Source organism: Hoplias malabaricus, chromosome 3 (assembly GCF_029633855.1).
Source record: "Hoplias malabaricus isolate fHopMal1 chromosome 3, fHopMal1.hap1, whole genome shotgun sequence".
Taxonomy (NCBI): Eukaryota; Metazoa; Chordata; class Actinopteri; order Characiformes; family Erythrinidae; genus Hoplias; species Hoplias malabaricus.
Window position 1 is genome coordinate 51231657 of NC_089802.1, and position 260697 is coordinate 51492353.

Here is a 260697-nt window from a genome sequence, read left to right on the forward strand (position 1 = left end):
ATTGCAGACAGATTTTGATTATTGGGTGGTCTACGCCTTTAGACAGGTTTAAATTTTGTATGGTATAGCATTGTGGTGGAGTGGTTGAATATCTTTATATAGAAGCTTGGCTACTGTTAATCTCCAAATTAAACTAACTATTAGTGAATCACGTTAAGTGAAACATTTTTTAATGCATTAACAGTTGGGGTTCAGCCATGTGCTTAAAGTTTTCGCTGCAGTTATTTTTGTGTTTATTTTAGAAATATTCAGAGTAGCAACTAACATCTCACTACTACAGCCACCAGATTATGAAGTTTTCACGTTCTTGTTCAAATTTTCTTTTCCACATTAAAATGGTGCATACATTACATTGAGCTTCTAATAGATATTAAGTTCTTTATGAATATTATACACTTTTGCTTACATTGTGTAGAAACTACAAATAGTCAACATAAATCTGGCTTTATTGTAACAGTAAAACATCTTCAAGTGTTTTTCAAAAAGCTACTTTCACGTAACGTCCTCTTTTGCTTGTGCAGGTACTACCTTAAAGAGGACACATCCACGTGACCAGTAATATGTGTGAGGCAGGCAAAGGAGAGATCAAATTTAACAAGAAATGGTATTTCAAGATTCTTCCAGGCATTGATATTGTAAATAAATTGTAATATTTAGCATTATAGGTAAAAAGGATATATTTTAACCACTCTCCACCCCCCCCAAACTATTGCGTTCAAGTCTTAATTGCGTGGGGTCAGACAAAGCTGGTGACACGTTCTTATCTTCCTGAAGTAAGCAAGGTTTCACAAGCTGGATGGTCCCACGTCTCCTTAGCCCAGAGGATCAGGCATTCATAAGATACAAGAAAAATTCATTCATTATCTGTAACCGCTTATCCAGTTCAGGGTCGTGGTGGGTCCAGAGCCTACCTGGAGGGGGGCGCCAGTCCTTCACAGGGCAACACACACATTCACTCACACACACACACACCTACGGACACTTACCATAGGTCCTACCAACGTGTGTTTTTGTACTGTGGGATGAAACCGGAGCACCCGGAGGAAACCCATGCGGACACGGGGAGAACACACCAACTCCTCACAGACAGTCACCCGGAGCGGGAATCAAACCCACAACCTCCAGGTCCCTGGAGCTGTGTGACTGCGACACTACCTGCTGCACCACCGTGCCACCTGATCCAAGACAAATTTAAAATTTTAATTTGTCTGACCACGGAAAACATTTTCACTTCAGTCCCACAAGTCCATCTAGCATCTTGCATTTGTGGATGCTTATAATTCTGTGCCACAGTCAGAAAATATCAGTTTTGGGCCTTGCATTTAGAGATTTCTCTGGATTCTTGGAATCATTTAATGATCTACTGTGGATGATGACATGTATTTTAATGTATATTATGTAGCATTTTAAAAAGTATTGTCCCTGTCCCAAAGTTTTCTTTTTAAATGTTACTGGCATCTATTTCAAAATGGGCATATATTTACAAAAGAAATAAATAAAATAAATTCTCAGTTTCAACATTTTAAATATTGTCTTTGTCTATGTCCAAGTAAATATAGGGTTTAAATGATTTGTTCTTTTTTTTAAATTGTGCCCAGCTTCCCAAATGTTCTGCCCATGGGGGTTTGTATGTAAATTAATTTCAGAAATTAATATAACAAACGATTCATATCTCTTATTGGTCAAGATATGGGATGCATAATCATTTTAGATGTGGCTGGAAATGTAGAAGTACTACGTGTACTAAGGTCATTATCCATCTGAAGGTCAAATTGGATCCGACAAAAACTGATACTGGAAGTGGTAAAATGTATAATACAACAACAATCAACATAAATCAGAGAGAAGAGGTTAAGTTTCTTTTTTAATGATATTTAGGCCTGCCTTTTAATGTATTAAATCTAAACACACTGATCTGATAACAAACAAAATCCAAAATAATAACCATTATTTCAAACAAGGCTATTTTTGATAACCTCAGTGATCTAAAATGGGAAGAGATTTTATGTTTAAAGCAGATTGCACTGAAGTGGGAAATCAAAATCAACCAACCAAAACTGTTCCCAAAGACTTTGCACTGCAACAACCATATGTTATATGCTACAATGGACAATTCAAAGTGTTCTTCTGTGAAAATACTTGGGGAAACAGTCCTGGATGGAGGAAAACAACATAAAATGGCTTTTATAAACTAGTATGTTTTCAGAGATGTAGCCAAATGACCTCCAGCACAAATGCTTTAAACAATTCGGATAAGAAAATACATTTAAAAAAAAAATAACAGTAACTGGAGTCAAGAACGTATCCTGTTTAACAGGCTTAAAATCAGACTGTTGTTCCTTTAAATTATGTTCCCAAGTCTATGACACACCCTGTATCCCCTACAGAAGCATGCAGGAGTTTTTATGTAAATGTTATGTGCGTTTTTTTAAAAGTGGATCTGGGCCTGCCTTGAGTCAAAGCTCACATCAGGTGATTGCAAGCACAGTCCAGCTCCTCTGACACTTTCTCCAACTATCAGGGAGTGTGTATGAAAGTCAAAGCTGCAGCCTTTCACTCATCTGTAGTCTCTCTTCTGTTTTCCCATAAGGAAATTTGCCCTTTGTGTTTTCATCTTTTCAAACAAAACCAGCTAGAGGGACATTGTGGTCTATACATTGTTGCATGCTAAATTACCTCTAAGCCTCTAATATACACACTGCCACTGCAAATGCAAACGAAACCTTTCCCACGACAGTGAGATCCTTCTATGATCAGGATGTCATACAACATTATTATTGTATACATTTAATACAGTACTAAATTGGATTGTAATCCTGTGACATCATTGACTTATTTTATGTAATACTGAACAAAATATGAATGCCTTTTTTAGCTGAGGTGTGTGATGTGAGGGAGGTTGGGTGTTGGATGCCAGTGGTTATGTGCATTGTCTTGGTTTGTCTGTAGGAATGCTGTTGGGGCCTCTAGCCACCTCAGTGTCCATCGCTCTTGTACAAAATCATATTCGGAGCGTCTCCTTTAGGTCCCGAGTAATAGCACTCACATCATGAGTTCAGTGGTGAAGGTGAGGGGTCCATGCCCCTCCATGCGGCCCCCACTTTTCCTAGGGTGCATGAGCTTCACCCACTCTTTACAGGCAATAGCCTGGTGGCCTGAGTGTTTTTAGAGGCCGTCCTGACTCCGTCGAGGCTTCTTCATAGCCTTATTGTTCTGATCAACGACGCTCTCCTCTTTCTTTCTTTTTAATCGGCCAACCTGCAGGGACACAACCAAAAAATAGTAATAATAAATAAATAAATAAATAATAACAACAACAACAACAAATTTCACCGGTAATTTTCTAATCACTTAATTTTTATATTAATTTTTTTAAATAAAATTATAATTATTCATTAATGATAGTCATTTTTAATACTATGCATTTTGTCCAATCAATGATCATTTCCATGATGATTTGAAATAATAATAAAGTGCAATATAAACTTTAATACTTTTATAACTAGCTAATTATCATGTTAAATGCAGAAAAAATAGATTTCTTTAACTGGACAGTGATAGTGATATAAAGATTAAACTCTGTTGAGAGTGTATGAGTGTACTGAGCTCAGAGCAGTGCAGGTGTACCTTGGCGTCATGTTCAGCGAACCTCTGGAACATGTTGGCGTAGATCTTCTTGTCACGCTCGTGGTGTTCACGGATCTTGCGCTGACAGACAGCGATCTGACTGCGGGCAGCTCGGTTGGAGGGGTTAACATGCAGAACCTGCCGGAAGTCCACCAGAGCCAGAGAGAACTCATTCTTCAGTAGACGGGCTTCCCCTCGCCTGTACAGAGCCTTCTCATTCTCGGAGTCCAGCTCCATCACCTGCACACGGCAAACACGTTCAGCTCCATGGTTCTGATTCTGTTCTATTTATTTGTGTGTGCAGTAGGTCTGGGCAAAATATATGAAAAATTATTACTGATTTTGTTTTTTTTAAACTGATGACGTTTCTTTAAAAAAGTTGAAAGCACCGTTCTCTTACTTTGAACAGCTGCTACTTCCGTAAACTAGGCGTCTGTAAATTATTAAACACAAAATACCTAATAATTATCCACACTCCATGATATTGCTTCTCTTTAGCTCACTGTAACCCTGATGAAACTTAAAGTGTTGATGTACACTTGTGAAATTGCGATGTATCCTCATAGATCTACTCTCCTTAAATCTAAGGATAAGGAGATACTAATCAATACTGATTTAAAATGAATTTTAATAGAAAACACTGTAGGCCAGTGCTGGCACAACAGGTTTATATTGTTGTCACACAGCTCCAAGCCCTGCCTCTGGTGACTGTGAGGATTTGGGTGTTCTACACTTGGTGTGTTCTTGCCACGTCTGCATGTGTTTCCTCTGGGTGCTTTGATTTTCCCCACACAGTCCACAATCACACATTGGTTGGTGGATCGGCAGTTCAAAAAGGGCCCATAGGTATAAAATGTGAGTGGGTTGTGCCCTGTGATTGGTGGATTGGTGCCATGTCCATGTGTTTTTCTGCCTTACTCCCTGTGAATCCAGGTAGGATCCAGACCCACCACAACCTTCATCTAGATAAGCCAGATAATGAATTTATGAAAGTACCTTGTTGCAGTTCTCCACCGTTTGTGAGTACTCGCGCAGACGCAGATAGCACAGAGCGAGGTTTAGATGGGCCACAAGCAAGAGAGCCTGGATATCCTGCTGTTGCTCTTTGCCAATTCCACACTCCATCTCCAACCATGACACAATCCGCTGATACTGAATAACAGCATGATAGTACCGTCCAGCCTGGAAAAACAACACAAACACAGGTAAACATACACAAGAGAATCACACAGTCACTGAAAGTCTTACATGCAGAGGTACCTACTTACATTTGTTCAGTTGCATGTAATCAAGTGGACCTCGCATGACACTGAGTATTTTATTACTTAGCCTGAATATATTTGAAAGGAAATTTGTACTCAGTTGAATTTTAGTCATTAATTTTTCTGCTTAATTTTGCTATTTTTTCCTGAAATCATCCGTATTGCTTTGCAACTGAAACATTTACTTCTAAAATGTGACCACATGTCTCAAGTTAGAGGTTAGACATTTTATTTTAAACCCAGAGGATGTCAGATAGTGTTCTGGATCTACTAAAAAGTTCCACTGCAGTTCTCTGTACCTAGTTTGTGCACTTCTCTCAAGTAGCTGATTTTAAAAGCTTTCTTACTTGAAATAAATATCCAACTTGAGTACAAGTTTAGGCAACACTTGACAGCTCTCTGCACAGAAACTCTGGGTTATATTCTGCATCTAACCATGATACTACCTTATGCTTCATTTAATCTCAAAGGATGTTCATGCAGAACGTTGCTGAACTGAGTCTGTGATGTTGTGATAGCAAAGGCAGCATAAATGTTAATGTGGAATGTTCTATTTTGTCTAGAGCAACCAAAAGAGAAAAAATAATGAATAAATGAAAAATAAAACTTCTCACCTTGAAGTACTGGGTTCCTTTCTGCTTGACCAGAACAGCCTTCTCCAGTTTCTCGTTCAAGTCCATTTCCCAGGATTCTTTGGCCTGTGAAACAAGTGTGAGTTATGTCTTTAATTCTGTGAATGCTAGAGGTAGTGTCTTCTCCTCTCCTAATTGTAAATTAAATATTAAAGAATTTTAGACATGTTTGTACAGAAATCAAGCTGTTTGGGGAATAAAATTGCTCACAGTTAGACCTTTTCAAATAATGATGATCTACATTTTTTGCTAATATTCGTTTGCCCATGCTGACATTCATTATTTTTATGCATTTATTGGCAGATACCAATATATACATAGTTGCAACATATAAAATGTTAAATTTGGGACTACATCTAACTACATTATTATTATAAAGAATGTGATCTTTATTTCTATAAGATGAATGCAGGTTTTTGCACTGTAAGCCTCTAAACAATTATTTACCATAATTATGTGATTTAAATTTCATCATGCATCCCTGTTTACGTTAACCACATTAACAACTTACTATCGCATATAAACATACATTTCTGCTAAAGAATTAGGATCAATTATTTAAAAATGATTCTTTGATACAAAAAAAACAATCACCTTTTCAAAGTCTTTGAGTGTCACCTCATACAGCAGTTCTTCATTTGGTCCAATGTCGTATTCTGGCTTTCCTTCTTTGGCATAACCGTATCTGTAAAGCAGTACACATGATGTAAGCATACACTGTTTTAGCATACACGTAAACGTGTTTACATGTTATATACTATGGAAATGCCAACTTTATAGAATAGGAACAAACGGCATTCATTTATTTAGCTGTAAAAGTCCTGATATTATTGTCATATACTGTTTTTGTCTAGTCCATAATGCTGCTTATATTATTTAAACTATGCTTTAAAATAATCCTTTTGGGGCTGTAAAATAAATTTTCCCTGAACCTACTTGGGTTTTAGATATAACAGACAGCATTCTCCTTTCTGCATCTTCTCCATGGCACGGTCCACTCCCAGAGGAACTCCCATGTCCTCAGATTCTCCCACAACAAAGGTGATGTCCCGTGTCTCGAACAAGCGATCACCACACCGTCCTTCCAAATGGACTGTAGCATACAGACAAAACAATGGTCTTGTGTTGTTCTTGTCTTATGTGTTCTTATATATCACAAATAGTTATATTCTGACCACATAAACTGTGTTTCTCCAAAATTATATTTATTGCATCACTTGGGTCTCTCTCTCTTTCTACATCACTTGAATATATTAGCTGCTCCTTATACTTTGTGAAATGTATACAAATAAGCAAAATAACAAGTTTTTAAGAAATTATTATACATATTATTTAAGAAATATGATGATTAAAGCACAGCTGGATGTACCATGAACAGTGGCACCCTCATTGGGATTGTTGTAGCCTTCACCTTTGACCTTTATTCTCCTTATGATTCCACTATCCTCTGTAAGCTCCTCACCTTTGTAGCTCAGCAGCTCAACCTGAGAAGGGGCCAAAAGCTCAACTGATCACTGGTGTAACACAATTATAAATGTTGTGTCTTAACAGTAACCTTAAGACAATAGTTAACCCACTTCTACCACCAAACAGTACCAAAAATATTGTAAAACTGTAAATATGCAACTCATATTAGCTAAATGAGAAGAACCAGAATTGTTTGTAATGCTTAAATGAACCAGTTTATGCTTTAAAAGCAATCCTTCCATATATAGGTGTCTGTATAATATCTGGTTCATAAAACAAACAAGAGTCATGGAAGAAGATGGTTGATTGCTGCTTTAACTGCTCCTTAAAACCTATATAGCTCTTTACAGAATGCAGTAATTTGTACCTCAAAAAGCAGAATAGAGTTGGGGGGGACTTTTGGAGGGCTTCCAGCAGAGCCATAGGCATATTCAGGTTTACAGAGCAGCAGACAAACCTCCCCTTTCTGCATGGAACACACACCAATATCCCATGCCTTTATCACTTGACCTGTAACAAACCAACAGAGAGAACACCATCAATATGCAGTACCACCAGTTATGGTAATGGTGTCGTAAAAAGGTAATAAAAACCGTGGCTGATTACTGCTATTGTTCGAGCAAATGTCCTTACTTCAACTTCACATATCAAGAGTTTCTACTGTTGTTTTGCAATGCATAATCAGGAATATGTAATTACATAATAATCTTTGATTTGCATTTATTACCAGTAGCACTGACCTTGAAATTCAGGTTTTTAATTTCAATGTCAGGAAATTAATACAGTTTAAAATGTGGTTTTGATATTTAACAGTTAGATATTTCATACAATATTTCACCAGTTCCATTTATATTTTAGCTTTTTATTATACAAATAAAGGGTGATTTTTCATGTCCTAAAATTCCAAATAGACATTAAGTTCATTAGCAATTAGCAAATACACAGAAGCCTCAGATACTAAATATACAATTACATATTACATATTTCAATCTGACATATTTTTGTCTGTTTCCATTTCTTAGTAATAGCTAAAAATCCTTTCAAACTATTCCGTTGAATCTTCTCACAGAAAAAAGATCTCCTTTAGCTACTTTAGATGCAAATTTAGAAAGGTGTCTAAGGTATGTTTGAATAGTTTCTTGTGTCAGTTTTACTGTTGCTTTGAAGATAAGCATGTCAGTGACCCCTATGGAAACAGCGTTTGTTGGAAAGACAAATCTGTGATTTTTAAATTGAAGCATTAAAAAAATTAAGCCTTAATGCAACAGTAGGGGTACAATAGCAAAGAGCTGACAATGACATTGGCTTGACTGTCATTTTATATTAAATATATGTATATTTGCCGATTTCTTTCTGATAAGTGTGTATTCATAGGACAATTCTGATGTTTCCATATAACTGGATCTCACACAAACACGGTGATTGAAATTGTTCTATAGTTTATACTTTCAAGAGAAATGTGTCACTTATTTATATCAGCAGCCCTTTATGACTTGTTTTTTTTTTTTTTTCATTTTAATATAAACTTTGTAGGAAATGGTAAGGTTTTACATGAAGGCAAAATGTCTACTTAAATTTTGATATAAGATTATTAGTTAAGTTATTAAAGCATTTTGGGTTCATTTTTATTGTAAAAATGAGATGTAGGCTCAATATCTAAAGAACATGTTTTGTTGTTTCTTCAAAAAGTGCTTAAAATACTACTGGCAGGATATGAGTAAGTAATTTAGTTGCAGTACAGTGGAGGGAGGTGTACAGGGAACAGGTAGAACTTGTCAGCAACTTTTTCAAACAGAATGTTCTCTTTATATAAACAGCCAGAGGGTGAGGTCATTTATGTCAAAACACTTCTACATTTTTATGTGACTTACAGACTAATTATGCTAAGTTAAAATGTGTGAGGTAAAAGGAATGTCAACTTTGCCCTGTTACTCAAGCTAATCTGTGAAAACAAAATTATATAATCCAAGAAAACAAAGGAAAGTAATACGGACATTAAGCTCCATATTATTATTATTTTGGCTCAGTGATAGTTCATCTGCAATGAAAACAACCTTTGCTCCATCTCAGTCATGCCCTAAGAATATGGATTAAAATCACATTACACTAAAACATAAGCACATGTAATTATTCCTCACACAATACAGCAAGTAATTATGTACAGCTTAAGGTCACTGAGCACTATGAAAGTTAATTTAACATTGGACAACCTGCTATGTGAGAGACTGATGGCAAAAAAAAATCAACTTAATATTTAACTTGTATATATTAATTCATTAATCGGTTGTCTGTCAGTTCAGGGTTATGGTGGATCCAGAGCCTACCCGGAATCAATGAGCTCTAGTCAGGAACAGACTGATGACAGACACTTGTATATATTACTTCATTCAAATTTTGCTATTGCTATTATGTGATCAATTTATCCAGAGGTAATTAGCAACTAGTAAATTATGTGTTGTTAATTACAATTATATTTTCAAATAATCTTTAAAAAAAGTTCATGACAGATAATAATTGTTTTTTCCATTTTTGAAACTAAGACTGTTTACAAACAGATGCTTTTGAATAAACTTGTTCTGAATGGGTGAGTGTGTGATTGAGTGAACTGATGAATAAATTTGAATAGTGATTAAGTATTGATTAAACTTTGCATAAACTCAGGATTAGAATCTGATAAATAGCCAAATGTTGTAAAGTGTGGATGTCCGGGTGCTCCGGTTTCCTCCCACGGTCCAAAAACACACGCTGGTAGGTGGATTGGTGACTCAAAAGTGTCTGTAGGTGTGAGTGTGTGAGTGAATGTGTGTGTGTCTGTATTGCCCTGTGAAGGACTGGTGCCCCCTCCAGGGTGTATTCCCACCTTGCGCTCAATGATTCCAGGTAGGCTCTGGACCCACTGTGAGCCTGAACTGGATAAGCAGTTACAGATAATAAATGAATAATATAATATAATTGACATTATATTACTGTGCAAATGTTCAGCACCTGTTTTGCTATAACCCAGACACCTCCTCACTTACGAGCTTAATCTTTTTTTTTCTTATAAATGTAATTTTCTGATAGATACAGCATACATTTTCATAGCAGCTCTGAGAAATGTTGTCACTGAATAGTCCTCTTTTCTTAATCTTTTTCCCCTCCCACTCCAGTTGTATACTATAGGCTGTGTTAATTTACTTGAGTTTGCTATACTTGAGTCAATGTTTACTGAAATAGCTGCTTTCACTTGAGTATGAGTAAAAACACTGTTCTACCCACATCTGATAAAACTGAATTATGGATCTGCATTTCAAAATTTTATAAAATCACATATGAATCATCCTCAGGAGATTTTGATTGTGTATGTGAAAACTTATTATAATTATATAATATGTAAAAAACAAAAAATATATGCTAGCGAGATACAAATAAAATACCTTTGCCCACATTAAAGACAAAGGGCTCCTTGCGATCAAAGCTGGAGTCAAACTTCTTCCCATTCAGCAGTTTGCCAGTGTAGTGGACATGCACTTTGTCCCCGATCATCGGTTTCTCCCCTTCTGTTCCATGCCGCTTCACAATCTTTGAAAATCAATATAACATATCGTCATCATCATCATCATCATCTTCTTCAAACTGGGCACTGTTACACAAAGTAAGTTCATTTCTACAGCACATTTAAAACATACAAGGCAATTCAATGTGCTTTTTCTAAATATGATTAAGGAGCACTACAAATAAACGAAAATAGGATTTTACCCTAAAAAATCCTAAATTAGGATACTTTAAAGTTATAATCTAATCTTTTACATATTAATGAATTCATGAGATAACAATCCAAGAATTTAACTCCAAGAGAATCATTTAAACCTAGAGAAAACCAGTACACAATTATAACATTGTGAACATTTTCCAGCATCATAAATGAAGTTGATATTTATAAATAAAACATAAAATTAAACAAAATATAACAATCTATAATTGAGACAAGGTGGCAGGGTTCACTGTTTTTGAGTGATTTGTTGTGTTCTTTCCATGTAGGCGTGGGTTGCCTCAGGGTGCTCAGATTTCCTAGCACAATCCAAAAACACCTGTTGGTAGGTGGACTGACTATTCAAGTTTCGAAATGTGCAAGCGGGTGCATGAATGTTTGAGTGTGTGATGACATTGTGATGGGCTGGCACCCCATTCAGGGTGTGTTCCTGACTTGCGCCCAATGAGACCCTAGACAGAATGAAGCAGTTACAGATAATGAATGAATAAATGGATGGACGGGTGGATGGATAGATAAATGAGTAAGTGAATAAATTATTGAGACAAGTATAGTGATTAAGTATTGATTAAACTTTGCATAAACTCAGGATTAGAATCTGAATAATAGCCAAACGTTGTAAAGCATGGATGTCCAAAATCATCTACACAGTACTTGTATGTTTGCAGACCATAACCACAACAAGTGGGTTTAAATATATATATATATATATATATATATTACTGTGCAGATGTCCACACGTCACATACTGAATTTCAAGAAAAAAAAAGGAGTCCATGAAAATATTAAGAGTCAGGGCAATAAGAAGGTAGGAGAACAAAGTTATCACCATCGGATTGGATAAACAATCCTTGAAAATGAGAAAATGGGATTCTGCTTTAGATCTGAAAAAATGTAAAGGGGTCAATCTGTCCTTCCTGTGAGAGGAGACACTTTAGGTCTAAAACAATGTGAAACTGTCAAGTGGTCAAGGCCATAAAATAGGAGAACATTCAATCAACAGTAATGATTTAGTTATCTGTAAGATACTCACTAAAATCAAAGCCTTACTGTGGAAAAACTATGGCAAATACACTTTTGATGCTCCCAGTTTACAATAATTCACTATTTAAAAGAAATTAAAAACATTTCAAACACTATGCACTTCAAATATAATGGTTTTACAAGAGTACTTTAGTAAAGTTCTACATTGCACCAAATAGGGCTCTTCTACTGTCATACTGTCAAGCTTGTAAACCCAACTTAAAACCATCATTTTTAAGTGTGTTGATAAATAAATATTTCATTAGAAATTCACAGCTTTGTATTCAGTAAATATCTTCACAATACTGTCATGTTAAGACCATTTCTAACAAAGCAGAATACGCAACATTAATATTAGAAAAAAAAATAATATTACACAATGTTCTACAAGACATAACATTCATTCATTTATTTATCTTCTGTAACCTCGTCATCCTATTCAGGGTCACACTGGGAAAAAAAATAAAGAATATAAAGGAAAAAATATGACAGACCATGTGAATTAAAGCAGATCCCCATCTAGCTAATTGTGTTTGGTAAGAAAATCATATTACATGTCTAAACCACATGTCTGATTTTCATCAGTAACAGTACTAGCAATAGTTCAGATTACACAGAGACAAGATCAAGAAATTAGCTGGTCAGCTGACCTGAGGTTGTGTTATCAGTGATACACAATACAATATTGCATAAATGAAGAAATCCTGACTCACTGAAGATGTAGAGTGAGAGAGATTACAGAATATCATGTACCTTACAAACTCCTCTGTCATTGCTTGGAGTGATGTCTACACCCTTTGAGTTGAAGAGAGCAATAGGAGACTGACTCATTGAAGACTCATCCCCAAATGCGGCCATCTCAGCATTCACACATGTCCTTGTTCCCCTGAACACAAACATAGACAAGTACTACTAACAGATCAGTTGGCATAAATATGTTATTAGTTATTATGAACACAGCATGACAAAAAGTATATAATATATTTGTCTTTTAAAATTGTAATGCGATGAATAAAAACATAAAAAAAATTGACAAATTATGACACCAGTGAAACAGTATGGTGGATCTCTTCACAGGTGTCATATTTATTATTTAAACATGCCCACTTGAGGTTTATGGAATTAGAAAAACAGAGAAATATGGATACATCTTTGTTTTCTAGACTGCGAATTTTAATTATTTAGACAAATGATATAAAGCATGTTTTTCTCCTCTAACACACATTTAATTTAGTGAGCGTGCCCTTGAATTTAACTTATTTAATCAATTCTATATTTATTTGTCATTTGTTGACCTGACAATCATAAGGTATAAATAATTTTTAAAAAATGATAAAAATGTCAGAAATTTTAATATTAGATCACATCACACTTTGAAGCCTGCCTTGTGGAATTCACCTCTTAAAATACGCTGTAAACTAAACTTAGCTCAAGTAGCCTCTAATAAATTGTGGGTTTCTGAAACTGTTAATTTTTAACCTACTGTACCAAAAATGTTCTATGACAAATCAAGCTGTCTCACGTCTTCTACAGAGAGCACATGTTTCATGTTTTAATACACAATTGTTGTTGATTTGCTGAATTTATCATAAATGAAAACAAGAACGCTTATGTCCAGGTATGAGCATTTTTGTAGTATTCAGCAAAATATGACAGTTACTCTATTAAAATGAGCAAAAGTATGTTTTATATATATATATACATATTCACTTCAAAAATCTACAAAACATGTAATTTGACATGGGGCAATTAAACACTTGCATGTATAACACTATTTGCTGTTAATGGGCTTGGAAATTTTTCAGAATAATTTGTACATCAATACATTATAAGAACAGTCAGCAAGACATGCCACAGCATCCCATATGGATGAGGAGGGAATCCCCTTTTTCATTAGGGGCTTTGCAGCTTCCTGTTCAGCTTTCCGGTAAAAATTACCCCCAAAATATCATAAATGAATGTAAAATAGCAGAGATCAAGGTCCTGTGTATAAGCTGCAGTGGTCTCAAAATCCCAACAATTTATGTCTGTGATACAGCCCAACAATCTTTGAAGAGTCATTTGAGGATTCTTAAATCTTCACATGTATTTATGCGCACACACACACACACACTTTTCTCCAAAGTGTCATTAAGATGACATTACATAGACAAATTTTATTAGGGCTTACCCTACACTGTAAAAATGTCTGTAAATTATACATTTAAAAACTGTAAAACAGTTTACAGGTTGAAAACAGTCTCTGTAACAGTGAAACACCGTAAATATTTTTATCAGCCAAAACACTAATTTTTGCATGTCTTTACTGTAAAAAACCCCACATTATTTCACTGTTAAATGCATAAATAATTATGGGTGATAAAAGTGTCCAATGACTAGGAGGAGCTGAGACTCATTAGTGATATTTTTAAGGGCTGAATATAGGATGTGATATGGCTTTATCTAAGTATGGTTATATCTCAGTCTCCACTGTCTCATTTATCACTATTTACATGTTAATTTTATGGCAATACAATGTTTCTTTGCTATTTTTATGTAAATATTATGGGTTTTTTTACGTTTATATCTGTTTTTAACAGAAGAGTACTGTAAACAAAACAGTTATTGAATGTAAAATTTACATTTGCCAAAAGTACTACTGTAATATCATATATATTTGACCGTATATTTTATGGTAAAATTTTGGCAACAACAGCTGCGAATATACATATATACACAGGGTAACCTTACCATAACTAATACTAGCCCAGCCCTAATCTTTACACTTACCCTAACCTTATTTTTTTTCTAAATCTAAGACACCTTTACCACTAAATGCTTTGATTTACACAATGAGGCAAATATTAATCTACATACACAAGATAAATCCCTGCAAAGTAAATGTTTAAACAAAGTTTTGTCCTCACAATAAGATTTACATCCACATCAAACAAACGTTCTCTCTCTCTCTCTCACACACACACACACACATACACACACACACACACACACCAGAACCCCAACCACAACATTATCACAGTCTAATTCCATATAGAATTCTCAGAATTTCTCAGACATACAATTACAAGTCTGTGTGTGTTTGTGAGAGAGAGACACAGACAGTGAATGAGAGAGTGTCCCATTGTCTTTGCCTGTGCTGTATCACATCTGCTCTTTAAAAAACAAGGCTGGGGGCTCTCTGCTTATGCTTAGGCACCTTACTGTCTGTGTGTGTACATTGTGTGTGTGTGTGTGTGTGTACATATGTTTGTGTGTGTGTCTGTGTGAATGTGAGAGAGAGAGAGATAGAAAGTGAGAGTGTGCGTGTGTGTGTGTGTGTATACACTAAAGCTCATGAGTATGTGCAGCGGAACACTATGTTCCCTCCATTCACAGTTCCTGGCACAATCTAATGGCGTATACCAAATTTCAGTTACACTGGAGCTACGAGATCACTCTCTGTCATTTCACCTCCCAATGTTAAACCAAACAATCTCATCATTCCAAGCCCATACACTTCATCTTCAAATCACACATTATCATAAATCATATATTCAGAGTACACACAATGCTCACATGAGGATCAGTGATAAACCACTATTGCATATATGCCACACATATTTTTTAGAACTTTTAAAGTTGTCTCTTTATCTGTTGTCTCATTTGTGCTATGTCCATGTGCCCAGAATGTCTTATCCCCTGGGCATAAATAAAATGATGTGAAAGTTTTGTATAAAACCTTTGCATTTAAATAAAGAGCTCAATAATATATAACAAAGTCTTCAATAAAACTTCTATAATGTACTGTTTCAGCACACAAAATTAACAGCTTCAGGTATACGTTCATATAACTCCGTAATGTTTAAGCCTAGAAGTTTACAGTTTATCTCTTTCAAATCACACATCAACACAATGTGAAAAAGGCAAATTTCACAAGACATATGCACTTGTCACTGGATAGTTTTAATATTAGTCAGATCAGGCAAGACAACTTTACCACTGGCACAACTATGTGCATAAATGATGCAATTCGGATGTTAATTAGATTTCGATTTTAAGCGACGGATTTAGTGAATATCCGAGTCTTGTGAGTATTATGTCTGTGAACTGACCGGAGAGATGTTGGACAAAAACAAATCAGAGAAAAGAACATTCAGTCCAGTCCTGCAAGATACACAATATGACTCAAGGCTCTTACTCAGAGAACTTAATGATTATCCTCACTCACACACACACACACACACACACACATACATATATAGACACACACACACACATACATATATATACACACACACACACACACACACACACATATATATATATATATATATATATATATGTGTGTGTGTGTGTGTGTGTAAATATGTCCTATTACAGAACAACAGAAAACTACATTCCAAACTGTGTCTAAAAGCAAATTCCTAAAAGGGTTTTACACTAAAGAATTGTGTATTTACATTCACATACACACACACAAATAAATATATACACAGATGTACACAGCAGAACTATGTAGCATATACAGCAAACAAGTCCTAGACCTGTGAACAAATTTGTAATTTAAGCTACAGAGCTTAAATAGAACTGAATTGTCTGAATAACAACTGAGACAACATACTAGATAAATAAAAAAAAACTAATCTGGCTTATTAGTAAATTTCCATTTTAACCAGGTATTATATCTTCTCTCTATATACAGTATATTGTCTATATAGCCAGTATTGTCAGAACAAATTTCAGAAAAAATCTCCAAAAAAAGGCATTTTTAATGTAAGTTAATGTAAAGAAGTTTTATAATACATTACATTGTGTCACTTCTGTTTGTCTTATTAGTTCTGAAACTCTGAGAGTGTAACGAGCAGATGGTATTTTCAAATGATGCAAAATATTTAAAATGACCAAAATCGAGTTTAAAGTTTTCTGTTCAGACAGCAATAATACGTTGGAAAATGAAAATGTGTCAGACAATATTTGGGACATTTTTATATGACAGAACACAAGGAGCAGAGAATGTGAGATCGGCTTAAAAATACAATTTACAAATTATTTCTTGACATATTTCTTATAATACGCGGCCACTACTCATGCGTCTCTTGTGCCTTGTGTGTGGCTCTTTGTCTGATGACTGAATTAAAGCTCAGGTCATATTCGTGTGAGTCGATCTCAGCAGATGCTTCTCAAACAGAGATGAAAATGTATGGCAGTTGACACATTCTCTCCTCAAATACATCATCTGCACTGAAACACTCTCTGACAACAGCTTCAATTCATACACACTGACACATAGTTACCACAAACAAGCACATGTTCGCAGCACATGTGTCTGACGTTTACATCTATGATTTATTTCTTATAGGCATTTACACTACTTATATGTCCCCAAGACAATTTTTATCCCACTAATACCATGTTTCTGCACAGGATATTATTCCAAAATGGCCCTGCATTTTTACAACAGAAAAATAGCAATAGCCACACACTTGCTCAAGCCTATGAAAAAACCCTTGAATGTTGGCCTTCAGAGAGACACCATATAATCCATGGCAATGCAGCACATTCACATTTAATGCCTTGTGTGTCTTAACGGATCTGTGATCTCATATCGACAGAATCTATCCATTCTTGAGTTTCTTTTCTCAGATGTCTGCTCTGGACATTTTGTTCCACTTGAGTTTTAATGAAGGAGAGGCTGTGCAAGGGTGTCCCCACACAAGCCCCTGGAAATTGAGATGGGTTCACTGAGTTCTTTTGAAGTCTCTCATCACTGATAATGGTGATGGCGCTTTGTCAGACCTCACATTTGCAGTTTTAACTGCATCATATATCATCTGTTCATACATGAATACAACATCCCATAGAATGTGCTAAAAGAGGTCTTAAAGTGATGCATATATTAAGATGTAAACACGAGGCCATAAGTGGCAATGAAATTTTCAGTAACCTACATGTTTGAATTTTCAGAATATGAATTTTCTGTAATATAGGGCTGCATGTACGTATGAGTGAATACACTCTTTAAAATAAAGGTGATACAAAACATTATTTGATCGATGCCATAGAAGGACCATTTTTGGTTCCATAAAGAATCATTTCTGCTAATAACGTTTAAATGGGTAACCTTAAGATCAAGTGATGGGTTTTAAACCGTTAAAAGGTTCTTCACACTCACATATTTCTTAAATAAACACGATTCTTTAGGGAGCCAAAGGGGTTCTTCTATGGCATTGCTCAAAGTATCCTTTTTAGCACTTTTATATTTAAGTGTGTGTGTGTGTGTGTAACGTAAAACGATGAATAAATATACATACGTTTAATGTATCAGTCTCTCTCTAGATATAGGCTATAAAATAGAGGTCTCTCTCTCTCTCTCTCTCTCTCTCTCTCACACACACACACACACACACACCTCCCAGGCTCTTTACATATTTATCAAAATATCTACATCTAGACAGTAAATGAGTGTCATAGTGATGATTATTATTTGGTGATATTCTGGGACCGTATTATTCTTCACTGTAGTCAGTGTTTATATGAGCAGTTCATGAAGTGGTTGGGGAGAAAGAGCATAAAAGCCAAAAAAAAACCAACAACACAGTATTAAAATAGTGAAAATACTCACAGTATTTCTCTTCTGTGACCGAGTATTCTCATCTGTTTTCCGTATATCCGCATGTAACTTCAGCTAGTGTTACCGGTGAGTGCAACATGTATCTCGAGCGCTTTAACGGCGCTGCGCGTGCTGCTGTTGCTGCTTCTGTGACGCCGCCCTCCCGGCGCGAGAGTACTCAATGTTCCACCGGCACGTTCCGCCGTGGGGCTTTTCTGTGTTTTTTTAATCTCACCCGTATTCCGAGAAGCCACGCCCCCTCAGCGCTGCTATTGGCCAGGATTTCCTAATCACAAACAGTCTACTCACTGATCAGTGCTCTTCATTTCAACAGCAGTGTGGTCTCACATTCTCTTCAGTGTGGAACTCTAAATTCAGTAACAGACAGATTCTTTTACTCAAGAGTTTGTGCTCAGCTAGAGGCAGATGCTCATGTTTAATGTTACAAAATAAACAAGAGGCACTGGGGATGGTGCCCTTATTGTAAGTTGAGCTATAAATCATAAATAGATTGTGGTAATAAGACTAGAGACAAACAAATTATTAAAAATTAGGGCGGGAAGCACTCTGTGATTTAAGGGAAGATTGATGTCGTTCTAAATGCTTTTGTGTTTTACTCCATAGCCAGTATTACGTTTCCACTGTAGCTTATTTGTCAATAACAAGTACTTCTTACTATATTATGATTTTAGACTTATACACACAGTATACATTTTACGCCATAGACTATACAGCACAGTTGCGACTATAAACATGTAAATGGATGTCCTACATCTTTTTTCCAAGCCAGGCTCTGCCTTGTTGCCTAAATTTAAAGTCTCTTTATGAGTGTATAATATCAGAATTCTGATGTGATGTTTTGTAAATCGATTCAAGGTGGCATCGCAATAATTTAAGAATCGATTATGTTCCACAATTTAATAAACATTTTCTTTTAGCTGCCTCGTGAGCGTTTACTCATAGCCAATCCTAATGCGGGGCGGGGCATGTCTGAATATGGGTGGAGTGAAAAAAAAAAACAGCTGAGTCTGGGCCAGATAGAGTGGGGGGAGTGGCTATGAGACCGGTAGGCGTGGCCAGAAAATCCTAGGGCAGGTCCTGTAAACTCTAGAAAGTAACACAGTGTTCCGGCTGTACTGTAGCTCTCCGTGATGAGAACACAGTGTCCCAGCACACACACACACACACACACACACTGACCCGGCGCCTGCCGCAAAGAACAGCCTGTTCACTGACACACCATGAGCCCTGCGCTTAATCCACACACCCAGATAAAATCTTAATTTCTACAATAGGAGAATCACGACTGAAATCATTATGATAAATGATAAGATGTTATTAAATACTTATCTCAATCCTTGCGGTCTGCGTGTTCACCTTGATGTTATAATTATCATTATTCTTTAATAAAGTAAATAATACTATTATAGTTAATAAGGAGAAAGTGAATACTATATATTTTATCTCAGGTTTATATAGACCCATTCACACTATTTTATGTATTCTCTTGTTCTGTGCATTTAATGGTTTATCCTGAGTATTAATTATCTCCCATCTTAGTACTTGTCTAGTCTGTTATATTTTTTACATTTTTATGCGTATCTGCATTCTGGACGCCTGTTTCTGCCACATTAAATAATACAAAAATGGCACCAGTTTTTATTTTTCATTAATATGCAATTCGCTATCTCAATATTTTGAGATACTATCTCATTATGTTGAGATAGTAAGTCAATATATTGAGATTGTATACTATCTCAATATATTGAGCTATTATCTAAAATAATGAGATCATCTCTCAATATAATGAAATAGTATCTCAATATATTGACTTAGTATCTCAAAATAATGAGATACTATCTTGTAATATTGAGATAGCAGCTTTCATATTAATGAAAAATAAAGTTGGTGCCTTTTTCAAAATTATTTTACGTGGCTGAAACGGGCTTCCATAGGCATTCACTAAGACAAATTCCTTCACTCACAGAAAGAAACTGCACTGTATAGGTACATTATTGTTCATTAAATATATAGACAATCTAATATTATCTTTAAATGTACAACAGTGTTTCCTAAAGGTACATCACAACCTTTTATTATAGAATTATTTAAAATAAAATAAAATACGTCCTGGTTATGAAATTAGGTGTAAGAGCTCAACACTATTTAAAAATCTACAATTAATATAGAATATGATATAGATATGTTCTATAGCTAAAGGTACTGATTATGTAACATTGATGGTACCAGTGACAGTTGAAGTTAGCACCACAGTGACAGTTTTCTGAGAGTGTTCTATGTGTATCATAATTGGGGAAATTAAACAGTTCTGTCTATTTGTTCCCTGTAACAACACTGAAACCTGAGTGGTTAAGCAACACTACAGTGCTGTCTTAAAATGGACCAAAAATAAATAGCTACACTGATGTTTGCCTCTGCAGATTGGACAGCAAAATAATGTACTACTTAAAAGAAATGATAATGACTCACAAGAATGTAATCCAATTTCAATGAATAGACTTATTGTGACAAATATTGGCCAGAAATAGGCCTCCACGAATACCCTACACAAAAATATCTGTAAGTCTCCACTAATTCTGCTGAACTAGCACATGAAATCATCTGGGACTTACAAATCTTGTGTCCTCAAAGCATAACTTTTTTCTGCCCTGGGGATAAGAACCAAAATAACACTGTTACTCTTCTATCTGCAACTTGTTCTTTCCCTCTTTGTGCTGCAAGAGACATGATGTTCTCCCCATGCCGGTTGATATCCCTGAAATCCTATGCCTGTTTGTTTCAAAATCATCATACTTTCATACTGACACTAAAGAAGAGCTCAAGCAAAAAAAAAAAGAGAGAATTACTACTAATGATTTTTATATTTATGTCATTCTTAAAAACTATGCCCTCATTTTTTTAGTGTCCGTAATGGATTTTTTAGTTTATATGATAAAAATTTGCCAATGTAAAGCTTTTGCTTGCAGTTATTTTGATGTGTGACAGCAGATTGCCAGATTTTCTGTATTTTTCTTCAGTGGACAGTTATCTTCATCATGTCATCTTAGAGGATCACAGAATCAAAGGATGCCTGGTGTGATGTCTAAGCATCAGTATGAGCTCAGCAGAGCTGAGTGAGCACAATGCTCATTAATGATGGCAGAAAACCGAAACTAAGTGAGCACACTGGGGTTCTTCAAGGACACAACCCTTCACACTAACTATGACCCCAATGAAGGCCAGAGCCCAGTATTTTTCCAGCTCTTCTTGTTGTTGTTAAAAAATAAAAACACTCTTTATCATAGCTATCAGAACAAAACCTTCTCCATTCTTCTCCATTGTTTACAATACAGTACAATATGTCCCAAATCTTTTTCCCATCTTCTGTAATGTTGCTATTTTTGATACACAACGATACGAGAACAAAATAAACTACATAATCTATTAGAACATGTCTGTGATGATTTGATTCCAATCAGCCTGAGAACATTAATGAGATTTGCTCACAAAAGCCACTACAAGTCATCCCTATGGTACCTGATATAGATGTATCACTCCAGAATACATAGTCTCATTGCTACAGAGTCCACTCCAGGCAGTGGTTAGCATTAAGCATAGTAAGCTTAGGTTCAGCTGCTCCAGTGTTACATTTCATTTCAAGCTTTTCTATTGTACAAACTTTGCATTCATATTTGAATGTGTGTTTTCAATGGTTTCAAACGATCACATTGCTGAATTTACACTTTGCAGGATGTCTGCAAACTTTGGTGTAATTTAGTGTATTCTCATATCCTGTGGGTTCTTCTGCCCAGTGTCTTGTTTCAAAGGCTTATAAAAGATAGTGTTTTCATGAAATGTAGTTCTGTGTAAAGGGTGCATGTGGTTATTATTGAGTAAGACTAACAACCAGTTTCATAAATACAAGGCAATGCTGTACTGAAACACGGAGGTGTCTTCACTACTGTCAGGCAAATCATACACCACACCCAGCCTCAAACACTGCTTATTCAGGTGCTATTTTTGCCTTGACCTTTAGCGCAAAGGTTCATCTTTAACATTGTCCTTGAATTCTGAAAATGTCTATTATGCTTACATAGTTCCATGATGCAAATAAAGTTAATTTTTATAAAACCATTCTCTAAGAAGTGTTTGTAACTCAGCACCTTGCAAAACAAGAACTATGCTTCAGAATAGAGGTTAGAGCTGAAGTTAGAGTTTACTCATTTTACAGTTTATTCAAATTTACACAAAATTAATTTAACTCAGTAAAAGTTGTATAGCTTTGAAGCTTTGAAATAGTTAATCCTGTACTTAATTATTGACAATAAGTAGATATACATTCCAAAGGCTGTTTGAATTCACAACAAATAAAAACCCACAAATCAATATGACTGTGAATAAAGTAAAAGGTAAACAATTTGGAGCAATGTAAAGGCAAATGTATAGTAGTGTAATGATGCAAATATAAGACTCATCACTTATTGAAATATAAGCTATGGCATTGCTAAAAAAGCAACTATTTTAATATTTAAAGAGTTCAGGAACCTAGGGTTGCAATAGTTAATTGGCACAGCTCTGCAAGGACACAGTTTCAGATTCCTTCATAGAGCAATTCAGTAGTGCCTGTTTCCACTATACACTCTCACTGCAACTTTGAGCTAAATCCTTATAATGCTATTGCAAAATAGACCAGAAAATTAACAGTGGTCTCCAAAAAAGTTCTGGATATTTGAGCCATTTATTAAGAATAAAATGCAATAATGTATTTTTAAGAGACAATTCTCTCCTGCAAAGGTGACTACGTGATTTACATTGTACTGTGAGATATTGCTCAAACAATTTGGCTGGGGGCCAATTGTTTTTTTTTTTTTTTTTTTTTTTTTTTGTAACTTAAAGACCTTCACTATAAATGTTTATAAATAAATAAATGGTCAAATTAAACTCATCATAAAATATCTTATATCAATACTGCGTTTAATTTCCAGCATCCAGGATCTAAATAAGATGTGTATAATCTGGGGATATTATCAGTGATGTTAACATTCTTGTCTCAATGACTTGCACGTGGGCTTCACACTTAAAATGTAGTCCAAGGTAGTTATCAACATCCGAGCAGAGTTCCCAAAAACTGTATTCAGCATAGGTGACAATGGCTTTGGAATCGGCGTTACACCTCGTTTTGTGCTGGGAGGTGTATTTTATGGTTTGAACAATCGACAATATCCCTCTGATCCCCCGCCCCCTACCCTGCGAACAGAAAGCCAAAAAAAGATTCCGGTACCAGTGTTCACAAGCTGAGGACTGACGGGTCGCCTGGACGAATGGAAACAAAATGTTCCTGTTAATCACAATAGTGAGGTTAGTCTAGATGGAAGTGATTCGCCTCGTCTATGGACGGAACCATCCGCCAGAAACACTAAGGAAATAGATCCAAACAAAAGACATTTTCTGTGAGATGAAGCTTGACTCTGCAGCCTCTCGCTATGAGCCAATATCAGATCAGTGTATGGCATCCAGTACTCGGTATCCCAGAGTATCCATCCCACAGTCCGCCGCTAGTCTTCAAAGCAGATCAATAGGTGAGCTGGGTTATTGTTCCGTCCAAACTACATGATTAATTCCACGTATTCCATATAAACATATACACACAGAATGGGACTGGATGTAAACAAACATTGTGAGGCAGATTACTTCTTACAGTTATTTAAGCTAACGGTCGTTCAAACTAAACGTTAACATAAATTACAATGGGTGTGAACCATTTGGGGTCCCACAACCTAAATCATAAGCTGCAGGGGTAGATTTAGGCTAGTTATATGGTTTCCACAAAACCAAAAAAAAGTCTGTAATCGCCTCAAAATACATCGACTTAAACCCGAGTAAGGGGTTTAGATATGTTTGTGTTTAATGGGCAGGAGGGTGAGTTCACACAGTTCACACAGTCATCAGGAAGTGAAACAGAACAGAATGTGCAGTGTTAGATTGAAGACTCAGCTCTGCGGGAAATCGGGCAGTGGCTAGTTGATTTGGACTGCGCATGAGCAGAATATCACCCATTTATCAGGCTTTGACATTTACGTTGCTGAATAAAAGTTTTGACATTGAATTTAATTTCTTCTATCAACATTTTGAATGTCCGTTTTATTCGAATGGCATGTACAGTTATGACACATTGCCTTGGTTGATAAAAATAATAATAATAACAAAAATAAATAGAATATGTTTTATCAATATACTTGCTTTAATACACTAGTACATTTTCTCACAAACTCAATTGATTACTGGCTTAATTTAGCTTTAATACATTTTTCATTAAACATTCCCTTTATGTTTGCCCCTTGTCTTTTGTTTTGAAACAAAAAAAATATACACTATACAGAGTAAATGCTGATATTGAAAATAAAATTTGATCATTTAAATTTATTGTGGAAATGGGAAAACTATAACCACGACAGATTACAAAAATTAAAGTATTTCAATAATTCTATAAACAGGATTTACAGGTACTTTGACTTTTTAAAACTGTAGCCTAAGAACAGGTGACTAATTTGTGTTTGTTTAAAATAAATAGAGTGTCTACCCGATTTGCATGACTGGCCCTTTGTCTCAGCTAAAAAAAGTATGTTCTCAGAATGTTTTTCTTAAGTTACTAAAATATTCCGGGAACGTTACCTCAACCTTATTTACACCAGTAATTTAACATTCTAGGAACTCTCTCTTGAAACCTTCTTATAACTTTGCAAAATTATGTTCTGAGAACATACTCATAATGTTCTGTTTTGGTTGCTTTGGAATGTTCCCTCAACAATAATCTGTAGTGCTTAATATTAAAGCTAGGATAACATTCCCAGAATATGACCTCAGCTTCATTTGCACCGACAATTTTACATTCTAGGAACATTGTCTTTGAATGTTCTGATTATGTACAATGTAAAAACATTTGCTGAACGTTCTATTATGGTTGTGGAAATGTTGGGTCAAGGCCGTAAAACTCTACTGGATGCTTATGATCTCTGGGCCCTTAAACGTCACTGCACCTCAAACAGCAATGCCACTGTCAAGGAAATAACAGAATAGGCTCAGGAATACTTCCAGAAAGCATTGTCAGTGAACACAATCCACCGTGCCATCCGCCGTTGCCAGCTGAAACTCTACAGTGCAAAGAGGAAGCCATTTCTAAGCAAGCTCCACAAGCTCAGACGTTTGCACTGGGCCAGGGGTCTTTTAAAATGGAGTGTGGCAAAATGGAAGACTGTTCTGTGGTCAGATGAGTCACGATTTGAAGTTCTTTATGGAACACTGGGACGCCATGTCATCCGGACCAGAGAGGACAAGGATAACCCAAGTTGTTATCAACGCTCCGTTCAGAAGCCTGCATCACTGATGGTATGGGGTTGCATGAGTGCTTGTGGCATGGGCAGCTTGCATGTCTGGAAAGGCACCATTAATGCAGAGAACTATGTTCAGGTTCTAGAAAAACATATGCTCCCATCTAGATGTCATCTCTTTCAGGGAAGACCCTGCATTTTTCGACAAGATAATGCCAGACCACATTCTGCAGCAATCACAACATTATGGATACGTAGGAGAGGGATCTGGGTACTGAAATGGCCAGCCTGCAGTCCAGATCTTTCACCTATAGAGAACATTTGGCACATCATAAAAAGGAAGGTGCGACAAAGAAGGCCCATGACGATTGAACAGTTAGAGGCCTGTATTAGACATGAATGGGAGAGCATTCCTATTTCTAAACTTGAGAAACTGGTCTCCTCTGTCCCCAGACATCTGATTGTTGTAAGAAGAAGGGGGGATGCCAATGGCCTTGTCCCAACTTTTTGGGGATTTGTTGACGCCATGAAATTTTGAAACAACATTTTTCCATTAAAATGATACATTCTCTCTGTTTAAACTTTTGATCTGTGATTTGTGTTTTATTCTGAATAAAATATTTGACGTTGGCACCTCCACATCATTGCATTCAGTTTTTATTCACAATTTGTTTAGTGTCCCAACTTTTTTTGGAATCCGGTTTGTAGAATGTACACAATATAACATCTTTTGTGCACTGAAGTGGAGCATTTATTTAGTTGTTTGTTTTTTTTTTTTCCACCTTTTGTCAGATATGAGGGACAGTCTCCAGTGCAGTGTCAAATAATGGTCCTATTTTTCTCAGTATAGTTATATGTATTCCCTTAACAGGCCTCAAACTTTCCCATTCCCACAAACAGTTTTATTAAGTATTTCTTTGTATTTATCAGTTCATATAAAGCATTGTTCCAATCTACCAAAGCTATTTAGTGCAGCTAAAACACAGCATTCTTGAAGTTATACAGCAGATTTTGATGCATACCGCACTACACATCTATCTACACACCTGACAAGTGAGCAAGACAGAGAGGGGGAGAAATAGAGGAAAGAAAGAAAGGTAGATTAAACTAGCTAATATTATTTTAGTCATGTTAGACAGGTTTCACAGTTGAAAACATAATGGAGCCTGTTTAGATTCTCAATATAAATTTTAAAATAGTGCTGTCAAGGCTAATGTCTTCTTTTTTAAAACGGATTAATCATATGACCAAGTTTGACCCCAACTTACAGATGTACTTGTTTTATTCTTCGCCATACAAATTACTAGTATTTTAAGTTGTGCTTTATCACAGTCAGGCTGCAGACTATGTAACTGGATTTATGAAAAGAGACTGCATGGTGACGACAGAGGGTATTCCTCATTGGCTAAGCTCCACTGAGACCTCTGACCTTGGTTTCTTTTAGTTCTATGATAAATCTCAGTTTTCTCTCTTAATCCAGTGGGCACACAATGTTGATGTGACATTTGTTTTTTGTTGGATTCTGGTTGTGACATCACATAACCCAAACACAACAAATTTTCAACATTAGAAACGTATGCAATATTTTGGTTGTGAATATGACGTCTACATAACTTTGAAATCCAGTAAAAAAAAAAAAAAAAAAAAAGGATTATTTTGAATTTTGGTTGGGGTTGCAACTACAATTTTTTTTAAAGTTTGGATCCAGTTCTTGTCTTCAGCATTTCCATTAAAATATTCCTAAAGGTTTCATGGCTTTGCTATTGCTATTTTATTTATTGTTTGCCATTCATATGCCACATTTAAAGCAGATTTTCTGATCTGTAAATCATACATGGCCACAGCTGGGGGGTTGGAAAATGAGTTGGAGATGAGCGGCTCACAAGGCTGTTCAAACCAAAATACTGGAGAGTTCTAAAACCATTCATTTTACTCCAGACGCTGTTCCAAGTGGTCGTGCTCAGACACTTAGTCTCTTCTGGTAAGAACAAAATGTATACCGTATTAGTTTAATATATATTAAACTAACAATATTATATAACACCTGGTGATTAAAATGCTGTTATTATGTTTTCAAGGAAACTCACGGTTTGCCCTGGAGAGACGCATGGAAGAGGAAGGCACAGATGATGAATATTCTGTGTAAGCGAGTGAAAAACAAAGAGAGGGTTTATTTAGTACTTTATAAACAGATCATCCATAGCATTAAAACCACTCACAGGTGATATTAAACAACTGTTAACGTCTGCATAACAGCAAATCTGATGCCTCGTAATCTAACTATGCTTAAAACGGGTGGGGAAGTTGTTTAAAATATGTTTGTAAATGTTTTCATGTAAAAATGCAGAAATATCCTGCTTTAATCTCACACTGTGTATATTTCTGTATTTGTGCTGCACTTTCACATATTTGTTATAATTATGCATTTTTTGTAACTTTTATAAGATCTTATATATTTGACATTCTTTATGTTTACACATATTTGCTATAATGTTGTGAAAACAGACTTTTGGTGTGAAATATTAAATACACAGCCCAAATATGACTAAAGTATAGTCTTAAAGAAAAAATGTTATTAAAATGACATAAGACGTCAAAATGACCTAAAATTTACTTGGTAAACAACTTTGCGTACGTCACATGGACGTCAGGAAAACGATGCCTAAAAAACTCCAAATTCAACCATATTTCGAACGTCAGCAAAAGACGTCTCAACGTCTTTTGTGCCTGTGCCTGTTGACCCTGTATGTACAGTAATAAGTATAAGCAGGATGCACAGCCCAAATTATAAGATTATTAGGGTGATAAGAAATGCTTTTATAGTTTTTTTTTTAACTTAAATTCGCCGTGTACAGTTTTGGAACACTCAAGCAAATAAGAGTAAACTACGATTGTGTAATGCACCTAAGAAGAACATATTTAACACGAAAAACACATGAAAACATTACACATTTTGGTCTGAGCATGCGCAGAGCTCCAATAGCACGTTTCGTTAGAACACCGCTCTCGCTGACCACCAAGACGAGGCGAAGTTCATCTATAACAAGTCTGTGGTTTTCCAAAGCAGAGGGTATCTTATCTTGAAGAGTGAGTAACATGAGTTTTTCCTCAATGTCGTTTACAGTTTTAAATAACTATAGCACCGGCAAAGTGTGTTTATTTACAGCTGAAAAAAGAAAAAAAATGACGATTAACGTTGGGACATACCAAAAAGGGCTGTGTCTATTTACAATGCCTGATGTTCTGCGCAGGCGCAGGCGCAGTCCATATCGGGCAACGGCAAAAATGTGTTTAGAAAATGTCTAAGCAAAAATTATCTCTCAGTTATGTTTATGAGAAACACAAGAGGCGGACAATAGATAGCCTATGTATCTCCCAGTTATGAAGACTTTTCTTATGACGTGTTTACTCAGCTGACCACACTGTGACCTAACGGACTGTTCCATTCCCGAGACCTTGGGGTGGATTCTGATTTGAATTGAATCTGAGACAGGAATGAATCGAGTGAGAGTCGATTCTGTAAAACCATATATTAAAAAAAATAAATAAATAAATAGAAGAGGACGTATGACCAACGGATTATTTTTTTATTTTTCATTTTTTGCTCTTAGCAAGGAAATAGGGGAGATAAAATTAGGTAAACGAACCTAAATTAAAGACATTAATAGCTGTGAAACATGGTTGTGTCTTGGCATCTCTTAAATATGAGATATATAAATACTTGCAGTTTTGTTTTACTGTAAGCCGGGTTTTCGCTAAAATGTTACGTTATATTTTAATTTATACATTTACTGAAGGAGAACACAGCTAAACGCGTTTACTGCCAGAATATCTAGAGTGCTGAAAACCCGGAATCAGACAATCGATTCTTTTAGCAGTTAACTCAAGGAATCGACTCCCAGTACTACTCCAGTTTGTGCTAAGCAGCGTGTCTGCTATATTTGGACGCGACAAGAAACAAATTTTTATCACGACGGTCATCACAAAGGTATTTATAAAGCGTGCTCTCAGTGTCTCTGACTGTAGTATTATAATATAACCATGTGATGTGGAGCGGATATTTCGAACAAATCGCTAAATACAGGATCATCTGTAGCTAAGTATCGTCCGACTTACTCCGCCAAAAGCGAGCTAACCTTGTTGCTAGTGTGGAGGAGTGCAAATGCACACGTCCATATTCTAGGTTCGTTTTACTTTAGAAAAATTATAAACTGAGACAGATCGACTTACAATCACACAACATTACACTATCTCATCTTTTGAGTTGACAAGACGAACTAATCTCCAAAACAATATAATAGGTGTTTTTATCCCGCCGTGGGGCCAGCTCTTTACGAACAAATACGTCGTTAGAAAGCCTTTACAACTGGTGAGATGCTTGTTTGATTTTCTTATGGTCTATTTTTATATCCTTAAACTTTTTTTTCTTTAAAAAAATACACAGATTACACATTTGATATGTTAATTATTCTAAGTTAGCATAAGTTTTAGTTTTTATTTCTGCCATCATCAACCTTTTAGGAAGTAACTTGTCTTTTCTATCTGTTTAAAACAAACCTGCTTGTAATCTCTCTCCCCTTTGCTTAGCTCAGTTAACCTCATTGGCAAGTCAAGGGAAGAGGGTGGTAAAATTTCAGGATTTTGTAAAAACATACTGAAGGCATTATGCAATGCAGAGGCATCATAGCCCTCTCACACAAAGAGCATTAAGTTTGGTTTTATTTGTCTTACCAAAGTGAGGTGTAGCCTTGCTCTAAATGTTAGAGAAGCGGCTTTGGGATCGCAAGGTCAAGTACAATACCCTCAACTCTGTGTGTGTGTTCACTACCACATATTTAATACATTGGATTTTCTTATAGAAATAGCAGCGCAAATCTGGCTAAAGTTTCTCACTGACCCTTTCATTATTGTATAATCTTTCTCAATAAATGTAATATAATTAATTTTTTAAATTTTTGATTACCCTGATCAGCCATAATATTATGCCCATTAGCTACACTGATCATACAGGGGTACTTTGTAATTATATAAGTACAGACTCTATTCAATCTCTTGCTCTATATACATTGTTTGTCCTTTTTCATTCTGTTCTTCAATAATCAGAACCCCAATAGTGTCACGGCAAGGAAGGTATGATTTTGGTGGTAAATCATTCTTTTCATTGCAGTAACATTGAATTGGTATGTTAAAGTGTGTTGAGCTGGTACAAATGGATAAGACACAGCAGTGTTGCTGGAGTTTTTAAAATCCTTCAGTGTCACTGTCAGACTGAGACTTGTCCACTAACCAAAAATTTCCAGTGAACAGAATCTTGTGTCCACTGATGAAGGACTAGAGGGTGACCAAACAAACGCAGCAATGTATTAGCTAATGTTTTCGGCCTTAAGGTTAGAGAAGCAAGCTTGAGGCTGGAGGGCCGCAGGTTCAATTCCCAGGACAACCAAAACACAAGTAGCTGTGTCTAGCAAAGTGGATATTGAGTGGACAGTGTTTAAAAAACTCCACCAGCATTGCTGTCTGATCCACTCATACCTGCACAACACACACCACCACATTAGTGTCACTGCAGTGCTAAAATTAATCCACCCAAATTATTTTCTGTGGTGGTCCTGTCCATTGATGAACGGGGAAAGGAGGGAAATAAAGTATACAGAGCAACAAAAGTATTATAGTCTTTAATAATAAGACTGCAAAGTGCTTGTGTATTGTCAGTGGAACTACTAGAATGGACAGTGAGTGTATATTCTGGTTAAATTGCACTCAGATTGTCTATAATTTCATCTGATTTTCTCCTGTGATTTGTCTTGTTTTTTTTTCTTGTTTTGCAGAATAGTTTTTTTTGTTAAAGTTACAATTTGCTGAGAACCTTTGAAGTGAAAATGGGAGGTTTGTAACATTTATTTATTTATTTATTTATTATTTACTTTTTTCTTTCCTCTGTCCAAACTAGGTTTAATCAGTTAAGCAAAAATTACATTATTATACCATAAACACACTTAATTCTCATTCCAGATCCATCCCTTCATCGAGACTGCCCACTAGATTGTAAGGTTTATGTGGGTAATTTAGGTAATAGTGGAAACAAGACTGAATTGGAGAGGGCTTTTGGCTATTATGGCCCTTTGCGGAGTATATGGGTGGCCAGAAGCCCTCCTGGTTTTGCTTTTGTGGAGTTTGAGGACCCCAGAGATGCTACAGATGCTGTTAGGGAACTAGATGGAAGGTAAGATGGTTTTGCAAACTGAGTAAATATATACGTTTGCACACAAACCCAAACTAAAAGTGTAACTTAACTATATTTAAATGCAAATACTAAATAAATTATTGAATAAATGCTTTATAAATGTGTTATCCTTCATCCTCAGGACCCTCTGTGGTTGTCGAGTAAGGGTTGAGATGTCAAGCGGGGAGAAACGATCAAGGAATCGAGGGCCACCGCCCTCTTGGGGTCGCCGTCCAAGAGATGACTACAGACGCCGAAGCCCTCCTCCCAGGCGCCGGTAGGGCCACTAAAGCACTGTACTCTGTAATTGTGACTTTAAGAGGTGAATTGATTGGGAGGAGGCCTTTAACTAGTGTAATTCCATTTCTGAATGAATTGATAGGTGAATGATGAGAAGCTTGAAAGCACAAGCAGATTGGCTTCTTAGACCTTTTTTTTTTTTTTTTTTTTTTTTTTTTTAATTGATTTGACAAAAGTTTTACTCCCCCCAAAATCCATTATGCTCTTAATTCAAAATACGTGTACTCATTATTATGATAATGTATATGAGATTTGTTGTTTGACATTTCCTTTCATGGCAATTAAGTGCAAGCTATACTTTTCTCATATTTTGGGCTTTATACCATCTCTGTCTCTATTAATGAAGCTGACCCACCCCCCTTTCAGAGACATCATGCCTCTCCTCATCAACCTCTGTGTCAGTCAACTAGTCAAGTTTCAGCTCCATGTGACCAGCGTGCACCAAGCAGCTCACATGACCCAAGCATGGCCACCGGCCTATTTCCTCTTGCGCATGCCTCCCTAAGGCTCCTCCAATTCCTTCAGCATTAACCTGATCAGCAAATCTACCCACGCCACTTGTACAACCAATCAACGGCTCTTATCTAATGTCTACAATACCACCTACTCTCAGTCTTCCTCAGCTAACTGACATCTTCAGTCATCTATAGCACTCAGCAATGTTAACATCTAGAAACCTCCCTGCAAATTCAGGCCTCCTGACCAACACTCAACCTCTTTTCACCATAACTAGCTTGTTGAAAACCAAACAATAGTAAGTTAAAGCCTTTTTTGCACCTGTGTAATAACTTATTTTGCAGTTGGTGCTCAGACATAAACCTTTCTATACAGATGATAAAAGAGTATGTTTCAATACACACTGCACTAACAGTGCAGTGACTGGTTATCACAAATGTGTAGGAATCAGGAGGGAAAAGATAGGCATGTTCAAACATAATTATTTATTTTCAGTGAGAGACTGGCTAGTTTACTCCTTAAAGAAATTGGGTACACATTTTGTAAGTCATCTCAAAAGTTATTAGCCCCTACATCTTTGGGACACCCAGTGTCTGTGTTATAGCCCAGTCACAAATGCATCCACCAGGGCTTCAGTATTCATTCTGTGGGTAGTCATCCCAATGAGAATTCCCAAAAAATCTTTTTCAAGCATATTTTGACATCTTGTATTACTCTATTAGGTCCCCCAGGAGGAAGAGCTTTAGCCGCAGTCGCAGCAGGTGAGGGTTTTTTTTTTTTTAACCCCCTCTCCCCTCTTCTTCCCTACTCCAGTTTAATGTTAATGCTAATGTTGTATATAAATACTTATTTATACTCTGATGTGTGTTCAGCTGAATAAATTAGCAGTATCAAAGTTGATGAAAACTTGCTCTTTGTAGGTCTGTTTCTAGAGAGAAGAGAAAAGACAGGTCTCTGTCTCGCAATAGCAGTCATAAACCTTCAAGATCTTTCTCAAGATCTCGCAGGTACAAATGCTCAACCAGGTTTTTTCTTATGTGCTTCTTAAAGAGTTGTTTGGTAGATGTATGGTTTTATATGGACATTCTCTATTATGTCTGTGTTATATAGTTCTTCAAGAAACGTTCTAAAATAATTCAACATACAACAAGAATTTGTTTGAATAATGATTAATATATATATATTTTTTTGTTTAATCTTTATAGTCGCTCCCGTTCTCATGACCGGAGGTAAGATGCCAGGGGAAAAACACCAGACTTCTGGAGTTATGGATGATGGAATTTTTTTCCCCCCTTCTTTCTTTTTTAAACATTCTTCGGATGTAATTTTTCCCCCACCTCATTCTGGTTGTGATACCTTTCCCCTATTGTTGTCGAATGAGGTTTTCAGCATGTGCCTGTCTAACACAGTTGTACTGGAGCAAATTTCTGTAAAAGGCTATAACAACTTATCAGTGGTAAAAGTGATCTTGTGTTTGTTTTCCTAATACATATTTGTTTGTACTTCCAATAAAATCTTTTCCCATGGTTTTCATGTGTATTTTTTTGTTATTATTGTAATGTTTTAAAAAATTACTTCTAATGACGAATATTTTCAGAGAATTTAATAACCACAATGTATTTAAAACTGCTTATTTTATTTAAATTGATTTGGTATGAATAATACTTGTGTGGCAAACCCATAAACAGTGGCATCATACTTCATTAGTGCCCATTAGTTGCCCAACGATTTCAGGCAAAGGTTGCAAAATAATTCATCCATTAATGGTAGACAATATGGCTTGTATGTATCGTTATCAGTCTTTACAGTATGAAGTAAACTCAGAATGGGAAGTGTAAGGCTTGATTCTAACCTGGAGGTCACTTGATAGTGAAAAGAGAACTGATGTAAGCCTGTGATGTTCTGCATTTTAAAGGGACTTGAGAACATACAATGTGAACAATTTTTTTTTGTATTAAGTGACTTGAAATAAAACTTTAAGTAGCATTGTAAATCCACAGGCTATGCAGTTGACACAGGAAGATAGGCCAGTGCTTCTTGTGTATATTTTAAATACAAGTGTGAAGCTTACATTTATCACAGCACGTTGTGGTGTCAACAGCACAGGAAGCTCAAAACCAGTGTAAGAGCTAAGAAGGAAGTGTGGTACAGATACAGCACTAAAGAAGAGCTGCCAGCATCTACTCGCTGCACTTTTTCTTAGGATGTTGAAAATGAACAGTTTCCTGAGTAAACACCTTTAAAACACATCTGGGGTAAGTTTCTACATTGTTTTTACATGTAAGGGCAACATTGAATGTTTATTTCCATTTGTGGTTCCAGATGATTGCGTTTTTGTTTGTTTGTAGTAATAGAATAGTAAGCAGTTACTTCACAATGGTTATACATTACTTGTGGAGAATGCATTATAATCAGATGTGAAATGCTAATGATCTAAATACACTGACGGCATGAAATGTTTTCACATGAAATTGCAGGTCTAGCGCAACGTCCTGAACTGCACATTTGTGGTTAATGCAGGCAAACAGATAATGTGACGCACTTGAACATTTTAGCATTGTTTTTATTTGAACAAGCATGATGAAGTGAGTGTCAGAAACAATGTAATATTTAGTAGTAGTATTCACCAAAAAAATGAAATATGATAAGCATTTTGTGACTTTTCTCTTGTGTTGTTAATTTTTCTTATACCATGGCTAGCATTTCCCAGTGTTAAATTTGGTACATAGGTTGATGGTAGGTAATGTACGTTTGTTTATTAATGACACCAGTATGTGTTACTACATTTTATTATTTTTATTAATTTATATAACACCTGAATTAGTGTAACAAATTATTGTAGTGTTGAAGTCACAAATCTACATACATCTTAGGCATATTTATTAATACTAATTTATTAATTTATTATGTTTTGGTATCACTATACAGTTCAAGGTCATGGTGGGTCTGGAGCCTACCTTGAATCATTGAGTACATGGCAATAACAAACCCTGCAATGGGTCATGATGTTTTTCATAGTTCCTGACATTTAATCCAAGCAATGGTTCTCTCGCTTTGGTCATTTAGGGTCTAATATTTCAATAATGTGGAATGTCAGAATAATACCTGAGACAATGATTTCAGTTTTTGTTTCTTTTGTTTAATTCCCAGTGGCCTCAGATATGTATGTACAAGTAGTTAGTGTTTGGTTGCATTGCCTTTAAATAGTTTTACTTGGGTCAAATATTTTGGGTAGCCTTCCACAAACTCGAATTTTGGCAAGCAAAGAGGCAATTATGCCTTTACATTTAAAAGGTTAATTAGCTTATCAGAAGCTGCTAAAGACACAAAAACATGTTCTGTATTTTTCCAAGCTATTTAAAGGCACAGTCAGCTTGTTGTATATAAATGTGTGATTCACTGAAATTTTGATATACTTCATTATAAATGAAATGTTTGCAAACTATAGTTGGAAAAATTGCTTGTGATATGGGCAAAGTAGATGTAATAAAAATCTTGTTAAAACTAATGTTTGTTGACCTGGAATCTATGGAGGGGATACATTAGTTTTAATGTCTTCAGGCTAAGTGTGTTTAGAATTATGACAAATTGTATTATAAAAGTTATATATTTGTTTGATTTTTAATACTAAAAAGAAGGTTGCTTCTGAGTTCCTAAGATGCGCAAGTGAAAATTTATACTGATTATATTTTAGACCCTTGGCCAGTACTTTAAAATTTACATAGAGGAATGTTTCAGATGTAGTGAAGCCATGAATGTTATAGAACAATGAGTCATATATCACTGAAGTAACATTTAAGCCTCCCTGGTTTCTATATTACTCAAGTTCTTGTAAAATTGTATCAAAGGAACAACTGACAAATTTTGTTCTGTTTTTACATGTTGCAGGACGAAGTGTGAAGTGTCATGTCAGACAAAAGGCAGAAACGGAATCAGAAGTTTGGTTCCTCCAGACGAAATATTAACAAAAATCCTAATAAAGACCATGAAGAGAAAGAAAGTGATAATTTCCTCCCACAGAGAGGCAATGAGCTTGAAAGGGAGAAGAAAGAAATTCAAAGCATCTCTGAAAAACCAACTTCTTTACTGCTTCAATCTGCTCTAACAACTACAGCTTACACCAGCCAGCAGATGTCTGCCTCAGAACCCCAACCACACTCCTGGTCACAGGACAGCAAGGATTTACTGGCAGACAATGAAGCAATGATTAAAAAGAGAAAAATGGGTTCAACTCGCAAGAATACCAGAGGATATAAAGGTGGTGGAATTCCAGAGGACGAACCAAAGAACAAAGGGGAGGTAAGTGAAGGGATTAGTGAAGAGTATGGAGTAAATGAACAAGTGGAGAAAAGCAAAGAAGGCTATGGACTACAAAGTCTATCAAGCTATTTCTTCAGTCAGTCTGAAAGGCAGACCAATATCACATGCCAAAATCAGGGGTCAGACTCAGCTGACAGACATCTTAATGAAAACTGGAAGGAGAAAAACACAGAGAAAGAAAACCCAATAGAAAGTCTTTCTGAAAAACCTAACCAACACAGGACCTGGATAGGATCTGTAAATTCATATGATAATTTTACGGATATTCAGATGTCACTGGATACTCACACTCATAGTGGTGGCACTGTCAACACAGCACATTATCAGGCCACTGAGAGATCTGACCCACCTTATGGAGGTAGTACTGAGGCTAAGGAAGAAGTGACAGAGGTACTGTCAATGCCTTATATGAATGAACTTGAGTCAAAAGATGGTGATGGAACTGAACTGACTCAAGATATGGTGGATAGAAATGTATGTCAAAATATGAGTACCATATTAGAAACTTCTGACCAGAAATTAGAAGTAAATGAAGGTTTGGAATGTTTTCAAGATTTTAGAAGTTCAGACAATGGAGTTGTCAAGGAAAAGTGTGAGGTAGTACATAAGGCTGAAAAAAGAAAAGAATGTAAAAATGTGGTCATAGTCCAAAACCAGTTACAGCCAATGGAACCCAACAAAATCATTACTTTTTCCACAAAACATAAAGAAAAGGCTACAGCAGACAAGCATCTTTCATATGAATTATACCTCGCAAGTCATTTATTTGATAGTGATGTTAGATTTCACAGAGATGGACAGTATGATTTTCCTGATGCAAGATATTTGACAGGAGAAAGTAGTATGGGAGAAAACCCATCCCAAAGAGAGCTGGGCTTAACAGGAAAATATGATGATGAGGAACAAGACATACGTCCACTCAAACAACTGAACTGGGTTTAATTGCTAACATCTGATTCTGATTTTAAGGAGAGTAGTGAGGATCTTACAGACAATGCAGAAATGAGAAACACAGAAATAAGTACACAAAGCCAAAGTAAGAAAAAGAAGAGATTTGGATCAACCAGAAGACCTCAAGCAGGACACAGACCAGACAGTAAAGAAGAGGAAAGAAAATGGAGATGTGTGGAAGCAACAGAAAGAATAAAACCTGAGGAAGAGAGATGTTTTGAAGCAGCTACTTCAGATTTACTTACTGTAAGTGAAATGCCATTTGGAATCACTGACCAACACTTACAAAACCAAGTTGAATCAAAAGATAACAAAATAGGATGTGAAATTATTAACACACCAACTGTCACACTGAATAATATTCATAAAATTGATAATGAAGTATGTAAAAAGGAAGCACTAGAGGAGATTTCAGAAGAATACTGGCAGTCAGTGTTGGAAGATGAAATGAGTAATGAGGCCACATTTTTGGATAAGTTGGGCTTAAAGGAAAGCAGTAATGATAAAGACAAGGAGACAATGGCAGAAATCTATGCAGGCAATGATATAGCATCTACTATTTTTGAAAAATTGAATGCTCATAAAATGAAGAAGAGATTTGGATCAAACAGAAGACCTAAAAGACAACAGGGACCTGAGGAAAGTAAATTTAAATGTGTGGATGCTACAGATCAACCTGAACATGACAAGTACGAGAGATGCTCTGAAGAAACCACTCATGAAGAAGTTAGTTCAGTCTTGATTACTAAACTACAGAGTGCTGTGACTGAGGTGTCAGTAGGCCTAACAGACACAAAGTTGGAAACAGAAATTGCTGAATCGAGACTTGCACATGAAGATTCTGAAATTATTGACACAACTCCTGTCATACTGACACATAACACTGTTCACCAGATTGACATTGAAATAATCAAAGAAGCATCAGTGGAGTGTATAGATCAGGAGCAGTTAGGTTTGGAGGATAAGACGAGTGATGAGTTCACATATTTAGATAATCAAAAAATATCAAAATTCATGGAACAAGTTCAGAATGATGAGTTCACACATGTTATTCCTCCACAGGATGTCTCCATTGCAGTTCAAGACCATGAGATGGACAATACCGGAAGTGGAAGTCCCAGTCATATCCATACTTCTTCTGCAAGTTTCGCAGTGGAACAAATTCCTGAAACAGAAGTAAGCTCAGACATTCCAGTGACAGCAGAAAATAAAAATAAATTTGGAGAGGAGAATGATGTGCATCTTACAGATAGATCCAATATTTCAAACCAAGGTAATTGCATTATAGAAAAGGATGAAAAGGGGACAATTACAGAGTTAAGAGCTGTTTCTACCGATTCTAACAATGAGGATTCAGAACAATACACATATTCTGGTATATCATCTAAAACAATAGAACTGAGTATGACTGTTAACATACAGACATCATCAGTGACTGAACACACAGATTTCAAAGAGGATAGTGGACATAGTAAAGAAGATGTAGAAATGAGCAGCACACAATTAAATAAAGAAAAATCAAGTGAGAAAAAGAAGAGATTTGGATCAACCAGAAGACCTCAAGCAAGGCACAGACCAAAGGAAAGTAAATTGAAAGGTGTGGATGCTACAGATCAACCTGAACTTGACAAGTACGAGAGATGTTCTGAAGAAACCACTCATGACGAACTTAGTTTAGACTTGATTACTGAACTACAGAGTGCTGTGACTGAGGTGTCAGTAGAACTAACAGACACACAGTTGGAAACAGAAATGGCTGAATCGAGACTTACACATGAAGGATCTGATATTATTGACATGTCTCCTGTCATACTGACAGATAACACTGTTCACCAGATTGATATTGAAATAATCAAACAAGGATCAGTGGAGTGTATAGATCAGGAACAGTCAGGTTTGGAGGATACGACGAGTGATGAGTTAACATATACAGATAATCAGGAAACACCATCAGTCATGACACAAATTACAGAATCATTCATTTCAGTCCAAGACCACGATGTGGAGAGTAGTGAAAATGGACGTCCCAGCCAAGTCCATGATGCTTCTTCAACGGTCACTATGGAAAATATTTTTGACACAGAAGATAGCTCAAATGTCCCAGTGAATGCAGAAAATGAACATATGTTTGGAGAGGAGAAAGATGTGCATCTTACAAATACATCCAACATTTCGAGTTCAGATAATGGAGTTATTGAGGAGGGTCTTAAGGAGACGATGACAGAGTTAAGAGTATGGACAACACCATTGACTGAACTTCCAGATTTCAAGAATAATAGTGTAGATGTAAGAGAAGATGTAGAAATAAGCAGCACACAGTTGCATACAGAAAAACAAGTTAAGAAAAAGAAAAGAATTGGATCAACCAGAAGACCTCAAGCAGGGCACAGACCAGAGGAAAGTAAATGGAAAGGTGTGCATGCTACAGATCAACCTGAACATGATGAGACACAGTTGGAAACAGAAATGGCTGAATCGAGACTTGCACATGAAGACTCTGAAATTATTGACACCACTCCTGTCATACTGACAGATAACACTGTTCACCAGATTGATATTGAAATAATCAAACAAGGATCAGTGGAGTGTATAGATCAGGAACAGTCAGGTTTGGAGGATAAGACGAGTGATGAGTTAACATGTTCAGATAATCAGGAAACACCATCAGTCATGACACAAATTACAGAATCATTCATTTCAGTCCAAGACCACGATGTGGAGAGTAGTGAAAATGGACGTCCCAGCCAAGTCCATGATGCTTCTTCAACGGTCACTATGGAAAATATTTTTGACACAGAAGATAGCTCAAATGTCCCAGTGAATGCAGAAAATGAAGATATGTTTGGAGAGGAGAAAGATGTGCATCTTACAAATACATCCAACATTTCGAGTTCAGATAATGGAGTTATTGAGGAGGGTCTTAAGGAGACGATGACAGAGTTAAGAGTATGGACAACACCATTGACTGAACTCCCAGATTTCAAGAATAATAGTGTAGATGTAAGAGAAGAAGTAGAAATAAGCAGCACACAGTTGCATACAGAAAAACAAGGTAAGAAAAAGAAACGAATTGGATCAACCAGAAGACCTCAAGCAGGGCACAGACCAGAGGAAAGTAAATGGAAAGGTGTGGATGCTACAGATCAACCTGAACATGATGAGACACAGTTGGAAACAGAAATGGCTGAATCGAGACTTGCACATGAAGACTCTGAAATTATTGACACCACTCCTGTCATACTGACAGATAACACTGTTCACCAGATTGATATTGAAATAATCAAACAAGGATCAGTGGAGTGTATAGATCAGGAACCGTCAGGTTTGGAGGATAAGACGAGTGATGAGTTAACATGTTCAGATAATCAGGAAACACCATCAGTCATGACACAAATTACAGAATCATTCATTTCAGTCCAAGACCACGATGTGGAGAGTTGTGAAAATGGACGTCCCAGCCAAGTCTATGATGCTTCTTCAACGGTCACTATGGAAAATATTTTTGACACAGAAGATAGCTCAGATGTCCCAGTGAATGTAGAAAATAAAGATATGTTTGGAGAGGAGAAAGATGTGCATCTTAAAAATACATCCAAAATTTCGAGTTCAGATAATGGAGTTATTGAGGAGGGTCTTAAGGAGACGATGACAGAGTTAAGAGTATGGACATCACCATTGACTGAACTCCCAGATTTCAAGAATAATAGTGTAGATGTAGAAATAAGCAACACACAGTTGCATACAGAAAAACAGAGTAAGAAAAAGAAGAGGTTTGGATCAACCAGAAGACCTCAAGGAGGGCACAGACCAGAGGAAAGTAAATGGAGAGGTGTGGATGCTACAGATCAACCTGAATATGATGAGGATGAGAGATGTTCTGACAAAGCCACCCATGACGATGTGAGTTCAGTCTTGATTACTGAACTACAGAGTGCTGTGACTGAGGTCTCAGTAGGCCTAACAGACACACAGTTGGAAACAGAAATGGCTGAATCGAGACCTACACATGAAGAATCTGAAATTATTGACATGCCTCCTGTCATACTGACAGATAACACTATTCACCAGATTGATATTGAAATAATCAAACAAGGATCATTGGAGTGTATAGATCAGGAACAGTCTGGTTCGGAGGATAAGACGAGTGATGAGTTAACATGTTCAGATAATCAAAAAATATCAAAGTTCATGGAAGAAGTTCAGAATGATGAGTTCACATATGTTATTCCTCCACAGGATACATCCACTGCAGTCCAAGACCATGAGATGGACAATATTGGAAGTGGAAGTCCCAGTCATATCCATACTTCTTCTGCAAGTGTCGCAGTGGAACAAATTCCTGAAACAGAAGTAAGCTCAGACATTCCAGTGACAGCAGAAAATAAAAATAAATTTGGAGAGGAGAATGATGTGCATCTTACAGATAGATCCAATATTTCAAACCAAGATAATTGCATTATAGAGGAGGATGAAAAGGGGACAATGACAGAATTAAGAGCTGTTCCTGCCGATTCTAACAATGAGGATTCAGAACAATACACATGTTCTGGTATATCCTCTAAAACAATTGAACTGAATATGACTGTTAAGATACAGACATCAGTGACTGACCACACAGATTTCAAGGAGGATAGTGAACATAGTAAAGAAGATGTAGAAATAAGCAATACACAGTTGCATACAGAAAAACAAAGTAAGAAAAAGAAGAGGTTTGGATCAGCCAGAAGACCTCAGGCAGGGCACAGACAAGAAGAAAGTAAATGGAAAGGTGTGGATGCTACAGATCAACCTGAACATGATGAGGATGAGAGATGTTCTGACAAAGCCACCCATGAAGATGCGAGTTCAGTCTTGATTACTGAACTACAGAGTGCTGTGACTGAGGTCTCAGTAGGCCTAACAGACACACAGTTGGAAACAGAATTGGCTGAATCGAGACTTACACATGAAGAATCTGAAATTATTGACATGTCTCCTGTCATACTGACAGATAACACTGTTCACCAGATTGATATTGAAATAATCAAACAAGGATCAGTGGAGTGTATAGATCAGGAACAGTCAGGTTTGGAGGATACGACGAGTGATGAGTTAACATATACAGATAATCAGGAAACACCATCAGTCATGACACAAATTACAGAATCATTCATTTCAGTCCAAGACCACGATGTGGAGAGTAGTGAAAATGGATGTCCCAGCCAAGTCCATGATGCTTCTTCAACGGTCACTATGGAAAATATTTTTGACACAGAAGATAGCTCAAATGTCCCAGTGAATGCAGAAAATGAAGATATGTTTGGAGAGGAGAAAGATGTGCATCTTACAAATACATCCAACATTTCGAGTTCAGATAATGGAGTTATTGAGGAGGGTCTTAAAGAGACGATGACAGAGTTAAGAGTATGGACAACACCATTGACTGAACTCCCAGATTTCAAGAATAATAGTGTAGATGTAAGAGAAGATGTAGAAATAAGCAGCACACAGTTGCATACAGAAAAACAAGGTAAGAAAAAGAAAAGAATTGGATCAACCAGAAGACCTCAAGCAGGGCACAGACCAGAGGAAAGTAAATGGAAAGGTGTGGATGCTACAGATCAACCTGAACATGATGAGACACAGTTGGAAACAGAAATGGCTGAATCGAGACTTGCACATGAAGACTCTGAAATTATTGACACGACTCCTGTCATACTGACAGATAACACTGTTCACCAGATTGATATTGAAATAATCAAACAAGGATCAGTGGAGTGTATAGATCAGGAACAGTCAGGTTTGGAGGATAAGACGAGTGATGAGTTAACATGTACAGATAATCAGGAAACACCATCTGTCATGACACAAATTACAGAATCATTCATTTCAGTCCAAGACCACGATGTGGAGAGTAGTGAAATTGGATGTCCCAGCCAAGTCCATGATGCTTCTTCAATGGTCACTATGGAAAATATTTTTGACACAGAAGATAGCTCAAATGTCCCAGTGAATGCAGAAAATGAAGATATGTTTGGAGAGGAGAAAGATGTGCATCTTACAAATACATCCAACATTTCGAGTTCAGATAATGGAGTTATTGAGGAGGGTCTTAAGGAGACGATGACAGAGTTTAGAGTATGGACAACACCATTGACTGAACTCCCAGATTTCAAGAATAATAGTGTAGATGTAAGAGAAGATGTAGAAATAAGCAGCACACAGTTGCATACAGAACAACAAAGTAAGAAAAAGAAAAGAATTGGATAACCAGAAGAACTCAAGCAGGGCACAGACCAGAGGAAAGTAAATGGAAAGGTGTGCATGCTACAGATCAACCTGAACATGATGAGGATGAGACACAGTTGGAAACAGAAATGGCTGAATCGAGACTTGCACATGAAGACTCTGAAATTATTGACACGACTCCTGTCATACTGACAGATAACACTGTTCACCAGATTGACATTGAAATAGTCAAAGAAGCATCAGTGGAGTGTATAGATCAGGAACAATCAGGTTTGGAGGATAATACGAGTGATGAGTTAACATGTTTAGATAATCAGGAAACACCATCAGTCATGACACAAATTACCGAATCATTCATTTCAGTCCAAGATCACAATTTGGAGGTGAGTGAAAATGGACGACCCAGCCAAGTCCATGCTGCTTCTTCAACTTTCACTATGGAAAATATATTTGACACAGAAGATAGCTCAGATGTCCCAGTGAATGCAGAAAATAAAGATATGTTTGGAGAAGAGAAAGATGTGCATCTTAAAAATACATCCAAAATTTCGAGTTCAGATAATGGAGTTATTGAGGAGGGTCTTAAGGAGACGATGACAGAGTTAAGAGCATGGACATCACCATTGACTGAACTCCCAGATTTCAAGAATAATAGTGTAGATGTAACAGAAGATGTAGAAATAAGCAACACACAGTTGCATACAGAAAAACAGAGTAAGAAAAAGAAGAGGTTTGGATCAACCAGAAGACCTCAAGGAGGGCACAGACCAGAGGAAAGTAAATGGAGAGGTGTGGATGCTACAGATCAACCTGAATATGATGAGGATGAGAGATGTTCTGACAAAGCCACCCATGACGATGTGAGTTCAGACTTGATTACTGAACTACAGAGTGCTGTGACTGAGGTCTCAGTAGGCCTAACAGACACACAGTTGGAAACAGAAATGGCTGAATCGAGACCTACACATGAAGAATCTGAAATTATTGACATGCCTCCTGTCATACTGACAGATAACACTGTTCACCAGATTGATATTGAAATAATCAAACAAGGATCATTGGAGTGTATAGATCAGGAACAGTCTGGTTCGGAGGATAAGACGAGTGATGAGTTAACATGTTCAGATAATCAAAAAATATCAAAGTTAATGGAAGAAGTTCAGAATGATGAGTTCACACATGTTATTCCTCCACAGGATACATCCACTGCAGTCCAAGACCATGAGATGGACAATATTGGATGTGGAAGTCCCAGTCATATCCATACTTCTTCTGCAAGTGTCGCAGTGGAACAAATTCCTGAAACAGAAGTAAGCTCAGACATTCCAGTGACAGCAGAAAATAAAAATAAATTTGGAGAGGAGAATGATGTGCATCTTACAGATAGATCCAATATTTCAAACCAAGATAATTGCATTATAGAGGAGGATGAAAAGGGGACAATGACAGAATTAAAAGCTGTTCCTACCGATTCTAACAATGAGGATTCAGGACAATACACATGTTCTGGTATATCCTCTAAAACAATTGAACTGAATATGACTGTTAAGATACAGACATCAGTGACTGACCACACAGATTTCAAGGAGGATAGTGGACATAGTAAAGAAGATGTAGAAATAAGCAATACACAGTTGCATACAGAAAAACAAAGTAAGAAAAAGAAGAGGTTTGGATCAGCCAGAAGACCTCAGGCAGGGCACAGACCAGAGGAAAGTAAATGGAAAGGTGTGGATGCTACAGATCAACCTGAACATGATGAGGATGAGAGATCTTCTGACAAAGCCACCCATGAAGATGCGAGTTCAGTCTTGATTACTGAACTACAGAGTGCTGTGACTGAGGTCTCAGTAGGCCTAACAGACACACAGTTGAAAACAGAAATGGCTGAATCGAGACTTACACATGAAGAATCTGAAATTATTGACATGTCTCCTGTCATACTGACAGATAACACTGTTCACCAGATTGATATTGAAATAATCAAAGAAGGATCAGTGGAGTGTATAGATCAGGAACAGTCAGGTTTGGAAGATAAGACGAGTGATGAGTTAACATGTTCAGATAATCAGGAAACACCATCAGTCATGACACAAATTACAGAATCATTCATTTCAGTCCAAGACCACGATGTGGAGAGTAGTGAAAAAGGACATCCTAGCCAAGTCCATGATGCTTCTTCAACGGTCACTATGGAAAATATTTTTGACACAGAAGATAGCTCAAATGTCCCAGTGAATGCAGAAAATGAAGATATATTTGGAGAGGAGAAAGATGTGCATCTTACAAATGCATCCAACATTTCGAGTTCAGATAATGGAGTTATTGAGGAGGGTCTTAAGGAGACGATGACAGAGTTAAGAGTATGGACAACACCATTGACTGAACTCCCAGATTTCAAGAATAATAGTGTAGATGTAAGAGAAGATGTAGAAATAAGCAGCACACAGTTGCATACAGAAAAACAAGTTAAGAAAAAGAAAAGAATTGGATCAACCAGAAGACCTCAAGCAGGGCACAGACCAGAGGAAAGTAAATGGAAAGGTGTGCATGCTACAGATCAACCTGAACATGATGAGGATGAGACACAGTTGGAAACAGAAATGGCTGAATCGAGACTTGCACATGAAGACTCTGAAATTATTGACACGACTCCTGTCATACTGACAGATAACACTGTTCACCAGATTGACATTGAAATAGTCAAAGAAGCATCAGTGGAGTGTATAGATCAGGAACAATCAGGTTTGGAGTATAAGACGAGTGATGAGTTAACATGTTCAGATAATCAGGAAACACCATCAGTTATGACACAAATTACCGAATCATTCATTTCAGTCCAAGATCACAATTTGGAGGTGAGTGAAAATGGACGACCCAGCCAAGTCCATGCTGCTTCTTCAACTGTCACTATGGAAAATATATTTGACACAGAAGATAGCTCAGATGTCTCAGTGAATGCAGAAAATAAAGATATGTTTGGAGAAGAGAAAGATGTGCATCTTAAAAATACATCCAAAATTTCGAGTTCAGATAATGGAGTTATTGAGGAGGGTCTTAAGGAGACGATGACAGAGTTAAGAGTATGGACATCACCATTGACTGAACTCCCAGATTTCAAGAATAATAGTGTAGATGTAACAGAAGATGTAGAAATAAGCAACACACAGTTGCATACAGAAAAACAAAGTAAGAAAAAGAAGAGGTTTGGATCAACCAGAAGACCTCAAGGAGGGCACAGACCAGAGGAAAGTAAATGGAGAGGTGTGGATGCTACAGATCAACCTGAATATGATGAGGATGAGAGATGTTCTGACAAAGCCACCCATGACGATGTGAGTTCAGTCTTGATTACTGAACTACAGAGTGCTGTGACTGAGGTCTCAGTAGGCCTAACAGACACACAGTTGGAAACAGAAATGGCTGAGTCGAGACCTACACATGAAGAATCTGAAATTATTGACATGCCTCCTGTCATACTGACAGATAACACTGTTCACCAGATTGATATTGAAATAATCAAACAAGGATCATTGGAGTGTATAGATCAGGAACAGTCTGGTTCGGAGGATAAGACGAGTGATGAGTTAACATGTTCAGATAATCAAAAAATATCAAAATTCATGGAAGAAGTTCAGAATGATGAGTTCACACATATTATTCCTCCACAGGATACATCCACTGCAGTCCAAGACCATGAGATGGACAATACTGGAAGTGGAAGTCCCATTCATATCCATACTTCTTCTGCAAGTGTCGCAGTGGAACAAATTCCTGAAACAGAAGTAAGCTCAGACATTCCAGTGACAGCAGAAAATAAAAATAAATTTGGAGAGGAGAATGATGTGCATCTTACAGATAGATCCAATATTTCAAACCAAGATAATTGCATTATAGAGGAGGATGAAAAGGGGACAATGACAGAATTAAAAGCTGTTCCTACCGATTCTAACAATGAGGATTCAGGACAATACACATGTTCTGGTATATCCTCTAAAACAATTGAACTGAATATGACTGTTAAGATACAGACATCAGTGACTGACCACACAGATTTCAAGGAGGATAGTGGACATAGTAAAGAAGATGTAGAAATAAGCAATACACAGTTGCATACAGAAAAACAAAGTAAGAAAAAGAAGAGGTTTGGATCAGCCAGAAGACCTCAGGCAGGGCACAGACCAGAGGAAAGTAAATGGAAAGGTGTGGATGCTACAGATCAACCTGAACATGATGAGGATGAGAGATGTTCTGACAAAGCCACCCATGAAGATGCGAGTTCAGTCTTGATTACTGAACTACAGAGTGCTGTGACTGAGGTCTCAGTAGGCCTAACAGACACACAGTTGGAAACAGAAATGGCTGAATCGAGACTTACACATGAAGAATCTGAAATTATTGACATGTCTCCTGTCATACTGACAGATAACACTGTTCACCAGATTGATATTGAAATAATCAAAGAAGGATCAGTGGAGTGTATAGATCAGGAACAGTCAGGTTTGGAAGATAAGACGAGTGATGAGTTAACATGTTCAGATAATCAGGAAACACCATCAGTCATGACACAAATTACAGAATCATTCATTTCAGTCCAAGACCACGATGTGGAGAGTAGTGAAAAAGGACATCCTAGCCAAGTCCATGATGCTTCTTCAACGGTCACTATGGAAAATATTTTTGACACAGAAGATAGCTCAAATGTCCCAGTGAATGCAGAAAATGAAGATATATTTGGAGAGGAGAAAGATGTGCATCTTACAAATGCATCCAACATTTCGAGTTCAGATAATGGAGTTATTGAGGAGGGTCTTAAGGAGACGATGACAGAGTTAAGAGTATGGACAACACCATTGACTGAACTCCCAGATTTCAAGAATAATAGTGTAGATGTAAGAGAAGAAGTAGAAATAAGCAGCACACAGTTGCATACAGAAAAACAAGGTAAGAAAAAGAAAAGAATTGGATCAACCAGAAGACCTCAATCAGGGCACAGACCAGAGGAAAGTAAATGGAAAGGTGTGGATGCTACAGATCAACCTGAACATGATGAGACACAGTTGGAAACAGAAATGGCTGAATCGAGACTTGCACATGAAGACTCTGAAATTATTGACACCACTCCTGTCATACTGACAGATAACACTGTTCACCAGATTGATATTGAAATAATCAAACAAGGATCAGTGGAGTGTATAGATCAGGAACAGTCAGGTTTGGAGGATAAGACGAGTGATGAGTTAACATGTTCAGATAATCAGGAAACACCATCAGTCATGACACAAATTACAGAATCATTCATTTCAGTCCAAGACCACGATTTGGAGAGTAGTGAAAATGGACATCCCAGCCAAGTCCATGATGCTTCTTCAACTGTCACTATGGAAAATATTTTTGACACAGAAGATAGCTCAAATGTCCCAGTGAATGCAGAAAATGAAGATATGTTTGGAGAGGAGAAAGATGTGCATCTTACAAATACATCCAACATTTCGAGTTCAGATAATGGAGTTATTGAGGAGGGTCTTAAGGAGACGATGACAGAGTTAAGAGTATGGACAACACCATTGACTGAACTCCCAGATTTCAAGAATAATAGTGTAGATGTAAGAGAAGATGTAGAAATAAGCAGCACACAGTTGCATACAGAAAAACAAGTTAAGAAAAAGAAAAGAATTGGATCAACCAGAAGACCTCAAGCAGGGCACAGACCAGAGGAAAGTAAATGGAAAGGTGTGCATGCTACAGATCAACCTGAACATGATGAGGATGAGACACAGTTGGAAACAGAAATGGCTGAATCGAGACTTGCACATGAAGACTCTGAAATTATTGACACGACTCCTGTCATACTGACAGATAACACTGTTCACCAGATTGACATTGAAATAGTCAAAGAAGCATCAGTGGAGTGTATAGATCAGGAACAATCAGGTTTGGAGTATAAGACGAGTGATGAGTTAACATGTTCAGATAATCAGGAAACACCATCAGTCATGACACAAATTACCGAATCATTCATTTCAGTCCAAGATCACAATTTGGAGGTGAGTGAAAATGGACGACCCAGCCAAGTCCATGCTGCTTCTTCAACTGTCACTATGGAAAATATATTTGACACAGAAGATAGCTCAGATGTCTCAGTGAATGCAGAAAATAAAGATATGTTTGGAGAAGAGAAAGATGTGCATCTTAAAAATACATCCAAAATTTCGAGTTCAGATAATGGAGTTATTGAGGAGGGTCTTAAGGAGACGATGACAGAGTTAAGAGTATGGACATCACCATTGACTGAACTCCCAGATTTCAAGAATAATAGTGTAGATGTAACAGAAGATGTAGAAATAAGCAACACACAGTTGCATACAGAAAAACAGAGTAAGAAAAAGAAGAGGTTTGGATCAACCAGAAGACCTCAAGGAGGGCACAGACCAGAGGAAAGTAAATGGAGAGGTGTGGATGCTACAGATCAACCTGAATATGATGAGGATGAGAGATGTTCTGACAAAGCCACCCATGACGATGTGAGTTCAGTCTTGATTACTGAACTACAGAGTGCTGTGACTGAGGTCTCAGTAGGCCTAACAGACACACAGTTGGAAACAGAAATGGCTGAATCGAGACCTACACATGAAGAATCTGAAATTATTGACATGCCTCCTGTCATACTGACAGATAACACTGTTCACCAGATTGATATTGAAATAATCAAACAAGGATCATTGGAGTGTATAGATCAGGAACAGTCTGGTTCGGAGGATAAGACGAGTGATGAGTTAACATGTTCAGATAATCAAAAAATATCAAAATTCATGGAAGAAGTTCAGAATGATGAGTTCACACATATTATTCCTCCACAGGATACATCCACTGCAGTCCAAGACCATGAGATGGACAATACTGGAAGTGGAAGTCCCATTCATATCCATACTTCTTCTGCAAGTGTCGCAGTGGAACAAATTCCTGAAACAGAAGTAAGCTCAGACATTCCAGTGACAGCAGAAAATAAAAATAAATTTGGAGAGGAGAATGATGTGCATCTTACAGATAGATCCAATATTTCAAACCAAGATAATTGCATTATAGAGGAGGATGAAAAGGGGACAATGACAGAATTAAGAGCTGTTCCTACTGATTCTAACAATGAGGATTCAGAACAATACACATGTTCTGGTATATCCTCTAAAACAATTGAACTGAATATGACTGTTAAGATACAGACATCAGTGACTGACCACACAGATTTCAAGGAGGATAGTGGACATAGTAAAGAAGATGTAGAAATAAGCAACACACAGTTGCATACAGAAAAACAAAGTAAGAACAAGAAGAGGTTTGGATCAGCCAGAAGACCTCAGGCAGGGCACAGACAAGAGGAAAGTAAATGGAAAGGTGTGGATGCTACAGATCAACCTGAACATGATGAGGATGAGAGATGTTCTGACAAAGCCACCCATGAAGATGCCAGTTCAGTCTTGATTACTGAACTACAGAGTGCTGTGACTGAGGTCTCAGTAGGCCTAACAGACACACAGTTGGAAACAGAAATGGCTGAATCGAGACTTACACATGAAGAATCTGAAATTATTGACATGTCTCCTGTCATACTGACAGATAACACTGTTCACCAGATTGATATTGAAATAATCAAACAAGGATCAGTGGAGTGTATAGATCAGGAACAATCAAGTTTGGAGGATATGATGAGTAATGAGTTAACATGTTCAGATAATCAGGAAACACCATCAGTCATGACACAAATTACAGAATCATTCATTTCAGTCCAAGACCACGATGTGGAGAGTAGTGAAAATGAATGTCCCAGCCAAGTCCATGATGCTTCTTCAACGGTCACTATGGAAAATATTTTTGACACAGAAGATAGCTCAAATGTCCCAGTGAATGCAGAAAATGAAGATATGTTTGGAGAGGAGAAAGATGTGCATCTTACAAATACATCCAATATTTCGAGTTCAGATAATGGAGTTATTGAGGAGGGTCTTAAGGAGACGATGACAGAGTTAAGAGTATGGACAACACCATTGACTGAACTCCCAGATTTCAAGAATAATAGTGTAGATGTAAGAGAAGAAGTAGAAATAAGCAGCACACAGTTGCATACAGAAAAACAAGGTAAGAAAAAGAAAAGAATTGGATCAACCAGAAGACCTCAAGCAGGGCACAGACCAGAGGAAAGTAAATGGAAAGGTGTGGATGCTACAAATCAACCTGAACATGATGAGACACAGTTGGAAACAGAAATGGCTGAATCGAGACTTGCACATGAAGACTCTGAAATTATTGACACGACTCCTGTCATACTGACAGATAACACTGTTCACCAGATTGACATTGAAATAGTCAAAGAAGCATCAGTGGAGTGTATAGATCAGGAACAATCAGGTTTGGAGGATATGATGAGTAATGAGTTAACATGTTTAGATAATCAGGAAACACCATCAATCATGACACAAATTACCGAATCGTTCATTTCAGTCCAAGACCACGATTTGGAGAGTAGTGAAAATGGACATCCCAGCCAAGTCCATGATGCTTCTTCAACTGTCTCTATGGAAAATATTTTTGACACAGAAGATAGATCAAATGTCCCAGTGAATGCAGAAAATGAAGATATGTTTGGAGAGGAGAAAGATGTGCATCTTACAAATACATCCAACATTTCGAGTTCAGATAATGGAGTTAATGAGGAGGGTCTTAAGGAGACGATGACAGAGTTAAGAGTATGGACAACACCATTGACTGAACTCCCAGATTTCAAGAATAATAGTGTAGATGTAAGAGAAGATGTAGAAATAAGCAGCACACAGTTGCATACAGAAAAACAAAGTAAGAAAAAGAAAAGAATTGGATCAACCAGAAGACCTCAAGCAGGGCACAGACCAGAGGAAAGTAAATGGAAAGGTGTGCATGCTACAGATCAACCTGAACATGATGAGGATGAGAGATGTTCTGGCAAAGCAACCCATGAAGATGCTAGTTCAGACTTGATTACTGAACTACAGAGTGCTGTGACTGAGGTCTCAGTAGGCCTAACAGACGCACAGTTGGAAACAGAAGTGGCTGAATCGAGACCTACACATGAAGAATCTGAAATTATTGACATGCCTCCTGTCATACTGACAGATAACACTGTTCACCAGATTGATATTGAAATAATCAAACAAGGATCATTGGAGTGTATAGATCAGGAACAGTCTGGTTCGGAGGATAAGACGAGTGATGAGTTAACATGTTCAGATAATCAAAAAATATCAAAATTCATGGAAGAAGATCAGAATGATGAGTTCACACATGTTATTCCTCCACAGGATGCATCCACTGCAGTCCAAGACCATGAGATGGACAATACTGGAAGTGGAAGTCCCAGTCATATTCATACTTCTTCTGCAAGTGTCGCAGTGGAACAAATTCCTGAAACAGAAGTAAGCTCAGACATTCCAGTGACAGCAGAAAATAAAAATAAATTTGGAGAGGAGAATGATGTGCATCTTACAGATAGATCCAATATTTCAAACCAAGATAATTGCATTATAGAGGAGGATGAAAAGGGGACAATGACAGAGTTAAGAGCTGTTCCTACCAATTCTAACAATGAGGATTCAGAACAATACACATATTCTGGTATATCCTCTAAAACCATTGAACTGAATATGACTGTTAAGATACAGACATCAGTGACTGACCACACAGATTTCAAGGAGGATAGTGGACATAGTAAAGAAGATGTAGAAATAAGCAACACACAGTTGCATACAGAAAAACAAAGTAAGAAAAAGAAGAGATTTGGATCAACCAGAAGACCTCAAGGAGGGCACAGACCAGAGGAAAGTAAATGGAAAGGTGTGGATGCCACGGATCAACCTGAACATGATGAGGATGAGAGATGTTCTGACAAAGCCACCCATGAAGATCCGAGTTCAGTCTTGATTACTGAATTACAGAGTGCTGTGACTGAGGTGTCAGTAGGCCTAACAGACACACAGTTGAAAACAGAAATGGCTGAATCGAGACTTACACATGAAGAATCTGAAATTATTGACATGCCTCCTGTCATACTGACAGATAACACTGTTCACCAGATTGACATTGAAATAATCAAAGACGCATCAGTGGAGTGTATAGAACAGGAACAGTCAGGCTTGGAGCATAAGACGAGTGATGAGTTAACATGTTCAGATAATCAGGAAACACCATCAGTCATGACACAAATTACAGAATCATTCATTTCAGTCCAAGACCACGATGTGAAGAGTAGTGAAAATGGAAGTCCCAGCCAAGTTCATGATGCTTCTTCAACTGTCACAATGGAAGATATTTTTGGCACAGAAGATAGCTCAGATGTCCCAGTGAATGCAGAAAATAAAGATAGGTTTGGAGAGGAGAAAGATGTGCATCTTACGAATACATCCAACATTTCTAGTTCAGATAATGGAGTTATTGAGGAGAAACATAAGGAGAGAATGACAGAGATCAGAGCTGTTTCTACAGATTCTACCAATGATGACTCTGAACAATACACACATTCTGGATTATTTTCTCAAACAAGTGAAATGGGTTTAATGGTTAACCTACAGGAATCACCATTGACTGAAATCCCAGATTTTAAGAACTATAGTGGAGATTATAGAGAATATGTAGAAATAAGCAGTACACAATTATATACAGAAAAACAAAGTAAGAAAAAGAAGAGGTTTGGATCAACCAGAAGACCTCAAGCAGGGCACAGACCAGAGGAAAGTAAATTGAAAGGTTTGGATGCTACAGATCAACCTGAATATAATGAGGATGAGACATGTTCTGAAGAAACCACTCATGAAGAAGCTAGTTCAGACTTGATTACTGAACTACAGAGTGCTGTGACTGAGGTGTCCCTTGGTCTTACAGACAAACAGTTGGAAACAGAAATGGCTGAATCAATAGCTGAAATTTTAAGCAATAAACAAATTGGACCTGACTTTCAGGCTGACCTGGCTGAACAGTTGCCTTTGGATTACAGCATATCCAAGGACCGACATGACCAGTCAATAATGAAAGAAGCCAGATCTGAGCCTGTCGACAGCTCAAGTGCATTCATTCACACACTGGAGTCAAACGCCTGTCAGGATAATTTAATAACAGAAAATTCAAAACATAGCACATCTGGTAAAAGGAGGAAGATGGGGTCAACCCGAAAGAGTCCTAGAAAGCAACATCATCAGGGTGAAGTAAAAAACACTATTGAAGACACAAATCATGAAACTGAATTAAAAATAAGTCAAAAAGAAAATGTGCATGTTACAGATAGATCCCACCTTTCAGGCCCAGATAATGTTGTTATTGAGGAGGATCATAAGGAGACAATAACAGAGTTAAGAGCTGTTCCTACAGATTCTACCAATGAGGATTCAGAACAGACATCACAACTGACTGATAGTAGAGATTGTAAAGGAGATGCAGAAATGAGAAGCACACATTTAAGTCCAGAAAGCCAGAGTATGAAAAAGAAGAGATTTGGATCAAAAAGAAGGCCTCAAGGACAACACAGACCTGAGGAATGGAAAAGTGTGAATGCTACGGATCAACCTGAACATGAAGAGGATGAGAGTTGTTCTGACGAAACCACCTATGAAGAAGGTACTTCAGACTTGTTTTCTGAACAGAGTGCTGTCAGTAAGGTGTCACTTGGCCTTACATACTCGGAGTTGGAAAAAGGAATGACTGAATCAAAAGATGACATTTTAGGCAATACAGAAAATAGTCATGAATTACTGGCTCCACGGGCTGAACAGTTGCCTCGGGATTACAGCATATCCAGAGACCTACTAGACCAGCCAGTAATGAAAGAAGCCAGAGCTGAGCCTGTCAACAGCTCAAGTGCATTCATTAACACGCTGGAGTCAAACACCTGTCAGGATAATCTGATAACAGATAATTCAAAACATAGCACATCTGGAAAGAGGAGGAAGATGGGGTCAACTCGAAAGAGTCCTAGAGAGCAACTCCACAGAGTTGACCCGCAAGAAACTAATGAAGAGACAAATGAAAAAGAAAACACAAATGAACATCAGTTACAACAAAGTTCCACAGTTACAGAAGAACGTAATTCAGTGGTTGAAACTATCAACTTTATTCCTACAGAGGCAACTCATGCAGAAACAACTCACCAGTGCATAGAGCAGCACTCTAATCTCTCAGAATTCATCAATATGACAGTGCCTGATCTTGAAACATTAGATAAAAAGAAAAGAAAAATGGGTTCAACACGTAAGAATTTCAAAGTGGGAGATGGAAATAATGTCTGGGAAAGAACGGGAGATATTAGACCAAGAACTGGTGAAGACACTTATACAGAAGAGACAAGGTCCATAATAATGTTCAACACTGTGCTTCACGACACAGCCTTTAAATCAGTGATTACAGCAGAGACAATGAGGCGAGATAATGAACTGCAGATTCACCACACACTTGATCCTTCAGAAGACTCACTTCTCAGTGAGATAGAGTCTGAGCTGAAGAAGTGTTATGAAAGTCCTCCAAATAACACAGCACTAACTAGCAGTGAACAGATCTCAGCCAGTCCTTTAAAAACAATGAAATACCAAGAAAATATATCAGAGATTCCACAACCAACAGTTGAGAAGTGCAAGAGTGCTCTTGAACTACCACAATCTCAAAGCTCTCAAACACACCCTGAAACAACTTCCCCTGGAAGAAGAAGAAAAATGGGCTCAACTCGCAAAACACCAAGAGACAGGAATACAGAAGAATCAGATGAGAACAGAGAAACTGAGCTGGAGAGAGGGACTCTGGTTCTTGTAAAAAGCGTTGAACCTGAGAGAGAAAACACCATGCTCAGAATCACAGAAGATACAAAGGAATCAGTTGAAATTACTTTTGAAATCCAAGCTGTCTCTCAAGTTCAAGAAACTAACACAACATTGATTGAACAACCACTTCCTGGAGAAAAACGAAAGTTTGGGTCCAGGCGCAAATGTGGCAGAAATTTTAATGAGGAAACACCTGAAGCATTGCAACCTGACCAGAAGGAAACAGAAGACGAGCTAGTGGTATGTGTCTGATATTATTTCCAGGATTTAATGGAACCGTTTCATTCTAAAATGCTGTATGAACATTTAAAACTAAATTTAAAAGACTAAACAGGTGATGTGTAACAAAAATGTTTTTTGTGAAAATGGTGCTGCTAATTTTAATAAGGTTGATGTTTCTTTTTGGGTAAGGCCCACATAACACTGTATGTCATGAAAAACAGACAAAGTTACTGTATAATGCATTCTGGAATGAAACCCTTCAATTTCAAAACCCTTTAATACTTTATAAATTTACATTTTGCCTGTTTAACTGAAAGTTAACATTTTTTTCTGTTGCACAGATTTGTGAACCAAAACCAGAGTGCACATCAACATCTCCACCACCCTCTCAACATGGCAGTACAAAAGCTAGGTATGAATGAAGTCTTAGTAGATAAAACTTTTCTTTTTGTTTTGTTCGTGGTAAGTAATTCTATATCAGCATTACATTTTGACTTGGATCAAGCAAATCTTTCATGCAATATGTATATTGTGCAAGGTGTTGACATTAAATAGGTTTAGCAAAGGGTAATTTGGGTAGTACCATAAACAAACTACCTGTGATCTCTTAAAAAAAATTAAAAAGTGGTTTGTTTATGTGAAGACGTGTTTAATGCTTTAAAGAACCTTCTCAAAAGGTATATTCAGATAATTAAAGAAGCTTACTAGAAACAGTTTAGCATTCTGTTTAGTTGTCAGGTAGTAACAAGAGTGTCTGCCTGATTTTTTCCTACAGCACACATACCGAACAGGTGGAAAAATCTGAGTCTGATGTATCTACAGAGGCAGGCCTTGTCTCCTTGGATGATCTCAGACATTCTGCACCCTATAATGGGATCACTGGAAGAAGAGAAAAGATAGACTTTGAGAAATGGAATGAGCCAAGTAAGAATGTAAAGAGACCCAGAGTGAAGCAGATGGCATGCTTTTGTTTGGGATAATTTTTAGGCATATACAATATTCTAATTCATGCTGATTTTTTCAGTTAACCAGAAAATTTTACTTGTCCAATATGTGTTTCTCCAGCTTTATGCTAGAAATATGAGATTGTTACGGAACTAAAATGTTAGCATCATGCAAATAATTTAGCCCTCTTATAAGTGACTTACACCTTGCCACAACTGTATTCTCATTAACATTTTATATTTTATAATTTGCATTCATTTTTATCTGGATATTTCACTTAAGATTTGATGTCAACTTTTGTAACTTGAAGAATTTTGGATGTTTTATTAGATTCTTACAATTTATTTACATATATTACATTTTAACAGAATTCTCAGCATTAAACAGACTTCAGTTAAAATCATCTATATCTGGACATAGCTAAACTTTGTTATATTTCATTTACAGTTTCCTAGTGTGCTTCTAATTATATTTGAGCTGTAAAATTGCAAAAATCTAGCATTTCAGGACCTGTTAAAACTTTGATCTGCAAACAGATATATATATTTTTTTATTTAAAACCATTAATTCCAAACATTTGCAAAGTAAATATATTTGTTTAGTTACAGACTTTGGCGTAGTTGTGTATAATGTGGTGATTGTGGGAAACTGCAACGTGGGCAAGACATCATTCATTAAACGCTTCCAGAATGGACACTTCAGCCGAGATTACAGTTCTACCATTGGTGAGTCTAAGGATTCAGCATAAACAGTTTGTATTCAAACTGTAATCCATTGCTCAGAAGTTTTTGTATGTGTGTTTATTTTCAGGTGTTGACACCTGTGTTCACACATTTACACTGGGCAACAAAACTGTTAAGTTGAATATTTGGGACACAGCTGGACAAGAGAGGTAAGACATCAACTAACAGAATGTATACATGAGGTTAAAATAAGTCTATTGAATGCATATGCATGTTTATTGATTGAAATATCTTCATCAGGTATCACAGCATCACTAAACAGGTGTTCCACAAGGCCCAGGGTCTCCTTCTGATGTATGACATCACATCCTATCAGAGTTATTGTGCTGTACGCAATTGGATCTCACAGATTGAGGTTGGCTTATTCATTATTACAATCAATAGGAAAATAGTTAATTCACTGTATTATTTGAGATGTCATAGATACTGTCATGGGAAACGTTGGGCACCCCTGGTCGAATAATATGTGAAACACAAGTACAAATCCTTTACAAAGAACACTCTTTGCACATGTTAATTTATTTGTAAACTTTTATATTTAAGAAAAAATATATAAATATTAGCTTGTCATATAGGGTACATTTAAGGTTTTATATTTTTTAATTATATTCTAATATACTATTTATATTATAAACTCTACAAATCAAGAGAAATACCCCCCCCCCCCAACCCATTAATCAACTGTGATCTTGAACAGGAAAGGGCTCCTGCTGATGTTATCATGATGTTACTTGGCAACAAGAATGACTGTGCAGAGCGAGAAGTTCAGCTCCAGGAAGGGGAGGCTCTGGCCAAGGTATTGTGACATCACTTGACTGCTGTTAATAACTGGGTTGTTTTTTTTGTTTTTTGTTTTTTGTTTTTTTAACGTGATTCAGTTTCTTGTCTATATAAGATATAAGAAGAAATTTTTGTGTGATATTATGTCATTTTCACCACTGCAGGAATATAAAATTAACTTCCTGGAGTGCAGTGCTGCAACTGGCCAGAATGTGTTAGAATCTATAAAGACTCTAGCTTGGTAAGTAACTCACATGCAGATCTCTCTTTTATAATTAAGACCTTGCTTTTTGTTTGTTTGTTTGTTTGTGTGTGTGTGTGTGTGTGTGTGTGTGTGTGTGTGTGTGTGTGTGTGTGCATAGATAATTCACTTTCATGAAGAAGGGAAAAGTCAAGGTTTCAAAAATGTGAGACAGAAATTATTTTGAAAATGTAGAGAAAATGGAACAAACACAGGAGACCTGGTAGAGAATTAACCTCATCAGATAACACTGATGCACTGATAGGACAGATAACAGAAAATCCAGCTGCACTCTTACTTTAGATTTGAATAAATACATCTATCTGCACTTTCAGTGTAAGTAGATGGATGAAATATGATTTTGTGAGCTGATGAGTCTAAATTTGTAATTTGAATGACAGATTGTGAGAGGCAGAACAAATAACCTACTTGAGTAACCTAATCTCAAGACAAGGGTGCTTAAAAATATGTCAGAAAGCAATTCTTCTGAAAAGAATAGAAGTTACAATCAAGGCAATTTATGGACAAACTACATATTGGAAAAAAATATGTTATACTGTATTTATTTTAGTAGAAACTTCTGTGTAATGAAATGTCTTTTTATGATGTTTGTGATATTGAAAAATATAAAGCTTATGTTAAGTCTTAACTGGAAATTACAGAAGTGATGGTTGGTGTCGGAACTTCTGCACAGTACTTTACATGTGTAATAACAATGTGCTTACCTCTAGGCTATTGGTGAAACAAAAAGTGAGAAGAGAAGAAGAACTAACAGTATTACAACCCAAACCACAGAAAAAGTCAGGGTGCTGTTAAAGAACAAACACAGGCCATTGTCCATACACTTTATGAAACTTACAAATTATGTGCAAAGACAAATATATTACTTTACTTTACATTACTTTAAGAAATTTTAAAAGACTGTTCCTGAATTTATAATATTTATAATATACATTCACTGTTATCAAGTTGTGCTAAATTCTTATATAAATAATATGCATTATTAATCAGCTATTCTTTATATGCTTTGTGCTTATTCTATAAACAAAAAAAGTATTTATATTAAATTAATACTTTGAAATTAAAGTTTGTGCACATCCTGTTTTGTTTATCCCAATGCAGCATTATGAGTTACTACACTAAACATATTTGATTACACAGTTAGGCACAGTTTTATGTATGTTTTCACATTTGTGGGGTTATTACAGTTTGTTTTTTTTCATTTTCTGAATGAAAATAATTTAATGCATCCATTAGAAGAAACATATTTTTAAACATTTTATTCCTACATATTTTAGTATCCATTTATTTGCTGAGGTGAGATTAAATTGAAAAGAAATTAAATAAATTAAAGAAAGTAAATAAATAAATATATATATATATATATAATGTACCACATATTTTGCATATTTTGCACAGGTCACGTTTATGTTTTCCAGTATTACTTTGTATCTACATTTATTGTCCATTTATTAACTCCACTGACCATACAGGAGCTCTTTTTGGTTTTATAATTACAGACTGTTTCTCTGCATAAATTCTTATCCCCATTTCACCTTTTCTTAAACGGTCAAGACCCACACAGGACCACCACAGAGCAGCAGGTATGATTTGGGTGGTGCTGGAGTTTTTAAACCCCTCATTGCTGGATAACAGTATCCTGTGGGTGGTGTTCTGTGTCCACTGATGAAGGACTAAAGGACGACCAACAGAAACTCTGCAGCAACAGATGTGCTACTGTTCCTGACATTACATCTACAAGGTGAACCAATGAGGCAGATGTGTCTAACTGAGTGGAGAGTGAGGGGACAACATGTTAATAAACTTGAGCAGCACTGCTGTGTCTGAATCATTTCACCAACACGTCAGTGTCACTGCAGCACTGAGAATTATCCATGACAAAAATCATACCGGCTCTGTGGTGGTCCTGTGGGGGAACAGGGTGAAAGGGAGATAAGAAAGTATGCAGAGAAACAGGTGGACTACAGTCTGTAATTGTAGAACCACGAAGTGCTCCTGTATGGTCTGGAGCTGATAAAATGGACAATGAGTGCAGATACATGCGTTCCTTAGCCAGTGATCATTCCTTGTGCAGATCAGCAAAACATACACAACTTAAAGTTACTTGAAATTCTGAATCAAAATCCTAATAATAATAGATTTTCTGAACAGCAGTCTATGCTATGCCTTTTCATCTTATAATTAGTTGTGTTATTAACCCTCCTGTTATGTTCATTTGTCAGGAACAGCAGTGGTGTTCCCGGGTCAATTTGACCTGGTGCATGTTTAATTAACCAAAAGATGTCTGAAACCAAAAACATCCAAGATGTGTGAATATTTAATTACAAACTCCATTACTAATTATTTTATCAATATTTAGTGCAGTAGTGTTCCTTACCTCTAACAGGTAATGGTTCAGTTAGGATAATTCACTGGTTTTACATAAAAAATACAACTTTTTTTTAATGTTTCACCACTTTATTACTTTTGAAAGACTGGCTGTCGTTTCATCCTTTGACATATAGACCCCAGCCAGGATGAGGAACCCCAAATATGCATATCTAAATGTGTTTTATTTAACTTTACACTTATATAGTGCCTTTCTAGAAACCCAAGGATGCTTTACAATCAACACTCAACATTCAATCCACACACACACTGGCGAGAAGCGGAAGCCAAACGTGCAGTGTACTCTTGACCAGGAACGAGGGTTTCACCCAGGACGGAGCGCTAATCCATATCTGGGCACATACATATTCACTCACACATACAGACATTCTTTCACATACACACTCATTCACTCACACACCAGGACAGTTATGAGAGAAGCCAAGTCACCTAACCTCCATGTTTTTGGACTGTGGGAGAAAACCAGAGACCCCGGAAAATTTGTCATTCATTCATTGTCTGTAACCGCTTATCCAGTTCAGGGTCACAGTGGGCACAAGGTGGGAACACACCCTGGAGGGGGCGCCAGTCCTTCACAGGGCAACACACACTCACACCTACACACACTTGAGTCACCAATCCACCTACCAACGTGTGTTTTTGGACTGTGGGAGGAAACCGGAGCACCCGGAGGAAACCCATGCGGACACCGGGAGAACACACCACACTCCTCACAGACAGTAACCCAGATTGGGACTCGAACACACAACATCCAGAACCCCGGAGCTGTGTGACTGTGACACCACCTGCTGCACCACTGTGCCGCCCCTATATCAGAGTCATTAGAATCAGAATTTAGCTCAAGATTCGTCTTCCTCTTCAGACATATCCTCCTCTATTTCACTGCCATGATCAATAATGACTTCCAGAGCCTCCTGGACTGTCATCCTTTTGCTTCATCTGCTCATTTTGTAAAGGTCTGCCTGACAGTGTAATGTTGGTAGGATTCCCATGCAGAGAATCTTTTATGTTTTGCCCCTCCCCTGTTGAGTGTCCACTGATATCTGAGATTGTGAGATTGGGGTGAAATATGTCTCACAGTTGCAAACAAAGAAATACTCTGACATTTCTGACTCTTTTACCTCCAGTGATATAAACATGCAGTGGGAAAAAAACTGTTAACGGTGGTTCTATTTGCTCATTTGACACAACACCATATAAACTCAGGTCTACAGTGGATTTTATTTAGATTTTTGGTTTAATTCAAGTCCTGAATGAATTTGAGACTCTATATAAATATATCAGTCAATTGGATGTCAGAGTTCCTCCGGGTGCTCCGGTTTCCTCCCACAGTCCAAAAACACACATAGGTAGGTGGATTGGCGACTCAAAAAAAAAGTGTCCGTAGGTGTGAGTGAACATGTGTGTGTGTGTGTGTTGCTCTGTGAAGGAAGGGCGCCCCCTCCAGGGTGTATTCCCACCTTGCGCCCAATGATTCCAGGTAGGCTCTGGACCCACCACGACCCTGAACTGGATAAGGGTTACAGATAATGAATGAATGAATGAATGAATGTCAGAGTTGCATTTCAGATTACATTCTGAATCTGACTGAACTTAAATGGAACTGACCAAAATCTAGTGTGATGTAAATTAATGCATAATTACACTGCATGAGCCTGTGCGTCTGGATTCCACACACAAAAAAATATGATGATAAGAAGACTGAGAAATAGTGCAAACGCAATAAAGAAGACTCCTGCTGCCCACTGACTGTGATGTACTCCTGTCACCGCCAGGGGGCGTTCAGTGGGAATCATATTGGTTAAATTCAGCATGTAACCCAGAGTCCAGCCAATGTCATTGTTTGCCACCTGTGAATATTAACAGCAGTTTTAGTCAAATTAAATATATAAAAAATAGAATAACCCTAAAGTAATGTTTTCTTTATTTTAGTAGCACATGACAATACATTCTCAGAATAAAAGCTGATATCCTCAGTGATGCATCTACCTTACCTTAATTTAGGAAATTTAATATCATTACAAAAAAAGACCTAAAGCCTCAGTTGTTTCCATATTAATGTTTTGGTCATATTTCACACCACAGCTGCTATTTTTTAAAGAGGGAGGGGGCATGTTTGGACATTTGCGGAGAGTTGAGGTTTAGGTTAAGACAGTGATGACCCGTCACTCCCCTACCCCCATGTATTCCTGCTGATTGTGGGGATTGTACCAGCAACCTTCCACTCCCGAATGAGCACCTCTACCATTAGGCCTTGGCTGCCCTTTTGACCATTTAGCCCAATTCTAAATACAATATATGAAATATTTTGATGCAAGCACCTAAGGTAGATTCCTATTACCTTTGCTAATTATCATGCATGCTATAAGACTCTCACCTGTTTCACAAAGTAGATATTGTCCCAGGTGGCATTGAATTTGTATCCTTTGAGGAGAATAGTCATGATGTATTGAGCTGAACTGCAGTAATCTCGAAGATACTTCTCTGGCACATTTTGATATTGACTCTGAAGCTGAGAAAAGATAAAAGCATGCTAGCTAATTATAAATGGCACCATAAATATTTCATAGATTTAATAGAATGTATGTGTATAATTTCCAGTTACTATGACTGTTCATTAAATAGCATGAGAGCCAGTCATTAAAGTGCTGAGTCATTAAACAAGAGATTTGTTTAAGACACAGAATGTGAAAATGTGTAATCCTGAAGAGATAATGCAGGTTCTGCTGTTTGTGGAGAAGTGGGACAACTCACAGTACTCCAGGTTTTGTTGCAGAAAGAGCTGATTGTGGAAAGGACCTGAGGCAGAGGAGTCTTCGGAGCAAGACCAAGAAAGTCAAACGTGTAGAAGTATGCAGAGAAAGCCTGGGATGAATATGGAACCTATGTTTTAATGTACACCACATCATAAAGACCACTGCAGGCTTATGAATAAATATTTGAGCACCCCTTGTCCATTGATATGTGTTATTGATTTCCTTGTTAATACTTTAAAACCTCATATACACAGTTCCAGTTGAAATATGATATTTGTATGCAGAATGAATTACATGTATTTCATGAATGTTACACACTGTGGGGACAGCATAAAATATGGCATGTGAATATTTGACTTACTATATTGACAAACTATAGTTTGGAAATAGCATTTTATGACAATTGATATAAAATTTATGAACAACTTTAAAAATCACCTTTAAAAGAGTGAGGTGAAAAATATATCAGGGTCATATCAAATATTAATTACCAGCCATTTCATTATTTGATTTAACTACCAACTACATTAGCCTGACAATAAGGGGCAATCAGAGAACATCCTCAGAAGCCCTGCAGTTATTCAAATGTTCCTCCCAATTCCAAGATTTATTTTATAGATTTTACAGGGTAGTGTAATGCTTGATGGAACACTACACCACCAGTGTAACAGGTGAGTGTTTCAATTAATGTGATGATGGTAAGATTCTTTATTTTGAGTGGTTACTTCTGTAATCAGCAAATCAAAATATACTTGCAAATTCATATTTGAATAATATAATGTAGTATAAAAAATAACAAGCTGTGAATATTATTATTGATATACATTTAAAATGTATTTTATCATGGAATATATATTTATTAAATGGGCTGGGCACTGGGCCTTGATGGGGCACTTACATAGAATTCTCCACTGACAGGAGGCTGGTAGATATTGTTAAAGCCACAATCTGGATAAAGTGCACATTTGCTGAGGTTTACCAGTGTCTCCATCAGTGACAAACACTGCTGAGAATTCCCAGTCCCTATGAAAATGACCTTTTTTGTAGGGTCATATGTCATGGGCTTGTCCACACAAGGAGAGTTGTAAATGTCAGCCAAGGCTATGGTCAGATTATATCCACTGTGGTAGCAGGGATGGTTGACTGTGTTATTGGGGTTAGAAGTCTAGAGGAAATAAAAAGAGGAACAAGTTGTGGACTGAGAAATGCATCTGCAGTTTACTGTCCTAAGTCCATAAAGGACAGGGCAATGTATAATAGCAGAGATAAACGTCATTAATGGTCACAATATCAAATGTTAACTGTAATTAAACTGTAAGGAACAAAGTTTGTACAAAGGCTAAATACATAATTACACATCACTGGGAATTTATTATTGTTGTTTATTTTCAGCATTGTGAAGAAGATGCTGAAAAAGACTTCTACGCCGACACCATTCTTTCGTTGCAAAATAATCAGGTTTATTACAATGAAAAGAACAGCATCTTAACAAGCCCCAATGGACAGCTTGCTGAGAAGTTAGCCAATGCCTTCTGACATGTTAACTGCAGGTTTAGCTTACACAGGTTGGTCAGTGTCAACATATGGTGTATACTATGTCTTTTGTTTACTTCATTTCCTGTCCTGGTAAAAAGAGATAACTTGTAAGGACATCCTGTCTTGCTACCTCCAGGAAAGCTTACCCAACATCCCATTCACACAGAGACAAAACCCCTATATAGGCAAACATTAAGAACAATGGGTCATTCTATGTACTGCACTCACTTAATAAAATATGCCTATGTAGACATTAAATTCTACTTCATTATCTACACACATCTAGCATATTTCTCAACCTCTGTGTATCAGGAGGAATCTAAGCACTGACCTGAATATATGCCTGAATCCTCTTCAGGACCTGGTCTTTGCCATAGCACAGGTAACTGTGTGTGTACAGCTGGTACCTGTAGCCATACAACTGGAGATCTAAAGCAGACGCTGGCTCTTTAACTGGATCTATAGGGGTGAAGGAAATCTGTGTGGACGCTCCACCTAAATCCAAAGCTCCCAGAATCCGTCCAGCTTTAGGGTGAATCCATTTACCCTCAAATGTATACTGTTTCAAAAAGAAATTTGTGTTTGAAATTATTGGAATTACAGTTACTAAAAGAATAGGACTGACTTATAGACATATAAACAAGGCCATCCAGTGTTTTGACCAAAAATTTTAAATGTAGAGAATCTTATGATTTCTTATTTCTTCATATTTCTGATCTATCCAAATGCACGCTTTTATGTGTTTTGTAAAATTGTAGTACTTTATTTGTTTTATTTAGCCTTTAAACACACAGTTAGTACTTCTCTCTTTATTTTAATGTATTATATATATATATATATATATTTGACCAAAGCACTACACTACATAATAAATTATCTGTAATTAATAATTTATTTGTAATTGTTGCTTGTAGCTTTAAAAGAGGTCCTGTTTCCTATTACTTCCATTGTGAAATAATAAAACAGAATTATTGACTGAAATATGTACAAACTTACCCTTAAATTTAACTCCCAGCCATTTGGGTATTTAATTCTTAATTTGTCTGTTTTCTCATTTATTTATTTATTTATTTATTTATTTATTTTTAAATATCCATAGCCTTTGTATTTGACATAGAATCAGATCTGACCTTAATGAAGCCTTCCAAGAGATAGTTAATAGTAATCCAGCCGTAAGCCCCCTCCTCGTTGCCACTTATTATTTTGGCCCCTTGGAAATCAAAGGGATAACTCTGGATGGTTTTAGTCACCTCAGCAAGTATCATGTCTGCCTGAGTTTGGTTTTGCAAACTGTGGAATAAAGTAATTAAAAAAGTGGTTAATTAAGACTAGCTATGACTGAGCCACATTGTGTGAATCTGAGTTTATTGCATATACAAAAAACACTAAGTTCTTCAAAAAAAGACTCAAACATTCACCTAACAAAAAAGCTTTTCAGTGGAGAATTTCTCAGTTAAACATAAGTTTCTTCAGTTAAACATAATAGCTGTCTATTAAATTATTTAATATTCCACTAGTCTGCAAGTTTCTGTGATTTGCCTCTGTAAGTATAATTTTAAAGATTTGAACCTCACTTCCCTAAAGACATAAATTTTATCATTCATCCATTCATTGTCTGTAACCGCTTATTCAGTTCAGGGTTGTGGTGGGTCCATTGGGGGAGGGTGGCCTACATGGAATAACTGGGTACAAGGTGGGAACACACCCTGGAGAGTTCTTCACAGGGCAACACACACTGAGCTATTGTTTATTTCTCTTAATGATGTCTTTTTAGTCTCAAGGTGACCTTTTAGTCATGAGCTCTTTAGTGTTTACATGTAACGCCCTTTTACCGTGTTTTACCACTCCAGAATATATCAGGTAGCCTGCATTCAATTCACTGTAAAGAAAGTTGACTAATGTGTTTACATTAACAGCAATCCCAACTGCACTGGTCAAACAAAAGTGTTCTTGACAGCTCAGATGCCAGCTCATAAAAATATCTTCTGTTATGTGCACTTCTAAAATATCTGGACTGCTTCAAAATCAATAAAAAAATATAGTCTACATATTCAGAATTTTAAAGACGCACCTTATAAATAACCTTCATCTTGCAGAATGCTATCAAATCCTTGCAGATATGTTCCAACATCTATTCTAAAGAGTAGAAGTAGAAGTTGGAGCAAAAGAGGACAAACTTACTAATACCCTCAAGTTCATAAGAAATGTGTGAGGAGTGGCACAAACCTTTGCTATCATACTGCGTTAAAAATAAATGTACTCACATTTCATGTGTCAGTGTCCTCTCTTATGGGCATATATCACTGTTACCCAGGTAATAAGCCAAACAGAATTATGGACAATAGAAAGTTACTCACTTTAGGAGCCGCATGCCTGCTGTGGCTCCAAGATAAACGGGGGTCAACTTCTGCTGGCTCTCTGGAACTGCGGCCAAAGCCACATCTAAACATTCTTTGAGACACTGACCAGCATCAGAGGGATTTTTGACATAACTTGATATACCATCACCTAAAGACAAATAATTATATCCACCTCAGCAGGAACTACAATAAGAAAAACATGTATCACTAAAAGCCATCAAACAAGATGAATTCTTCTACAGTAACATAATTTCTTTAAATATATATCCTACTGCTACATACATAATATACCAGTTCCCAAAAACAGATGAATAAAAGAAGTTTCAGTTGCAAAACCACACCTTTTACATCACAGGTCAGTTTCTGAGAAACTACTCCAGTGTTATTTTCCTGGTTCCCAGACCACTGGTAGAGGAAGAGGGAGGTGTGTGTGGAACCGGCATCAAACACTATACCATACTGATAAAGTCAGACAAAGGCAAGAAATCCGGTCACTTTCCAATGGTTGAACTGTATAATAGTTTTTCAGACATTTGTGGACCTGCTGAATTTGTAGAAATATTGCTGATCTAATGGTAGACTTGCCCATATTTAATATTCATTATGTTGTGTCAGTTCACAGAATTTGTGCAAAGTTATTTTAACACTTTAATGCAACAAGCATGGGACAGTTTCATTATTATTATTAATAGTAGTAGTAGTAGGTTATAATAATATATCAAGATTTGGCCAAAAGCAACATTAATGCTGGATACAAAACAATGGTCTTTCACCATTAAATATGGTATATCCTTATCTTTATTAAGTTTATAAGAACATTAGCACTTATCCAATTATGTAGTGTCCAAAGCATGTAAAATATAAACTGTTGAGATGTTTTTTTATTTTTTTTAATAAAAGCACCTGTGTGGGATAAGATAAATCCACAGTCTGATGTTGAGCTAGAGTGAGGATCAGAGCAATGAGGCTCACACATGCTACAGATACCAATATAATGCCCAGGAGCAAAGGTTTCATCTGTAGTTTGCCCATCACTCCCATAGGTTTATGAGGACATGAACACTGTAAAAAAAAATCAAAAAGAAACATAGATTTTTAAAAGCACTAAATTGTTCAGAAAAATACTAAACTTTTCAGCTTTTAATGTCTTTTAATGCTAGAACTGCTTTCAGCACTTCAGTGTTTTCCAGATATTTTAAACAACCCCAAAGTTCAGTTTTAGAAGTTGTTGGGTTTTTTTTCTTTTCAGATTATAAATAATCCCAAACACAAATACACTGGTATTAAGATCTGGGCTCTGGGATGACAAGCCAATTTTCTGAGAACACTAGTAGCTCTCTTGTTTGACTTGCAATTTTAAAAAAAAAAAATATAAGCGAACTACTTTATATATATATATATATATATATATATATATATATATATATATATATATATATATATATAATAAACTTTTATTTAATATTTATTATTTTACTTGAAATTGATGGTAGAGAGTAGTTTTAGTATCTTAGTAGATATTAGCACATAGTAGATATGTGAAGAAATTACTATTGTTCATATTATATGTTTGAACAATGTCAGATTGTTTCATCAGTGTTTAAAATATCAGTATTGTAGATATGCAAAATGTGGACATAACCTTATTAGTGTAAATATATGGTTGTATATCCACAGATAAACAACTTGTACCTTGTCTAACAATATATCAGTCATTTTACTATGTGGTTTAATCATTTACTTTGACATTTTAAAAAAATTGACCCTACAGTCAAATATTAACTATTCAGTTCCCACAAAAGTTTGCTGCACATTACACACAGATAAGAGTACAGAGGACAGAGATAAACAGAGAGAAAAAGGTCCTCACTTACCTAGTGACTATATGGTTCTGGTTGACCGACCAGAGTTCTGACTGATCAGAGGATCTCTCTCTCTCTCTCTCTCTCTCTCTCTCTCTCTCTCTCTCTTTCACACACACACACACACAAATACACATACAAACACACACACACACACACACACACACACACACACACATTAAGACACATACAGTAAAGCAGCACTGATCTCACCTGAACTTCACACAAGGTCCACCAGCAACTGAATACACACCATGCTCTGTCTTCAGCTCATTTCTCTCTCTCTCTCTCTCTCTCTCTCTCTCTCTCTCTCTCTCTCTCTCTCTCACTTACTCACTCTCTCACACACACAACCTGTTTGCGTAAATGATGGTCATTCTTCATTTTTAAAGTGTTTAGAATTAAATACAGCGTTGAAAAAATGTTTCTACACAAATAAGAACATATTTACGGAACGTTGAGCACAATTTCCTCTGCATTCCTGTAATTATTTACAGTTTTTCTGGGCTACTGCAATGCTTACACACAAGCTTCCCAAAACCAAAACTATAGATCTTTCTTGACTAATTTACAAATGCTTGTGTACAGTGAGCCAGAAATGAAAACCTAATGTTCAAAACCTTAAACACAGTATAAAACATCTACCTCTGGAACATCAGACGGTGAAAAGATGTACTGAAACAACTGATAACACTGAATAAGCAGATCAGTGATACATGTCTGATGTAGCTGAATCACACCTGATTCTTAACTCACTCTGAAACATATGCTGGTGTTGAACTGCTGTCAATGACATGTACTCATCCAAAGGGTCTTTCTGCAGTGTTCAGTGTAGGTTTACAACACCATACTGAAGCAAAGAGAGAGTGATAGAGAAAAAGAAAATAATGTCTGGATAAGGGGAGCTTGAAAAAAAGACTGTGAAATTTTGTGGGTTTTTTTTCACACCTTCTGTGCCTTTTCATTTTATTTACAGAAGTTGTGTATTTTTACACATTTGGGACCAAAGGCCATTTATGTTGGATTTTGTTGATTGCTGGTAGAAAAGTCATAACACTACACTCACAGATAAACTGTCACTGTGGTGGTACTTTTGTTCTCTCTGTGGTGGTGTACTCAATAGCACATATCCATAAGTTTAGTTACAGAACATAATTGTATCACGGCCTATTATAATTTTAAAGATTTTAAAGTTTTGTTGATTTCAAATGCTCCATTTCATCTCCAGGACTGTTCTTTTATTTTATCCAGTTCTATAACAAAATTTTACAAATATTCACCTCTCCTTCTGAAGAACAGAATGTAGTGTATTTTTAGGGAACACAACTGAACTCTAATTCCAGTGTTGTACCTTTAAATGTACATTTAACTTTGGTGACAGTGAAAGTGTTGTTTGCATTTAGAAGGATAAAGTTGGTATTTAATGAACAAAATGGGTTTTTGAGCAGGAATTAACTACTTGGCTAATTTTGTGATGTAGTTTGAAACTTTATTTTTTTTTTAAGTGAGAGTAGATTTCTTACGTATTCTCATTTTGGAAAGTCCAGATGATGGATGCTACAGTGTACCTGCTCAAATGTGGCTGTATTCTTTGCTCAGCGTTTCTAATTCTTAGCCCAAGTGGCTCAGATCTCATCAGAGATTACCTTGGCCTTTCTCGTCCTCGTACTCCCCGTCCTCTTCCTCTTCCTCTCACTCCTCTGGCTCTGCCTGTTTCCAATGTTGGCATCCATTGCTCCAAAACAGAAGAGCTCACCTGTTGCCCTTTCATGCTAAAGCTCTGATGGCTAATTGTAAGACTGTGTGACAGGTGTTTTAACTTTATAACTTAACTTAACTTTATAATTTTGAATAACAGTGTGTTCCTTGTGAAAACAAGACATTTTCTTAATGAAAAATACCCTAAACCCCAAATGCAAGAATAGCTTGACATTTGGGGTTTGTGTTTTCTGTTTGGAGAAAAGGGTAGTAGATGTCAGGAAAAGTGTTGTAGCAACTGAGAAAAATTAATTAAAAAATTAATTATTCATTCATTCATTCATTATCTGTAACCGCTTATCCAATTCAGGGTTGCGGTGGGTCCAGATCCTACCTGGAATCGCAAGGTGGGAATACACCCTGGAGGGGGCGCCAGTCCTTCACAGGGCAACACAGACACACACACACACATTCACTCACACACTCACACCTATGGACACTTTTCGAGTCGCCAATCCACCTACCAACGTGTGTTTTTGGACTGTGGGAGGAAACCGGAGCACCCGGAGGAAACATACACAAGTTTTTATCTTTAAAAACAATGTGTCAGCATTAAATTTATATTTAATGTAACTTTAAATAATGTAAAATATTATATCCTTCAAAGTAAAAAACACCCAATAATGTGTGCTGGTATATATTTTATTTGCCATTTGTCACTGGTTCAGGTTGTTTTAAAGTGGATATATTTAGTATAAACCAGACAAGAAATGTGTGCATTTATACAATTTATTTCAGGACAAGGGTTGGACAATGAAAGTGAAACTCCTGGTTTGAGACCACAATAATTTATTAGTATGGTGTAGGGCCTCCTTTTGCAGCCAATACAGCGTCAATTCGTCCTGGGAATGACACATACAAGTCCTGCACAGTGGTCAGAGGGATTTTAAGCCATTCTTCTTGCAGGATAGTGGCCAGCCCAAACCATCACTGATCCACCCCCATGCTTCACTCTGGGCATGCAACAGTCTGGGTGGTACGCTCCTTTGGAGCTTCTCCATACCGTAACCCTCCCGGATGTGTGGAAAACAGTAAAGATGCACTCATCAGAGAACAATACATGTTTCACATTGTCCACAGCCCAAGATTTGCGCCCCTTGCACCATTGAAACCGACGTTTGACATTGGCATGAGTGACCAAAGGTTTGGCTATAGCAGCCCGGCCGCGACACTACCTGCTGCACCACCATGCCACTCTCGCTTGAGGGTATGCTGAAATGTAATTATAGGGATGATTTAACATTTATTCTAACTGTTTCAAGGTTGTGAAACAATTTTATTTAAAAGTCATTCAGGAAGTTCATCTATTGTTGTTCATCATTTACAGTGTTGGTTTTTAAAATAGTTTCAAAGAAGTAATGTATCCTTTTATTGAAAAAATGTTGTTGTGTTTTCAATGAGAATTTGTTTTGGGACATACGGAAGTTGAAAAAATGGGAAATAAAAAACTTACTATAATCATGATTTGGCCTTTTATTCTAACTGTAATTTAAGGCTTTTGAAATGTTCATTGGTTTAAATGTCACACCAGAAGTTCCTTTATCTTGTAGATGTACCCACTTCCCTGAAAAGAGAATTGTTCTGTCATTGCAGAGAGTTATAGTGGACATTAGTTGTTTTTTATAGTGATATCAGGGGCAGAATAGGCTACCCTAGTTACTATTTTTGTTGCTGCATATGAGTGAAGAAACATCTGTAGTGGCTGAATAATTTATTAGTGTGATTAAAAGTATGGTAGTGCTACTTAAATACGAAACGCAAGAAGATATTCACTTCACAATTATGTACTGTCAAGCCTCAGAAAGGCTCTTTTCCCCACCCTTAATGGTGCAGCAGTGACTGAAGCTAGTCCTAAGATTAGCACCGGAGAATGAGGTTGACGTTTACTTCATGCAACAGCTGTAAAATGGATGTTTATGGCAACTGCTCCGGAACACTGTACTACGAGTCGGACCGGGATTGAGTTCCTATAGGTATACCTTTAAGGTACCCGCCAGGGGTTCGGTCTTGCTTATGACCGGAAGAGGCTATTCGAAGACTATGGAAGTTCCTCCTGCCACTAGGCAGCAGGTGAATTAGATTTCACCAGCCTAAAAAAAAGATTTCTCTGCAAGGAACTAAAACAGATTATTTCTAATAAAAAAAAAGATTTTCTTGTATTTTCAGTCATAAATATGGTTTGTCTCTGCTTATTTGTTAGTTAGAGAATAGATCTACTGTTTACTGATTTATCAGTCTTTTTACTGTAACTCATTACTGTGCAGGTTTTGGTGCAGCTGAACATGTATGCGAATGTGACTATTATCAGTCTGTTTTTCCCTTTCACCTAGCAGTAGCATCATTGTTTTTCTGAAACCCTTTTGTCTGGTAATGAATAGATAGGATTTTTTCATCTTTGCTGTGGGTGTGTGTGTGTGAATGTCTTTTAGAAGGGATACACTCCAAGTGTAGCCTAGGGGCCCCTGATCAACTTAATCCACCACTGAATGATATGTTCATTTTGGAACACCTGTGCATAACAATCTCAAATGTCCTTTCACCACAACATTCTGGATAAGATTAAACAAAAGCTCTCCTCCAGCCTGGGCACCTCCCACACAAAGAAAACTGTAATCTCTCACCGTCATGCTCAATTATAAATTAATACAGAAAAAGAGGGGATGGTGCAAAACGTATCATAAGTCAGATTAAATTTCCCATATGAATACTCACTAAAACCCATCTAATTGGTGTTCTGCTTCACACAATTAAGCCTCATTCTGCAAAGTAAAATCACACAACACCCAAACTGCATCTTAGGTGCCTAATCTTAAATTCCAAATGTAAAAAAAAATTAATTGAATGCTCTTATCCAGAGCGATTAAAAATTTGCTTATAGAGAGTCAAAAAAGAAAAAACAAGGCGCAGCAGGTAGTGTCGCAGTCACACAGCTCCAGGGACTTGGAGGTTGTGGGTTCGATTCCCGCTCCGGGTGACTGTCTGTGTTCTCCCCGTGTCCACGTGGGTTTCCTCCGGGTGCTCCAGTTTCCTCCCACAGTCCAAAAACACACGATGGTAAGTGGATTGGCGACTCAAAAAGTGTCCGTAGGTGTGAGTGTGTGAGTGAATATGTGTGTTGCCCTGGGAAGGACTGGCGCTCCCTCCAGGGTGTATTCCTGCCTTGCGCCCAATGATTCCAGGTAAGCTCTACCCGCTGTGACCCTGAATTGGATAAGCGGTTACAGATAATGAATGAATAAATGAATGCAAAAACAAACAAAGAAAAAAGGAAAACGTAACCAAACAAACAACAAACAATGACAAATATACAAGCACAATAACCAAAATCTCAAACTCTAAACAAACACCCAAACCACAACCAGGACAAACCCCTGACCCTAAATTTGCGCATAAGTGAGTTTGCCCTCTTAGTTGGAGCCAGAGACTGTAGTGTCATGGTTTACTCAGATAATCTCGCCGGGGTCATGTAAGTGACATGCTTGAAGCCATGTGTATTCAGCAAGGTGCCGATAATCCAAATATACTGAGTTTATTTGTCCAACTGGGGAGTGTCTTTTTCTAGTGGTAGCTGATGAAACATGTGACCTAATAAGACTACCTGTACTTTATATTCAAATATTGATCAACTGAGTTTTGGAAATATTTGTACATTTGCATTTGTTTGAATGTGTGCTTTTGTGAAAATATTATGATTGCATACATTAAAGTAATGTATCCACAGTATGTTTTCTTTATATACTGGATTCTCCTGTGGCCCAGACCAGACCGGCTGCTCACCTCCATCTACTGCTGCCAGCCTCTGTCAGCAACACTGACTGATTCTTCCAATCTGGTGCACTATTAATATGCCCCAAGATTGATGTCACTATTATGATTATTATTATTATTACTATTATTGTACTATAGCATAATGACATTTAATTGGTGATAATTTAAAATTCAATCTATAGTTTGATCAGAGGAGGGTGGATCCCTTTTGTGAGTCTTGGTTCCTCCCAATGTTTCTTCCTCCAGCCTCGAGGGAGTTTTTTTAAAAATATTTTTTTTTTAAAGTTGATTTAAATGTTCTGTTCTGATACTAACTATGTGAAGCTGCTTTGTGACAACATCAGTTGTAAAAGGCACTGTATAAATAAATTTGATTTGATTTGATTTGATTTATATACTTACAATAAATGTATTAGTATCTGTTATTTGTTTACTGGTGTAAATTATGCCAGTGAAACATATTTCAATATGCATAACAGTTTTTCTCGATTGTTTACACACATTAAGCATGCCTCATTCTCTCAGACACACAAATCCAAAAACACACACAATGGGTAAAACCCCTCAATTCTCCTGCAAAATGTAACTTTACATACAAAACAATACATTATTTTTACAGTCCTACAGAACAGTCCACAGGCAGCACTTTACTACTGTACTCATTGAGTACTGTGTTGATATGCAGTACAGCAGTTTTCTAGTGAGAGTAGATTTCTCACCTATTCTCATTTCGGAAATCTGGATTATGGGTGCTACAATGTTTCTGCTCAAATGTGGCTTCATTCTTTGCTCAGCCTCCCTCATTGTTAGCCTAAGTGGCTCAGATCTCATCAGAGATTACGGTCCTTGGCCTTCCCTGTCCCCGTCCTCATCCTGTGTTTTAGAACTGCAATTTGAGTGTAAAGCAGGAAATGTGCTTGTAGTTTAGCAGAACTGGTTCAGGGAGTTGGTGCATGAGTTACATGCTATGGTTATTGTGTCTGAAGTACCAGTATTTGTGTGTAAACAATTGAGAACATTTTTTTTTTTGCTATAAGAGAGTTTGACTGTAAGAATAACTGGTGTCCTGGATAAAAATTAATGGTTTGTTCACCACTTGTTATATATAATATATTTGCTCTAGCAATAATTTGGGCTTGGTGTATGGCTGGCCCACCAGAGATCTTATCCACTGCCTCCAGATTCCCCTTGACGCTGGATACACATCACCCATGTCATTTTCCATACACCAAACTCAAACACAGAGCATAACCCAATTTCTGTACCATCCATTTTAATGCCAAGTAACCACAAAGAACCCCAGTAAACAGTCCCTGGGGAAGCCCCTATACTTACTGGGGGTTTCCCCTTGAGCTCCCCATCCAAACTTCAATCCAGTGTTGTCATACTATGGTACAAATTTCATCACTTTAAACAAATCAGAACAAACTGTATGACATTTACTTATAACATTTTGTTTAGTTGTTGCATTTGAACGCATAGGAGCAGGGGCGTAATTAGGCCATGTTTACTGCACATGCCCCAGTACAATGTTGCTGTGTTCCATTAAACTCATGGCAGTAAAGTCAGTTTTATCTTGGATTACTAAGAAGAACAGGCCACACAAATACATTACAGACACCTCATTTCCCATCAGCATCTTTTACACAGTGTTTTTGACGCTCACACGTTTTTAAAAGAAAGTCAGCCCTGCAACAGATCAGGAAATGGAAGCATAGTGCTATATTTTTGGTTACAGCCACTTATAACGGTATAATCCACCAAAAATAAACATTGCAGCACTAAGGCAAATGTTCCCTGCCACAGAAAATGTAAGAAAAAGATACAGCACCCACAGTCATTCAGTTCTAGACAGTGTCATGGTAATTAAGAACTGCAGAATGTCAGGAATTGTACAATTGTCTCACAACTTTAGTGTACTACATGTATAAGATCTGGATGGTTTCTTTGGTTAATGGTTCAAACCTGAAGAGATTTAGTGTAAAATATTGTTTGTTTTTATTTGTTCAAGAAAATGAAGATACGCAAAATAGGGTTGCTAACCATGCCATAAAATGTGGAATCGTTTTTCATTCATGATTTACATTCAGAATCACAGTAATTATTTATTTATTTATACATAAAAATCAAGTTATTTTCAAGAGTAACAATAATATTAATATAAAACTATAATAATATAAAACTATTCTTATAGTGTAAATCCTAAATAAATATATGTGTAAAAATGTATATTAAACACAGGACATAACAGTAAAATTATGGCAGGAAATATGAACATGATATTTTTAATGGAAATATAAGTTAAATATAAGGACTGGCGCCCCCTCCAGGGTGTATTCCCGCCTTGCGCCCAATGATTCCAGCTAGGCTCTGGACCCACCGCGACCCTGAACTGGATAAGCGGTTACAGATAATGGATGAACGAATGAATATAAGTTAAATATGGAAATATAATGAGGATGACGCTGTCTTTTAGACCTCACTAAACGATAAGATTCTTTCACTTCATATATCAATCAATTAATCCATCCATTATCTGTAACCGCTTATCCAATTTAGGGTCGCGGGGGGTTCAGAGCCTACCTGGAATCATCGGGCGCAAGGCGGGAATACACCCTGGAGGGGGCGCCAGTCCTTCACAGGGCAACACAGACACACACACACACATTCACTCACACACTCACACCTACGGACACGTACGAGTCGCCAATCCACCTGCAACGTGTGTTTTTGGACTGTGGGAGGAAACCGGAGCACCCGGAGGAAACCCACACGGACACGGGGAGAACACACCAACTCCTCACAGACAGTCACCCGGAGCGGGAACCGAACCCACAACCTCCAGGTTCCTGGAGCTGTGTGACCTGCTGCGCCACCGTAGCGCCCATCAATCAATTAATGAACAAACAAAATAGTACAACAGGTATATAAAGTAATAAAGTATTTGCAAAATACATGGCCAGATCCTGGTTTTCTGCTGTTCAGAAAGGCTGTGCCCCTCTAAACTCTGTGTGTGTGTGTGCGCGCGCGCCTCAGTTCAACAAGTAGTCTATATGCACCTCTGGATTGGAACTACACTACAGTGAACCAACCACGTGGGGAGAGGCTCCTACTCTCTTGTTGTCCCCGCAAAATTAGATCACCTCACCCCCAACCGCTCGAGGGCGCTAACGAGCAAACAGCACAAACGCACTACACCACAGAGCATTCGCACGCTGTGTCTGTGGTTCTGCCAGTAGTGTTGTGTTTGTGTAGTTTTATAATGTAATCTTCTGTTCTTAATTGTCTGTTTTGTACTGTTTGGGTAATACACACTCTGCAGGCAGAGAGCCGTTGTCATGGCTACTGTGGCGGCGCGGCTCCTCCACAAACTGGACGGTCTGTTCGCTGTGTACAAACCTTCAGGGGTTCACTGGAAGTTGGTCCGAGACACGGTGGAGACGAACCTGCTGAAAGGTTTGTTTGTGTGTCCGGATTAACATGATTAAAACGGCATGGCACTGCGTTATATATCCAAATACCTGTAGAGACCTTCTCAGTCCAACTAAATATCTTCTGAAATCTAGGGTGTTTCTTAAGGGTCTGTTCCCCTTTGGCTGCAGTTCTAGCTTCCCATATTCTGTAAAGGATTTAAAAATGATATTGAAACATTGCTCTTACAATTTATCCACAGAATACGTTGTCCAAATTGTAGATGATTAGTTCTGTATCACAAACACCACATCTGTTTTTTTTGTTTTGTTTTTTTTTAGTTTTATGATGGAGCATCATAGCTATATTTCGGAGTAAATCCGTGCACAATGGTATTTGGGGGCAGCGACTAAATGTGGGGGGAATGAGGGCACTCGCAATATATATAATTTACAGTAAAAAATGCAGCTATGGTTGCCAAAATTTCTTTGTAAAATACAGTCAAATATGACATAGTATTTGGCAATTATGTTTACAGTACTTTTCTGTTGAACAGATACACTGTAAAAAAACAAACAAACATGTAAATAGTGACAAATGAGAGGATGGAGACTGAGATATAGCCATTCAGTCCTTAAAAATAGGTATTGCTGAAAGGAGCAAAGAAATGTGCAGTATCTGGGGCCACAATTGGCACTCGGAGCACAGGCTGATGGTGAACTTTCCTGTCCAACACATCTCGTCACAACATGCACAGAAACACAAACACACACACAAATAAACAAAATAATCGCCCCAATGAGACCCAAAATCTAAAAGTCTCAAAGACAGAGAAAAAACAAAAAACTCGGAATATCACAGAAAATATGTGCAGCAAGGCATGCTGGGAGTTCCCTAATGAGTCTCAGCTCCTCCCAGTCATCTGACACGTTTACCACCTATAATGTTTTGTTCATTTAACAGTAAGATAATGTATTTATTCACAGTAATTAGATGTAAAAATGCGTGTTTTGGCTGATATTTAGTATTTACAGTATTTCACTGTTACAGAAATTGTTTTCAACCTTTAGAGTTTACAGTCATTTACAGACATGGTTTTAGTCATTCACCATAAAATTTACAGATGTTTTTACAGTGTACTTTAACAGCCACTCTGACCATACAGGAGATTTGTTCTACAATTACAGACTGTAGTCCAACTGTTTCTCTGTTTTACCAGCACAATACCCACTAGCACACCACTGTCAGTATCCATGTGCTTGGATACTTTTATCAGTTAATTAATTTCTCCTTCTCTTTGTCTCTCTCTTTGTTTCTCTCTCTCCTTTCTATACCTTCATTCTTTTCTCTTTTTCTTCTTTCTTTCCTCTCTCGCTAGCTGTTAATTCATCATCTCCACACACACCACAGTTTCAGGTGCAGTTTCAGCTCATATCCAGTGGAGAAAACAACACCTCGAAGGAGCTGACAGTGACTGCTGCCAAGGTCCCAGCTCTGGCAGACCACCCTCTGGGTAAGTACCAGTTGAAACCACTCAGTCCTGCAAAACTGTAACTATTCAGTAAGCAGAGTGAAGAACACCCCTCATCTTTATCGCCTTGTCCAGTTACAGGACCACAGTTTCATAAGCTCCGGGTTGGAGTTGGCCATCGTCTGGATGTGGGTTCTTCTGGAGTACTAGGTAAAACAAATCTTTAAAACCATCTTTAAAGGAACTAATATACCACTGTTACTACTTAGTTCATGACTATGATGCAGATTGATTAGCTACGTCTGTGTATTTGCTGTAGTAAGAGTCATATTTTATATGTTTTTACTGTGTAAAAGTTTTTTTTTTTCCTGTTGTTCTGGCAGTTCTGGGTCTTGGGACTGGAAATGCTGCCTTGGAGAGTCTGTACAGATCACATGTTACCAGGGTAAAATGGATATTTGTTATAGTATGGGTATAAGTCTCATGCCAGTAGCTTATCATTTATTTATTTAAAAAACAACAACAATTTGTTACTTTGGGTCAGTTTTATTGGCCAATTTAATATTAAACAAAAACACTACATATTCACATATAAAATGTAGTTGTTATTTTTCCAGGACTACACATTGGAAGGGGAGTTTGGAATCGCCACAGATGATTTCACTCACACTGGAAGAGTTATAGAGCGAAGTACTTATGGTAAGTTTAATTTCATCTTCTACAGATATAAAGGAAAGAGTGGGTAAAAGAGAAGTCTGCTTTACATTATTTCACGAATTTGTAGCCATACAGATGTACATGATATATTTCTGTGTAGTGCTACTAAAGGCGGATGTAGATTTATATTTTTTTATATGTTCATACTTTGGTATCAGCAGATCATTCATCTATAGTTTTTTTCCTTCCTTTGTTTGTCAACCTACAATTGATCTCCTCCTTTGTCATGCTTTTTAGACCATGTTACTCTAGACAAGCTGGAGAGAGTGTTAGCTATGATCCAAGGGGCGAATCAGAAAGCTCTAATCACGTGAGTCAGTATCATTGTTTTGGTACACAGTAGGTGTGCTTCAGTTCAGATTTTATTCTTTAAAATCTTGTGGGTCTAGCGTTGTTTAACTGTGTGTGTGTGTCCCCCCCCCCCCCCCCTGATCAGTTACTCTGGGGTAGATCCTCGCTCTCAAGAGGCTTATGAATTGGCAGTAAAGGGGAAGTTGCGTCCACAAGATAAGAGTCCTCCAATACTAACTGGATTACGATGTCTACATTTTAAACCTCCTCACTTTACACTAGGTAAGAACATCACTGTTCATACACAAACCTTTCCACATACTGATATCTTAAAATCTATGGTTTTTTATATTTAAATAGTATACAACAAATAATTTTAGGGTAAAGGTCTAGTGCAGTTAAAGCACAATTGTAAGCAGAGAAAGAAGCCAAACTCTGCTCAGTTTTGCTGTTGTCAAGGCTTTTGTTTTCGCACTTGGGAAGACAGATAGCCCCACCCTCAAGAAACTTGGGTCCTTGCCATATTTGTTTTGCTCTTCCAAAAAGACCAGCACCACCCACAAAGCTTTCTCTAAGCAAGATGGTGGATTATGCTACCAAAAATCAGGGCAACACAACAATTCACATGTTGTACTGCTGAGAAAAAATGTGTTTGGCAAAAACTGCCACTAACACAGAATGAGAAAAGACCAGAATCAACACTGGGCTAACTTTTCCAAAATGGAGAACACTAAGTTCTGCTGAAATGCTCCAACAGGACACTGAACTCAGTTATTCTCTTAGGAGCTCTATCCTAAGTCTCCCAGCTGATGTGGGGTGATGGTGCACTGGGAAATACTGCTTTGCCTTCTCTAACTCCCTTTTTGGGGGGCGGGGGTGGAAAATTGTCTGCTTTAACACCTACGCACCAATGAGGAGAGCTCCCTCAAGCAAGTGAACCATGTTCTCGCAAGCCATCACTTAACTTCTTTCACAATAACAGAGAATGACTACACACAGCGTCCAAACTGTGAATCCCCTGAGCACAATTACTACTCCTATTCTCCCTGGACTGTGTTGGTGTTTGTAGATATCTGGAAGCGCTTTGGGTGATAGAAATCCAAGTAAACCAAATAAATTTAGCTTCATTATCTGTAACCGCTTATCCAATTCAGGGTCGCGGTGGGTCCAGAGCCTACCTGGAATCATTGGGCGCAAGGCAGTGAATGACTGGAGGGGGTGCCAGTCCTTCACAGGGCAACACACACACTCACACATTCACTCATGCGCTCACACCTACTGACACTTATTTTGAGTCGTCAATCCACATACCAATGTGTGTTTTTGGACAGTGGGAGGAAACCGGAGCACGTGGAGGAAACCCACGTGGACACCTGAGAACAAACTCCTCACAGAAAGTCACCCGGAGTGGGAAACAAACCCACAACCTCCAGGTCCCTGAACCTGTGTGACTATGACACCACATGCTGCGCCACCGTGCCGCCCTTAGCTTCATCATGCCAATGACTAATGTCTTTAGTGGAGTTAGTCTGCATATAAATAAATATTATAAAGCTTCACAAACCTTAAGCATACCTTAATATTCTGAAAACTGATGTGGTCACCTCACAAAGTGAGTTTGTTTTTGTATGTTTCTTTTCCCTCTTTAGAAGTCCAGTGTGTGAATGAGACTCAAAGTTATCTGCGAAAACTGCTGCATGAGGTGGGTTTGGAACTTCGCACAACAGCGGTCTGCACCAAGGTGCGTCGCACCCGAGACGGTCCATTCAAAATAGAGGATGCTTTGATCCACAAACACTGGACAGCTGATGACATCATGTCATCGATTGCCAACTTGCGCCGTACTACACGGAAAATACGGAAGAAAGATATGTACAGACAAGCTGTCAGCCAACTGGACTCCACCACAGAGAACCTGAGCCACAGGAGAGCAATCGCTGCTCGTTTAGAGACTATGAATGAAGAGAAAGAATCATGATGGTAGGCAGTGGATTGAGAGAAATGTGTTTTGGTGCATCATGTATAATTTCATGTAAGATATTGTAAGATTGAACATCTTTTTCAATAAATTGATTCTAGTATTCCACTTTGTAATAAAGTATTATTGATGACAAAAAATATACATTTCCGATGCAACTAAATTTTATTGCAATAATTACATATTGAAGCAGAGGAAATCACAAATTAAAAGAGGTGTCTGCAAATATTTGGGCATATACTGTTTTATTTATATATATATATATATATATGACACAAGACAGTGTTTAATTCAAAGCACTACTACAAAGCAGCCACGTACAAACTACTCTTAGTTGTTTGTGGCTGAAAAATAACTTATAGATAAGTTTTATACACAGTTTGAACTACCATAGAAATTCATAACTTGAATTGTTAATTTCATAGTAATTTTGATCTGTTAACTTTCAGATTTTCCTTGACCATTTGCTGGTCTCCAGTCTGTTTGCACACTGGAAACCGATTTAATGTGTTTACAAAGCCAGAGTGTCAGTAAACGATTCAAAAAGTGGCTCAGTCTGACATGCTAAGCTTCTTTTCTCTCTGCTCACAAATAAATGAGAATATTGTTTATTCCTGCTCCTCAGCTGCTGCATGAAAGTAAACTCAGAATGAAAATGCCACAAAACTAAACAGCTCGATTCAAATCACAGAGTAAAACTTACAGATAAGTTAAACTTAAGCCGTATACAAATGACTGTCATTTCTCCTTAAAGATACTGTACCACTTTTAAAGAGGTGGAGCTTCTGAACACAAACAAACCAAAAAGAACTACAATTTCCCACAACTGCAGACTTTCCCTTTAACACACTGAAATACTATCAGTTTGTGGGCGGAGCATCTGTGGCTGTGACCAATGAGTTGGTGAATATATATATATATGAGTTACAAGCCAGTTTTATGAGGTGTTTAATGCTTCACATATTCCACAGAGGAGGAGTTCTCAGCCACAGCAGCGGAAAGGCATCGGCACCTTACTTTCGGGTGACGCTGGCACATGCCAATGGCAATGGCATCGGCACCAGAACCTTACTTCGGGTGACAGTGACAGCCATTGTGAGCATAACTGTCCGGATGTTTTCTCCAATTATTTTTTAGCTTACGAGTAAGAGAGGTTGTCCTACACTAGCAAGCTAACTCTTAGTAATTGGGTGAGGTTTCCTGACCCATACTCACTGTCCGGGAAGTGGATCAAGGGACCAAGTAAATGGCCAAAGTTACAGTGGTCGGACATCTTCATAAAGCTTGTGGAAAACCCCAGCGTGTATACAAAAGAAATACTCAAGGCATAAAATCTCTCTGATATGTCCAGGACATTGAATTCCAAGATTTGACGGATGCCTTTTGTGCTTTACGGACCGACGTACTGCCTATTGTATTTACCATTATGAAATAGCTGAGAATGCCAGCTTTGTGGTTGCTGCTTTCACTAATTTTTTTGTTATTAAGTACATTATTTATTTTGTATTTGTGTGATAAACAGTGGCGAAAAACATTGCCTGATATTAAATTTGCACTACAGAGGCAAGAATTTTTTCAGCCCAGTCTGTCCGTTTAATTGATTGTAACCATTATATATATATATATATATATATATATATATATATATATATATATATATATAACTATGACCCTGAAATGGATAAGGAAAAGAAGATGAGATTCACTATTTTTTGCCCCTGCAACTTATTTTCATTTAGCCGGTTGTACACTCTAGAAGCTATTAATTTATTTTTATTTAGAAATCAATAAGACAACTTATTCAGGGGTGTCCAAATTTTGCTCCAGTTTCCTCCCACTGTTGAAAAACACATGTTGCTAGGTGGATTGGTCCGTAGTGTGTGTGTGTGTGTTGCCCTGTGAAGGATTGGCGCCCCCTCCAGGGAGTGTTCCTGCCTTGTGCCCAATGATTCTGGGTAGGCTCCGAACCCACCCTGACCCGGAACTGCATAAGTGGTTACAGACAATGAATGTTATGAGCTTAATTCAGAAAGTCATAATTATCTTTGCAGAGTTGTAAATTGTGCCAATACGATGTACCACCTACCTTGCCAGTAAAGTAGTTATCTGCTTTTTGTGCTGACACAGACATTTATTGTGATATTAGCATGGGAACAGCTTGTAGCTCACTGGTCTATGAACACAGTTACACTGGGATATGTGATAATATGTGATGCTATGTTTGTAACATGCCACTGGATTGGCTTTAAGGTTCATTTAATAGTATGTAAGGCACCTACATTTAGCTAGCACATGGACGTTTAGCTACATTTAGCTGAATCCACAATGTCACCAAAAAATAATAATAATATATGAAATTAAAAAAAATATATATATATTCCATTGGCATTTGCCACTGTCACCCGTACGTAGATGTCGATGCCACTGTCACCGTAAGATGTCGATGCCATTTCATGTTATTTCTGCCTCTTGGTAGCCAGCTAACTTAAGCCAAAAGTCAAGCCTGTCAAATAGGAATAGAGCTGAGGGAGGTTCTTAATGAACCATCCTAATCTGAAAGTTAGCTGCTATTGAGAAATCCTGCTTTGTGGAATAGCCCCTATTTAGAGGCTAAGTAACTAGTGAATAGCGCCACCATGCGGAGTATTTAGGCTAAACGTTAGCGAGTGATTATGTGTGTGAGTGAATTAAGGTTTGATGTGCTTTGCTTTGTTTTTAAAAAGTAAAAGGTCGATCTGTCTTTTCTGCGCTTCCCTTCTCCCCCACAGAGAGGCAGCATTTCAACATAAAGCTGTTCGCTACAAACTATTGCTCAACATGACCTTAGCTCTCCAGTGCAGCACGGACGGCTTATGGCTGACAGGCTTCAGCACGGACTTTTACTTTAAATAACTGCATGTAGGGTCAGTTACACCTCTTGTTTTATTATGAAGGCATTCTGTGTTTTGTAACAATATGGTCAGCAGCTCGGTTTGTATTCTGTCAGGCAACTTAGCCCTCAGCTAACAGCGCTACTTCAACAGACCAGAGCTGCAGCACCCGTACGTTTAAGGTGGACTTATTAGATATTTACAAACCTGTCCGCGCTGAACCAACCTCGGGCTCGCTATTATGTCGCCGGAAAAGCAGTGTTGTCATTTATCAGGATATATAGCTTGTTTTCCTACTTAGCCACCAGCCAGCCTTATTTCTGGGGACAGTTTAGTTCAGCCAAACTCTGTCACGCTTTCGGTAGACTGACACGCTCGATCAGGTGTAGTAGCTACACTGAGTTCTGAAAATGGACTCTTCTGATTCTGAGTTGGAGCAAATACCTATGCTGGTGTTTTAAAGCGAAATACAATAAAATTCAACAGTTTAACATAATGTATCCATTAAGATATAGACGGTGACTCAGACAGACATACGATGAACAGAAATATTAGTTTGAATTAAAAACTAAAGGAGCTACGTTTAACCTTGGGGTTAATATCAGATGTCTGAGGCCCTAAGAGTCTAAGCAGGACTTTGACATAGCTGATTAGTGTAAGTTTCCTTCATAAATATATTTTTATTAAATAACCAGTAACATTGAAGTACATTGTTGCTAGTCTTCTGTCTGAAAACGTATGCAGCACAGGTGTTCAGAAATACTGCTCTTTACATGTGCTCTTATGTTTTTCAGCAGATTGCAGATGATAATTACACGTCAATTGTGGACCTAAAACTATATGAGATTGAGAGAATTATCATTTCTCCTATAAAATGCCCCTCACGAGATTAAGAATTGCTTTTTGGTCAGTGAATGAATCAGATTATGCTCCTTAGAGCAGGTCCCATCCACCCATGAAGTCATCAATAGAAAATACGCAGTGGAAAATACTGAGAATTTATTTATTTATTTATTTTTAATATTATTTTAATTGTTTTATACTCTGCTATTTGAATATATTTGGTACTATGAAATTAATAATTTTTGATACCCTGTCCTAACAATAGCATATACCTAAATAATCACAAGGAATGGTCTTTATTTCAGGACCATGCTTGGGCTAGTGCGTTGGGTTTTGTGGGACGTAAAGGATACTTTACTGAAGGTGCAGCGCTCTGTCGGGGAGCAGTACTGCAGAGAAGCTGAGCGTGCAGGACTCAAGTTATCATCCCAGCAGGTAGAGGCTGCATTCAGGCAGGCTTACCGTCAGCACTCACAACTCTACCCCAACTATGGCACTGCTCATGGCATGAATGGTCACTTGTGGTGGACAGGACTGGTGAAAACCACCTTCTTCCAGTGTGGGGTGCAAGACCCTGTTCTGCTTGACACACTGGCAAAAAATCTCTACCAGAACTTCTGTGGACCAGAGAACTGGGAGGTAAGAGGCTTCCAGCGAACTGATCCCTAACTGCAGTGTAACATTATTTATTTGATGTTTTAGTTTTATTTATTTTCTTTTGTACCTGTGTATTAGAAAATGTAGAGATATAGGACAAACAGAGTAAAAGGAGAAAGTGCTACATATTAAATAATTCATTCCCCAATCCATAACTAAATTAGAATGATAAGAAATAGTCATGAAAATATCAGTTACTACACTCTTTTGGGCATACACATTCAGGGAAAAAATATAAAGAAGAAAAGCACTGTAGGATCTTTACAAAAGATTCTTTCAGCTGACAAATGTAATTTCATTCAACAAAGAATAACCCAAAATATTAAGTATATTGACAATGGCAAGTATGAAGAATTTACTTGTCACTGCAAAAGCATGTGCATACATTTTTTCTGTTCTTGGGGATAAAATTGTATGCAAAAATGTTTTGGTTTAGATGATTTAAAGATGGTGATTTAAATGCTAGCTAGCTAACTAATGTTTATTTTTAGGTGATATTTAATAAAATGAAAATTGTCATTCATTTTGCTACCCTAAAGTAATCATAAAATTACATAAATTACAAAAAGTACAGTTACGTTCACACATGCATATTCTTGAGTAACAAACCATTGAACCGATACGAATGAGGCTTATTTGATGTTATCAGGTGTTTCCAGACTCAAATTCTGCCCTGAAAGCCTGCACAGCTCTGGGACTGAAGCAAGGTGTGGTGTCCAACTTTGATAGTCGCCTAGAAGGGGTCCTTCGCGGATGTGGCCTCCTTTCTCACTTCTCATTTCTCATGACCTCAGAAGGGGCAGGTGTGTCCAAGCCAGACAACAGCATCTTCACTCAGGCCCTGAAAAAGTGTGGAGTGCCAGCCAAAAATGTTGCCCATGTTGGGGACCACTTTGTAAATGACTACCTTGCATCTCGTTCATTAGGTATTCATGGTTTTCTTCTTGATAGAAATGGACAACAAACACATTTGGATATTCCTCCAGAGCACAGACTGCAGAACTTGGATGAATTACCAGCACGACTGCAAAAAGAAAAAGACTAGAAATCATCTGTGCTCCTATGCGTATTAAACCAGTTTATTTTAATTTTATCAAAGTTCATATTTCAGTCATGTAGTTATTTAGTTTCTTTAGTGGTCATTGACTACTTAAAACTGCATTCCATGCTGTCTAGAATAGGCCCAAAGAGCCTATTCATACAGAGTCAGATATTTTACAATGATAAAAATAATAGCAGCATCAGCTATGATTTATCATTTTACTTTTTCAGAATGGCCGCTAAATGGCGCACATACTTGACTCGAAAAGATAACACATCATTCAAATTCTAAAATCTTTATAATAAGCTCTTCAGAAAGTCTTTCTGTGGTGCAGTTTGAGGCTTTAATTCTGTGTGTTACCTGTGATGGTTATTTTGTAAAACCAGTGTTGAAAATAATGGAAGTATTGTGGATAATGGTGTAACGATCGAATATTTAACAACATGAGATAATCATTCATTAATTGTCTAACCGCTTATTCAATTCAGGGTCACAGTGGGTCTAGAGCCTACCCAGAATCACTGGGCACAAGGCAGGACCACACCCTGACCACACCCTTACCTATGGACACTTTTGAGCCACCTACTAACGAGTGTTTTTGGACCGTGGGAGGAAACCGGAGCACCCAGAGGAGACCCACGCAGACACGGAGATAACACACCAAACCCCTCACAGTCAACTGGAGCAGGGCTCCAACCCATAACCTCCAGCACCTTGGAACTGTGTGACAGCAACACTACTTGCTGTGCTGTTGTGAGATAATCATGTGATTTGGATATAATGATCAAGGGGTACATTTGGGAAGGACAAGGTGAAACCAGGTTTACACCTCTCCTTGTTCAATAAAGGATAAATAAACTGGATTTTCTGGGATGGATAGTTGTGCCTTGGAAAGCTATAATTATTTAAATAAATCCTGAAGCTTATTCCCTTAATTAACCTGAAACCTGCATCTGAAGTCTTTATTTTTAATGTAACTATTTGTGTTGGTATCCTCTTAATGAAGTGATGGGATCCTTTGGTCACAACACTCTACGTAATTCTTCTTGGATCATGATCCAGATGTGATTCATGAACAATGATTTTATTAATCATCATAAGGCAAAATGCTGTAAAATTTACAATGAAATTTGTTCATTCCTTTTAAACCTTGCCCCAGGTTAAGTTCATGTTTGTTATCAATTACCAGTTTAATAAGTGAATTTGAGTCTCACAAGTACCTAAACTGCTCTCAACCAGTGTTCAAAAGCCCTGGTATATAGGTCATCAGTCAGCAGGTCATTGATTAAACTCTGGTAAAAGAGAGAGCTTGGGTGTAAAGCTGTCCCCTGCTCTGAACGATGTGATAGTGTTCAATTGGATTCTCATTATAGAAAGACAAATATCTGCAAGAGAAATGTGTTATAGAACTGTGGCATCACAGCATGAACCAAGACAAGCCTGTGTCTGTAGCGAGCTGATATGTCCATTTAAATGCTTCCAGGGCACTGTGGTGAAAGCTACAGGACAACCAGAGAGCAGAGAGAGATCATTAACCCTAATACCCCAATACACTTATTTTCGCCCATCTGCTTTATCACAGATACCAGCAATGCCTGCTCCCTTCAGACAGAAATCTTATTGTCCTGTTGGGAGGGACTGCAGAAAATAAATTCCAAAGACAGTTTGAAGTGCAGCACTGTTACAACTCAGGCATAGTCCTGCACGAGGTTACTGGACTCTTCCCTCTTTGTGTCCATTTCTCCATTCTTTAAGCCTTTACAGAGCGCTTGCAGCAGAGCGCCTTAAATTAAAGCTGGCTTTAGAGGCTCAGCCAGCCGGCTCTGAGAGGCTCCACTCCAATCCCATTGTACACATAATAGGATTGGCAAACAACGCTGGACATGGGGGTAACAGAATGGGGAGATGAGGATGATGAAAAGAATAAGGTTGCAAATAAAATGTACAATTTTAAAAGCAGGCATCAAGAAAACAAAAGGAAAACTTAGAGAAAGATCTGGGGAATGGTATAGCAATATTCTTGAGCCCAAAGGATCAACAGATTGATGGTCGATTTATGGTTCTTTAAACAAACTTTCAGTTATTTTTGCTACGTGGCAAATGCAAGTTTCAAGAATTTACACAAAATGTAAAGTTTCTGTACCAATTAACCATACATTTACAAATCCCATTTCCATAAAAATTGGAACACATTCTAAAAAAAATACAATAAAAATGAAATCTGTAATTAGTTCAATCTTTACTCTTTAACACCCTTTAAGAAAAATGTCAGTGTTTCAAAAAAAAATTCTATTTCTTAAATATAGACACATTTAGGAATTGATAACTGCAAACCACACACAAAAAAAACCCATTTCATTGAATTACTTTTTAATCATTTGTCAATGAATTCTAATTGTTTGCCGTTTTGCACATGTACATTTTTGCCAACTTTAAAGACATTAGCTGCTCAAAGGTCTGTTGTCATTGTTTCTGCTTCTCCTCTTCATGATGCGCCATATGTTTTCAGTAGGATTTAGATCTTACTGCAGGCATGAAAATCAAGCTCACACACTATGTCTGTGAAGCCAAAGTGCAGAATAAGTCCTGTCATTGTCCTCCTGGGTTCCATGGTACCTTTATATATTTGCGTGAGCACTGATGCACCCACATGCCATCACAGGTTCTGGCTTTTAGCTTTTATTTTATTTATAATAATCTGGGTGGCCTTCTTCCCAGCTTTTTCCCAAAAACAACCTGAAATATGGACTCCAAAAAACACTTCCTCTGCCTTCTCCAATGAATTTGGACCCAGAGATCTCAAGTATTTCTGAGACCACGTGGCTGTAGAATGATGGTTTGTCAAACTGTACTCTCTGTATGCTTGATAATCACACACATTCAATATTGATTTCTGCCTTTGTTTTTTATGCAGAGATTTCCACTGACTCCCTCAATCTTGCTCTGCAAAATATTTATTTTGAACTTGTTGACAATCACCTCATGAAGTTTGGCAAAAAAACGAGCAACAACTAGTATTCCTTGCAACGTCTAAGCCTTTGGTGAATGTTATGTTTCCGTCTTCTGTATTCACCTACTTATAGTCATCATCATCATCTTCTATTCCGCTTTTCCATTTCAGGGTCGCGGTCCTACTTATAGCGTAAAGCTTAAAAACAGTGTTGTATGGATTTTCTATAAATTGTTTGGTTAAATAAGGCTTCAAAAGGATTAACATATCAGCAATATATACTAACATTTTTCAAAATGGCCAACTGTTTTAGGAATGGGGTTTGTAAGCCAAGAAACATTAAAGACTGAAAGCCATCAAAGCAGAAGAGCACCACCAGCAATAGAAAATGCACTCAGTCAAGAAACAGCCTTGGATGCATACTGTGTTATGCAGTCACTCAGGCCTCTGCTCTGCATTGCCCTAACCTAGGGGCTTTTCCAGCTCACAAAAGGGGAAGAGCACACAAACCAGTAAATAAATAGGCATGGAGTTAAATAAAAAGCTTAAACGTTACCCTGAGCAGAAAGAGCACTTTGACCACACACTCTTTGTTCAAGTCTGCCTGAGGATTTTCTAGTTTTTAGTTTTCACATTTACATGTGGCTTGCTCTTAAAATATTCAGTTTATGGAGACAACAGTAGGTAGTTTTTAAAAAAGCTGGCAATGTGGAAAAGAAACAAGGAATAAGTGACAATCAAAAGAAAATCTGAGGAAAAAAATGCAGTTATGGGGAGAATAGTAATAAGGGTTGAAAAGGTAAAATGAGTCCCATAAGCTTTTGGCACAAAAGATGACACCACCAAGATAATCAACAATTTTTATGTTTTTTTTAAAGAACAAATATATATATACACAAATACATAAAGTGGTCAGAAAGAAAAATATATTTGATGGAACAAGCAATTTAACTGCATACCTCTACTGATGACCATGTAACCAGTGAAGTCACAAGCACAGTTTCACACTCACTGTGAGACTGGTATGCAACACCTGTGTATAATACAGCTGTGTATGGATACAGGGAATGGTGTGTAAATAAAGTGAGTTGTGCAAAGATACACAAACATGCTTTATAATGACAAGCACAATATTCCTGTACAAGTACAAGCAGATCAAAAGGACACAAGCCATCATGAACATACGGTACAATATCGATATCTAACATTATGTCCGGAAGTTAATTTCAGGAATTTAGAAACATGGCCTTCTAAGCATAATGTCAAGGATTTATATTCATCCAAAAAAACATGGAAATACTGTGACCAAATATTTTTTATATGAAATTGTTACTGAATTCTAGACAATACTTGGCCAACTCAAACATACTCCAGAGTTCACCACAAAACATCAGGCATCCCACAAAAACAGGCTTGTAAGAGATGTAAAGATTTGTCTTCATTGCTGTCATTTAGGCAGCGTAATAGAAGAGTACTTACTGAAACTATATTTATATTTATTCATATTCTATTTAATCATATCCTGAATTTCTCAATTTTAAAATCAAGCCAGTTTTAGGGCAAGTGTGCTTCTGCAAAATTGTAAGTCTGGTCTCTAAAGTGCTTAGTTCCAGCACACTTCCCCATCATCTTCCCATCTTTTTTTTTTTTTTTTTTTTTAATCAAACAAGAATTGAGAGTAATAGTACTGACTAAAAGGGACTTGTGTGTAATTTCATTCTCACCTCCATCACATTTTCCACAGTGCTAATCTGAATTCAGTTCAATAACGTACATTTACATAAGAGCAATGACAAAAGCCTGAGGATAAATTAAACAGGAACCATGTTAAACAAGGTATAAAACAAGACTAAAAACTTAACAGAGTTGGGTTAAATAACTTCACCTGTGTATGCATGGTTGAGTTTGAGCATGTATGTGTGGATTTAAAATACATAGTCATAAGCAGGTGAACTTGTGCAATATTCCAATAGACAAAGTGATACATTTTTGTGCAGTCTGAATGTGGTGGACAGTGAAATTTGAAGTGTGGAAACGTGTGACCATACACACTGTACACTCAACCAATCAGAGTTGCAGCGAAAACTTGTAATGCGAGTTTCATGAATATTGTGGCCCTGAAGAGTAAAAGTTAATTCAGGTATGGGTTTGGTTTTTAGAAGTTGTATGTTGTTGCCGAAAACCTTGTAACAATGCTCCCTATGTCAGAAACATGAGGTCATGTTCAAAGTGCAAAAAACCATTAAGACAACAAAAGCATCAAATACCTAGAGATTTTAAGACAATTGTTTGTATTAGTAAGAATACCAATAATAGTTCTAATAAGTCCTCCCTCAGAAACCTGTCACTGACTCTTTATCACAGCTAGTGAAATTTCAGATAATTACTCAAGAACATATTAGAAGCATATCAGATTAAAAAAGTAAAGTCTGGTGTGGCCCACGCATCATATAAATATTTGTGCATACTATGCTGATCTAAATATTTTCACAATCTTCCACATAACATTACAGGCTTTTTCAAGAGCAGTGGCTTCATGTGTGACATACTCCTAAGTAAATGTTGAGCTAAAAATGTTTTGTTTTTCTTTGACGAAAGTGCAACCCACAAACTGTGTTAAAGAGCATCTTTCAGAGCTTCCTTGTGATTGAAAAGACAAACTTCCACAAGCCCCTGTGCTTGTATCTAAAAGTACATTATTCTCACTTTTCTCAGAGAATGTTTAAGCATTGTAATTAAATGAATTCACATGTTTTACAATATAGTCATGAGGGCTTGTACTCTCCATCTTACTTTTCACTTCCAGCTTGAGTGCCCATGGGTGCCGGTCCATTTCTTGTCCACTAGGGCTTTCTCCACCAGATCCCTGGATCTTTACTCTGCAAATCTGTTTCATTCACCTCCATCTGGGCCAAAGAACCAGTCCAAGGTATAGTGTTGCCTGTCCCAAATTTCAAGACGTCTTCCATCTGTTTTCATTTTATAATCCATAAAAAGTTAAACTGGATGGAATTATTCAGTCCCTCTGAGTATTAACATTCCAAAAGTCATATCAGCTGTTTTGGTTTTTCCTGTGAATTTGTCTCTTACCGGCTGTGCAAGTCCATAGCTTGAGCAGCCAAGCTGTATTTTAGCCCAGGGATAATCCAGGGAGGAGCTTGTGGTCTCAGGTGACAAAATGTATGGAACAGCAATGCCAAGACCCGTATCAAACCACTACAAAGTAAAAAGCAAAAAAGAGTGGTTAAAAAAATAACAATAAACAAAATTCAGTCTAGGCACTAACACAGAAGGAATGAGAGAGGTCTGGACATCACTAATCTACCTAGATCAATTCACTAGATTGTACCTTGCACATAACGGACAATCTCTAATGAGAAGACAGATATTGAGTGTGAAAAATGACAAAAAAATGTGAAAAAAAAAACAGAAAAGGAAAGAAAATATAAACATTGTCGAAATATACAAATCCAATATTTGTCAACATCTATATTTAGCCAAACCAGGTACACACACATTTGAATGTGTCATTCTTTACATAAATCATTGTAAATATGTCAGAACATTGCTATAGCAACAGTTCCTGCCACAGTTCCTGCTTGATAATTGCATGACAATGCAGTGAAAATGTGTACAACCCTTCTGTTGACAAATCTGATTAAAGTCACTGCCCATAAACAAGATGTGCTATGACTAGACTAGTGATGTTAAATGGCTGGTCTGTCTGACCAAAATTCCAATAATTCCATTTCTAATTGCAAAATTACAGCTTGAGTTTCTCATTTCCTCTGCAGACAACATAACAGAACGAGACGGAAACAGCGTCAACATCAACAATTCTACAGCGTGTCCATATATTCTGACATATAAATCATAGATCAAAGTAGGTCTCCATACGCAAGTGAACACAAACATTGATCCACATATGCTGAGGCATAAAATTGTACACTAAAGATACATTTCAAACAAACAAAAGGAATATTCTAAGGTGTGAGATTTTAGGACTCTGCTTAACTATAATGAAACCAAACGAGATCCTCTAGATGCATCCCTTCCAGAGGTCCCTCTTCCAAGTTCCTTTGTGACTAAAGGAACACTGACAGATTTCTACTTCCCAGAGGTGTTATCATAATATTTTTACTTCTATTGAAGCAAAGAAGTACAAAATTCTGCTCTTCTAGATTTAAGCCTGTAGCCAGTGAGAATGGGGGTTCACAGCTCTGTCTTTTGGGCCTAAAATAAGTCTAAAAGACTTCAGTTCTACTTCTGACAGAGGGCATACATACACAAGTGCTACATAGCAGATCTAAATGCAATGCCATAAATCTTTTGTGTTATGTCCAGCGTCTTTTGTATTTCTACTTGTTTCTTTGGGAAGATACTTGAGTCAATTTTACCCAAGTAACAATACTTTTATTTGGGTACGTATTCTCAGCTCAACAATGGATTTAGTTACTCTTGTCACCTCTATTTAATAGGTTCTCTTAATGGAGAATGCACAGATATTGAACATCTCTAACTCTCCACACAGACACATTGGGTAAACACAGTGTCACTGTGATAGCCCCCTAACTTCTTTCTAATATTAATTATGGCATGGCATGATTAAAGCCATCAAATAAATTGTCAAGTCAGTATTAGTTAATGCAAGAAAAACTGAAGTGCATTACCTGTCTCTGAGTGGCAGCAGGATGTTCCACCCTTTATGATGCTGTTTGGTATCTCTGACCAGCAGAAAAGGCCATGACCTCGTCTACATCCTACTCGCCTCCACCAACAACTGCTGAAAAATCATATTTATATTTTCATAAAATAATTACTCAGTTCCAAGTCAAAATTTACAATTCACACGATTTTATACAAAACATAATTTTGATAAGTTCTGTATCTTAATCTAGGTCAAGCAAATCATAAATACAAAATATAAAATGCATAGCAGAAATATTTTCCTCAACTGGACTTTTCAGTCACATAAGAAAAGTCACATAAGAATACAGAGACAGGTCAACTGGTTTTGGACATTGATACAATTTTAGTAATTTTGCCTCTGTACATCACCACAATTGACCTGAAATGAAACAGTCAAGATGCATTTGAAGTGTAGACTTTTTATTTATATATATTATATTAGTGTAACACAACACAGCTATGTCACTGTAGCGTTGAGAATAATCCAAACCGCCCAAATTATACCTGCACTGTGGCATTCGTGTGGGGTCCACTGAATAGCAGGGTGATAGGGGGTTAACAATATATACAGGGCAATATATGTATTACAGTCTGTAATTGTAGGACTACAATGTGCTCCTGTATAGTCAGCGTAGCTGAGAGAATTGTCAGTGAGTGTAGAATCAAGGAGGTTATTTGAAATACTTGGATTCAAATCCTTCACATGACTGCCTGAAGCCTGTAATCCCTGGTCATCTTATTTATCATAAAATATTTACTTAAAAAAAATATCATAAAAAATATATAGTCAACAAGGATCCTAAATGTCCAGAAACACAATCTTACTGCCATTAATAATTACAAAATAAACATTAAAACTGATTCTGTTTTACACACACATGTTGTACTGTCATTTATAGACATAATTTCATGTTATTTTAGTAGTCAAGAAACCATAAAAAACCCAGTTGAAAACTGGCCATAAAATATGACAACATGCCATAACTTTTCCCACAGGTGTTTATGCATATTAAGTTAACAATAACTGGGAACAGAAGTGTGTTCTCTATAAATAATGTATGTTTATGTAGAAAATGGGCTGACTTAAAGATGTGTTACTTACTTTAATAAAGTACAAAGCAGCATGAGTAGGACACTACCAACGACACAAAGAACCAACATGGTGGCCACAGTCTGCTGCCTATTGTTGGTTGCCACCACAGCCAAGAGGTCAGCATGTTCACAGCGCATCCCCATAAAGCCTGGATGACACCTACACAAAAATAAATATGTATATCAAACAGGAATTAAGAAATGTGTTAAAATAGCACATTTGTGTATTCTAGCTTTCTATGTTTCACAAAGTGAAATCTATTATTATAATGTCTAATCTGGACAATCAGCATGTCTAATTCTGACTCATAAAATGATTTATCCCTATGAAATGTAGAGGAAAAGCAGAAGACATACACTTAAATAAACTATTCACATGACAGTGGTACTGACAAAGCTTGGTTTATATACTAAAATTGTGTTATACTAAGTCAAGAGTGAGTTATTCAGTAAATAACAAGACACACTTGTCTAAACCTAGACAGACGTACACAACAAACTTGAGTCTGGAATTTCTCCAAATAAGTCAGCCATAGTCTGGCTGCAGTCCACTAGACTTATAGATTGGATTACAGTTATGAGACTATGCATCACTCATAGCCTGGCTCCAAGGGTTATTCTGTGTCAGGCATGTTTAATCAATATATACAGTACAGACTAGTCCACTTCATTTCCAGTAAATACAGCCATTAACTTCTGTTCCACTATTCAGTCAGAAAAATATTTAATAGAAAGTAACTAAATATAATCTCCACACCTCCAAAGTTAATTATTAGAAAGTGCATTTTCTGTTCCTGTTATTTATCTAAGCAATCCTAAGCATATTCAATGGTGTTAAGGTCTGGGTTTTTGGGTGGCAAAATTTGGTACGCAAAAATACACGTTTGATATATATGTCATGTTGAATATAGGAAGCCAGACCCAGCCCATTGAATGACAATTGTGTTTATAGTTTATAAACCTAAACATTTTGTGCACTTACACACACGCAGGTGTCTCCTCCACAATGAGAAAGCGGCATGTGCCATGGAAGCAGAACTGACTGTGAGAGTCAGGACAGTCGGCAAAGTGTGAGTGGACTGCTGCTGCAATAAACTCTAAAACCAGAAGGTTAACATGCAGGATGGTCACTTTGATATGCATTGTTGCAATACAAGAAAAAATAGGGATGAGCAATATAGCAATAAATAAAGTGAAAAATGTTCTGTCCATTATAAATACTGTCAGTTAACTATAACCAATTGCATATTAGAATAACAAGGACATGTGGCATGACAAGGAACATTGTATTAAAATATTGCGTGAGTGAGTGAGTTCTTCACATATAGAAGAATCAGCCTTTTTTTGGGAATGGATATATCACAAGCACAGTCAATGATAACAATAAGATCAGAAAGAGAGTCTACTGGAGAAATGTCTTCAAGTATTGTGTTACTGTATTTATGCCATAATACCTACTTGTGAAAGATGTAAAAATAATAATAATTATTATTATTTAAATAAATACAACATTTTCATTGATATTTGAATCTCTCTCAGAGACTAACTATAAACATATAAAAAAAACTGTACTAAAGCTAAACAACCATTCTTGTAAAATACTGTTTAATATCCTTCACAAATCAGCTCTCAGGGACAGGATGAAGCTAGACATGGTGGACTTAGCCAGGATTTGCTTTCTCAGAACAGTAAAATCTAATGTCAATTTATTAAAATTGTTGGATTCTCGGGTTCATCATTGCGAGATTTGTTTTTCAAAGTTACTCCAGTGAAACTTTGTGGTTCTCCTAAAACAATCTACTTGCATGGGGCCAGTTTACAAGTACAGATACACCAAAAAAGTGCATTCCAGGAATGAACATATGTTGTCATGTGCACATTTTGCTCTCATACCCAGATAAACGACAAAAACTGTAACATTCAATTTGTTAAACTACACTTACTTCTGACACCTCTAGTAGTACTTGTTACAGTTGTGAAGCTGGTAGTTGCTATAGTGGTGGTGGGTGATGGAGTTGTAGTTGCTGTTGCTGTTGTTGAGGTAGAATTTTCTTGCACATGTCCATATGTAAACAAAGAGCCTACAAAACAAAAAATATATATTTAACCAATGAAATCTGCCTGAATAACAATCCCCCCCGAGCAACCCAGCATTATCACAAACCAGAGATAAGAGATCCTACACAGCATGTGGCAAAGAGAGTACTGCTAACATGAACCAGGCTCACTGGTGCTCGCTCACTTAATGAGTTTAAATGTAGATTGTGGTTAATTACACTCTCACAGAACAAGAAAGGAAGCAAAGTAATTCTGACTTTCCTAAAATCTGTGATATTGTGCCCAATTAGATTAGGCTTAAGGCTTTCATTTAATAAAAGACAGACAATGTTGGGGGATTACATAAACCCTAAACACCTCTAGCCATTTTAATTCCATTTAACCAAAAAGCACTTGTAACAAGAGCAATGTTCTGTGCTCACCTTTGGATTTAAAAAAGGTTGTTTAAAATTACATTTATTAAATATGTAGGAAAAACATTAGGACAAATTAAGACATTTAAAAGATATTTTTTCATCAAGCTTCCAGCAGTCATTACTGCTGTATATGAACATTTGTGCAACCATGAAAAAAAGAAAAAAAAAAAGAAAAGATAAATAAAGTTATGTACATGCACCATCACTGTATAACTGTTTAACTTCAAAAAATGGATGGAAAAATAATATGATCTGAAAGTAAAAGTGTATGAAAGTTCCTAAAACATGAATAGAAAGATTCTAGGCTAACTAAATAAAGTATTTGTAAATTGCTACATCTCTCAAAGAGAGTGTTTCTAAGTGCTGACCCTGTGGGGCATGAAGTTTTGTACTATAATATTATATTATACTATAAGTTATGCTATAATTGTACATAGGAATATTTACACCAAGGAGAGGTTTTGGGTAATAGCTCTGTCACACTGAGAATGAAAACAACCAATGGAACATGTCTAACAATGAGACCAGGTTATGCACCATTTCACGGCAGTCACAAAAACCCATCAATGACAGAGGAACTCTACAGGCCAGGTCAAGTACACATTAAAGTTTTTGTAACATAAGGTTATGTTCATTTGAAACACATTTTTAATACATCTTTCCCTAGCAAAGTCTGCCACCACAGGCATGGCTTGAGTCTGAGACATTGCATAAATTTGAGGTGAGCAAAACAAAGCAACATATGCCAGGATTGTTTACTAACACAACAGAGAAATTATTATTACAGTTTTCTCAGACCGTTTTGTTATCAACTGCAGGAACAGAGGTCCTGCTCAATTAATGTATCATGTATTAGTCTCACAGTGCTACACTGCACCTAAATGTGCACTGTCACTGCTTGGTATCTAGCCTACATCTGAGAGAGACTTACCCATCATTTTAGAACTTATGAGTTAAAAATGGATGCAAATACTTTGTAACTGGTGTGGGAATGACAAACCAATAAAGTGTGGTGTTTTCTAGTGATAAACACTAACATCCGTATTTGGCAGATACTTGCCCATGACAAATATTTAGAATTTACAGATATTTCAAACTGACAACTGATGACGTACTATACACTAAATTTCCCGAATAATTGTCCCTGCTTTGCCATTCCAGCTAAAACTGGCAGTAGTCTGAGGAGCACAAATGATCCCCATCCCCACTATTTTATAAATATAATATCAATGTTCATTTTTAAATTTTAAACGTCTCCAGTAGATGGTACTACAGCCAATAAACTCTGCATTTTTATTGTCTATTAGATGTGAAGCACCTCATTGAACTGGCCTCACTCACTTTTTGCCTTGTGTCAATGAAACCAAAAGTCCTTGTTTTCTCAAACCATAATTAAGCACATACAGTTAAGATACACTTAATTAATTAATTTGTCTACATTCTTACAGGGTTCATGAAAGCTGAACCTCAGCAGTACCACACTGACATGTCATAAAGATGCTGACAAAAAATTTGTTTTGAATTTGCTTACCAGCAGAGCTCTGCCTGTTACAACAAAAATAATTTTCATAGTTAATCAGAAAATTTTGGATGAGCTATAAATTTAAACACAACTTCTCTTCTAGCCAGATTTAGCCTACAGTGTCGCTTCATTAATAAGAGATCTATTAGATAAATTAATTCTCGATTTGGAAAACAAATTAGTAATGCTTGCTTAAATCAATTAAAAAGAATATTAACACAGAATTGGCAGATTTGTGGTGAAATCATTTAACCAGAACATGCATATCTTTGTTGTCCAATGACAAAGTGTATCCCCATTTTTGTTCATTTTTAGACTACTACAAAGCAAACGTGTAAGGAATAAAATATTTGAGATTGGTTCCATTGAAAGTTAAGAAGGTTTTTTCTCTTCACTTGTAAAGTTGCTATTTTGGAGATTATAAATTATAGGATATAAATCAGGAGAGTCAGGTATTTTCATAATGGATCACTGCTGCTATACCTATTCATAAATATTTCAGCATTATTATATATGTGTATAATGGATACACATTATAAATGGAACATATATAGTTCCCTGGGGTCTTAAAAAAACATTGATAGCATGCATTGGTCAAAAACAGAACTAGGATCAAGCACCAAACTGCCATTCTCAAACCTGTTCAAATGACCGGTTTTAGCGCCTGTTGTTTTAAATGAGAATGAGCACACAGCAGTGAGAACAGTTTTTTCCTCTTAATCCCATCTTTGGGCTCTCATAAATGTTAGATGGATTTAAATATCAATTGATATCATATTTGACTTGTTCATGCTTACACTCAAACTAGCCTCATCTCCCAGCCTCATGGGAGGACACCAGTGTGTCCTAATCCTTCAAATTTACCACAATAAAAGCCTATTTTATCAAAACCTTCATTACAATTTTTAGGCAAGAGTCATTATGTCGAGGAATGAGCATGCAATTTAATTATGAGTCAATATCTACCCCACCTACGGAGCTTTTGAGAGAAATAATAGTTGTTGTTTTTTTTAAATCTATGGAACTCTGAGGGGCAATATTTTCTTACATTAGAAAAATCAATATTCAAAACCTTATATTCTGTTAAGTGTTAAAGTTGCTGTTTGCAAATGACAGGACAATTGCTTTAGTATTATTTAGTAATTATCAAACATTATACAAGCTATTGTGCACAATTATAGAAACACATTAATTCTAAACACAAATTAAACTAAATTAACTTATCCTCTGACTCAACTTTCCATCACTACTGACACAAGGGATAAGGGACAGCAGCAGAAGAATTGCTCTAAATTTAAACTAAGCCCTTTAACCTTATTAATGACAAAGAATCAGGACCATGCACCTGTGAAGTTTCTGAAAGCTTGTAGCTTGCATCCAAACACTGGGCTCCTTTGGTATGAAACATGTTACTGATGTTACATGCTGATGATAAGCTGAGGAGCTAACATTAGTGGCTGTGAACAGAGCAAGATTAGAATGGACAGTGATGATCTCTCTCTGAATGAACACTCATGCCACTGATTCAAATGTTTGTACATATGAAACATACATCATGTGTATATAAGGAATGCAAGCCTTCACACCAAAAACCTTTAAAAACAGACAAAATGCTCTGAGAAATATAAGCCACGAGAGTTCTTCAAATGGAGACTTTAGTTTAACTGAAATATTTACATACAACAAAAATACAATAAAACAAACTTGCTTGATTAATTGATTTGTTTGGTTATTTTTTCTATTTAAAATTTTTACTTATGTTTCTATTTAAAATAACCATACTACTAAAACGCACCTACTTGGGTTATCTTTTCTTAAAGTAGGATGTAATTGCATCTTTAGTGTAGACACCTGAACTTTAAGACAACTGTGGCGTGCCTCTGAAGGTATATTTTTACTATTTGTACATGTACCGAATACAATGTATTCTTCGACATTGGATTTTCCATTCTGTTTATTTTCTCCTAAACTTCGCCACCAGTTTCATGCTGGCAGTGGCATGGTATCAAGTTTTGCACCTGAAACAAGGACGAACTGGAAACATTCACTCACCAATTAGGAGGAATATCGTATCCCAAAAAGCTCGATACATCTTTATAAGTTTTAAAATGAGTGAAAGGTCCTAGAGGTCTCACGACAAAAACCGTTGATGTGTAGCTCCAGGTTAGTGTTGAGAGAGTTTACCCGCCAGCATTGAGGAAGGCACCCGCGTGGGTTTGAAGGAACCACAGAGAGGAAAAACCTGCGGTTCCCGAAGCTGACTTCCATTCAAACCTCCAGCGGATCTTCCAGAGTACTCCTGGCGTCCTCGCTCAAACACAGACGTCTACACGTTGGCGACGATGATACCGTAGACGTGTTCCTTCTTCCGTTTCACTGCAACCTAAATAATATGCAGACGAGCTCCACACGAACAGTGGAACCAAACTCTCAGAAGGAGGAGTAATAAGTAAACAAATACATCACAGCCTCAGCCTCAGCCTCCCTCTGTGTGTGTGTGTGTGTGAGAGAGAGAGAGAATTGTTACAGGGTCTACATGGGTTTCCTCCATGGGCTCCAGTTTCTTGTCTATATGAAAGCCAGCCCTGCATCTTCCTTGTGGCTAAAATAAGCTGTGTTTACTTTTAGGGATATTATGTATAACACTCATTTGTTATAAATCCTGGGATAAACCGTAATTAATACAAAGATTTTACAGTGTGTTGCTCAATAAAGATCATTTTTATTGTTCTGTTTCTACATTCTATTCCAGGATTTGTCTTTGCCTGTGTAGGTGACATGAAGTAGGTCCCTTCCAGTCCATAGTTTACGTGTGTAATGTTACACTACCTGGTCTCTAATTGTATCTAATTAGTGCTGATGTATATACGGCTGTATTTACATTTGATGGTGTAGTGGTTATATAGTAAATCAGAAGTGAGTGTGCTGCACTTAACAGGCTTTATTCTATTTTTTTCTTTTGTTCATATATTATTCTTGTTCTATTAGTCAGACACACTTTGCCTCACACACTGTTTAAGTTTCCCGTCCTGGGAGTGCAAGGATGTGACCTGTTTCTTCTGTATTATGTACATTATGCAGAAGGCCTCAGGGCATGGGGCAAGAATTGGGACAGATGCCACTCACACCATCACAGATTTTTTTGGTTTTCTTAAGAACTTGATTTGAGCTTTGGCTCTGGTTGGTGGCATTTTGCTTTACTCACCATTGGATCTGCCATTACATCCATTATTTGTCCTGTGTGTGGCCTTTAATGAACATATCATTGCTGTCCAATTAAAAATGTGTATCTCCCAAAATAGCAACTTTACAGGAGAAGGAAAAACATTCTTAATTTCCAATAGATGTGAATGTAAAAAGATTTTATTCCATGGAATTTTGGAGCATTTTATTGGTCCATTTGGTGAAGTTTTACTATGATGTGAAGAAAAAAAAATCCACAAAATGGAGATAAATGTTTTTAACAGTGACAGTATTTTAAAATATGTTATTTCATTAACAGGGCGGCACGGAGGCGCAGCAGGTAGTGTTGCAGTCACACAGCTCCAGGGACCTTGAGGTTGTGGGTTCGATTCCTGCTCCGGGTGACTGTCTGTGAGGAGTTGGTGTGTTCTCCCCGTGTCCACGTGGGTTTACTCCGGGTGCTCCGGTTTCCTCCCACAGTCCAAAAACACACATTGGTAGGTGGATTGGCGACTCAGATGTATCAATAGGTGTGAGGGGATGTGTGAGTGTGTGTTGCCCTGTGAAAGACTTGGACCCAATCCAGGGTGTGTTCCTGTCTTGCGACCAGTGATTCCAGGAAGGCTCTAGATCCATCATGGATAAGCCTTTACAGACAATGAATTAATTATTTTTTTTCATTTAAAAAAAGTACTAATATAAATAATTCAATAACTTGAAACATAAATAAATATTTGGCACACTGTGGGAAACACTGAAATAGCCACTACAGCTTTGAATAATGGTTGCGTGTCTCTTCTGATTGTTCCTGCTGGCCACATCAGCTGGTTTTCAGCTTATCCTTTTCCATCTTTGTGACGTTTTACAAACTGTTTTCCCAATTTATCAGGTAATTTCTTTTTATGGCCAGCCATGTACCAGAAATATCCCATAACAAGCCCAAAATTGAGATAACTCAGATTACAGCTATGTTGGGATGCTGTATGACAAGCCAGAATGTCTTACAAAAAGTGTAATTTTTCTAATGAAGCAAGTTTGGGTAATGGGCAAATTTGGGTCCAGAAAAAAAATCCCAGAAAAAAGTTTCAGCAGATCGTGAAATCAGTCATTTTGGCATAAAATCTTGGAGAGGATTTACATTTTTACATTTTAATTTTACCTCCTCTGTAAATGAATGGTGGCAGAATTCTAAAATCTGGGTTTACTGTGCGAAATGACTCTGAACCGAACTTTTCAAGCATTTGATTAATCCTAGGCTCAAAATTAAGGATCATACTGGTTTAAATAGTCACATCTCTCGCGCCACCTACTGACTTCATAAATACATTACAATACAATACACTGAAGTAAATTGATTATACAAGATTGAAACAAAATGCAGGCCTGCTTTGTATCTGTGCAATGCATTTTAGAAAATGATCTCAATTTAAAAAGTGAAATCAGCACATGAATAGATATTAACAAAAAAAAATAATAATAATGTCAGTAAAATGGGTAAATATATTGGGTTAAAATATCATGATTGTAACAGTGTTATCTTTCCTTCATATCATCCCGAATGTCTCCTATAAGAGACATTAATTACTGAGACATTACTTAACCAGGGACACGTTTTTATCTGAATCATAATCCTCAGCTTGTCTACAAAGTGCATTCCACACTTTTTTAAACCTGCAGTTGTTCAGTCTCTTATTTAAAAAACTTCAAATCAATTATTTTTAGCAATGTCCAACTTATTTTAAAAATGGCATTTGTTTCAAAATGTTTGAAATGTTATTTCCTAGCTGCTTTTACACCTAGCATGTTATGACAAATTTCAGTCTGGTTAAAAATCTGGTCTTGCTAACAATCACAGATGGTATTCTCATAAATGCTTTAAGCACTTGATTGTTCTGCATGGAACAGTTGTGAACAGGACAAATCATAAATGATAAGACCATCACTGTTTCTTTTATCGCTCTTTTGTGCTGTCCCACAAGATTCCACACTAGAGCCCGTACTTTTTTCATTTTGCATTATATTCACCCAAGAGGAAGCATCTTTCAAAAATATATTATTTCTTTTCACATTGTGTGTTTTTTTTTTTTTTTTACTCTTTTCTGATGCCTGTATGTCTGGATTTTCTTCTGCTAAACATGTGAGTTTTAAAAATGTATTTATAAATCAAAATAATGCTAAAAATGGCGGCAGGTACAGCAGGTAGTGTTACAGTCACACAGCTCCAGGGACCTGGAGGTTGTGGGTTCAAGTCCCACTCCGGGTGACTGTCTGTGAGGAGTTTGGTGTGTTCTCCCCGTGTCCGTGTGAGTTTCCTCCCACAGTCTAAAAACACACGTTGGTAGGTGGATTGGCGACTCAAAAGTGTCCGTAGGTGTGAGTGAATGTATGAGTGTGTGTCGCGCTGTGAAGAGCTGGCGCCCCCTCCAGGGTGTGTTCCTGCCTTGCACCCAGTGATTCTGGGTAGGCTTCAGACCCAAAGCGACCCTGAACTGGATAAGCCTTTACAGATAATGAATGAACTATGCTAAAAAAAAATGCAAGAGTGCTTCATCTTCTTTTTTATGCTGAGAGATACTCAGGATACTCATACTGTAAGGAGCTTATGTTTTTCTTCTCAGATTATTTCATAGCTGCATTTTTATGCTTATTATTAATTCATCAATAACACTTGTCATTTGAGTGTAGGTCTATAGCTGCATGTGGCCAAAGACCAAGAGCAGTTCCTTGAAGTGTAGAATATTGCCCCTGGTAAGAAAAAATTAACATCTTTTTAACATAGAATATATTTACAATTTTACACCAAAAAAATTAAATATCTACAGATGCAAGAACAGTGCACACACCTATGAATATTATTTGTTTGTGTGGTGTTAGTTGTTCTCAGACAGCCTGGTGCTTGAAGAGTGACTGTTCCTTGAGAAATATATACTGACCTGTGATTAGCACTTAATCTCCAAACTATGTCATTAAAAACAACGGGAAGAGGCCATCAGCAAAGGAACAATGTTCTTCCATCACTGTAGAACTGGATGAAAGTTGACTTTGTTGACTTTGTTGGGAACCTTCAAGGCCTTGATTTAGACTGAAAGGGACACTTGTGGACGTCATTAAAATCTTATCTTTATTGATTACACTTAACATATGGCAATGTGTTTAAACACAAAAAGTTATTTTTTCCATCCATCATTGCACAGCAGTAAAATGGCAATGAACACACAGAGACAACAGTGATTAGGGGTCAGTGAACACACACACATTCAGAGAGAGAGAGAGCGCTGTGGGCAGTCTTGGCAACAGTTGGGGGTCTTGTGCCTTGCTTAGGAGAAGACAGCACTGTACCTTTACTGCCCCCATTTTTCCTGCCAGTCCAGGGTGTGGATCTGGCAATGTTATGTGAGAGCCACTTAATAATTTATATATGTATATGTTCTTGTATGAATAAGTATAAACTTGGTAAAGGAGTTGATGTTGAACCGCTAGGCTACTTATTATACTGTATTACACACACAAAACCCTGCAAGGTCTCCCCCTCCCACTCTCCCCCTCCCTCTTTCTCTTGCTTTCTTTCCCAGAGTGTCAGATCACAGTTCTGTACTCAGTGTTCTTGCTGGTTTCTTTTCTTGATTCAGAAACAACTAAATCAGTCCACAATGAGCTCACATGGCCAGGAAAAAAACAACAGAGAGAAGGTGGGTTGATTAAAATTAAATCTTTATTTTTAATTAGATGATCATTTTGGTAAAACTGAATGTTACATATTAGTTTTCTATTCCATATCTTACACTATTTTATGTTTATATAACTTTTTTAATAAACTAAGTGCTTATTCTCATGCTGCTTTACTGCAATACGTTATGGGATTATTACATTGCAGGAGTCATTAATACCCGTCAATCTGTTAATAAGTTTTTGGAAGGAGAACATTCACACGTTCTTACTTTGCAGGCCACTCTCAAGGCTACTTGTTGCACACAATTTTCAGTATGAATTTCACATAGTGATATTGTTGTAAGGAATAACCCATAATGCTGTTTCTTTATCAGTTAAGCTCATTAAATATGAATTTAGCAAGCCAGGCTTGTGTTTCTGTTTTATTACATTGCACTAATTTACATGTGTTATGTATGGCAGGGCCAAGTAGGTATTCTGACATTAATGGTAGCCTCTGCTGCAGTTGGGGGAACAGTACAATATGGATATAACCTTGCCATTATGAATGCACCTACTGTAGTAAGTAAGAGGAGAGTCTATCATGCTTTATATGTACGTGTGTTTCTGTTGAGGTGTGTGTATGTCTCAATCCATATATGTCTAAATCCATATATCTATTAAATCTGTATCCAACTATTATTGTATTTGTTTTTTCTTATTTATTGTATGTTTTCTATCCATTGTATGTTTCCCTGCAGTATATTCAAAACTTCATTAATGAGACGTTTCAAGAGCGTTGGGAGACACAGTTAGAGATGTATGAAATCACACTTATATGGACCTTCATAGTCTCTATCTTCTCATTGGGTGGCCTGACCGGAGCCTTGGTCGCTGGGCCCATGTCCATCCACTTTGGGAGGTATAGCCTCCCTCTACTTCAGAATTCACAGTTTTATAAAATATTTGTAAATCTGGCCATTAAGTGTAAATTATTTAGTCTGGAGATATGTCTGAACAGGGCGGCACGGTGGCGCAGCAGGTAGTGTCGCAGTCACACAACTCCAGGGGCCTGTGAGGAGTTGGTGTGTTCTCCCTGTGTCCGTGTGAGTTTCCTCCGGGTGCTCCGGTTTCCTCCCACAGTCCAAAAAAACACACGTTGGCAGGTGGATTGGCAACTCAAAAGTGTCCATAGGTGTGAGTGTGTGAGTGAATGTGTATCTGTGTTTCCCTGTGAAGGACTGGCGCCCCCTTCAGGGTGTATTCCCGCCTTGCGCCCAATGATTCCAGGTAGGCTCTGGACCGACCGTGACCCTGAACTGGATAAGCGGTTACAGATAATGAATGAATGAATGAATGAATGAATATGTCTGAACACATCAGATATAAGATATTCCACAGGCCCAAGTAAGATGAAGTCAAATGGAAATTATATATATATATATATATGCTTCAGTTCTTTAAAAATCCACAGGTTTTTTTGTCCGTCCTTCCACTGTGAGAGGAATGCTCAACATTTTTGGGTAGTTTCCCAAACAGGGATAAATCTTAATCCTGGAATTTTTCGTCCTTTCAATGGAAAATCAAAATTCAGAATGCTGTGTAGTCCAGGACTAGGCTTAATTACGGTCTGGGAAACAAGCCCATGAGACTGAGAGAATGAATAATTGTCAAGTAGCCACTAATAAAAATGCAAATGAAAAAGAAATAACTGATATTACTGACCAAAAAAAAAAAAAAAATACAAATTAGCACTGCAAATGGGCATTTGGTTTGTAGAATAAGGATTTATGCACAGATTAGTCTATATGTGTAAATGTGTAAAAGTGATTAGATGGATCATGAGGACAGAAAACTCTAAGGCTGAACATTATGTGTAAAATATTACTTTTGTAAATTAGTTTGAAAGAATTTATAATAAAGCTAAAGCAAGCACATATTACATCCTGAAAAATATATTTTACATGGATGATGATTTTCTTCATTCCTGCTGAAAAATAATGAACATTTACTTGATGGGCACAGTAAATGGAAATTATATGTATATGTAGATTTACATATATTACACATGTAGGTCGGTAACAAAACTATGGAGTGTGGCTTTATTTGTTTTATGTTCTATTTGTTTCTGTCTTTTGTTTTTTTTACTGAAAGTTCTTCAGTAATGTATTTGAAACCTGACCCAGTTTACTAATCTATGTGTAATTATTAATCCATGTATTGTGTGTATGAATACATAATATTCACTTGCCCTTCAGGAAGAAGACTTTGTTACTGAACAACATTTTTCTAATGTCAAGTGCACTGCTGGCTGTGACAAGTCGACAAGCTCGGTCCTTTGAAATGATCATCATCTCCAGATTTCTGGTTGGCATTAATGCAGGTGTGTAATTTAGAAATTTAAACCTCTACTGAGGCCCAGTCTCTATGTTTGTCCAATGTGTTCTGTTCTGTTCTGAACAGTCACTGATATATATGTCATTCCAACTCAAATTGTCTTATGCAGAAAATGCCCTGAGAATATGAACAAAAAACCTATTTGTTTGCAGGTGTCAGTATGAATGTACAGCCAATGTATTTTGGTGAAAGTGCTCCAAAACATTTACGAGGGGCTGTGGCCCTATCCTCTGCAGTTTTCACCTCTTTTGGAGTGGTGATGGGACAAGTGGTGGGTCTGAGGTGGGTCCAGACTTAATATTGGTAGCAGTAAACAGTGACAGCTCTCTAATGAATTTTCTCATGTCTACCCTATTATGCTTTAAAACTACAGCTCAATTTTCTTTTTCACATATCATTTATATTTATCATAATGTCAGTAACAATGCAATATTTATCACTCTGCAGGGAGCTGTTAGGCTGTGAGTCATGCTGGCCATACCTATTAGCTAGCAATGCTGTCCCAGGCTTTATCCAGCTCCTCACACTGCCCTGGTTCCCTGAGAGCCCGCGTTACCTTCTCATTGACTGCGGAGACAAGGAGGCCTGCTTAAAGGGTAATCAGCTCAGGTTTTTTTTTAAATGATTATGTTCACAAGAACATAAAAGAGGTCAAGCTCAGATGCATAGAATGGAGCTCCACTGCTACACATCCCATTGCTGTGGGGGCTTCAAAGCTTCTAGTCTATGCTTGGTCTTGAGTGTGATGACCTTTACTTTTTGCACAAATACTTTAGAACATTCAGTTTCATTTCAACACTTTCTATGGAGTTGTGTGCACAACTGTATGTAGGTGCAGAAATAGGTGCAACTTAAAGTAGTGAATTTACTCATTATTAAGGTGTTGACAAAATATTGGACATAGTGTGTATGCTTTAGACATACTTGATGCCTACAGGTGTATTCTTTTAAAAAAAAGGGCATCTTGTTACACTCCAAAGGCTCGGTTTTGTTTTTTAACAGTTTATTTTTTTTGTTCTACGGAGCTTAAGGTTATCCTCCATCAGATCTCTGAGACTACTGACTTTATTCAGTTTGTAATATTATGTTTTGAAGTTGTGTTTTTGTATGGTTAACTGCGCTGTGTGTTGAGCAGCTCTACGGCAGTTGCGTGGCTGTGAAGTGCAGAAGTCAGAGCTGGATGAGATGATGCAGGAGCAGGCAGAGGCTGAGGGAAAGAGAGCACAGCATCCTTGGGAGCTCTTCACTGACCGCAGCATTCGCTGGCAGCTCATTTCCATCACTGTTCTCAGCAGTGCCATGCAGATGTGTGGAAATGACTCGGTGAGTGAGACTAGTCTGAAGCCAAAAGTTGCCCTTCTCATAGGATTAGAGGCTGATAATAAAGTAATAATACTCAGGATAGTTAATAAAAACATGAAGTTAGGGGTAACAAAGATTATAAATCTCGGTTCAATTTCAATTATTGTTTCTGTACCTTCAAATGAATTAGTACAATGGTCAGTGTTACAATATATTTTGTTTTTGTACTATTTCTGCTGGTCAGTTCATTGTAAAAATTCAGACAATTAAAAAGAGCAGATGTTAAAAATAAGGTTTTGGTATTACACTGACAGTTTAATTATCACAGAGTTCTTTATGAATCCCAATTCTTATAATTAAAGTTCTAAAGTTCTGAACCTAAGAACTTGGATAGAGATCATTCTTCAGAGCACATCATTATCTGAGCAAGAGTATCTTTCCCCACTGTAATCTGACACCAGTAATAAGAAGACAGCAAAGGTGTCAGGGCAGTGAAAACAACATTTTGCGATGGATTCTAAATTTGCCACTTCTGACAAACAGACTGGACCGAAAACTTCTGTAAAAACAGAAATTGGGTTGTTTTTTAAACTAATGAAGAAAAAGAAAACACTGTACATTGTATTTTTGTTACTGTATTTTCATACCTTTCCTTAAATTGTTAATATAAACTCATAAGATCACATGAATTTCTAATCTGCAATTAATTTTATAATACCACAACTTTACAGGACAATTTAATGGAAAATTTACAGGACTGAACCAGTATCTAACTACAAATAATATTTTGTCTCAGTAAGAGACTGGGAAACTTGAGATCTTTTATTAAAGTGGATACAAACTCTTATTTTTTGATACCTGTCTGTGGATATATCTCTAATCTGTATGTGGAAGGTTTAGTAAGTGATACATTTACATTTACGTTTACATTTATGCATTTGGCAGATGCTTTTATCCAAAGAGACTTACAAAAGAGGATCTAACATTCGAACTACAGCACAAGTCATACCTTTTTAGTCATGGTATTCTCTGAAATGCTGAGTATTATACAGCAGCATTGAGCTGTTACAGATGAGTAAAGGAAAGGAAAAGGAGTGAAAATGAACTACACAAAAACCACAAAAGAACTGACTTAGTAACATGTGCAGAGAATTTAATATCAGAATTCCCTTTATCATTACTCCTTCTCTCTGAATTTAGTTGTTAAATGGTTCTAGAATAAATATGTATGTATTTATAAAAATGAGCAAACAGTTCTTTTCTCACTTCTCAGATTTACTTCTATGCAACGTACATATTTCAGGAAGCAGGCATTTCTGCTGAGCACACCCAGTATGTGACCATTGGAACTGGCACATGTGAATTCACTGCCTGCATTCTGTGCGTAAGTGTTTAACAGGAGTTAATCTTCTCTTGTGTTATGTAACTGTTCCCCTTGGAGAAGAGGCAGCTACTATGGAGTCTTGATCTGTGGCAGTTGTGACTTCATTCATTTCAAATGTTACACTAATTAATCAAAGTTGTGTAGTTTCCAGTGCCAAGACTACATTTTTGAGGTAGTTCTGGACTACCACAGTTAAAGGTTGCAAGCTGTGACCAAGCTTACTGTAAAGGTGAAAACCAAATCAGAGATTGGATGAATGTTTATTAATGTTTTGGATGTTGAGCATGACAAATTTGTGGGCGGGGCAAAAGTTAAATTATAATTCCAGGCGACAATGAAACAAGTCAACCAACTTGCACACCCCTGCTCACAATATGTTATTCTATGTGTTCAACATGTTTGTTTTTTTCTGTGTTGTTTTTAAGATTTAAATATTGTAAGGAAATTTGCACATCCATTTTGTGTGAGTCAGTGAATGTGGGTGGGCCTAGACCTCTGGAACTCTGATAGTGTGTGTGTGTTTTCCCCAGAACCTGTTGATTGAACGTCAGGGCAGAAGACAGCTTTTAATGGGAGGCTATGCATTGATGACTTGTTGGGCTATAGTCTTCACTTTGGCTCTGTCTTTTCAGGTGGGCATTAGTAATCAATCATGATGCTTAACAAATATTTTGTAATACAAATTCTAGGTTTAGTCAACAAAAATAAAAGAAAATTCTTCACATTTTATTATGTCATTTAAACAGTTAATTTAATTAATTCTAATCATTTGTAGAGAGTTCCCACAGTTTAGTTGCTACAAATTATTCAGCTTCTTAGCAGTCCTGAGTCCCGTGTCATCCAGGTTTCACTAATATATATATGTTCTGAAACCTTTATTCAAACATTTTACAAGGAAGCTGATAATGTACTGGTGCTAATAGTCATTTGAAAACATTCAATTAATACATTTTAATTCATAATTTATATGAACCAACAGCCTAGAAATTTTGTATGAAGAATAACTAATAATCAGTATTGGTTATATAATTTTGTCCTAGAATGCGACTCCCTGGATGCCCTACCTCAGCATGGTTTGTGTATTCACATACATACTCAGCTTTGGGATGGGACCAGGTGGGTGAAACTCTTCCACTATAATGACACTGCAGGAAATACTGCAGTACTTAACTGTAGTAACAGACCATAACTCAATCAATAATCCAACTCTTACATGTATGACAGCTTTTTAAGTATAATAAATAACCAGCATATTGTTTTAGGCACCCTGTTGAGAAAAGCAGGGTAGTAGATCCTTTAGTTGAGATCACAAGTGTGTTAGCAACTACAAGTCATTTGATAATGGGTTACATTTTCTCCATAGCTGGTGTGACTGTAATTGTACCGACAGAGATTTTTAATCAGACGGCCCGACCAGCTGCCTATATGATTGCCAGTTCCCTAATGTGGCTTAATCTCTTCATTATTGGAATGGTATTTCCTTTCCTTGTGGTAAGAAAATGAGTATGTCACACAGATATAACACAACACACCCTTACAAATCATATGATCTGCAGCTGTAAAATGCCTGTATTGTCCCAAACATTTAAAGGAACACTATGTTGTATTTTTACATTACAATTACAGCTTCATGATTAACATGATGCTTCACTGACTTGGAAATAGGAAGAATAAAGCTTCTGTCATTGCTATTGTCAATACCAAATCTTACCCAGACTTTTGTCAAATCTACCCAATTTCATTTTTCTCTCCCTTCAACAGAATGGGCTAGGCCAGTTCTGCTTTGTGCCGTTTGGTGCCATCTGCCTCCTCGCCTCACTGTATATTGGGGTTTTTCTGCCAGAGACCAAAGGAAAGACACTGCCTACCATCACAAATGAGTTCAACAAGCTTAATTTCCATAAACAGGAGAGAAGAGAACAAAAGTACAATCAAGCCCATTATCATCTAGGTGAAATTTTACACTCTACTGCCCTATAAATTAACAAAGTTGAATTAACACATTCATATTCATAATTTTTGCTTCCAAGATGCTACGTATCAAAAAATTCACCCACATAGTGACTAATTTGTGCCTCGTGTTGAATCAAACCTGCTTTCATTAAGTACTATTTAAAAGTTAACAGATTTTTTGTTTTAACCTCCAATTCTGGATATAGTTCTCCAGTACAGGACCACATGATTGAGGTTTTTTTTTTTTTTTTTTTAAACTTTAACTACTTCCCTAGAGCTGGTGCTAGGAGAGCAGGTAATAGAGCACCAAAATATAACCTGATAAAATTCCTACAAAAAGTGTGTAGGCTATAAGTAAACCTCGTGGAGGGATGAAAAACAAAAAAAAAAAAAAAAACTTGGTTACACTGTGCTTTTGCTGCTCCTCTTAAACTGCACTAATATGATAATTCTCAAATACAGTTTTATTTTATACTCATCTCTGTAGCAAATAAACAGAGACACAAAACAGTGTACAAAACAAACATCAATAGAAAAGTATGCCTATATCCAAATGTCCAAAAATCAATTAAATTTTCAACATAAATTGCAAAAAAAACAGCTTTTTATCAGAGAACAAAGAATACCAAACATACATACAAATGTATAGTTTGTTCTATGTGCATGTCTTTATAAATGTGTCAATGCAAGTCACTTTGTCCATGTACATGGTTGTTCTTAAGATGGTCCTTATAATGACGTACTTTCCTACACATTGCAGTTCACAATCAGTACTGGGAAGGCACTTTGCAACATACGAATATACAAAAATGTAAGCAGAATACAAACACACAGACACACAGGAAAAACAAACAAACAAACAAAAAAAACAAACAGTATTTTAAGAAAGAAAAACATTTCCAGTGGAAAAAAAAATGTGCCACTCATGACATGAGACAATGCGTCATTATAGTCATTGGAGCGCTGAATCTTCCTCAGGGCCCATGTTGTAAAATAAATAACTTTTAAAATACCACAATTAACCTAGAAGGGATGGTCTAAAGACAAGAGGAATAACCTGACAATGAATTATGTTATCTCTAGACAGTGAGGTGAATTTAGTTTAAAAAACATTCACTGAATTAGAGGTCAGCTAGTTCAATCTGCCACAGTGATGGAAATCTGTCATTTCCATAGGAATCCCAAACAGGGTTCATTTGGGAACAAAAATGAAAAGCCTATTTTCTCAGTTTACACATTAATAGAGTTTAGGCAGAAATGTGTGCCTTGTAGCTAGCAATATCTATTCAAATGTAGAAAAAGAACAAATGGTAATAACATCTGCATAATTTACAAAAGAAAAAAAATTATTAGGGCCTTTATAATATTAATAATAAAAAAAAAAAACCTTGCACGATTGCAGTATCTGCGTGCATCCACAATCTGGCACACAAAAAGCAGGCCTGTCACATAGAGAGGGTTTTTCAGTAAATATGCGGCAGTTAAAGGATCATACCTGCCATGCATTTTGAAAACATTGGTGACTTTGTAACTAGTTACACATGCTGACAGTAGATTATACAGTCAAAGTAAAATAAAGGAGAATTTAGACGTGAAACATAGAAAAGCATACTCGTTTTATATAATCACATAATCTGATCAAATAAGACATAAGATAACTAACGGTACCAACTTAATAAAACTTAGGCTTTGTCTTAACACATCTTTTTCCATACAATCCTCCACTCATTCAAGAAGGCCAAGGAAAAATATATACACACACAAGGACCCAACCCACATAGATTAAACAAATTAATTGTTGGCCTTAGAGAGATATATATACACACACTGGATAGGAACTCTTAAGTTAAGCAGGAATGTATTGAACCTCATAGAAAAATGATATATTAAAAAAAGCCCTCTGATTATATTACATTCTGAAGATAAAGAACCCTGGCACACAACAATCAGGCTCACTCACTCACACATACATATACACACACACACACACACACACTCTCTTGCTGCTTCCTGTTGAGCACAATTCAAAGACAAAATAGCACAGCACAGATCTAAATTTCAACAACTTTATATAAACCATTTCATAAAGGAGACTGGGACACATATCAATAAGTTAATAAAATATACTCTTCATTTCTTGCAATATCTTACAGTCATACCTGAAATTGGTCCCTGCTGAATATTCAAAACTCACATGCACTGTAACCCAAAACAGTCCATCTTGCAAATATCTAAGATACAAAATTAATCTGAAATGAACTAGGGTTTGAATTAAGGTGAGGTTTACGTTATTCATGTTCAGTATTAAATAATGTGTCTCACTGATTTAGACAGGCTTGGCCGAGTAAAACTTCGTATGTGTAAATGTTTGGATTGCCGCAGATGCTTTAAGATACTTTAGTAAGATTGTTTTTGAAGGAAACGGCTGGGAGGGGCTTCATAGGTATATCATCTATGTCAATTGTGTAAAGTTTGTATGATTGCAACAAATGGGGGGAAAAAAAAAACAAAAAACAATTGAGTAAAATGGAGAAGCTGATTAGCTGCATTACACCAACAAGAAAACAGAATGGAATACCTATTGAAAACGCAAGTACAAATGAACAAATATGTATTGACATTAAGCAACACAAAAGACACAGAAGTAGTCTAGGATATTGATGATACAAGGTAGATTGCAGTCAGTCTGAAAACTAAAGCTGTCCAGTAAGAATAAGATTTTAGCCCTCAATGGGCAGTCACTTCTCTCCTAAGCCCATAGCACTGCTCGCCACCTCAGAGTCCACCAGTGAGGAAGCAAATGCTGACTGGACGATCTGAAAACCAAACGATTCGAGCAGTGACATGTTCTGTTGGGGAGAAAAAGGTGAGCCCAGATCCCCTAGGCTGGACCCTGTCCCACCATGTTTCCTATGCACCCTCTGGTGGTGCTTGTTGAGGTAAGACTTTGTGCGGAAGGTCTGGCCACATTCACCACAAGCAAACTTCTTTTCTGGGTCCATTTTTTGCTTGGAGCTACATGGCACAGCTGCTGATCCTTCAGCCTCTCCGCTGAAGATTAAAGAGGTGACTTCTAGCTCCTCACCCTCTGCCTTATGCTCAGGCTTCAGCTCTGTCCCATTAGACAGGTCCCCGAAAGCAGTGTCTGAAGCATCAGAATCCTGATGGGGACATTTCCCAGCATTCTCCTGCCCGTCTGAGGTAAACACAGAGTGGGAAGGGGGAGGGCGGGTCAGAATAAATAAGAAGGGGCAAGAGAGGAAAGGGAGAGAGGGAGGAAGCAAACAACAACCTCACATTAGGCTAGAAATTTCATCAACAAATCAACTGATATTTACATGTATCCTGATACCAGAACTCATAAGCACCAATCTAACAGAAACTTTTACAGAACCAATAAGGCTTAAGTTATGGGCAACACTGGTAAATCAGCCAAGGATGGAAAAAACATGCTGCTCATTACATTTTCAAAACAATCATGACTTTTAATCATCTTAATTATGATTGTTGGCATGTCTTTCATTAGAATACATGTTCATTCACATAGGGTCCAACAGCAGCCAGTGCAATTGTAATTTTAGACTTTATATACTACTATATATTTTAAATACTCTTTATGTGGTACCTTTCTGACCAACATGATTGTTACTTCTTCCTTGATGAATTCTAATAAACTGCCTATCCCTAATAAACATAGCACTAGTTAAAAGCACAGAAGGAATACCTCTGCAGATACAGGTACAACTTCAGAACCACTCACAGTTCACCCACATGAGCATGGCACATATCCAACAAACAGGACAACACTTGAAACCAGGTCAACCTCTATATCTAACATAATAGAAAATACAAATAAAAGAATCTGTCATGTGGGGTTATATTACAATTTAATTTCTTCCTGCAAATCATGACTGTACTGAGATTGGATTATCGATTAAGCAGGTGTGAATAGACTTGGTCCCACTTAAATCTTCATACTATCTGTAACATTCATACAATCTGTAACAAGTGTTTTTTTGTAATGTAATGTTCACAGAAACGTAAAGGAAACTCAAAATATATTTTAACCCAACAATTATATGAAACTAATAATTCTAATAATGAAAATTGCTGCACTTTCTTTGCCTGGATCAAAACCTATTAAAATGACTCAGTCTATTTTTAAGCTCATAAAACAAATGAAGTCTGATTAGTCAGGTTGAAGGATACCGTTACATGCTATCAACTTATTTACTGCCATCTTAAACAGCCGACATCAAATAGGATGATTCCACAGAATCTTGTATCCTGTGTCAGAATAAGATCCATTGTTTTAGAATGATGCTATAGAAAGTTGTATTAATCCAGCCAGTTAGACTTTTATCAGTCTTTAACAATCCGATTTGGATGCTTTACCCTATTGGAGACCTTTTGTTTTTCACTCGCAAGCTTTGGATGCTACAAACCATTTTTTTCCCTAAAAACTTCCAGGTTACACTTGTGCCCAATCCCATTTCACCCCTTGCCCCCTTCATGTAGCCCTACCCCTCCATTCTAACTAGGCATAGGGTTTCTCAATTCTTCTTAGGGTAGAGGGGTAGGGCCTAGTGTTAGGGCAATACAGCCGAGAATTTTTAGAAGTACACTTTAAACTTAATGTTATGAATGCCATATGAATCACAGGTGAGATGACTGTCTGCGATCAAAGAAACCCACCAATACCTACTATCTCCTTTAACAAAAAGTATAAACAATGTACTATCTTAGATTTATGTAGTTTGTATTTTCAATGTATTATGTCCCCTTACTTCAAAAAATGCATAAAACATTGCTAGTACTATGCTGTCATCTCTGTATTTGTTAGCTAGTAGGTTTTCACACCTGCACTTCGTAGTCCGGTTTAGTCAAACACTGGTTAATTTACACCATTGGTGCGATGCAGGTGTGAACGCAGTAATCACACTCTGACACGGACCAAAACAACCGTGCCAAGACCCTTGAGAGGAAATGGTCTCTGTCCGGCCCCAAATGAAATCTGGAGCAGTTTGTTTGTGGTGTGAATGTGATCTGTCCCTGATTCGACCCAAATATCAGGTGAACTCAAGTTTGCATTAAACAGCTCACATAGCCAGGTGTAATTTGCATTATGCATGACTCCACAACACAAACGCCCATACAGGTCTGACCAATAAGCGAAGAGAGCATTCTCACTTGGTTTGTTTTGGCATGCATTGATTTTTTACTTTGTGAAAGCAAACTAAATTTAGGGGAAAACGCTCCAAGTATACAATCTCATGAATAGAATCTGACCAGTTTTAAGGGAACGGCAACAATTCTAGTGAACAGCTTTTCTTTTGTTTGTTTGGTGGCTAAAGTTAAGCTTGTGTGTAAGTTTTTATTCACTGTTAATTACTACAAAATCTTGTTTGCAACATTTTCTTCAATTATCGTTCTGATGATGTATCAGGGTTTTGAAGGGTTGTCCAATTGCATAATGGAAAATTTTAACCACTGCACCTTGGCACTCAGTTCCAAAAGGCAAGATGACCCTTGAAAACAAGGGGTAGGTGTAAAAATAAGAAATGGAATTGGGCCTTGAATTACAGTTATTATAGTATAACTATATATTAGAATTATAGTATAACTAGTTTCAATATGGTGTGTCACATTGGCCCACAACACACCTCCAAGGCACACTGGACCCCATTCACAGCCAAGACAAATGCTAATACCAATCACAAACTGGGCAAAATAAGTGGTGTGTGATGACATTCTGGACACCAGTGTTGAACTTTCTTTTGTTTGCACAGTAAATTTATTCTGAATACTCTGATCCACAAATGATTTTCATCCACAGGATTGTCTATTATTGTTTGGTAAATTTACACGTGTTTTTTATACCAGTAAAACAAAAATAGCAAATAACAGCCTGCACACCTAGCACTTATCAAACCACCAACAACCATCAAACCACATACTCAAGAGTCCCTAAAACCACTTATTTTGCTCATTCCAGTCAACAAATCATTAGCTGTGTTTAAAACCATACACTGCAGTCATAACGATTTCTTGAAAGGCATGTGTGTAATGTTTATTGTAACAATCAAGAAAACTTGATTTCAATTACTTTTTGACCGAGATATAAACAATAGCCATAGCAGACAGAGCAATTAGCTGCCGTAACCCAAGTAACACTCTGTTCTACAAGCAACATTTGTCTCGTCCCATGCCCACCCTCCAGCTGGTCGATACTGACCTGCGAGAGGCCCATGCAGCGGGAAGCCTGGTGCTCCAGCAGAACGGCACTCCCAGAAATAGGGAGTCGTCCCTGGCTTGCCCAGGAGCAGCTCAGGCTGTAAACCAAGAGCAGGAGGGCCTGGCTGGGGGAGAACTGGAGGCCCAGAAAGCCCCCGAAATGACCCCTCTGTCTCAGGAAAGGTAACCAAGAGACGGCGACTGGTGCAAATGTCTGCACAGTCAACCAACCCAACAAGAGAGAGAAGACATGAAGGTTTGAGACAGAGAGGCCATAAAGGGGAATTTACAGTCAGTACAGTCAGAATGATGATTAACTTCACATCAGCTCATATGCTCTTCAAAGCATTACACTCAGTCTGAGCACTATCAGCACCGGTGAATGAATCTTTTTCCTTCATTACTTGCCAAGCCTGCAGACGTATTGTTGGAGCCCATCTTATGACACTGAAGTTCTGTACTGATGTAAAGTTAATGACTCAATTCTGATGTGCTCTTTGCTCTAATTCTTGAACACTAGCCAGTCAGCAACATCTACATAATTATTATTTACACCACACCAATACAAATGAACTAATAATTTGTCAATTTTGAGTGAAGGTGTGGAGTACACCTAACCTACCTGCCTTCTTGTTTAATGCTTCCTGTAACCATTCAACAAATCATGTAAATATTCGGTTGGCGGACCAATTATATTTGGACTTTTTTTAAACAAATCTAGCTCCTTAACTTCCTCCTCCACTAAACATAATAAGCATCATAATATTTACAGAGTTTCTATACAATGTAAAATTATTTAACTTCTGGGGCCATTTCCACAAAAACAAAAATAAAGAAAATTCCAACTTTTTCCTTTCTAATATCCTCTCAGCATACCCCAACAACAGGCTGCTGGTTTCAGTGGCAATAATTGTTTGAAAAAAGGTCCATTGAATCCAAAAATTTAAGATAAATGTAGGCTTACATTGACACATGCATTAATGGAAGTGGCTGAGAAAACGTTTAGCCAGCATGAAATGGAAATGACAGAAAGCAACAGACAGAAATATATTGCCATGCTAGCTAGAACAGCCATACTGAGTACTGTCTTCTATATTAGGCAAAACTAGTAGGGCTGCAACTATGATTCATTTGACAAAAAAGACAAATCAACCGATGACATTCATAACTGAAGACATTAATATGCAGGAAATGCATTAAAATGTTACCACACAAGTTTGAGATAAGAAACTATTTTGGCCATCGCACAGAACATTGCAGCCTTACTCCAAAGTGCACCTTGTCTTTGTACAGCACAAGCCAACTGCAGTGGTATGTACGGATACATGCAGTGTGGTAGCCATCACACCGTTTAGCCAACTTTTATCCATTGTTTCAAAATAATGATCAAGGTCAAGAGTTCCTGAAAATCAAATTTGTACACCAGAATAAAACACAGTCTTCTGCTTGCAGCCAGAAACCCTGTTAGCCACAGCTGCATATTATTTGATATAGACAGTAATGGTTTTTGTAGATATTTTATATTAGTGTTGCTATTTTAAATTCATTATAATCCTTTGAAATGCCTGATTCAAGTTAATGAATTACATTTAAAGTAGGACTTACACTTCTGTACGTATTAATTTTCCATCACGGTATATAAATGAAAAGTGTACAATAAGCCACATCAGAGCCAAAAGATCAAGGAATTAAAATATGATGGATATCAGCTGTGGTGACCAATTAACACAACTGTATGGGCTATGTATGAATGTGAGCAAGTGTTTACACAAGCAGATGCAGTATTTAGCAGCAGGGTGAAAGAGCGTGAGTGAGCAACAAGGACGCTGTGGGGAGAGGCTTGCTTGCCTTCCACTGCGCATTGGCGTCCTGAGTGGTAGGGAGCACCGTTGTGTGTCTGCGGCCCGTTGGCACGCGGCTCGAGGAACTGTTGAGCTGTGGAGGGAGGAAGCATGGACGAGCCGTGGTGTGTTTTTACGTGTACCTTTAGGTAGGACGCAGTGGAAAAACCTGAGACCATTGGAGGAGCAAAAAGCAAAACAAAAAAATAGAAGAAAGGAATGGAACAAGCAGAGATTTGTTTCACATAAAGATGACAATCTCTTATTTTTTCCCCAGAGATGATGATTTATAAAAGGGCTGGAATCTGCAAAGAAAGACTTTTCACTAAGAATTAACTCCACTTAACATTGGTTTAAAGTGCAGTGATCACTAATAGATCAGCAATCCACAAACTATTCTAAAAGAAACATCTTCACATAAATGTTCCTAGTCTTTGAAGCCATTATTCAGCTGAAAGAAAATGGCAAAGAGCTTGTTTTGACATAAAGTTTTCATTATTTCATGCATTATCCCCCCAGAGAGCTAAATGTCATAACATACATTGAACTGGTTTGATTCAATATTGTTTTCTACTAGAAGAATGAATTTTCAGTGAATTTAAAAACAAACAAACAACAATTTATGGCTGACAAACTAATTTGGGATAGAATACATTGAATGAGATTAACCTGTATATAAACAGAGTTAAGACTGTATGATTAACTGTGTTTTGGGGTTACCTTTATTGCATATGCTGCAGTAGTTGTGAGGTCCCTCGCTGTGTTTTTTCAGATGGTCTGTCATATAGGCAGCCCGTAAGAACTTTCCACACACTTGGCAGGGTATTTTATCCTCATGGCAGGCCAGGTGTGACCTTAGACGATCCCGTGTTGCGAACGATGCATTACATATCTGTGAAAGTACAGGTAAGAACGACATACATTTAAAATGTTCATTAACAGCACTTTATGCTTAAATTCAACGGGCAGTGTTGTTTCTCTCACCTGACATTTATGAGGTCTTTCTGTGGTGTGTACCTGTTTTATATGACCATTTAGATGATCTGGCCTGTAGAAAACACACACATTAAAATGGTATGTGCAGAGACACATGGAATAAGAAGCAAGGATATATCAAAAAATTACTTGTCCATTTGGGGCTGTGTGATAAGGAAGTAATGTGCTCAGAGAAGTGTATAGTGAGTGATATGCCATCATGAAAATATAATATCGCCAAATAGGCTATAATAACTATTCAAGAAAAACAAACCCACAAAGATTACAGCTGCCTGAACAGCACATTCATCTCATTAGAGAACTTGCTTAAACTTTAATGGAACTTAATAGGATGTGTCATAATTTTGCACCATTTTGGTTGGTACCATTAATATGAAATGTTAACACAATGCAAATAACCAGTTTTAAAAGTGTACCCAAAAATAAGAAAAATGTTGTGCAACAGTAACAATACTATTTATTGTGAAGAAGTATTTTTAGAAGCATGAAGTGGGATGTGAGAAAGTTTACATTATTAAAAATGGCACTACAGTTTTCCTTGTCTTGTTCCAGCTTACCAAACTCCAGAATTTCTCATTTTATGTACTGTGATTTTTGCTGTCCTGATATTTCATATATATATATATATTTTTTTTTTTTTTGCATATCACCCAGCTCTCCAAGACAGCTTCAGAAATAAGGGGAAGTTACATTTCTGGAATTTTCCACAATCAAAATAAAAGCTCTGGCGCTTTCAATATCTGACATAGATATATTCCATCTTTGGACACTTCTTCAAGCACTAGACACCTATCCATAAGCCTTCGTCCTGAGGCTCACCTGGAGAAGCCCTTCCCGCAGCTCTGACACACGTAGGGCTTCCCCACGGCTCCGTCGTGTGAGCGGACGTGGTAGGACATGCGGTCTTTCCTCTTGAAGCGCAGGCCACACACGGGGCAGGCGTACGGCTTTTCCCCGGAGTGCGACAGCTTGTGCCGGTTCAGGTGGTACACGTCTCGGAACACTTTTCCGCAGAGCTCGCAGCCCACGTGTCGCCGCGTCCTCTCGCGTTTGCGGTGCCCGTCGGCGGCAGTGTGCATCACCGGGACCCCGTTCTGGGGCGCCGGGACCGAGACCTGGGCCACGTCTGCGGGGATAAGCTCCCTCACATCACCGCTGAAGGCTCCGTGCTCGGCCTCATGTGTGAATATCTTCCCGCAAACGGTCTCGCCTTCGCTCACGGCGCCGTGGTGGAGGCTGCTGCTGTTGTTGTTAAAGGAGGAGACCGCTTCTTTCTTCGGCCTCCCCCTACCTCGTCTGGAGCCCGGAGATGCCTCGCCGTTTGCGGGGTTTTCTGCGAGGTGAGACGGGGACATGGACAGTCTCCTGGACGCGAGGAAGCCGTCTGTGCCGGGCGCCGCGCCACAACCATCAGAGTCTATCGCGCAATGCGAAGGTCCGCGGTCCGAGAACACAGCGCCGTTGGCCGCGTCCAGGTGCGAGTTTGACAGGTCTTTGACACGGTGCTCCCCTCCACCTCCGGCTCGTGACACCGGGACAAGGATTTGTACGTTGGACTGTTTGATGACCTCCTGGCAGATCTCGATCACGGAGCGCATGAGCAGGAACTTGGCGGCCGTCATGAGCTCGGGGAAACACTCCAGGCGCACGACGATCCGCGACGTGTACGCGAAATCGAGTATGTCGCGGAACACTCTCGGACTTATGGTGTGCATCTCCAGCTCTCGCCCCTCGCCGTCCCCGAGGCCATGTCCACCGTCGGCCTCCGGAGGGCAGCTGAACACCGATTCGAAGTACTCGCTGCACGCGGCGAGCACGGCCTTGTGCGCGGGGAAGCTCTCGTCGCCGACCCGCAGAACCACGTCGCAGAAGCGGCCTCCATCTTTCCTCTGGGTGTTGAGGTTGTGCAGCATCTCGGCGCTGTGCTGGCTCACCTGGTACGTGTAGGACGAACTCCACGGCTGCTCGGTCCTCTCCATTCCGCTCTCAAACCTCCGAGGCTCAGCGGCGCATAGGACGACGAGTAAGGGAGAAGAGGAGAGGAAAACAAATCTACAAAGCGTTTGTTTTAATTTTTAAAGCCAAGCAACCCTCTCTGCTTTAGCGTCTACCATGTTAGCAGGCACAAAAATGGCAGCCCCCCAGCTTCCTGTGAACTTTACCCCTTATTTGGAGGGGAGGGGAGAGTGTGTATGATGCGGGTGGGGGGGTGTTCGTCCTTGTTTTATTTGGCCTCATGTAGAGAGAAATGAAAAATGAACGGGGGGTGTAGGAGACAGACACAAGTGCAGCGTCGTTGTGGTGGTTTTGACTTTATACATCGTACAATGTCCATCTTCCCGGTTTCTAGCCCCCTCCTCCAGGCCGCCGTGAATTCCCTGCCTTGTTTTCATCTGAGTCCCCTCCCCCCAAAGTGGACACGGCAAGGCCCAGTGCTTAAAGACATAAAGACACAAGCACAGACACTGTACACTCCGCCAGGTAATGAAGGGTATTATCTACTGAACTGCAACACATTAAATACAATTCAATAGCACACACAGGCACAACAGCCTATCATCACAAAGTTACAACGTAAGTCCCTTAGATGTTTTTTTTTTCTCTTACAGCGTCTGTAAATACCTTTACATAAAAATGAAACAATTTAACCCGTTTTAATGACTATAGAATTTTATAAATGCTGATAGCTACAAGTCATGACCGAAAAAATGTAGGTAGGATATTTGCAAAAAAACAAACTGGTTTTTAGAGGGTAAATACAATGAATTATGTTGTAATGTTTAACTTTACTATTTATGCAATATGCCTCTACCATAATGTTATATCCAGTGTATCTTACGTTTCCACAACATATTCCAAAACATTTATAACAGGTGAGATATTCCTGAGGTGATGTCGTAGCGGAGACAGACTGAGAAACGTGATGGATTTGACCGTTCAGAGCTGAAAGACTCCGCCCTCTCTGATCTCTGGGGAAAACAAACTGCCCCTCCCCCACCCAGGTCTTTAGAGGCCCAGATAAAGAAGGCTAAAATCCTCCCTGCACCCTAGGGCTAGAGATGATGATCATAATTGTAACATTTTCAGACGAACATAGAAACCACGGCTTAGTGTGATCTTCTATAATTTCTTTACGTATAAATATTGTGATGTCATAGCTCATTGGCGTTTGGTGGTTTGTGATTGGCTGAACTAATTTACAGGCCATGTACACAAATCATACATTTTCCAACATAAAACTTGTTGATAATGTAGACCAAGCTAAAAAATGGTAGGTCTTGCTATCTAAATATTGTACACTTGCAAATCATGATAAAAACTGTTCATCTGTCCACCCACCTGTTCATGTGTATGTTTAAGACATACAACAAAGCCAAGTTTATTATTATCAATTTTAATATTATCTTAATAGACTACCTAAGTAGAGGTAACCATAAATAAAATGCAAGAGTTTTTTTTAAATTTGTTTAAAAAAAAAACCTGCTCACTTTTCAGGTAACAGTATTGCCCTAATCTCTTCACATATACTGTTACCTTTGTCTTAAAACTCTTAATTGCACTCATTAGCCAGGTAAATAATAGGAAAATTCAACACTGGATTTATTTGATTCAAATGGATCCATCATTTTTAACATTGTGGCAATGCTGTAACTCTTAAAATACAAGGCATTATCAGTCTCAGCATGGTTAAACAAATGAATGAAGCCTCAGTGTTCTAGTTGTAGTTTACCAAAAAAATAAATAAATAAAAAATCCTAGTACTGAGCCTGTGTGCAAAATATTGATATGTCTCTCAGCTAGTCAAAAGTCTATTCAGTACTTTTTTCATCATAAAATTGTCTTGCTATTTTGTGTCATTCCCATCCATCAGTGACTTTCCCCTAATCTTACAGGGACAACACATACTTCTTTGATTCAGAGAAAATGCAAAGCTGCTGAACAACTTAACACACCAGAGGAAAATCCACACTGCACAGATCTGTCACATCGGCTGGCAGAGGGCTAAGCTAGCTAGAAATAGATGGCGAGAGGGGCTGTCGTACCCACCCAGAGTACAGGGTCAATTGTGCCCTCTAGGAGGCTCAGGCTTGGATGGATGAGATTCCACCAGTTTTAACTACTTACAGGTCAAATATCAATTCTGCCAATCATCTAAAGCAACCATTCACAGGAAGTCATTAGTTAAGAGATTTTTGTCTGAAGATATATAAAACCCCTCAAATAAGAATATGGCTCAAATGAAACAAAATTATAGTACTTGGCAAGAGAGTTTTAAAAACTTATAGCTTCTAAGAATTTTGTTTTTCTTTTGTTGTGAAAAACTGTCTAGAGGCACATTTGGGAACTTGAGATCTGAGAAATCTAAGCGATTGTCCATGACAATTCAAAAGCTCTTAGGCTTCTCTGACAAGTAACAGTCAAGCAAATGGTGATAGAGGGGAGGGCTGCATATGTTAATATTCTATTTTATCCAGATTCAGGTTTCAATTGGTGAAGTGTCATTCATGAAGAGACAAGACAGAGATGCAAGTATTACAGCTGGGTGTCATCAGCACAGCAGTGATAAGTAAAGCAACATTTTTTTTGTTTTGTTTATTTAAAAAAAAACAACCCGAGTTTTAAAGGAGAGGGGGGGAGAAAAATTACTTTAGAAGAAAAATGACTGGAAGCTGCAAAATTAAGAAAGGTTTTCCCCAAGCATTCTCAATTTTCTTAAAGTATTAAGCCTTAAAGTATTAATGTTGTTTTGCAAAAGATGAGAAGCACTCATTATGCATGATCTCACATTCCTGGCTTGCCATAATCATGTGATAGTCCCAGCTCAGACAGGTTATGGTTATAGCTGAGTGACATGAAGTACACCAAAATTACCTAGTCCACCTTATAAATCCTTTCACCATTGGTTTGTTAAATTATATTGCTTATTTCAGTATCGACAGGAATACACTGCATGAAAGTTTCTTAATACTAGGTGGTTCCTGGCTCAGCCATGTGAAAGTCTGGTGCAAGGTAAACAGTACTTTTACAAATACAACATCGATCAGTCATTAGTACAAATGATGCAGTTTTTAATACTTTTTTCCACAAAAATATGCCATTTTCATTTCTTTCTAATTTGTTTAAACTAAATATGGTTTCACAACCATCTCATCATAAGAGGAAAACTCGTACATAGATTAGCTGTTTAAACCCCTCTCCAGAGATTAACAAAAAAAAAAAAAAAACCAAAATAATGTGAATCCTTTTTATTGAACATTTGTCCTACTTGTGCTTTTTTTTTTTAAATTAATAGCACATTTCTTTGAATCAAACCCCTGCCACCTAAATGAAACAATGTGATTCAGAGCAGTGCTTCTGTTTCAGTGACTAAGAAGAGGAAGAGAGTGTTGGGGGGCAAGAAAGGAAGTAAGGGGGGGGGGGGGGAGGAAAAAAAAAAAAAAAGGCACATACACTCTGCAGCCACCCCTTTGCGGGTTCCAGCAACACTTGTCCAACAGCAGGTTGGGTTTGTGGATCAAGGGAGCATTGTTTCTAATCTGTAGGCATTGGTAGTCCAAGAAACCGATCAGCTGGGAAGCCTATACCACTCAGTCCAAACTCCACTGTAGGCTGAGAATTATGGAAACTCAACTTCTGAAAGGTCAGCCAAAATATATATTTAAAAAAAAAAAAAAAAACCCTCTTAAGTGTCCCCATTTTTTCCTTTGGAAGCCTTCCCCACAGCAAGACAGGAGAAAAAAAAAAAAAAAAAAAAAAGTAGAAAGCTATGTACAGGGTGGAGAGGGGGGAAAAAAGAGAAAAAAAATCCATTCCCATAGTCTGTACAATTCTGGCCTATACATTATTTACTTTACTGCAAATAAACAAATAAAAAGCAAACAAACAAACAAAAAAAACCCCTATATTACTTGACAGGACACTAGTGACAGGGAAGAGTCCAAAACTTGCCCATGTCCCTTTTTCCTTCAAATTTTAGGCCTTTTCAAAACTACCATCAACTGCGTGGTTAATGACAGAGTAAGTAAATTACCCAAGGTTCTGTCGTCTATACATCATCATAGAAATTAAAGTTCACATTTCTTCAAACTACACAGGGCAGTAGGGAAGGGAAGTCTTGCTTTATTCTGCAGAGTTGCAGGCTGAGGTCACTGGTGGAATTCTAGTTCATCAACACTGATTACTTTAGAGGAAGGCATGGAAGGTAGGGGCTGTTGGAGCACATCAGATCCAAACCACTTGGCCAGGCCTAGAGGTGGGCTCCCCACTCTCTGCTGGGATTGGTTTGTCCTATGTGGGCCATGGCTTTGTGACTGGGGGGCTCCAGTGGGGCCTGTATGCAAACCTGCAGACACAAAATACACAAAGCTCAAACCACATAACTGCCTGTCAAATCACAGCTGTCCTTCCTTGAACACATGGTGTTTCAGGGACTTTAAAAGCAGCATCATAGATACTGCTTTCTCATATTCATGTCCTTAACCACAGGCCATATGCCAAAGGTTTAGTTATTCCTGTTCGTAAAAGGGTGGGTGATATCGATTCCACCCTTAAACTTGAAATTAATGTTAATTCCCTTGCTAAATCCTCACTGTTCCACTTGTATACATTTTTTAAAATGATGTTTCATAAGATTTGTCTGCTGCTGAAAAACTCATTCTTCTCAAACCATGATTACGGCAACTCTCCTTTCTAGTATTTATTCCCCTTCCCTGCATAAGCACCTGGTGGTTCAAAACTCAGCAGCCTGGCTTTTTACCCACACCTGCCTCCCCCCATAGCAACACATTACACCTGTCTTTTTTAATCTTCACTGGCTACCTGTTAAATTTTGTATTCAGTTTAAAATAGTGTTGCTCACGTACAAAGCCTTAAATAAATTTGCTTCTTACCCATCTACCCTCCCGCTCACTTAGACCTTCCACCACTGGCCAACTCTCCATTCCTCTTTCTAATCTTTGCCAAGAAGTGTTGCTCTGGGTCTCCTCCACCACAAGTCCACCTCTTCTCCATTTAATTTAACCATATGCTACCATAAATGTTTTTCATATTTTCTTTATGTTGTCTGTATCTTGTAAGCATCTTTGAGTTCTTGAAAAGTGCTTTATACATGTATTATCATCAAATTTCATAATGTACTTCGTCTGACTGCGTTTCTCAGACCAATGAGAACCTGTAGTACTTACTCGGCCTCTGCTGCTGCATGACTGCTAATGGCATGTGTCCCCCAGGAGTTCTTGGAGGAATGAGGGGATGCCCTGTATTGCCTAGAGGATACAGGGGCTGACCTAAGAGAGCAGGTGGTAGACCTTGTAGCTGGGACAAATCAACAGTCTGGGGGAACATTCCTGTTAAGACACATGAACATAACTGTCCAATCGAGTAGTAAGGTTTGTATTTGATTTTCTATTTGAAAACAAGTGTAGGTATTCCCAGAGAATATGGTTCCACAAACTGTTTTTAGGTATTTATTTAATCTAAAAATACTTGGTTGTTCAACATTTTGCATGCATTAACAAAAACAATTTGTGTTATAAGGCAGCAATTTACAAACCTGTTTGCAAAAGTGCAGGTCCAAGTTGCTGGGGATGTATGCCTTGAGCAAGCATCCTCTGTACCACACTGGGATGCAGCTGTGGTGGTGGAGGCCTCACTAGAGGAACATGAGACAAAAGGGGTACTGGGTAAATCGGTCTGGTAAAATGGGAAGATGAGCCTGGGGACAGCATGGTAGGAGTGTGGTGCCCAGTAGTGGAGCTGGGCCTGGGTCGTTCTGCCTCTTTAGAGTGGCGATTCTGAGTGGAGACAGGGGTAGAGCAAGCTTTTGCCCCACCTGTCTGTGGCCCACTGAGATCTACACCCTCAAGGAAAGAACTAGGGGAGGGAGTTTCTGTAGAAAGGAAAAGGGGAAAAATAAATAAATAAAAATATAAACACAAAAAAAGCAACAGTTTAAAATGCACTATATAATTAGCTGAAAATAAATATTAAAAGAACTTGGTCATCACAACCCAATCCTAGATGATCATCTAGATGATTAAGGAACCATAACAGAGGCAGACTTTTACCCTCTTGTAAGTTAGCTGCGTCCTCTTTGCTCTCTGGCCTGCTTATTGGCTCATCTTTACTCTTCTCCTTTGACTCGTACATCTTCCTTATTACAGAGGTGGGAGTAAAGGAGGGAGACAGCTGCCAAAGCAACAAAATAGATCAGTAACAATTATATAAGGTCTGACACATTTATATATATATAAAAAAAAAAAAAAAAAAAAAAAAAAAAAAATAAAATTTATACACACAAATTGCAGAGTAACATCAGTTCCCAACAGGGGTGGACAGATGGAAGCATTTACTTTGCTTTAACAGCAAAATAACTGATTACCAATGCAGATTATAAAAATTAAAAAATGTGGATGCTATCTCAAAATGAAAGCTGTATTTATGACATGTACGGGGTGTGTCAAATTTCTGTCCTGTGTCAAAGAACATGGCTAAAACTTTCAAAAAAAAACTTTTTACAAAAAATCTCATTTTGTAAATGAGACACAGGGAAGGGGCGTTGTGGGAACTCACTGACTGGAAATGTCAGTTTGAAAACAGGTGGAGAAAATCCAGTAGCCCACCACAGTTGAGTGAGTTTAGTGCTGAGTTTGTATTAAAAGAGAAAGGAAGGAAAATGAAAACGGACAAAACACTCAACCCTTTAGATGATTTTGCGCTCACAGGTATGAGGCTTTATATTCTAAGTGTGTGCTTTGGGTCTCAGCTTGCTGGAAAGTTATCTCCTGTAGGGTGCTAAATCACAAGTGCCTCTTAGCAGGCCAGCTATATGTCTAAACACTGTAGAATCAGTCTCATTTCACATTTTCAAACTTCTAAAAATCAGGGTACACTGTCAGACTGTTCTGAGCTTAACTGTCTTGAAAAGCTAATTTTCTGGCATGTTCTGTTCACACATTATATTTTTTGTCCGGTTCTGTAGATACTTTGCATTCTGCTGTTGAATCTCCTCTGCATTGACAACTTTTTTTTTTTTTTTTTTTTTTTTTTTTTTAAATCAACAGTCAAACCTTCATTTGTGTTATTTATCAAAGCCAGGAATACTGGTGATTGTCTCTACCAAAACTGGTAGATTGTCTATGCATTGCATCATGATTTACTGCTAGCAAATATTACAGCACATGTTTAGCTGTATGCTATCATATGTTCTCCCTCTGCAAGGCAAGAAGCAGTACATTTTATTTATATTAATAAAATAAATTCCTACATTTAAAGATTTTTTTTAAATTATTGGTATGACCAAGTAAACCAGGTAACACATACACATGTAAAGCAGGGGGGGAAAAAAAAAAAAAAAAAAAAATTGTATTCATAAACTTACCATACTAGTCACTCCAGAGACAGGGGAGTTCCTACCAGGTGGGTTGGGGCCAGGGGATCGGTTAATCCTTGGTTGTCTACAACACACACAGAAAATAAAATAAATAAATACCCCTCAAAAAGGTTATAAGCATTCCTAGATAAATTCTTTGTCTTCTAACAAAACATAATATTAACTGTACCTGTTCCTGTAGGCTTTATCATGACTGTGTTTATTGTAGCCTTGCTGGAACTGATGGCGAGCATGTAGTGCCATTTCCTGCTGAAGCATTAAGGCATCAAATTCAGCTTGGTCCCGTGACCTGAACTGGGGAATATAATCAGAAAAAGTCAAACAAAGTCAATTATGTAACTAATCACACAATCAGTCAAATAAATACAAGATGATGTTTTTTGGTTCTTTGGGCATTAGTGTCTGATCCACACAGTACACACCAGTGTCTATTAAACAGGTTGTCACAATACATTTTTCTCCTTTTAAAAAAGGCTTAGATGTTTAATTCTTTAAGCTGCAACAACAGTGTGCAAGCTTGAGGTCCTCATCTGCTTGAGGACACTTCCAAGTTTCAAATACTGAACGTGTTGACACTGATCAAACACTAAAGTTAAAACTAATGATCACCCGATATCGGCCGGCCGATTAATCGAGCCGATTTTTGGGATTAAAAAAACCCAAAAACAAATAATAATAGGCCAATATATTAGCACAAGGAGCTGATATTTACACAATGCACAGAGGCAATGCTGTAGGCAGCGCCATCATTCTGACTGGTAGAGCGCCCATTGCGTCCATTTTGCCATCTTACAGGCAGACATCATTAAGCACAAGCCTCCAACCTGTAACTGCACGCCGTCTCAGTGAAAACGGTATGAATAATTCTCTTCAGCTCTCACATACACTCAATCTGCTATCATTTGACTGAGTTGATAGTTGTAAATTAAAAACCCAGAGTTATGTCCCAAATTAAAGCTTAAAGTCACTGATTTAATAATTTTATATATAATCCCACTCACTAAATAAGTATTTTTGCTATGTTATTGGAAATTGTTATGAAAAAAAAATTTGAGACAGTACAGCCATATTTGAATCAATGTGTACACATACACCAATCGACTCAGGATCACGAGGATATACGCTAAAATGTAGGACTAAGGCATTAAAGCCGAAAAATAAGATATTCCAAACTTCAAGTTTCTTCCTCATCAATGACAAAACCGCTGCTTCTCGAAGGCTGAAGAGCCCACAAGATATATACACTGTATTTTTGCAGTAAAAGTCATCATTTTCCTTATGGAGAGCTTGGGGTCTAAAGAGACACTTTTTTGTTTCTCGAAGCCTGAAGAGCCCACAAGCGGCTCACACTCAAAGTTAACACAGCAGCGCTTACCTTAGATAGTCCCCTTAAAAACAAACAAATCTGAATCTCTGTCAAACCGTTCGTGAGTAATCCTCATGTTTGTGTCAAGAGTATAAGCCGAGGAGAAGAAAAAAAAGTAAACATTTTCAAAAATAATAATTAAAATATGATCCCCGTGTACCCATGTCACACCTTCTGCCTGGTAGCTTAGGCTCTCAGCTTTCCAATGACATGTCAATGAAGTCTGTAGACCAATCAGGGGCAGAGTTATGGCGATGTGCACCCAAGGAGGAGGGACAAATACGCAGCAGAGCGCATGTGTTTTCAGCACCAGACACCACAAGAGACTCAAACATTTGCAGCACCAGACACTTCACTATACAATCAGATGCAGATATATTCAGAATAATATTTCTAACCTGTGTGTCTCTGTGCATCCCGGGATTCTGATCCCCCAGTATCTGCTGGGGGCCAGCAGGGAATCCTGTGTAAAAATTTGAAGAATTTGTGGTCAGTTATGCTGTAGTATCCAAGACTAATAATGCTGTATGTCAGTAATACATAAAAGTGATTAAAATTTACTGCACATGAAGAGGAAAAAAATTAAACTGAAAATGTTTTCACCTAAATGACTTAAAGGCAACATCTACGATTGTAGGGAAAAGCTGTTCCCTGGTTTGTTTAAAGTTCCGTGTCTTAACATAGACTTTATACACAGAAGAAGTTTAAGTTTTCTGTTCTTGTCGTTTGTTACTCAAATTAATTTTGTAGCACTTTTGTTCAATGTTTACTCTCATACAATTAGCTCTCTAGAGTCAGTTCAATTTACAGCAAAAATAAGTCAATATTACCCACCTAAGGAACAAAAGAGCAGTATCCTCAACACAGTTCATACTTTTACACTGAGGTCTATCCAACCTCCAGATGCTGTTTATTTGCCGTGAGCAGAGAGATACTAGCATACTCTATTAACCCATTAACAGACTAGCTTCATAAACATTAAACTGGTTTCAAGCATCGCCCCTAGAGAGCTAGCAAAATGTTGAGGATTTTTCAAAGTGTTTCTTGATTAAACTAACAAGACTCTTTGCCTACTGCTAAACTGTGCACTGAACTGAAAGAGCTTAGACCTGCTCCTGGCTGAATGCAGCCTGTGTAGAAGTCCTGAACAGGTGTTCTCTGTGAGAAGAGAGGTGGTGAAGGGCCACGGTGGTGAATTAGTCCAGGAGCAGGTGGGACATCAGGACTCCCTAGCAGACCACTCAGGAGAGGGGAGGTAGCTCGTGGAGCACCCTGAACAGCCAACAACTCCTACAACACAAAAGCTTGATCATTTAAAATAATTCAATTTTATGAACATTTTATCTAAAACCTTTAGACTAACATCATGGCCATGACTAACATGCCAAGTCAAACTTAGAAAATTTATTTTTTTAAATTTATTTTTTTACCTGGAAAATGTTTTTCTGCTGTGTAGCAGGTACCTGAGCCTCAGATAATGGGCTCAGGACCAATGAATCTGCCGACTGCTGCAGCTGTGCACAAAGGAGGAAGGGTCAAATAAAAAGATCAGTAACTGAACCTAGGGTTTCCTACTACAACAGTGCGACCCGGAAAGCTCCACTTTTCCCTCATTTAATATTCTTTTATTAATTCATGTCTGGTGTGTGATTTAATGATTAAATTCAGGAAATTTGACCAAAATTATTTCTCACCAATTAATATTTTGCCATTTTAAAATGTCCAAACATTGCTTTCTTTTAATTTGATTATAACTTACAACTAATGAAAACCCCAAATTCAACAATTAGAATATTACTTATGACCAAGCATGGAGTTGAACAGTCTGTGGCACTGCTCAGGTGTTATGAGTGCCCAGGTTGCTCTGATAGTGGCCTTCAGCTCTTCTGCATTGTTGAGTCTGGCATATTGCATCTTCCTCTTCCTCTTCACAATACCCCTTAGATTTTCTATGGGGTTAAAATCAGGTGAGTTTGCTGGACAATTAACAGGGATGCCAAGTCCTGTTGGAAAATGAAATCTGCATCTCCATTAAGTTGGTCAGCAGCAGGAAGCATGAAGTGTTCTAAAACTTCCTGGTAGATGGCTGCGTTGACCTTGGACCTCAGAAAACACTGTGGACCAACACCAGCAGATGACATGACACCCCAAACCATCACTGACTGTGGAAACTTTACACTGAACCTCAAGCAACGTGGATTCTGTGCCTCTCCTCTCTCCCTCCAGACTCTGGGACCTTGAATTCCAAAGGAAATGCAAAAATTATTTTAATCAGAGAACAAACTTGGACCACTCAGCAGCAGTCCAGTCCTTTTTGGAAGCAAGACGCTTCTGAAGCTGTCTCTTGTTCAAGAGTGACTTGACACAAGGAATGTGACAGCTGAAACCCATGTCTTTCATACGTCTGTGCGTGATGGTTCTTGAGGCACTGACTCCAGCTGCAGTCCAGTCTTTGTGAATTCCCCCCCCACATTTTTTAGTTTTGTTTCATAACCCTCTCCAGGGTGGGGTTATCCCTATTGCTTGTACACTTTTTTTTTACCACATCTTTTCCTTCCTGTCACCTCTCTATTAATGTGCTTGGACACAGAGCTCTGTGAACAGCCAGCCTCTTTAGCAATGACCTTTTGTGTCTTGCCCTGCCTGTGTAAGGTGTCAGTGGTCGTCATTTGAACAACTGTCAAGTCAGCCTTCCCCATGATTGTGTAGACTACAGAACTGGACTGAGAGACCATTTAAAAATGCCTTTGCAAGCGTTTTGAGATAATAGCTGATTAGACTGTGGCACCAGGTGTCTTAAATATTGAACCTTTTCACAACATGCTAAGTTTCTGAGATACTGAATTTGGGGTTTTCATTAGTTGTCAGTTATAATCAAATTAAAAGAAAAACACTTGAAATATATCAGTCTGTGTGTAATGAATGAGTAGAAGTTTCACTTTCTGAAACTGAAATAAATCAATTTTTCATAGTATTCTAATTTTATGACCAGCACCTGTATGTAAGTCAGGAAGGGTTAAATGTTGGACATTAAATAACCTAGCTAATCAGTTTTAAAGTTTGTAACACAACCTATAATCATTTAAACATTGTAGACTTGAAGGGCAAAAGTGCTGTCAGTGTCCTATCACCAATAAGACAACCCAGATGCCTTTCAATAATGTTTTGAATGCTGTAGTGTTTTGTTGTTTGGGGGTCCACACAACCACATGGACAGTGAACCTTACTTAAAACACAAATGCTCAAAGATCACACCCACAAATGGCGTTTCACTCATACTTTGATACAGTTGCAAGGTGCACAATGTCATAGTCATGCATTAGTCCAATGAAAGCACTCCAGCTGATTTACATATGCACAATACAAATTTATGCCCATCATGAATCCAAAAGGATAGTGGTAATAAGTATAAATAAATAAGTTACCATTAAATTAAAAACACAACAAACACCACACTTGTATCATAAGATACCACATCAGCACAGGGTGACAAGGTTACAAAAAATAAATAAATAAAATAAAGACAGTATCAGGAGCTCAATGCTGCCTCTCTCACACTTACCTTGTGGCATCTGTCACTGTTGTATTCATAGGTATTCCCTGATTGAGGGCAGCATAAATCGGTTGCGCATTCACATGTATTTTATCATGCAATTCAGCAAACTTACGCTGTTCCCGCTGGCCTTGGGATGACTGGGCAGTGTTCCACTTGCCTTCATGCTGCTGACAAGCTTATTGAAGGCAGACATATCAGGATCACGAGGACGGCCAGTGACCCCAGAACCTCCTGTAAGAGCCTGTTCCAGGTGTTCAGCCATGAAAGGCGTGCCACCTCCTTGAGTCTGTGGCTGCTGCGAAAGTGGCTGAGACTGCTCCGACTGAACATTCAGCCCCTTCAGCCCAACCTCCACTTCTTCCAGAGATAATACCACTCCAGAGGTAGCTAGAAAGGGGGGGGGGGGGCACCCACAATTTTAGAACCTAGAAATCAGCCTTAAAATTACAACCAGAATTCCAAAACAGCTGGGATGTTCTATAAAATGTCATTTAAAACAAAATACAATAATTCACAAATCATGTAGACCCATATTGTATTGACAATTTGACATGGAATGCAGATCAGATGTTGAAAGTGAGATATTTTAACACTATTAAAAATATTAACTTATTTAAAACTTTCTGGCAGGAACACATCACAAAGTATTTGGGACAGGGACATCAGGGAAGGGAAGACACCAATTGCTTAAGTTCTAAGAGAGGTTTGTTGTCCCATTCTTGTCTGACATAGGATTAGATGCTCAACAGTCCTCGGTCTTTATCGTTTCATGATGCACTAAACATTTTCTATTAGTGAAAGATGTGGACGGCAGGTGGCCAGTTCAGCACCTGGACTCTTCTGCAAAGCCATGCTGTTGTGATGGATGCAGTAGGCCATTTATCATGGCCTTGCTAAAATATGTAAGGACTTCCCTGAAAAAGACTGTCTGGGTGGGAGCACATGTTCTAAAACCACTATATACTGTTCAGCATTGATGACGCCTTTCCAGATGTGCAAACTTCCCATGACATAGGCATCTCAAATAGAGTTTCAGATTTCAAATAATCTGACCACAGAACAGAATCAAGCCCATTTTTAAATGCAGTGCTGCCTGAGGGCCCAAGTTCACAGGGATTTCTCAAGATTCTTTAAATATTTCATACTGCAGATGGTGGGTTATTCAAAGTCTTTGCAATTTTATATAGAAGTTTTCTGAAGTTGTTCCACAATTTATAGATGAACCCATCTTTACTTCTGAGAGAAACTGACTTTCATAAATGCTCCATTTATACCCAGTAATGGGGCTTAGCTGGAGGTGCATTTAGCAACTGTCTTAGTTCCGCTACGATTTTATGCATTACTGTCATCGAGTTCTAATTTAGTTAATTTTATATCAAGTATTTATTTTTTTTCCCTCCCCTCTTTTTAAGATATGGTAAAAGGTCTCACTAACGTGTGTTCTATTTTCTATTGTGAAATATGGGTCCATTCAAGAGAAAGCCACCTATAACCTATTAAAGTGGCAAATCTGCCCTTGCTCTACCATGCCAGCATAGGGCTAGTTGGAGAAATGTCTTGTTTTATGTTAGAAGCTGTTTGTTTTGAAATCAATAAAAATTCCAAATGCCCTTCAGAGAAAATCTTTGAACCTAGAATAATATAATTTTTAAAGTTAAAATGCAAAAGGAAAGAAAATTTAAGTGGCAACTCACTGTTCTCCTTCAGACGGGCTTTGTTAGCATTCAAGCTGGACAGAAGGGGTTTAAGGTCAATCTTGGCCTTATGGAGCAATTCCAAGATGTCCACCTTTTCTTTTCGCTCTGCTGAAGAAATGGGGGTGAAATAGGGTGTAGGACCTTGACTAGGAGAGCTACTGCGTTGGTCTACACCTAACATACAAAGATACACGTAGTAATAAATAAAAGGCATTATACTGCAATAATCAATAAAGGAGTATAGACTGTTACCAGAGGATCAATTTTTTGACTTTTCTTTTACCTGCTAGTCTCTCCAACTCTTCATGTGGGGTAGAGCGGAGACTGCTGGACCGGCTACCAGAGGGACTCTGATTACTGGAAAACCAGCGACTGAAGCGACTAGCTGTAACGGGACCTTCACCAAGCACATCTTCAATCATCTGAAAGAGGAATAACAGGCAGGCCTTTCAGCATGCTTGAATACAGAAAAAAAGGCAAGAAAGGGTTGTGGGGCATGGGATAAGGATGGCACTTACGTGATGAGAGCTTGCAGGTTGATTAGAGCAATGAGGGCAAATGCAGAGTGTGGGCTTTTGGGAAATGTTAATTTAAAAAAATAAAGAAAGAATAATAATAGCACAAAATGTGCGTCACCCAAACAAAAACCAGCTTAATCAAAAATTGCATTGATTTGATTGCTGTTCAAACAGCACAAAGTTTCTGGACGGTTTAAAGACAATATGAAGTCATAAAATGTCCAAATTAAACCTATCCTGGATAAGCGATGGGCACAAATTTGCAAAGTGTTTATCCAACAAGACATCCTGAATATCCAATGCAGTGAAGCAGATCTAAACACCACAAGTCAATGGAACGCCTCACTTTCCTAATACAAGAGTAATTCAAAATGAAGTACAAGGCATAAAAACAGCAGTTCCACAAAAATTCTGAGCATCCCAAATGATCTGGTAAACTGTGAATATAGAAACCCCACAACTGATAAGACTTAAGGAAAGGGGGGGGAGAGGAGAGAAGAGAAAAAAAAAAAAAAAAACATCTTTTTCACAGACATTGACCACCAACCGGACCCAACACCCTTGAAAGCATGCAGTGCTCCCCATATCTTACCGAAGCCAAACCAGGCATTGTCTTTTCAAGATTGAAGAACTCATTGAAGTCAAAGTCGCCAGCTGTTTGTTCAGGAAGAACTTCTGCATGAGGAACCTCTTGATCAGCTCCTGTTTCTTGGAGTACACGTGGATCCTCAGTAAGCCCACCATTGCACTCAACTGCGTGAGAGAGAGATTGAGATTTTTTCAAAAGTATGGGCAAAATAAAGCTAGCACAAAATTAGGAACAATAAATCCACATGCCTTCTTTCACTGATTCTGTCCTCTTTCTGGAGCGCTTGGGCTTCCGCTTGTCATCCTCTAGAATTCTATCATCAAAGCCAATAAGTTCAATGGTCTCTGACTGACTGGTGGGCCCACCAGAAAACCATTCTGGCTCCTCCTCAACATAGGAGTCATTTCTTCTTCTCTCACTAAACACTCGTTTGTCACTGAAGTCTCTCTGCAACACAAAGTTATGTGTTAGGTCAAATCTATATCAAGCAAACAACGATATGCAATCACAGTGGCCCCTGACAACTACCCAGAAAGCATTGAGAAGTATATGCAAATGTTTAGACTTACAATCTAATCTGGAATCTTTTAGCCTATAGACCAAAGTTAAGGATATGACAATACATTGGCCCATCAGTGTCAATCAAACTGCAAAAACACTGACAGTTCTATATAGACACGTTTCACAGCCTTGCTGTTAATAAAATTGGTGGGCTGTGTTTTTACATATTACAAGCTATAGGAATGTATCAACATTTAAACTTACAACATTCAAACAGTTTACAATACCCTGAATCTCTTGTCCTTAAAGTCACGTTCTCTCTCTCGTTCTCGCTCTTTGTCTACCCGAGCATCCCGCTCAAATACTCTAGTTGCCATGATGCGTCCACTCCCGATACGGCGTGAGCCCCCCAAACGGAGTGCCTCATTCTCCTTGTTTTCCAGTGGACTGATGGGACGCCGAAAAAGGGTGGTAGGTGCAACCTGACAGCCACCTCCAAAACTACGACGCTGTGGACTAAGAACCACTTCCAAATCATCTTCTTTTAGACGCTCCCGGGGGTCTACAAGGCAAGATATTTGAAAAAGATGTTTTAAAATACAGCAATATGAAATTTCCCAGTATTGTTACAGCAGTACTACTCTGGAGGAAAGTACCTGCAATTCTGCGTTTCAGAGGAACTCTGTCCTCAACATATTCTCTTTTGTATCCATCTACTGGGGAGCTGCGTTCTGAGGGGTACAGCGAAGCATGCCATTTTTCAGGATCCCACACACCCTCACTGTAGAATTATACGGGACAATAGTTGAGCAAAGGCATGTTTTATAGCCAGCAACACATTATGGAACAATCTAGAAAGCAATGCTACGGATTGATTTTTGTAATTAATGTTAGCCAATAACCAGGCATTAATGTGTAAACATGCATTAAATTCAATTCTACACCAGTTTAGCAGTCCAAAAACCACATCACCTGTCATATTTTTCCGACAAACACTCTGGTCTCTCGTTTGAGATTGGTAAATTTTTGATTTCCAGAAGTTCTTCCTGTTGAAAGAAAAATTGGAAAAAAAAAACTAATTGTAATTATACACAGGATAAAACGTAAAATATCTCACGTCTATCCATTAGAGCTTCACATATGGCCCACTTCACTCTTCCCATCTGACACCACAAGATGTCTGTTAGAATCCAATGTTGAACACTTAACCTACACATAACCACTAAGATTGCTGTGGCAGTTTATAATACGATCAGCAACCCCTAACACGACTATTAAGGTTAGTCATTGTGCCTAACATCACTAAATACTAAATAAGCATATACCACATAATACAGAAGTATATTGGTAGCCTTCCTTTCACTGCTTCAGCAACATGCAAAAGTTCTGACCTTGGTGTATCGGTAAGCAGAGGTTACTACAGAATCTTTCATTGTGCACACAGTGTTCTCGCCATTTTCCTGATCCTCTATACAGGCATCTTTCTCCATGACTGAAGCAAGAGGCCAAAATAAAGTAGATCTCCTTTAGACACTCCAAGTACCTGCTGGTAAAGAATTTAGAATTAATCAACTGACATGCAAAGGTCAAAGCAAAACCCTTAAACATTCATCTGTTCTGAATGCAAAATTACTTAATAAAGTGAGGGACTTAAAGCATAAGATACGGAATTGCAAAAATCAAGGAAAGAAATAGTGAATACTGTAGTTAGAGTAAAATCTAAAATGATTACATCTTATTCATGTACTAAACAATATTTACTGCCCGTCTATACATTTTTTTTCCCAACAGAGGTTTTTTTAAATAGTTCAAAAGTAGATACAAAGTATCTTCTAACATACCCATCCTCCAACTACCTCTGTACTGTTTTCTGACAGGCTTTCTAAACAGCTTTGTATGCATTTGGGAAAAGCATAATCAAACACTTAAATGTGGCTAGATAAAATGTATTGTATCGCTAAGCCTCAGAGCCCTTCAGTGATTGTTCAATCTGTGCAGAGACAAAAGCTTAGTAGTTTAATACATTTTAATTCACTGCTCTAACTTTAAACTAAAATTGTGACAGATACTGAAAGACTAATAATTGTAATCCTCAGGAATATTTCTTTTTACCCCAAGCAGAAGACTGAATACCAATCCTTTTGTAAACCTGCATGTCTTTGACCTTAACTTTACTATTAATAATTTGTTTGAATTTAATAGTTTTTCAACTTAACATCACATTATACACTAATGTATATTAGTTACTGAAATGATGTGAAAGATTGCTCACAAATAACACAAAGCTTTTAAATGGGACTGCTTTCCATTATATTCACTATTTTTCTTTCCTTCTTTTAAACATGCAGAACTCAAGTATTGGTATTTGTATTCTAGTCTAAAGGCAGATCTGCCAAAAGTCTTGCATGATGCCACATTAGAATTTAAAGTGTAAAGGTTACTTATTAAATAAATAAATAAAAATTAAGGGCCCTGCCAGTCATAAGTAAAACCCCATAAACTCATCTGACTACATATTTAGATATGTCCAAATAATAATAATAATAATAAAAATAATGCTTTAAGTGTATGAGTTTAAACTCCTACATCTTCACCGTTAGGAACCAATTTATGAATCAGCAGTTAGTTGTTGCCCCTCTCCACCAACACCTCCTCCGCTTACCTGCAGCTTAAAAGTCCCATCCAGCAAGCAGACTAGATTGGTTAATTAACTTTATGATATGAGAAACTTTAGCTATGTTTTAGAGCCTGCTTTTGGAAAACTCTAGGTTCAAACAAAAATGCTCAGCCATGTCTCCAGCAATTAAGCGACATCACACACCTCATAAGGTGTGTGGGTGAATGTGGAGATTATATATTATATAAAAAGCACATTTACACTATTAAAACGCTCTTTTAACCCTGGAAAAAAACATTTACACTCGCATATTTTACTTAAATAACAAAATCATAAAATTATATGACATCTGAGAGCGCCTCTGTGGCATTTGGTATCGGACCTTAGCGAAAAAAAAAAAAGAGTATCACAAATCTTAACATTAGAAGCGATAAGTTAGCAGCCAGGGTATAATCTACCATGTATCTAACGTAAACAGAGAGCACTAGCCGCATCAAAGCGCTACATCGGTGTATTAGTGTTATACTGTTGTGAACTTACCTATTTTCTAGGTAAAAAAAAATTAAAATGAAACTGTTAAAAAAAAAACCACTCCAGGCGCTCTCCCCTTCCTGTGTGCTACAATTATAGTCAAGCTAGGTCACTTAACTTTTTAAGGGGACTGATTTTTAGTCGTCCAGACGGGTGCTAACGTGTCAATATCACTCTGAAAGAGTTCTGCAATGTTGTATTAGCTAGTTTCAGACGAATAAAGGGCCGTGTTTGTCCATGTCAACCGGCAGAAATCAGCGTTAGCCGGCTAAAGAGGTTCCAGTCGAGCTAAACGCTCACAAGCCGACGCCTGTTTTGGAAAAAAAAACTAATGCTAATTAAGTTCAGTATTCTCCTCACACACAGCGAGAAATGTTACACTCAGCCGAATGAACAGGACGGTATTCGAGGTCCTGCCCTTAATGCTTGTGGCGTTGCTTGAAAGCTGTTTGCAAAAAGAGAAACCCTGCACAAAGCTAGCCGGCTAACAGGCTATCTTAGCTAAGTGATTATTACTCACTATTGAACATAGTGCACCCAGAGCTAATCAAACTGAAGAGAAAACACAAGAAGTCTGAAACCGAGGAAAAAACAAACAGAGTAAGAAAAAAACGAGCGAACGGCTGCAGTATAGACTGAGCAAACTCAAACTGTACCTCGGGCTACTTTAGTAATAAACTCTCTCTCTCTCTTTCTCAGTCTCTCTCAGTTTCTCTCTCTCACTCTTGGGTCCCGACGCTTAGCGGCGAGTTTCTCCAGTTCACAACAGGCTCTGATTGAAGGCCCAATCAAGGATTATATAGTGAGCATTGCCGCCGTAGTTAAAAAGAAAAAAAAACTTGCATAAAAATTATTGTGTGTCATACTTAAAGCAAATAAAACATTACAAACCTGTAGGAGTTTTGTCCTGGAAATTTTAGTAAGTGCGATTATAATGCGGTACATCTAATAATTGGCAGGCAAAAGATTGGTCTCCTGTAATCAGCCAGTGTCGGCTGCATTCCAAATGGCTCGAAAATCCCGGTCTAGTGCAATAAACAAATATCCTAAAATAAGACCCTGCATCAAAATATAGTATAATATGCCCGAAATACATTAATTTGGAATTCACACAGCTTTTCAAGATTTCTTACTTGGCAGTAATTTAATACAGAAGGCAAAATGCTATCTCAGGGTTAGGGCACTTGGAAGGGAGCAGAGAGCGATTTGGGAGCTCACTGCGCGGACTGGACTCGGCCCTGTGGGGTGGACTCTCACCAGCGGAAGTGACGGATAGGCGGCAGTTACGGTTTGTTGTTGATGGCTTGGCCTATCTGTGGAGATAATGACAAACCTCTGTAAGAACACTTAGGATATAAGAAACGAATAAATTGCAAAGGTAAATGAGTGGCTTACATTTGCATGATTTGAAAGAAGGTTAGCCCAGCTGAGCATTATTTGCTTCTCAGAAGAATTCGGAAAATTTGAAGTCTTCTTGACAACGTTGCCAGATAGTTGCGACATGAAGGGACATCCGACCGACTTTAAAGAATTTCTCCTATTACATAAAAAGTTAAAAAGTTTCTATTATGGTGCGTTGCAGATAAATTCGCTGACTCAGATTTTCTGTAAGGCGCTCGTGATAGGAAGTAGAGTTTTACAACGTATATAACAGTTTTTTTATTTAAATATGCCCCTACAACAAAAATGTTACTGTTATTATTATTATTATTTTAATCGTTAACATGTCTGGTCTGTAAACACCATGATTGAGCATTTCTGCTTTGAAACTACTGTGTTACAATGACAGCCTCACGTGCGAATTAAGACAGGGTTTTTTTCATGTCACAGTCCTAAAGAACCAATCACTTAAACGTATTTAGCTAACTTTTCAGCTGCAGGCAAGAGAAGTGAAGGAAGAATCGGGGACTAATTGTATGATAATTAATCCACAAACCTCGAAGGCAAAGGTGTAGATTTACATCTAAGCATTTTTTGTTCTTGGAAAATAATTTTTTATTCTTCTAAATATGTAATATTCATGAAAATATTCATTTAATAGATGACTGGGGAAATTGTTAATATACATGTACCTTTTAAATTTATATATGTAATGATGATAATGGTCCATTTGTGGTATGTGAAACGTTTTACATGCTGTTTTGCCATCCAAAATGCCACATTTTCTTCCCTTACCTGAAAAATGTTATGAAAAAAAAAACCTGTTATCAGATATCAAAGAGCAATGCACAGAGCAAGGCCTCAGTATTGTAAACCGGGTTCTTCTGGGAAGAAGGGGATTCAGCATGCACCCATACACAAGGTCACTTATCGGGTTGGTTACACTTGGAACCGAGGTGGGCGACTTAAAGAACTCAGGATACGGTAAGCATGATTCCAAGAAAAGTATTACAAGAAGAATGCTCTAAAAACTGCCATTTTATGGGTGTCATGACATAATCCATTTTACCTTAATTTTACTGTCTATTTAGACATCTTGCGCGCAAGTTCCTTAAGCTCTGGATTCAGAAGACATTTGGACAAATCCGTCCTTCACAAGCCAGGTTCAGTACTAGGAATCTACATCCATTAAATCTATACAGTGCATTGCATTAGCAAATGATCACATCACATGAACTTGGTAAATGCTTTAAAGTGCATTTTCTGTTATAGAGCTTTCTATAACAAGGTAGTCACGAAGAAGGTTCTCAGGGCATGGATAGATGAGTGGTGGCATGCCAGACGAGAGTGGACCCTAACCATTAGGGCAGACTGTCACTATAAGTAAGTTTGACAAGAAGAAATACTTTATCCCCAGATATGTACTTTCAACCTTAGTAATGATTTAAAGCTAATTATTCATCACTAGGTATACGAGCTTATGCAAAACGATCCCTATTAATTTGTACTTTTGGATTGTCCTTTGCAGTTACGTCCTGTACAGTAAAGTGTATCAAGCCTGGCATCAATTTACATCTGTTCAGAATGAAGAGAAAAAGAAAATACAGCTTGCCATGAACTTTGGTATGGGATACTATATCTCGCCTTTAGCCTAGTGGTGGATTTGTAGACTTTAAAAGTTATGCATAATTCAACAGCTAATATGTAAATAGAGGCAAAACATTTATTGGTGTGAAATTGTTCAATGAACGAAACCTACAGATTTGTATTATTTACTGGCAATGTTTCAGACATGTGGTCCATTTCACCACTTTGATTAATATTTCTGATTATATATGGTCCTTTTGAATGGTGCCTTTACCATCTCACCACTCTGTGTAAATGTGTTTACATCCTAACCATTTAATTATGAAGTTATTTTAAATAATTGTAGATATCTCAGATAAAGTGAAACAACAGCCTTATTATGTTTATTCCAATGTGCATTATAAGCACAGCATTATTTTGCTTAAGTGTCACATTACTTTTAATGCAAAGCTATTATTTTTTGCTGTGCTGCAGCGGAGAGACGTAGGATGCGTATTGTATGGGATAGATTTGAGTTGTATGCTGAGATGCGGCGGTTAAAGCACAGGATGCGTGAAGCAGCCATAAACCACCAGAGGCTTGCTGTTGCCAGGTAAGCTTCACTTCTGCTCTAATCTCTCTGTTACCTATATACACTGATCAACCAAAACATTATGCCCATTCTATACTGTCCATTTTCTCAGGTAAACTGATCATACAGAGGCACATTGTAGGTATACAATTGCATTTATTTATTCATTCATTCATTCATTGTCTGTAACCACTTATCTAGTTCAGGGTTGCGGTGGGTCCACACCAAACTGCTCACAGACAGTCACCAGGAGCAGGACTCAAACCCACAACCTTCAGGTCCCTGGAGCTGTGTGACTGCCCCACCACCTGCTGCACCACCATGCCACCCTGTACAATTACAGTTGCATTTAAATATATTTACTATTATAATTTTAGCACAATTTAAAAAGTATTCCCTTCAAACTCGAAGTTGGAAGATCTTGGACTTCACCCATCCCTGTGTCACTGGATCTCCGACTTCCTTAAAGACACACCACCTTTAGTGTGGGTAGGCAAACATGCCTCATTCTTTAGGTGCTGGAGCTCTGCATACAATCTATTAGACACCTGTATGGTTGGTCTACCTTCTAGATGAAAAGTCAGGGACAGTAGCTTATCTGTTGTTACACAGTTTGTTTGTCATCCTGTAATCCTTCATCAATGATTGCTGCACGCTGCCCTCAGGACACTTATGGCTATATATTTTTTCTTCGTTGATTATTCTCAGTGCAGCAGTTACATTGAGGGATTTAAAACATCAGCAGCACTGCTGTGACTGATCCACACATACCTGCACAACAGATACTAACCACATCATTGTCACTGAGATGCTCAGAATGATCCATCCACAAATTATTTATGCTCTCTTGTGCTCTTAACCATTTGAAGAGCAGGGTGAAAGGGTATAAACAAAATGCAGAGAAAATGATAAGCTAAACGCTTTCATTTTTAAAACAAAGCTGTTTCTACAGTGAGTGTAGAAACAAGGAGGTGGTCTTAATGTTATGGTTGATCAGTGTATCATTAGCATGCATTGCTCTCCATGAGGACATTTTCTTAATGAACAGTGTTAAATGCATTACATACATGTTGAGTCACACAGCTCCAGGGACCTGGAGGTTGTGGGTTTGATTCCCGCTCCGGGTGACTGTCTGTGAGGACTTGGTGTGTTCTCCCCATGTCTGCGTGGTTTTCCTCCGGGTGCTCCGGTTTCCTCCCACAGTCCAAAAACACACGTTGGTAGGTGGATTGGTGACTCAGAAGTGTCTGTAGGTGTGAGTGTGTGAGTGTGTGTGTGGCCATGTGAAGGACTGGCGCCCCCTCCAGTGTGTATTCCCGCCTTGCGCCCAATGATTCCAGGTAGGCTCTGGACGGACCGCGACCCTGAACTGGGTAAGCGGTTACAGATAATGAATGAATGAATGAATAAACATACATGTTGCCATGGACAGTGAATAATGATTATATAATCATACACAAGATAAGATGTAAAATATCCTATGCCAATCCATTAGAGCTTCACATAGGGCCCACCCCACTCTCTTCCTACCAGCAGCCACATAATTTATATTGTTCCAACCCTACAACTACACCCTAAGTTTTGTGTGTCCTTTTATGATCAAATCAGCAATCAGCTACATTTAACTTCTACGGTTACTCATTGAGCCCATCACAGAAGTACCCAAACCACCCACTGCATTACTAGCTCTTCACAGGGCACCTCCTCTCTTCAATGTTTCACTGAATTAAGCCCATGACACCTCCAGAATATTCAGCAGTGAAGTCTGGCGTTCCAGACCCACCCTCCTCCAAGCGATAGTGATATGAGAAGCACAGAATGATATTGGAAGGAAACGTGAATTTCAATCTTACTCTTCTGATTACATTTACTTGACCATATGTTGGATGTGCATTGGCCGAGTCACCACATAAAATGTCTCAGCTCTGATTTAAAAATTTGGGTAACTTTATCATTGTCACTGAAGTTGTACCACTTTAAACACTGTGAACAGAAGTAAGGCAAACTCAGTCTCAGAATATTTAGTAAAATAATGGTCTTTTCTATGTTTCCTGTGCTAGGTGGGTCTGGACAGTGTGGCAGACAGCACTGCAGCACTGCTACATACAACATAATCAAGAAGAGCTAGCCCTACAGCACTGGGCTTCTACTGTACAGAACAGAGTAAGTGTACATCTGGTCATGCTTGCACATGTTTGAGGAGAAGAAAAAGAGGAAAACTTAGAAGGTTCTTTCTGTGTATGCGAGAGACCATATTATATTATAGGTCGTCACATATTTATTTAAAAATGCAATTTACAATGCCCTGTGAAGGACTGGCGCTCCCTCCAGGGTGTGTTCGTGCCTTGCGCCCAGTGATTCCAGGTAGGCTCTGGACCCAATTCAACCCTCAATTGAGAAACGGTTACAGACGATGAATGAATGCATTTATAATGCAATGATTTTCTGTATACTATGGAATTTAATATACCTGGTTTCTTTACAGGCTTGGCTACAATGGAAAAGGAGATGCACACAAGCCTGTAGGATGAGAAACAAAGAGGCTAGAGCTCACATTCATCACACCCAGCGACTTCAGAAGCATGTGTTACAAGCCTGGATCTTACACATTCAGCACAAACAAACTAAAAATAATGCAAAAGGTAGATTTCCCCCCTTTCATTACAAAGTTGTAAATGCAGCTAATAAAATGTTTTGAGCAGATTGAAGATTGGAATGTTGAACCATATATAACTTTAAAACTGAAATATCACTTGATCAAAAATGAATCATTGCATGTCTGATAATCTCAAATTGTCTCTCAATGTTTTCCAGCCATAGCCACAAGTGTGTGGTGCCACTCTGTGATCAGGAGACACTGGTGTGTGTGGAGCAAAGCCTTGCAGAGCAGGCAGGCTGAAAGAAACCAAGGACATATTGCAGACAATCTAGCACAGCGAACTACTCTTAGACAGGCCTTTTCTCATTGGAGATACTGTATCCTTACATTCATTCAGCTGGAGAACTTCACAGATTAAACCCAAACAAACAAAGATATTTTGTTTTCATAAATGGGCTGTTTTTTCTCTAATTCTAATAAATTAAACCAATGAATAGCTAAGATGAAGAGCATCTTTTACGGTGTCAGAAGTTAAAATTTTGTGTCTTCCGTGTTTTTGATTCATATGAAAAAATTTCTTGGTAAACCACATTTTCCTGATCATTTTTGTAGATGTCCAGATGTGCTTGCAGAAAGCTGAGAAAGACCAGCTTGCTCTTCAGTATCATCACCTTCGGCTTTTGGTCAGCAGGTTCTTGAGATGTACAAAATCTTTGAAAAACTGCTCTGAAACTTTGAGCTTTTAGAAACAAAAGTTTGAGGCAGTCTCTCTTTTTCTCTCTACTTGAAGCGAATGGGATTCAAAGGGTTGGCACTGAATGTCACTCACTGTCAGACTCATCGAATCAACAAGAACATTAGTGCACAGCATCAGCAACATACAGTAAGATTAACACATGTATTGTAAACATTATGCAGTTTTACATACTACATAACTAAACAAAATAAACATATGTATGCATAGTGTGTATAAAGTTTGTTTATCTGCATTAGGTAATGTGTCAGCAAATTGTGTTCATTGCCTCATGTATGTTTTAAATCCCTTAGCTGGGTTTGTTTTTCTTTGTAGATATTGGTGAGATATTGGAAGATTTGGCAGCAGCGTTTGGAGCAGATTGAAGAGCTGAGTTTCCGGCCCCAGATGACCATAGCACATAACTATTACAGGTTTATAAGTAGCATTCAAAATGATAAATGTAAAACTTTCATAGTGAATGCATATTATATGTTGTGTTTCTGTTAAGAGTAATGACCAGTTTATTGGCAACATAAATCATCTATTAGTAATTGTGCAGGATTCAAAAAAAGGGCCAAATCTACAGTCCAAATTATTATGCTTTCATTATGACTTTGGATATGATTTCATTTAAATATTAATTACGCTTTAACATGCTTTGTGGTGGGCTAGGGTGGCATGGTGGTGCAACAGGTAGTGTTTCTGCCACACAGCTCCAGAGTCCTGGGGTTGTGGTTTCAATCCCTGCCTCTGGTCACTGTTGGTGAGGAGTTTGGTGCTTTCTCTGTGTCTGTGTGAGTTACCTCTGGGTGCTCTGGTTTTCTTCCACAATCCAAAAACACGTGTTGGTTTTTTCCACCAAAAATCACAAACACACACATTAACACACCACCAGTACATCTGTGTTACTGCAGTATGAACTATCATTAACAAATCAGATAATACCTCCTCTTTGTTGATTGAAAAACAAGCCATCACAGAACATGTATGATTTGGGTGGTGTATTCTTCTCAGTGCTGCAGTGACAATGACATGGTGGCTGCGTGTTAGTGTGTGTTGTGCTGATATGAGTGGATCAGACACAGCAGTGCTGCTGGCATTTTTAAACACTATCCACTCACTGTCCGCACTGTTAGACACACCTACCTTGTAGTTTGACTTTGTAGATGAAAATTCAGAGACAGTAGCTTTTTTGTGTTGTATTTCGTTTGTGTTGGTCATCCTCTAGTCCTTCATCAGTGGATACTGATATCTAGCTGTTGGCTAGATATTTTTGGTTGGTGGGATATTCTCAGTCCAATATTGACACTGAGGTCTTTAAAAACTCCAGCAGCACAGCTGGGTCTGGGCCATTCATACCAGCACAACACACACTATCACACCACAACAATGTCATTGTCACTGCAGCTCTAAGTATGATCCATCATCCAAAGCACCTGTTCTGTGGTCCTGTTGGGGTTCTGACCACTGAAGAACAAGGTAAAAGGAGTTTGGGGGGTGGGGGTGCAGAGCAACAAATGGACTACACTGTAGAAAGTGCTGCTGTATGGTCAACATAGAATGGACAGTGAGAGTAGAAGCAAGAGGTTGCCATAATATTATGGTTGATCAGTGTATTTTTTCCATTATTTCCTTGAGCATGACCCTTGAGAATGTTTTTTTTGTAGATTTTCAGTGTTAAAAACCTATGTTCAGCGGTGGAGACAGTGCTACAAAGAGCATAAAAATATGCAGGTAAGTAAATCTGATTCCACCTTTCTCACACATACACACACAGCATTTTCACTGCAGGATTGCTGTGCAGTAATCCATTGTGCCGTAGGTTCTGTCTACGGTTGAATACGGTCCTTTTAATTCCAGAAACATGATGGGTTTTGCATGAGCATTTACAGACATATTTACATATGTATTTGATATTTTGCAAAATAGCACATTCTTTTGGTAGTAAAGCTGACATCAGCCTAAAGGAATATTTGAACACAATTTTTTTTGTGTAGGATCTACAATTGCAAGCTGACTCTTGTTTTGCAAGACACATTCTTCCACAGTGTATGGCATCCTGGACAGAGTTTACAGCACAAAGAATAGAGCACAGGAAGAGAAGAGATGGAGCTGAACTATTTCACCAGTGAGTTTCTGATTTGTAGCACAGCTTTGTACGTGAAAATATATGGAGCTGCTAAAAACGAACACATCCATGTGGAAAGACCACTGCTAGTTACATTAAGAATAGCTAAATAAAATATAATTTTTACATTTGAAATTTACAAAATTACAGAGCAACATATCATTTAAGTGCAGCATTGTGATGATTACTTAAACATACGTGTATGTCTTTTGCTCTTGTTCTTTGGTTAGACAGCAGGTTTACCGCTGGGTGTTTTATAGTTGGTGGGGACGGTTTGTAAATCTCAGAGAGGAGAGACTGGCAGAAAGAATGGTAAACATTTAATCAATACAAACTAAGAAACATTTATTCATTCACCGTCTGTAAACGCTTATCCAGTTCAGGGTTGCGGTGGGCCTGAAGCCTACCCGGGATCACTGGGCGCAAGGCAAGAACACACCATGGAGGGGGTCGCTAGTCTTTCACAGGGTGACACACACTCACACATAAGGACAATTCTGAGTCGCAAATCCACGTGTGTTTTTGGACCATGGGAGGAAACCCATGCGGACATGGGGATCACACACCAAACTCCTCACAGACAGTCACTCGGAATTGAACCCACAACATCCAGGCCCCTGAAGCTGTGTGACTGCTACACTACCTGCTGCACCACTGTGTCGCTCAAGAAACACACAATATTGCCAAAATATAAACCTTACAAAGACTGGCGCCTCCTCCAGGGTCTATTCCCGCCTTGCGCCCAATGATTCCGGGTAGGCTCTGGAAACACCGCGACCCTGAACTGGAAAAGTGGTTACAGATAATGAATGAATTAATTAATTAATTAATTAATCAATCAGTTAATTAATTAATGATTGAAATATTTTATGGGAAGTCTTTCTGTTGAAATTAACATTAGTTTTTATTAAAAAAGAATACAGTAGAATACTAGAGCAGAATACAACTCTGTTGTCCAGTAACATTATAAATGTGTCATTATTCTCCCTCTGTCTCTGTACATAAGCATAAAACTATAAAGGACATAAAACAACATTTACAAGAATGGCAAACATAAATATAGGAAATATTAATCCATATGTTAAAAAGTATTAAAAATGACTGCAATTGCTAATGGCAGTGTGAATTAAAGACTTCTTGTACAAGTTTTTTAAATTTTTAAGAGCATCATAAAGCATTGTCCTGAATGTAACATCTCAAGTTGTTGTGAATGGTATTAATTGGGTTATGTCCTATAAAGTGCACATACTTATTTCAGTTAGGCGTCCAAACAAAAACTAATGGGAAATGAGATTATTAAACATCAAAATTTAGGTCTACTTATGTTATGTTGCTTGTAGCAGTTTAAATCGTTATAATAAATGATATTTAACAAAACATATACTGACATGCCCATAGATATATACCTCCCACTCACACACCTTTTCCCCTGTTGCTCCCCTCAGGCTTTGTTGCATGCGGAGCGAGTGTGTATGTCTCGTGCCTGGTCTAGGTGGTTTTGCAGGGTTCAGCAGCAGAGAGAGAACAGACTCAAACAGACACAAGCACAAACACTTTACATACATACTCTGCTGCACAAGACTCTGCACCAGTGGAGACACAACATCAATGTTATTCAGAACAGGTACCGACCACAACCTGAAATTATGCCCATTGTGCTTTTGACATGTTTGATTGTGTCTTTATTGGTTATTTTCTGAATTTGATTGTTTAACTTTCAGTCAGAGGCAGTTTGAACAGGCTGAGGTTCATGATGGCCAGCGGTGCATGAGAAGAGCTCTGTGTGGTTGGCAGGAGGTATGACTGATGGCATTTAGAGTCTAATATGGAAATGAATGGTTAAATATTGCTGAATAACATTGATCCAGTTACACAAATGGTTGTGTAGTTAGCTTGGATCTTATGTATTTATGATCGTGGCTGTGGATTGCTATGTGCTGACAGTATGTAGAACACAAAAGAAAGAAGACTAGACGATTGGAACAAATTGATGACACCTATGGAAGGAGATTACTCAAACACACACTACAGGCATGGAAGGTAGACAATTATTTAACACATTTTTATGTGAAATGATTCTTAGTCATAACATTCAGGACAGACTACACATATAAACTATATTTATATGATTAATTAAATGCATGTTCTCTTTCAAAATGCTTTACAATATTGTTTATTGTGAACAATGCATAAATACAGCTGTGCAAAAATCTTGAATCTTGTAACTCCCTAGGTCTAACCTTTTTGTTCTTGCTGATTATGTTTACATATGTGTGGATTCAGCAACATCATGTTCAAACTGAGAACACCAATCAAACTGTAGAGAGCCTCTACCAACAACATAAGCAACATCTTCTCAGGTATGAGACTTACAGAGCACTGCTTATTTTTGATGGCTTTTTTAAAATGATTGTGCTTGTCAGCTTTTCATTTTACATTCTAAACATTTGTGTATGGCAGGAGGATGTTACGTCTGTGGCGAAGAAATGCACGTCTGGCAGTGGAGGAGAGAGAGAATGAGAAGAGGGCGAAATGCCAGTTTGAGCACTGCCTGCTCTCCAAGGTGCTCTTCACAGCAGGGATCCTACTGAATTTAAATGTTCAAGCAACTTATTTGTAAACACAACGTATAGAGGCCTCCTTTCCATCTGTTCTTTGTGAACCTTATTTATTGTGTCACTGACTGAAACAGATTTTGCTCAAAATTTAAAATTATGCTTTTGATTTATACACAGGTGCTCTTAGCTTGGCATGGGAGGATAGTATTTGCAGTGTCTCATAATCACCAGCAGGAAAGGGCACAAAGAGACGCTCGGCTTCACTTGGACAAAGGTATTGAGTATTAGTTTTTTGCCTATGCTGCTTAAAGGGCACAGCACATTTCGTACCCTTTCAAAACAGCCCTGTTTAGAATGATCTGTGTTAGCTGCTGTTAAGATCAAGGCTCTGTATAAGCCAGGAGCATATTAGTGAGGTGCGAAGAGCAGAAATGCAGGTTTTAGTCTCTTCACTGTACTCTCTTTATTCTCCCTTCTCATTTTCACCATACTTATTTAGTACTCCTGATTCTCCTCACATTTTATATTGTTTTCCCCTCATCTTTGCACTCTAATATAAAAGTGGTCCAGTGCTGTGATTGAAAAGGCTCAGACAAAGAGGCTGGACAGTTCTGAAATGCCTGCTGTTTCCATAAGACGCAATACAAAATCAGAACAGTTTACTGTTCCAGTTATTTTATGCGTTGGTAGGTGCTTCAGATCTTCAAATGGATACATTAATGCACTCAAAAATCATCGTTTCATGAATTTTATTTACACTTTATTCACATTCTGACTTTTTTCTTTATTCTTTATTGAGACTGCATTCAACTATTTTTTTAATGTCAATAAATGGCAAACACATATGATAAATATATAAACCATATTCCCCAAAGCAAGACAGAAGTCAGTAACCAGTACAGTCAAACAATGGCCACTTTAAGGAAAGACAAGCAAGAAATGAATGAGTATTAAATTACACATTTCACTATATACCATGCTTTCTCTCATCTCTGGTGATGAACTGCTTAGGGTTCATACACTCTCAGAAAACAAGATACATTATTGGTCACAAAAGGTACAAACAATGTAAATGTACCTTTAAAAATACAGCAGTGGTTTTAAAGTTCAGTTGTGTTCCCTAAAGGTGTATTACATTCTCTTCTCCAGAAGGAGAGGTGAATATTTGTAGTCTTTCATTAAAGAAACTGTAAAATTAAAATGACCAATCTATAGAATTAGGTACAATTATGTTCCCTAAATAACGCTACAAATATGTGCCCTTGATGGTACCACCACAGTGACAGCAGATGTTACCACAACAGTGACAGTTGTGTAAAATGTATAGTTTTAATATTGGAAGCATTTTTCTGTTTCTATACCAGTGAAACACTAGTGGGCAATATCAGAGGTGTAAGTATGTTTCATTTTTTTGTTTTAGTGCGGATGAGGGCAGTTCTGAAAAGGTGGAGACAGAGACAGATTACAGTGAAAGAAGAGAGACTGTCTCTGGAGAAAGCCTGTAGACATCATCACTCTGTCTTGCTGAGAAAAAGCCTCAGAGCTTGGATCATCAGTAATTACCAGTACAAGGTCTACCAGGTGGCCATTAGTTTTTAAATTGCATTTTGTAATATTAGTTCTTATATTTGTTTTGTGTGTGTGTGTTGTATGTGTGCATGTGTTTTATATATTGTCTTAATTTCTCTGTGGTAGGTAATGAAAGTAAGGGGCAGTGAACTGCACAGACTAAGAGTGTGTCAGCATTTTTTTTTCTGCTGGAAGGCACAGGTGGGTTTCTTTATCATTTATTTGTTGCAGTGTTTGAACTGAAGTCTAGTGTAACTTTGGGAGATACCATCTCTGCAGGATGATTTTGTAGATTGTGTTTTGCCTTATACATTTTTATGTATTTAATACCCCACAGTTACAGAACAAGAGAAGAGAAGCAGAGCTTACAGAGATTGCCCTCTGGCACTGGTCTTTGAATCTTCAGGCCAAGGTAGCAATACCAATAATGAGGTTGAAATGCATAATATTTATCTTCCAATGATGAGACCTTAATGCAATGAAATGAAAGAACTTTAAAGTCTATAAACTGCTAACATATTTTAGGAAGTGACCGTGGAATTGTGTTTTTTTTTTCCCCAGGAGAATCAATTTTCCTTCTCATGTATTAGATATGTCACTAACTGCAAAAAGAACCAATACACTTAGTAGAATAAATAGTTTCGTAGACACTGAAATCAGCAGGAGCAATGAGCAAGAAATGTTAATATGCATCAGTGTAAACCTAGCATATTAAAATAACTCCTATAGCAGGAATATTTGAATATTGTAGAAATTATTACTATTTTAATTTGATTATGTGCATATTCAGCACCTTTAGGAAAACTGCATTAACTAGTGTGTGTGTGTGTGTGTGTGTGTGTGTGTGTGTGTGCGTGTGCGTGTGCCTCTCAATCAGATGCTGAGTGTATGGAGGCACTGTGTTGCTGAACATAATAGGAAACAGAAGCGCCTGGCTACAGCTTCTCAGTTCTACAGAGATGAACTGCTCCGTGAGGGCATCACCCATGTTCTTACTTACAAGGCGCACATGGAGAGTTTCTCCTCAAGCATAGCCCTGCACAGCCATGAGCAGGTATGCATGTGAGTTTTTGGGATTATGTATGTGATATCAGCTATTGCTGATGTAGTGCAGACTGTATTACTGCTGTAATGTTTAAAATAAAATACCATTATTTATATGTTTTTTGTTTGCGTAGAGTTCTCAGAGGTTGCAGGCAGTGGTAAGAAGGTGTGCTTTCCGTTGGAAGCAGCGGGCGTTATGCAAGAATTTCAGAGCCAGAGAAATGGCAAATCGAGAAGATAAACCTTCCAAAAAGAGTGTGTCTTTCTGCCTACCTGAAGATGACTCCCATAAATCCCCCCATGACGTCACGCACCACCAAGCACACTGCTTAACAACACAACAGGGAGCAGAAGAGTCAATTATGAACAAACTGTGAGTGAAAGATAAGTTAAGTGAAGAATAGAGGACTTTGGTTTAACCTGGAGCTTTGTTAGAGGGTGATGAGGCAAAAGTAACATCACAATAATTTAAGCAATTTTTGTCATTAATAATACATATCATAGTTAGACTCACATATCACTCACATATGCTCAGAAAATTGCATTGTTATTCTCAACAATAATTTATATATATATATTCACTATTATGATGATATTTAGGGTATCATTTTATAACATGGTTTTACTATGAAGTCATATACATAAACAACAGAATTACTGTGAGGTTCCATATTGTACATTGTTGAAGACCAGTTATTGATCAAGTGACCCTGTGGTTGTGATTAAATATTCAGGCTGATGGTTCGAGCGTCAAGGCTGCAACCACGAAGGGCAGAAGACCTGTTGAACTTTTCAGGCAAAGACCTGCTGCAGCGCCCTCAGCCAAGCAGGTACAGTCATAAATAGTTAGACATGATGATATCCGATTCACATATATGTCACCAGACATTGGTTTTAATAATATATTGGAATTGGACTAATGATTGTCAGCTTCGCATTTGATGACATATCTACAATTCAAAGAAACAGAATATATAGATGACACTAAGTTATCAGCATTTTATTAAATTTGATGCATTCGTAACACAATAAAATGACATTCCTCTGTAATGTGAATTAAGGTGGATTTAACTATTATTTTCTCCATTTAATTAATGTTTCGGGAACTGCGTCTATATGAGCAGATGTGCACCTGGAAGAAACCAACACGGACACAGGGAGAACACGCCAAACTCCTCACAGATAATTACTTGGAGTGGACACTACCTGTTGTGTCACCATGGCGCCCAAAGGAAACATATTATGAAAAAAAATGTTTGGGTGCAGTTTTTATTTTGCCGATTTGGAGCTCCTACCATCACACAAACTGTAAAATTAAATAACCCATTCTGTAATCTGAGCACATGGTATATAACAAGCATCTCTGATTTTGTACTGCCTTTAACATAGATTACAGGCACTTCAGAATTGTCCCACTTCCTCATCTGAGTCTCTTCAATCACAGCGCTGGGCTTGTGGTAATGTAAGACTGCAAAGATGAGGTTAACCAGAGCAAAACATAAACAATTTAAACTGAAAATTATTTTCGTGTAAAGGAACTGGATGTTCTGAAGAAGGCTATTTTATCCTTTTGAAAAAGTAATATTTCTCCTTTAACCAGTGAATCTAAACTCATTTACTTTTCTGCTGTTTTATATTATTCTTTGCCCCAACACAACTAACTATATCAAGTCCTTCATTAGCTGGAACAGGTGTATTCTGGCAGGGAACCACATATTCTAGGCAAAAATTTCTTTACATTTTTTTCTCGTTTTCATCTCTCTTTTATGTTTTATCTTCTAGTTTTCAGAGGCCAACTGCTGGTCAGACTGACACAAGGTCTGCATCTCTTCCATCTCCCCATATCCTGCTCCCTGTCCCTCTCCTCTCAAGCCAACTACTATCCCCTGTCTTGATCAAACCTTGTTCAGAAGGAAACACAACTATGCTGCCCAGCGCCGACAGCCAAGGGGCGCTCCTGCCTCCTTCTGTATTTACTTCAGCCAGACCACAGAGCAAGGTGCATTCTGTACAGACAAAATACAGCAATGTATATTGTATAATTAGATGTGAAGCACCTTACTAATAGTTAGAAATGGCACCACAAGGTTTTCACATACTGACAACTCATGTTTTTGAAATTTTCCACCAGGTGTGTTCATTAGTGCTTTGATGATGTAGATGATGTTTTAACATTTTAGCCCATCAAACATCTGTAAATGTAATTTTACCCAAGGTGTACATTGTTCACTGTAACTCTCCTTATTATACTAACCTCAAATCTCAAAGAGATACAGAAAAAAAAAAACTTTTATATTGCTTATTCAGTTCAGCCTCTTTCATTTTGTTCCATTCTGTCTCCCAGATGATGCAGAAAAGTTCAAGAAAACACGATACCTCACTTCTCACACCTCAGGATTTCATCCATCATAACCTGCCTGGCCAGAGTAAAAAATAAATAAATAATGTGTTAGATGCATAGCTGAGTGATTTAGTTACTAGACCTTAGAGTGTGTCCCCTGAATCCTTCTCATTGTTTACAGGTGATTATGAGGGACTCACTGTGGGCAATGAAGATGAAGATGAATTTGTTGTGCTTAGGCAGGCAACTGGTGACTCAACAGAATCTCTAACCAAAGAACTACTGGATATCAGACAGGACCTGCAGAGATACCAGCAAGACAGAAATCAGTTGCAGTATGTTTAGTAAACAAATCTTTCAGTGCAACAAAAAATTCACTATGATTTTATTCCAGCATTTGATGCAGATCCCATATCAGGGTAAAATATATCTGCTTGCTTTTGTCTGTGTGCACAGAACGTGGCGTAAGCTTCAGAAGGTAATGAGGAGTTGGCTGCACACTACAGGCATTGATGGAAAATCTGAGGAAAGAGAGAGCATCATACGGGAATTAAGTGAGGTACCTCTTAAATGCACTGAAGACTGTCACTCTTAGACCAGCCTTAAACAGAATGAGAACGTCTTTTTAATCTATTTATTTATGGGGATAATTAGGTCCATTCTGATAGATTTTGTTTCCTGATAGTGTTATTATTCATTTTTATTACTATATATTAGTTATTATTTGTGTTTACCTCAAAATAGAAGGAATAGAACATTCTTATTTCTGTCCAGTTGCATTCCAGGCTTTGAAGTAACACAAGTGAATTTACCTGAAGGTGATACAGTTTTTCTGTACATAAGCAGAATGAGTATAAATGAAACTCTTCTGTTTTGTGTTTCATGCATTCTTTTGAAAGATGGGTTTGAGCATAAATCTGCCATAAATCTGCAGCTGTACAGTATTTCACTGTTGTAGGTGATTGGTGAAGGGCAGGTTGCCCAGTTAACCCCTATTACGTAACCATTTCTGCATTACTGATATGTCTAGAGATGTCTGCCGTCAGTCGAATCTGAGTGATTAAAGTAATTCTCTGTGATTTTCCCAGCTAGAAATCTGTATTTCTGCTCTGTCTGCGAAACTGGCTGAACAGAAGCCCACGATGATCTGCCATGCTGCAAGGGTCAGCACCATAGAGGGCCAGCTGCTGGGATCAAATGATAAAACATAGACATTATGCATACATTATTAAGGGTGTTCTTAGTACTGTTTACAGATTCTGTTATTAGCAACATCAATCAATTCTAAATTAATTGTATGTATATTTTTGTAAACTTTCCCAGCCTGATTCAGAATGAAATGTATGAAAGTAGTCATATTTTTCATGATTGCCATGTTGGCATTTATTTATTTGTAATAAAGATCATGTTTTATATTTGTAGATTTGTGGTTGGCTATTTTGCTTACAGTGAGTTTGGCACTGAAATGTAAACTCAAACGTTTTCTCACAAAAGATTTGTATTAAAAGCAAACAAATGATTTGCTGTAATTTATTCTTTTTTATTTATTTTATTTATTCTTTATTTTATGCACACATTTATGGGGAAAACCTCAAAAACTGCAGGCTGTGTGTGATGTCTGGAAACATGAGTGTGACATAGAGTTCCACTGTAATACTTTCCATATGCGCTCAGACCTAAGAATATCTTTCACTTTGAAAACAATTGCCCAATAGTTAGGACAGTGAGCCCAGACAAAGCCCAGCCAGCCAAGCTGTTTTCTCCTTCCTGAGTTTGCTCCTACAGGCTGGTTCACAAAAGAGCATGCCAAGATGAAAGGCTTGCGTGGAACTATTATCATCCTCTTCTTTTCTGCTGCCGTTTGGGGTAAGTACGCATTTCTACATGCAGAGAAATCTGCAGGAATGTTTGTATTCTTAAATTTATTATAGCTTTTTAAACCTCTATTTGGTATCAAAGAATTTTCTGAAATCCTCAGCTTATACAGTATATTACTCTGTCCAGCAAGTTAAAAATTCATGAGACCATTAAAGTTGTTTGTTTGTTTGTTTGTTTTTTTATTTATTTGATTTATGAGTGCAGAGATAGCAAAATCAAATATGGTTTGAATTAGTTCATTAGTAATTGGACATAACTAGGTTATTGTTTTCTTTAAGATGTTGTAGGTTTCGTTAATCCTAATTTCCTAATTAACTGGCCTCTGATGGTATTCAACTGTTTATGCATGCTTGCACAGGTAAAAAGATGCGCTGGTGTACTGTATCAGAGCCAGAACAGAGGAAGTGTGCAGATCTGGCTAAAGCTCTAGTAGCTGCTTTAACGTCCTCTGCAGTCACAGCTTTTGGTCGACTGTCCTGTGTAAGAGCCTACAGCAAAGCTGACTGCATCAGCAAGATTCGGGTGGGTTGCTACTCCTCATGAGCCTTTAATACAAACAGTGCCTCTCAAATGTTTAGACATAAATCGTTACATTCTCTCTCAGTCAAATCAAAGCCACTCCTATGGTGGCCATAATGGCTGGGGAGATATTTCTGTAGATCTTGACCATACAATACTGGCTCTTCTGGCTCTTCTTAGGCTAATAAAGCTGATCTTGTGACTCTGGATGCAGGAGAGGTCTACTCTGCAGTAAAGCAGTTTGGTCTTACAGCAATCGCCAAGGAGATTTACACTGATGGTATAAATTTAAATACTTAATCACTGGATTAATGAAACACCTTCACTGTATATCTGTCCACGTTTGTGAATATAATTTTTACAAACCTGATTATTAGAAAATAGTTTTATAAATGGTCAAAACAATATTTTCAATGTTTGAACAGGAAATGTTATAATTTTTGGAAAAATATATTCTCATGATTAATTTGATGCCAAAATCTCCAAAGTCACTATGTGGGGGAACTTTTTGGAGGAAGCCATGTCCTAATGATTATAGGACCCTGCTTGTTACTAGAGGATTGCCAGTTTGATCCCCAGGACTGAAAGGGATATCCATGACAAGTGCTCCTGGGGGCCAAGGAAGACTGCACATTGCTTTGTGTGTGCATGTGCAACAGAAAGTGTTAAAGCTGTTTAATTTTTATACAAAAAAAAAATTATTAATTGGCAACAGGTCAGTGACATGATAAACAGAGCATCCCAGATAGGATTTCAAAAGTAGAATGCATGGACATATAATACAACAGTTCAAGAATAACACTTCTATAGACCCGATTCTGTACTGGAAATCACTTCATGGACTCATAAACACTTCCAAAAACCATTGGCTCTGAACACAGTTTGTTGCTGCACCCACAAGGTTAAATCTCATCAATGCAAAGAAACCTATATATAAACAGTGCTGAGCTCATTTGTGCCTTGCTCAAGCTTTGAATTCATTTTTACTTGGACAGGAATTAAATCAGCGACCATGCAGTTCTCAAACACCTACAGCACATGCAGGAGAAACTCCAGAGCATTAGTGGCTTTGTTCTCACATGCACTGACTCAAAATTTACCCAAAGTCTTTACTAGAGGGATAGTGGGATAAAGTCAGCATAAAGACTGGGGTGAATGTTGCAGGTGTTTGGTTTTACACATACAATTCTTCCAGGTAAACTCTGGAAAAATTCTGGGTTACTGTGCATGTGTGAAAGGAGCTATAGAGTATAGTTTAAATGATTTGAACACCATTGCATTTTACCTTTATTTATATTCAACACACAGTTGAATTCTGCTATTTTATGTGTAGATTATTTATGTGATCTTTATCAGACATGATGGTGCATACATGGTTTATCACCTAATGATATTACTGCTGGACAATATGATTCACCAAACCATGAATATCTAAAAAATCTTTCAAGAACTGTTTCATGGTCAGCAGCTGAGTACTCATTAAGTTTTAGAAGATGACTAACATGTTTGTGGTGGGTGGTCTACAATCTCTACACCATGAAAATCAACCTACAAAGTAGGTGTTTCTAAAAACCTGCCTACTGAGTGTATTATGGGATATAGATATGGGATGCCACTATTTGTATTGTTGCAGGTAATATGACTGTCAGCAGATTCTCTATTTGTCTGTCATTTCTGAGAGTCAGTGATTTTTCTAATGTAGAGTTGATATTGTAAGGCCTTGAACTACATTTTACTGTTCAACATTTACATACTCTTTCTCAGGTGGCTGTATACTGGCAGTGGCAGTAGTGAAGAAATCTACCTCATTAGACATCCGCACTCTGCAGGGCACCAGGAGCTGCCACAGTGGAGTTCGATGGACTGCAGGTTGGAGTCTGCCTTTAGGACACCTCCTTTCCCGCAACTACCTGCCCTGGGAAGAGGAACAGCCCCTTAGCCAAGGTGACTACTTCTGACTGTTAATAATAAACATGGACTTACATTGTAGTTGTTATAAATTATTTAAAATAAAAGATTTTCACCATCTCTTGATCCCTTAGAATAAAATAGACAGATTTGTTACTATGATACTACTTTTTACCATGATCTAGAAGTAACAAATACATACATTATTAAAGCACAGTCTTGTTCTGTATGGAATCCCCACAGTTTGAAAATACAAAAAAAAAACTGGCCTGGTTGAATTAGGGTTAGAATCTTGAGAGAATCTGACCCTTATTTTACATGTCTGAAAACTTCTTTATGACTTCAACACCAATCGCTGTAGGCTGAACAGGTGGCGATATATAAATGTGTTTATTGTTGTAACCTACAACAAATATCAATTTAAACCTTTTTTTTAACTTATGATTTTCCATATATGGTCTACAAACAATTTTTTTATTTAAAATTTTTACAATTTTATTATAACCGAAGACTAAGGTTTTTAAAGAAATGTCACTTCTGTGATTACTGTATGTAAAGTGGTGTACTCTGTTGGGTAGAGGTTTAAACTTCACAACTGCTTTGTGTGTCCATAACACAGCGGTCAGTATCTTCTTCAATGCCAGCTGTGTGCCAGGAGCAGGCACCATGGCACTCAGCCTGTGTTTCCTGTGCCAAGGTCTAAAGTCCTATAACTCACAGAAGAACTTCCACTGTGAGACGTCTCACAGTGAACCATTCTACCACAACCAAGGGGCACTCAGGTAATGACTGGAAATGGTATTATCAATAGTATAACATTCTGCATAAAAATTCAATAATTCATTCATTGTATATATAATCTTTAACAGCTAATCCAATTCAGTGTCACGGTGGGTCTGGAGCCTACCCGGAATCACTGGGCGCAAGGCAGGACTACACCACTTCACAGGGCAATCTAAAGTTGTTTATTGTTATTTACTGGTCAAGAGCTCTCTGGTGTTTGAAGACAGATTAATATCATAATTCATCATTTCAGGTATCCTGTGAATCCAATGCACATTTTTCCAAACTAAGAAACTTGATAATGACTCTCTCTCTCTCTCTCTCTCTCTCTCTCTCTCTCTCGCACACACACACACAGGTGCCTGACGTCTGGAGCAGGAGATGTGGCTTTTGTGGACCATAGAGCTCTGGACAGTATAGAAGGTTAACTCAATATCTGCTCAGTTTACATGTGTACTGCAGGCTGATATCATTATCAGGCTACATTTTATTTGAGGGACTTCACTGTACATTTTGTTTATTTTTATTTTTTTTTTTACTTGCACTTAAAGCTTAACATCTCTGCTGCTCATCCTCCCCATATTTTTTCTCCTACTCTCTACTTGTCTCTTTCGTGCCTCTACAGAGAGTGAGAAGGATGAATACAGATTACTTTGCACAGATGGTTCTCATTCTCCACTCAGCAATTTCAGAAAGTGCAATCTTGGGCGTGGCCCTGGTTGGGGTGTGGTCACAAGGCAGAACAACCGTAAAATTGCCCGAAAGTTTCTGTTAGCTTCTCAGGTACTAATCCATATATGTTTGGGTTATAATGATGCCCAAAAACATATGGCGACAAATCAGCTTGATAGTCTTAATATGATACATTTGTCAAGAATTGATGAGTGCCTGAATATGTTCCACTGAAGTCATTGTTAATATGATAATTGTGCACCCATGTTTTGATATGATACAAATTTCAATAATCAAGAGAAGTTTTGATACTTTGTTTGTTAATCTTTATATTGTCATTTTTCCCCCAATATCTTTTGAAATTTTACAAATATGTTTATTAGGCAATGTTTGGCTGGAGGGGAAAAGAACGTCAACGTTTCCAGCTATTTAATTCATCTGTTTATGGCACAAAGGACCTGCTCTTCAGTGATGTGACTGAGAAACTTTCTGTCTTTAATGAAGACATGGATATCAGCCTGGTTCTTGGTCTAGACTATGTTGCCTTGCTTAAGGGTCTTGGACATGAAGGTATATTATATACTGACCTTTTTTTCTATGAATGACTTGAGTGAGAGAGAAAAAGAGGCAGTGTGTATGATCTTTTCCAAATGAAGTCTTGTGTCCATCATGTTTTTTGTATTTCTCCTTATCAGAAAAGTGTTTGTGTGTGTTTAGGGAGTTCACTGGAAGACAGTGTGGTGAGGTGGTGCTGTATAAGTCATGCTGAACAGAAAAAGTGTGAACAGTGGGCATTCAGCATTAAATCTGATCCTCTGGTGTGTGTGAGAGCCTCGTCCATGAGCGACTGCATTGAGAAGATTAAGGTCCAATCAGATAAACTAACTATTGCCAAACATTGCTAACTAAACTGCTTGAACCTTGCTGACAGGAATATCAAAATAAAGCCACTGATCACAGGAATGAAATGTGTATCTTCAGATATGATCTTGATAGAAAGCTTTTTCAGAAACCAGAATGTGTGGCCATAATTACCTGCTGCCTATTTGGTGATTTTAGGCGAAAACATCACCATTCTATGCTGTTCCTATGCTGTTACCAATATAATTAAACTAAGCAGACCATTAGCTGACATTCTTTTTTCTACTCTGTTGTCTTACAGAAAGATGAAGTAGACGCAGTGTCTTTGGATGCCACACATACCTTTATAGCTGGAAAGTGTGGCCTTGTACCTGTAGTGACTGAGTATTATGGTAAAAAAAAAACCTCCATTCCTTTTCATTTTGTACATTCTCCTGGTCTGTCATATGCTGTGTGTATATAATATTTATGCATGTGCTTTCTATCCATAAGGAGCTAAGTGCATATTCACTCAAGGAGAAGGCCATTTTGAGACTAAAGGTAAATGGTGCAGCAGACTCTAATTCCTCATTCAAGGAATACTATCCATGTTAGGAATAGCTCCCTATTTACTGTTCCATATATTACTCACTATACAGTGCATTTTTATATGAAACTAAATTCAGGAGGGTACTAAAAATTTTCAGACACTACCTCATGCAGGTTTTTACCAAACAATGCAGTGCATTACAAGTATCTGTTATCCACTAATGTCAGCTAATGTACATGGTTTGTACACTACTTTTTTGCTGTGCAGTTTGCTGTGCTGGGTGAACTGAAATCTGTCCACTATATTTGCAGACACTACTAAAACTGGCAGAACCCCAAAATAGTGCTTCACACTTTCAGACACGGCATGTGTTTATCAAGTATTACATTTTAAAGGGAAAATCACTTTTTTGAAAACAGACTTTTTCTTAAATCTCACATTTTACATGAAATAAACTGCACCTCATAACTTATCAGCTAAGATATATTCTTAGATACTATGTCATTTTTGATGAACAGGTTGGAGTTTTATGGGTTTTAACTGTTTAAATCGTAACTGGATATCTTTAAATCTATATTCTTAGAATTACCCTTCACTTTTTGACAGTCTGTTACGTGCCAAGGTTGAAATTATGTTTTTCCAAGCTCTAATATGAATTCTGTGTGCTGAAATTTTGGAAAACGAATGGAAATTTTCTTTGCTTCCAGACAAACTGGATTTGGAAATTTGACAGTAGCATTTAGTGTCTGACGTTAAAACAAATCTTCAAATATTTTTGTTTGACCCTGTAGACTTGCCAACAGTGTATGGGGTGGCAGTGGTGCGTCGCTCCAGTAGAAACTTGTATTTTGGTACTATGAATGGTCGGAGGTCTTGTCATGGTCATATGTACAGCCCTGCAGGTTGGGTACTACCTGCTAAACACACATTGAGCACAGAACATAATAACAGCGCCTCCTGTGAACCGAACAAAGGTACTCCTTGCAACATAAACTATTCTTTTAACATAGTAGTGAGAGATATTCTCTGTTGATAATCACTATATTACTATTAATGTTGTATAAAAATATTGTAGGTGGTCATACGGTGTAACTGAGTGTTCTGATAAACTGTGGTGTATCTGTGATCATAGTGTACTCAGAAGTATTTTGGAAGGGCTGTTTACCAGGAGGTCAGGGAAACCTTTGTAAAGTGTGTGTAGGTGGAACAGAAGAAGCTGCCTCCAAACGCTGCTCTGACAATCACAACGAGCGCTATTATGGAAATATGGGAGCACTGAGGTAAGAGAAAGTTACTGTCCCTATACAAACATCCCTATACAAATTTTGCATTATACAGCAAAATCTACATTGGATATTTAGCCTAGAGCTTTTACCTGCAACAGATACGTATCAGTGCATTGTTTCAGATGTCTGGTTGGAGACCCCAGTGGGAAAAGCTATGGAGATGTTGCTTTCATGGAACACCACAACTTAGAAAGCAATATTGAAAGTAAGATGGATCACACTGCCATCCTTTGAAATGTATGAGTTAAAAAGCAGTTTGCCACAGCAGACTTTTGCTGTTTATGTCCTTTGCTCCACACAAATTCATATTTTGGCGAAAAATCTTCCCTTCTCTTCAATTGTAGTTGATGGGTAATAAATTGGAGGATAAATAGTTACATAATTAGGCTTGATCCTAAAGGGTTAAAACATATTGTTTCTTTCAGGTCAAGGCCTTGTTATTTTAATTTCTTTCTGTATTACTATTTTTATATTCTTTTGGGGGGAAAAAAACTTCCCTCATGATTAATAGATTAATTAGAATGTTCCAAAGTAACTTGTTACATTACCATGCCTTCATAATAAAATATTATTTTATTTTTCTTATACATTTACAATTCTGGAAGTTTAATATGTTTTATAATAGCAAAAACATGTAGTTGGATGTAGTCAAACTAATAAATATTTAGTCTTTTGGTGTACAGTTTGTGAGATTAATGTTATGTTTTATGGACAGATTTGAACAACAGTAGGTGGGCTGAGGGCTGGCTGGCCTGGGATTTTGAGTTGCTGTGTGGTGATGGAGGGCGAGCTGCACTGACAGAGTGGAGGAGCTGTAACCTGGGAGCTATCCCTCCCAACACGGTCATGACTCGACCTGTACTCACTGCTCGCATTTATGACTTCCTCATGAAATCTCAGGTCAAAGCCCCTTTAATAATATGCTGTTTTATTTGTAATGTTAACCTTTAAATGATTACTACATGCAAGATTACAGTAATAAAATAATAAAATAACATGAACTGTATAACATTGTAATATAACTAAAATAGCACGCTTCCTTCTTACATTTCTCTCAACTGAATTCTCGTTATATGAGTCTATATTCTTTTGGAAAGCTAGATTGTTTGATTTTTGGCCAGCAGGAATGCTTTTATTTTTTTAATCCCAGCCAACTTAAAGATTGTTAAAATGTAAATCACTTTTTATAAGGAATATTATGTAACAATGATCAATGCTTTCTTTCTTCAGGAGGCCACGGCAGCACATGCAGATTCAGAGTTCCATATGTTTGAGTCTCAGCAGTACGGTGAAAGTGACTTGCTCTTTAAAGATGCTACACAGTGTCTGGTTCATACCAGTCACATGGACTATCGCTCAATATTGGGAGAGGAGTTCTATTCACACACAGAACACATCTTTAACTGCACACATTCAGGTGAAAAAACACACATGCACACTTACTGTATAAATCTATCACAGGTTTTAGAACAGTCTCATATAATAATATTAATTACCTTTTTTGTCTGTTTATTTATTTATTTATTTATTCATTCACAGATATTCTGGAGTTTTGCAACCAAGATGTGTGCAGCATATTCTGAACAACTTGAAAATGTGGAACTAGAGTAGTTTCTACTTTTTTTTTTTTTTTTCCTATGCACAATAAACTACTCCCTCTGGACAAATTATGTATAACTTGTGGAATGAATAAATAGGGACTGTATTAGGACCCTATGTGGTTTGGCAAAAAAAAATAAGATATACACAATTTTCCTCTTAGCCCCGGTGTAGTCAATCAGACAAAAAAAATCTAATTTTTTGTTCACATTTTATTTCTGTAGTTTAGTGCTAGTGCTATAAGAATGCTGTTGCTTAAAAATGCTCCAAGTTTGAATGCTAAATTTTTCAATAACTACATATACAAACCACATCTAGGACAGAGTATGTCGCTTTGTTAAATGTAAAAATGCTCAGAACTAGTCCCTGTATGTGTGAATTTGAATTGGCAGCTATTGTTTAAAGTAATTTAAATGTCCTAAAAGAGGGGTCTTACATTTACGGCCTGCTGCTTTCATTTGACTGGCCCCTTAAACTATAGCAGCAAAGCATGTGGTCTGGCCAAGGGGGTTGAAGAAGATTTGGTTAGAAACAATATAGACATGTCTTTTTACCAATCCAGTGAATTCATTTTGGGCAAAAAATGTACAAACATTGGTCCGTCAGTGTCTAGTAAGTATATTTCATACAAACAGTGACGATCTGGTTCTCTATTCTGAGTTTTTTCACTCAGGTGTAGCTTCACTGGTATTTACCAGTGTGGTGGATGTTAAAAATTTGACTGGAATTACAAACAGCAATGTTTCATGCCGAAATTATAATCTTACAATATTAACTATCAAATAAATTTGCCAGGCGGCCTGGCACTTCAGCTCCACAACACTTACTTTACAATATATTTTTCTTTGGCAAATTCTTTCACAGTGTTTAGTGATTATTCATTCATTTTTTAAAAAGCAGTTTGATCGAAAACTCACAGCTCCTGACCCACCACAACCCAGAACTTGATAAGTGGTTAGACATCTCACGTTTTCTGCAATGCGCCAAAACATCTGACAAGCCAATATGGTTGTATATATTGGAAATATTATGAATTATCAGTTATTCGTTTGTGTTAAATGTTTTGCAAACGATGCCTGCGGGCAAAATTAGGCTTACGTAAGCGACTGAAGTACAAAAGGACTACATTGCCCAAAATGCATATCGAAGTTGTAAAGAGGAAGTGATGTTCGTGTATCCTCCAGAGAACTACACTACCACACTGCAATGTGAGCGGAGGCTGAGGAGCGATATGTGGAGGAGGTCCTCAGAGCCGGTAAGGTTTTACTGTACTTCGCTGCTGTTGCCGGGTCTAAATATTACCGAAAAGATATAAAATACGTCAGCGGTGAAACTTCTGTTGTACTTGGTAAATGTGATTAGTCCGTTTGTTAGTCGTAGTTCTGCGCAGTGTTTCTGTCGGTGACAGTGAATTAAGTCGTGTTGTTGACAAGTGGAACACGGACATAAATAACGAGTGAACTCAGAAGTTCAACATTCAACGGATCTTCACAAAGAGGAGAGTCCCTCGACTCCCTAATACTTGGATCAGATAATGTCAATAATAAAAATGCTGTCATTACAATTAACAACCAGTAAAACCTGATTTTTTTATTTGGTGTAAATGGTTGTCTTTGTGTTGTCAATGATGAGAAAATGAAGTACTATATTCATCTTCCGTCGTGCATATTTTATTCAGTCTGTTTCTCGTCTGTTACTTGTGGAAGGCAACTGTAGGCTGTTGACTAATTGGCTCCGTTTTAACGATGAATCCAGTGGCTCCTCAGTTTGATGCGTAGTTGTTCTTCATTTAAAGTATAATCGTTCTTAAAAACAACAGGTTCATATAGCAGTATATTGCTTTGTTTGTTTTAAAGCAATTTGAGAATTTGTCTTAAAAATGTTTTATGCTAAATCAAAGTCATCATATGACAAAATTATCACATTTTTATTATTATTATTGAATTAGATTAATTAAAATCAATGTGTATGTTCACTGGTCACTTTAGATAGAAAATAAAAGGCAGTAATCCTTTTGTAAATATTGCAGCCAGTGGGTCCAATCCTCACCGGTAATTTTTTTGTAAAATGAACCTTTTCACATCAATCACTCTAACTTTAAATAGTTTGAAAATGTATGGTAAAAATTTGCAGAATTCCTCTTTAACCCCTGCCTTACTCACTGATTCCAGGTAGGCTCCAGAAGCAAGACGAAGCAGCTACAGAAGATGAATCATTGAATGATTTAGTGATGCAGATTGAACTTTAAAAGCTCACTTTGCAAACCACACTTGACTTAAAGGGAAGGGGAAAACTGATAATTAGGTTTCTCTTAACTAAATAAACAGCATTGTAACTGTCTGCTTCCAGATGCTGTTCTCCTGGTGGACTCGCCCCTGCTGTGTGGCAGTGAGGAAGCAGGCCTCTTCAGTTCATGCTGGAGCATTGGATTTTGTTCCAGCCAGCAGCTCAGTGGACAGGACATCGTTGGAGCAGCTGCAGATGTTTATAACTCGAGCCTCGCGGCTGTTTGTGATAACTGGAGCAGGACTATCCACTGAGTCTGGGATTCCTGATTACCGGTCAGAGGGCGTGGGGCTGTACGCTCGGACGGACCGCCGGCCTATGCAGCACTCAGAGTTTGTGCGCAGTGCAAAAGCTCGACAGCGATACTGGGCCAGGAACTATGTGGCCTGGCCACGGTTCTCCTCCCACCTCCCTAACTCCGCACACTATGCCTTGAGAGACTGGGAAAAGAAGGGCAAAGTTCACTGGCTTGTCACTCAGAATGTGGATGCTTTACATTCAAAGGCAGGACACCAGAGGCTGACTGAGCTGCATGGCTGTTCTCACAGGTAAAGAAAAAACCTCAAGTCAATGTACAGCTTTATTTCACTCTCCACTTTACCCTTGACAGCAGGTATGTTAAAAAACAGATAAATGGAGCTTTTTATCTTAAGTATAGGCAAGAACCTGAATAACCTTGGAATGCATTAAGAAATATGCACTTAGAATTTCAGAAGTGTTTTTGCAGTGTTGTGCAAAAGTTTGAACAACCTTGTTCAAATGATAGGTTTGTGTGTGTTTTTTTTTTTTTTTTTTTTAATTTACTGAGTTTAGTACTTTGGAAAAAGATACATAACATATGCCATAACTTTGGTCACAAGCTAGAATTTGTTTTTCCTCCCAATACTGAACAACTAAACTGTAACTGTACATTAAAATGCATGTGTGTCTCTGTAGATGACATGTACTTACAAAACAAACTTTGTTTTGAGTGCCCATACTAATACATGCATTGTCACACACTGCATTTATTGTTGAAATATTAATTTCAATCATTCAGCCCTTTTGATCAAAACAAAGGTTAATGAAATGTAAATTTGTCATGGCACTGTATTAACATGTCTAATAAACTGAGTGTGTACATTGTCTCTCTCTCTCTCTCTCTGTCTGCCTGTCTGTCAGGGTGATGTGTCTGGGATGTGGTGAGCTGAGTGCTCGTGACAAGCTACAGAAGCGTTTTGCGACTCTGAACCCTGGCTGGGAATCTAGTCCAGGACCTGTAGCACCAGATGGAGATGTGCTACTGGATGATGAACAGGTACTGCACTTCAGAGTGCCCTCGTGCCAATCCTGTGGAGGCATTCTCAAACCTCAAGTGACATTTTTTGGTGATACAGTGGATCGAGGCACTGTGCAGTTTGTGCATGACCAGCTTGCGGAATGTGATGCTGTGCTTGTAGCTGGATCTTCACTCCAGGTGAGAGGTGTTTTAATTTGTGATGCTTATACTCAATCATTCCAGGAAAACTAACTTGACATGGGTTTCTCTATATGTGACAAAGGCTCATATTTTCAGGAATGTTTGTATGAGATCAACTGACAGATTGGTACAAATTATGTTTATAAGTTAATTTCTGCACATTGCATACTACTACTTTTGTGCAGAGAAACAGCTGTTGACTTTGCCCTTGTTGACTTCAGACTTGACACAGACCTTCATGCCCTAAAGTGACAACGCTGACATATATTTATAGAATGTACTTTAAGAATTGTCTGTAATGATTTCTGAGACACTTGGCAACAATGAAATTTCTTAAAATACTTTATGCAAAGCAACCTGAAGTGCTTACTAAAACATGTTGCTGAAAATGTGAAAATTCTATTGAATGTTGTTAAATTGGAAGTAATGCATCATTTTATTATTTTTTGGCAAATAACTGATTGTGTTGTAGATTTATTTAGAAGATAACTACTTAACTAATTTTCTTTTGTAACATTTTTTAGAAAACTACATGTTTTAGGTCTTAATTGTTATTTTATAAAAAAAAATTATTATTTAGCATTAATTTAGTTCTGTAACAAGATTATTTATGGGGCTTTACCAAAGAATACTCTGCTGTATTGTCCAGGTTTATTCTGGGTACCGTTTCCTGTTAGCAGCTAATGAGAGACGAATCCCAGTGGCCATCCTGAACATTGGAGCCACAAGGGCTGACCATCTTGCTGAGCTTAAAGTGAGTGGGCGCTGTGGAGAAGTGCTTTCAACCCTCAATCACAACTGAAATGGAGAAAGAGACTCAAACAAAAAAAAACATTTGTTCACTCAGATGGTACTTTATGATTTTAATTCATGGCTTCTCTAATAAACAGATGTCTACCTCAGTTCAGAAATTAACAGAACACACTACAAAAATATTATGTGACAATCATTACTATGTAGCTGATTTGTAAACAGCAATTTAGATTTGATTTATTTAGTCAAAACATGTGAATGGTCTGAATACTTACTGGAAAATGCAGTGTGTGGGTGTTGGTGCAGATATGTGATGGGAAATTATGTCCTACCATCAAGACTTTATAAGGCTTTGGTCCACTTTGTCAAACATAGATTAGTCTGAAGCCTAATATTGGACTAAACAGCAGTCCCTGTTTAGTTTTATTTTATGGTTAGGCTTAATATGCTTTTATGAAACTGGCCCTTGGTGTTTTCACTTACATTGATGCTGTTTTTATTGAAGCTCAGTGTAACATCAAGGTAAATAACCTTGCACATGGGTGTTGTATGAAATGTGTAGTGTGGTTTGGGAATTTTTTTCAAACCTCCCACCTCCCTTTTTTTTTTACTTTTAGAGTACAAACTCAAACATTACTTGAAGCAAGTTCTTTTCAAAATAAATGAAACATTTAAAGAATTTATTCACTGTGGTTATAGTACACCTAGTTACAGTGTAATTTGGTGGCAGTCAACCTTGAATATATACTTTTATTTTTTTTTCCTTTTTTGAATTTTGAGAGGATTAATGTCATGTAAAACATTATCTTTCATATATACTAGTAAATATGGGACATTGTTTGTACTGTATTACAGATATAGCCACGTAATAAAAACTTTGTCTTTATTTGGCAATCCTGATGATGATATGTAATGCATGTCAGATGCATTTAAATTAAGCTAATTTAACTTGGCCTTAGAAATAAAGGCTCTTAATGTTTTCAATAGTGTTAAAGAGCAGACTTTTAGCCCTGCCTCGCTTTTCTCACTTCTTTAAGATTCAGAGTTAACTTTCACATTTATTTGTGATGTAATCATGGGTGTGGCTGTTAGAGATGCACCCAATGACTGCAGAATACAAGACAAAGGCAGATTTAGCTTTTTTTTTTTTTATTGCCAGGCCCCAAAGATCTGCAGACTTCATGGCACATAACTTAAATCTAATACTACTCTGAGAATACAGAGATTACTTTCATTAACAGACATAAATTATCAACAGAATGGTTTTATTATATTGGACTGTCATTGCAAAGCTCAAAACAACAGCCCTGATAGAACTGTTTTAAAAACAGTAACCTGAATAGCAACTCTGTCACAGAGTTACATATGGCAAAATGACTGTTTCCTTTAAAAAACTGAGCTCAGTCAAAACAGACTGTTTGCCAAACTTCTCCTTCAATGCCTCAGTCCATTGTTCTATATGACTGTACATGTCTGACCATAACATTTCAGGAACACTGAAGGAGTAAATACAACTATAGTGTCTTTTATCACTTGTTTGCCAGCAGACCCAAACCTTGTTCACCATCAATGGTGTCATATTCAGGCAGTTCTCAAAGCCCTGGGTCTGATCAAACCAATAAGAAGCAGGATAGCCAAGGAGGATCCCAAAAAGGGTGCACAAATTCCACTGACCATACAGTTCCTCTCCCACAACACAGACTGAATGAGTGTCCATTTTGCATAGAAATTCCAAAATGTCTTTTACCATGTCCTCAGTTCTGCACTCCAGACCACTGATGTTGGGCTGCTCTCTCAAAGGACAAACATCCACAATGATGAAACTCTTTTTTTGAAGTAGTTCTGCTAGTTGTGACTTCATCAGCTCAGAATTCACAACAAGTGTGTTTCCATCAATAGAGAAAATCTGCAAAGATGTAGACAGTAACCCAGCCTCTTTTAGCGAGGTCACATATTGTTGGAGTTGTTCTGCACATGCTGCATTGCTGTCATATAACAAGGCTGGTTTGAGACCCAAGTCCACAGCTAATATCTGGGCTGCAATATCCAAGCACTGTGACCGAGGAAGTCGTTTCTTCTTATTCCCACAACACAAGAACTTCTGAGCGGTTGAGATAAAAATGTCTGCAGAACTCATCATCATCTTCCTCTCTGCAGAACCAGTGATGGACTTCTCAAAAGGTCCTGGCCATTTGTTCTATGGGTGTCTGCTCCTTCTGGGAATGCAAAACAAAAAATAAAAATATATTTTAAATGGATAACATTAATAAAACTTATTACAATCGATTTTAATAATAATACATTCGTCAGGATTCCTTGTTTCTTGCATAATTATTACTTTTTTATACAGACATGCTTCTCTTCATGGGTTCATTTAAGTGTTGATGGACAGAGATGAGTTATCAGGGGTTAGTGGAAGACCTAAGAGTGAGAATTTATGGTTAAAAACTTCACAATTTATTTTCTGAATGGAACTATACCAAAAATAGGTTATAACAAAGATGTACTTTATATATATATATGCATATACTTTTTTACTGATCTAAGATAATTCACTTACTGTAAAATCTTCCTTTTGTGGTTACGTAGCCATTGTAAACAACGTCACGCACGTCTTAAGAGTCTCTACAGAGTCCAGGGTTCAGACAGAGGTGATCTTTAACCGTATTCATAAATATTTTCATTATTTTCTCAAACTGAAGAAAACCAGCAAGCTCAACCGACTCTGTCTCCTCGTCAGTGCTGCTACCGTTTGAACATTGTAGTGACGTCATTGTGACCGGACGTCAAAATAAAAGTCACAAATACAATAACAGGTTGTAAATAAAATACAGACCTTCACTTCAAATTAGGGTATTATGATAAGGTATAATTATTATCATTTTCAGTCGTTTGTTCATTCATTATCTGTAACCTTTTCATCCTGTTGATGGTTGAAGTGGGTTTTGGGTACAAGGCAGGAACACATCCTGGGCACAATACACTCAGACATTCAGCAGATTTTAAATATTGTTACTTATATAATTTATTTCACAATACATGTTGATGTCAGATTTGGTTTGTTAGAGCAGAAGGTGGCTATGACTGACCTGCCTGTTCTGTAGGCTATATTTGAAAGCATAGGAACATGTATCTAAAATATATACTGCACTCGAATAAATGCTTAGATTTCACCTAACGTCAACGTTTTTTGTGGCCTTAAATTTTTAGTCTTAATGAAACGTTGTCTGTACCTTTATTTTGAAGGACCGTTCGTCTTCTTTTAGTGATGTGGAAGTGGTCCGTGTTCTGTAGCCTGTCATCTGTATGGTTTAAAAGTTTTCTTTCCTATTAGGTTATCGTTGCTGATGCAGCAGCGAATGTGTCGTTGTGTGTAATGCCTGATTAATAAATAATTGATGAGTTGGAGCCCTGTGAGGGCTTGAATTGTGAACAGAGGACGAGTGAACAGTGAAGCTTACAATGGGCTCTGAGGACGTACTCAAGAGCGCTTCCACTCTGGCATCGTATAATGTCCTGCTTCAGGTAAACAAACCCTGCCACGGGGTGTTTCTGTATGTCTACAGACAAGACTGTGGCCTAGCAGAAAGAGAAGCTTGACACGATTTCTGTTTTTATTATTCCTCTTGGTTTTAGGTGATGTTCCGCCTGCTCACTTTCTTCTTGAACGCTTTTACACTGCGCTTCGTGTCTAAGGAATTAATCGGCGTGGTTAACGTAAGGTCTGTTTAAAATACCCTGGTAGAAAAACTCATTCTTGGTTGTGTGGTACGTGTAAGGCTCACAGCGCAGTGTGTGTTTCAGGTTAATGCTGCTCTACACTACCTTGGTGTTTCTGTCAAGAGAGGCGTTCCGGAGGGCGTGTCTAAGCGGGGACGGGGCGGGGCGTAATTGGAGACAGGTGATCAACCTGTTGTGGTTCACGTGAGTATTCAGAACACACCCGAAGTGGTTCTCTGTTCATCGTTAAATATGTTATTCACTATATAGGGTACTATTATAGGGAACTGAATCCTGGAGGGTACACTCTCAGAAAAAAAAGAAAGTAGGCATACATTATTGTCACTAAAGGTGCAGTGTAAACGTACCTTAAAATGTATAACAGTGGTTGTAAAGTCCAGTTGTGTTCCCTAAACATTCTCTTCTCCAGAAGCAGAGGTGAATATTTGTATTCTTTCATCCTGGAGACGAAATTAGGTGTAAGAAAAACACAACATTTTAAAATCTACAATTTTAATAAAGTAAAAAAACTCTCTTAATGTTTAGTGTCGGTAATTGGATGAGTCCCCCCCACCCCCCGATTTTCTGTAGCAGCATTGATATGTATTATTATATTTTCACTTGTATATTTTTGGATATTTGAGTAGACTGTAAACATCTGTCTCCTTTTAACCCTCAGGTTGCCACTGGGCTGTTTCTGGGGTGTACTGCTGGTGTGTGTGTGGTGGTGGCTGCTGCAGGCTCCTGATCCTCAGACTGTTCCTCATTATGTTCCTGCTGTGGGGCTCTTCTGTTTTGCTGCTCTCACGGAGTTACTGGCTGAGCCACTCTGGGTTCTTGCACAAGCACATATGCTGATCCGCTTAAAGGCAAGTAAAACTATGACTATTTTATTGCATTGTTTTCATCTGATATTCAGCTACTGTGTGCGGCATGGTGTCTCAGTCACACAGCTTCAGGGACCTGGAGGTTGTGAGTCCCGCTCCGGGTGACTGTCTGTGAGGAGTTTGGTCTGTTCTCTCTGTGTCTGTGTGGGTTTCCTCCGGGTGCTCCGTTTTTCTCCCACAGTCCAAAATCACACGTTGGTAGGTGGACTGGCAACTCAAAAGTGTCCATAGGTGTGTGGGTGTGGGTTTTTGTTTGTATGTGTGTGTGGCTGTTGCCCTGTGAAGGACTGGAACCCCCTCCAGTGTATGTTCCTGCGTTGCAATCAAGGACTCTCGACCCACGAGACCCTGAACTGGATGAGTGGTTACAGATAATGACTGAATGAATGAATGAATTCAGCTAATGTGCTTGTTTGAATTATGTATCTAAAATAGACATTAATCATTTTCATCTCTTTACCCCATAGAAATAAAAAGTTTTATTTACTTTATTTTAAGACTGAAATATATAAATTATCTCTGTCCTAACTGCATGCCCTGCATATAGCCTCATTCAAAAGGCAGTCTGGGCTAAATCACATTAAACCAAACGCTTTTATTTGGAAAAAGGGAGGAGAAATTCATTTTTCCATGATACAAGCACAAGTGACCGTTAAACCTTAATGATATATGCATTGAACCCCGTTGATCCTTAACTCATGATTTCTCATCCTTTTGAACAGGTGATTGCTGAGAGTCTAGCAATGATTGCAAAGTGTCTAGTCACTGTAGTAATGGTGGTCTCTGCTCCGAAATGGGGTCTCTACATATTCTCTGCTGCCCAGGTGATTGTCTGTCATGAATTAAAATGTATGGGTCATTGTGATCTGTTTATTTTTTTTCTTTGGCTGTACCCGCACTTTTGTAACATTGTGTGTATGTGTGTTTATAGTGTGTGTATGCAGGGTTCCTACTTCTCTGTTATTTTGTCTACTTCCTCCGTTTTCTTGGGTCTGCAGATGCAAAGAAGAAGGCCTTCCCTCTGCATCATGTCTCACAGCTGCTGCCCACAAGAATCAAAGGACAGGTGAATTGACAAGTTGTTTTTAGATCAATGCTTAAAATAAGCTGGGCTGGGTATGAGGGTCCTCCTGCATTGAATGTGGATGTGATTTCTGCCAGAGTCGCTTGTGTGTTTGCATGTTAAGTTCTAGCCAGACGCCGCTGGTCACACTTATTAAGTGCCTGTGGTCAGCCACTGCACTGTCCACAGTGGGTGGTAATGCCTTCTATAACATATTCCTTGTTCACTAGTGAGAAAATGGATCACAGAATGTTAAACACCCACACAACTTCAGAAATGCTAAGTCCCACACTATGGTGCCTTATTCGATAATTTATGTTGTTTTGCAGTGAGCACACTGGCCAGTGTTCAGCCTCATTCACAAGATAACACTTTACAACTTGGTAATGGTGTGGGCATTCCTAAGTCAATGCCACTTCATGATCAATTTAGGTATTTCTATCCCATAATTTTGATTGTCAGTGTCTAGTCGACTGGTATAATTGCCAATAGAGGGCCTGAGGAATAGGCTATCATACATGACTCAAATGCAATACATCTGCTACATTACTTTAAAGTCCATGTTACTTTACTTGAAAACTGAAGATTGACACAAACAAATGCTGCTGTTTAATGTGTTTTTTGGGGGTTTTTTTGTCTGCATGTAGCCTATAATAAACTGGAAGCTTGCTACACTTACTTGGAGTTTCTTCAAACAGTCCTTCCTCAAACAGATACTCACAGAAGGTAATGTATATTAGCTTACATTGCCTTTGTGATTTGTAAATTTTTGAAATGACTAAATATAATTCGATTAATGTCCCAGGTGAGCGCTATGTGATGACCTTCCTGAATGTACTTAACTTTGGTGACCAGGGTGAGTGCAATTTCATAGAAAGTTTTTTTTTTTTTTTTTAATATCATCTTCATATTATTAGACACACATTCTCCATCTGTTTTTCTTCACTGCAGGGGTGTATGATATAGTAAACAATCTTGGCTCCATGGTGGCTCGGTTTCTCTTTCTGCCCATCGAGGAGAGTTTTTATGTGTTCTTTGCCAAGGTATTAGAGCGAGGGAGAGATGTACAGCATCAGAAAGAAGTTAGTATAAACAATAGCACACTGCTCTCATTAATGCAGCCAGTCAACTATAAGATTTAAAGTGAATGATGTATGTTTATTTGTCCACAGGAGGAGGTTTCCATAGCAGCAGATGTACTAGAATGTCTGCTGAAGCTGGTTCTCCTGATTGGACTCATTATCACTGCATTTGGTTACTCATACTCCCACCTAGCACTCAGTTTGTACGGAGGGGAACTTCTGAGCAGTGGAACAGGTAAAACACGCACATGCTCCCTCCTACATATACAAACATTGACCTTAAAAAAATGATTTGGACATTTGTCTCCATGACATTTCCATATCATCAGTCTGATATACTCATAGTTTTTTCTTCTGAAACAAATATTCTTCTGTCAACATTTCTTGAAACTTTATCTTTGCTGTCAGCTTGTTTTTTAAATTAACAATTAAATTGAATATATTTTAGGTATCATTTTCAGTTTTATGTATACTATTGCAAAACTGTGAATTTATCTTGGTGGACAAAAATCGAAATATAATATGAATTTTTGCTTTTTTGTTTCAGGGCCTGCCCTTTTACGCTGTTACAGTTTTTACGTGCTGTTTTTGGCCATCAATGGTGTAACAGAGTGTTTTGTTTTTGCTGCCATGAGCAAGGAGGAGGTGGACAGGTTTGTTCTTATGTAAATGTAAACATACACCATGACATGTATTTTCTAAACAATTTTTCTTCATCTATGTAAATGTCTTTAAAATATTCTTTAAAATTTTTTTGCAGGTATAACCTGGTGATGCTGGGGTTATCTGCATCTTTTCTGATGCTTTCCTATTGGCTGACCTGGCTGTTTGGGGGCATAGGTTTTATCCTAGCAAACTGCTGTAATATGGTTCTGCGAATCACACACAGTCTCATTTACATACAGCACTACTTCAAACACAGTGATCATGCCCCCCTGTCCGGACTCCGCCCACATCCAGCTGTGCTGATAGCCCTCATGATTAGCTCTGTCCTCACAGCTTTCTCAGAGGTAAAGCTACAAATATAGATAGTTAAATTGGCCACCATAATGTTTGAGACAAAGGCATTTTTTCTGCCTCTGTATATTATGTGCACATTATTATTTTATTTTAAAAAATGGTCTTAATGGTTTTACTATGTAGAAATTAGAACACATTTAATACAAATTTTTTCTTCTTTTTCAGAGCATGTTTTGCTGTGATAGCGGCTGGTTGCTAAGGCTTGCTCACATCACCACCGGGGCAGTTTGTTTACTAGGTGTGGTCATCATAGTGTTTCTTACAGAAACCAGACTTGTTCAGTTCATCAGAACTCAGTTAATTCCAAAGTACAGCAAGAAAGACACATGAATATGCATTACCTGTCAAACTCTTGACCTTGAATTAGACAGGAGTGTTAGATGTTCTTTTGGACCAAATATTGCCTTTTTAATTTGGGCACCTGTGAATGTTGTATAGGCAGAGACATAGAAATGTTCTTAACATTTTGAATTTTTGTTTTAAGCATTTCCAAATATTCTAATATTAAGAACAGCTATAATACTTAAGAAAACTTAAGTGGTTTAAAGGGTTTCAGAAGGTCTTTTCATTTTTAACAATCAAATGATGTTACAATGCAATGGCACTGGTACATCCATGAAGCTTCTGTTTTTTCATACTTTTAGACATTAGTATATTCCATTCATAAAACAATCATTATTAACTCATGCAAGTCTAAGTGCATATGTCTAAGTCAGGAAACTGAATTGTTTCTCTGTTAGAAACGTTAATGACATTTTCTGTCTTTTATACAAAATGAACCCTAAAGTAAAGTGGTTATTACAGTGAATTAAATAAATGGGTTTTTGCTGAGAGTGGTTACATTTTTCAAAAATCATAAAGTGTTGGTAAAATAAATTCTTAAAAATAATTAAATAATAGGTGTTAGACATTAGCTGCCTTACTGTACACACAGTATATATTTTGGGAAACAAAAAAGCAAAGAAAATGATATGTGAAATAAAATGATGGTAACTTAATGTTCATAATCTTCAAAATCTACTTAATGTGTATATACACTGATCAGCCACACAATTAAAACCATGGTCAGATAACGTGAATAGCATTTAATTATCTTATTACAATTTCATGTATGTGTTGAAAAAATATACACATGTAAGGATTATCTGACATGGCAAGGGCCAATTGTAATGGCCAGATGACAGCATCTCTAAAAATAGAGTGAGCATCAGTGTGATGTGTACTGAGGCCCAATCTTGCAAGTTAAAGGACTTAAGGTATCTGCTGCCAATGTCTTGGTCCTGGCTACCACAGAACACTTTCAGAGACTGGTCAAAGCTGTTCTGGTAGCATGAATTAGATCTACACCATGTTAGGAAGGTGGTTAAATGCTATGGCTGATCAGTGTATATTATTAATACATTAGCTCCTAATACATAAATTTTGCCAGGGAGTATTTGCATGTTGTCACTGTCCAATTAACAACATGTATCTCCCCAAACAACAACTTTACATTAGAAGGGAAAAATCTCCTTAACTGTCAATGGAAGTAAACATAAAAAAGCATTTTATTCCAAGTAATTTTGGAGCATTTCTATTGGTCCATTCATCATGAAGTTTTACCACAATGTGAAGGGCAGCCGCTGTGTTTAAAGGCTGTAGTAAACTAAAAATCCACAAAAGTGAAGATACATGTTTTTAATTGGACATTGATTATATGTATTGTATGTTTAAAAATACAGCCCTATCCGGAGAATAAAACACAGAGTACAATCATACACTTTCCGAATAAATGACCCTAATCAAAGCCATGTGTGGCACTAAAACTCAGAGACAACATCAAAGAGTGAGCCAGAAGCACTACCTCATTCACATAAGAGCACATACGCTTGTCATTGCTGAGCTGAAGGAAGACGTCACTTCATTATTATCATACACATCACCGTGAGAACAGAGGGAAAAGGGATAGAGGGAGGAGTTAAATCATGACTCATGGCCTGGCTCAGAGAGTTTTAGTCTCCCAGGGTTTGTGTGTGTGTATGAGAACTGGACTCTGTAAAGGAAGGGTGTGTGTGCATATAAACAGGCATAATAGAGGAAAGAAAGGAAGGAAGAAAATTACAAGCTGCAAAGCTCCAGTGAAGTTTTGGATTTCTCCAGCATACAGAATCTCCAGAACTGTGAGAATGTCTCAGGTATGAGAAAGTAACTCTTCCGAACTTTATTTGAGCCTTCAATGTGGAGGAATGTTTGGTAATCTTCCCCTCTCTGCAGCTACATGACGAGGAAGAGGAGGGAAAGATGAAGAGGCCAGAGGTGCGAGATGAAGACCTGATCCAAGCGAGGGATAACCTGGCATCAGGAACGGAGGTGAAGAGTAAGACCTTTCAGGTGATGGAGGAATGTGGTGAGTGCAGTGGTGACATTGTGATCTCAGAACCAAGTGTATTGCACAATCAGTGTGTGTTAGATTTACAGCACAGCTGCTTGTCTGAAAGGATCTGAAATGTGTGTCTGAGCAGTTGGCTTTGCCAGTGTTTCCACTCCATATAAAGCAGCACAGGCCCTCAACGCTTGGGACACACAGACAAATGCACTCTGGGGAGTAACAAATGCATGTTTATGTGGATGTCTCTGGAATAGCCACTCATATATCTTAGTACTAAGTGGACTGATGATTATTCTCCCTTAACTGCCTGAGTTTTCAAGGCAACTTTCTGTTGAGATGCAACAGTATTTTAAAACAAATTTTAATTTGCATTTATTTATGATTTCAAAAAGTTGAAATACTGAAGACTACAATGGAGCAGGAGTTTCAGAAAACAATTTGGGAACACTACTGTACATCCTTGTTTATAAGGCTCAATCATCAGTTATCATAACATTTTCTAGGTTGAAATTGACTAAGGCAGCCTTTATAATAGTAATTGAAATAAATCCTAATGAAGCCTTTAATTTTGAAGGTTATTCTGTTGTCATACATTTTATGTAGGTGTCATGTAGCCTTATGAACAAGGACCCACCGTTAAATCTTTTAAAAACTAATTCACCATCATAAAGATATTCTACTATTTATAATCCAATTTAAGTCATAACTGAACATGTCCAACAAAACTCCTTTTACTCAAACTTCTATCAGTTCAGTAACTGTTTTTTCTCCTCCATCAGAGCGTGTTGGAAAAGTTGCTCCCTCTGTGTTCAGTAATGTTCGCTCAGGAGGGGAGACTGTCTTCAACAAACCCAGCAGGAAAAAGTAAAACTCACAGAAGATCCAAGAATCAACTCATCATTTATCTTGTGGCACAATGAGTTAATACATTTTGAATAAAATCCATCTTTGGCAATCTTGCATTCTGTGGATTGATGAACTGAGAACTGCTTTGATTACATACTCAGTTTTTTTTTTGCACTTGCCTGTTAACTGGTAATAAACATACAGTTAAGGAGTCAACATGCTAACGTCCCTATAATGGACTTAAGACCAAACTAATAGTAAAACATATAATGCATAATTAGAAAGAAGTAATAAGTTTATTTCAATTCCTTACATCACTTTTCACATTGTATAATTAACAGTTTGCAAGTCTTAAAAAAGCGAAAGACAAAATGGGTCAAACTCCAATGAAAAGGCAACATACAGTTGGAAAGAATGAGAAATATTTTTCAATGAGCAAACAAACAGCACCACACACACTGTAATATGGCCAGCTTGGCTTGTGCATTGTTTTGCTCAAACAGTTTAGTTCAATAATGAATGAATTGCCAGGCCAATAAAACACTGATGAATGGGAGTTATTTCATGAACTTGGTGTGCTGGTCCTGTAGTATCTTTGCTGAGGATTTGGCATCATAGAAGAGTTCATTTATTTCTTCCACCTGTTCTCGCTCCACTCCTTCCTTACCCTGAACTCGTGCCAGTAGACTTGCTGGAGTCAGGAGCTGCACAGCATACCTACATACACACACACACGTAATACATAATTTTACAAATATGCTTTTAAATATTTAGTGAGGACACTATAAACCTTTTATAAAAACCTAACTGGAAATGTGCCTTGGCAACAATAAGACCTCACAGGCTATTTTAATCAGCAATAAATGTGTGTAATTTTACAAGTTACCTGAGGGTTGTTTTTGTTCCAATCTCTCCCAAATGACTTAAAGCCTCCTCACTAATGTTGATGCTTTCTATCTGAGCTCGAATTTTTATAATCTGCAAAGACAGTCATAGAAATTAGCACACAACCATAGACAGTAATATATCTGTTTTTGTCATTTTCTAAACATTATTTATAAATATGTGTCCCCCCCCCCCCCAAACGTCACCTGTTTCATTTCTTGGGGTGTGTACAGCATGGTTCTGATGATCATGACTCGATCCAGTAAGTCGAGTGGTATTCCATGAGGAGAGCTAATGTCTTCTGTCCCCCTGATAAAGGCAACAATCAAAACATATCATTAGCTTATTAATGAACAGCTCAATCATACTCAACTGTAGCCATCCTTTCAAATTCACTACCTACATGTTTATCTGCTTCACATATTCAAGAAAGTAATTTACAATATTTGATACTTAAATATTGCCACACTAAAACATTTTGCCTTCTGGACTCTCATAAGTAAATGTACAACATCATATATTCACTAAGAATAAGTCGTAAGGGTAAATCAAACACAAAATCTTCTCCATATCTCCACAATTTCTTCTCCCGTGTGTGTATATTTATAAAATGTTTTAGAATTAAATGAGGCATACCTAATGAGGCAGTTTCCTCGGTTGGATGCGAACACTACAATGGGTGCAATGGAACTCTCTAGAGCTCGGTGCAGATATGTGAAACACTCGATATCCAGCATGTGAACTTCATCAATGAACAGGACGCCAGGCACCAGCTCTGCCACACCTTGATCAATGTATCTGTTCACCACTTTATTAATCTCCCCTCGCAGCTTATCTTCAAATGCACAGACACAAAAACTTAGCATGAATGAAAGCAGCTTGTGTTTACATATGGATATGATCAAATAAAAGAAGTTACGCAACATGCGTGTTTTGCTCTTTTCCTACCTGTGATCTCAGTCTTCTTGGGTTTCATTAGCTGACCCATCATAGAAAGTATGTCCTGTCCTCCCTGACACACAAAGCAAAGAGTGTTATATGTACTTACCAATCTGACTTTGATGCTTTTGAAATTTATATGGTTTACATTTTGCACATGTGTGTGTCAGTGATGACATGTGCGTGTGTATACCTGGGGTCGTGCATTAGCTACATCCAAGTCATGTAGCGTGACATCTTGTATAATCTCTTTCTTCTTGTGCACATCTCCTTTGGGCAAAGGCACATACTCTTCTGCCTCCAAATCAAATTCTGTCGCAAATGTGTCACAACGCCCTTGCCTCTGTGAATCAATTGCACAGAATGACCAAAGTTGTGTAAGATCATGTGAGTGCCATACATTTAAAAACTAACATTATATAATAACAGAAGATTTGCCTTTTCAAATAAAATAATAAATACATAAATAAATACATAAATAAAAAGCCACAAAGAGATTATAATAATACATAACCATCTTTCGCCCATTTCAGCTTTCCCTTAGTCAAAATCAGGTCACCTCCTTTTAAGGAGGCAAATTTGGAAAGTTAGTACTGTTTAAAGTGAGAAGCCCATTCTTGGAAACTCATGGAAATATGCCAATGTGTATGGAAAGCATGAGAGGGCTGTCAACAGCAAGAAATAGTCTTGTCTTTAATCCTTTGCCAGATATCCACCTCACCTGCACTGACTAAAGAATACATCAACACACCAAACCCGTGACGGTGCAAAAGATCAATAGTTTGTGTCCTTACCTTCACTGCCCCACTGTTGGCTTCAATGTAGATGACATCACCAACCTCCACCTTCTCCTTCTGCAGACTCTCATAGATACTGGGGTCAAGCTATGTCAGAGAAAAACACAAACCTCCATTTTTCCAACTTTCACAAATAAAAAAAATTAAAGTTTATTTTGTTTGTTTGTTTTTACCTTCAGCTGCTTCGTACCCTTCCCTGTCTTCAGGCCAATAATGACATGACTAACAGTTTTTCCATAGCCGCCCATTGGATTCTCTGTCTCACATGGAGTCAACTCAGTCACTTCACCTTCATACACCTCTTTAGTCTCCTTAATACGCAGACCTACACACACAATGCATTGATAAAAAATTGTAAGTAACCTTAGATAAAACAATAGATAAACACTGATAAAATAGAGAAAGAGAGGCTACATCTACCTGAAATAATATCACAGAACATTTACAAGAGGACAGAAATATAGGAGTAAAAATAAAATTGTATAATAGCAAAAGAGCCCATCACCAAACATTTACTTTTTTTTTTTTTTAGAGTAAAAATTCAACATTGGTTTGATAAATGATCTACACATCTGCTGACAATCTTAAAGCAATTGCCGACCAATACCAAGACAATTCAGATAAAAATCATAGTCATAACATTTGTAATTGCATCAACAGCCAACCAATGTTAAAGCAATGTTAACCTTATGAAACACCCTGTGTTGATAACACTCTGCATTATACAGTAGCCACTTACACGTTGCCTGTTAATATCAGTTGACTGTGTGTGTGTGCGCACATGTGTATGCCACATGCCAAAGCAAAGGGCGAATGATGGGGCATGCTGACAGCAGTATAATGGACCCTTTCTGTTCTCAAAATATCTCTCTCCTTTGAGAGCTGAATTTCGTACAGACTTATTTCTTACTCTTTTTCTTTATTTCTGACAGGATACATCAACAGAAAATCACAGAGATATATAATCAAATATCATTCATCAGTTTGCATGCCAACGATTCATCACCAATTAATAAAGACATTTATTATAGGGTTCTATGCCTACAGGGCCTAGAACCCAAATTAGTTGGTTTTGAGTAGTTTTATCTTATCCAGTCATATGAGTGAATGTGGGAACTCACCAATAGCTCTTCTGAAGTTCTCCATCAGTACCTCTGTCTTCTTGATCTCTGAGGAGTACACTTCACTGCCCACCATAGGACAGAATGGCACCTTGTTACCCAGCTCTTGTGCCATGGCTAATGCTAGAGCTGTCTGTTAGGCATAAACAGATAATTAATACACAATCACTAAATCCCACTCAACAGCAGCCCATAATTTACTACAACATTTAGGCAAAATATTGCACATTGCTGTACACAAGCAAACACCGTTAGGCTAGATACCTTTCCAGTTCCAGGGGGTCCTGCTAATAAAACAGCTCTGCCAGCCATCTTTTTGGAACGAATCAACTCAACAATAATGCCACATGCCTAAAAAAAAGAGCAAAAAACATTTTTAGGAATACTTATTTAGATAAAGTAGCTTACCAATTATCATTAACTACCTACAAACACTTGAAACTACACTCTTTAAAGAGTAAAGGTTTAAAAGCAAATGTTACTATTAAATAAAATGTATTGCTAAAAGTGATATTAAGCAATAAGTTAAAACCAAATTTAAGCAATAACTAAATATGTAGCCCATGTCAACAATAACTTCGAGAAGACATGAATGATGCACAGAGAAACTTCCTGTCATTTTATTTACAAAAACATGGGTCTCGGTGTCTGCCAAAAAATTATAACAATTTGTGAGTCAGATATATTTGTCGGTAACATATTTCACCACTTTAAGTCTACTAATTGTGTGTAAAATACTACCAGCGCCGTTCTCATTACAGGTTACAGACTGCTGTGATTGGCTGAGAGACGCGTCAATCATAGCTTAGCAAACGGTCCGAGTGATGGGTTACACTATGCAACGATTCACATAAACCAACTCTGAAAAACCTCATTTACAGAAGAGCTGTGTAAAAAAATTAATGGACGTCCGCTTTTAAATAACATGTTACTCATATCGTTGCAGTGTTTTAACTGGACTTCATCCAATACGTTCAAAACAAAAGTACAAAATGTAAGGGTGATGTATGGACCCATGAGGCATTGCTCGCTAGCTTTAGATACAGAAGGCTTAATTACATTTCTCGTGGTCATGAATGTGCTCTATAATTCGTTAATTTGTCGGACTGGTTAAAGAGAGCTGCTATTAATGGTCTCGTCAGTTTATTTAGCTTTAGTTTAGTTACCTCTCTGGCGGTCTCTTGGCCCACCAGGCCGGACGCGCTCTGTTTAGCATTGCCCGCTTCGTCTAATCCGAGGCCTTTCACATGACTGTGAGAGGCAATGCGCTGCGTCTTCGTGGTGCTTTTCACCTCCTCAATCTTCATGGCGCTCTTTTATAGTTTTTTTTTAAAAAAAACTCAAGTATCTCCCTTCTGCTTCACGAAGATCCGTTTACTTTCGCCGTTGAAATCGGCGCGACTCCAAACACGGGGACCGCGTTTCCATGCGGGTTACCTAGGAGACTCAGGGAAGTTACGCCTACACCGAACCGCTCTAGTGGCTCAATCCCAAACGGCTTTACTGTCTAGAGAGTGCAATTCTTCAGACAAGACACTGTAATTTTACCTCCAAGTAATGCACGGTATTGTTAGACAGTGAGTCTTATAGCTCGATATAACGGGTCAAATTCGTCATATAGTGCACTGTGTGGATGTAGAGCCGTTATTTCATAGCCTACATAGTGCACTAGGGAGGGAACAAGGAGCCATTTATGATACAGCATTGGCTGTAGGTGCTCGTTCATTGGAAAACACGGGTGTCTGTCAGACGTTCACGTCTTTCTTACACGCCTCTGTTCCGCTTGTGTACGAGTTTGAGGAACCGTACAGAAACAGGCGAATATATTTCACTCGATATTAACTTAAGTGAGGCAAAATAGTCTTTCACAACCAACTAAAAATACGCTTTTTCTATTCATTGATACGATAATAATTAGCGTAGCTTTAGCATAACTTCACATTGGATTATTTTCTGTATCTGAAAAACCTTGTCATCCCTCAGGTATGTGCCAAAAATTTACTTATTCGATTTATGTTTAACGGGTTTTCTATTATTATTTTGGTGCATGGTTTAGGGGATTTAATCCCATATTAAACTTGTCCTTAGAATCTAATTTAGCAGGTGGCAACAATTTTGACATCTCAGGAAGTGCCTATGTCAGATCGTGTCCTTTAGAGTAGATCAGACTTTGCTGAGGAGGTTTTTTTGCATAAACAAGTGCTGGTCATAAAATTAGAATATCATGGAAAAAGTTGATTTATTTCAGTAATTCCATTCAAAAGGTATATATCTGTATATTATACTCATTCATTACACACAGACTGATATATTTCAAGTGTTTATTTCTTTTAATTTGATGATTATAGCTGACAGCTAATGAAAACCCCAAATTTCCTAAATAATATTCTAATTGTCTGAGATACTAAATTCAGTATCTCAGACAATTAGAATATTACTTAAGACCAATACAAAAAATGTAGGATTTTCATTAGTTGTCAGTTATAATCATCAAATTAAAAGAAATAAACACTTGAAATATATCAGTCTGTGTGTAATGAATGAGTATAATATACAAGTTTCACGTTTTGAATGTAATTACTGAAAAAAAAAATTTCATGATATTCTAATTTTATGACCAGCACTTCTAAGTGAAGTTTTCTACAAAACATTAAATTAGCTGTTACAGCTGAAAGTGCAGCGCCAGTATTAGATCAAAGTCCATGTGTTCTCTCTCTCTCTCTCTCTCTCTCTCTCTCTCTCTCTCTCTCTCTCTCTCTCTCAGTGCTCTGTAAAACACACGCATGGCGGATTCCAGCACTGCTGTTGGGAACAATGGCTCCAAGACCCTTAATTTTAATGTGGGAGTCCTGGGTCATGTTGACAGCGGGAAGACTTCCCTGTCTAGGGCTCTGAGCAGCACCGCATCTACCGCCGCTTTCGACAAGAACCCGCAATCCAGAGAGAGAGGGATCACCCTGGACCTGGGCTTCAGTGCCTTTACTGTGCCTTTACCAGAGCACCTCAGAGACAGTTGCGGGGAGAAGACGTACAACAGCCTGCAATTCACTCTGGTGGACTGTCCGGGACATGCCTCTCTCATCCGCACCATCATCGGTGGTAAGTCTGTGTGTATGTGTGTGTTGTGTTTATTTCTGCTTTAGTGTGTCTATAGGAATTTACTGGTAGTAGGGCTTAATATTAAGAGAAAAATTAAATTAACTCTTGTGCTTTGTTTGCCCCCCTCCCCCTGTTCTTTAATGATCAGGACTACCACACAGCAGGTATGATTTGTGTGGTGGATCATTCTAAGTGACACAGACATGTTGGTGGTTCTACTATAGAGTATTGTGCTGGTATGAGTTGATAAGTTTTAAAATCTCTCAGTGTCAGTAATGGACTGAGAATAAAATAAAAAATATCCAGCCAACAGCATCCCTTGGGTTGCGTCCTGTGTCCACCGATGAAGGACTAGAGGACGACCAACACAAACTTTGCAGCAGGAGATGAACTACTGTCTCTGACTTTAAGGTGGACAGACGAAGTAGCTGTGTCTAACTGAGTGGACAGTGAATGGACACTGTTTAAAAACTCCAGCAGCACTGCTGTGCCTGATCCACTTTTACCAGTGCAACACACATTAACACACCATAGCCACTGCAAAGACCACACTGTGGTGGTCTTTGAGGCATTATACAAGGTCCCCAAGGCCCCCCCCAGTTTAATAAAACTTATATTTGCATGTGCATTGAGGCGCTCTTATTCCATCCATCTAACAAGATTTGAAATATTGGTCCAATCTAAGCATTGGTCTGATGACAATAGGTTTGTTTCTGAACAATTACCTACAGATATCTGCAGATGTGATTCCAATGTCATTATTCATCTCACATATCTGTGAAGAAAAGGAGAGCACAGACTAGTTGTGGAAATATACTGTAAATATGTTTTATGTAGGTGGAGAACAGGGCAGGTGAATGGGGTGCTGTGTTGTGTTAATGCGGTTGTTGGTGATGTATAATATAAAGTTCACATGGAACTGGTGGCACAGAATATGCATTAACAGTGACAGTAGGGCTAGGTACAGCCTTAGTCACTCGGGCAGCCAGTGTGGATTTATGGTTAAGAGGGCTGTAAGGTTGTTTGGAGGAGGATGGGATGCCAGACTTCACTGTTGAGCCTTCCGTAGATGTCATGAACTTAACTCAGTGAGTCAATGATGAGGGGTGGTGCTTACCTGATGAGCCCTGTGAAATGCTAACAAAGCAGTGGCTGAGTTGGGCATGCATGGGCTGGGCCCAATGAGTAACCTTACGTGTTAGGTGTAGCTGGTCGCTGATCGGATCATAAACTGCCACAGCAGCACTCTTGGGTTGGTGAAGAATTTAAATGCTCAATGATAGATTATAACAGGGATGTTGTGGTTTAAGGTAGGAAGAGGGTGGGGTGAATGTTTTTTCCTAATCAGGCTGTGTTTCTTAGCTACTTCAACGTGTTCACTCTCTTGGTTCAGTGTAAGATTCTGCACTTCCATTTATGATCAGAAGGTGGAAGTACTGCCTACAAGAAGCATTTGCTGTAAGATTTTTTTTTTTAAGAATACTGAGGATATCAGCAGTGTTTATTTTAGGACTTTGTTGGAAATTTTGATCTAACTATTTAAAACACTGTTGACTGCTTGCAGTCAGAAACATGCAAGTCACACAGCAGGGTATGTGTACAAGTCTACATAAAATCAGTGATAATTACTTCTAAAATTAGACTTTTCTACTGTAGTTCCTCCGCATAGATCAGACCATTAAACAGAGGTCTTTAAGACTACTAGGCATTTTTCAAAAGCAAACCAGATGGAAACATTCTACAATGGTGTTAATAAGTTTTGCTAAACTGTTGTAGCTAAATAAAAATATAATTTATTCAAAGTATAAAATAAGATGCAATATGTGAAATTTTATTTAGAAGTATGTAGATTAGTGTTTTTTTTTAAACACACAATAAAATATTAGATAATCACAATGTTTTACACTGATTGTTTTTGTGAACAGCAGTATTAATGTTTAGATGTTTAATCACACAGCCCTGTGTCCAGGTTCACACAGATTAACCTGGTTTCTGAGATCTTGTGGTTGCAGAGGGGAAAGAGGGTGTGCTCAAAGGGAAGCAGTATTTTCTGAGGTCTTCCACAACTAGTACAGTATATATTTGGAGAAAGAAAGCAATGGAAATAGGGGGAAGAGAAAGGAGAAGGTTAAGACCACTTACAAGGATGTAGCATGTGTTTGGGATGTGCACATGGTTAATTATTTTAAGGTTCCCAATAAACGTCCTGCCTTGTCCCCTGGGGAACACACTTAAATCTAGTGCCATAAAAAAAAGGGAAGAAAAATTTAAGAGTGCTCTTGTACATGAATATGATGCTTTATATTAAATTTTTTCTTGATTCTTTTTTTTTGTGCATGGGTGAAAGATTTAACCCCACTTGGGATCTGTGACCAGAACCAAATTTAGCAAGTGGAAATATTTTTTTTTTTTGCATCTCAAGAAGTGCATCAGACAGACGGCATAAATTAATATAAATCAAACCTCTCTAAGGAGGTACTTGTTACAGTTTTTTTGTTTGCATATATTTCTAAGTTAAACTGCACTTGAGAAGGGGGGTCTGCAGTTTTCTTTAACTTTGCTTTTGAAAACCATTGAAAGTGCAGTGTCAGTGTTTGATCAAAGGAATTGAATCTCAGGAACAGATTCATATTTTAATATCCAGTGTGGTTTCTCTGTGCGTGTTTTTAGGTGCTCAGATCATTGATCTGATGCTGTTAGTAGTGGATGTGGTGAAGGGTATGCAAACTCAGACGGCAGAGTGTCTCCTGATTGGTCAGCTCACCTGCTCCCGCATGATTGTAATCCTCAATAAAACTGACCTGCTCCCTAGAGACAAGAAACAGAGTGTTATCGATAAGATGACAAAGAGGATGCATAAAACTTTGGAGAACACAAGGTGAGCATGCAGTCCTACAATTCTTTGCAAGTTATAATCGTTTATTAAATTTCCAGTCAAAACTGTTATTAAACATAAGGCATTGATATTTCAGCAGATTTTTCCAAGGATAAACCACTTGCATCACACAAGGGAATAGGAAGACAAAAGAAAATAACCAAAGAAACATTTAAAACAATACACTTTTACTTAAGATATAAACAATCCACAGGTGTTTTTGTGTGTTATTCCAAGGATGTTAAGACATCAAGCGGTCAATAAGAAACAGAAGAAAATATTCAAATAAATCAAATGTTGAATAAATAATAAAAGTTTTAGTTTGTTTTTCTGACAGAATATTGTGATTTAATTGTTAAATGTTACACATAAAAATTTCATTTTTAAATATTTTCATGCTCATGTACATTTTTTTTTCCATTTTGTTAGGTTTAAAGGTTGCCCTGTCATTGCTGTGGCAGCAAAGCCAGGGGGACCAGATGCTCCAGACACAGAGGAAGCTCAGGGAATTACTGAGCTTATAGAGGTACATTTGTTTTGGTATAACCAGTCTGCATTTTTCTTGTAAGCATCCAATTAAACCCCACTTTACTCAGGGTTACTCAGATTTTTATAACTTTTTCCTATCTATTGTGGTCTATTTATGAATGTGTTTTGCTTGCTGTGGGTGTGTGTTTAGTTGCTAAAAGCTCAGGCTTTCCTGCCTCATCGGGATCCCTCTGGGTCTCTACTCATGGCTGTAGACCACTGTTTCTCCATCCGTGGCCAAGGAACAGTCATTACAGGCACCATTCTGCAGGGGTCGCTGCGTGTCAATGACACCTTAGAGATACCTGCACTTAAGGTACACATGCACTCCAAAACCTTACACATGAAAGCACTTTGCTAGATAATACATTATTATTATTATTATTATTTTCACCATTTTAATTATGTAATATTTGCAGTAATTATTATTTATCCCTTACATTGTGGAAATTAATAAGATTTTTTCTAACCATTTACCCATATTTTTCATCACTAACGTAATAGTTATATTTGCTGACATTTTACATTTTAAGTGCTGGTGGTGGCAGATAGTTAGAAATTTTTTTAATGTTCTGTCAGATCACACAAAATACTAAGAAATACAGTGCAGGAAACCAAACATGCAATAACACCACTGTAGTGATTTAAGGGGTACAGGGATTTTTTGGGCTTTGTGTGAGTATGTATTATTTATGTTCGTTGTTATAAAACTGAATGTCAACTGAAATTTGCGTTTATCCACTTTTTTCTAAATAGCTATATATTCCAGTTTGCATATTTAGTTAAATAATAAATGACAAAACAAAATGACACAAAAACAAATGGCATAACATTTGCAGTACATTATTAAGCCTTCTCTGCTGTGATTTGTAGGTAACCCGGAAGGTGAAGTCCGTGCAGATGTTCCATAAGCCAGTCCCTAGTGCAATGCAGGGGGACCGGGTCGGTGTTTGTGTGACTCAGTTTGACCCAAAACTTCTGGAGCGAGGTGTGGTGTGTACACCCGGCTCACTACCAACTCTTCATGCTGCCATTATTTCTGTCTGGAAGATTGATTACTACAAAGGTGCACTGAGCAGTCGTTCCAAATTCCACATTACTGTTGGACATGAAACAGTCATGGCTCGAGTATCATTTTTCAGCAGAGCCCCCGGTTGTTCCCCACCTGGAGCCTCAGACGAAAGATTATCAGAACAGAGCTCTGACTCTTTTTCATTTGACTGGGAGTTTCAGCACCAGGAGGAATTCATGAGTGGTCAGGGAGAAGCTGAAAGTCAGGAGCCACAGCAGTGGGCCCTATTGGAGTTTGAGCGTCCAGTCACATGTCCTCAACGCTGTTTGGTGATTGGCTCACGACTGGACACTGATATACACACAAATACTTGTAGGCTTTCATTTCATGGAAAGCTGCTGGAGGGCTTTGAGGACAAAAACTTCATAGAGACTGCACTACCGAGGCTAAAGATCAGTAAAGACAAGCATAAGGAAGGAGCAGTGGAACGGGTAACAAACATAAACACTTATTGCTACTATGGCTATGGCAGTAGCTCACTACCATACACACTTTCAAGTATTACATACTGCAACCTGATCCAGCTTACATGATTATTCTGCCAGATTGTTTTGATTCAAAATGCTTAATGAAAAAATGAAGATTTACAATAATAGTGTTAAGAAGAAATGGTCACAATGTCTACAATGTAAATATAGGCATTTAATGTACTATCCAAAATAAACCTACACTATAGTTGTCTTATTTATGAAAAAATAAATACTCTGCCAGTTTGTTTTTTTTAATATGGTTTAAACAAAATCTGAAAAGAATTATAAAACATGACATTGATGTGAGCATTGTACGTGTCACCATTTTGTGTAGTAGCCTTCTGTAAGCTAACTTTTAGGAGCATACCTTCAGTGGGGTATGTCACCATTGCTATTTGTTTACAGCTACATTGCTGAAATTTTGAAAAATTGGTCAAATTTGAATTTGAGAGGAATGGCTCAGTGAAGAACAGTTTTCTGCTCATCTCCAAAGTGTGCCTGTTCTGCACTGGAGTTTTTACAGCTCACGCAGATGGAACCTCACAGCTAAATCTGCATTGTACAAACAGCATGCCTAAATCACATTCTTTAAAATGTGTTGAGGTGTTTAGTAATTTCAATCGTGTCTGTGCTTTCTGACAGTACAAAACCAAATTGTCAAATTATTTAGGTGTAATTTTATTTGAAAATAGTGAAAAATAAATGTCAAAGCCAAATTTGTCTACTCCTAATGTAATATATCCATGGTTAGACTAAAGTTCACATGTTTTCATGCATACATTGTCTCAGATTCTACCAGCTGATTAACTACTCCTCTTCTTTCCTAAGGTGACAGATGACTACACTGTGATTGGCAAAAATCTGTTTAAGAAAGAGACCAACCTTCAGCTGTTTGTGGGGTTGAAGGTCACGCTTTCTTCAGGAGAAACTGGAATCATTGAAGGGGGCTTTGGACAGAGTGGAAAATTCAAAATTAGAATACCAGGTACACAACATACTAACAAAATACTGTGCTGGAACAAGTGTCCATTTATAGCTATAATAATGTACTTCATATTTTATCAGTACATGCAAAATACTTCTCTCTCTCTCACTCTTAATCTTAATCTTCCCAGATGGATTGAAAGCAGAAACAAAGCAACTGCTTTCTTCCTCCAAGAAAAAAGGAAAAGGTGGGGCCAAAACAGAGCCAAACAAAGAGGAAGAAGCCAAGACGGACTCTCAGCCCATCATCGTTCACTTGAATTTCAAAAGATATATTTTTGACCCCCATAAAAAGATGGTGCAATCCTGACTCTGATAACACTAATTGTACTGGAAGAGACCACTTGAGAGGGGCATGTAGGAGAGCTGGAATGAGTTCTGACTGGTCAGAGGAGATAATGAATATGTATATGTGAGGGTGTCAGGAGTTCTCTGTGGGAGATTGCATTCTATCATTTTGAAATCTTACTGGAATAAAATACTATGGAAGACACTGGATAAAAACAGTACTTAAATATTTACTTATGCCTCTTTACAGTCTTAAATTCACAGAATTAGGGAAAAGAATCAAATGCACTTATCGCTTCTTCTTGCTGTTTGGATTTAGTCCTTTTGCATTTTGCATTTTTCAGTTATGAGACAGTTCCTAGTTATTTTAATAGTTAACTGAGTTAAGTTTGAGTTAATTGAATAGCATAGGGTTCTGCATATGTGATTTAATGTTAAAGCATTTTATTCATTAAATTTCACATAGTTAATAAATATAATCAAAAATTATGTACAAATATCTTATATGTGACTGAATGCTTGTTTCTACCACTGTTTATCACTATACAGTGACTTACGTTTATTTTTATAGATAACGTTATTTCATACAGTAACATGAAGCAATGTAGGAATATATTCAGTGGAGTGATATTGCCTGAGCCAGTGGAGGATTAGGTAGCTTTCCCAAGCACATACATAGGTTTAAGTTTGATATACAGGGTGAGTTAAAAGTCTCAGGACACCATTTTACCTAAAAGATTAAAGGGAAAACAACATGTCTGAATGCCCAGCAGGTAATGGGTGAAGGGGCCTATTTTTTCGGCTATGTCTGGAACATAGCCACCATATTGGATCCAGGGCAAGTAGTTCCAATGAAAAAGTGGTCATGTAGCATATCCAAGAAGACCTGAATTGTCTCAGATATCTATATTGCCACAATCTGATTTGCAATATTTCTTGCTTCACTTTGCTTTAGTAGGGAATAGAGCCTCTGTCATCACTACTCTGGGCTCAACACTGCAGAAACTGTAATGTACTCTTGAAGGAGGATAGGAAACTACCCCATCCTCCCCATTGATTCAGTACAGTGTTGTAAAAATGAATTACACTAAGGAGAGGCCCCTGAAGTAAAAACCTAAATCTATAATTGTGTCATATTTAAAAATCACCATAAAAGAAACTACATAAGTGTAGTTATTTTTATTTAACATTTCACATACAGCACTGCCCTAAATCCACTTAACCAGGCCCCTACACATGATGCTTATGTAACGGTTGGTTATTTGGAATGAGATGTTTTCCTGCCCTTGTTTAGAGAGTAAATCTACAGACAATCTACAGAATCTCTATTGATCTTTTTTGATGCAGGCAAAAGTAGTGAAGCAAACTATGAACTTTAAACTTTTTTGTTGCAATTTGGATTTTGTTTGCAGAAACCGAACAGTTTTGCATGTGCAAAAAAAATAATTCTATTCTATTCCAAATAACTTCTATAATGTACCCTAATATGAACATCTCTTCTGTTATACCCCTCAACTGCCTTCATGTATCTTTATAGTCATAGTAACATGTTTGTTAACATTGGACCATAAAAAATGGAAAGTTTACATAAACACCCCCTAGGATAAACCCCACAACTGCTATGACATTTTCGTACTCACACTCTTTTCATTGTTCTTTATGCTGACTTACTGGCTTATAGTTATTCCTGCCTTTGTATCCCAAACCTTTAGGCAAATTGCTTTAAAAACACAGATGCAGATACATGGTAACAGTATTTACGCTTCCGTGTTTGTTTTATAGACTTGTGCAGGAACAAAGCAAATATTGACAAAGTCAGAACTGCCTGGAGCTTTTAAATGTCTAAATATGCCAGATGTGTGTGGAGCACTCTTGCTTTGACTAGCAAAGTATGTGTCTGAATTTGATTTATTTTTTGGTGAAGCATGCAGGAACTACATCCCCTAAATAAGGCATCAAGGAAGCACTGAACAATTTACATATTGCGTATTTTACCACTTGCAAAGTATAATAATATAAAATATAATAACCTACTGAGGTCTACTGTTTCTCTCCCGTATGTACTTGTTTTGTTTGTTGCAATTTTTATTATGAGACATAGCCAGGGACCTGGGGTTGTGGGTTTGAGTCCCGCTCCAGGTGACTGTCCATGAGGAGTTTGGTGTGTTCTCCTTGTGTCCGCATAGGTTCCCTGCGGGTGCTAAGGTTTCCACCCACGGTCTAAAAACACACATTCGTAGGTGTGATTGGCGACTCAAAAAGTGTCCATAGATGTGAGTATGTGTCAAATCGGCGCACAGTGATTCCTGGTAGGCTCCAGACCCACAGCGTCCCTGTATTGGATAAGCGGTACCAGACAATGAATGAATAATTAATTCTTATTGTGGTTTTATCATTGTCCTTCTTTAAATAACAATATGTAATTGGCTTTCAGATATAACAATATGTTGCCTGATGCACCCAGTTCTGCAAGAAAGATTCACTGGTATTCGAACAATGGGCCAAATTTGTCTGCTGATGCTCATGTAATTAGAAATATCAATTCTTATAATTAAGCCATTTGAGTTAGCATTACTGAGACAAATTACATTTATTTCTAAATGTTACAAGTGAAATGACTAAACTTCTGACATTTTCCCAAGCCCAGTGTCTGCTGAATATTCTGCAATTAATAGGCCTTCTTTACTTAGAGGCTTGAATTGTTGCTTCTGTTTAAACATCTCTTCAAACCAATATTTATATTTTAATTAAACACATGCCAATTTCATTCCAGTATCAACAATCACAAATGATAAAAAATTTGATTACACAATTTTTTAAAAATCCAGAATGTTCTTTATGTGCTATTATTCCATTTTGATGCAGTCTTAGAATAAAATATTCTATATTCAGGTGTGTAGACAGATTCTGTCACCAACAGATGCATTGAAAATAACAGTGATTTTTTATTCTAGCAATAATGTGTACAGGTGCTGGTCATAAAATTAGAATATTGTGAAAAAAAATTATTTCAGTAATTCCATTCAAAAAGTGAAACTTGTTTATTATACTCATTCATTACACACAGACTGAAATATTGCAAGTGTTTATTTCTTTAATTTGATGATTATAACTGACAACTAATGAAAACCCCAAATTCAGTAGCTCAGAAAATTAGAATATTGTGAAAAGGTTCAATATTGTAGACACCTGGTGCCACACTCTATTCAGCTAATTAACTCAAAACACCTACAAAGACCTTTAAATGGTCTCTCAGTCTAGTTCTGTAGTCTACACAATCATGGGGAAGACTGCTGACTTGACAGTTGTCCAAAAGACAACCATCAAAAGGTCATTGCTAAAGAGACTGGTTGTTCACAGAGCTCTGTGTGAGAGGTGAAGGGAAGGAAAAGATGTGGTAGAAAGCACAGAAGTGTAGAAGCAATAGGGATAACTGCACCTTTGAGAGGATTATGAAGCAAAACCCATTCAAAAATGTGGGGGAGATTCACAAAACTGGACAGTAGCTGGAGTCAGTGCTTCAAGAACCACCACACACAGAGGTATGCAAGACACAGGTTTCAGCTGTCATATTCCTTGTGTCGAGCCACTCTTGAACAAGAGACAGCGTCAGAAGCATCTAATCAAATCAAATCAAATTTATTTATATAGCGCTTTTCACAACTGATGTTGTCACAAAGCAGCTTCACAGAATTCCAGTAAGACAAGATTTGACATGAAATGTAAAGACAAATGTAAAACCCTCAAGTGAGCAAGCCAGGGGCGACAGTGGCAAGGAAAAACTCCCCCAGCTGAGGAAGAAACCTTGGGAGGAACCAAGGCTCACAAGGGGTGACCCATCCTCCTCTGGTCAATCTACTGGTGATGATAGTTAGTAGTCCATGAGAACTTCAGTGTAGGGACAGCTTCAAGGCACTTGGTGGTTGCTGGAGCGTGGGCAGCTGGTCTGAAGCGTGGAGGAGGATCTCGACAGTCATCCATCAGTGTCCAGACAGACAGGTGGGCAGTCGTTTACTCGGAAAGATGTAAAGGGATGGAATTAGTTTTGAACTGTTTTGTGTTTGTAAAGTAGAAAATATGAAAATTTCCAGAGTGTGGCTAATGACTCCGGCAGATCTGACTATGACAGCATTAACTAAAAGGAGAGAACCAGAAGGACACACAGACACGGGAGCATTCTGAAACACTGGCATCCCTCCGCTCCACCGTCAACAAACCTGAGTGATCGCGAGAAGCGGCGGGACGACAGCACCAGCGTCTCAGTATACTATAATTCCCTGTGTCCATGGACCCCCCGGCTCTGCCGCCTTTATCTATGGGGGAGCATTAGCTACCAAATGATAAACTAAACAAATGAGTTTTTAGCCTACATTTGAAGATTGCGACTGTGTCTGAGTCCCGAACATTTTTTGGAAGATCATTCCAGAGTTGGGGGGCTTTATAAGAAAAGGCTCTTCCCCCAGCTGAGGCCTTCTGAATTCTGGGAACATTTAAAAATCCAGTATTCTGTGATCTGAGTGAACGTGGAGGCTCATAATAGGAAATTGTATCTTGAAGATATTCAGGAGCAAGCCCATGTAGAGCTTTATATGTTAATAACAAAATTTTGTAGTCAATGCGGAATTTAACAGGCAGCCAATGAAGTGATGATAAAACTGGGCTGATATGTTCAAATTTTCTAGTTTTAGTGAGGACCCTAGCTGCAGCATTTTGAACTAGTTAAAGTTTTCTTAAATTGCTGCTGGTGCAGCCTGACAGTAGTGCGTTACAGTAGTCAAGCCTTGAAGTAATAAAGGCATGTACTAATGTTTCTGCGTCCTGGAGGGATAAGGCATTTCTAATCTTAGCAATATTGCGAAGATGTAAAAAAGCTGTCCTAGTGATACTACCTATGTGTTGATCAAATGATAAATCCGGGTCAATTATGACACCAAGATTTTTTGCTGCTCACTTCCAAAATCTCACTTCCAAAAAGTCTGGACTGCTGCTGAGTAGTCCAAAGTTTTTGTTTTTTTTCTCTGATATAAGTAAATTTTGCATTTCCTTTGGAAACCAAGATGTCAGCGTCTGGAGGAACAGTGGAGAGGCACAGAATCCATGTTGCTTGAGGTCCAATGTAAAATTTCCACAGTCAGTGATGGTTTGGTGTGGCATGTCATCTGCTGGTGTTGGTCCACTGTGTTTTCTGAGGTCCAAGGTCAACGCAGCCATCTTCCAGGAAGTTTTAGAGCACTTCATGCTTCCTGCTGCTGACCAACTTTATGGAGATGCAGATTTCATTTTCCAGCAGGACTTAGCACCTGTCCACAGTGCCAAAGCTACCAGTACGTGGTTTAAGGACCATGGTGTTCCTGTCTGTATATGTTCACTGTCTCGTGTAAGATTGTGTGTGTGTGCGTGTGTATGTGAAGGCTTTCCTTTGCATTAGAAATCAAGTACAGTTTAATTTCTTATTAATTACAACAGGAAAAATGTCAGATAAAGCTGCAGGACATCACAAATGTGTGTGTGTGTGTAAGGTTCTGAGTGCCTGAAAGAATTTGTTTCTGCCATCAACGTTTGACTTTGTAAATTTTTCTCATTCACCCTCCCCTTTGTCAGATAGGGTTCTTAGTCTGAATCCTTTCACATCATGTTTTTATTCATGGTGTGTGTGTTAATTTGTCTGTGTTTCTGATAAGACATCTCAACTCTGTTAATCTCTCTAAATTAGGGTCCTTCATCAAATAGGCTCAGCAGCTTGGCTGTTGCACATTTTGTCAATTAAATCCACAGGTCCCCTGGCCCCACACACAATGCAAAAGAAAATATAACTCAGGGACCTGTGAACTTTCTTCCATTTACATTAAAGTTTTCTGTAATTTGTTCAACAGTTGTCCTTCTCTGTAGGCTGAATGTTATTTATTGCCCTCACACATCAACAGGCTTTGAGCAACCAACAACGTGTCAATAGATACTTAACACTGCTGACCAGGAACAAACCACAAGCCATGCCACTTTCCCACAACAACTATTTGACCCTTATTAAAATCACAAAAATAAGTGAGGTCAAGTCATGATGTATTGTGAATTTTGGGTCATCAACACTTGTTTTACTTCATCCCAAAGTTATTAAATGTTTCTCCTTCACTCCAGTAAACTCTCCTCTACAGCTTGACACTGGAAGGCTCCTCTCACTGCATATTAGTCTTGTATTACCAGCATTTCAGTACTTAAAGTGCCCAAGGATTGCCTACCACTGCAGGAAAGAAATTTGACTGACATGCAAAAGAACCAAACACCAGCCTGTGCTTAGCATGATGTATAGATAGAATAGAGCAATATCCTCATCACAGTTCATGATTTTTCATTATTTTTTTGGAGTTCTCTCCACTGTGTAAAAAAACTCTAGATGTTCTGCAGAGAGAGTGAAACCTAGCACCAAGACATTTTGATTTTTTAACCATTTACTGACACCGGGGCTTTGTAAACACATTTTCGAGCATGAAAACAGACTGAAGAAGGTGAGGAAACATTCTTAGCATTTTATACACACACACAAAATGGTGGAAATGGTAAGTGAAAGTTTGTAAATGCAGAAAAAACAATGGTGGCAGTTTCACTTTTTGCCGTTTGCAAAGGTAGGTATTTTAGTGAAATGAAGTAAACTTGGCTTGGGTGTTTTAAATTAAATAAATGTAAAATATACCACGACCCTGAATTGGATAAGCGGTTACAGATAATGAATGAATGAATAAATGTAAAATATGAGTTTTGTTTCCAAAGCTAGTGCCATCTTTAGTCTCACATGGATGTCTATTTAAAGGAGAAAGTCGGCACTGCAGAACAGGAAATCCATAAGGAGGAGTTGGATGTGAACCAGCTCCTCCCTCATTGTGTTTTCATTGGATTAGACTACAACTGGCTCCGCCCAGTACAACGTAACCCTAACCTGCTATGAAGAAGGAGTTGGATGTGGGCAGAGATGGATGTGATCGGACTCCACCCAGTAAATTTCAGGTTCTGCAGTGAGGAGTACTTGATTTAAAGTGGAATGAAGGATTGGAGAAAGAATCTGGCAAATAACTCCAATATTAGCCCCATAAACTGACCCATTTAAGGTGGAACTAAACATTTGGATATGAAAATTGTGAATTATAAACTAATATCTGCTTTCTAAAATTACATTTATGGTGAAAAGAAATATTGATAAGGAACATAACATCAGCCTCATCTAGTGGAAACTTTTAATATGGTTAATGGAAAGTAAAAGCCTGCAAATGCAAGAAAAACAGTGGTTGCTCATTCCCTTTTTTCGCTAGCTTGTGTGGGTTCAATATTTCCTCAACCTGGCATGTGAATGTTTTGAATCTGTATTGATGTTCTCTTTTTAAAGGCTTGCTGTCAGTTTTAAAGATTACTCTTTTAAAGTAAACAAACTAACTAAATATATGGGGTGTCTACAACTTGATCTACCTTTCATATGAAATAATTAACTTTTGCACCATCAGTGAGAAGCCTTTATGTGTTGGTCTATGTTTTGGTGCTCATAGATGCTGCTGCCAGTGTAACAGATATGAGCAATGCAGGGAGGGGTTTCTAGGTGGTAGTTGCAGCATTTTACTGTTTCTCCTTTTTCAAGCACAGCCATATTATAAAATAGCTGATGTGTTGAATAAGTATTTCTGGCAAAGTAGATTCTTGGAAAAAGAAATATAAACACACACAGGCAGATCATGTCAAAAATGTTAACACTATAATTTTATCTAATTTGCTGTGTATTTAATAAGTGTGGTTGTGGAGAAAGGGGGCTGCGTTGTCAGATTATTGGAAAGGCAGCTTCTTCACAAACACAAACACACACCTGTGAGCTGTTTTGAGGAAGATATAATCCCGGTTCAAAGGGAAATATCTGAGGAGATTAGTTTGATATAAGGAAGAATAAGATCTGTCAGATGTTGAGATTTATGCTGATATGTTGTTTTTGTATCCGTCTCTATTTCTCTAAAGATTTTCTACGTTAACATTTTTCTTCCTAATACCTAAACACAAACCCCAGTAGCACCATTGCAAGTACATTGCAAGTATATAACTGAAAGAAATGTTACCATTTTGCCACAAGATTGCAAAAGTTAAAGCTCCTACCTAAAGCATCTTTTGGACTTGCTGTTCAATTCAGATCGGTACAAAATGAAAACCATAACCACCTCTGCACCTGTTGTAAACATGGCCACTAACATTCTTAAGTGATGCCACAATTGTCTCTAGAGTGCAATTTTCCTCTCTGAGGTCTAGGAGAGATGTCATCCAATTGTTCTTTTCAGACTGACAACTTGCCACTTTTAATGAATCAATCACTTGCTCAATTACACAGCAAAGTCAATGAATCAATCTATGGATCAGCTTTTTAGTCCTGGATATCTCTGCTCCCCTCATTAATTAATGTCTTTGAGTGCCTTTACCTGGCTAGTGTGCGGATGTTCTGAAAAACAATTAATTAACCTAGCTTTGCAAAGTATTATACAAAGTATATTGTGAGTATTAATATTGCAACCTGAGGCCCATGAAGCAGGATTTCTTCTTTAGTGGCTACATTAGGCTTAATCTAGTTTAAAAAGTTTCTAGTTTAATTTTGACAGATAATTTTTGTTAACTTATTGTTAGTATATTCAGTGAACTCTTTGAATTATTAGATAGCCTATTCAAGTTAAACCATCCTTTATATTTTTACAGTGTGGAGTGAATCAGGCTGACACAGAATTGTGAGGGGCACTCCTTTGTCAGAAATATATTCAGTAATTATTATTATTTTGATTATTTTTTCACTTTAAGACATCTGTCAAGTGAAGAATGTCAGTTCTTTGTTTTTAGCAGAGGAAGAACCTCTTTAGTCCAAATATAAGTTATATGACAGTGGCAGTGAGGACAGTGGACGTTCTCTGTATATTTACATAGATATAATTTAACTTAAGGTATAAGCCACTGGCCTCCTCATGTTTCACAAAACAAGCTCATTATAAAGGCTTTCAGGTGAACACACACAAACACACAAGGATTCACCATAGAAGAGTAGCTAAACCTAGGATAACAATGGATCATTTCCTTATGTAATAGGTTAGAATAACAAAGCCTTTAAGAGCTATCTTTATTTAAATTAAATGACATGTAGAAAATGACTTACATCACTCTCTGCGTGGAGTTCAGTGTGTTCTGCCCACATCTGCACCCCAGCCGCTTGGGCTATGCTGTGAAATAGGAGGGTTGTGTGTTAACAAAGAAAACGGGGAAAAGGGAAATCACTGAAATAAAAAATAAAGCAACAACATAAAAAAAACAATAAAACACTAAACTAAAATGTTATATAGTATATTATATGATGGCAGTTACTTTTATATGAGTGTCAATCTACTTTTAACATTTGCTTTAACTGTATTATATATGTTTTTACTGTACTGTATTTATTGTAGTTATAATGTAGTATGTGAATGATTCTAGGTGTTGTGTTCATCATAAACCTCAGAAAGCTTTCAATGAGGTCTATGTGCAAGGTATGCTTCAAGCTGGAGCAGGCTCTGTGATGTTCTGGGGAAGTTTTACACATAAATGCGTACATTGGTTTTGCTGTTTGCTCATCAACTTGTGAAGGAAAATAACATTTCTATTCCTGTGTTCCAAGATGCACAATTCTTGCATTAACCATGCTAAAAAATGGGATCTGGACTGGCCCGCAAAATCATCCATACTGAATCCTTTTGGATCCTCTTGCAGCTCCACGGACCTGGAGTTTGTGGGTTCGAGTCCCGTTCCGAGTGACGGTCTGTGAGGAGTTTTGTGTGTTCTCCCCACAAATTTACTTATTTGTGAGATATTTGTTGACTTGCTTTTATACTTTCTGCCAGTGTTGTATACTGTTTGGGCCCTGTGCAAAAGAGCAGGGTCAGAGTGTAACACACATTCTTAGACTCATCAATCTAATAATGCAGTGAGCTAAAAGCCTGCTGTATCCGTTAGTAATGAGACTAATATCATTAGTGGGCTTTCTCTCTTGAAACGATAAACAGAGTGATCTATTAAATTACAACTATTCAATTAGAGCCCATCTCAAAACAAACAACTACAAGAGTGTAAGAGCCGGACACTTGTAGAAAGAGATACACCTTTTACATGTGTGTGTGTGTGTGTGTATATATATATATATAAAACACTTTTTGTAAGTACAATTTACTAAAGTTTATTTGCTGTTTTGTTCAACCAGGTCTCATAGTTTATTGAATATTTATTTTCTTTTTTTTAAATCTGTTTTTTAAAAACTCCTCTTATTTCCACTTATTTTTCTTTGAACTGAACATTAACATTCTAATCTTAGAATGATCTTCTAAGAAGCCTGATCTCTTTAGTTTTGCACAGTACTATGTTAGAAGCTAATCATTATGTATTTTAAGATATGATCACATAGAGATTTTAATGCATGTAATTTTAAACATGCATTTAAGTATTATTGTTCCATTGGGCATAAAATGTTCACCATTTCAATTCTTGCACGAGGTAAATATATATATATATTTTATATATATATAAGAGTTCAGTATATAATAATGGGATAATTAAACTGTTATAAATCTGTGAATTATCATCAGAGTTGGCTCAGTCTCCTGAGTCTCTTTTCTCTCTGGTTCTCTTTTTCATGTTGGTTTCCTTGTGTTTTTCTTCCTCCATGTGCTGTCTGCTTTTTTTACTCATCCTTATCTTCCAGGTATACCTTGCTGTCTGCAGCTTTAATACCCTGGGTCTTTTTGCTAATTTTTGTCAGTCATTCATTGTGTTCATGGGGTGTCTTCATAGGGTGACTTTCTCTTCATGTTGTTTATCCTTTGTTTTTCTTCATGGAATGTTTCCTTGTGATATCTCTCTTACAGTTCTCGTGTTGTGGTTTTTCCTTTTTGTATGCCCCCTCATAGATTTTGCAGTCTTAGTTTGCGTTCATCTTTCTTTGTATGTATTCAAGGTCTGTTTTCCCCAGGTATGTGTTTCCTTTAGTGTTTAAATTTTGTCTTGGATTTTGGTCTCAAGTTAGTCTGATTGTTATCTAGATTCTGTTTTTCATTCATTAAAGTCTTTTGATTTATTGGTCTCACATTCCTGCTTTTCCTCCTTATTCTTCTAGGTTTGTTTGTATAATTAGCTCTTTATTTTAGTCCCTTTCTCCTTGTGTGTGCAAGTCTCCATTGACATTTTCTAATCTCTTTGGATCTGTTTCTGAACTATTGAGGTTTTTTGGTTGTTTGTCCCTCTTCTTCCTTTTGTTAATTTTGAGCATGTTAGTTTGTCCTTAGTTCCTTTAGTACTCTCATCTTTTAGGCTCTTATGTTTAGTTCTCTGGTCATTATACTTTATATCTTATGCCTGCTTATCTCTTTGTTCTTTCCTCATGTCTTTGCTTTTATGCTATGTATTATTTGTCTAGTTGTTCTATTTGCTTCCATGTGGTCATGTGTAAATGAAATCCCCGCATATCAGCTATTACTTCCTTGTTCCTTGTCTCTCCTAGTGCACTTTCATGAAAATTATGGGATGTGTTTATTTTTACATATAAGCCAGAGACGTGAAAGAGCGTATTAGAATTTGACTGTGAGTGTTAACATGTAGGATGTATTTTAAAGAGCACGTATGAGTATAATGACCTGCATTAGTCAGATAACATCAGCACATTACTGTAATTGAGTAGAAAGTGAGAAACCAGATACACGCATAAGCAGATTCTCTTTCTCTTGCTGACTTTTTTTTTAAATTCTCTCTGCTTCTTTCTCTTATTTTGTCATTCACTTTCTTTTTATGCCATTTATTTCACTTTCTCTTTCACTCATTATTTGTTTCTTTATCTCTTTTTTCTCTTACTTTCTCTTTCTGTATCTTTTTTTTACTCTAGCTTTCAGCTATTTCTAAAATTGTAAATTAAATGCACTGAGCCATACTTCACTCAAGTAATGACCATGACATAATTTGTAATCATTTTAATTCACACTCACACACAAAATTAAACAGACAGTGGCGCATACCAAGTGCAGAGAGTGTGGCTAGGGGAGGTGGTAGTTGTACTTTGCTCCCCATGCACAGATCTTACACTAAAACCCATCTGTCATTCAGTACAATGCTCAAGTTACTGCAGGGAAGGGAGTCAGTCTGGAGAGGATTTTTGCTTTTAAAAACATGACTTTAAAAAAAAAAACAACTTCATGAACACAAATTTTTTAAACATGCGTATGTTCCATAGATTCAGATCACTGTATTCTGCCACATTTATTTGTAGTGTTGACCTTGCAAACCTACATATGACAAATAAATTAACATTAACTGAATTCACTTATTATTACACAGGAATTGTTAAACATATAATTGCAGTTTATAATTGACTAGCTACATTTTGATTAAATTTGTATTTTCACTACTGTTGTGCCTTTATAGATACCCTAGGATGCTTTAAAATCAACACAGAAGGCCATTCCAGTCAACACTCCACACAGACTGGTGAGAAGCAGCAGTCAAATGTGCACAGCATTCAACTCTCAACCAGGAATGACTATCCACCTGGAAGACTGCATTGGGCACTACAGGGATCACCCAGGATAGAATGCCAATGCATATCTGGACACACACACCAGGATATATTAGAGCAGCCATTTCACCAAACCTTTTTGAGGGGACTTTTTTATTTGGACAGTAGGAGGAAACTGGAGACCCAGTACGAAACCCATGCAGATACAGGAAGAACATGGAAACTTCCCCCAGATGGGACTTGAACCCAAGATCCCAGCGCTGGGAGGTGAACATGCTAACCATAAAGCCACTGTGCCACCCAATTAATTAATTACATTTTTTAATTTAATAACTTAATAGCACATTCCAAAGATCAATCTCAATCTTTGTATACTTTTTAAATCTTTGTAAACTTTTCTGTTTCCACATTTTTCTCCCTCTCTGTAGATGTTGTGAATATTTGTCTGTCATAGAGTTAGTCTGTCTATTTTTGTAGTATTGTGATATTTTTTTATTTTACTTTCATGTTGTCCAGAAATTATATATGCGTGTGTGTGTGCTGGCCCTCATAAACAGAAATTGCATTGTTTTGTACAAGTTTAAAAGCTTGCTTATTTGGCCTCAGTGACTTCATTGCAGATTCAACACCATCTAATAATCTAACAATTATGAACACACACTGATATTTATCTGTCTAATTTAACAAAAAAATGGACCTCCCAGCTGTCTCTGGCCTACTTTCCTCCCTCTGACCTCCCTCTGAAATTCCCTCAGGACAAAGTCAGCAGAACAAGGCAAAGAAAAGAGAGGAGGGGAGGAGAAGGCGGAGAGAGATAATGTATCTAGCACCCAGTCCCCAAAGACATGCAACAGAATACACACATTCACACACACTCTCTTGCTCTCTCTCTCTCTCACCTCCTTAGATCACACAAACTGTCCCTGGGGAAGGCACCTGAGTGGCTACTGTTGACGTTCTCTATTTGAAAAAAAGGAATTGTTTAGAAACAGAGCTGTGAATTAATTTACCAGTTAAACAGGAAGATAAGGGCAAGATGAGAGAAAGCGAAAGAGAATGAAAGAATGGGAAAAGAAAGCAGGTGAATGTAGTGTGAGGTGGGAGGGTTTGTGTGTCCCACTTTTCTTTTGAGATGTTAGTAAACATATTCTATTGGGACCTATGTTCAACACACTGTAAACTAATGATGCCAACCAAAGTCAATAAAGACTCGATGGATTTCAGTCTAGAAGTCAGCATTTAGTGCCAGGAAAGCTGAGGAAAATTAAGAATTCAGGTTTAATAACCGAGAAATAATTCAGACAAGAACTAAACATATAAATACACTGATATACAATGAACCCCATAAACAAACAAAAAAAACATTGATGTTCAATTGAAAAGTACTGACCAAAAGAATTGGACCCTTGAACAGTGGCACACGAGCCTAGGTTCAGATTAACCTCCAAGTAACTGGCAAATGACAGTGGAATCAAACAATCATATACTGAATTTGAATTGGTGGTGGGTAATTTTGCAAGAACTTCACACTGGAGCTGTGTTGAAATCTCCCAGAATTAGTGCACAATATGGTGAATCAGCCATGTGGAGAGTCAGATTCTCAATGGTGTCAGATGATGTGTTTTACATTAATATTACAATATACAGCATTAATAATGTGGAAGAAATTGCTGAGTGTAAGGTAATAAAATGAATGAAGTGATAAAAAATTTATAGAAGCTGACACACAATCTGATATTAAATATGTCAATAAGTCTGTTACAGGCTTAATAAGAGTAACACTTTTTTTGTTGTTTAAGACTGAATGTTTTTTCTTGTTTTAAACAGGAGCAGGGGTGACAATTTGCATTGTACTAAAAAGATTACATGTTTAATTAACATTTAAAGCACAATGCAATTGGTAAAATGAAACATAATATGGCTGAGCACATTTTAGCTTAAAAACTGCTTCTAATGTTGACACTGTTTAAACATGATACCAGCTCTGGATGAAACATTGAGAAGAAAAGCAAGAATACACAATTTATAGGAATGCACATAATAATTTAAAAAATATGTAACTGTGATAAACAGATTAAAATAGTCTCAGAGTATATTTCTACATTGTTCCCTTACAAGGCAGGAGTTGAAGGAGGAAGGCGAAAAGCATCAGGCGAGCATTTTGCTGTCAGGTTTCAGTCTTGGGCTTAATAAAGATATAGTGAGTGAGACAGGTAAATGACCAAGCGGAATGTGATTAAGGGTAGTAAAAATGCTTGGAATGCTGGTCTATTTGAAGGGGTCTAAAATTAATGGAGGAAGCTTATCTGGAGTGTGAAAAAGGCTAGCTAAGGAAGATTAACAGCAGATATGCAGTTATATAATTAGCAATGTCCCACATACAGAGATACATCTAATAGACACCCACACCCACATATACAGAGTACACTGCTATTACAGAGCTAACCAAAGTTTGAGGAAAAATCCTAAAGTACTTGAATGATACAAATGTGACAAACAAATAAGCAAAACATTGAAATGTCAACACACTTGCAGTTTTGTGCATTCAACAGACCATTTAATCTGACATCCATTAATGAATTGGCTGATCATTTTGCCGTAGCGATCCAATATTCTAGAATGGCAAGAATGTACATAAAGTGGTGCACTAAAGACAGAAGTTCCCAGCCCTCCTTTTAAAGCCAATCATAGAAAACACATACATTAGCACCTCCTAAATACAGCTGGAACACTGTCAACAACAAGAGCATTCGAGAGAGAAGTGCAATACCTCATTTTCTTTTTCTTTTTTTTGTTCAGTAGTTATTGTATGTATTTGTTCTTTTTGCTACTAGCCCATTAGTTATCAACAATGTGTGTGTGTTTGTGTGTGTGTGTGTGTGTGTGTGTGTGTGTGTGTGTGTGTGTGTGTGTGCATGTCTGTAGAGCAGTGTTAATAACTCTCCATATGCAAAAATGTGTACACACAAAGACTACACAATGTGAATATGAGCAGATTGTAAATTAGGTCATTAGACTGGCAAGAGGACATGCAATCAATTCATTTGGTCAGACTGAAATGATTGGATGTATATTTTTACAGTCCTGCAGTTGTTGGAGCATCAGATTAATTGATTGATATGGGAATGTAAAAATTTTAAAACTGTAATAAAAATGCTTCTACAATAAATGGACTAATCCATCCTCTAATTGTCTGCAGCATATGTTACTTCTTTACATAGTAAATATGCTGTAATTTCAAACAGTCAAGTATGTGTTGTCATATTCGAGAATCCTTGGTAAAAACAACAAAATATAAATAATATTTCTAATTATATACTATAGGTGTTTTGTTGGAGTTTTCAAGATAAAGTGCAATTTATTACTCAGTAATAGTCAGACAATGACAAAGTAAGAACGTGAAACTGAAAACAAAAATATTTGGTTGTACAAATTCCTTTCATTCCAAAATGTAGAAATTTAACCTGTGTGAAGGTCTGTACACAGCTTTGTGGTCTTTTTTTTGTGTGCATCTTAATTCATGCAAAACATGGATTCTAAAATTCACCCCATGGCAGTGACTAAACTGCTGTGGTGGGAATGGCTAAAGGCTGAATGTAACTCTACTTGTGGAGTCGTGCTGAAAGAGTGTGAAATATTGGTAATGTGGTTAAAGGCCAGGGGTTTATCCTGCATTATACTGGTCATACAGTGTAAACTCTCCCCTCTCCTTCTTTTGGATTTGCTGGACATTCTCCTGTTTCGAGTCTGTATGCCTTCTTTCTTCATAGTGAGTGGACGGTTCATCTGACAAATAGACAACCACAAACACATGTAAAGGTACAGATATCAGTCAGTGTTGGCTCAGCTATTGCTTAAACAGGTGGATGCCTTTACCACAGACATTCAACTAACTGTTAAAGCAATAGCTGATACTTTAACAATATCAATATTTTTTTAACATTAGCAATTACACTGTTAGGCGATAACAGATGGAGAAATTGACACTCACATTGTGCAGTTTGTAGTAAAGGCCGCAGGCATTGCAAACAGGCTCTCCATTGGTGTTACGTCGCCACAGTGTAGTGGTGCCTGTGTGGCAGTTGGCGCAGCAAGTACCTGCTCGTCTGGCTGCTGACTGTAAACATACACATGGAGAGAGATGAATGGTTATACATTCAGACAAATCTACAATCTAGTTTCCAAATCATTAGCAATCAGTTATTATTAAAAACCTATTGTATGAAGAGCATGCTATTAGTCTTCTATTGCTCTGATGCCGTATGTAATGATATTATTCCAACTGGCAGTATGTCTGTCATTAAAGCAATACAATTCTCTCCAAGATATCTTTTAAAAACAGAGAGCAAAACATAGAATAAAAATGAAATTTATACTGAAAATTATACAGCAAGTTGCCTCCTTGTAATTTACGGTTAAACTTTAATAGTTGTTTTCCCACTGTACTCTATAAACATTTGAATAAAGTTGATGCCAAAAGATTACACACAACTAATAAAAATACATTCAAGTCTTCTTTTGTTTTTGTTAAATTAGGTCATGTATTTTATTTCTACAAAAATGTAATCTCAAGATAACACCCACGAGACTAATTTATGTTCGATTTTCAAAGTACCAATATTGTATATGCACTTTGATAGTATTCTGTTTGGTTAGTAATTTTTAGTTCTAAAAAATGAATCAAATACTTAGGATAGGTTTGAACAAGCTTCTAAAAATATTTTTCTGTACTGTTAGCCTATTCCTTATAACAGAAGTGTAATAATTCTGTAAGGTTTGTTGGCCTCCTTCCTCGCCCTTTTTTCAGTGCAGCCCACACCACCCACATGATTCAGACTGAGATAATGTTCTTATTTTTGGATTTTACCTTAAAATTTTACCTTATTCTTCTCTATATATTAGTAATAAATAAGGCCAAATATTTTTGTTTAATCTGAAATCAGTGTGTTCCCCCTCCCCACTCCCCTGCTGGCCTGCACTTACACTGCTCAGGGCCTACATGGTACAGATTGTGTGAGTCTCACAGGTGCAACAGTTAACCCAAATTTGGCAGCTGGCCATTCAGAAGCTTCCAAAAGTCAGCACATCCATTTCTAAGTCTGAAATCCTTCAGACTTAAAAAGCATTAACTTGGTTTACATAAACATTTGACTCACTGAATACCCAATACAGTGAATGAAACCCTGTTTCTAATCAAATGTCCTAATTCACTTGCCAAAATCAACATAAATATATGAAGCTGTGAAAACTGAATTTGAAATGTTGGTCTTTAGCTTAGGTGTATGTAAACTTTTAGGCTCAAGACAATATTTTAATGATATTTAAGCTGAACAACTTACTAAATTAACATATATTTCACCCAAATAAAAATCTATAAATTAAGACAAATAGAACTACAGCACCTTTTTAATAAAAGAAAGTTGAACAGCTTTAAACGTCAGCTTCAACAAGGCCACGATGAATACAAGCCAGTAGCAGCAGGCAAACAAATTAAATGATGCTCAATGAAAAGCTTGAAATTCTTTGTGTTTGTTGTTGAATTTTACCCATATCATGAGCTGAGTTACACTATGAGAGCAACGTCATCTCTCCTTTCTTCCTGACCCCTGGGCTTCCTTTGTAGTCGGTTTTTGTTTTCCATTTTTTAAGCACCGGTGTATGTTGGTACTACATTCCCCACCTGCATTCCGACTACTCCGATTTGCTAGTTGTAAAAGAGCCACCTGCGATGTAATTGGACTATTCCCTGTGTGAGAGTGAACTATTAACCAATCCTATCGCAGAGAGAAGCGAACACGGGAATACGGGTGTTAAAAAATCAACCCCTCAGACAGGAAGGCTGTTCTCAGAAGTCGTGTTTCGCTATCGGTACCGAACAGACATCCGGGGCCGGAAACTATGATCCGACCCGCGTGTTTTTGCGGCAGTACCGCACAGCACAGAAAAACACCAAGTGCCTGATCAGAAACCACCCGAGAAAGAACGAGCACAGGTTAGCACAGGAACATGATCTTAAATCTATGTAATAATTAAATGGAACGTTTTTTTTTTTACTTCTTCTTCTTAAAATGTTTTCTCCAATCTTTCTTCAATTCCATTATTCTAAATAGATTACACAACAGAATGTTGGCATTATTAATGGGATATAAATGTAGGTATACAGAAACAAAGATGTTTAATGCGATATATTACGCACATATATATATATTAATATTTATAAATTAGAATAAAAGTGTTATTTTAAAATGATTAATACATATAAGAATAAATGCTATGAATATTTAAATACTGTAAGGTTTTAGGATCATATTCAAATATAGTTTGTAATGCCACAACTGTGTGTGTGTCAATGTGATCATCCTCCAAGGGAAGCTACAAGTATCTGATATCTGATCAGGCTTACACTTATTGATTCTAATGAAGTCTAATTCATTACTTGCTATTTAAGCCTGTTGACACGGTCATGGAAACTCAATGGTCCATGGTTAGTGATCTCACTCCCTCTGTCTCTCTCTCTTCCTATTTCCTTCTTCTTCTTTTCTCCCCTCAATCTCCTCAACCTGCTTTTTATCTGTGCATGTAATTCAAGTAAAGATTTATTCAAAAACAACAATTGAAGTGTAAAGCAGTCCAGAATAAAGTCTCATGTTTGCTGCCCGTAACCAACCTTTAAACCTTTGACAGATGACTAAAAACTGTCAATAATAACTTAATTTGTGATTGGCCATTTAGCATTTAGATTTGGATTTATCACATATTAAGTACAGGCATTACAATGTTTAAGATTTAGAACAACTAAAATGTTTTACGACCAGAATACTTCCACTTCTCTTCTCTTTGTATCTATTGTGCTGTACTTACCAGCCGACGTTTGGGTCTGATGAGTGGTCTGTTTTGTCCATTCATCTTGTGGTAGAGTCCACAGGCATTACACAAGTAATGACCAGTACCGTCCCTCCGCCACAAAGGAGTGGAGGTTGCCCCACAATTAACACACTCACGGCCTTCTGAAACAAAATCACCCACACCAAAATTATGTTTTTATCCCATCATTGGCCTATAGGCTTTGGCACATTATGCTGAGTTATTTTAATCCCGTTGGATCTGGTTAATTTCAGGAAAAAGCTGGGTTACATACAAGCATAGAAACAGCTGCTTGACTGTATATATTTTATATTATATAAAAAGATATATTAAACATGCTAACATTTGTTAGGTAATTAATAAAGTAATATTAATTTTAATTGTTAAGTTGGGTCTGATTCATGGCCTGCAATACATTTTTTTGCCACAAGCCAGGGAACTATTTAGTGAAAGGACTGATATCAGTAGCCATTGGAAACCACAATTAATGACACCATTGCTCTGAACATGACAGAAATTCAAACCCCATTCAGTCAGGACCACCACAGTACATATAAACAGTAACTACGCAAATTACTAGCGCAAATCAATCTCTGTTAAGATATGGATGTTGTTATACCATCATAATCTGTGTAGGTAAATACAGCCTAAAATCATCTGATGAATCTTTATCTGCTTAATGCTCTGTTGCTCCACTCCTTTATCAGTGACCATGTCTATAAAATCAGGGTGGATTGTGACATCTCATAAATGCCTTTTTGCTAGAGTTATGTGATATAAGATGCTATAAATTCCACATGTATGCTTTTACTTTCTGTAAATAGCTGTCACACCAGTGAACAACACTTTGGGAAGTCAGAGAATTTCTTAGTAAATCCAACATCTCTGGGAGCAGTGAAACTCAGTTGTTCCAGTGCTAAATGCCAAAGTTTAAAGGATGAGCAGATATTGGTATTTAAAACACACGTGAAGAACAAAATGTGACTGACTAAAATTTCACTAGCTAATTACCTCACAGATAGCCTAGGTCTGCTCAGAAGTGAAAGAATTATCATTATTTGAAAGTATTTAGAAGGATAACCTGCAAACCCACTTTTTAACGGAAATACACATAAAAGCATGATATCGCATACATTTGGGCTAAAATGTTCTGAAATTAACATATTTATTTTTTTTTTTTTATCATGTAGAGGAATGTTCAACGTCTTTGACTTGGGGGGGTATATATATATATATATATATATGTGTGTGTGTGTGTGTGTGTGTGTGTGGTTGTACGTTGTGTATAATATGAGTATAATCCTTCTCTGAGTCAGTGTGCTGTGTGTTTATTCACCGCAGCTTGCGCGGTGTTTGCTTTTTTCTGTTCCCGCTTTTTCCGCGCTGTAGTAGGCGCTCGAGCTTTCCGCGTGCTGGTGCGGTGCGGGGGTCGCGTGCAGCGGTGGTGTGGGGTTCGTCTCGTTGCAGCAGGACTGAGGGAACATAGGGCTAGAAAATTTAGGGAAAGAAGTAGGGGTCCAGGGGACCGCGTGCTGATGCCCACGAGCAGGACTCGAGCCTTCCATCCAGGGGAAAGAGGAAGTGTGGAGGACCGGGGGTCTGTACAGGGGACCACGAGCTGTAAAAATAACGAGTTATAATTAAAACGACGAACCTACACGTGTACTACTTCATTAGAGCTGCTGCAGATGAGTATGAGCATGGCTCTACTAAACTACGCTTCAGCAGAATCAGTACTGAGCTTAGAGATAATTACAAGAGCTGAAACGTTTAGAAGCTAAGCCTGGGAACCTAGAAATATTAAACTACAATGTACTATATTGCCTACATGTCTAGGACGTATAAAAGTTTTAAAAACCCAATTTTAATATCGAAGAAAGAATCGTAAAAAATAGTGGCTTCAAAGACTTAACTTTAAAAGGTAATGAACATTACACTAAACATGGTCACCCGAACGAAGAGGAATAGGGCAGCAAAATGTTGTTTTAAATTATATTTCAACACAGACCGAATATGTTTGAAACCCATATGTTTGAATCTTTTATTTTGAAAATGAAGGTGATATCCTGGAGAAAACTGTATAAACTCGTTAGGTCTAAAGCTTTATCATTGGAACTGTTATATACATGTAGTGATTATGTAGTGATTATGTGGACATTTATGCTTTTACGATTTTTTGTGTTTTCTAAGCTAATGAAAGCTGGCATTCCACATAAAAGACTGACCCAGAGAAGCAAGCGGAGCTAAACTTTGAAGTAGCTACTTCTTTGAGTTCAAAATATGCGTTATAGGTAGAGGCTCACTGGACAAATGTGCAAACGTTATGATCAAATACGTTTTACCTCAGCAACATTTACGGTACCTCAATGTGTTTGTGCGTGGTTTTCTTATCTGATATCGTTGGGTCTTCAGACTTTTTATTAAAATGTCTGAGATATCTGTGGGTTTGTCATGCGCGTGCACGGTTGCGTTACCTGCTGCGGGGCTGTAACCGGCGCGCGTTCGGCAGTGCGCGTGGTAGTATAGGTTTCCCTGAGGCTCCAATGGATTAAGGAACAGCTCCAGCTCCTCGGGGGGCAGTGAGGGTCCCCCATGATCCGGATAGGTGGAGTCCGGACAGCTTGCTGTGGCCTGAGGATGAGGATAATGAGGATGAGTGTGATAAGGATGCGCGTGCATCATCCAGTTGGGCTCCATCCGCAGCCCGGCACACTTGACGGAGGTCCTGGAAGAAAACTAAAGAAGGACACACGGTTAGGTTACGTCTCGGGGAAGCTGGCGTGTGACGTATATGATCCTCGTGCTGTTTAGATATTTAGAAAGGGCAGAGGGACTGAATCGAGGTGCCCTCCATTTGGTAAACAAACAGTCAGTCCTCGTGCACGCTGGTTCCAGCTGCGTAAATGCGCATGCATGACGGCAGAGTTACTATCAGAAATGAAAGAGCACCTTTACACGCGGGTCCACGTCTCCCTGTCCAGAGAAAGTGTGTATATGTGTGTTGTGGAGGGCTTATGATGGTTTATGAGAGCACGAGGGCGTGCTTCATTCTGTAACAGCGAGCGTCAGCAGCCAATCACAGTGCGTCTGACAGGGAACAGCCGGAGCGCACTGGGAGGTAGCTCTTCACACAGTGTGGTACTGTCGGGTGGGTCCTCATGTTACTCAGTGTATAGCGGCAACAGAGGCAAGGGGTCAATTAAGGCATTTCTGTGATTCTATTACTGGAGCCTATTTGATTAATAGGCTACTATGCTCTTTTGCATGATTGCAGATTATCCTGCCTGCAGATTTCAATTTACAACCTGATAAGGTCTGTACAACTTTAAGGGACTTGCATCTGTTCAAAGTCCTCTACAATCACACATTGCTAAATTGTTCACACTGCTATTATAGTTGTGGAGTTAGACACACACACACACTATTTATTATATATAGGTGCTAAAAGGCAGAGTACATAATAATATTAATTCTACTCGTATTGCTTGCTTTGGTGTTATCAATTAGAAAATGTTTTCTCTTTTGTAAGTCGCTTTGGATAAAAGTGTCTGCCAAATGCATAAATGTTAATGTAAATGTAAAATATACAAAATGTGTTCAGGCGGCAACAGTGAATGCCACCCAAAGTATCCAAATTCCAAATGACGGGACATCCACTTTTAGTTCACTTACACACTCACACCTATGGACACTTTTGAGTGGCCTATCCACCTGGAGTGTGGGAAGGAACCAGAGCACCCAGAGGAAACCCACACAGACACGGGAGAACACACCAAATTCACCCAGAGCAGGGCTTGACCCTGAAGCTGTGTCACAGCGACACTGCCTCTACCTGTTGTGCCTCTGTGCTATAGCTATAGTATTTGTTTAAGGCTGACTGGATGCAAAATTTGAACCTTAACAGAATTGAATTTTTAAAATTAATTGTTTAATTTCCTTTCATGTTGGTTTGGTTTTTCTTTTTCAGATTCACAAAACACTGTGGCCTAAAGATGCCCCTGAAAATGCTGAAGGACACCCACACGTTCTAGAGCGTAAGTTGTAGAGGGTGTCTAAGAATTAATGAATTCATGAAATTATGACTAAGAAATTTATAATGTTACTGCCAGCACAAAACCTTGTTTTTAAAATAATTTGTAAAAATAACATTTTATTTACTCCTTGAAAAAAAGAGATTCTAAAAAAGGAAATGTTTGTTTATTAACTCTTTTAAATTAGAATTTTTTTTCTATCTATGAAGTGTTATGAAGTTACCTGTCTAATTATAAATAGCCATTCTTCATTATTAAAAATATGCAGTGTTTATGTGGCCTCAAATTTATTGTGGAGCTCATATACATCATACATTAAATTTCTAAAAAAATGTTTGGTTTTAATCTAGGCTAGAGCCAGAGATTTTTATTATATTTGTTTTTTGTCTAATAAAACAGCAAATATCATTGCATGCTTTGTTCTCTCAAATTATAAAGTAATAATACATGTCCAGCTTTAGATCAGATTTATTAAGAAGCAATGTAGATTCAGTCTTTCCTTTTAACTTTTTGCAGGGTGGGTTGAACCCGATTAAAAAAACTCCTAAAGCAGCAAACCGATGATACACAGTAAAGAAATTTACTGTTCTAAAAGCTTAATGTTAATTTAATTTCAGCTCTCCTATGTTCTCTTGGCCTCTTTTCTGTTACTGTTTCTTGATGATTCTTAGCCTAAAGTATTAATTGTTGTTCTGCACCAAATGTTCCCTAGAATTTATTGGTTCTAATTGAAGCATTGTGTTTTAGAATTTAAATACTTTAGATCTGTAAGAGTACAACGTGTTTGTCATGACCACTTGAGCTCTATAGCATATCCTCCTGCTTTCCTTATTGCCCTGGAGTCAATAGTTCATTTCCTTTAAAGAGAGAGACAGGACGGCGGTGTTCATTGCACATTACAGTGACAACCTGCCACTCATTTTGTTCTTCTCTCAAGAAAATTTGCTAAGGAACAGTACAAAACTTGTGAAACATATATTAAATGAAACGTATCATTAATGAATCTGACATTTCACTAAACCAAACAGAAATCAAATTAAATAATTGATCATTTAACTGAATCACTACATTTTAACCAAACTTAATCCTTTTTCTCCAATGTCTCCCCAAAAGATATTTGACCTACCTATTTTCCTTAGATTCATGTCCAAGTACGCTTACTGATGTAGCATTGTGAAATAATCTGAGATTATCTGCAGTTGTGTCAGCAGTACACAACATCAGTCAATCTTGCATTCACTACAAATAAATATAAACCCATTGCCTTATTTAGTTGATGTTTTAGAGGAAGCATTTAATACAAATTGCATACATTAAGACAGCTGAAGTACAAATAAATTCAAACCTTTAGGCCGCTAAAGGCTCACCTATTACATCGATTTTGTTCTGTAGAGCTGGGCTCAGCTTCTGTATTCAGTATTTGAGTCTCAGTAGTGCCTAATTATGTTCATATTCAGCAATGTCTTTAAAAAGATAGCATTTATCATGAATACATTGGTTCTCTTCTCCCAAAATTTGTACACACGCTTCAACCCAGCACTTGGCATTAGGTATGGTGAGCTTATGATCATGCGTGGCAATCAGCAATGCTTTTTCATGACAATATATGAAAGCTGTGTGTGTGTGATTGGAAGCATGTGCCTTGTCCTTTACATTAGGTTAATTGGAATCCGAAGGGCTGTCTGGATGCTTTTGTATATGTGCTTCAGCTCATGCCATCTACCTGTGTAAAATGTTGCTTTAGTTAAACAGCACCTGTGTGTTGTCCAGAATAAATCAGTGCACATTTGATTGTGTTTGTGTCTATATGTGTGTATGTGAGTGTGTGTTTTAGATATAGCAATGAGACATGAATAACCCTTTCCCCCTCCTTTACCCACAGTGCCTTGCAGGCCTAGTTTTCACCACATCAGGATACACTGCTGTTTGCTGAATTCCGGTATGAAACGGAGCGCTGGTGCACCGCAACATGAGTGTTCTTTTCCACACTGAGGGACAGGTGCCCCTAACGGATACTAACACACACACACACACATACACACACACACACACACACACACACACACACACAAACTACTCAGACAAAAAGATGCCTTACTGTAGCAATACACATATCTTGTATTATTCACTGTAAATATATTCATATAGAATGGCACCTGTACAGTAACTTGTACAACAATTACATGAGTAAGATATTTGCAGTTACATATTTCAGTATTTTTCTGTGCAATTTATTCTTACTTCCAAAGCCAATAACATTATTCAATTGGTTATATAGACAGATGCATCGTTTACATTTAATCTGAATGCAATATAAGACTCACAGACACACACACACACTCACACAAAACAACACACATTAAAATGGTTGATTTTTGTGTCATTTGGGAACGCATGATTGGGTGAGTGATGGGATTGAGCTGGGCCTTGTACCAGGTATCTTCTCGCTCTTATTTCTAACCCAAAGCTGCCATCTCCTGGCCAAAATGGAGAAAACACCGTTCACGCTGTATGCAATCCCACCCTGAGTTTCTGACTCAAGGCCAAATTCATAACCCAGTCTATATTTCTTAGTGGGTTGCAGCTAATAGCTCCATTTGATGCACTGTAAGGCCAGACGGTGATAAAGGACAGTGACTGTAGACAGAAATAAGACTTCACACGGCTAATGAAAATTTTGAAACATTCTGTTTCAGAATGGTCATATATTTCCTGACTGTTTGAAAACCTGTGTGTTGGTGTATGTCATGTGTCTGTGTCTTACTGTGTGTGTGTGTGTGTGTGTGTGTGTGTGTGTGTGTGTGTGTTTGCGTGTGTTGAGGGAGTGTTCTGTCATCTTTAAGGGGATATGCTGGGTAACTGTAACCCGTTCTGGGTTTCCGGACTGGTTGCCTGCAGGCTGCCGGTTCCCCTCCTCCTCTCCTTCTATCTCTTTCTCCATCACTCCATCTATCTCTCTATCACAGAAAGCCAGGCACTCAGCCAGGATACTGTGGTGACAGAAAAGCAGGCTTCCGCTGCGCAGCACCCAGCTAACACTGAGGAGGACAGTGGACTCATATGGACAAAAAACACTGACAGCACAACAGAATTTATCGCTTCTCCTCTTCATCATCTCACCTTAGGGTTAAAAGGTGGGGCCAAATGATCAGTGATAATCATAGTCCACATCTCCATCTTATATATCTTTAAAAATCCTGGCCTATTATTCAGTTTTTTGTTTTGTTTGTTTTTTTTAAACATTTATTCAATATCTGTTATGCCATCTTTTGAATCCTTGTGCAGTAAACCTCTACAAGAAACCATTTTCTTCAGTTATTATTGGAAAAAGCCACTGGATATATTTCCACACTGTAAACCTGAATAAGTTAGCAGAACTTATTGTATGCATACAAATTTACTTCAAGTGCCTACAACTTCATTTAACACTTAATACAATTCAAAAAAATATGCATTTCTGGAACTGAATAATATTAAATACTATTAACTAATCTAAAAATAAATTAATTCTTTGTCTGTAACCAAGGCACCAGTCCATCACAGGTCACCACACGCTCTTGCACGGTCTCAAACCTATGACTCTGGAGCTATGTGACAGTGATTCTCCCTGTTGCACCACAGCCCTTTGCACTGAAATTAACACATGAACCTGTTCATGCTCACTAAAAGCAGTGAATCCAAGACCATCCACCATCTCGACTGAAAGTTGCTGCACTGATCCTATGTCTGTGACTTCAGGCGCCATGCTGCAAAAACTCATAATATTTAAGCTCAGTAAAGCTCAACTTTTCAATATATTTTAAGTTAGAATCACTCAATCCAGTTAATTACTTTGAACATTAGGGTTTACAGTGCAGGCCATGTAGAATAGACACACTATGCAAAAAGAATTTGTGTATCAATAACATTGATAAAATAATACTCACTAAATAAGAAAATTATATGCTAATTATGTATTAATATAATATTAACAGTAAACAATTATAAGATTCACAAGCACATTTTTATTTTGCAGTTGTTCTGTGTGATATAAATTCAGCATGAAAGTACAGCAGCATGCAAGAAGAAAGCAAAAGAAAAGCCAGTTCATTCATTCATTCATTGATTATCTGTAACTGCTTTTCCAGTTCAGGGTCACGTGGGTCCAGAGCCTACCTGGAATCATTGGGCGCAAGGTAGGAACACACCCTGAAGGGGGCGCCAGTCCTTCACAGGGCATGATTTAATTATATTCATTCATTCATTCATTATCTGTAACCGCTTATCCAGTTCAGGGTCGCGGTGGGTCCAGAGCCTACCTGGAATCATTGGGCGCAAGGCAGGAATACACCCTGGAGGGGGCGCAAGTCCTTCACAGGGCATGATTTAATTATAATTGAATTTAAATATTTTTCCTGCCTTTGTTTTGACATACATGTAAACATGGAGGTTATGGGTTCAATTCCTGCTCCAGGTGTCTGTCTGTGAAGAGTTTGGTGTGTTCTCCCTGTGTCCGCATGGGTTTCTTCCCACGGTCCAAAAACACATGTTGGTAGGTGGATTGGTGGCTCAAAATGTGTCCATGGGTGTGAATGTGCATGTGTTGCCCTGTGAAGGACTGGTGGCCCCTTCAGAGTGTGTTTCTGTCTTGTGCCCAGTAATTCCAGGTAGACTCTGGACCCACCGCGACCCTGAACTGGATAAGTGGTTACAGATGAATGAATGAATGAATTTAATCAAGGCCTATTTCCAAAATGTTCTTAGCTTTTGAAATTGTGCAATATAACATTTTACAGTATTGCAACTGTAAATAACCTTCAGCATTATTTTCTCAATGGCATTTTCAGAATTTTTTTTTATATTCAACTATATTTGTATTAGCAGTTTACAGTGTCAGTTTAGATTGGCAAACTAGTAATTTGGTGGTGTAGATTCTTTCCTGGGTCTACAAAGTGTGTGATTTAGACACACACGCTGAGTTTGTTGACTGAGAGTCTTGGATGTTGGTGTCCTGCAGGTCAAACTATTTGCAGAACCACACAGATAGTGGTGAAAAAAAATCAAATACATTTTGGGTGAGATTTTTTTAATCCTTTATGGCCACAAAGTCATTTAAAGAGGCTTTTTAAGATTGAGTGTATTGCATATGAATGTGTATATTTGTGTGAGTCAGCAGATCAGAGGCATGTGGTATTAGTAGATGCTCATAGCTTGTTGAAACACATTCACACTTTTAAATTCTTCTTCAGCTACATCTTCTGAAATCACATGCTCCTAAACCTGGACATAAAACCTCAGTTCAGCAGCATATTTTTGTCTTTTGGTGCTGTAAACACCCACTTCAAATAAGACAGGATTTTTCATTATTTGATTAGGTTAAAGAGACATGTTGGTTGCTGGAAAAACAATGAAAATGTGCAGGATGTGATACTCCGCAGTTCCAGTTCGCAGCTGGAACCCACTGTTCAAAAATTTGCGCTAAAAGACCACTTTATGCTCTTAGAAAAAAAAGGTATGGTAGAGGTACATGAATGTTCCTAAAGCTTAATAAAGGCCTAAATGAAAGCAATAAACACAAAAAAATGATGCAGACATTGCACTTCAGCTGCTGCATGTATGCCTTTATTTTTTTGGCCATGATTTGCATATCAGGACGTAGCAACTGCAACTAGTAACATATATGTATACATGTATATATACATTTTTTCAATGGTATATAAGTTGTGAAAGTAACATAATGTGTGGATATGTATCATTGTGTGGACATAAAGTTATTTCAGGGCTGTTTGGGCCGGGTCTTCATCTCCACACTTTTGAATGAATATTTTTCTCCAGTGCGAGAGTCAGTTAAGATGTACCAGGTGCCCCAGTAGATGCCGTCAGTGATGCCGCTGTAGCGTGTGCGGTAATAACGGCCGTTCAGATTGGCAGCTAGACAAGAATCGAACCACCAGCCCGCGCCATAGTAATGAGCACAGTTACCAGCTGTGTAGCGATCATGATCCCGGTCGTATGTGCTGAATGCTCTCCCATCATGATTGTAACGTTTGCTGTAACTCAGAGCATTACCGGCATCTCCATGAAAATTCTGTGCAGTGAGACGAAACCTGAGATTTGAAATGAAAACAAAGCAGATAGACTGAGTTGTTGTTTGCATAGGCTGTATAAGATTGGGATGCTCGGAATAAGAGCAACTGCCACATGCTACAAATGTAAATTTAATACGGGTATAGCATTTTTCATTGTATCTTGACTATATGGAGTTAAAGGAATTGTAGATGAAGCACCAAATGGAACTGGCTTGCACCTCACTTATTCACATTACTCAGTGCTCTGCATCAATGACACTGAATGTCTCCTTGTTAAGTGATCGATTAACAGTGCTTCCTAAAACATATCGGCATAGTAACAACTAAAGGTTAAAATATATACAGTACTGTTCAGACGTTATAGGCACCAGAGATTATGAGATTTAAACAGCTAATTATCTGAGCAGTAAGAGTTTATTTGCTAAAAACAAACAAACAAACAACAAATAACGTCCAACATTAGAATAAAACCAAATAACATTATTGCAGTATGTGTGATATTCTGTGTGTGAATGTGTTGGTTTTACTTTCTCCAAATCTCTCCTCATGGCAGTTAATATTTGAGGTTATCATCCAATACCTAGTTTTACCAGTTAATAAATAATGAGTTTAATTAATGTGTGCTGTTGATTTAACAAGTTCATGCGATCAAGGAGGATATGAACAAAACATTGTTCTTCAAAGTCACTCACACCCACTACTTTATAGAAAACAAAATTACCTTATATGTTTATATATATATATCAATCTTTAAAGAAACAAGCAAACCCCAAGACAGATCGACTGTAAATGGGATTAACATGTAAATGTGATTTAACAGCCTATGCTTGAGCACCTGTGTATGAACATAGTATTGTATTTTATTGTATTATGCATCCCTGTCAGAGTGTTGTTGAACTCTATACCTGTGGTTCTCTCCTGCTACTTTAAATTTGTTGTAGGTGGCATGTCTTGTCTGTTGGTGCCAGTCTTGTAGGGTAATGCGGAGTGTGTGTTGTCCATTGGCTGTGAGAGCATGTAGAACTGCATTCCCCAACCAGTGCTCCTTTTGTGTTGAACCAAAGCCATCCCGATACTCTCTCCAGGTCCGGTTAAAGTCTAGTTGTCCATCAAATCTGCGCTGAAACACTGTCCACCCCCCACCAGAAGACATATCACAGACAGCCTGCAGTGAGAAAGAATCAGTGGTGCAACATGTGTGTTTATGACAATGATGGACCACTCAATGCATATCCCAATTCCAATTAAAAGCACTTTAAGTACAATTAACTAATATTTCAGTATCAGAACTTAACAGTAGACATAAACAAATTGCACATAAGCTTTACTAACTAAGCAGAATATTAAATATTTAGTTTTCTATTTGTTCTTTGTATATTTACTGTGCACCCCACCCACTGTAACTTTAAGTTTTCAAATTCTCCAGTTTTAAAACCAACAATCTGTATCCTTGAAACAAAACCACTGACATTTTTATCATTAAATCAGTCTCTATCATTCACATCTGCCCAAACAAACCTGCTTGTTTTGTTGTCCTGTGCTAAAATGTGTAAAGAATACATCTCTGAGGAAACATAAACATAAATTCACTTGCATATTGACACACACACAAAAAAAGTTTTTCCAAAACTTCTTCAAAAAGTACACATGCATGTGGGTGTACCTCTAGTGCTGGTTGTTGAGGATCTGGCTGTATGGTGTAAATTCCATTCTCTTTTATTCCGAGCTGAAAGATCTCAAAGCAGTTGTGAGGATAAAGGCCTGCAGAGGGAGGTGCTACCAGAAACACAAATATATTAAATGCAATATCACCCAAAAAACAGAAACTGTAATTTTACACATAAAACTACAATTGAATGATAGTTCAAATGAAAGTGTGTGTGTGTATGTATCTGTGTTTATACCTATTGGAGTCTGTGGTGTAGTTACTGGGGCAGACAGTGTGATGCTCTTTAGCAGCAGAAGAAGATCCTTTACTCCATTTCTCCCCACAGCTGCACCCTCTAAGAGACAGACAGGGGGGAGGGGGTTGTGCAGGTGGTCTGAGGATGTTTGATTTAAAGGCTGGTTTGCGAAGCTTTGACAAGGTTATATAAAGATTGCACAAAGGTTGGTTGAATAGAGGATGTTTGAGGTCAGTTCTTGCTGCACTCACATTCCTGAGAGCACTGCAGCCATCAGTCTCTGTTTATTGAGTGTGTGTTAGTGTGTGTGTGTGTGTGTGTGTGTGTGTGTGTGTGTGTGGGTTTCAATTAACTGAGTGGGACCTGAGTCAATGGTCCATAAACCAATAAAAAATCCTAAGCCCTTTACTTATTGGCTTCTGCATAAGAACTGTGTGACTAAAGTAGCTTACAAATAATAGATACTTATAGACACTAGCTTTGCCCCAATAAACTGCAGGCCTAGAACACACTCATCCTTAAATTTTCAAGTTGCTATATATACTTCAGACTTTTCTTCTAGTTTATACCTATATACTGCTGTTTATATAAAATTTTTTATTTTTTTAAATGTACAACATTCAGTTGAGTGATATTATTGTATGTATTCAGTTTGCTTGGATATATTGTTGCATTTCACTTAACTGAAAGGTGGTTCTTTCACACATACAGTACACAGCGGGAGATTTTGTCTGTCAAATTTCTTGCAAATTCTCCAGGACATTAATAGCTAGGTTCACACATGTGCTCACTCTGATTTTACGCAGAGGTCACTAGGAGAATAAACTCTGCAGGTATTTGTGTTCAAACATACAGCTCCTCCAGGTAAACTCTGGAACACTTCTGTTTCTACCGCGCATGTGTGAAAGGGTGTTCTCCCCATGTCTATGTGGGTTTCCTCCAGGTGCTCCAGTTTCCATCCACAGTCCAAAAACACACTTTGGTAGATGTACTGGGTACTAAAAGTGTCCAGAGGTGTGAATGTTTGAGTGAATGTGTGAGTGTGTGTCTCACTGTGAAGGACTGGCACACCCTAGAGGGTGTGTTCCCGCCTTGTGCCCAGTGATTCTGGGAAGGCTCCGGACTCAACGCGACCCTGAACTGGATAAGCGGTTACAGACAATGAATGAACGAATTAAAGGAATGAAAATGAAAATGTGACAGAGGCTTGAGTTTGGAAATACAACATGAATTTCTATTGATGATAACATTTTAAATTACAGCCCATTAATTACTGGGTAAGTAGAGTATTTACCTGATAAGTGAGCTGTAAAATAATATAAGTACTGAGTAAATAAAGGGTATGATACTAGAAATATGTTGTTATTACTGGGTAACTTACAAACATTTTACAAAGTTACATGTTCTGAATCCATTGTACTTCTAAGTATAATTATAGATTACAAAATTGAATGAAAAGTATAACAGTTTATGCAAGTGACTATTACTGTCATTTTTTATAAATAAGGAATGCAGCTACTATTTTGAATTCACTGTTATTCTGAATGTAATTATAGATCCTTTAAAATTATTTATAGTGCACTTACAGAGAAGGACATGGTTGACTACTTTCATTACAGGCACTAACAGACTTTCAGGGTGCTTGAACTCATTAGGTTCAGGACATGAGATTTACCACAACAATTATCATCACATAATTCTGAGGTGTTTTACACTGTTTAGCCTGTATGTATTGAGGCATTATATGAACACAGCTGACCTTTGATGAAATGGGTGTTTCCCTTCTGCTCTTATTACTTATTTGTAAAATGTTTATAAGATGCCCAGTAATAATCACATATTTCTAGTATCATACCCTTTACTTACTCAGTACTTATTTTATCTTATGGCTCACTCAACAGGTATTTTCTCTGTACTTACCCAGTAATTAGCAGGCTGTAATTTAAAATGTTACCCTATTGATTACTCACCACATCAACCTCTTGGCTCCAGTGCTAAAATAAAGAAGTACAGTAGTCAGAATGCAAAATTACATTTAGGTTTGATTTGAAAAAAAATTTATATATGATAGAAATGTGGCATAATTTACACTAACCAAGTTTGCTGGCCATGTCTCTGAGCCTCTGACTGTGGCAATGCAGGTCACACTCAGTCAGCACTGCTGTCATAAGAGCCAAAATGGAAGACAGTGTTTCAGATCCATCTCCTAGATTGCGTGTGGCTGGATCATGCTGTTTCATACACCGCTGCAGCTGCACCAGGCGCTCTGATATAGCAGACACCTAGAATAAAAAATATTACCAAATATAAGTACATAACTGCAAGACACAGTTGTGTTTGTTATAATTTTTTCCTTTTAATCAAGCAAATATCTATACATTTTTTAAATTGATTGAATTTAAATAATTGTAATAATTGCTATATACCTGTGCTGTTTTCAAGATGTATTTCATGAGCTTCATGGTTGTATTTTTCATTTTGTATTGTGTGTGTGTATATATATTCAAAATCTAGAATTTAAATGTTATTTCTTATCTATTAAATATATCATTGATGACCAATTAAACATAGTTATCTCCAAAAATAGTATCTTTATAAAAGAAGTAAAACTTCTTAAACTTCAATGGCAGTCATTTCATTCCAAGTAATTTTGGAGAATTTCTATTGGTCCATTCATCATAAACTAAAAATGTTTTTAAAAAAAATGGAGATACATGTTTTTGATTGGACAGCAACAATATGTAACCAATTTAATTATGATTTTTGATTATTTATATTGTCATAATTTTTATGCATCCTTGCAAAAAGGCTCCAAAATGCACAAAAGTCAGAGCAAATAAAGCCCAGTTATGTACTAAACCACAATCGTTTAAAGGTTTAATCATTTAAAATATTTAGTGTCCTATCTAAGACATAATTACAAACTGTATCAGACACAAAAAAGTAACTGTTATACTCACAAAAACAGAAAAAACTCACGACTATAAAGTGTTACTCACTCACCTCTGGGTTTCTTTGGCGGTTCACCTGTGTTTTTCTGTACATTGTGTCCTGGGTATCAATGAGGTGTGTTTTGGGGGGATATGCAGTTACACTGCAGCCCCTCTCACACCTTCTGCTAGGGGGTCCAGCAACCAAACTGTCCTTCTGATACAACACACATTCAGACATCATACACACACCCAGCAAAAGCCAGCACAGATAACAAACACACCAACGCACTATACCCTGGTCACTCATGGGAAACTTGAGTTGTTCCAAAGATGCAGCTGAACTAAAATAATGACACCTTGCTCCAGACTCTCTCTCTCACACTAGTGCCTTCTTTTTTCCTCTTTCTTATCCTTCTTAGTGCTCTTGTGTTCTGTAATTTAAATCTGTAGTTGAGTCCTCATCAGATATGTGCATCTTCTTATGTGCCCTCAAGGTTTTATCAAATGCACTCACTTTTAATTTTCCATATTGTCTTCCTCTGTCTGCATCCCACTCTCTCTTCTGCTGTGCTTTCTCTTTTATTTGATCTTGCCTTTCTTTACTATCCCTCCCTCCTTGCCTCCCTCCCTCCCTTTCCTCTCTCTCTCTCTCTCTCTCTCTCTCTCTCTCTCTCTCTCTCTGGTACACACACACTGAAGCTCTTTTGGCTTAGATTCCTAGATAACTACACCAGTACTCCACACAAACACACACACACACACACAAAGTAAATGCCTGAGTGACCACATAAATGAATTTCTGTCCTGCTCCTAAGATACACATGCTCTATAATTCACGAATCAAAATCACAAACACACACAGGTCCATATGTCAAATTATTTCCAAAATGCCTTGAGTGTCCTCTCATGAGGTGTGTACTGTTTATTGAACTTGTTGACTTCTATTCATTTTGCTGAGACTTACACAAACTACTACTGGCCTACAACTTTATATATCTTCATCTAAGTTGTATTATTTATGTTGTGGGGAAATGGTTTTCTTCCACAAAATAATTACTAATCCCCAGGAGTATAAACAGATTCTGGTCCACCAACAAACACACACACACACATAGACACACACACTTTGAATGAAGCGACCTCCACTACACTTTGACCTCTGACCTTATTCTAGAAGAGGAAGGTGCTAGACCAGTCCTTGGGTTCTTTAAAGAGATTTGTTTACTGTGTGTGTGTGCACTCTTTGGGGTTACAAATTGTTAGGACAGATAGATCAACTCTAGGCATAACACTGTTTTTTTGGGCTAGATTGTCAGTAGATACACAATGTTAAAGAAATGATAAGACCCAATTCTAAATCAATAGTAATTAACCTAGATATACATCTTATGAGATTACAGTGATAATGTCTACAAAAAATAAAGCTTTTACAGTCAACAAACACACTTGCTGGAAAAAGCTTCATCACTCAATTTGATGTAGACAAGTCAGTAAGATAAAATAAAAAAAAAAAGCATTTTGGAATATTCCAGAAATGACATGTAAGAAACATACATGCATACAAATATAGAGATGTAATATAAGAATACAAGAGATGTAATATAAGAACTAATGGGTATCCATATTGGGTCAATATCAGCAGAAATGGCAAGACTGGATATGAGAGGGGAAAATTAATTAATCTGACAGCCCAGTTTATCAGATAAATTGAGCTTAATATCTAAACATTACATTGTTTGTTCTAAGGTGTATATTTTTTCTAGTAAGGTAGTAATTGTAGCAAAGAAGGAAGCTTGCAAATGTAATTGTTGATGAATTATAGTTTTAACAAATTAATAGAAAGTGTACTGCCTTACTTTAAATTACTATTCAGCATTATTCATAGGACATCAAACTGCTCTGATCTGATTTTGATCCACTCTGTTTCCAAACTTCCATTGCTTGGTAAATCTAGTGGGTTTCTACACTGCATCATGATTTCCAGAGATTCTGGATTGGGTGTGTATCAGATCTCAGGGCTGGTTAATTGACTATTCCATTATAAACAGTTTTTTTGGTAAGTACTTTACCTGATTTGGGTTGTTACAGTGTGTATTGTTTTGTTAAAAAAACAAAACTCACAAAAAAACTGTTGGGAGGTCCTGGAGGATTCTGTAAATTTTATCACAGCCCTCTTTATAAATATATCATTACGATCTTAATATTATGATATTGGAGCAACAATGGCACAACAGGTAGAGTCACTGTCCTGCAGCTCCAGGGTCCTGGGATTGCGAGTTCAAGCCCGCCTCGGATGACTGTCTGTGACGAGTTTGCTTTGTCCTCCCCTTGTCCGCATGGGTTTCCTCCAGGTGCTCTGGTATCCTTCCATGGTCCAAAAGCATACACTGGTTGGTGGATTGACTACTCCAATGTGTCTATAGGTTTGAGTGTGAGTGTGTGTTTCCCTGTGATATACTGGTGCCTGGTTACAGACAATGAATGAATTACTATTTTGAAATTGTCCCTCACCAGTTCTCCTGATAGGAAAAATTAGGATGATTAGGAGAATTTGAAATTTGGGAAATTTGGACTTATTCACATACAATTCTCTATGCTTTTCTGTTGTTTTACCCTCTGATATGCTCACTATTAATCAGTAACGCAAGATGGCACCAGTCAGTAAACACAGATACATTTTTGTTTACTCAATGTATAAAGTCTCTCAGGAGACCAAAGACTTCTACAAGTGGGACAAACCAGATAGTGACTGAAGAGTTCCGAAATGCATGTAAATGTTTCAAAGACCCTAGTTTCATTTAAATGATGCAGCTTATATGATTCATAATTAAACGTTAACATACAAGTATATTTTTGCATTAAAGACATTTTCTTCTGAAGTCATCAGAAATCACATCTTTCATAGCCATGCTGATGACAGCTACATTTCCATTCCTTCTGAAAATCAAGCGTAAACAGGTTTACCTCTGTGTCCGATATCTGTCAGTGATTATCACAAAATGTACTACAACTAAAGAGAGAAAAGAGATGAGTGTTGCTAGTAAAATTCAGACAAAAGTGCACTCTATTTGTGTAATTGGCAACATTGCTTTCGAAGTTTTAAGAAATATTTCTAAGGCAAAAATATAGCTAAAGTTATTCAGTGGCAGAGCTGATTACAGTAATTGTTATCCAAATTTGGACACAGTAATATGTTGAAATAGCTTTTATTTGACATGAGCAGTGAATTGAAATTCAAGTTGTTCCCCAATTTTGATATCTTTAGTATTGCAGGCTTATGTGAAAGTATTCATATAATTTCTTTTTTAAATGAATATACATTTGTTCAATTTGTTCAACTTTTAATTTTAAAAAATTGTCACAAATAAATGTAACACTTAATATCACTAAAATATTTATTTTTTCCAGAAACAAAAACATTATAAACATACATATAATATAATATATGATATATATATATATGTATGAAAATATCTAATCTTTTGCAAAACATCGCGGTATAACTGACCAATCAGCACTGATGTGGGTGGGACTTATCGACTTCGTTCCCTCCCCAAAGCATGCGCAGGAACAGCAGCTGGAGGAAGTGAGAGGAGGAAGGAAATCGAAGCCAGAGCGCAAGGAACCCTTTTAGGTTCGACAGTTTTTATTTGACTGCTGTTTAAAGTTTAAAAAAAGGGCAGCTGTTTATGATTAACATTGTATTTGTAAGCTTTATCATTTAGGCATTATCATTAAGCTGTTGTTGAAGAGAAGAAAGAAGAGAAGGAGTAACAGGTTCGATCATAGCAAACAAACTGTTCAAATACCCGACAAGTGGTGTAAACAGCTCTCTCTCTCGGCTTGTTTTTCCACGTTCAACATTTTCATGTTCATGTTGCAGCAGTTACATTCATAAATAAGCCAGCAACAGTATTGTGTGTGTGTGTAAATAAGGGAGACTGGTTTGGTATTTTCAATCTAATGCTGATACATATGGCATGTTCCTTTTCTCAGCACGATTTTACGATTTTCAACGGGGGTCACTAATGTATCTGCTTTAAGATACATTAGTCACTTTAAGTCACTTGTAAACATGAGATCATGTAGCAATATGTGAGACATGTATTTTTTAACTGTGTCATTGCTGTTTCCCCCAGAAAATATGGCATCAAGAAAAAAGGTCTTGCTGAAAGTCATCATCCTTGGGGATTCAGGGTAGGTATATTTGTTTGGGAGACTGGAAAAACGGGTACTGCTATGTCCCGTCATTGATAAAGCCGTACAGAAACCCAAGAAGTTTTAGGTTTGATACCTTACTTCTTAACAGCAAGTCTGGTGCAAGATAATGAACTCTCATATTACACAAACAGTTTTGAAAATCATGATTTCCTCTTTTCAGTTCTCACTTTCTTTCTTTCTCTCTGTAGTGTTGGGAAGACATCTCTGATGAACCAGTATGTCAACAAGAAGTTTAGTAATCAGTACAAAGCAACAATAGGAGCCGACTTTCTTACAAAGGAAGTGATGGTTGAGGACCGACTTGTTACTATGCAGGTAACATTCTATTGTCACTACACCATCATCCAGATCACAGTCTTTCTGAATTATTTGTTTTCATTGGAAAAACAATGTTTTACAGTAGAAAATATACACCACAGGAGTAAAAGATAAAGGAGACCTGTGAACTGAAAAAGGCTCTTCTTTTCTAGAGTGCTCACAGTGACCATGTGAGCTGTTTCCTATTCCAGTGTCATGACAAGACCTGTGGTTAACCATGTGATCAACAGCCAGTCAGTGACATAGGCATAACAGTGAAGTGTAAAAATAATATACTTTGCTGTTCCTTTAGAGTCCAATATGTATTTATTATTTTTTTAAAGAACACTATATCAACTTATAATGAGCTGCCAAGTGTTTTAATGGGGTCCCTCTCTCTCTCAGATTTGGGACACAGCTGGGCAGGAGAGGTTCCAGTCACTGGGAGTGGCGTTCTATCGTGGAGCAGACTGTTGTGTGCTAGTGTTTGATGTAACCGCTCCGACCACCTTCAAGACATTGGACTCCTGGAGAGATGAGTTTCTGATTCAGGCGAGCCCTCGAGATCCAGACAATTTCCCTTTTGTGGTGCTTGGCAACAAGCTCGACCTAGACAACAGACAGGTGGGTAATATTGAAAACCAAGTGAGAGCACATGGTGAGAAAAAGGATATATCAACATTTGCATTCCTGCACTTTTGTGAGGATTTTTTGACACTTGTTAATAAATAACACCTGCTAAACAAGCAATTTTTCTATTATCTTGTAAAGAAAATCAGAATTAATTTCACCACAACCCACTGGACAATGGACAATGAAAATATCTTTTTTTATCCATAGAGTGAGACCATATAATTATATACAACAAGGATGCCCAATGTGTTGATTGTGATCAACCAGTCAATAGCACCAAGTACTTTGGTCAATTGTGCCAAATTTGAGTAACGTGAATCAGCCTTTTTCTATATGAACATAGTTAAGTCCAAATATCTGTTCACCTTCACTGATGACTAAGAAGTCGGCTTGTTAAGTGGTCAAATGAATGAAACAAAAGTAAAAATGCAGTCATGGCTCCGTCATCCCTGCTCTTCTGTATTTTTTGAAAGGTAGATCACTATGACCAGTCCTCTGGAAAACGTAGACCTCAAGCTAGAAAAGGGTGGGCACCCATGGCATACAATCTACACTTTACAAAATGTAAATAAAAAAACAATATAATGATGTGCAAATCATCTAAACTCTATATTTCACTGAAAATAATATAAAGACATAGATACCCAAGATAAAGGGTTTAGTGCCTTGCTCAAGGGCACCTCAGCCATTATTATTATTATTATTATTATTATTATTATCGTTACACTTATATAGCGCCTTTCTAGACACCCAAGGACGCTTTACAATCTACACTGCTCAGAACGCTCAATCCACACACACACACACACTGGCGAGAAGCGGCAGCCAAACGCGCACAGCGTACTCTCAACCAGAAACGACCGTCCACCTGGAGGACTGCATCGGGCACTAGGGTTTAACCCAGGACAGAGCGCCAATCCATATCTGGGCACACACATACAGACATTCATTCACACACCAGGACAGTTATTAGAGAAGCCAATTCACCTACCCTCCATGTTTTTTTGGACTGTGGGAGGAAACCGGAGCCCCCGGAGGAAACCCACGCAGACACGGGGAGAACATGGAAACTCCACCCAGATGGGACTTGAACCCAAGATCCCAGCGCTGGGAGGCGAACGTGCTAACCACCAAGCCACCGTGCCGCCAAAGCCATGGATTAAGGGAAGAGGATGCTGCTGTTCATTCACTCCCACCTCCCCCAATTTTCCTGCTCGTTATGGGAATCAAACCAACAACCTTTCAGTCCTAAGCCCTTTTCTCTAACCATTAGGTCATGGCTACCACTTGTTAGAGTATTTCAGCTGCTCAGAAGCTCACAGCATCCATTATAGTGATTTTGGTTTCATAGTTTACAATTGGTGACAGGTTTGGATTAGTTTGCTCCCAAACTCTTTTACCTAGTCTTACAAAAATCTGGTTGGCAACATGTTGCTCCAAAACCCAAAAATATTGTTCAGAATGAACAGTGCCTTCATAAATGTTCAAGTCACCTATGCCATTTGCACCAATGCACCCCTATACCTTCTTGGACACTGGCTCTTCAATTGTGTACTCATAACAAGCCAGATGGTCCTCCTCCTCTTAAGCCTGGAGGATTCATGATTTCCAAATTTTGATTTGTAAGACCACAAGACACTTTTCCACTTCCCATCAGTCCATCTTGAGCCCAGAAAGTTGGTAACATTTCTGGATCCTGGTTATTTATTGATTCTTTTTTATGTTAAGATATTTAACATTTTTGAATGTAGCAAAGACCTGTGTTCACAGACAATGATTTTTTTCATCATCCTCTATAGTACACTATCATTAAAGGATTAAAAATTTAATTTGAGTTTAAATGATGCACAGGGCAGCACTGTGGTGCAGCAGTTAGTGTCGCAATCACACAGCTCCTGGGACCTAGAGGTTGTGGGGTCTAGTCCTGCTCTAGGTGACTATGAGGATTTTGTTGTGTTCTCCCGGTGTCCATGTGGGTTTCCTCCAGGTGCACCTGTTTCCGCAGTCAAAAAAAAAAAACACATATTGGTAGGTAGATTGACGACTCAAAGGTGTCCGTAGGTGTGAGTCTGAGTAAATGTGAGTGTGTGTCACCCTCCGAAGGACTGGTTCCACAGCCAGGGTGTGTTCCCAACTTGCACCCAGTGATTCTGGGTAGGCTCCAGACCCACTGTGACCCTGAATTGGATAAGCGGTTACAGACAGTGAATGAATGAATGCACATCAACACAGCCTGTTTTATTTACATTCTGCAGTGTCCCAAACTTTCTGGAAATTGACTTTGTACAATAGCTAATTTTTTTGTACCTTTTATGTTTTTCATTAATTTATTTTAAAATACTACCTTTGATAGTGCTGATAGATCTCACATTTGTTCATGCTAATGAGAAATTGTTTATTAACCACACACAAGTCATTTTTGTATATTTACTAGTTTGGGTGTGCGTATTTGGTTGTACATGTTGTGTTTGATAACTAAAGTTACATTTCTGTTTCAGGTGACGACAAAGCGAGCACAGGCCTGGTGTCAGAGTAAAAACAACATGCCTTACTTTGAGACAAGTGCAAAGGAGGCCATAAATGTTGAACAAGCATTTCAGACCATTGCACGCAATGCCCTAAAACAGGTTAACATGATACCTTCTTTTCCACAGCATATTTACTTGCTTGTCCATGTAGACTCACAATTTTAACTAATTCCTGTTTTACGAAAAAGCTTTTGCATTTGTCTCTCTCCTCTAGGAGACAGAAGTTGAGCTGTACAATGAGTTTCCGGACCAAATTAAGCTGGACAGGAATGAAAGATCCAACCCTTCAGCAGAGAGCTGCAGCTGTTGAGACCTGTTAAAATAGACACTAACATGCACTGTTTTAATGAAAACAGATTTGCACACTCTAATTCTGCTCTTTTACATTTGCTCATTACCACACATACATACATGCACAAACAGACACATACGCCCTAATATTTTATTATGCTATCATCCTTGGAAGTAGTTTTTATGTCTATGGTAATATGGGATAACTTTCTTTACCATCCTGATTAAGTTTCTATGTTAAATGTGTCGCTATTTTCTACTTGAATTGGCTGAAAAAAAACAACCTAATCATAATTGATGAGGTGCTATAATATATACTGATCGGATTTACTGCTATATAGTGCTATATGTCTAAAAAATAATAATTATATTTTGTTATTTTTCATGAGTACATTGTTTAATTTGTTTATTTAAATACACTTCATGGTACACTTGAACAAATATCTCTTATCAATTGTTCTTCTGTTGTTGACTTAAAGAGAAGACTTGTATTTCAAGCATAAATTCTGTCACCCAAACATTCCTGCCTGCGTTTTACACTTGACCATTATAAATGTCAAAATTTACCACATTTAATTAGTGTAATAATTTATAGATCATTGTTCATTGATGCATGCTCCTGATATTTATCCTCATTTTCCACTGCCCCAAAAGAAATCTACATTCGGTTAAGGTTCATGGCCTTTTGACATACACTCATATTTGCAGATCAAAATCAGAATAAAATTCTTTTATCTCAGTGCGTTTTGCAAGTTTGTGTCAAATTCCTGTTGTAATTTCTCAATTTCTTTTCTGATTTGCATTTTTCTCCAAGTCCCTTATCTTGAACAGATCTGCAGTCAATAAAGTTGCAACAGTTAAAGTAATTAATTTCAGAGTCAAATCAAGGCAGTTTGAAAAGGAAATTCATCTGGACAAATGCTGTCCAGAACAGATGATATCAATTTAGAAAAAAAGGATTTCACAGTGCCAATCCTGGGAGCACCATACTCTCTACACTAATTTCTCCAACATTGCTCTCAGACAATTAAATGATTATTATGCTCCTAAGTTTATATAATATGGACTTGGGCCATAGTGGACTTTAAGAACCAATTGTACTCAGTATGTTAAGATCAAATGACGTTTTGGCTTGGCCATATTAATGTGCTGATTTAAAACTCAATAGCAGCATGGTTTAGATTGTTGTTTATATTAATGTATTTATAGCTATTACATTCATAAGTTACTGTTTGATGGCTTATATCTGAGGCAAAAATGAAATTTGACAGATGGTCAAATGGCAAGCGATATCCTTTCCCAAGTGTGGGTAATAAAATTACAAAGATATATAATGAATACTGTGCATACATGAATGGGAGACCGTAGAACCTTTGAGAAACATTTTGATACGATTTTTAAACATTATCTAATATTCATTTCAACAACACAAAAAGTGATGTGTATTACTGTACTCATGTGTTTCTGGATTTTAGAAAACGAGGCGACATGGAATAATATAAAAGCAAAGGGGAGAGGGAAAAGTTTGCCGGCTCACAGCCACGCGAGGGCGTTTCATGTGCTAGTTCAGAAAAATTAACCAACGCATATTTCAGACACTTCTTTTGGAGTCGTGAAAAATAGCAGCATTTTAAATAAAACAGACACTTTACTTTCACCAGAGGTTAAATATATACTGGGTCTGTGAAGTGTTTAATAGAAATTCACCCTCAAGTTGGGTCCCCCCACCCTCGTCTGTGGAGTATCGAAGGGGTGAGATCTGGTGTTTGTCCTGGTTTGAGAGTCTTCAAAGTATAACGTTATTTCCGCTCTTAACTTGTGAGAGCAGCGCTTGCTCTTCATGCACATAACTTATCAGGTCGGAACCGGGTATGATTTTGCGAGAAAACACGTCTCAAAGTGGCGGCGAAAAACACAACTCAACAAATGGCTTCGGCTGCCAGTGTTGTTGTTCTCAATCACGTCCGCATCTAGACGTTAAATAAGACTCGCACGAGCGTAGTAGGACTTTTATGTCGCTGCGGATGCAAGGACTTTAGCTAAACTAACACAGTAATAACACATTTACGAACGATTAATCCATGTCTGCTCAAGTCGAGGAGACAATCCCTGAGCCTGCCCCGGCGTCCTCTAAGAAAACAGCGCTGAAAACCACGTCTGTGGAAGGCAAGAAAAAGAAGAAAAAGTGTAAGAGGCCGGGGAAGTACAGCCTGCTGGTGATAGACATTATTAAGGCACTTGGAGAGAGGAACGGCTCATCCCTCTACAAGATCTACAATGAGGCGAAGAAGGTGAGCTGGTTCGACCAGCAGCACGGCCGCATGTTCCTGAAGTACTCCATCCGCGCACTCGTGCTCAACGACACGCTCGTGCAGGTGAAGGGCTTGGGCGCCAATGGCTCTTTTAAATTAAATAGGAAAAAAATATAGGGTAAGCGAAGTCGTCACCGAGGCCAAAATATCTGCCAGAAAAACGGTGGAGAAGACAAAGACGTCCTCCGTTAAGAAGGCGACCCCTAAGAAGACAAGCCTCGCCGCAAAATAGAAAAAACCCTCGGCCAAGAAAGAGACCACCCCTTCGAAAAAGAAGCTGAGCCCCTCACCGAGGAAAACAGCCCACCAGAAGAAAGCCACCCAAAAGCCCGTAGTGTCCGGGAAGAAGACCACAGCCAAGACGAGAAAATAGACTGTTTAAGACACCGAAACTTCAATGATTCAGATTGCCGTGATGGTCATGGACTTGTCTTCATCAGCATGTGTGTTGTGTGTAAATATATGACATAACGGAGTTTATTAAGGGAGAGTCACATCATTTTTTGCTGTTGTCTGATTATTTTACAGCTGCAAGTTAAAAACCGCTTAACCGACACGCCCACTCTGGCCTGTGCACCCGTGTGGACTTACCAGTTGTAGTTGGATCTTTTGTTAGACTATTTGTATTACACATGTGAAGCTGAGTTTAACTTTTTTATTGTTTCATAATAAAAGTTTATTTGAAATAATTCTTCTGTATGTGCCTCTCTAGCCAGTCATTTTTATGAATATGGAATTGGTGTCACCAGTCTTTGAAACCAAGTAATGTTCCTCATTTCTCAAGTACACACTACCATATTCTTTAAACTCTGCTAAAAAAAATTTATAATTATACCATTTTGTTATTATATATACCATTTTGGGCATATTGATACTATACCAAACTATTTACACCTTGTTTACCAGATAGCACTAATTAGCACAGTTCTGCTGTAATTCCTCAAACTCAGGAAGAGCTTATTAAAGAAATAGTGAAGGGAATTAAAAGGGTTTTTTTTTATGGTAAATCTATGAACACAACAATACAACTCCAGGTTTAAGCAATATGTGAACCACGTCCTATGAAACATCTTATGACCCACATCACTATTTTCCTAAGTGTTGAATCAGGTCAAGGACAATTCAGAGTTACCATAATTTTTGACTAAACATTGCAGCCCATGGTGTAATCTTTTTAAAATGTCTTGTGTCATATTTAGCGTTATTTATCAGAATTTCAGTGGGGTAACTGATGTGTTTTTGTAGCAGTCATTACAGTTCTTTCACACAAACCAATCATCCATGAATAATTCAACACCTCTGCAATTGAGAGCAATATATCTAAATAAAGAAATATGAGTACAACCCTTTAATTTGTTCGATATTAATGCAGATATTTACTTTTAATTTACATAATTAATAGTTGTAATTTTAGCTATATTAATATTTTAGCTATATTAATCACTATTTTTGCTTTTTTCAGATTTCCATATATTTTCAAAATAATATTTACAAAGAAGTTCATGAATGAACTTTGAATTTGGCTTGTCACATATTTCTAACCTCTTTGTAACATTAGCTTATATACTACTTAATGGCTATAAGATTATATTTATAGAACAACCAATCCAATACAAACGTTAAATTACCACCAGCTTAATAAGGCTAACAATATATTTTTACCACAATCTATCTAAAAAGTCCACCTTGGAAAAGGTCCAATTTATTTAGACTTCCGCATATAATAAATGACAACTTCAAATAAACCTTAAAACCATTAAAAAAAAAAAAAAAAAACTGCCAATATATTTTAAATTCCACATTTAACAAGTCCACATTTAAAAAATCTTTAAAACTTTTAAAAGGACAGCCAATATAATTTTAGACTACCACCTTAAATGTTCACCTTAAAACATAATAACCTTGATTAAAAGACCACATTAAAAACCATGCCCCCTTAAATAATAATCTGTTTTATTTAGATACTGACCTTAAATAAAATGACCACATTTAAATTATATCCTTGTCCAGCTTATATTTCCTGCTAAATGTACTAACCAACACTGTGTCCTAACTGCACCGTATTCACTACATAGTGCATTATTGTTGCGAATCCGCCATTTTGTATGAATATCAGGAAAAAGTTGATTTATTTCAGCAATTCTATTCAAAAAGTGAACCTTGTATATTATTCTCATTCATTACACACAGACTGATATTTATTTCTGATGTGTGTTTATTTCATTTCATTTGATGATTATAACTGACAACTAATGAAAATCCCAAATTCATTATCTCAGAAAATTTGAATATTACTTAAGACCAATACAAAAAAGGATCTTTAGAAATACTGGCCAACTGAGAAGTATGAACATGTACAGCACTCACTTAGTTGGGGCTCCTTTTGCCTTTACTGCAGCAATGCGGCATGGCATGGAGTCAATCAGTCTGTGGCACTGCTCAGGTGTTATGAGAGCCTAGGTTGCTCTGATAATGGCCTTCAGCTCTTCTGCATTGTTGGGTCTGGCATATTGCATCTTCCTCTTCTCAAAGATTTTCTATGGGGTTAAGGTCAGGTGAGTTTGCTGGCCAATTAAGAACAGGGACACCATGGTCCTTAAACCAGGTACTGGTGGCTTTGGCACTGTGTGCAGGTGCCAAGTCCTGTTGGAAAATGAAATCTGCATCTCCATAAAGTTGGTCAGCAGCAGGAAAAAGTATGAAGTGCTCTAAAACTTCCTGGTAGATGGCTGCATTGACCTTGGACCTCAGAAAACACAGTGGACCAACAGCAGCAGATGACATGACACCCCAAACCATCACTGACTGTGGAAACTTTACACTGGACCTCAAGCAACATGGATTCTGTGCCTCTCCTCTCTTCCCCCAGACTCTGGGATCTTGATTTTCAAAGGAAAGGCATAATTTACTTTCATCAGAGAACATAACTTTGGACCACTCAGCAGCAGTCCAGTGCTTTTTGGAAGCGAGACACTTCTGATGCTGTCGCTTGTTCAAGAGTGGAATGCAACAGCTGAAACCTGTCTTTCATACGTCTGTGTGGTGGTTCTTGAAGCACTGACACCAGCTGCAGTCCAGTCTTTGTGAATCTCCCCCACATTTTTCAATGGGTTTTGTTTCACAATCCTCTTCTGTGTGCGGTTATCCCTATTGCTTGTACACTTTTTTTTCTACCATATCTTTTCCTTCCCTTCTCCTCTCTATTAATGTGCTTGGACACAGACCTCTGTGAACAGCCAGCCTCTGTAGCAATGACCTTTTGTGTCTTGCCCTGCTTGTGTAAGGTGTCAATGGTCATCTTTTGGACAACTGTCAAGTCAGCAGTCTTCCCCATGATTGTGTAGCCTACAGAACTGGACTGAGAGACCATTTAAAGGTCTTTGCAGGTGTTTTGAGTTAATTAGCTGATTAGAGTGTGGCACCAGGTGTCTTCAATATTGAACCTTTTCACAATATTCTAATTTTCTGAGATACTGAATTTGGGGTTTTCATTAGTTGTCAGTTATGATCATCAAATGAAAAAGAAAAAAAAAACACTTGAAATATATCAGTCTGTGTGTAATGAATGAGTGTAATATACAAGTTTCACTTTTTGAATGGAATTACTGAAATAAATCAACCTTTTCATGATATTCTAATTTTATGACCAGCACCTGTAGCTAGATGAGATCTCAAATTCACATTTCTTTGTTTTACAGTGACTTTTCTGGCACAGATTTGCCCATTGCCTCGTCTGAATTGCCTTGCTCTCCCTTTTCAGTTGGTTGAAAGCTGAAATATGGTTACGTATAAGCTAATGTCGCAGCAATGTTAGCAATATGAAAAGCCAAATTCAAAGTTTATTTGCGAACTTTTCCCCTCTAGTTTTCTCTTATTCTTTGTAAATCAGATTAGTAAATAATTTTAATCCAGAACAGTGTTAATATTTTCAGCATAATTATTTTATATTGATCCACTATCAGACCCAGTGAACCAGCAGTGGCCTACAGTCAGTGGGGTGCCGACATTTTTAAACCAGTACCGATAGGTTTGCTGTCGTCTACTTAAATACAACAAACTTCATTGTGGCAGGCTCCAATACAGCAGCGTTACACAGGATCTGAAAAAAGGACTGGGAAATTAGTGCGATATATACAATAAATTCACCAGAAAATACGTGAAATAATTACAGCAGAAGAATTTTGCTAATGAATCTAACGAAACAACAAAACAATAGGCCTACAAATGGCCATTATGTGTGGTAAAATAGCATTTAAGACATGTCAACAGCTCTCAAAATATATTACTCAAATCTAGGGTTAGTGCAGTTATGCTACTATGTCTCATATGATATTGGATATAAGTCTGAGTGGACAGTCTTCGTACTTTGAGCACTCCCATCTCAGACTGCTCTTGACTGGTGAGATTTGGGACGCAGCCCTGCTGCTGGGTTCAGCTGACGATACAAACGGCGAGCTTCACGGAAGTGGTCCGATGTTTCCGTCTTGTAACGAAGGCTGCTTGCACAGAAATGGTAAGAGACAGACTTCCAAAATTACCTCTTTGGATTTGATTAAACATGTAACTCAACTTTGGGAGTTAAGTGTGAGGTGATACATAGTCTGGTTCTGTTCTGGATTCGCTGAGTGAATTGTTACGGTAGGTGGAGATTTATTTTAGTGAAGCAGTAACGTTAGCTAACCGGCTAGTGCAGATCCACACCCAGGTTCATTTTTGCTGTGGATGGAGTTCACTGCTGTCGGATGTCATTTCAGCTATTTTACATTCATATGGTTGGCGTACGAGCTCAGAACAGATTGCTTGCTCGAATCTACACAATGGTGTATTTGTTTTAAGGAAACCCCCTGCAAGATGTACCTTTCAGCTTCCTAATTGTTTTATATACAGCAAGGCCTAGCAACATGAATTATTAAACTGAATATGCCAAGAGTGGAAATATGAAAACTAATAAAGAGGATAGGGGCAGCCTTTTCTTGTGCTATTCCCTGCAGCTCTCTCTCTCTCTCTCAAACCCCCTGTCTCTCAAACCCTCTCTCCTCTATGCAACTAGGATGCTCTGTGCACATCTACATCTGTTTTGTAGTTCCTTTTTATAATAATTGAGAAGTTGAACGGGTATGAACAGTATGGTGCAGAACAAAACCAAGTTTGGTCATTTTAATGAACCATATCAGTTCTCCATTATATAAACATACAGACTTCCTCTTTCTTGTTGTGTGCAGGAAGTGACAGTGTAATACATCCTGAATTTACTTTAAAGGAACACTAGGTAGTATTTTTAATTTAAAAATCTAAATAAATTTGAAACTCCTCTGACATGTAATAGGCAGTCTATTGCTACTCTAGGCTCAGCACAGTAGAAATGACATTATCGCTATGTAACTTTTGGAGGAGGGTAGGAAATATGTTGGTTTGGCTGCTTTAAAAAATGATGCACTTTTTATCTCTTTTATTTTTTACACTGATTTGGAGGCTGAATAATATTGAAAACAATACGAAATACTGAGTGTGTCTCAATTCCTGTTGTGATCCCTTGCTTTATCCGCCTATAAAAATATAACAAATAAATGTCAAATGCCATTTCATGCTTCAAAATTGTGCCTATATAGACAGCTAAATAGATTGATAGCTTATTGTAACTCTTCACACTAACTATTGAGGCACAGTAAATTTGTATGTTTAGAGGGACTATGGAAAAGCACAGTATTTTAAGAATTCATCTACAGGTTCAGACATGCATAATGAGAGAGGGCAGTATAGCATAAGCACACAGGTGACTGACTATCTGTGTAAGTTGGGTCAAACATTTGAAGGGTATATACAAGAGCGCAATATTATTATTTGTTGCTATTATCACAGCCTGCTCACTGTCAGATGATCAATTTATTTTTGTGTGGGGGCAGTGCTACACCAACCAGTCGGCAGGCTCTGTTTAACCCTTTAAACTTTATATATGGTTCTCTTGTGGTTTATGGATTAAAATAATTGTCTGTATTTTAGTTATGCCCTGTATGTTGTATGAAGATATATTAACAAGTAAATAAGCTGTTCAGATCTATAATACATAGCCTATTTGTTTTTCTTTCTTTGTTTGTCATGGGTGTCAGTGGATTAGAGCATTGGCAAACTGCATATTTGCATAAAATGTGCATAATTCATAATAGAGATGTAACCATGCAAGGAATTGTACTAGTTTTGTTGTATTGCAAAATATTGTATTTAATTAGCATATTAACTTGTGGCTATATCAGGGCATAATGGAGCACAATTCTTCTTTAAACTAGTGTGTATTTGTAATGTTGAATGCTTTACACTGTGGTTCGCACACTGCTCCACAGGGATGCTCAGATACTCCAAATACCTTCTCTATCTCTGTGTTGCATGTTGGGTGGAACAATGAAGACAGCCAAGGGGTCCCACAAAGCCTCTTTTAGAACAGCTGGTTTAATTAAACCAGTAAAAGAGTTAAAAATGAGTTAAATTAGCTACTTATTTTTGATAGGTCACTAACTTTATACATCCCTCTGTAGACTGCGACTCTACGTCCATACCTGAATGCAGTACGTGCCACACTGCAGGCAGCTCTTTGTCTGGAGAACTTTTCCTCACAGGTGGTTGAGCGCCACAACAAACCTGAGGTTGAAGTCCGGTAAGTAAGTGTGTGTGTGTGTGTCTGTTTATGCTTGTGTGAGAGACTGTGCCAGATAACTGATATTAAAACTGAAGCCTGTCAGGTCCTTCTGAACAGCTTGAACACATCTTCACATCTTACTATATTGTGGAGAAAAAAAACTTCCTACAGTTTTTGTATATCATTGTCCCGTGAAGAACATGTATCTTCATTTTTGTGGATTTTTGTTTACTACATTATTTGAACACAACTGAAATTGAAGTTGTCCTTCATTGTGTGAAAACTGTATGATGAATGAACTAATAGATATTCTCCGAAATTACTTTCTCCAGAATTAAATCTTTTTACATTGACTTCCACTGAATGGAAAGATTTTCCCTTCTGTAAAGTTGATATTTTGGGAGCTTCATGTTTTAATTTGACAAGGATGATATGTAATAGATGTGACCAGCAGCTTGTATAAAATTCTTGGTATGTAGGGATACTTAATCTCTTCATTCAGAACAAATAACAGGCCTGCCAAATACAAGTTTATGATAGTGCTTATATATGCTTAAGTTTTGTTAAAATGTAAAGATATGTATTTGTTCCACTTCTTCCTTATCACTGCTGTGAGACTGTTTTTACTGTGTTAATTTAACAGGAGCAGTAAAGAACTGTTACTTCAGCCTGTTGTGATTAGCAGAAATGACAAAGAGAAAGTCCTTATTGAGGGGTCCATTAATTCCGTACGTGTCAGCATTGCAGTGAAGCAGGTACATTACAGTTCTGTACTTTAATTCTTTATAATGATGTTCTTTAAATATCCTAAGTTGGAAAAGTAGAGCTGAATATGTGTATTTTATTGATTGGCTGTTAAGTGCAGTGTTATAGGCTTATTATTCCACTGTAATATATTTTCTTAAACAGCCATGTTATTCAAACTATTGGTTTTATTTAAACCCCAGTTATGTTGGTATTCTCTCTCTTATTGCCCCTTCAGGCTGATGAGATTGAGAAGATTCTTTGCCATAAGTTTATGCGCTTCATGATGATGAGAGCAGAGAACTTTTTCATTCTGCGGAGAAAACCTGTTGAGGTAAAAAAAAAAAAAAAAAAAAACTATAATATCACAAAGCTTTTTGGCCACTCCATTAAAAAAACAGATTCAATATTCTGCAAGATCTGAGGTTTTAAAAGTGTAGATGGATGTGGAATCACTATTTGACAATAAATAGGTCACTGTTACCCTTTCTATATGTTATAAATGATTATTAATTACTTTTAATGTGGTTACAACCTAAATAAATAACAATTAAACAGTTTGAAAACCATTTATAAATCATTATTAGTGAAGTCTTATTCTAAAGTGTTAGAACATTTTCTTTAAATGCATCACAGAATATTCTCTCCCAACATTTAGCATTTTTGTCCTCTTCTTCTGCTCCAGGGCTATGACATCAGTTTCCTCATCACTAACTTTCACACAGAGCAGATGTATAAACACAAGTTGGTGGATTTTGTAATCCATTTTATGGAGGAGATTGATAAGGAAATCAGTGAGATGAAACTGTCAGTAAACGCAAGGGCGCGAATAGTCGCAGAGGAATTCCTCAAAAATGTAAGTGAAGCGTTCATTCACTTTCTAATACATTAATTTCATATTGACATCACTCCCTTCAAAAATGAATTGTTCTTGTATTGTCATGAAAACCAACCGAAGTTGTTTACTACCACCTGTTGATGTTAAAGCTAATAAAGTGTGTTTCATCCCACACTGCTTTTAAAATGAGTCCTCAGGGAGACAAATTTGGGTATTTCAGTCTCTATTTCTCAACAAAAGAACAAACCTGTTTAATGTTTGCAGGTATTAATATATAAAAAGATCAATACATTGAAAGTTTCTTAAACTTAAGCTGAGTTTACAAAACTAACATCACTCTAAATGTCTTCTTTTTGAAATCAGTTTTAAGGAAGTGCCCTTGTATGTTCAGCAAATGGCAAGGCTCTCTTCACCACAAACAACAGTGGACTGAGTAGAGGTTTTGGGGCTAGAGAGAGTCAAAACACAGAGGACACAGATGTGAACAGCCAATCTGCATGGGGCACTAATAAAGTGGGACCAACTGGACAGAGGTGTGTGCACACAGCCTCAGGACAGAATTCAGGGTATTGCAGTGATGTAAACAATGAGCACTGATGGAATTCAAAGACACCACTCTGATCACTCTGTACTGTTCTTCACTGACCTTTTTGCAGTTACTATTTTGACTTTTTTTAATGAATACTCTTGTGCCATATTTTTTTCTTTTTTGACTCTACTGTATTACATTCTTTCCTGTTACTATCTCCCCTTTAAACTTTAGCCATAGTTAAGTGCTCACAACATTGCAATAATTTGAATTAATCTAATCTTCCCTCCATGCTTATGGATGTTCATTATTGTGTATATATTGAATATGCAGAAACCCAGTTTACCTCTAGCCTCTGAACAAACCCTAAGTCAGGGTACACTTAATGAAAAATTCTTCATAAAAATATGCCAATGTTGAAATAATGTAAACATATTTAAAAAAAAAAAAAAAAAATATATATATATATATATATATATATATATATATATATATATATTGTCTGCATAATTCCTAAACAACATTATTTTCATGTTAATGTTTTGGTACATAGACCCCAACAATGGGGCACATGAACACAAACCTTATTAGTGGTGGAAACATGATGAAACAACTGATTAAATAAATACTTATATTGCTTGTTTCTGTACCTTTTTTTCTTGTTTTGAGGAAAATAAGACACATTTCATCTTGTCCTTTTGTCTTCTTTTTTGTGATATAGCACATCCCTGCCCTGCCTCAGTATTGCAGAAATGTATGGGTTTTTGTTGCTATCATTCATTGATGTCCTAAATTAGCTTTTTCCCCTGGACTGCAGAATTACTTATCAAGCAAACAAAAAACATATTAGTGGGACAAATGTTTAATGAAAGTAATATTACAACAGCTTAGAGTTTATTGTATAGAGATACATTCAATGTTAGAGGGATTCTGAGCATCAACAATGCCTGTATGGTTAATTCTACACTTGAAAATGCCTGTTTAACTAAATACCTAATAGTGATTGAGTGGTAGACCCACCAAATAAATCAACAATCTTATCACATCATAGTATTACAATAAACATCATAATATGAGACACTGACCAGGACTAGTAAAGTTTCAGAAAATTTTAACTAGTTCTAATTTCTCCTCTAGGCTCTAAATGGCTTGAATTTTTCTTCTGCGTTCTGATTGGTTAGTACAGTGGTTCCAAAAGTGTGGGCTAATACCAGGGGTGCTCATACATATTCTTATCTGTGAAAGTGAGGCACTGCAGAAAAAGTTTGGAAACCACAGGGTTAGTACATGTTTAACTGCAGTGCACTGGCTAGTTGTTTACATTCTCTGAATCCTATTGGATAGTTGAGTCCTGTGATGTAATTGGTTAGTCAGAGTTTCTCCTCCATACTCCTTTGGCTCCTGAGCTCTTAAGTATTCTAGTCGGCTTATATTTAGTTGAATGGCACTTTCACACTGTTTAGACTGCACTGTTAAATCTGACTTGGGTTTGTTTTTACCCTTAGTGCAGTTAGTTTGCTGTTTTCACACCTGCCCAATCACATTCAGATGTGGACAAAAACAACCATACTAAGACCCACGAGAGGTCTTTAATTGCAGTTTTAATTTGTATATGGTGTATGAATAAATGTTTATATTGCTTTTTTCTCTTTTGGGTTCAGTTTAGACTCCTGTTTATGGCAGTAATTTCAACAGTATTTGAATAATGTTGTAAACAATGACATATAAAAACTCTTTACCCATGTAGGCCTAATCTTTTCAATACAAATTTTTTAGTCAATGTTGGAAACAATGTGGTAGCAAGCAGTAAAAAAAACTTTTTTTTTTTAATTTTAAAAATTATTATTATTTTTTATTATTATTATTATTATTATTATTTTTAAAATTCTTTTTTGCTCACCCTCCCCTCTTCTTACAGCGAGCCTCCTGGGACATTGAGCAGTGTTGTGGGCTTTACTGCCCTCCTCTGACACTCCACAATCACCTGCTTTGTATTATTAACATTTACAGATAAATTGTACATAAGACTGGTCATCATGTTAAATAATTTAGTATTTTCTTTATCTGATTCTGCAAAAATACAATTATTTGTCAGCTGTGATGGCTTCATCCTTTTCCTGCCTTAAGTGAGACTACAGCCTGCTTCAAATGAGCACAAGACATATACATCGGACAGGGCACCAGTCCATCACAGGGCATCACACACAAACCCAGTCACCCACCTACCACACACATACGCTTTTTCCCACAGCCAATCTACCTACCAATGTGTTTCTGGATTGTGGGAGGATGTCAGAGACCTCAAAGGAATCCCATGCAGATATTTGGAGATCACACCAAATGTCTTACAGAGGGTAACCCAAAATCAGGACTGAATTCACAACCCCAGGACGCAGCACTGCATCCCCACATTCAGTAAACTAGTCTGCATAAATGTCTGTTAAACTAATGTAAAATTTCATTTCCTGTGAATAACATTTTTATAGAGGAATTATAAAACCAATAAATAATGAGCTAGCATAACTGTAGATAAGTAATTCTAGCTAAAGCTAATTGTTCTGCTAGCACGTATGTGATAACAAAACCTTAGTGGGTGCAAGTCTATATCTCCATCCTGAAACTGCTGCTTTTGTCTCTGTTCGGATGCATGTTGCCAAAGATGAGCTGCATAGCAGAATCCCCTCAGTGAGTATTCAGTGACTTCAGGGCTGCCCCAGTGTCAAAAGACATCAGCAGGTGTTAACCACTGAGATATTTTTCTCAACACATAAATTGATTTCAGCACTTACTAGTGCAGATTAAGTGCTAATGTACAGAAGGCAATGCTTCAGACACTGATTTATTTAAGGCAATATTCTGTAGACCTTATTTTTAGAACTGTATTGTTAAAATGTGTCATTTTACTCCATGGAAAACAAATGCAAAATTTGTTTAAATTTATAAAAATAATATAAATACATAACTGTAATACTGTCCATCTCTATTAACACAAGTGATACACAAGTGAAGCTATTAAAATGTATGCAATGTATCACCCACAATGCTAACATAGCTGCCAATAAAAATAGTGTTTACTTTGTGGATCAGTTAAACTGATCTCATTAATACCATAAACACTAATTAGCTTGTATAGCCTTTCAGTCACTCTAATAGTAGTGCTTTTATTTATTCTTTTAAGTAACATGTTATGGAAATGAGGAGATACATGTTTTTATATTATAAAATATGGTATAGCACAGACTTTATTTAAAAAAAAAACTTAGAAATTCTGTTAGAGATTGTTTGATTAATTGACCATTTCATATTATTTCCATGCTCTAGAAAAAGTTAACTGACCATGACAAACTCATACAATGGGACATTGTCCTCCCTGTCAATACAATAAATAAAGCAAAATTAAATTTAGCATGATTTGTACACCATATGCTAAAAATAGGTTCATTATGCCTATTTACATCACATTGTAGCTTATCAGAGGAATTTGTTTTTAAAATTAAGATCTTTTTCCCATATACATCCAACTTTCATAATTGTAAATGTGTATGTACTGTAAATGACTTAAACACCTGAAAAGTAACTAAAATATGCACAGCCTAAGGTCGAGTTGGTTTTTTAACAATTTTATTTTTCTAAAAAAATATTGAAGATCAGTTTCCAGCTTCAATTTTCCTGTCACCAAATATGATACAATTAATTGTTTCTTGAGGAAATATGAATTAGATTTGTAAAAGGTTGCAGCTGAAATGGATTCACTATGAATAGGGCATGTTTTTTTCATGTCTGCAAGTTGCACAGTGGGCAAAGTTCACATTCAGAAAATAAGACCAAAATTAAACAGAGGTCAGATTTTCCTCAAAGTAGAATTTTCAGTGAGTAATTAGTGCTCCAATGCTAAATGTACAAGAGGACTCAGGGCAGGTGGGTATTCAGTCCACCTGCCCCGGTTTTGTAGTATCTTATTCTACTATATTATAAATAGTTATAAATTGTATTAGAAAAAACAAATTAAACATGAATATTTTACACCAATAAATTGGTCTAATATGCAGGCACACACTGAATGAATTCCAAACAATCAAATAAATTTGTTTTTCATTTCCATTCATTTCGCTCCCATATTTTTCAAACATCAAACATTGTTAAACACTGAACTGAACAAAATTAACCTTGATCTAATCAAAAAGCTGCAATTTACTATTGTTGTGACACAGTAGCTGCAGAGTTAGATGCTCCTAAGAGGTTCCTAAAATTCTACCACACAGAATCCTGTATCATGTATCCTTGTCAATGAATATAAGTGGTTAATTACTCAACAAACAGTGGGGAGGCTGGTTTTCTCAGGCAAAAAAAAAAAAAAAGAAATCACAACAAATAAAATATTAACAGATTTGCCAGTTTCCCTGGCTCTTCTGTAAAAACTCTCTCAGATACTTACTGCGTGGTTCTACCTGAAGGGATCTTCAGCACACAGGCGGGCGCTTGACACACACTACGTTTGTTTTTGAAATGCAATGCAGGGAGACTACAAAGTTTCATTAACACAATAAGCCTCCAAGGCATGCTGACATTTGGCTGAGCAGTCTGCACAGTGGTCTATATTTGTATTTTGTCCAAATAAGAATATACTCTTATGGGTGTGATATCAAATATCACATTTTTATTCAATGCAGAAGCCCATTATATCTCCAGAGTAACTGCTTCAGAATTTCTTAGGCTTTCCCATCATTGCCAGAATGGGATCGTGTTTCCTGTGGAAAGACTGAGCAACTGGCTGACAAAGCCTGCATTTAAATCATCCATCATGGGTGGCATCTCAATCTCCAGGCTAAACACTCTGCTGATCTTCAGCTTCCCAAAGCAGCATCCTTTTTTGTTTGGGAATGGGTCCTCACAGCTGCTCCACTTCCTTACCCTTTACCAAGCTAACTTAATGAATGTGTGTACAACAACAATGCATATCCATTCCTGATTCATAACTCTGTAAATTCAGGGCATCCTAAAAGATATTGCTTGTGTCTAATATGCATCTGATGATGATGAAAATAGACCTTGGAATGTGAATAAACACACATTTTGCCACTCACTTTCTCAGACTGATGAGAGACATGGCTATAAGCACACAGTGACTCAAGTGGGACTGTTGACATCTTGAACTTTGTCGCAGTGTGAGTCCCCAGGAGAGGCTTGAGGAACTCCAGCTGTCTTTCTTCTGGCAAAGCATAATCCTTTGGCAGCCTCAGTTGTTTCTTAAAGCCTGTGGAATGGAAGTATACCAATTTTATTTCTTTATAACACGTTAAACTTGTATGGCCCTTGCAATCCTATGCCAGTGACATTTGCAGCCTTCTTCTCTGGATAGCATGGTGTCTTGTAATGCCAGAGGACATTCATAAGTAAGATTAACAACTACCTGGGGACATTATCTGACCTTGTGTTTCCTTCCATACTGGTCCTTCAGACATTGCCATATAATAAAAGGCAAAACAAAGCATCTGTTTCCTTTATTTATGAGGTACTATGCTTTTAATTTTTAGAAGATATATTTCATAGTTCATCTTATTTATAAAAATTATATATGTAGTTCCCTTTCCTTCCTGCAAAATGACCCTTGTGACTTAAAAATGCAGTAAGATTCCATTCTACAATAGACCTATGTAATCTTTTTTTGGGTCAATAATGTAAATTCTATGCTAAAAACAGCTCAGGATTGATAAGATGATTTCAGTTTGACATGGGATAAAAATAATACATTCTGTGGTCATAAGATGCTGCTTAGGAGGGCAAACATTAGTGGACAAACGAGGTGAAAATTCATGACCAAATGGAGAGGTGTGGGCGTGGTACATGGCACAGCTACAAGCTCTATATAAGAACTGACCTGAGACTCCTCCTGGGGCTTGCACACATCTTAGGCTAAGGTGAGTGACTTCACATTTTGTGTGGAATTAATGGATTTTATCTCCATTTATGCTGTAATGCTTTTAAAATATAACATAGAATATTGTAACAGAATAATAATAAATTTTCTTCCACAGAACTACAAGGCAGCCACTTACAACAGCAGCAGCAGGTTTCTGAAGCGGTGTCCCACCCAGGTACACTCCAGCCACATTCAGAACAGTGCTGTTCTATAATGCATATTTGTATACACTTTCGAAAATCTTATGGAAAGGTCC

At 37.5% G+C, this 260697-nt stretch overlaps 23 protein-coding genes and 1 long non-coding RNA gene across 50 annotated transcripts; 15 read left to right on the forward strand and 9 right to left on the reverse strand.

The window, feature by feature from the left end:
• Nucleotides 1-1851: 1851 nt before the first annotated feature.
• Nucleotides 1852-18533, reverse strand: fkbp5 (FKBP prolyl isomerase 5). The gene is made up of 11 exons (XM_066663369.1): nt 18364-18533; nt 12516-12648; nt 10405-10549; nt 7356-7498; nt 6891-7005; nt 6458-6614; nt 6116-6206; nt 5504-5587; nt 4624-4809; nt 3628-3867; nt 1852-3258 (listed from the first exon to the last, which is right to left on the reverse strand). Exons 1-11 carry the CDS (start codon nt 18414-18416, stop codon nt 3166-3168), a joined length of 1440 nt encoding a protein of 479 aa, XP_066519466.1. The 5' UTR covers nt 18417-18533; the 3' UTR covers nt 1852-3165.
• A 4875-nt stretch (nt 18534-23408) lies between these two features.
• On the forward strand, nt 23409-28072 carry LOC136692601 (uncharacterized). Its single transcript, XR_010801958.1, has 3 exons — nt 23409-23930; nt 27618-27660; nt 27758-28072. It is a non-coding gene; the product is annotated as an uncharacterized lncRNA (long non-coding RNA).
• A 558-nt stretch (nt 28073-28630) lies between these two features.
• Nucleotides 28631-34180, forward strand: srsf3a (serine and arginine rich splicing factor 3a). 4 transcript variants are annotated; one of them, XM_066666148.1, is made up of 7 exons: nt 28631-28766; nt 31508-31565; nt 31692-31902; nt 32045-32179; nt 33381-33419; nt 33579-33665; nt 33864-34180. In XM_066666148.1, exons 2-7 carry the CDS (start codon nt 31559-31561, stop codon nt 33889-33891), a joined length of 507 nt encoding a protein of 168 aa, XP_066522245.1. In that variant the 5' UTR covers nt 28631-28766; nt 31508-31558; the 3' UTR covers nt 33892-34180. The 4 variants fall into 4 exon arrangements, 3 of the variants coding, with proteins under 3 accessions (XP_066522245.1, XP_066522244.1, XP_066522246.1); XR_010801957.1 differs by lacking the exons at nt 28631-28766; nt 33864-34180 and adding exons at nt 29529-29667; nt 32569-32956; XM_066666147.1 differs by lacking the exon at nt 28631-28766 and adding an exon at nt 29537-29667.
• Nucleotides 34181-34819: 639 nt separating this feature from the next.
• Nucleotides 34820-60942, forward strand: rab44 (RAB44, member RAS oncogene family). The gene is made up of 14 exons (XM_066664039.1): nt 34820-34913; nt 36547-36957; nt 38992-39105; nt 42166-42279; nt 45354-45467; nt 47829-57224; nt 57548-57618; nt 57982-58130; nt 58754-58876; nt 58962-59043; nt 59135-59249; nt 59592-59690; nt 59839-59915; nt 60647-60942. Exons 2-14 carry the CDS (start codon nt 36565-36567, stop codon nt 60729-60731), a joined length of 10932 nt encoding a protein of 3643 aa, XP_066520136.1. The 5' UTR covers nt 34820-34913; nt 36547-36564; the 3' UTR covers nt 60732-60942.
• A 1449-nt stretch (nt 60943-62391) lies between these two features.
• entpd8 (ectonucleoside triphosphate diphosphohydrolase 8) lies at nt 62392-72508 on the reverse strand. Of its 2 annotated transcripts, none has more exons than XM_066664448.1 (10): nt 72485-72508; nt 69880-70038; nt 69318-69435; nt 68974-69124; nt 67747-67906; nt 66948-67175; nt 65979-66245; nt 65079-65189; nt 64702-64836; nt 62392-64174 (listed from the first exon to the last, which is right to left on the reverse strand). In XM_066664448.1, exons 2-10 carry the CDS (start codon nt 70015-70017, stop codon nt 63965-63967), a joined length of 1518 nt encoding a protein of 505 aa, XP_066520545.1. In that variant the 5' UTR covers nt 70018-70038; nt 72485-72508; the 3' UTR covers nt 62392-63964. The 2 variants fall into 2 exon arrangements, with proteins under 2 accessions (XP_066520545.1, XP_066520544.1); XM_066664447.1 differs by lacking the exon at nt 72485-72508 and adding an exon at nt 71052-71171.
• Nucleotides 72509-79513: 7005 nt separating this feature from the next.
• On the forward strand, nt 79514-84457 carry trub2 (TruB pseudouridine (psi) synthase family member 2). Of its 3 annotated transcripts, XM_066665761.1 has the most exons (10): nt 79514-79820; nt 81154-81288; nt 81382-81456; nt 81630-81691; nt 81864-81945; nt 82201-82273; nt 82400-82536; nt 83586-83687; nt 83904-84322; nt 84378-84457. In XM_066665761.1, the coding sequence occupies exons 1-9, from the start codon at nt 79703-79705 to the stop codon at nt 84230-84232; spliced, it is 1113 nt and encodes a 370-aa protein (XP_066521858.1). In that variant the 5' UTR covers nt 79514-79702; the 3' UTR covers nt 84233-84322; nt 84378-84457. The 3 variants fall into 3 exon arrangements, with proteins under 3 accessions (XP_066521858.1, XP_066521859.1, XP_066521860.1); XM_066665762.1 differs by lacking the exon at nt 84378-84457 and having other exon boundaries at nt 83904-84345; XM_066665763.1 differs by lacking the exon at nt 83586-83687 and having other exon boundaries at nt 79516-79820; nt 84378-84450.
• Nucleotides 84458-86943: 2486 nt separating this feature from the next.
• On the forward strand, nt 86944-90579 carry hdhd3 (haloacid dehalogenase-like hydrolase domain containing 3). Of its 4 annotated transcripts, none has more exons than XM_066665465.1 (3): nt 86944-87130; nt 88251-88584; nt 89252-90579. In XM_066665465.1, coding segments are annotated over exons 1-3 (732 nt in total). In that variant the 5' UTR covers nt 86944-87128; the 3' UTR covers nt 89648-90579. The 4 variants fall into 4 exon arrangements, with proteins under 4 accessions (XP_066521562.1, XP_066521563.1, XP_066521564.1 ...); XM_066665466.1 differs by having other exon boundaries at nt 86948-87135; XM_066665467.1 differs by lacking the exon at nt 86944-87130 and adding an exon at nt 87136-87273.
• Nucleotides 90580-93440: 2861 nt separating this feature from the next.
• tgfa (transforming growth factor, alpha) lies at nt 93441-104902 on the reverse strand. 4 transcript variants are annotated; one of them, XR_010801940.1, is made up of 7 exons: nt 104424-104902; nt 100319-100456; nt 99358-99472; nt 98386-98535; nt 97265-97377; nt 95685-95810; nt 93441-95563 (listed from the first exon to the last, which is right to left on the reverse strand). XR_010801940.1 is itself a non-coding variant. In XM_066665724.1 (6 exons), the coding sequence occupies exons 1-6, from the start codon at nt 104563-104565 to the stop codon at nt 95803-95805; spliced, it is 534 nt and encodes a 177-aa protein (XP_066521821.1). In that variant the 5' UTR covers nt 104566-104902; the 3' UTR covers nt 93441-95802. The 4 variants fall into 4 exon arrangements, 3 of the variants coding, with proteins under 3 accessions (XP_066521821.1, XP_066521820.1, XP_066521819.1); XM_066665724.1 differs by having other exon boundaries at nt 93441-95810; nt 104556-104902; XM_066665723.1 differs by having other exon boundaries at nt 93441-95810; nt 97265-97374.
• Nucleotides 104903-109188: 4286 nt separating this feature from the next.
• Nucleotides 109189-116646, forward strand: slc2a11a (solute carrier family 2 member 11a). Its single transcript, XM_066663864.1, has 12 exons — nt 109189-109243; nt 109686-109784; nt 109964-110124; nt 111461-111585; nt 111752-111881; nt 112047-112195; nt 112735-112922; nt 114175-114285; nt 114816-114917; nt 115326-115401; nt 115649-115776; nt 116047-116646. The coding sequence occupies exons 1-12, from the start codon at nt 109205-109207 to the stop codon at nt 116263-116265; spliced, it is 1527 nt and encodes a 508-aa protein (XP_066519961.1). The 5' UTR covers nt 109189-109204; the 3' UTR covers nt 116266-116646.
• A 96-nt stretch (nt 116647-116742) lies between these two features.
• Nucleotides 116743-127549, reverse strand: patz1 (POZ/BTB and AT hook containing zinc finger 1). Of its 2 annotated transcripts, XM_066663863.1 has the most exons (6): nt 126129-127549; nt 125298-125361; nt 125034-125205; nt 124321-124482; nt 122474-122686; nt 116743-119434 (listed from the first exon to the last, which is right to left on the reverse strand). In XM_066663863.1, exons 1-6 carry the CDS (start codon nt 127286-127288, stop codon nt 118977-118979), a joined length of 2229 nt encoding a protein of 742 aa, XP_066519960.1. In that variant the 5' UTR covers nt 127289-127549; the 3' UTR covers nt 116743-118976. The 2 variants fall into 2 exon arrangements, with proteins under 2 accessions (XP_066519960.1, XP_066519959.1); XM_066663862.1 differs by lacking the exons at nt 122474-122686; nt 124321-124482 and having other exon boundaries at nt 116750-119434; nt 126129-127544.
• Nucleotides 127550-128992: 1443 nt separating this feature from the next.
• eif4enif1 (eukaryotic translation initiation factor 4E nuclear import factor 1) lies at nt 128993-146831 on the reverse strand. 5 transcript variants are annotated; one of them, XM_066665073.1, is made up of 19 exons: nt 146732-146831; nt 144319-144470; nt 143900-143973; nt 143584-143708; nt 143215-143489; nt 142675-142873; nt 142430-142590; nt 141603-141741; nt 141317-141493; nt 139735-140009; nt 137497-137580; nt 137176-137356; nt 136465-136529; nt 134870-134994; nt 134689-134764; nt 133376-133496; nt 132862-133197; nt 132494-132655; nt 128993-131652 (listed from the first exon to the last, which is right to left on the reverse strand). In XM_066665073.1, exons 2-19 carry the CDS (start codon nt 144415-144417, stop codon nt 131456-131458), a joined length of 2871 nt encoding a protein of 956 aa, XP_066521170.1. In that variant the 5' UTR covers nt 144418-144470; nt 146732-146831; the 3' UTR covers nt 128993-131455. The 5 variants fall into 5 exon arrangements, with proteins under 5 accessions (XP_066521170.1, XP_066521174.1, XP_066521172.1 ...); XM_066665077.1 differs by having other exon boundaries at nt 141317-141424; nt 144319-144473; nt 146732-146830; XM_066665075.1 differs by having other exon boundaries at nt 141317-141427; nt 144319-144473; nt 146732-146830.
• Nucleotides 146832-147320: 489 nt separating this feature from the next.
• sfi1 (SFI1 centrin binding protein) lies at nt 147321-164071 on the forward strand. Of its 4 annotated transcripts, none has more exons than XM_066666050.1 (32): nt 147321-147453; nt 148287-148439; nt 148547-148618; nt 148728-148838; nt 148984-149078; nt 149517-149634; nt 151674-151776; nt 152099-152255; nt 152428-152589; nt 152825-152895; nt 153003-153095; nt 153282-153379; nt 154616-154682; nt 154946-155076; nt 155307-155388; nt 156522-156700; nt 156798-156873; nt 157021-157116; nt 157360-157436; nt 157537-157639; nt 157812-157908; nt 159055-159215; nt 159330-159404; nt 159541-159615; nt 160081-160257; nt 160382-160620; nt 160982-161077; nt 162030-162246; nt 162592-162673; nt 162770-162923; nt 163045-163147; nt 163677-164071. In XM_066666050.1, exons 2-32 carry the CDS (start codon nt 148300-148302, stop codon nt 163797-163799), a joined length of 3630 nt encoding a protein of 1209 aa, XP_066522147.1. In that variant the 5' UTR covers nt 147321-147453; nt 148287-148299; the 3' UTR covers nt 163800-164071. The 4 variants fall into 4 exon arrangements, with proteins under 4 accessions (XP_066522147.1, XP_066522149.1, XP_066522150.1 ...); XM_066666052.1 differs by having other exon boundaries at nt 163045-163142; nt 163681-164071; XM_066666051.1 differs by lacking the exon at nt 147321-147453 and adding an exon at nt 147972-148024.
• A 294-nt stretch (nt 164072-164365) lies between these two features.
• sxph (saxiphilin) lies at nt 164366-172688 on the forward strand. Its single transcript, XM_066666545.1, has 17 exons — nt 164366-164454; nt 164825-164988; nt 165166-165265; nt 166750-166929; nt 167513-167675; nt 168035-168099; nt 168302-168459; nt 168732-168918; nt 169066-169214; nt 169511-169601; nt 169702-169749; nt 170530-170712; nt 170871-171018; nt 171147-171229; nt 171740-171924; nt 172255-172441; nt 172564-172688. Exons 1-17 carry the CDS (start codon nt 164400-164402, stop codon nt 172605-172607), a joined length of 2190 nt encoding a protein of 729 aa, XP_066522642.1. The 5' UTR covers nt 164366-164399; the 3' UTR covers nt 172608-172688.
• Nucleotides 172689-173117: 429 nt separating this feature from the next.
• Nucleotides 173118-177980, forward strand: sirt4 (sirtuin 4). Of its 2 annotated transcripts, XM_066666086.1 has the most exons (5): nt 173146-173235; nt 173808-173878; nt 174973-175457; nt 176071-176365; nt 177018-177980. In XM_066666086.1, the coding sequence occupies exons 1-5, from the start codon at nt 173166-173168 to the stop codon at nt 177168-177170; spliced, it is 1074 nt and encodes a 357-aa protein (XP_066522183.1). In that variant the 5' UTR covers nt 173146-173165; the 3' UTR covers nt 177171-177980. The 2 variants fall into 2 exon arrangements, with proteins under 2 accessions (XP_066522184.1, XP_066522183.1); XM_066666087.1 differs by lacking the exon at nt 173808-173878 and having other exon boundaries at nt 173118-173235.
• Nucleotides 177981-178278: 298 nt separating this feature from the next.
• Nucleotides 178279-180488, reverse strand: c3h1orf74 (chromosome 3 C1orf74 homolog). Of its 3 annotated transcripts, XM_066666688.1 has the most exons (3): nt 179682-179861; nt 179460-179542; nt 178279-179337 (listed from the first exon to the last, which is right to left on the reverse strand). In XM_066666688.1, exon 3 carries the CDS (start codon nt 179262-179264, stop codon nt 178473-178475), a length of 792 nt encoding a protein of 263 aa, XP_066522785.1. In that variant the 5' UTR covers nt 179265-179337; nt 179460-179542; nt 179682-179861; the 3' UTR covers nt 178279-178472. The 3 variants fall into 3 exon arrangements, with proteins under 3 accessions (XP_066522785.1, XP_066522787.1, XP_066522786.1); XM_066666690.1 differs by lacking the exons at nt 179460-179542; nt 179682-179861 and adding an exon at nt 180355-180488; XM_066666689.1 differs by lacking the exon at nt 179460-179542.
• On the forward strand, nt 180378-185769 carry rft1 (RFT1 homolog). Of its 3 annotated transcripts, none has more exons than XM_066664411.1 (13): nt 180378-180646; nt 180758-180843; nt 180926-181045; nt 181521-181710; nt 182451-182552; nt 182660-182794; nt 183439-183517; nt 183597-183647; nt 183743-183834; nt 183964-184108; nt 184421-184526; nt 184634-184883; nt 185059-185769. In XM_066664411.1, exons 1-13 carry the CDS (start codon nt 180584-180586, stop codon nt 185221-185223), a joined length of 1584 nt encoding a protein of 527 aa, XP_066520508.1. In that variant the 5' UTR covers nt 180378-180583; the 3' UTR covers nt 185224-185769. The 3 variants fall into 3 exon arrangements, with proteins under 3 accessions (XP_066520508.1, XP_066520507.1, XP_066520509.1); XM_066664410.1 differs by having other exon boundaries at nt 183743-183873; nt 185059-185765; XM_066664412.1 differs by having other exon boundaries at nt 180595-180646; nt 180758-180838; nt 183743-183873; nt 185059-185764.
• A 1135-nt stretch (nt 185770-186904) lies between these two features.
• mustn1a (musculoskeletal, embryonic nuclear protein 1a) lies at nt 186905-188234 on the forward strand. The gene is made up of 3 exons (XM_066664523.1): nt 186905-187067; nt 187147-187279; nt 188041-188234. Exons 1-3 carry the CDS (start codon nt 186912-186914, stop codon nt 188127-188129), a joined length of 378 nt encoding a protein of 125 aa, XP_066520620.1. The 5' UTR covers nt 186905-186911; the 3' UTR covers nt 188130-188234.
• Nucleotides 188235-188239: 5 nt separating this feature from the next.
• Nucleotides 188240-193287, reverse strand: ruvbl1 (RuvB-like AAA ATPase 1). The gene is made up of 11 exons (XM_066664521.1): nt 193016-193287; nt 192114-192200; nt 191850-191982; nt 190902-191053; nt 190726-190815; nt 190125-190274; nt 189941-190004; nt 189629-189827; nt 189199-189301; nt 188994-189085; nt 188240-188824 (listed from the first exon to the last, which is right to left on the reverse strand). Exons 1-11 carry the CDS (start codon nt 193154-193156, stop codon nt 188665-188667), a joined length of 1371 nt encoding a protein of 456 aa, XP_066520618.1. The 5' UTR covers nt 193157-193287; the 3' UTR covers nt 188240-188664.
• A 243-nt stretch (nt 193288-193530) lies between these two features.
• eefsec (eukaryotic elongation factor, selenocysteine-tRNA-specific) lies at nt 193531-201583 on the forward strand. Its single transcript, XM_066664520.1, has 8 exons — nt 193531-193832; nt 194614-194948; nt 197619-197826; nt 198253-198349; nt 198503-198667; nt 199225-199854; nt 200722-200878; nt 201009-201583. The coding sequence occupies exons 2-8, from the start codon at nt 194633-194635 to the stop codon at nt 201185-201187; spliced, it is 1752 nt and encodes a 583-aa protein (XP_066520617.1). The 5' UTR covers nt 193531-193832; nt 194614-194632; the 3' UTR covers nt 201188-201583.
• A 15594-nt stretch (nt 201584-217177) lies between these two features.
• Nucleotides 217178-228337, reverse strand: gata2b (GATA binding protein 2b). Its single transcript, XM_066664041.1, has 7 exons — nt 228166-228337; nt 227459-227712; nt 223036-223192; nt 221898-222179; nt 220559-220704; nt 217689-217814; nt 217178-217483 (listed from the first exon to the last, which is right to left on the reverse strand). Exons 1-7 carry the CDS (start codon nt 228335-228337, stop codon nt 217241-217243), a joined length of 1380 nt encoding a protein of 459 aa, XP_066520138.1. The 3' UTR covers nt 217178-217240.
• Nucleotides 228338-230347: 2010 nt separating this feature from the next.
• Nucleotides 230348-235804, reverse strand: si:ch211-157b11.8 (fibrinogen-like protein 1). Its single transcript, XM_066664042.1, has 6 exons — nt 235568-235804; nt 234660-234846; nt 232565-232663; nt 232324-232436; nt 231566-231825; nt 230348-230678 (listed from the first exon to the last, which is right to left on the reverse strand). Exons 1-6 carry the CDS (start codon nt 235802-235804, stop codon nt 230348-230350), a joined length of 1227 nt encoding a protein of 408 aa, XP_066520139.1.
• Nucleotides 235805-239042: 3238 nt separating this feature from the next.
• Nucleotides 239043-244222, forward strand: LOC136692648 (ras-related protein rab7-like). 2 transcript variants are annotated; one of them, XM_066666215.1, is made up of 7 exons: nt 239043-239131; nt 239210-239274; nt 239637-239694; nt 239907-240033; nt 240421-240639; nt 243147-243275; nt 243391-244221. In XM_066666215.1, exons 3-7 carry the CDS (start codon nt 239642-239644, stop codon nt 243484-243486), a joined length of 624 nt encoding a protein of 207 aa, XP_066522312.1. In that variant the 5' UTR covers nt 239043-239131; nt 239210-239274; nt 239637-239641; the 3' UTR covers nt 243487-244221. The 2 variants fall into 2 exon arrangements, with proteins under 2 accessions (XP_066522312.1, XP_066522313.1); XM_066666216.1 differs by lacking the exon at nt 239210-239274 and having other exon boundaries at nt 239071-239131; nt 243391-244222.
• An 899-nt stretch (nt 244223-245121) lies between these two features.
• Nucleotides 245122-246420, forward strand: h1-10 (H1.10 linker histone). The gene is given in 2 exon segments (XM_066666304.1): nt 245122-245892; nt 245894-246420. Coding segments are annotated over 2 exon segments (603 nt in total). The 5' UTR covers nt 245122-245548; the 3' UTR covers nt 246153-246420.
• Nucleotides 246421-250162: 3742 nt separating this feature from the next.
• arpc4 (actin related protein 2/3 complex, subunit 4) lies at nt 250163-255016 on the forward strand. The gene is made up of 6 exons (XM_066663554.1): nt 250163-250292; nt 252310-252428; nt 253054-253165; nt 253393-253488; nt 253840-254010; nt 254356-255016. Exons 1-6 carry the CDS (start codon nt 250290-250292, stop codon nt 254359-254361), a joined length of 507 nt encoding a protein of 168 aa, XP_066519651.1. The 5' UTR covers nt 250163-250289; the 3' UTR covers nt 254362-255016.
• Nucleotides 255017-260697: the final 5681 nt, after the last annotated feature.

What these genes read in the sequence shown, in the direction of transcription:
- fkbp5 (XM_066663369.1), bottom strand. Translation starts at nt 18,416, where the DNA reads ATGCGGATATACGGAAAACAGATGAGAATACTCGGTCACAGAAGAGAA. An exon ending in ACTCTATTCTGCTTTTTGAG is followed by an intron (nt 7,006 to 7,355) that starts GTACAAATTACT and finishes GCCCCTTCTCAG; the next exon opens with GTTGAGCTGCTGAGCTACAA. An exon ending in TGAGGGTGCCACTGTTCATG is followed by an intron (nt 6,615 to 6,890) that starts GTACATCCAGCT and finishes TGTATGCTACAG; the next exon opens with TCCATTTGGAAGGACGGTGT.
- LOC136692648 (XM_066666215.1), top strand. Translation starts at nt 239,642, where the DNA reads ATGGCATCAAGAAAAAAGGTCTTGCTGAAAGTCATCATCCTTGGGGAT. An exon ending in ACCGACTTGTTACTATGCAG is followed by an intron (nt 240,034 to 240,420) that starts GTAACATTCTAT and finishes TCTCTCTCTCAG; the next exon opens with ATTTGGGACACAGCTGGGCA. An exon ending in TCGACCTAGACAACAGACAG is followed by an intron (nt 240,640 to 243,146) that starts GTGGGTAATATT and finishes TTTCTGTTTCAG; the next exon opens with GTGACGACAAAGCGAGCACA.
- eif4enif1 (XM_066665073.1), bottom strand. Translation starts at nt 144,417, where the DNA reads ATGGAGAAAGATGCCTGTATAGAGGATCAGGAAAATGGCGAGAACACT. An exon ending in TCTGAAACGCAGAATTGCAG is followed by an intron (nt 143,490 to 143,583) that starts GTACTTTCCTCC and finishes CTTGCCTTGTAG; the next exon opens with ACCCCCGGGAGCGTCTAAAA. An exon ending in CAATGCCTGGTTTGGCTTCG is followed by an intron (nt 141,742 to 142,429) that starts GTAAGATATGGG and finishes TTCCTCTTTCAG; the next exon opens with ATGATTGAAGATGTGCTTGG.
- sirt4 (XM_066666086.1), top strand. Translation starts at nt 173,166, where the DNA reads ATGTCTTTTTACCAATCCAGTGAATTCATTTTGGGCAAAAAATGTACA. An exon ending in CTGCATGGCTGTTCTCACAG is followed by an intron (nt 175,458 to 176,070) that starts GTAAAGAAAAAA and finishes CCTGTCTGTCAG; the next exon opens with GGTGATGTGTCTGGGATGTG. An exon ending in TAGCTGGATCTTCACTCCAG is followed by an intron (nt 176,366 to 177,017) that starts GTGAGAGGTGTT and finishes TGTATTGTCCAG; the next exon opens with GTTTATTCTGGGTACCGTTT.
- ruvbl1 (XM_066664521.1), bottom strand. Translation starts at nt 193,156, where the DNA reads ATGAAGATTGAGGAGGTGAAAAGCACCACGAAGACGCAGCGCATTGCC. An exon ending in TAGCTAATGCACGACCCCAG is followed by an intron (nt 190,005 to 190,124) that starts GTATACACACGC and finishes TTTGTGTGTCAG; the next exon opens with GGAGGACAGGACATACTTTC. An exon ending in CACCCCAAGAAATGAAACAG is followed by an intron (nt 189,086 to 189,198) that starts GTGACGTTTGGG and finishes CTGTCTTTGCAG; the next exon opens with ATTATAAAAATTCGAGCTCA.
- entpd8 (XM_066664448.1), bottom strand. Translation starts at nt 70,017, where the DNA reads ATGGGAGTGATGGGCAAACTACAGATGAAACCTTTGCTCCTGGGCATT. An exon ending in ATTTATCTTATCCCACACAG is followed by an intron (nt 69,436 to 69,879) that starts GTGCTTTTATTA and finishes TGACTTTATCAG; the next exon opens with TATGGTATAGTGTTTGATGC. An exon ending in GCAACAAAACCTGGAGTACT is followed by an intron (nt 64,837 to 65,078) that starts GTGAGTTGTCCC and finishes ATCTTTTCTCAG; the next exon opens with CTTCAGAGTCAATATCAAAA.
- slc2a11a (XM_066663864.1), top strand. Translation starts at nt 109,205, where the DNA reads ATGAGCTCACATGGCCAGGAAAAAAACAACAGAGAGAAG. An exon ending in AAAAAAACAACAGAGAGAAG is followed by an intron (nt 109,244 to 109,685) that starts GTGGGTTGATTA and finishes TATGTATGGCAG; the next exon opens with GGCCAAGTAGGTATTCTGAC. An exon ending in ATGTCCATCCACTTTGGGAG is followed by an intron (nt 110,125 to 111,460) that starts GTATAGCCTCCC and finishes CTTGCCCTTCAG; the next exon opens with GAAGAAGACTTTGTTACTGA.
- trub2 (XM_066665761.1), top strand. Translation starts at nt 79,703, where the DNA reads ATGGCTACTGTGGCGGCGCGGCTCCTCCACAAACTGGACGGTCTGTTC. An exon ending in GGAGACGAACCTGCTGAAAG is followed by an intron (nt 79,821 to 81,153) that starts GTTTGTTTGTGT and finishes CTCTCTCGCTAG; the next exon opens with CTGTTAATTCATCATCTCCA. An exon ending in AACAAACCCACAACCTCCAG is followed by an intron (nt 83,688 to 83,903) that starts GTCCCTGAACCT and finishes TTCCCTCTTTAG; the next exon opens with AAGTCCAGTGTGTGAATGAG.
- hdhd3 (XM_066665465.1), top strand. An exon ending in GTGGACCAGAGAACTGGGAG is followed by an intron (nt 88,585 to 89,251) that starts GTAAGAGGCTTC and finishes TGATGTTATCAG; the next exon opens with GTGTTTCCAGACTCAAATTC.
- gata2b (XM_066664041.1), bottom strand. Translation starts at nt 228,337, where the DNA reads ATGGCGCCTGAAGTCACAGACATAGGATCAGTGCAGCAACTTTCAGTC. An exon ending in ACATAGCTCCAGAGTCATAG is followed by an intron (nt 227,713 to 228,165) that starts GTTTGAGACCGT and finishes TTTAACCCTAAG; the next exon opens with GTGAGATGATGAAGAGGAGA. An exon ending in TTTACTACAAACTGCACAAT is followed by an intron (nt 217,484 to 217,688) that starts GTGAGTGTCAAT and finishes TCTATTTGTCAG; the next exon opens with ATGAACCGTCCACTCACTAT.
- si:ch211-157b11.8 (XM_066664042.1), bottom strand. Translation starts at nt 235,804, where the DNA reads ATGAGTGACCAGGGTATAGTGCGTTGGTGTGTTTGTTATCTGTGCTGG. An exon ending in TACACCACAGACTCCAATAG is followed by an intron (nt 232,437 to 232,564) that starts GTATAAACACAG and finishes TGTTTCTGGTAG; the next exon opens with CACCTCCCTCTGCAGGCCTT. An exon ending in CTCAACAACCAGCACTAGAG is followed by an intron (nt 231,826 to 232,323) that starts GTACACCCACAT and finishes TTCTCACTGCAG; the next exon opens with GCTGTCTGTGATATGTCTTC.
- mustn1a (XM_066664523.1), top strand. Translation starts at nt 186,912, where the DNA reads ATGAGAACTGGACTCTGTAAAGGAAGGGTGTGTGTGCATATAAACAGG. An exon ending in GAACTGTGAGAATGTCTCAG is followed by an intron (nt 187,068 to 187,146) that starts GTATGAGAAAGT and finishes CCCTCTCTGCAG; the next exon opens with CTACATGACGAGGAAGAGGA. An exon ending in TCAGGTGATGGAGGAATGTG is followed by an intron (nt 187,280 to 188,040) that starts GTGAGTGCAGTG and finishes CTCCTCCATCAG; the next exon opens with AGCGTGTTGGAAAAGTTGCT.
- tgfa (XM_066665722.1), bottom strand. Translation starts at nt 104,463, where the DNA reads ATGTATCGAGCTTTTTGGGATACGATATTCCTCCTAATTG. An exon ending in TACTACTAGAGGTGTCAGAA is followed by an intron (nt 99,473 to 100,318) that starts GTAAGTGTAGTT and finishes TTCTGGTTTTAG; the next exon opens with AGTTTATTGCAGCAGCAGTC. An exon ending in CTGCTTTGTACTTTATTAAA is followed by an intron (nt 97,378 to 98,385) that starts GTAAGTAACACA and finishes ATGATTTTTCAG; the next exon opens with CAGTTGTTGGTGGAGGCGAG.
- sxph (XM_066666545.1), top strand. Translation starts at nt 164,400, where the DNA reads ATGAAAGGCTTGCGTGGAACTATTATCATCCTCTTCTTTTCTGCTGCC. An exon ending in CTCCTGTGAACCGAACAAAG is followed by an intron (nt 170,713 to 170,870) that starts GTACTCCTTGCA and finishes CTGTGATCATAG; the next exon opens with TGTACTCAGAAGTATTTTGG. An exon ending in GGAAATATGGGAGCACTGAG is followed by an intron (nt 171,019 to 171,146) that starts GTAAGAGAAAGT and finishes GCATTGTTTCAG; the next exon opens with ATGTCTGGTTGGAGACCCCA.
- sfi1 (XM_066666050.1), top strand. Translation starts at nt 148,300, where the DNA reads ATGCACAGAGCAAGGCCTCAGTATTGTAAACCGGGTTCTTCTGGGAAG. An exon ending in AACTAAAAATAATGCAAAAG is followed by an intron (nt 152,256 to 152,427) that starts GTAGATTTCCCC and finishes AATGTTTTCCAG; the next exon opens with CCATAGCCACAAGTGTGTGG. An exon ending in ACCAGTACAAGGTCTACCAG is followed by an intron (nt 159,216 to 159,329) that starts GTGGCCATTAGT and finishes TCTCTGTGGTAG; the next exon opens with GTAATGAAAGTAAGGGGCAG.
- eefsec (XM_066664520.1), top strand. Translation starts at nt 194,633, where the DNA reads ATGGCGGATTCCAGCACTGCTGTTGGGAACAATGGCTCCAAGACCCTT. An exon ending in GAATTACTGAGCTTATAGAG is followed by an intron (nt 198,350 to 198,502) that starts GTACATTTGTTT and finishes GTGTGTGTTTAG; the next exon opens with TTGCTAAAAGCTCAGGCTTT. An exon ending in TAGAGATACCTGCACTTAAG is followed by an intron (nt 198,668 to 199,224) that starts GTACACATGCAC and finishes TGTGATTTGTAG; the next exon opens with GTAACCCGGAAGGTGAAGTC.
- rft1 (XM_066664410.1), top strand. Translation starts at nt 180,584, where the DNA reads ATGGGCTCTGAGGACGTACTCAAGAGCGCTTCCACTCTGGCATCGTAT. An exon ending in ATCAACCTGTTGTGGTTCAC is followed by an intron (nt 181,046 to 181,520) that starts GTGAGTATTCAG and finishes TTTAACCCTCAG; the next exon opens with GTTGCCACTGGGCTGTTTCT. An exon ending in CCACAAGAATCAAAGGACAG is followed by an intron (nt 182,795 to 183,438) that starts GTGAATTGACAA and finishes GTCTGCATGTAG; the next exon opens with CCTATAATAAACTGGAAGCT.
- rab44 (XM_066664039.1), top strand. Translation starts at nt 36,565, where the DNA reads ATGTCAGACAAAAGGCAGAAACGGAATCAGAAGTTTGGTTCCTCCAGA. An exon ending in GACACAGCTGGACAAGAGAG is followed by an intron (nt 59,044 to 59,134) that starts GTAAGACATCAA and finishes TATCTTCATCAG; the next exon opens with GTATCACAGCATCACTAAAC. An exon ending in TCTATAAAGACTCTAGCTTG is followed by an intron (nt 59,916 to 60,646) that starts GTAAGTAACTCA and finishes GCTTACCTCTAG; the next exon opens with GCTATTGGTGAAACAAAAAG.
- c3h1orf74 (XM_066666690.1), bottom strand. Translation starts at nt 179,264, where the DNA reads ATGATGATGAGTTCTGCAGACATTTTTATCTCAACCGCTCAGAAGTTC.
- arpc4 (XM_066663554.1), top strand. An exon ending in AAACCTGAGGTTGAAGTCCG is followed by an intron (nt 252,429 to 253,053) that starts GTAAGTAAGTGT and finishes TTAATTTAACAG; the next exon opens with GAGCAGTAAAGAACTGTTAC. An exon ending in TGCGGAGAAAACCTGTTGAG is followed by an intron (nt 253,489 to 253,839) that starts GTAAAAAAAAAA and finishes CTTCTGCTCCAG; the next exon opens with GGCTATGACATCAGTTTCCT.
- srsf3a (XM_066666148.1), top strand. An exon ending in TTTAGCCGCAGTCGCAGCAG is followed by an intron (nt 33,420 to 33,578) that starts GTGAGGGTTTTT and finishes TGCTCTTTGTAG; the next exon opens with GTCTGTTTCTAGAGAGAAGA. An exon ending in TCTTTCTCAAGATCTCGCAG is followed by an intron (nt 33,666 to 33,863) that starts GTACAAATGCTC and finishes TAATCTTTATAG; the next exon opens with TCGCTCCCGTTCTCATGACC.
- patz1 (XM_066663863.1), bottom strand. Translation starts at nt 127,288, where the DNA reads ATGGAGAGGACCGAGCAGCCGTGGAGTTCGTCCTACACGTACCAGGTG. An exon ending in AAAGACCTCATAAATGTCAG is followed by an intron (nt 125,206 to 125,297) that starts GTGAGAGAAACA and finishes GTACTTTCACAG; the next exon opens with ATATGTAATGCATCGTTCGC. An exon ending in ACGCCAATGCGCAGTGGAAG is followed by an intron (nt 122,687 to 124,320) that starts GCAAGCAAGCCT and finishes TTGACTGTGCAG; the next exon opens with ACATTTGCACCAGTCGCCGT.